Source organism: Dryobates pubescens, chromosome 17 (assembly GCF_014839835.1).
Source record: "Dryobates pubescens isolate bDryPub1 chromosome 17, bDryPub1.pri, whole genome shotgun sequence".
In the NCBI taxonomy this organism is placed as follows: Eukaryota; Metazoa; Chordata; class Aves; order Piciformes; family Picidae; genus Dryobates; species Dryobates pubescens.
The window spans coordinates 19,345,294-19,633,651 of NC_071628.1; the positions used below are offsets into that span (position 1 = coordinate 19,345,294).

General features: G+C 40.7%; 9 protein-coding genes across 15 annotated transcripts in view; 4 read left to right on the forward strand and 5 right to left on the reverse strand.

The window, feature by feature from the left end:
- Positions 1–22,513: 22,513 nt before the first annotated feature.
- On the reverse strand, positions 22,514–58,661 carry DAPK2 (death associated protein kinase 2). Its single transcript, XM_054168771.1, has 10 exons — positions 58,596–58,661; positions 57,766–57,863; positions 40,825–41,046; positions 35,063–35,201; positions 31,564–31,693; positions 30,430–30,478; positions 29,703–29,729; positions 26,483–26,635; positions 24,900–24,945; positions 22,514–24,005 (listed from the first exon to the last, which is right to left on the reverse strand). The coding sequence occupies exons 1-10, from the start codon at positions 58,659–58,661 to the stop codon at positions 23,370–23,372; spliced, it is 1,566 nt and encodes a 521-aa protein (XP_054024746.1). The 3' UTR covers positions 22,514–23,369.
- A 13,873-nt stretch (positions 58,662–72,534) lies between these two features.
- TBC1D2B (TBC1 domain family member 2B) lies at positions 72,535–103,382 on the reverse strand. 2 transcript variants are annotated; one of them, XM_054168898.1, is made up of 13 exons: positions 103,321–103,382; positions 95,291–95,444; positions 89,356–89,521; positions 86,771–86,928; positions 86,386–86,612; positions 85,058–85,450; positions 83,658–83,768; positions 82,420–82,613; positions 81,431–81,925; positions 79,589–79,706; positions 78,806–78,991; positions 77,739–77,860; positions 72,535–73,124 (listed from the first exon to the last, which is right to left on the reverse strand). In XM_054168898.1, exons 2-13 carry the CDS (start codon positions 95,424–95,426, stop codon positions 72,929–72,931), a joined length of 2,502 nt encoding a protein of 833 aa, XP_054024873.1. In that variant the 5' UTR covers positions 95,427–95,444; positions 103,321–103,382; the 3' UTR covers positions 72,535–72,928. The 2 variants fall into 2 exon arrangements, with proteins under 2 accessions (XP_054024873.1, XP_009909695.2); XM_009911393.2 differs by lacking the exon at positions 103,321–103,382 and adding an exon at positions 102,164–102,526.
- A 14,186-nt stretch (positions 103,383–117,568) lies between these two features.
- CIB2 (calcium and integrin binding family member 2) lies at positions 117,569–155,670 on the reverse strand. Of its 2 annotated transcripts, none has more exons than XM_054168960.1 (6): positions 155,491–155,670; positions 140,781–140,815; positions 133,608–133,719; positions 124,550–124,697; positions 124,264–124,459; positions 117,569–118,714 (listed from the first exon to the last, which is right to left on the reverse strand). In XM_054168960.1, exons 3-6 carry the CDS (start codon positions 133,695–133,697, stop codon positions 118,693–118,695), a joined length of 456 nt encoding a protein of 151 aa, XP_054024935.1. In that variant the 5' UTR covers positions 133,698–133,719; positions 140,781–140,815; positions 155,491–155,670; the 3' UTR covers positions 117,569–118,692. The 2 variants fall into 2 exon arrangements, with proteins under 2 accessions (XP_054024935.1, XP_009909809.1); XM_009911507.2 differs by lacking the exon at positions 155,491–155,670 and adding an exon at positions 150,204–150,461.
- Positions 155,671–155,849: 179 nt separating this feature from the next.
- On the forward strand, positions 155,850–168,892 carry IDH3A (isocitrate dehydrogenase (NAD(+)) 3 catalytic subunit alpha). Of its 2 annotated transcripts, none has more exons than XM_054169297.1 (11): positions 155,850–155,980; positions 158,226–158,288; positions 160,021–160,104; positions 161,378–161,492; positions 162,051–162,238; positions 162,461–162,594; positions 163,244–163,346; positions 163,425–163,489; positions 165,614–165,698; positions 166,170–166,322; positions 168,263–168,892. In XM_054169297.1, the coding sequence occupies exons 1-11, from the start codon at positions 155,954–155,956 to the stop codon at positions 168,344–168,346; spliced, it is 1,101 nt and encodes a 366-aa protein (XP_054025272.1). In that variant the 5' UTR covers positions 155,850–155,953; the 3' UTR covers positions 168,347–168,892. The 2 variants fall into 2 exon arrangements, with proteins under 2 accessions (XP_054025272.1, XP_054025273.1); XM_054169298.1 differs by having other exon boundaries at positions 158,226–158,264.
- Positions 168,893–170,521: 1,629 nt separating this feature from the next.
- ACSBG1 (acyl-CoA synthetase bubblegum family member 1) lies at positions 170,522–204,377 on the reverse strand. Its single transcript, XM_054169299.1, has 14 exons — positions 204,238–204,377; positions 198,020–198,102; positions 190,237–190,454; positions 189,485–189,573; positions 188,576–188,696; positions 186,231–186,311; positions 183,377–183,526; positions 180,683–180,859; positions 180,015–180,196; positions 179,169–179,402; positions 178,347–178,564; positions 175,283–175,422; positions 171,690–171,936; positions 170,522–171,011 (listed from the first exon to the last, which is right to left on the reverse strand). Exons 1-14 carry the CDS (start codon positions 204,315–204,317, stop codon positions 170,935–170,937), a joined length of 2,097 nt encoding a protein of 698 aa, XP_054025274.1. The 5' UTR covers positions 204,318–204,377; the 3' UTR covers positions 170,522–170,934.
- Positions 204,378–208,667: 4,290 nt separating this feature from the next.
- On the forward strand, positions 208,668–214,292 carry DNAJA4 (DnaJ heat shock protein family (Hsp40) member A4). 3 transcript variants are annotated; one of them, XM_009911618.2, is made up of 7 exons: positions 208,668–208,843; positions 210,460–210,640; positions 211,569–211,673; positions 212,273–212,500; positions 212,580–212,810; positions 213,349–213,449; positions 213,562–214,284. In XM_009911618.2, the coding sequence occupies exons 1-7, from the start codon at positions 208,712–208,714 to the stop codon at positions 213,778–213,780; spliced, it is 1,197 nt and encodes a 398-aa protein (XP_009909920.1). In that variant the 5' UTR covers positions 208,668–208,711; the 3' UTR covers positions 213,781–214,284. The 3 variants fall into 3 exon arrangements, with proteins under 3 accessions (XP_009909920.1, XP_054024998.1, XP_054024999.1); XM_054169023.1 differs by lacking the exon at positions 210,460–210,640 and having other exon boundaries at positions 208,732–208,843; positions 213,562–214,289; XM_054169024.1 differs by lacking the exons at positions 210,460–210,640; positions 211,569–211,673 and having other exon boundaries at positions 208,755–208,843; positions 213,562–214,292.
- Positions 214,293–215,025: 733 nt separating this feature from the next.
- On the reverse strand, positions 215,026–221,585 carry SKIC8 (SKI8 subunit of superkiller complex). Of its 2 annotated transcripts, none has more exons than XM_054169188.1 (11): positions 221,505–221,585; positions 221,258–221,358; positions 221,138–221,165; positions 220,722–220,827; positions 219,747–219,919; positions 218,971–219,119; positions 218,565–218,658; positions 217,977–218,070; positions 217,237–217,329; positions 216,545–216,623; positions 215,026–215,301 (listed from the first exon to the last, which is right to left on the reverse strand). In XM_054169188.1, the coding sequence occupies exons 2-11, from the start codon at positions 221,267–221,269 to the stop codon at positions 215,212–215,214; spliced, it is 918 nt and encodes a 305-aa protein (XP_054025163.1). In that variant the 5' UTR covers positions 221,270–221,358; positions 221,505–221,585; the 3' UTR covers positions 215,026–215,211. The 2 variants fall into 2 exon arrangements, with proteins under 2 accessions (XP_054025163.1, XP_054025164.1); XM_054169189.1 differs by having other exon boundaries at positions 221,258–221,301; positions 221,505–221,579.
- Positions 221,586–241,323: 19,738 nt separating this feature from the next.
- Positions 241,324–255,203, forward strand: CRABP1 (cellular retinoic acid binding protein 1). Its single transcript, XM_054168998.1, has 4 exons — positions 241,324–241,477; positions 241,997–242,175; positions 245,105–245,218; positions 254,883–255,203. Exons 1-4 carry the CDS (start codon positions 241,408–241,410, stop codon positions 254,931–254,933), a joined length of 414 nt encoding a protein of 137 aa, XP_054024973.1. The 5' UTR covers positions 241,324–241,407; the 3' UTR covers positions 254,934–255,203.
- Positions 255,204–272,565: 17,362 nt separating this feature from the next.
- Positions 272,566–288,358, forward strand: part of IREB2 (iron responsive element binding protein 2) — a 24,276-nt gene continuing 8,483 nt past the window's right edge. The window contains exons 1-11 of the mRNA XM_009896083.2: positions 272,566–272,670; positions 273,998–274,087; positions 276,983–277,148; positions 278,327–278,464; positions 281,130–281,351; positions 282,934–283,003; positions 284,146–284,329; positions 284,824–284,963; positions 285,740–285,911; positions 287,072–287,172; positions 287,635–287,751. Of these exons, the coding sequence (XP_009894385.2) occupies positions 272,652–272,670; positions 273,998–274,087; positions 276,983–277,148; positions 278,327–278,464; positions 281,130–281,351; positions 282,934–283,003; positions 284,146–284,329; positions 284,824–284,963; positions 285,740–285,911; positions 287,072–287,172; positions 287,635–287,751 (1,419 nt within the window). The 5' untranslated portion in view covers positions 272,566–272,651. The remainder of the gene's footprint in view (positions 272,671–273,997; positions 274,088–276,982; positions 277,149–278,326; positions 278,465–281,129; positions 281,352–282,933; positions 283,004–284,145; positions 284,330–284,823; positions 284,964–285,739; positions 285,912–287,071; positions 287,173–287,634; positions 287,752–288,358) is intronic.

Below are 288,358 nucleotides of genomic sequence, written 5' to 3' on the forward strand. Positions count from 1 at the left end.
TTCCCCCCCCCCCAGAGTACACATGCATACAAATGGTAAAGCTATCCTCAAAACTAACATTCAAAGCTCACAGTTACACTCAGGTAATTGCATCACATGAAGCCTCCAGGCCTGAAAGATTATAAAACATCTTTTCTGTGCAGCATATTCTAATGCATTGGTTAGTATTCTGAAAACTACTGATGACTTCCATTTTTACAGGAGATCATTCCTCAGAAAAAAGACTTTAAGAACAAAATAATCCTTTTTCCGTGAAAAAAAATACAAAATTAGTTATTCTCCTAGTCCTCTAACTTTTTTCCTTGGGCGAATTTTCTTTGGCTTCTGTCAGTTCATTGGTGTTTATCTAGTCTTTAACTGGAAGTTAATATTCTAACTGTTGTCTGAAAGCTATACAATGAGGAATTATCCCTCCGCTTTAACGAATCAATGACTATTCTGTAAGGCTAAAAGCAGTTTTTCTCTTTCCATTGTTCTCACATTTCCTCTTCTTCCATTCGTTCTGGCATTCATTTTTTTCCAGCAAGAGCCACAACACACACAATACTCTCCTGCACCTTTCACTGTGCGATCTCAGAATGTTTTGCAAAAGGAATCATTTTTCCCTTAGATAGGGAAAATGCAAACTATAAATAGGCTAGGTATCTCATCCCAGTATGTCTAGCACAGTTGTGCTCCAGCTCAGCACGTTACCCAATAGCCTACTTTTGTAAGAAAACTCTTGCTCATTCTGGCCTTTTAGAAAGAGAAGTTCAAGCCTTGCTTTTTTCTGTGGCACATAGCTTCTTGCGTTACTACCACTACAAACAATACCTTGCTGCTGCTGGGGAAAGGAAGTGCCCACTCAAAAGAGACATGGACTATAAAGGTCACATTCAAAATTAGTATCATAAAGAAGTATTTCATGCTGAACATTATCAACACCTTCACTTTAGAGACGTAACAAATGAAGCTTAGACAGATGAAGTAACTTTACCAAAGCTATTTTGGAGTCTTAGTGTGTAACTCGGAGCAGAGCCAGGAATACAGCTTCAGACTGCACAACTCAATACTAATGTTTAATCCAAAGCCCAGAGGTCCTGTCCACAGGTGTCTGGATTTGTATATGCCATGAAGTCCAGGACTTGGCAAACAGAATAACAGAGCGACGAACATTTCCTCTATGCTCTTAGCAGCCATAAGTTACCAAGAAGAGAGCTAATCTAAGAGTACTGTTGTGAAACCCTAATAAACAATTCAGCCAATTAACAAGTTAGTAAAAGACCAATATAGCTGTGCTGATTAGTGGTTAATCTTGTTTGGCCCAGTCTACTTACACTGGTAAATGACTAGGACTGATGCTACCTGTATCAATACAGAGGTGTGATTTCCACCTTCTGTTATTGCACTGTTAATTATAGGCACACGGCTCTCTCAACACTCTCCCTGAGAACACCTACTAAACTCCCATCCAGCTCTTGAATCAGATAACAATCTGAAGTCCAGATGAGCCTTAGCATGCACAATTTGAGGATATAAATTTACTTCTCAAATATGAAAGGAAAAAACTTGGTTTTCTGCAACTGGTGACATAGCTACCTATAGCCATTTCTAATTCATCCTGAACCATCCAGCAGAGATGGATTTCTTCTCAAAAATGAGTTGAGGTGTGGGTTTGGTAAATTTGTGAAGTGGGGATTGTTTCTGATCTTTGTCATGGATGCATAGAAAATGCACATTTGACTGTTTCACAGTAATGTGGGACATTAGAGTGTTCAAACCAGTGCTCATTCTATTTCTGGCTACTCTAACATGGCTAAAGTGACATGCCTAAACTCTGGCAAGACAGACAGAAAGTCTACAGCAACGGAAAGAGCGCTGACAGAGCCTTTTCCGTTGAAGCAGGTTGCTGAAAATGATTTTCAGGCTTTGCAAAGGCGGCCAGGGATGCTTAGATCTAAATGGAGCAACAGAGCAGCATAGGTCAAAGACCCCTCAGAAGAGCATCTAAAGTAGATGCATGATCCCATCCTTCAGAGAGCTCAAGGTTAGACTTTTAATTCAAATCTACATGTTCTCCTCTCTCTGAAAATAACATTTTTCACACTGTGAGGAATTGGAAGGTGCTGCACAATAATTCCACATATAAACGTGACACAGGAGCATGACTGCAGCACAATATAGGCCAGAAGACAAAAGAAAGGCATTGCATGCCATTGAAGCAGCAGGGCACATCTTGGGCATGCTGAAAGCAATTACTGAAGTGGGAAAACGGCCAGTCTACCACAGCCAACAGCTCTCCTTACAAAACAGCTATAGGGCTTCTGGACTGCAGCTTTCTATTATTTCAAAGATGACGCATCGCCGAACACACAATGTCACTTCACATTTTTGCACACTGAATCAGAGAACAGAAGTAACACCTAAGAAATTATCAGCAGCTCTCCGTAGCAGTGAATTCTGTGTCTTGGCTACAAAGTGATCGGACACTCAACTTATCCTGAAGTACAGTTCACTAAGAAAAAATTGGAAGCCTATATTTGACAACATGCACAAATTTAAGTCTTTTTGTTAATAGCAGTGTTTTTTCTGATCAAGAACCTAGGTGAGAAAAGGTCAAGTTGATCAGTTTTGTGTTAATCCTTAGACGATGAAAAGCCTGCCTGTGACTAAAAGATGCTGAGATACCATGGCTACAGTCATGACACAAGAAACAGAACATTGTATCAAAGTTGCTAGGTTCTTTTATGCTTTAATTATCTAAAACCATAGAAAACCAGATGAGTTTTCATTACGTTACATCCAGTTCCTCTGCTCATTAGAATTTGGATCAAGAGATCTTGACTAACATTTTGCAGCTGTACACACACTCCTTCTGAATGAACTGCCCTTAAAAATCACAGTCCTATTCACATTTTTACTGTACAAAAATCAAACCTAGATGGTACGTCACCCCTAAGGTACTTATACAACTACTTGGTCAGGTGCAAACCACACATCTGGCATGATATGTAGCGAGTTTAAGTAACAGACTATTTCATCAGAGCATATGAAAGTTCCAGCAGTCATTAGAAAGAAAAATCACTAAGTAAAGAAAATCTTCATGCAATTAGAACGACACTAAGACAGTAACCTGACCTTGCTTTTGGGTGGCAATAGTTGTACATACCTATTAAGTACAGGATAAATCCATCGTACATAAACATTATGGAAGCCTGAACAAAGAGCAGTTGCATAACAAAAATTGATTTGAACAGCACATAATGTGTGACTTTTCATAATTTTCCTTTTTTTATTTTTCATAAACATTTTTAGAAAAGTTATATGTAATCTTTGTTCCCTGCTTCTCTAGGGAGTTGATATGCAAATCTACAAACACAAAAATGCACAGAAAGCCAGGGGAAAAAACACCAACTCTTTGAAAGAGCATTTAAACAATCTTAGTTTTTTTTGTTACCAATTTAAACACCTTAAGTCAGCATTCCAAATAAAACATCTTAAGCCAATATTAAATGAACTAATGTTGATTCAGCATAGAAAACTGGCTTTTCAGCTGTTTCTAAAGATCCCCTAAGAAGGCTGAAAATTCATTTTGCTCAGTTTCAAAGCAGAGTTTCAATTGTTCCTGACAAGTTTTACTCTGAAGTAAATTCTGAAGAATTAGCGCAAGTAGAATACATGCTTTGTCCAGAGACCACACAAAGGCATGAATTCAGTGTAACACTTGAGGAACAGATAACATCCTCTAATAAAATGAGCATGTGTGCACACACAGGAAAGGGCTCCTAATTGCTCCGGTCTTCACTATTTTATTCCTTCAAACGGAACAACTGACACAACGCAGTACCCAAGTAGATTAGAGTCTTCAAATTTTGAATGTTGTGGGGGTTTTTTCCAAAATTATCAACCACTACCCTACAAAATATTTTAAGAACTGAAAAATAAATGTTTCAAACAAAAACCTTGTTAGACAGACACCCTGAGGAGCTCACTTGAGATGTGCCTCAGCAATTCACAATGGAGAATTTTTCTAATACGATGCTAAAAGGCTAAACTACACTAATTTTGCTACACAATACAAGTACTAAAGTGCAAGCAAGCAGAATACATATTCCTACACACAGACTACTGCTTTCTCCAAAATACTAAGCTCTAATAATATGAAGCTTCTGATAAACAACCTTATTATCAGCCTGACTCAGACCATATTCCTCCTTCTATATGCTGATCTCTGTACAGACTTAATTTCCTGCTGGCTCCATTCCTATGCAGCCCTTTTAAAATGTGAAGTACATGATTCATGGCTTTAAAGCACTATCAGCACAACAACATTTAGTCTAGAAATATTTATTCCCATTTTGCTCACAGCAACTGTGTCAAGGTGTATATGGCAGACAAAAGTTAATTATTTATTTGCTGACATGTGCTGTATGAACCCAAGTTACAGCAAATCCTCAGCATCCCCTCAGCTATAAGCATACTTGGAAGTCAGAGGGAATTACCAAACCTAAACCAAAATAACACACTGTCGAAAAGGGTGATGAATTATTCTATAGGCAGCTAGAGGCTGTCTCAAGATCGCCAGACTTTGTTCTTATAGGCAATGCTAACCTGCCTGATATCTCCTGGGAACTTAACACAGCAGAGAGAAGGCAGTCTACAAGGTTCTTTGAGTGTTTGGTGGATAGCTTCTTATGCCAGCTGCTGTGTGAGCCTACCAGTGGTAAGGTTTTGCTTGACCTCCTTTTTACGAACAGAGAAGGGCTGGTGGGAGATGTGGTGGTTGGCAGCTGTCTGGGGTCCAGTGACCGTGAAACAATTGAGTTTTCAATAACCAGTCAAGCTAAGAGGGGCATCAACAAAATCTCTACTCTGGACTTCTGGAGGGCAGACTTCAGGTTACTCAAGGAACTAACTCAGAAGGTACCCTGGGAAACAGCCCTTAAAAACAGAGGGGTCCTACTTCAAGAAAGAAATCTTGAAGGCGCAGGAACAGGCTGTGCCCATGTGCCAGAAGATGAGCCATCAGGGTAGACGGCCAGCCTGGATGGGCATGAACTTCTGGGTGAATTAAGGGGAAAAAAGGAGGTTTATCATCTTTGGAAGGAAGGTGAGGTAACCCATGAATGTTTAAGGATGATGCTATGTCATGTCGGAAAAACATTAGAGAGGCAAAAGCCCATTTAGAGCTTAGACTGTCCACTGCTGTGAAGGACAACAAAAAATCCTTTTACAAGTAGTGGACATGGAGGGCAATAGTGTAACAAAAGATGAGGAAAAGGCAGAGGTACTTAACAGCTTCTTTGTCTCAATTTTTAATAGCAGGATAGGTTGTCTTCTGGACAGCTGGCCTCCTGAGCTGGCAGATGGAGTCAGGGATCAGTATAGTTCCCCTGTGATCCAGGAGAAAGTAGTTAAGAGATGTGCTTGGATGCCCACAAGTCCATGGGACCGGATGGGATCCATCCTAGGGTGCTGAGAGAGCTGGCAGATGAGCCGGCCAAGCCACTCTCCATCATTTCTCAACAGTCCTGGCTCACTGGAGAGGTCCAAGATGACTGGAAGCTGGCCAACATGATGCCCATCCACAAGAAGGGCCATAAGGAGGAACCAGGGAATTACAGGCCTGTCAGCCTGATCTCAGTGCCAGGCAAGAATATGGAACAGGTCATCTTGAGTGCAATCACACAACAAATAAGGATGGCCAAGGGATCAGGCCCAGCCAGCACAGATTTAGGAAGGGCAGGTCCTGCCTCACCAACCTGATCTTCTTCTATGATCGGGTGACCCACCTGGTGGATGTGGGGAAGGCTGTGGATGTAGTCTATCTGGACTTCAGCCAGGCCTTTGACACCATCCCCCATAGCAAACTCCTGCCCAAGCTGTCAGCCTGTGGCTTGGTCAGCAGCACTCTGCACTGGCTTAGGAACTGGCTGGAGGGCTGAGCCCAGAGAGTGATGGTGAATGGTGCGACATCCAGCTGGTAGCCAGTCACTAGTGGTGTCCCCCAGGGATCAGTGCTGGGCCCCATCCTGTTCAGTATCTTTATTGATGATCTGGACAAGGGGATTGAGTCCATCATCAGTAAATTTGCAGATGACACCAAGCTGGGGGCAGGAGTTGATCTGTCAGAGGACAGGAAGGCTCTGCAGAGCAACCTTGACAAGCTGGACAGATAGGCAGAATCCAACGGCATGAGATTGAACACATCCAAGTGCCAGGTTCTACACACTGGCCACAACTACCCCATGCAGTGCTACAGGCTGGGGTCAGAGTGGCTGGAGAGTGGCCTGCCAGAGAGGGGCCTGGGGGTACTGGTTGATAATAGGCTGAACATGAGCCAACAGTGTGCCTAGGTGGATCAGGAACAGTGTGGCCAGCAGGAGCAGGGAGGTCATTCTGCCCCTGTACTCAACACTGGTGAGGCCACACCCTGAGTACTGTGTCCAGTTCTGGGCCCCTCAGTCTAGTAAAGATGTTGAGCTGCTGGAACATGTCCAGAGAAGGGCAACAAAGCTGGTGAGGGGTTTGGAGCACAGCCCTGTGAGGAGAGGCTGAGGGAGCTGGGGTTGATTAGCCTGGAGAATGGGAGGCTCAGAGGAGACCTTATTGCTGTCTACAACTACCTAAAGGGAGATTGTAGCCAGGTAGGGGGTTGGTCTCTTCTCCCAAGCAACCAGCACCAGAACAAGAGGACACAGTCTCAAGCTACACCAGGGGAGGTTTAGGCTGGATGTTAGGAAGAATCTCTTCACAGAAAGAGTGATTGGCCATTGGAATGGGCTGCCCAGGGAGGTGGTGGAGTCACCATCACTGGAGGTGTTCAAAAAAATACTGGATGAGGCACTTGGTGCCATGGTTTAGTTGATTAGATAGTGCTCAGTGATAGGTTGGACTCAAGGATCTTGAGTTAACCTGGTTAATTCTGTTCTGTTCTATTCTTTATCCCAGGCACTGGACCAGGCAACTCAAGGCAGTTTCAAGGCAGACAAGGTCCAAGCAGGTTCAAGCATGCAAGGCTGAACAAAGCTAAGCGAGGCTTGAGCAAAGCAGAAGCAAGGCACAGGCAACTAGAAATCATCCTGTATATAAATCTTGCCTGAGATTGATTGGACCAATAAGGCACTGAACCAGCACACAGTTACCCAATAGAAAGGGGTTCTGCCAGGCTGTGGCCAGAACACGTGCCCTTACCATAGATACAGGGTTGTTTACCAGACATGCATGGTCCTGCCCCCTTTGTTCCTTTTCCATTACCCTGGCTTTCTGCAGGAAGGAGCAGGGGAGAGAGGGACCATGTCTAGACACCTTAGTGTCTGTCTGGGTTTGTGCTGGGGCTGTTTGGCCCTACCATGACACACTCCCTAAGCATAAAGCTAGGACACTGATTCCAGATGTACACAGTTAAACATTTCAGGAGTTTCTGCCTTGCACCCTACTGTTAATTCTAGCATTAGCTACATTTACCAGGAAAAAACAAAACAAAACCAAACAAAAACCAAAACCACTGCAAAACTAACCAAACCATACAAACCTGTTCCAACAAGTTGAACATTTGAATGCGCCCTCATGACTAAGAAGGCCAATGGCACCCTGGAGTGCAGAAAGTGTGGCCACCAGGTCAAGCAATGTTCTCCTCCCTCTCTACTCTGCCATGATGACACAGCTGGAGTATCGTGTCCAGTTTCAGGCTTTCCAGTTCAGGAGAAACAAGCAACTACTGGATAGAGTCCAACAGAGGGCCATAAAGGTGAGGAAGGGACTAAAGCGTCTGAGGAAGAAAGGCTGAGAGACCTGAAGCTGTTTAGCTTGGAGAAGAGCAGGCTGACAGGGAACCTCTCAACAGCTCAAGAGCAAGGGTCAAGAAATGGGGTCAGTCTCTTTCCAGTGGTGCTCAGTGATAGGACAAGGGGCAACAGGCTGCAGCTAGACCACACGGGGTTTCACATAAAAAGGAGAGAGAACTTCTTTACAGGCTGTGGAATATCCTCTGGAGACTTTCAAAACCTGCCTGGGCACGGTCCTCAGCAGTCTAATCTAAGCAAACCTGCATCAGCAGGAAGGTTGGACTAGATGATCTCCAGAGGTGCCTTCCAACCATTCTGTCATAGGTCAGTCAAATTCCTTTTCTAAAATTCACCTCAAGGGGCTGGGCTGCTGATCTGTGTCTCCCAAAAAACCACTGTGCTGCCTATGTTCTTTCAAAGTTCCTATAGATCTGCACTGCAAAACTTATTAAAGATCAAGCATCCCCTTACACATGAGTAGTAACAGCTGACAAAGGCAGACAGATACCTCACATCACAGCAGGTCATAAGTATTTTAATTATTGTTAATTGCACAAATTGCTTGAAGCTGAGCCATGACAGGCTTCCAGGGCAGATTTTGTAATGAAGATCATGCATCACCTGTCCAAAAGGCACTGAAAGTCAAGTCGCAAACTTGCAGTTTGTCGCATTCAAGCCCTGGTTTGGTTTTATGTCAGGTTTAGGTTGTCAAAAAATGCTTTTATTGACCTTCTATCAGCGAAGTTTTCCAGCAGCTGATAGATTCAGTGGTGTGAGTATACCCTGCTCATTTTAAAAAAGCATGCTTACTAGCATGTTTATCTTCATTCTGTTCCCTAGGGATTTTGTTCAGGTCTCCTTACAGATACTCTTATGAAAGACCACTTCTGTTCTCAAGAAATTCAGACCCTGCCTCCCCTGTCCCATCGGTTCCAAACCATCCTATATTAATATATGCCTAAGGAGAACATACTCATTGAACTTACATTTTCTGCCTCCCTGGCACTTACACTACAAAAACCAACCTTTTCATCTGCATGAAAACTGCATCACTTTTTCCCCACAGTTTTATGAGAAGTGTAAGCTGGCGGATTTTCCTTATGAACACACGCAACCTATTGACAGAGCTCTCTCAAACTTATTCTGTGCCACAGTACGTAGCCTGTATCACCTCAGGTGTATCCCACCCATGTTTGAGAGGCTATGAAAACTAAAACAAAACAGCAACTTGGAGATGTGCTAATGTTCAAAATCCTTGGTGCAATTCTATGATTACTTAATTCGCATAACCAACAAACTGCCTGCTCTCTGAAGTGTATTAAAACTGCATGAAAAAGACACTTAAGAAACTTGCAGTCCTGGTAGTATGGTTCAAGGTGAATGTGCAATTCTTGAACTAGAATATCTTAGGTACTAAGTGCAGTGAACTACTACATCAGGTTAAGCTAAATAACTGGATGTGACATTCCTGATAGGTATTGAATGTTTTCTGGTACCATTTCAATAGAAAAAGAACAAAAAAAAGCTTTTCAACTGCTTTTCAGCACATTGTTGTGTGTTTCAAACCATTCTGAACATGACAGAGAACTTTTTTCCATAATTCTTAGTAGATCCTAGATGACTCACAAAGTAATAATAAATTACTAGTATGCAGACCCCCTGCCCTTCAACTGCTGTGACTTTTAAAGATGGCCATTCTTATCAGCCAAAGAGAAACAGCAATGATTAAAAGAGGGCTGTAGGTGACAACTTTCTCCTACAAGGGCTCCAGAATGAAATGAGGCAGCTATGGCAACAGCTGTCACCTGAGGCTCTCAGTTCATTTTTATGTTAACAGTTTATACCAAGAAACAGCAATCATGAAGGAATGCAAACTCTTTCCTCTCAATCATTCCGTGTCCTCCTCTGCTGAAGGGTAAAGGCAGACCTTCCCAGTAGCAAAATTCAGGGATTAAAAAGAACAGGCACATAGACCAGCCACAACTGTCTGTCACAAAACTGGTTCAGGTAAGTGATCTGACACCCATAACCAGCTTTGGAACTACTCCAGTTACACATCTGCCTGCTTTATAAGTTTCCAGATGTTCTACAGACCCGTGTAAGATTTCTTCCCATGACAATAACCAAACATCAAGAAAAGATCTAGTGTTTAAAATCCACCAATAGGCAGAGACACGTGTTGTGCAGGAAACACTACCAGCAGCTTACAAAGCTGTGCCAGACTGAGAAAAGCCTTTCTTCTTGCTTTGAAACAGGTGCAGATGCAGAGAAATAGAGTACTCGGGATGACAGGGTAGCATTACACAAGTCCAACTTTTCATGACCATGGCCTCTAAGCCATTCCCATTTCAAAATCTGACTTTGCTTGTTGCAGACTTTTGAAGACAACTGTATGTGCTGCAGCTTTTAAAGGCCCTTAGGAGCCAAGATTAAGGCTCAGCACTGAGGCCAAAACTGCATCATGACATTGTTTTCTGTTATTTTAATTGCATGACTAGGGCTAAATTTGATTTAACATTTCCTGTCCTCTGTGAACTGATTGAGAGGCTCTAAGCTAAATATTAGAAAGATTTGTCCATGTTTTAAAACTGTAAATCTAATGGAATTTAAATTTAATAACAATACAACATATTTTAGATAGAGAATAAAAGATGTAGAAGGCAGAGGAATTACTTAGCTTTTTAAAAATAATTGTTACATTAAGACAATGACACATATTACAACAGGATACCCCCAAAAAAATCACTTTTAACAAAGCATCATGTGTAGTTCATGAGGCTCATCCTCAGGAAAATAAGTATTTTAGGAACTACTGCTGTGACACAAATTTTCTTAATTTGCTTGAGCAGATACCTCCCACCCTAAAAAGGCCTGTGACTGAGCATAGTTTCAACTAGGATAGGAAAATGTTACACCTCTGAGGCTGATGGTCACACTTCATAGCAAAGTACTACTAAAAGCTAATGCTCAGTGTCAGCCTTTTCACCTAATCTCTCAAAAATCACAGCAAGCTACACCAGCAATGACACTCAAGAGAAACCTGAGAAGCTAAATCTAGCATACGCGGCTGCACGTAGAGACAAAGATCTGCCCTATTAGGCCTCTGAATAACCCAACAGCCTCCTGTTTCTGACACGGGGCACGCTATGCATAAAGCACAGTCAAAGACTTCCTGGCGAACACCACCCCTAGATCTACAACCAGATCAGCCATTCCTTCCCGACGTGTCACACAGCCAAGGCCCATTCTCCACCCCATCACAGCTCCCCAAGACTTTTCCTCAAACCACTCTTGCCTCAGCAAACAAACTCACTCTGGTAAGGGCCAGGACTTCTTGCCCATCTGAAACCACCTTCTCAGCTAATCACAAGCTCTGCCTCCAGATCCAATTTCTGCCCCAGCGCCTCAGCAACACACCTGGTCACCCCAGCTGCGGCATAGCTCTGATCATCCCCCATAAGAACGCTGGCTCTTCCTGCCGCAGATGGATGAGGCCTGCTGTAATTTCACTTTGTTAGGCTCATGATCGTCCCCGAATGATGGAGCCCGGCAATCCCTGCCAAACAGTAAGTTTCATTTGGCCAACTACTGCTTTTAAAGCCTCTTAGTGAAACACACACGTCAAAATAACATACTACCACTAAAACACTACAGTTAATAAAGTTTGAGGTTTATGTCAAGACATAGTATCCATTTACAAGAAAAATATGGAGAACATCAGCCAGTTTACAGAGCAACAACACAGAAAAGGGAGAAGTAAAAGTAACGGTCCCTTAGAATCTAAACTGAACAGAGTTAGATATATACCTCTTTTCTTCCATACCACATACAGCTTCCCTGACATATGGCACATATGGGTAGGAAAAATACCTCATATTAAGAAGGCACAGTAAGTGGAGTCATACAGCCCAGACCAAAGGTAACAGCGGAAAGAGCTTCAGGGGTCAGAAGGCGCCAAGCTTACCTTACTTTTTGAGGCTGCGGGACACAGGGGTGCACTGCGCAGACCTCGATCCTGACAAGGAAGCATGGTCCACCACGCTGCTGCTGAAACAGCCGTTTTCGTCTGCTGACCCCTCGCCCGGGCTGCCTGTGTTTGCACCGAGCGCCAGCTGCCCGTGGGTTGTCCGCACAGGTGATGCCAATCAACGGCTCGGCCGCCCCTCAGGGCCGCGCTCCCTCTGGCCCCGGCCAGGCCTCTCCGCGGCGCCCGGCACGCTCTTGGCACGAGGGCGGCCCCTCACGGCCGCTCCTCCATTTTCTTCTCAGCCCAGACCCTCTGCTGCGGCTCCAAACCCCTTCCCCCGAGCTGCGTTGCCGGCAGGCAGCTCCCTCTCACGGCTCTCCCCTCAGCCGCCCACCACCTGCGGTCTACCGCAGTTGGTGGAACTAACCTGCCTACCTGCTCGCCCGGGGCCGCTCCTGCATCTGCCGAGAGGCGAGCGTCAGACGCAAGCGGGCGGCCCGGGCCGCCAGCTCCGCGCGCCGCATCACCCCCGACGCACGTGCCGCCCGCAGCGCTGCCCTTCCCGCGGCGGACGGGCCGCGGCCTGCCCCGGGCCATGGCGGGGCGCCAGCGGCCTACCCTTGTCGGGTACGTTACAGCCGTCTGTCACCTCCGCCTCATTGGCAGCGCGGACTTCAGCGTCCTCAGAGGGACTGAGCTTTCAGAGAGACAAGCCACACCGCGGCCCCTGCTTACCGCGCTCAGCTGGTGTGGGAAGACAGACAAGCACAAAGGACACTCCTCCAGCTTTGCAAAATTTTATTAGCAAATCATAATAACTAGTATTTGTTACTTGTGACAGTCTGAACTATTTCCAGACACATAAAAATCATTATTTCTCTTAATAAAAATATAGTCATTATTAAAAAAATCACTGCTAAAGTAGCAATAAGAATAGTTTTATTTAAATAACACCACCTAGGGTTTTTCTCAGACTATCACTTCACATATCTCCAGGTTCCATATTGCTTCAATAATAATAAACAGAAAATAGTTTTTTCTCCCCCCCCTAAATTCTATAACATATGTTATTGAAGGGTCTCCCCTGCCACATCCGCCTCCCTTTTCCTTTCCACATGGGATTTTTTCCCTCAATAAAAGGAACCACTAGGTTGTTTCTCAAAACCACCAATGGTAAAGAATGAAACTAACCCCTGCACTGAGGAAGGTGTCTTCCTGTGCTGTAAACAGTTTAATGAACCCATTCCCTCCTCCAAGGAATAGAGTGCTAAATACAGAGAACATTGCCTTTGTAAAAGCACGGTAAAACTTCCTAATAAATCACAAATATTAGTCTGAAGATCAAGAGCTCATACACTCACAGCATGCTTCTGTGAGTGGCCTTGGAATAGTTTGGCTTGAGTACAGTGTTGCTTGTTTTGGTTTGTGTGCAAGGAATGCCACATCACTACGGAGCCACGTGAAGCAACTACATGCCGTAGGGAGGGCCAGCCCTGATGCAGTCCGATGGCTAAAGCAGCACTCCCATCCTGAGCTGGCCTGAGCAAAAAGGGAACTGAAGCCCAAACACCTTGAGATGTCTGTTAATGTCTTGGATAAAACACCGCCTTACATCTTTTATTAATGTAGAGCTGGAGCTTGTGGCTTCACACTATCTTGCATCCTCTGCCTGCCTTTCTGCTGCATCCTGTCTTGCTCAATAGTTGCTAGGATGTTACATAAGAATAACCTCTCCTCCATGAGAGCACAATTTTGATGCAATAACCCAACAGTTATTTTAACCAGGGCTTAGTTTTGATAACTGTAATTTATACACACAACCGGCAACCTTTACTGTGGAAAGTGAAGGTGTTTTGAAACTCCAGGAATTCAGAAGAATAGGACTGGCTCAGACTTTATTTGGTTTTCCATATCCCAGGGAATGAACTAATGGTAATACATGGGACAGGGAAAAGCAGAAGCAGAATTTGGTAGGCAAGCTGGACAGCATTTTATCCAAAAATATATTATTAGCATTCTATTTATGAAAGATTCCTTCTGGACACTGAAACTATCATTTTTTCCCCATTACTGCTCCTTCATAATATATACATTATTAGAGCACTTTTTGAGGATTCTGCCTCAAAAATGGCACAAAAAGCTCAGAAAATACACCTTTTAATTGAATATGAAGACAAGCCTGTGCCCTCCTCCTTATCCTTTCAGCAGGCACATCACAGGCTATGTAAGAGGAAATTAAATAAATAGTATCAAAATACAGTGACATGTTTGCTGAAACATTCCTTCTCCTGATTCCACAACTCCTATAACTACATTCTCTCCCTTCCTTCAACCTTACTAGTCCATGTTCACCTCTGCTCCCAACACGTCCTCCTCATACTCATTTCTCTCCACTGCTTTCCTCCCACACACCATCTCCCTTAATTTATATTTCTTCCCTCAAATCCTACTTTCTCCTTCTCTCTTCCAATGATTCTCATACATTTCCTTCATTTCATAGCAATACTTTCTCATCAACTGCATTTTAGTCTCTGCCTAAGGATACAAAGCTACAAATAAAAGAAGTGGGGTTTTATTTCTTAAAAACCAAAAGCCGGGCAGAATTTATCTGATACTAGTGTTCAACACCAGTTCATACTTTGTCCTAAAAGTGACAACCATAAAGCCAAACAAAACCACTTTCCTCATCAAACTTCCTTCTAGTAGGCCTGCTTTAAATAAATGTTTAAAATTTGTTAAATGGCATGATAAATATGAACTTCTAACAACTAATATATTCAGTGACAAAAAGAACCCAGTCTATACATGTTTTGGTATGAATTGAACAATACTGGCTTAGAAACTAATACAGTTAAAATGACACAACTTAATAGCACAAAGCTACTACATCAATATCAAAGTGCTTAATTCCTCAGTCCTGGATACAGCTCCCTGAATAAAAACACAGATGTTTGCAGTTTGGGTTCCATGTAAACAGCACCGACACAAATAGGCATTAATGATGCTCTAATTGGCCAACAATGAATTACAGCAATAACAAAGTCTAATAAAGACTACTTTCTTATTTTAAGTGTCCTGTTTCTAAGTGCCTTGTTTTGGTGAAGCATCCTGCCACCACTCTGTAAAAACAGTGTATTTGGATGCATCAAGTCACTACCGATATTATTCTATTTTTCATCCAATATTTGTACTGGCTTATTTCATCTGTCAGTGGCCAGAATCAGTTGCACTCAAATTGACAATGGCACTTGTCAATTTGGTCTTCAGTCAGTGAAGACGGCCAAAGGTCAATTCTTGTGGCAGGACAGAAACTGCTTTCTGCTAGGCTCACAAAATCAAGGTTATGACAAGTAATGGCACTATAATAGTTTTCTCAATAACTGCAATTACAGAGTACTGCACACCACTAACAAACTCTGTCATGTATCTGCCATCAAATACTTATGCTATTAAGAAATACAAAACCTATTACAAAAATTTCCTTAAGACTCAACACCCATTTCCCTGACTGAAATAATAATGCACAGTCTTAAAAATTGTGTGGAATGTGAATTACTCTGCATTAGAAGTGTCAGTAGAAAACCTGAGTCCTGACTGCAGTTGGTATCACAAGTAGATTGAAGTATCACTGAAACGCTTGATATATAAACACTCCAATCAGTGCTTGTGCTGTGGCATTTCCCTGGGAATCTGGATCCCTGGTTTTCCAAAATGCTCAGTAGGCATTTAATAACAGTTCTTGGTGTAGTCTGAGAAGTGAGAAGCATCATACCAAGCATTCAGACAAGAAGTCAAGGTCTGCTGTCAGGACCGCTTTTTATAGCAAGGATGAAACTTTGCTGCCCATGGAATTCTCATTGCGTTATGATATGCTGCTTCTCCTCTGATGAGTGGCTTTTCTTTGTGAAAGGTCCTCACTATCACTCTCACAGTTTCTCTGAAATAGAAAAGCCACAATGTTTCAATCACATAAATGAAATACCATGCTCCTAAACATAAGGTTCTAATATTGTTACTGTATCATCTATTGAGAAAAGTTGAGCTAATAGAAATCTCAGAGAATTTCATTCCCTACTGCAGGGATCCCCTACCCTCCATCACACAGCTGGGCAGGGGAAAATCAGTGCAGTCTCTCTCCACCACCACTCATTTCTCTGTCAGCACAGTCACTGCTGTGGTACCCAACTAGTGTGCAGCTCCCATGTGCACTCTTACCTCATAAATGTGGCCAGCACCTAAAGAGTTTATTGCCCAACATTTCTGTCACAGTAACCCAGCTTAGAGCAGCATTAGAGGCACACAAGGGATGCCATGGTGCCACCTGGTTTCCCACAAAACGATTTTCACCCTGTTTGGCTATGCATCCACATGAGGACAGCAAAAACCACAGTAAAACTGGTCCTCCTCTTCTTCCTGTTTGAGAAGTGTACCTACCAAACTTTCATCTTGAATTGAGACATTTTTCACCAGTGAACGAGATAACTGGTTGCACAACGAGACAATATGGTAGGAAAGCTACGGAGAGAGAGAAGGAGGAGAATTTGACTACACATATGCAGTGCTTACATATCCAAAGACACTCCATTTCTCTACTGCATATTACAATTTTGCATTCCAGCTCTATCTTGCTCTCTGTTCCCATCAGGCTTGGGAAGCCTTACACAAGGAGGATTGAAGGCTTGCTGTCATACCTTCCATCGCCTTCTAGCATATTGCCTTTTGAAGTTCTCCATATTAACAACAGATGATTGACGAACCAAAGCTTGTTGCTTGTCCACTGGCTGGAAGACAAGAGAGTAATTTTATTGCTTGGCTCCCTTCAGTGCATTAAATACATAAGATTCTTCATATACTCTGGAGCTGGCTGAAAAGAATGCTGGCTGGCAAAGCTGTGGGTTCATATAGGTAAAAGCAGAAGAAAAAGAATTAAAGCTAGCCTGCTCTGTGTCTGGACAGGAAACCGGTGTACAGTCTGTGGCTGCATTTGGCCCTACACACAAAATTGTTCTGAGAAGTTCCACTGCTGCCCCTTTCTAGCCACTCAGCCTGGCACAAAAGGTGTATCACATGGCATGGACTTTGCTTTAGCCTCCAGTTCTGCTTCAGCTCTGTAATGATCCACATCAAAACCAAATACAAAGTCTGGGAACGGTTTTTCTAGCCAAAGGACAGGATGAAGGACAGACAAACAAGAGGGAAGTAACTAAAGGGAAGCTTTCACTTTGTAAAGCTGCTAAGGTGCTTGTCAGTGCACATCTGCACCATCTGGATTGAGCTTGTATCAGCTGGGCTCTATTCTCATCCCTCTCTCTGAAAGGCACTGGGAAAGCAACAAAAAGCTTCCACGAAGTCCTGACGGAAAGGAGATCAAGCTGCTGTCAGTGTACCAATGGCACTGCAGCACGCTGCTGCTCAGGGGGTTTGCACATACTTGCTAGAAATCCTGACATCACACTCTTGGGTCCTCTGCTACCTTCCAAATTTTCAGATAGCTTTCACATTTTGCACTTTACAAGGATATTTTTTAAACAAAGTTACATTAGGGCCCTTTCCTAAATTCCAGTCTGTGGATCTTCGCTGCATTCTAGCATATCATTTCAGAATTGTGCTTTTACAGATTGTTCTTTTACCAGTCTAATTTAAACATCATAGAAGGGAAGAATAAAAAAATATGCTGTGCTATAGAGACTTCAAAGGTACATAGGTAAGTCTGAAGTGGTCATTTCAGATCTGAACATGAAGAAATCTGAATTAATGTGAATGTGAAATACGGAATAAATTCAGAAAGTGCTAACTGTACTTTACAACCCAAATAGCAACATGGTACCAGACAACAGCCCTTTTCCTGTCTCTCACAAAGCTGGTCAATAAAATCCTGTCTGCTTATCAAAATTTCAGGAAGGCTCAGGTAACCTGCCACTGTGAGTAATCTGCAATTAGTCTGAGCGTGACAGATCTCAAGGAAAATTAGGTGGCCCAAGAAAAGTAAGTCCAGGACTGACTTTGGTCAACACTGGACTCACCAGGAATCACGGAAGAGCTGAGTTTGGAAGGGGCCTCTGGAGATCACCTAGTCCAAGTTAGGGCAGAGTCAGCTACTGCAGTTGTCCAGGACTTGGGTATCAAATGATGGAGACTCCACACATCAGGACAATGTGCTCCAGTGTTTGACAGCTACTTTAGTAACCCAATTTGTTTGCTTTTTAAATGCTTACATGGAATTTATTTCAATTTCTGCTCATCTCCTGTGGTAGCACTGAGGAGAGTCTGGATCTATTTTCTTTACTCCATTCTATTGTGTATTTATACAGATTCAGACCTCCCTCCAAGCCTTCTCTTCTTGCCACTATGCAATCCTAGCTCTCTCAGTCTCCTGCCCTTTGACAGACACTCCAATCTTTTAAACACTTCCATAGGATTCCATCAAACTCAATCCAGAAAGTTTTGCTGACATCACCATAATAAAATGGGAAGAAGCTCACTGTCATTTAGTACTAGCAGCAAGGATACATGCTGCCTGAAAGAACTCAGGCTCTGTCCTTTAACCATACCCTGAGTATGAGAGCACAGGACATTGATACCCTGGCAATGAATATGAGGAAAGAATTGCAATACCTGAGTATGGAAAAATAGGAAGAAAAATAAATACATATCAGAATTCAGATGTGCACAACACTTTTTTTATGGCAATCGAGTGTTAAAGCAATATATATTCTGCAAACCCTGACACACTCTTTCTGAAAATTAAGCACCTTTCAACTCCAAAATCACATCCAAAACAGCACAGACCAAAGAACTGTATCTGACAGATTGAGGGGGAAATGTTCAAAACCAGATGTGGTAAAAGTTTGTTGTAGTTTGAGCTGGGTGCCCCCCTGGTGCATTCACTTCCTGTGTCCAGAAGTCCAGCCCAGAGGGATGGACACAGGAAATTGTGTATTCCCTACCATAATTCTTTGCACCACTATAAGATCCAGTGCGGAGCCTGGCACTTCCTCTTTCCTTCCCTCTCCGAGACTTGGTAACTGGGGGAGAGATCTCCCGGCCATGGGCCTGATTAGGCCCAAGGCCACAGGGGGATGGGCAGTCTCAGGCCTGGCCAGCTGAGACTAGCCCAGCAGAGGGAGGGGGAAGAAGGAGCCCTGGGGGTTTTGCATGCACCCTCAGGTGGGGATGGGATCTTTCTTTGTCACTGCGCTTTGGGTTTTCTGTAACATTCACTGCTTTCTATTTAAACTTTCATCACTTTTGCAATCCGTTTGTCTGAGTCGTTATTTCTGCCTGTGGTGGGGAGGGGATCTGCCCCAACCCATTACATTTTTGGCGCCCAACGTGGGGCCAACTGCAGCTCGGATTGCAAAAGATGGAGAGTTTAAATTTAGTTCTGGGCGTCGGTTTGGGTTTGGAAAGTTGGGGCTCAGGTTTTGTGTTACCGGGGCGACTGTGTGAACTCCTGTGGGCTGCAGAAGGATAGCTGGTGCGTGGCTGATGGCATGGAAGCCCCTCCTGTTGTTTGGGAACAGCGAGGGGTGGTTCTTTCTGTGACTTTCTGCCCAGGGTAGCTTAAGAATGCTCGAGTAGCCTAAGAAGGCGAGACCTGCCTTCTCCTCGTTCTCTGCGGAGCGGCAGGGAGCGGAGGAGGGGCAGCGGCAAGCAGAGCGTGGTCGGCCCGCGGCCGCTGCGGGGAGCGGACACCCGCGGCGAGCGGGCAAGCGACTGCTGGAGGTGACTCGGACTCTGCATCGCGGCGACAGAGCCGGCGGGGGCCGGGCCGGGCCGCGTTCAAGCGGCGGCGGCGGCACCGCCCGAGCCGGGCTGCGTTCAGGCGGCGGCGGCAGCTGTAAATCTTTCCCTGGTGTTTTCGGACGTGTTCCGAAAATGGCGCCGAGCACCTGGCTCCGCCTCCCTGCTTCTTCAGCGGGCTGTGGCGCAGCTCCTCCCTCTTCTGGGGGTGGAGGTTGTGCAGCCGGATGCTGTCCTGCCTCGGTACGCGAGCGCCCAGCCGGGGGGTGCGGAGTGCCTCTGGCATGCATCCGTGTAGCTTTGGTCCACGTGAAAGCGGTTGGCTGCGGCACCCTGGATGGATTGAAAAAGGCAGTCGTGGAGCCGGATTGTTCCGACTGGCCTGCCCCAGGGGTGGAGAATTTGCCGCTGAATAGGAGAGTAAAGGCTTGGCTGAGAAGTTGTGAGGTATTTCCAGGTGACCAGGATGTCCCAAGGAGCCCACAAGGAATTCACGCTGCAGGAGAAGGACTGCGTCGCTGGGAGGTTCCATCACATGAGGAAGAACAACTGGAATGGACTGATGCTTGAGCCTGAATGAGAGACTGTTTGAGTGGACGCCCAGATGAAGATATGGACTCTGCCGGACATGTCATCAGAAGATTTCTGATTTGATGATGTGTTTGGGTGCAAAGATTATGGTATGAAATACAGGGGTGGCATGTTGTAGTTTGAGCTGGGTGCCCCCCTGGTGCATTCACTTCCTGTGTCCAGAAGTCCAGCCCAGAGGGATGGACACAGGAAATTGTGTATTCCCTACCATAATTCTTTGCACCACTATAAGATCCAGTGCGGAGCCTGGCACTTCCTCTTTCCTTCCCTCTCCGAGACTTGGTAACTGGGGGAGAGATCTCCCGGCCATGGGCCTGATTAGGCCCAAGGCCACAGGGGGATGGGCAGTCTCAGGCCTGGCCAGCTGAGACTAGCCCAGCAGAGGGAGGGGGAAGAAGGAGCCCTGGGGGTTTTGCATGCACCCTCAGGTGGGGATGGGATCTTTCTTTGTCACTGCGCTTTGGGTTTTCTGTAACATTCACTGCTTTCTATTTAAACTTTCATCACTTTTGCAATCCGTTTGTCTGAGTCGTTATTTCTGCCTGTGGTGGGGAGGGGATCTGCCCCAACCCATTACAAAGTTACATAAGAAAAGCCAGGAATCAAGCCTTCAGAGTTTACAGAGTGACAATCATTCCAGTAGTTCTGATTGGCTTGGACTTGATGATATTGGAGGTCCTTTCCAATCTTAACCATTCTATTTGGAGGTGGATAACCCAGAAATATTTATACTGAACTGGACTGGAATGCAAACACCTGAAGAAGCAAGACTACCAAAGAAGAATAGGAAAGACATCAGTGAGGTTTTAAACATTTTTTTCCCACAAAATAACGCTTGAGACAACAAATGCACTTTTCTTATCAAATGTAGTAGGTACAGCATTTGTGCAGGTATCTCATCATTAATTCAAGGAACCAAGCTATCAGCTAGGCCTCTTTCTCATTTAGATGTATACACCATTCACATACAACAGATCTGGGACATTTAAGCATTAAATCTAATTTCCTCATGCTGCAAATGGCTAGGATAATGCAACAAAACATCAAGCAGAAATCAGTTTGAAGTGGAAAAAATGTCACTGGCTCAACATCAGCTGCACAATCATGATGACAAAACTGAGTGCCCTTTCAGCAGTAGAACCATTGCTGAATCAAAATAGCTCACTTTACAGTGCTGCAGAATAACAACTGCCTCTCCATTTCTAAGTAGCCTGCAGATCAGTGACCCTGTCACTTTCTCAATCATCAGAGCGTCTTCTCAAAAGCAGTACGTCAGTGACCTCCTACAATTCAGAGAGCATTAGCATCAAGGACTGAGTCACAACAATATTAACCTTACCCAAACACACTCAGGAACAGAGTGACCTTATTTAATGTTCCTTCTCATCATGCCAGCGCATTTGTTCTTAAAGAACATCTGCATGAATAGAGATTATGAGATCATGGCTGAGGGAAGGCAGACTCTACGGAGCATCTTCCAAAGATATTGACTGAAGCTTCCAGTTACTTTTCAAGAATTAAAACTCTCCCCATCATAAAAAAAATCCTGTGTTTTGGTTCCCCTGGACAGTATCTTATGAGTTTTCCAGTTCAAAGGAACCCACTGAAGTGATGACTTAAGCATACCAAGAGAATAAAGAATGGACGTATGTAAAATTCTCAGACCTGTTTATCACAGCGGAGCCCAGTTCTCCCCAACCATTATCATTGGCTTGCTAGGGACATCTTCAATACACTATTTTGAAGCTTCTGAAAACCGCACATATTGCCATAGGGAGCACATCCTGTTTCCATCCTCCACTGAGTACAATGGCAGGAGTAACAATACCCCTACTGAAGAACTGTTTTCAGAACTTTGAATTTTCACCAGCCTTTTCATGTCTTTATGACATGGCAGCAATGGATCCACTGTACACAAATTGGATGAGAGTAGGCTTTTAGATTTTTATCTCCAAGTAGGAAACATTCTTCATAATGTTATGAACAACAATAGTTCAATTTAGTTAGGTCATTAACTTCTCTGGAAAAGGAGGGAGGCTGGGCAGTGCAAGACATATGCTAGTACATGGAGAGCCACTCTAGATGGACTTGAGCCCTGTTGCAGGGATGCCTGGTTACTATCTCACTTGGAGCTGTCAGTCACCTGCAACAAATTCAAACAGCTAAGCAAAGGGGCTGTAAACTAGCTGCAGAACCTAGGCTGAGAACTCTTTTTAGTACACAGGAGCTTCAAATCTCTTTTTCAGCCACTAACACCATCAGGGAACAACTGCATCCTGCATAAATAACTATTTATTGTGTCCAAAACCAAGATGGGTACACATCTGTGCATATTAATACAGTATAATCAAATGACTTGGAAATACAAACCAGCAAGGCATGATTCAAGTTTGGGCCAAGTTTGTTTGGTTTTTTTTCACTTACTAAAACCTGAGAGGGGAAAAAAAAACTTCACAGCAAGAACAGTAGTCTCAAATCCCACATCATGGATTAAGTTGGTTGTAGCTTCATCAACCTTACTCTAGAAAGTCAACTGTAAACTGTAGTATATCTATCAGTCACGAATCACTATTTACACTGTAAATTACATGCAGTTATTTGATCAGTTCATTACAAGTTCCCAGTTGTATCTTTTGAATAGGATTTCTCCAGTATATTTTAAACCAAAGCATTAATTCACAGCTAACACTTCTGATGGTAGAAGGTTTCACCCTGCACAACTGGCCTAAAAATAATCCTAAGTTTTCTTTGTCAGCACCTATTCACAAAGAATTTCATCAGTACTAGCTAAATATTTTACAGGACAGATTAATTTCTGCAAGTACTTAACTCATATGATCTATAGAACTGCCTGCAGCAAGTCTACACAAGGGTTTACTTTATCCAACCAAGGACATTATCATGAGGTTTTTATTAGTTTCCAGGCACCCCACTTACAGTAGTGTACAGAAAGCACATGCTGACCTGCTCTTTATTCAAAGTTTACTTAGTGATCTTCAGGAACTGTAATACATGAGGAAGTATCATATAGGCAATGCAAAAGGCTGTAGGGTTTAATGTGTCTATACCACCACAATAATCAGGTTCCTGTAAATTCAGACACTGAATGTGAGAGAAAAAAAATACTTTGATGCTACAAACCACTGGCAGTTTGTGGATTTGGTCAGCATCTTGTGCAATGCATCAGAACTTCTTTTTGGTTCTTGCTGATGGTTTTGTGTAGAATCTGTGCACTGGAAACTTTTGAAGCTGCTGTAGATTCAAACAGGCAGCAAACCCTACACCTAGTCTGATCTTCAACATTACTGATTTGACTCTGATACATCTAGATTCAACCCTGCAAGGAATTCTTCACACCGAGATCTATTTAACAGCTCCATTAGCGATTCATTAATGTCTTTGTTGAAGACAGACTCAAAGTTTCCATTCACACAAGCTTCATTTTCCAGTTGAAAACTACTCATTAGATCCTGTATCCACCTGAGCTCCTCAGAAAGTTCTTGACTGAGAGATTCATACTGACTCTGCAGATCAGCGTATTTCCCAGTTATGCCTGTAAGACTAGCACCTACAGTCTTGATATCATCTTGCAGATGTCTTTTCAGGGATTCAATTTTACGGAATTCATACTTCAGCTGAGACAGTTTGTGCCTCACACTTTCATTCTCCTCTTTATACCAAGCTTCTTTCTCATTATAAATGGAAACCAGAGCATCAATGTCCTCCTGCAAGGAATCGTGGGATGCAGCCAAAGTGCTGAAACCCCGTTCTGTAAGCGAAATGTCTTCTACTACACGGGCAAAGCGCTCGAAGTTGATGTAGGTATTATTGGGAGGCATACTTGAATGGCACTTTATGGTGTACTCTCTCAGGCGTTTTGTCTTCAGCTGTGTGTTCTCAACCTTCTTGTTTTCCTGGACTTTGCTTTCTTCTTTCAGCTGGTGAGTTGTCAGACAGAGGAACCAATGTTACTGAACATTTAGAAGACAGCACAGTAACTCAAAAAAACTTTACACAAAGGGTGCAGCCTGAACTTCCTCGATGCTGGGACATTCTCTGCTCCCACAGATTTTCCTTCATGCATTTGATTAAAAGGAAAAAAAAAAAAACACCACACCAAACACAAACACCAAAATGTATGTGACAAGTAATGTGCATTCATTCCAATGTGATAAGTGTAAATAACAAGGCTGGAATTCGTTTTCATGTTAATTTTTCGCAGTTAACAGTCTCAAAGCTATGAATATATGTAAAAGGAAACCAAACAATCCTGAAAACGCTCCAGTTAATGGTTTGTGCAATGCAAAGCAAAAACTGAATTTCCAACATTCTCATTAGTCACACTGAGATTAGCTAAATGGATTTTCAATAGGAGACAAGCAGTGTTTATTGTGAAATTATACACACACATGTGCAAATGTGAGCAAACCACCACACTTGGTAAAGCTGTAATATCTCAAAAAAACCTGCATTTTCCACATTGGCTACACTCAAGTCTCAACTCAAGAAAGCACTGAACCCTATGTGTAGTATATGTCCATGCAAACAGAGAAGGATGGAGAAATGTAGAGCTCAAACAAATGTAGAACAGTGTAACATGCAATAAACATCAGTTTCCTCACCCTCTTTTTAAAAGTTATGAGAATGAAAGAAGCCATTTGCAAAAATGCAAGGATTTAGCTAGACTCAACCAATTCTTCCCAGCACATCTCTGAGACGCTGAGGGTTGCTAAGTACTTAAAGAGCAGTTTTCCATTTATCATGCCAGTAAAAATACCATCTCTGTTTTGGCCATGGTAAAGCAAATGATCTGTCTCTTTATAGAGTCTTACCGTTATCCATGGATGGGACAGGGCTTCCTGAATTGTCAGCCTTTTCCTATAAAACAACACAGAAAAGCCCCATGAATGTGAAACAACTGGTACAAAAGTCCACTGACCTGCACTTCTCTCAGGTCTCATATGAAATATTTATGAAGATAATGTCAGGACTAGCTCTCAGATTCAAGTGTTATGTTTCTCCACGAGACATACTGCTGGTATGCAGTTTTGTAACTCACTCCACACAATTTTATTTCTTGCTTGGTCAAAATATACCTGCATGTTTGTATACCATTCCATAAAAGGCAATAAAACATCACATGCTCAGAAAATAAATTCTTTCTATACACTTTAATAAACAGGCATGCAGCATGAGCTACCTCTAAATTATCCTCTGGAACATGATATCGCATCACTGCAGGAGCTGCTGTTTCCTGCAAGTAACATGTCTGCAAGAATACTTCAAACTTACTCAAAACTGAACTTCCTTCTGCATCATAGTAGTTTGGCGAACAGTACATTAAGAACACAGACAATCCAAGGTAGAAACATGGCACTGCACAGGCACTGGCTCTGTACATGGGACAAATATCAATATCACCGACTCATCCTTTCTTAAAAGGAGGTTGCTAGACCTGTGCAAATGCCTTGTCAAACCCCACCTACTCAAGCCTATCCTAAGGCCTAAGGGTTTGACTGAACAGCTTGCCTCATTCTAATTACTTATTTTCTCCCACAGTGAAGCCATTAGAATAGAACTTCAATGGTCTGACATCCATCATTCATGGGCAAGAAAAAAAGCAAGAAAAACTAAAACCAGTCTGTGATTCCTATACCTGGCAATAAAGATCTGTATAGCTGTCAGGCAAATCCTAGATCTTATCTGCAACAGATGCACAGAGACCTAAGGAGCAGTCTCACTATGAGTACATGTGAAGATTTTTCTGTCCTTCCATCACTGGGAGCATATTTTTGGATCATGGCACTTCCTTGCAAGTAGTTCATAATAGACTGAAATATTAGTAGTGGTAGTTCACAGAATCACAGAACAGTAGGAGTTGGAAGGGACCTTGAAAGGTCATCTGGTCCAACTTGCTCTGCCAGAGCAGGATCACCTTGAGTAGGTCACACAGAAACTTGTCCAGGCAGATTTTGAATGTCTCCAGAGAAGGAGACTACACAACCTCTCTGGACAGCCCATTCTAGTGTTTTGTCACCCTCACAGCAGAAAAGTTTTTCCTTATGTCCACATGGAACCTCCCATGCTCTAAAGATGCACCCACTGCCCCCTGACCTAGTTACCTTGAACTAGAAACTTTGCACATCATTTTCAGCCCTTCATCTACCCCCTGTGGAGCCAGAATGATTCAGGTGAGAACTCAATCTTGAAAGTGAAATTTAATTCAGGAGATTCAGTTCCTTTGCACACGATATCTGGGTGCAGTAATTAACCAGGGGCACAGCAGCATCCTCCTGTCTTGCTCTTGAATAGCAATGCACACTGCAAGGAAAGCTTAGCAGATTACTCATCAGGATATGTTCCTCTTACCAGATTTATCTTAGAGATGAATGAATCTTGCTGCAGTATTACGTACCGTGTATCTTTCACCAGGAGTTTCTGAATAAAATCTTTTGCCAGGTCACTGGTATTGCTGAAAAATTCTTCATCAAATTCATAATTCACAGCTGTGATGTTGGCAAGTGTTTCTTGTTTAGTTTCTCCAAGGAAAGGTGACGCACCACTAAGTCTAGATAAGCCAAGAAGACAGTTGCAAAAATAAACAGCAGAGTTACCTTAATGAAATTTCTGTGACTGTGCAATATAATAGCAGGACATTGGTGGATCTCATGTTGTGGCAACCATGCCATGTGGGAAACAACAGGCCCAGCTTTGGCTTACTACATCTATGGTTATGAATCAGGCTCATCTTGAAAACCTCTAGTGCAGCACTAATGTGTGCACCCAGGTAGAAATGCACAGATTCTCCTCTCCTAAATGCCTCACTGAAGCCATTGGTCATCAAACTAGAAAAAGCTTCAGCTGAAAAAAGTCTCTACCCTGTGACCCACAAACACTACAAGGCAAAAGCTCCTGTGAGCTTCAAGCAGATAAAGTAGTGTTTCTATAAGTTTAGTTTCTTTGGCTAGAAAAGCTGTGCCCATACTGCTTCTCTGTCTGCAAAGCTACTGACAAGTTCCCTGCGCAGTGGATTCAGCCAAGAGACCTTTCTCAGCTGGACGGAAAGACAATGTGTGACCAGAAGTCAGGTGCATGGCCTTGCCTAGGGGCCAGTTCTGCCAGAGGTAGGGCCATGCTACTCATTAAAAGGAATCCACAAACAAAAGGACTTTGGCTGCAGTAAAATCCAACTGTTTCTGAACAATGCAAAATTTCATTCTGTTGGCACTCTGCTCCAACTGCAAGGATATAATGGAGACATCATCATGATGAAACTCCACTCAGCAATCTTTACTTGGACAGGGGAAAAAAAAAAAACAATCTTTCTTTTTGCTTTCTCCCTTGCTCAGCAATGAAACTGACAATCTTCATCTTTGATAATTATTTACCTCTGCTCCATGAAACTCAAGAGTCAGAACAGATTCATTGCGGATTCCCCCTGCCCTGCCTTCTCTCTTCTCCCCTTCCTCCCTCTCCAGACTACAGGGATTTGCTGGCTTGCAAAAATCTGATTAACAGGAAATGTTATTTATAGTGAGGAAATTGATCTCACCCCTTTTAAAAAATCTTCTGGGCTATTATAATGCTTATCTATTCTGTCTGGCTTCGATAGCATAGTTTCAGGATGCAGCAGGCTCAAAACAGAAGTGCAGTGAACTCTTGGGATCTAAACTGATGGTTGGAATACTAAACTGCTTGCTTACATGTTCCGGCTCAACAGACGTTTCACCCTATCTGTATTGCCACTGCCAAGTTGACAGGGAATTTGGGGATAAGTAGAATGACAGATGAGACCACCTGGGCACTTCAGCCTGGTCCCCAGATACCACATGTGGTTTTATCCACAGAATAAACATTCCAGTGCACGAATTGTTTTCTCTCCCCCTACAGTCATACAGTGACACCAAAGCAGCTGATGCAGCAAGACAGCACAAGTGAGTTCCTCCAGTTGTCTTTGATACGATAAATTTCACCGCATAAGTCACTGTTAACCTCACTTCTTAACAGGCTTTACATTCTCCCACTTAAGCTTCTGTTCCATTTTTGTTATCCATAAAGAAGGCTACAAGAAGGCACCTCACCACAGACCATGGGCATTGTTCCAAAACTAAAGCTTGGAAGCCTGCCCTAGAACCTTAGTTTCTTTTCCCTTTCTCAAAACTGTGCCATGAAGCAGTTGTAATACCACCTCCTGGGCCTTTAGTGGAAGCCAAAGCCAACAATGTTCTATTCCCTACTAATGTGGTTTTATTCTCTTCAAAATTCAGCTTTGGGGTCAGTGAAATGGGAGGGGTCTCAAATTGTAACACCTCATGCAAATGACTTGTGCTATATCCTTACTTCCTGCCTGTAAACATCTAACAGCAGACCTCAGAAACAAAGGCTTTGCTCTTAAAACTTTGCCAGTTGCTGAATTAAGGACTTGTAGGTGTGAGCTCTATACCTGCTCTACATAGCATCCATATGATTGCTGACATGTTTGCTAAAGTAGGTGGTATCATTAAACACAGCCCATTTATTCAGAACTCGGTGGAACAAAGGCTTTAACAGGCTTAAATCACAGAATCACAGAACATTAGGGTTTGGAAGGCAACCTTAAAAGATCATCTAACCCCCATCACCAGGGCAGGATCACCTAGAGTAGTAGGTCACACAAGAACATGTTCAGGCAGGTTTTCAATGCTTCCAGAGGAGACTCCACAACCTCTCTGGGCAGCCAGTTCCAGTGTTTTGGCACCCTCACAGTAACAAAGTTCTTCCTTATGTTCACATGGAAACTTGTATGCTCCTGCTTGCACTCTTTGCCCCTTGTCCTATCATTGGACATCTCTGAGAAGAGCCTGGCTACATCTTTCTGACACTGGCCCTTCACATTTTTATAAATATTAATGAGGTCACCTCTCAGTCTCTGCTTCTCCAGACTAAAGAGACCCAGCTCCCTCAGCCTTTCCTCATAAGGGAGATGTTCCACCTCCTTAATCATCTTTGTGACTCTGTGTTGGACTCTTTCAAGCAGTTCCCTATCCCTCTTGAACTGAGTGGCCCAGAAGTGGAGACAATATTGCAGATGTGGCCTCACCAGGGCAGAGTAGAGGGGGAGGAGAGCCTATCTGGACCTCCTAACGACTCCCCTTCTAATATACGCCAGGATACCGTTTGCCTTCTTGGCCACTAGGGCACATTGCTCGCTCACAGTCATCCTTCTATCCAAGATCCTCTCTGCCCTGCTCTCCAACAGGTCAGTCCTGGTACATGGGTTTCCCAGATGCAAGACTCTTACAGGCTTCAAAATTTCTAGTACCTAGCACATCATGCAAGCTGATGCCTCCCATAATAAAAAGCACACTGTTTTGTTTCTGATAATTTGTGTAGGGATGCCATTTTCAACCTTTACTACTATGGCAATCATTACTAGCTAACCAGGTAAAACAGATTGCCTGTTTTTCATCTTCATTGTTCGTCAGGATGCTCCCCTTTGCTTACCTCTTAAACTTAACATTTGCCCATTTGACAAAACCACTGCCCAACCCCCATGCATGCAGCTGCTTTCTTAAGTGACTACAGGCTGAGCTGTTCCATATTACTGCAAGAGAGCTTCAGGGACACTTCTAGAGCAGTGAATCTCTTGTACTCACAGTATGTAGGTGATGACTCCTATGCTCCTAAAAAAAAAAAAAGGATATTAATGGCAGAGGTTCTATATGACCTGTATTATTCTTAAAAGTATACAGTATAAAGCAGACAACACTATCTGCTGTACAGGCAGGAGAGCTATTGTGGCTCTAGGTAACTGCTAAAATCTCTCAAAGTGTGCTGCTTCTAGGAAAACACAAATTCCATATACAACTTCAAGCAATATGGATGTTTGCAGGCTGTAGGTATTTCTACTCTAGCAGGTATTTGAGATCATACATACATAGAATAAACCAGGTTGGAAGAGACTCAGTACAGTAAATATCAGAAATACAAAGAAATAAAAGCAAGGATGTTGTATTTGGAATGACCTCTTTTGTCTGCCTTCTCAGTAGACCAGATTAGTAGGCAGGTCTCCTCTGCATGTGGTGCTCTCACAAACAAAGCTGTCACAAGCCCTGCAGGAGCACGTTTTCTTTTTGAAGTGCTCCTCCGCAGTGGACAGTGGCAAACTGTTAACTGTGCAACTTTCATCATTAAGACTTTTGTTTTCATTTTCCAGAACTCAAAAGCCTATCTTTTAATTTAAAAGAACAAAGAGTCATTAACTGCACTTAATTGTTTTTATTTTGGTTTTAATTTGTTGCGGTGAGATGGATTCTGTTCAGACAAAAAGTAATAGCAGAGCACTTGGGGGGAAAACAAACAAACAAGAAGTTTAAAACTTACCACATATCTGCAGCTAGTCCAAGAGGTTCATAGTTCACTATTTCTGGAGCTGTAAGAAAAATGTAATCAAACATGAGCAACAGAGAGAAATTTTTACCAGGGTGAATTGAGCAGCAAGTCAAGAATTACCAAGCAAGAGCAAAGGGGAGGGTGGGAAAAGGAAAGGTAGGTAGTTATAGGATGCATTATAGTTTTATAGCTCTGATAGGAACTCAAGTTCACAGGTGCCCAGAAGAGATCATGTAGAGTGACTTGGAGCATAATGCAACTCAAGAATAAGAGTAAAGCAGACACTCTATAGTAATTACAGTGCAAATTATAATAAACAATAAATCATTTCACCTCTTCAGGATACAGTTACCCCTAGGAATCTGAGCTTTTCTTCTGGTTTTACCTGGTGCCATTAAAGCTAGATTTGAATAGCCTGTGAGAAACAGCCCTTGGGCAAGAGACTAAAAGTACATGCCAGACTATATTGCTATCCATGTCCAAACCTATTATCTTTTTAAGAAATTTTCCTCATTGGAAAACATTCCCATTTAAGACTGCAGGCAAGAGAAAGACAAAAGTAAGGTAATGAGTTGAAAAAGGTGCCTGTAGCTGTTGTGTTTAACTGGAATACGAATCACAATTCTCTCCCTGATCACCAACCCTCCAAACACGACCCCAAATTGAAATTAGCAGAAGGGAGTAGTATTAAGCTAAAATTCAAGTGAAGCACATTAGAATTATGATCACTGAGTAATAAAAAGACAAGCAGGTAGAAGAATATAAGGAGAGGTGGGGGTTTTCAACTCCACACATGTACAGCATGAGGCAGTTTTATCTAGAAAGCAATGATGGAGATACTCAAGTAATTGTGTACCCATGCACTACAACACAGACAGCCCCAGGCAACAAGTCAAAAAATGATGATTTGTAAGGTTTCTCAAGCTCAATCCTGAATTTACATCTCCAAATATTTCTCCGGCAGCAGCCTACTACCACAGGACTACTACTTCTGGTTTATTTAGGTCACCCTGGTAGAAAATAGATTGAAACGATCTCTGCCCCTCGCTTTTTAACTTTGAAAACATGTCTCAACTTCCTCCTGCAACTTGCAACACAAGGCAAAGGAATAGGTCATTCACTCACCCACAAATTCTGGAGTTCCAAAAATGTTTTTAAATTCAACTCCATCTTCTATCTTGTGAGCCAGGCCAAAGTCAATGAGTTTGATGTGTGGAATAGGGATATTCTTGTCTAGAAGCATAATGTTTTCAGGCTAAAACCAACAAAAGATAGATCTTTGTTATTATAGTATTAATATATTGGGAAAGTAACAGTTCTCAAGTGTGTTTGTTATTTCACATACACTAGCCTGTAGAAAAAGAAATACATACCTGTGCCTAACCATTTCCAATTCATTCTTTTGACACAAGGATGACAACTGTGAAATATGACATCACTGAATGGACCAGAACTTCATAAAAACAAAGCAAATCTCTTAATAGTGACACTTTCATTCCTTTAATTTTATCTCACACAAAACCAGCCTTTTTCTACCTGTCAGCAGTCCTGAGACTATTTTCTTAATGATGGCTATTGCCAGGATGAGAAGACAGCCTTGTTTTCACAGACAGAAGTTTTCCATACAACTGCTTGCAGTTCCCTTCTCTGACAAGATGCACCACTAGATTATCAACCCTGAGGTAGTGTGATACACACAATGTGGAAGTTTGGTTTATCTTGTGCCAAAAAGAAAATATATCCCTGGCCCACAGGGGTGTGTGAGATCTCACCCTGACACCACAGATTTGCCTCCATTACAACAACTGGTGCACACCTAAGAGCAGTTAACACGTAGCTGGAGCACTGCAGATACCTGGTGCAAGGATAGGCTGCCACTGCTTGATCCTGAGCTGTACCATTGAGTATTTGATTGACAGCACTTTATCTGTTCTTGGAATTTACACTGGAAAGCCTCTCTGTTTCTGCCCAATTGGCTCCATACTGTATGGTAACCCACTGAAAGATCACGCCCCTGTACTCAGCACCATGAATCCCATGTTCAGTTTTGGGTCCCTCATTACAAGGAAGATGCTGTGGTGCTGGCACAGGTGCAGAGAAGTCTTATGAAGAGAGTCTGAGTGAACTGGAGCTGTTTAGTCCAGAGAAGAGGAGGCTGAAGGGAGACCTCATTGCTCTCTACAGCAACCTGAAAGCAGGTCGCAGTGAGGTGAGGGTCAGTCTCTTCTCTAGTATCAGGTGATAGGACAAAAGGAAATGGCCTCAAGTTGCACTGAGGGAGATTCAGATTAGGTATTAATGAAAAAATTCTGTACTGAAAGAAGTGGTCAGGCACCGGAACAGGTTGCTCAGGGAACTGGTGAAGTCATCATCCCTGGAGGCGTCCAAAAGAATCTGTAGACATGGCATTCTGGAACACAGTTTAGTGGCACGGTGGTGTTGGGTTGATGGTTGCATTTGATAATCATACAAGTCTCTTCCAGCCTTAATGATTCTAAGGAGGTGGCAGGAAAGAGATAGGATTTACTGTCTGAAGAGTCCAGAAAATGGAAACAGTTTGGATCAGAGGTCCTAGCTCATATACAGTGGCAAGCTATTAAAAGAACATGTAGCACTGCCCACAGCATTATAGGGGAAAGCTGAAGCTAGAACTGTGAAATTAAAGCTAACTTTTTCAACCACAGACTTTGCTTTTCTTCACAAATTATAAGTGGTATTTAATAATTTTATTTTTTCAACTACATTTCTCAGCCTTAGTTACTCCCTATCATGGTCCTATTTCACAGGTTTCAGAATAAACTACAAAGTCAATCTATCTCCCATGAAGAGCTTTAATGCATTAATTTGTCATAACTTAATCATAAGTAAGACAGTTTGATTCCCTGCTGGCAGCTGCCTGGCCTTTTCAGAGCAGATCCTAATGTGGAAACAGCTCTTGCTAACACATACTCTCAGTCAGAGCTGCCCTGGAAAAGAGAGCATGTGAATAATTTATTGTCATAGTCATTGGACCAAGAATATTTCTGCCTCAGGCTAGCAAGTCTTGTTTTGCTTCCATGGATCTAGGGCATGTGTGTTCACACCAAATACATGATGTGAGCTACTTTAAAGCAGACAGAACAGACTGAAAAGACTGAAGTCACATTCTCCATCTCTTGGACTGCTTTATTTCTTGGGAGTATAAATCACTGCAGCTCCACTGCAGTCAATGGAGTCCTGTCAAGTGAAAGATAATTATGAATCACCCTTTACCTAATCAGATCACTGCTTAAAAATACATGTCACATTTAAAACTAGCAAAACTCCAAACCAAATCCCTCCAGACCCTGGAGAGTTATTCTGTGAATGTGTTAGGTCATTTGATATTAATTATCAGTGGAATTACTATTTACTTATCTTTTGTGATTTCTATCTTGAATTTCTTGTAAGATTTTTATCGACCACCTGATTTGACCAGTGTTAAATATCAAAAGCAGTCCAGACCAGGGTAGAAGAGCTTGCACCTATATTGTCTCAGTGATTTCATGCCGCTAGATGTTACACTTTTTTCTAATACAGTGAAAACTTTCAATCTTTGGCTTCTGGATTCACATAATAATTTCAAAATCAAGTGCACAGCCTTTAAGTTCACACATCTCCTATGCTTTTTCACATGCACCCCATGAAGACTTGGCTGGTAGTTTGCCAACCAGTTTCATAGGTTAGATGTGATCTGCAACATTTCCAAGAACTACATATATGCCATTTACACTGACTCAGAATCAAGCAATTTAAGATAGAGATGGCATTAGGCACACAATTAGCACAAGGAATCAGTGTATATATCCTGTGAATCTGAGAGTCCATCTATAGCACAGTTGCAACTACTTAGCAATAAACTAACCTGCATTTAAAGTTAGGACCAGGAACACATAATCTAGCATTTTCTTTTTCCTTCTTTTAAAACAGTTCCCTCCTCTATTTTATTCTACTTTCTCCTGGGGATAAGCATATCCTAGATGTATTTCTGGAAGAAACAAAGTTTGAGGCAGACAGTTCTGTAGCTGTGAGTATGCTACTGAGAAAACACTTTCTTCTAGTCTCATGAACTTAATTTCCAACGACAGCAGACTCACAAGCTTCAGAGAATTATGGTCACCCAAGCAGGCCACAATTAAAAGTCAAGAGAAATAGTCCCTTCTGTATTGCCTTGGCCAGTTGTACTAATAGGAAAGTCAAGGACCAAATCTATAGATGGCATCCAATATTGCAGGAAGGGAGCTCCACAGGATGCTCTTTCAAGGCCCTACACAGCCAAGAAAGTACAAAGTCTTTCTGTACATCATTGTAACTTTTTTACTTTTTATTGGTTTTTTAACAGAGTGCTTTGGATGATCCCACAAATGGAAACAGCTGAAGGGTGAAGACAAATTTATTGTTTTCAGTCAGTAAATACAGAAGCCTATCCAAAAGTTAGCACAGGCCTGATAAAGGACATTGTCTTCCTTGGAGTACTCAGCTGTGAAGCATTTAAAATGGTCTTACCTGTTATTTTAGGCATGTTATCAGATATAGATTCTAACAAATTGTAAAAGGTACAGTCTGTCATTAACAATGAACAATAGGTCTAAATCAGCATCTTTACCTTTAAATCAAAGTGAGCAATCTTCTTAGAGTGAAGGTAATTCACACCATCCAAAATCTGCTTAATGAATCTGGTTGCTTCCTCTTCGCTCAAAGACTCCTTCTGTGCAAGGAAGTCAAAAAGTTCTCCTCCAGAAACCCTGCAATACACACCAGAATATGTCCTGTAATCTGCTGTAATGTAAGCCATAAAATAAATGTAAGCACAGAAAATCCAAATAGCAAAAAACCTCCATACAATTAGAAAGAGGCCAGTCTTGCAGACAATCTAGAGTTTTGGTTTCACATTTAGCATGTGCTTTTTTGCTTCATCTCTCTCCCTTGTAAATGAATTGCCCTAATTCATTGATGCTGCAAGGTTTGATTATCAAGGATTATAAAGGACCAAAAAATGGGACTTTGTTCGATGACTGCACTGACATGCATATTCCAATAGGTGGACTTTGATGTTAACCATTTCAATGGCTATTTTTCAACACTTTCATTTTGGATGAGACAGAGAAAATAGAACAAGTTGTAATAGCAACTATTAAAGAATTCCTTCTCTTTTCAATTGCCATCAGAAACGCAAAGCCCTAAGTTCTGCCAAAAGAAATCTCTTTTTTTTCCAGAACAGCCACCACATTGTTCTAATTCAGATTCTTTCCTGACATAAATGACAAGAAAGCATTTATTTTGTGCTGTATTTTTGAGAGCATGTTGGAAGGTATCTAGGTTTTCCCAAATCAAGGAAGCGCTAGTAGTCACTATGAGTTTTCAAATCCAAATTGCAATGTTTTCCATGCATATTTAGTACATTAGACTTCAATGTTCATGTTTGTGCCTTGTACTGAGAGATCCAGTGCCTTTTTTTCTATATTTTAGGAAACAAGATGATCTAGATACTGAATTAGACATGGTTTGCAGTAGGCATTCATTACTGTGCTTACATTTACGGTTTCTGGTTGACACTGTCATTGATATTACTGTTTTGTTTTTTTCTCATTCAGATTTGCTATTGGGGTCACCCACAAAGCAGCTGTTGCTCTTGAGCTCAGGTGTAGCACCTGTTTATCTATCACCACTCAGACTTCAAGCACAAGACCTGAGAGATCAAGAAAACAAGCCTTTGGCTCTGATTTTTGATTAAACACCTGCAAAAGAACCAGCAGGTTTAAATGCTTTGAGTTAACTAAGTGCTGTGAAACATGAACAAGTGAGATCACACTGTGCACTGGTGAGATCATTCATGCAATCTTTCCTCTGACCCCAGGCTCCAACACATCACTGGTGGTGATAAGGTGGTGATTCCTGCTCTGCCCCTTTCAGAACAAACTATTCCAAACAACTACAAAAACTGCAAGGAGAAGTCAACTGTAAACGTGTCAAAAGCACAAATCCATTTGCCTTATTTCTTAGCTTCTAATGTTGGTGCGGGTGCCAGCATACCTTACTGTTCCCAAGTCTGAGGCTTACACAGGGCCCATTGACTCAAGCTTTGGTTACTGGGTATTTTTTCCACAGCTCCCACATAGTAAAAAAGTTTCTAAGGAACATGACACAGGACACTTAACATGGACAGAAATCTTAAAACTTAATTGCCACAACTAAACATGGCGGGGAGAGAAGTAGTTTTTATGACCTAGGAGTATGTTGCAACTGCTGTCTGGCTGCTGCCTCCTCCTTCCTATTAATCCCAGTTACTCAACCTGTGAGACTCTTATTTTATCTCTGGTTTTCTTTTTAGGTGACACATACCAAGGGTCCCAGCACTACCATCAGCCTTGCTTGACAGGATTTGTTGTACCGTTTGCATATCATAGTGCTTCATACATACAGAAAACTAGTTTCACCTAAAAACTATGGTAAACAGAAAACCTGAGGCTGTCTCCTTGCTTCCAGCTTTACTTTAGTAGGATGAATTGACAGATAAAGGACATTGGAGACTACCAAAACTAATCCAGCCCTCTGACTATTACCCATTGCTGGTAATCCAAGCTGGATGTGATGAGCTTGATAAGAAGGGCACGAGGACAATCAAAAAGGAATTCAAGGCTCTTGGTCAATTGACTGATGGGGCAGGAGCACAAGCGGTGTTCTGCTCAGTTCCCTCAGTGGCAGGGGTGTACACTGAAAGGAACAGGAGAACCCATGCCATCAAAAAATGGCTCAAGCACTGGCACCAGCAGCAGAATTTTAGGTTCTTTGATCAAGGGGCAATTTTCACTGCACCTGACCTGCTGGACCTAGATGGGGTGAATTTATCTAGAAAGGGCAAAAGGACTCTGGCACCAGAGTTGGCAGGGCTCATTGAGAGGGCTTTAAATTAGGTTTGAAGGGGGTGGGTAATGAAACCAGTCTCTTCAGAGAGGAAACAGAGTGAGGTAAACTAGAGTCAGTGGTGAAAGCAGCAGCCCAGCTGAAGTGCATGTACACCAACACACGCAGTATGGGTAACAAACAAGAGGAACTGGAAGCCTTGGTACACCAGGAAAACTATGATGTAGTTGCCATTACAGAAATGTGGTGGGATGATTCATATGACTGGAGCACTGGAGTATATGGTTATAAGCTCTTTAGGCAAGACAAGCAAGGGAGAAGAGGAGGCCCTGTATAATTAGGTAATCTCATGGTGCCACAGAACTTGAGGTAGAGGATGAAAGGACTGAATGCCTGCGGGTTAAAATCAGAGGCAGGGCTGACAAAACTGACATCCTGGTTGGAGTCTGTTATAGACCACCCAACCAGGATGAAGAGGTAGATGAAGTATCCTACAAGCAGCTGGAGATCGCCAGCCCTTGTTCTTGTGGGTGACTTCAACCTGCCAGATATCTGCTGGGAACTTATCACAGCAGAAAGGAGGCAGTCCAGAAAGTTCCTAGAATGTATGGAGGACAGCTTCTTGACACAGCTGTTGTGTGAGCCTACCAATGGTGAGGTCCTGCTTGACCTGATGTTCTCAAATAGAGAAGGGCTGGTGGGGGATGTGATGGTAGGAGGCTGTCTAGGGTGCAGCGATCATGAAATAGTGGAGTTTTCAATATGCAGGGAAACAAGGAGGAGCAACAACAAAACCCTTACTTTGGACTTCCGGAGGGCAGACTGCAGCTTGTTTAAGCAACTAACCCAGAGAGTACCCTGAGTAGCAGCCCTTAAGAACAAAGGGGTCCAGGACACTTGGACCTACTTCAAACAGGAACTCTTGAAGGCACAGGAACAGGCTGTGCCCACCTGCCAAAAGATGAGCTGAAGGGGAAGGTGAGCAGCCTGGATGGGCAAGTATCTTTTGAGGGAATTAAGGGCAAAAAAGAGGGTATATTGCCTTTGGAAAGGGGAGTGGTGGTGGTGGTGTGTGCCTTGAGATATGTTTAAGGATGTTGTTAGATCATATAGGAGAAAAATTAGAGAGGCAAAAGCCCAGTTGGAACTTAAACTGGCCACTTCTGTGAAAGACAATAAAAAGCATTTTTATAAATATATTAATGTTAGAAGAGGAGCAAGAAGAACCTCCACTCTTTATTGGACTTGGAGGGGAATATTGTAACTAAAGGTGAGGAAAAGGCAGAGGTACTAAATACCTTCTTTGCCTCAATTTTCAACAGGAGGGCTTCAGGATAACTGGTCTCCTGAACTGGTAGATGAAATCCATGAGGAAGCAGTTAGAGACCTGCTGAGCCACTTGGATCATCACAAACCCATGGGACCAGATGGAATCCATCTTAGGGTACTGAGAGAATCATAGAGTCTGTAAGGTTGGAAAAGACCTCAGAGATCATCAAGTCCAACCTATCACCTAATACCTAACACCTCATGACAATTAAACCATGGCTCCAAGTGCCACATCCAGTATTTTTTTTGTAACACCTCCAGGGATGGGGACTCCACCACCTCCCTGGGCAGCACATTCCAATGGCCAATTACTTTTTCTGTGAAGAAATTTCTCCTCACCTCAAGCCTAAACTTCCCCTGGCACAGCTAGAGGCTGTGTCCTCTTGTTCTGGTGCTGGTTGCCTGGGAGAAGAGACCAACCACCACCTGTCTACAACTTCCTGGTTGATTCTGTAATCTTCCACACAGCTCCTCTAAGACTCAGAGCTTTGTTAATTACATGATATTTGGAGAGACTGTTTACAAATGCCTGTAGCGGTAGGACAAGGGGCAACAGTTTCAAACTACAGAAGAGCAGATTTAGATTGGATGTTAGGAAGAAGTTCTTTACCATGAAGGTAGTGGAACATTCAAACAGGTTGCCCAGGGAGGTAGTTGAGGGGCCACCCCTGGAGATGCTCAAGATGAGGCTTGAAAAGGCTCTCGTGCCTCTGCTTACTGCAGAGGGGGTTGGACTAGAAGACCTTTGGAGGTCCCTTCCAACCTAAACCATTCTATGATTCTATACTGATTCCAGAAAATAACAGGACACAGCCCACGAAAGCTTAAACTGATGTCTATACTCCTTCAGTACACAACAAATTTCATCTCTTTAGGCTGAAACCATACATTCTGATCAGCCAACCTCCATGTGTCAGAGGACCGTCTTCCATTCCAGGGTCTCATGAATACAAGCACACAATTCTACCCTCTGCTTTGTGCAACAGCTGTCAGTTTTTCCCTGGTTCTCAGTGAAGATTAGGAAGACCAAGTCACACAAAGACACATTCATACCAATTGGCACATGTACTAAGATAATTTGTATCCCTTTCAACTCCTTAAGTTAGAGCAGCTGCACCCACTATGAACTTTACAGAAGGAAATGCTTTGGATATAATCCTTTAACATTATCTGCTCACCTCAAGTCACTTCTGTTACAGCCCTGATCATCAACCATGAAACACCTGCAAGTGTCAAGTTTCATCCAAATTCATTGTCCTAGTGTATATGACCAGTTGCTTGATGCTTCCCTTTTTTCATGCCATTAAAAAGTCAAATAATTTTGTCACGGCAGATTTTTTTTTACTCTGTAGTTGACATTAGGCAACTGCAAAGTTTCTTCCAAATGACTCTGACACTAACACACTGACAATAACACTATGAAATCTAAGGACATTCAAATGTTCTGAAGTACTCAAGTGCTGTAGCAGGTGGTCTTTCTGTGACCCCTCAGTCCTTACAGGTCAAATCTAGTATACATGAGAATGGCTGAGAGGTTCACTTGTCAGCAGAACCTAAATAGTAGGGGTTTTCCTCATCACATGGTGGCACAGGAGTAGGGTAAGCAGCTTTCCTTCACTCCCACCCTGCACGATATTCATCCTCAATAGTAAAAGCCTATGGATTAAAAGAATTCTTCCCTTGTCTTCCTACCCTCTTAACCCCTAGTCTCTTTTAAATGAGGAAAATACAAGAATATTGAGAAAGACTGCAAATTGTGCAACAGGCTTCATAGCTTGATGGCTTCACAGTATTGGAAGAGATGAAAACAGAAAGAAAAGCAAAATGAGCATTTAGTGGCCATTTGTGCTTCCTCCAAGGTTCACATCAGGGCAGCATTAGGCAGACAGAAGGTAATCTCTCTGATAGTAAACTGTTTTCAAGTAGACAACACTCCCTGGCTCACTAACGATAGCCTCAGCTGACATTAAGTTGCACCTGTATCTGCAGGGCACATGGATGAACCGGTGGGGTCTGTTTACCCGGAAACTAATTCAATTCTCCTGCCAAGATTTGTTGCATGAGAATGCAACAGCTCCATTTGAGCAGCACTTCTAGGTTCTGGCTGCATCTACATCCCTTTCTGGTTCTATTTACCTCAAGCTATCCTGGAGGATAGGAAGCCCCCTTACTCACAGCTCAAGGATGAGGACTACATCAGTCTTGTTCTCATAGATGTCATGCAACTTGATGATGTTGGCATGCAGGATCTGCTGCAGAATAGTAACTTCGCGTTCAATTTCTTCCCGTCTCACTCCACGCCGGCTGGCCCGACTCTGACGTTTTTTAATGAACTTAGCAGCGTACTCCACGCCGGTGCTTTTGTCTCGACATCTCTTCACTATAGCAAACTGGCCACTGCAAGGACAGGAAGACTTTCATATAAACCACAGCTTTCCAAGTAAGCTATTAATATACACAGCTTGATCCTGCAACCCCCTAAGCGCCACCGCTTACCATCCATGCTTGCTCTTGGTACAACAATGAGGACTGCAGTTCAAGTCACCAGAACATAACAAAGTGCCTCCTGCTGTGTGTGAAATTAAGCAAGACCAAGCAGTGTCTGACATGAAAGGAGGATAGATGCTGCCATCTCTGAAAAGCAGTTCATGTTTAAATGAATAGGATCAATCTCAAAAGGTTCAAATGACCACTTCTTCACTGGGTAATGGCTTAAGGCATTCAAGTCTGCAACAAACCACTGGATGGTCTGAAAGGACATGAATGCACTGAAGTATTTGCCTTTAGAATAACCTGCCAGAAGACAACTCAAAGGATTGATAACCTTTGGGAAATATACTGACCTCAAGAAATTAATTCACACTTAATTTTCTTCCTCACGCTCTTAAAAGGCATTGCTTAAACTTAGAAACGGCACTATGGCCACAGAGTTGATGTTTCCTTCTTCTCAACTGTCTTCTGAAAAAATAACTGTAATGAGGCTGAGACATGTCTTATCAAAATTAAGAAAGAAAAATGGTCTGCAGCAAAAGCAGGATTTGAGTAATACAAATTCTATCTAAGGCAAGCACTGGGAATGAAACACTACTCAGAGGATCCTTTTGCTCCTCTCATTTGGAAGGGTAACAGACAACTGTTCTATCTCAGAAATGCTTAATGACAGTAAGATCACCACAAACATAACAAACAAGAAAATTAAATCATAAGCTATTACTGTGTGTTTGCATTTAGTCTACACATGACACGTTAGGAGAGCAATTCTGTGTCAGAAAAATTAAGGGAAAATGATGACCTGTAGCTAAAGTACTGGAGGGACTTCAGCAGTCTGAATTCTGCCATAAATGTATCATATACTCTCTAGGAATTAATTCCTGCCCCATCAGCAAACCAGTAAAGGGACTTACTTTCTTCCACACAGTATGCCTGCAGATATTTGTACACTACATAGCACAAAGGTGTCTACCTCAGCACACTGCTACCCTAACATTAATATTAAGAACAACCAGTGCTGTGCCACACAATGTAATCAGCTCTTGACAAAAGCAACTCAAAAAAGCAGACAGAAATCACACTTCAACAGAAACACATTTCTTATCAATGAATATTTGATAGAATCAAACTCCTGAAAAAAAAATTAATATTCCATTGCAGTTCAACCAAGGGGCAGAAAAAAAAATTTAAAGTTCTAGTTCTAAAAAATTTAAAAATTTAAAGTTCTAGTTCTATATGGCCAGAAAGCCTTAGACAAGTAATAGATAACACAGGGAAGCCTCTGAGAACAACATGGTCAAGTAGTTACCTTTGTCTGGCATGTATAAAGCCTAAGAGGTATGCAAGATCCTGCCACCAAAAGAACTATCACACCCAAGTCTTTGTCTCCTCACGTTCAGTCTGCTGATGTCCAGCTACTTTACAAACAGAAAAAACAAGACAGTGAGCTCATTTTCACACCCAGAAGCAGTCCTGTTCTCCCCTATCACAATGCACTGAATGTCTGAGATCTCCTTCTGCAGAAACTGGCAGGTCTCCAGTCCCAGAATACACTTTTAATATCAGGTATTTCCTTACTCAGAGCATTACATCCAGACTTGCAAGGAAAAGATTCATCTTACAGATAACCTTAACCTTTAGCTACTGTGATTTTATCAGCCAGGATCTCTCCATAACAATCAAAAATGCACTCATTAAGTGCAAGCCTCCCATGACTACACTGTAGAAGCACTGAGCTGTTACTGTTTTCAATATTATTATGTCCTTCACTGGCTTGGTAAATGAGAGATGCAAGTACAGTTGGAACTTAAATTATGCAGTACACATTGCAATTATATTCAGTACCTTATAATTATATAATGTGCTTAGTGCTTCATTAACACAGACAGCTGGTTGGAGTCCATCTTAAAGAGGAAGAAATTAAAAATTAAGGCTGTCACTCACTTGCTCTCAAAAGCTAACACTCCATGGCAGAGGCAGCCTCTTGTCTCAAAGGATTCAAACAAAGCCAGGCAGCCTGAAGTAATTCTTTGCAGTTTTCATTTTCATATGTCTCCTAAGCACTGCTCATGAGAGAAGTAGGGGGATGGACGGGACAGCTTTATTTAGCATTTTAGGAATAATCAATTGCAAATGGAACTCAGACTGTCATTTGTCAAATCCATTAATTCAATTCATATTTCTGCCTCTCAATTTTATCATTACATGCAAACCCTGGAGAACTTGAGAACAAAAATCCCCGCTACAAAATTCCAAATCTTGCCTTAAACATTCTGCTATAAGAGTTAATTCTGCAGTGCAGAGAGCTGTTTGTGTAAAACACTGAGTTTCATGGGCTTGTTTATTTTTCACAAGACATGCTTCTTGTTTGATTGAGACTTTCTGAGGAGGCATGCATGGTATTAATGTTGCTGTATTTGCTTCCTTGAATTCTCTCTGGGGACATAAATTTTGTCAGCAAAGTTTGGAGAGAAAATACTATTCTATGAGTGCTGATTACGGGAATGAACACAGTCACGTCTGCATTTTAAAAGTCCAGTGATACTGTGGGGGTTGTACATTTTTGTTTATTTGGAAGGTTACCAAAATAATACTGACACAGCATAGGAATTCCTGTCTTCTCTTTTTACATACTTAGTCTGGGATAATTGTTCATCACAAAACCCATTCCCTTGTAATCTATTCTTCCCTTTTTGCATGTGTACTGTACAACTACACACTATACCTGCTCTTGTTCTAGTCTTTATGTTATTTCCCTTATCCCTTAAAAAGAGGCTTTTGCAGACAGTCTTCACTGAGTCAGTAGAAAGGCTGCAAGGCACAGGGAAAAGTAAAAATGCACCATTTCTTAGCCTAGGACATTTAAGACAGTTACAATGTAATTACCCAACATACTGGCCATAACCCAGGCTTACCCATTTCCCTACTTGCTGCAGATCATATTTGCTTTGTCTATGCTTGTTCCTGAATTCCCAGGGTCTTTAGTAAAGCATCATAGGGTGGCACCAAAGGATTTTCTGGCGACCTTAAAGACTGCTCTCATAATGCAACAGCTGGTATGTCCACACAAGTAGCTCAATGCTTTACCAAGCACTGATACATATAAGCACACTAACAGAAGAGCTAAAGGTGGAGAAGGGACAAGCACAAAGGAAAGTCTTTGAACAAGTGTTGAAGGGGTAGCATATTGACCTACTTCTCTGCCAGACACAATGAATAGTTAATGTAGAGACCCTCACAGCTGTGAATATGAGAGGAGGTGTCACTGGTATTTTGCAGTCATACTTTGGATTTCTTGTTGACTACAGAATTGTAAAGTCAAGCACCAAGACAACAGCATTTATGCACCTTCCAATGCATTTGCATTCAGCACATAAGAATCAAACAGCATTAGCTTCCCAAAACTTCCAATCTATGCTAGGCAAAAGGTAGTAGAACATAAAGTATGTCTCTATCTGAAACCTGAGCTGACAGCACTGAGAAATTAAGCCGTTCACTTCATTTCACATGGGCAGTCTCTGGCTGATTTTATACTTGAAATTTCAAGTTCACACCTCAGGTGCCCAAATGCCTTCTTCAAAATTAATGGCTTTTAATATATCACTGAAATGAAGATGACTTGGCTCATAAACATCAGTATTTATAACACCCACAAAATAAGCTCAAAGGCTGACATGTCCTAATTTTTTTTTTTTAAAGGAAGTTTGTTCCCTTTCAGAAATATTTTCTCAACAGCTGTATGAAAGCCATGGCACAGATTCAACGCAGGCTGTCCTTCACCGTGGTAACAACTCCAGAGTATAAACAATAGCAGCTGTAAGCTGTTAGTTGCAATATAATTAGGTACAACATCAAATCCATCCATCATTAGTAAGGGAATTTATCCAAGCAATAAAGGTAACCTATAATTCACATAGCTACTATCATCTAGGAGATATGTCACTGAATAAGAACACAGACAATATTACTGGGTGGTTTTGGAGTCTATTTTCAGAAGCATGCTTCAGAGGAACACAAGTTCAGCTTATTCAATTGTTGTGCAGTTCAGGAGAGGATGTGGGAAAGAGAGAAACTGGACAATCCAGAATAACAAGATAACTTCTTGTTCTTTTCTCAAAGTTTATTTTTAATAGTGGTTCTGGAGGGTAATGCTGTAGGGCAGAATTTTGCTTTAGACAATGACAGAAGTGCAGCCTGCCATTTTTGAATGACTCAGTGCATAACAATGGCATTGCTACAGAGTATTAAAATGAAGACAGCCTTTAAGGAGCTGTTTGCATAGCTTTGGGTTTATACAGATCTTCCTCCGATACTCCAGGAACACCACATAGCTGAGTAGCTCTCATGAAATGCTGAAAACAAAATACTGAGATGACTGTACAGGTTATTTGACCCGAGGCTCTGAGGCCAGAGTGGGGAAAAGTCAGGAAGCCGATTCTGTTATTTGAGAGGAGCAAACCATTTCTTCCCCAAATACCTAACCTATGTTCCCTTTTTACATGTTCAACCTCTTTGTGTTCTGGCTGTAGTCATTTTAATTTCATTCATTATAGAATTCTGTAAAGCATTTTTATTATGACTATTTTTTGTAGTTGTTAAAATTTGAAATTCCCATAAACTATATGATATCTTAGAACGTGTCGACAGATACACTTTACATGAAATATGTTTTCAAGTTCTTTAAAAAGTAAGTGAGGCTAGGAAAGGACAGTGCTCTGGCATTATGCCAGGCAAGAGGCGACACTCAACTCCCTAGAAGTGTCAGGATAATTTACTTTGGAACAGATTTGCAAGGGATTTTAGACAGCAACCTCCCACTGACTTTAACAGTAATTAGATTCCTGCACACTTGATGGAAAATAACACCTTAGTCATTCTGTACTTAATTTCCCAAACTCTGTAAAATGCAGGTAATGCTATTTGAAAAATTAAATACTATTACAAGGGGTGAACATACAGCTGGGCCTACAAATTAATTTAATGTCTCTAAACATCTTTAAATTACAATTATAATAATTCAAATTTTATTCACCAGGTGATCCTGCACAAGAAAGGAAACAAAAATAAAACCTAATGGCACCTCAACCAGTCTTTTAACTGTATAGATGCACCACCGTGATTGAAAGACAGTTTAACCCTTCTTTTCATGGAGTACTTACAAGCTCAGCTGGGGATCTGAGCATTTCTTGGGATTCCCTTTTGTTTCCAGTCTGGTAGACGATTCTCTGAGACTGGAATTTGCAAAGAGAAGCTGCTTGGCTCAGCAAAGCCAGCAGTATACAGTCTGGCTGCTGGGAGGGGGCATTCATGGCCTATGGCACAGAGCAAATCACAGCAATACTTTCTCCATACAGTATTTTCACTTGAATGGTGCCATAGATCTCTATTGGTCTTTTTTTGATGTTGGTTACACCAGGTGTAGGAAGGGAAAAACTCCAAAAAAGGTGAAAGTTTCCTCTTTCCATTTGAGAAGAACAGAAGATAATAATCTAAAGTACACCAAGCTGCAGCAGTATTAATGGGGTAATACTGGCATCAACACATTTGGTAGCACTGCACCAGATGGGAAAGTTCATTAAACTGGAGTGGACACAAGCAAATGCTTTTAAGGGACGTGGAGATGACCTCTCATTTCCCTCAATCTTCTCCTCCCTCCCATGTTTTGTTGCTGCTTATTATGTTTGAACAGGTTTACACTGAGATTTTCCTAGCCTAGCTCAGCTCGTGCTCTGAGGTGCATTTCTCTCAAGCCTGAAAGCAAGTTAAAGGCACTACAATTGGTATGACACCCAGCTGGCTTTAACAGTGGAACCACATTGCCAACAATGGAAGGAAATTTCTCACACCAGAAGTCTCAAAGCCACACAGTGTAGGAAGACAACAGAAATTTTATCTGATTGCAATTCAGAAGGTAAAAGACACAAAGAACTTCCACATTTTTGAGTGATTCTGGTTAAACTGCTTCCTCTCCACATACTGCGGAATCATGTTTACATCAAATTACGAACGCACAAAACAGTCTCACAGCATCCTTCCTCCACCTACCCAAAACAGGCTCTGTGTATCTAAAAGCAAGATTTAAGATGTAACAATGTATACAAGGCACTGTATCACAAAACCTAACAGTCTCCTCTAGGAAGGATTCCAAAGGAAAACCTAAAAATCAGCTTTGACAGTATAAGAAGGTGTTCACAGTTTTAATGGAAACATGAATTTTGTTTTTGTCCTTTTTTCTTCATATTTAAGGTACTCAGTTGTGGGAATGCAAGTCTAGTAAAAAGGTTTATTTGCTATTACAAACAAACTCACAGATGTGGTTGCCTGTGCTTAGAAAACCAAGACACAGCTTGGAGATCTAATTTTAGGATTACTAGACTTTGAGAAGTTTGCCAGTTGTTGGCTTTCTTTCTCTAATTGGATGATTAATTATGTTTGGTCCCTACATCCTATGCAGTGTCATATATTCTCTGAGCTCTGACTCAATAGGGTATCTTTAACACTGGAAACAATTTTATTTATATTTACTGACAGCAAGTGGTTACTTTACAGTATGTCACAAGCCAAGCCAACTTCACCATCTGTTAGCATCATATTGCCCTTTCTCCAGTGAATAAGCTTACAGCATCCTTGGCTTTGATTTTGCATAATCTATACTCAAGTAAAAATACATTATGAAATCATCGTGTGTACATTCTTAAGTTGATAGACAAAAGTATAATCACAGATCATAGTGTCCAGCTAACCTGAATGCAGGACTGCTCTATATTTGAGAGGCTGGTTTATTCAGTATCAGCAAAGAAGGGTAATTTATTTGCAGTAAGAACAATTGCTTTTATGTCATCTGTTTTGTTCATTGTGTATTTTTGTCACTGTTAAAATCAGACTGGTTTTAAATGGTGGTGCCAATGGTGCTGTCAGTTTGATCGCTAGTTTTCCATCTTTTTCAGTCCTATTTCTTATTCTTGGAAGAACAACACAAATAATTCCATCCACTCGTGGTTGCATTTTTATCAACTCGCACAGCAAAGCCCTTGAGAATTCTTGCTGAATGCCTTTCTTAAAAAAAAAAAAAAAACCACAAATGAAAAAACTGGTTTCCTCTCAAATGTAAGTGATTAGAACCAATCCTCTACTACACATAATTTTATCATTACTCTCCTCCCTCTTTACTTACACCTCAGAGATTACTTCTGATAGTTGCAATTGTACTGGAATGCTCTTCCCAGCAGCAGACAGGACAGGATTCTGTTGGTAAATGATTCCACAATCCATTCAGATGCTCTCAGCTCACTTGTGAAACACAGCTCAACTAAAGACCATGCAAGTTTCACCAAATTATGCATAAAAGTACTGTTCCTGGAAGTTTTTTGTAGGAAGTCTGAGCTCACAGCCATAAAGAACTGTAAGCAGACTATAGCAATAGTTTGTAGGGGTTTTCTTTATAGAGACTTTTCTTTTTTTAGACTAAACCAAGATTTGGTAGAGCAGAAATTTAATCTAAGCTGCAGTAAACAGTATGTTCAATAGCACAGTACTTACAAAGACACTAGAATAGGATAGCTGAAACAACAGAACAGAAATATTAGCATGGCAAGGTCACTGCAGGGAAAGCATCTTGCTGTTTCCGTAAGACTTTATGGAATGAAACTAAAAAAAAACCCAGAACTTTAGTCTGTTAAATACTCTGTTGACAGATCTTATAACTTCATAAAGAGCTTTAAAAATAAAATTGTGACAAATGTCACTGTACTTCCTGTTTAAGCTGCAAATAAAAAGTGAGGTTTGGTTTGTTTGGGGTTTTTTTTCCCCAAAGAAACGAAATGGCCACTTCTCCTAAAGCAACTACACAGAACCTAAACCATGGTAGATTATAATAGAGTGATCTAAAACTTTTCTTAATAGAGCATTTAACAGGAATTTTGCTTGGCCACTGAAAAGTAGACAAATTCTCCATGTATGTTAAAAGATACAGAAGTAAATCCAAGTCACAATATACTAAGGCTCTCTTTGGAACCTTTCCCACAAGATTATCATAGAAATATCACTGAATTTAGCACAGGCCTGTGACAGACTGGCAGAAAATTTTTATAGTATGAGAAACAACCAACATGACTTCATTTCAGACTAAGTGCCCAGGCAGTGTCAGGGTGACTTCTACCCCAAGCCAGTTAATGTTATAGAAAGCAGTATCACAACATTACTACTCTAACAATATGCTAATTTTTAGACCTAACAAGATGCACTAATTTACATAGAAAAAAATCATGTAGCTGCCATTTTTAAATACACTGGCATTTTCACTCAACTCAGTTTTGCTATCTGATTGTACAGTACAACACAGTGACTTTACAGGGTTAAGTTTCACTGTTCACAACAGGGAAGTGCTGAGCACCTTTGGACATAGGCTGTCTCTGATAATACTGTTTGTCACCTTTCACCCACATCTCTTTACAGTTCATACAAAGGTAACAACACATCCTGGCCCTAAAAGAATCCCTGTGTCCACTGCCAAAAGAGAGTTAGAACAGCACGGGCACATGGACTCAGACAGAAGGGTCTAATTTACTGGAATAAGTAGAGAGCATATATATCATTTGAAATTCCAAGCAAAAGTTAATAAACCTGATGTTTCTATACAATGCTATTAGAGCCTATCAAAAAAGTAACATGCCATCAGCTAATTAATGTCTTAAACAGTCTTTTGGGTCATTAGCCCTAAGTCACAAGAAACTGTCACCTATTGAATCATCACCAGCATTTTCTGAAGCTGTTAAACGTTTTTGGAAACTCCAATTACACAGCAACAAGCAATGTAGCCCTTATCAGCTGGTGAGGTTGGAGGAGCAGAGTCTGCAGTGATACAGCATGAGCCCAGCAGTTCTGCCAGGTACTGATAGCCTGGCAAGTGTTCTATGTAATTTGAAGCTCAAGAAAAAACTCACATGCTAAAAAAATTTCCCCAGTTATCACACTTAGCTTTTAGATTGAGTATCAGCTCTCAGAGTGGTAATGGACAGAGTCCAGAGACCTAGGGAAGGTCAAAGCTGACTCATGCTCAGCAGGAATAGCTGATTTGATAAGCTGTTCCTTCTGCTATGTGGAACAATGTGCATACCAGGAATATGCACACAGAAGGTTAGAAGAGTGCACCTTTGTGTTTAAAGGTCCAGCTAGATACCAACTGAATGTCATATTACCTGGGAGCAGATGAATTTTAAGACAGTAGTAGTAGTGTGGTTAAATGATTTTTCTCCTTCTTTATGTACAAAATAGATGGAAATCATACTGGCATTTTAACCAGGGTTTGAAGAAATTATCTGCAAAGCCAAAAGCACTAAGGGTTGATGAAAATCTCCTTTAACTGTTCTTCGTGGTTTCTTACGATCTGTCAAAACAAGCAGTGGAAGCATCTCCTCCTCATCTTATTTAGTGTTTAGTATATTGAAACAAACAGTCTGCTCCAGCACTAGGACAGCATGGAAGCTACGTCTTTTGTTCCCTCCACTCTTCCTACACAGGGAACAGATCTATGGAAATTCTCACATTGCCAAGATTATAGATCCACAAAATTTAGATATTGATGTTACCTACTCTCTCACAGCAGCTGTAGATTTCTGCAGTAAGGGAACATTACAAGTCCTGGCTTTAGCATAACAGTCACCCACTTCTGGTGTAACTGCATTGTGGGCTGCCCATAACAGACTAGTGACTCCAACCCAAACATGCCAGCACAGGACAGAACAAGTAAGCTACTGGCATGACTTTTTGTCTCTCCTCACCAAAGCATCACTACACGTCACACTCAGCTATCACGATAGGTTTTTACTCCAGTACAAAACTGCTGATGCAGAGTTTTAACAATGATTAATAGATGTTACCTGAGCTACATTAAGCTTGGCCATCAGCAAGCCCTGTTCTGCTTAAGATGCTAAAAATTTGTCCGATGTCTTATCACTGTTACTCCAGTGGTGAGCTATACAATGTTTATTTTATGACTATTTTTAATTTCAAAAGCATGACATGAAAAGCATTAAATGAATACCATACAGAGTCTATTTTCTCAGCTGCTTTCAACTGCAATGCAAAGTGGAAAAAGTACTTTTATTTTGACAGAAATGATAAAGGATTGCTATTAAGCTCAATAGTCAGTGGTTAAATACATGAGTGAATCTGAACTTTCTGAGCACTACCCACTGGGGTCGCTCAGTTCTAAATATACTTTTAAAGGCAGATGTGGACTAAAGAAGTACACTGAGATCACTTCCATCATCAAGCCTGATGTTGGTTATAAGGAGTCTCAAAAGGTAGTTAGGAACTTTTAAAAAAAGCATGACTGTCACTAAGTAAGGCTATGGCCAATTCCAACCAACCAAGGACAGTTCTCAGTTATTGTAGGTAAAACACTTTTGTTATTAAAAAAGAAAACAAACAAAAAACCACCACCACAACAAAACCTCAAAAAACAAAAAAAGTCTCCCAATGTTTTCTCTGCACTTTCTGTAACAAATCAAAGATTTTGGAAACAGTTGAAAGAACTAAGCTAAGATCACTTACTATGTTAAAAGGCATTTAAAAAAATATATATCTCTAAAATTAGTGACTGTATCAGCCAGCCAGTTACAGTCACAGTGAGGATGACCAAGTAACAGATGCCAAAACTGCCTCTACAAGAGATTCCATATACATCAAACACATGACACAAAAGACCTTTTGTAACAGGAAATAGTAACAGAGGTGTTGGTTACTGCTTAATATGAAACTCACTTTTTGCATCCAAACTAAAGACTCACTTTGTGCGTTGTAGGAAAAAACGTCATTTGAGGTTGCTCAAATACTGAACAACTTCTATAGATGGCAAAACCAGGCCTGGTATGAAGATACTGTGTGATGTGTGGTAAGGGTAAATTTCCTAACTGCAGTCACACCTCTCTGTCGACCAGGAAGTCCACCTACCTGGGAGGCATGACTTTTTATCATAGATTTCCAAGTCCCTCCCCTACTAAGAATATGTCAGTTATCTCTGCTTTTTGTTTTCATTAGGTAAATAAATATTTACTAGTTGCACTGCTAGAACAGCAGTTATGTGCCAGGCCACAAAGTCCTGCTACCCCTAGTAAAATGTTGCATCTCCTGGCCTTGCAAGCTTCAACGATCTTTTAATCTGTCCCAGGAGCAGGAACTCATAGCTGGAGACAGGGAAGTACAGGAGGCATGATAGGCTATTGATGAAAGACCCAGCTTTAATCATAAAACTGCTATAAACCACAAACCAAAACCAACAAAACAAAACACAAACAAACAAACAAGGCAAAAAACACAAGGGGGGAAAAATAAATCTACATGGTCATATTTAAGTACTTACAGCAGAAAATTCCTCAATGTGAAATACAGATCATCCTAACATGCAGAAAAAATATCACAGCCTTGCTGTAATACCAATTTCCACAGCCTAAGACCAATCCACTCTTACTTAGCTTACCTTCTGTATTAACCAGGCACTAACTTGAACCCATGAGGCATAAGATCACAAAGAAAGCAGCCACCTCAGTACTCCAGTTTCCACAACAGCCCTGCTTGGTTTTCTTAGAGAAGAAAAGCTCTTCCAATTGTAAAACACATGTCCAGTTAGCTTCCACAGAGGCTGTAGCAGCAATGAACTGCCTGTTTTTGCCAAACTAAAAAGAGAACCAAGTGCTCTTGCTGTTTCTCATGCATAGTGCAAGATTTAGTTTTGATTTCCTGTGAAGCTTAGTTCATCAGTTCATCTTCTATCGATACGAGATCTTTGACCGCTGAAGAAAGTATAGCAAAGCTGGACAACAGCTGGAGAAAGGTGAGGCTGGAGATGAGCATAGCTCCCAGTCACTGAGAGAGGCAAGAAAACTGGGATGGCAGGTGTTAAGGCTAGCATGCATTTTGGAAAAAGGCAGAGTACTTTCCCTACAGTAAAAGGACAGTAACAAAGGGAAGGAGGAAACTTCCTTACCCAGAAATATCACTCCAAGGTTTGTCTCTGTTAAATGTGACCTAAGTCTGTGTTGGTTGCAGACAGATGAGCTGTGGTGAGCAGAACACCATCTCAGGATACTGGAGTGCCATTCTCACACTGTCCTACAGGAATGTGCATTCTCAATGGGCACTGTCATGAAACACTTCCGGACAGGTTCTGTGACACGTTCTACCCTCAGCCCAGACTTGACGTGTAACAGAGACACTGCCCAGAAGGCACAAATGTCAGCAGCTTTCTACAGCCTGGCTGTCAATAGATTAATGACTCTATGCTACAGCCTTTTATAAATTACACTGCACATCTCTGACATTCTAGCACCCTGTCCACCTACCACCACAATCAATGTCTGCAAGTAGAACTGGACAAGGCTTCTTCAGGTTTGTACAAGAATTCTTTATAGCCAGCTAGACAGAACTAGTGAGTGTTGTCGCTGCCCCTTTCCTGGGAACTATGCCACTAGCTCAGAAGGCCACTTCCTCCTCCTCTTAGACTGCTTGGGCCTCAGTTTAAAAGGTTCTGTTCTTGGTTGTCTCTTGCTGTAACCTCCCTTGGCACAAGAATCAGCAGCTATTTGACCTGCTGTATATTACCCAGTGAAGTTAGCCTTTATTTCCTCACATTTCTCAAGAAGCATTTCCATTGCTTCAGCATGCCACTACAGTGATCTGCTACAAATGGCTTACACCAGGATCCTTCTTGAAACAGGCAACATTCTCAATAGGCTTCTCACAAAGTTTACTAAAACCAATGGCAAAGGATGCAATTCGACATTAATTGAATAAAAGATACACTTAGCAACATAAACTCATATTTGAGGAGGGACATAGTTTGAAAACATGCTGTGGAAACCAATTTTTTTCAAGCATCCATTTTTGATCAACAGCTTACACACTGAAAGAAATTATCTGCCTGATGCCTTTAAAGAGTGATAACATTAAATGCCTGGCAAGACTGTATAAAGCACTCCCAAATCATACAAGCTACTGTCCTTAGGAGAAAAGGAGAGAGAAGAGAGTCTTCTCATACCTCTGCAGGCACTAATGATTTTAAACCACATTGCTCTCCAGTTTCACTAGACTTGCAGACTAACTAGTATAACTGAGGACTTCTTAAATAAGTATCACTGAATATCCTCTTGTTAATAAATTTTGAAAAAGAAAATAGTATTATTTCAATATTTTAGCAATAAGATTGAGTGCAGACCCCAAAAGGGTTCTCTTTTTATTTCAAAATGTTGACATTTACTAAATTCACTCTAGAGGCTCCTGTTCAGCTATTGTTAAAGACCTTCAGTCCCCACAGGCTTCACACTTACAAATCCACTGATATTGTCTTGCAGGAAGTAACCTTAAACATACATGTACAATAAAGTATTGCACTCATTCAGCATAGGCTATGCTAAGTGTTCCAAGTACAGCTGCTAGAACAAATAAACCCATCAGCAGCTTCTTTTCCCTGTATGTACCCTTTGGAGAAGTTGAGCAACACAGGTGTAAACCTAAGATTAATGTTTGAAAGACTGAGGGAACATTGGAGGCTAGGCAGCTAGTTACAGCATACAGCTGCAGCTATGGAAAACCTGCTCCCCCTTTCTGCAAAGTGTTCTCTCACATTATTGCCTTTGCATGGGAGACAACTGTTTCCAGCATCCTTTGACTTATGCTTCTAGCTCATCAGTGACTCTGAGAATGATCTGTTTGAGGAGTCCACAAATGCAAGGTTTTATACAGCTGGATTTGAAGAGCCTTCGCTGCAGCTACCTTCAATGCTGCACAATGAAAGGAAGGATCTAATTTCATCACCAGACCAGATATATCTAAGCCTTGTGAAGGAAGTATTGCAGTATATTACTGAAGCCTCCTTAACTAAGTGCAGTGCAAAGACTTTCAGACAAACAGGGCAGCAAGATCCTCTACTTGAACTTTAGACTGAATTCAAGCTAGAACAGGCACTAGGCCTGTAGTAATGACTGTTTTTATTCTCAAGAAGTCACAAACTCATCTGAGAACATGAACAGGACAGACTCTTCACAGATGTTTTGTAAGTGACTTCTGTCATGCCTTTGTTTTGTAAATGACTTCTGTTGCCAGAAAGATAATAAATTAAACCTTTTATCTGCCTGTACCTGTAAGTAGCCAACAGTTGTAAACATACTGAACTAATAAAAGGCATCTACAGGTTTTAAGGGCATCAGTCAGCACTGGAAAAGATTCTTGCATTTCAGTCACCACAACCTATGTACTGTGTTATTTTCCTTCTAACAAAGCAAGCTATCATTTGTCACTAGCCCTGCTACTGCTCAGGGACACAGAGCCATGATAACTCAGTGACACTCTACATATAACACAGATGAAATAAGAGGTATGCCTAGTACATCACAACATCTGAAAGAGAGAACACACTGACAAAGACAGTAGGACATATTCATGGCCATGTATAAAATACACAACCTGAAGGCATTCAGAGTAAGTGAGCTAATTCCAGTCCTGCTGCCCTCTTCTCATGACTTACAAGCACAGAGCTTTCCTTGAAAAAAATCATAAGCAGCAGAGGTCTTAAAATTATCATCTTCTCTCAGGTCTCTCAAGGAAAATGTTTGCCTACAGACCTCAGTACCAAGTAGACTTGGATTTCTCATCTATAAGCAGTACTGTAAGTAAAATCCAGGGAACTACAACATGATTTTATAGTGAAGTTTAATATTTCTTTGTCTTGTAAGGATGGCACTTGCTCATGTAAGTTTAACTCCTAGATTATCTAGAAAAGGTCTTTCTTGCAAATACACTGAGTAATAAAAGCAACATTTTGAGATTCTATGTCAGAGTGTAGTCACCCAGCCCATCACCCAACATACAGTGAGTAGCGGCTCTACAGGAAAACCCTAGGACCAGTCATGTTTCCATAGCATGCAGCCAAGAAAGGAAGAGTACTGCTATGACCACACAAGCCTCAAGCTCAGGAAGATTCAAAATGCAAGGGCTTCATCAGGTTGTCTCAACTGCACTTCTCCATTCGAAAGGCCTAACGACCATCAACTTCAGAGGAGGAATGAGGTTTATCATCTCAAAAGAGAATGGAATGGAATGGACCAGACCAGGTTGGAAAAGACCTTTGAGATCATTGAGTCCAACCTATCACCCAACATCATCTAATCAACTAAACCATGGCTGACAGGTTGGCCAGGAGTTTGCCGTGGTGGAGAATATCAAAGGCCTTGCTGAAGATAGACTATATCCACAGCCTTCCCCACATCCACCAGGTGGGTCACCTGATCATAGAAGGAGATCAGGTTGGTCAGGCAGGACCTGCCCTTCCTAAATCCATGCTGGCTGGGCCTGATCTCTTGGCCATCCTGTAAGTGCTGTGTGATTGCACTCAAGATGACCTGTTCCATAATCAATGCAAAAAACCAAAGTAAAAATACAGTACCCAGTTTCCTGTTTCTCATTTTAGCAGAACATACCAGGGCCTCTTAAGTGAAAAAAAAACACCACCACACCTTTTATACCCTGCATACACACACAATGTCTTTACTGCTCACTGTTGTCAGACTTTCACTTTTAGGCACTTTTTCTCAAGACCAGCCAATTTACAGCAAATTTAACAGCTGAGGCTTTCCTGAGAGGGAAAGGAATAAAAAAAACAACAAAATCCCAACCCTCCAAAAATATCTCCTCTTAATAGAAATCTTCTCATCAAATCTAAAGATTAAAGTGCTGGGAGTGAAAAAAAAATAAATTAAGATTTGGCAGAGAAACAACTTCAACTGAAGTGTTTTAATGTAACTAAATTACTGGTCATTGAAAAAGGGTAATTGCACATACAGAGTCATTTATCAAAAGCAACTGCCAGACATTGGGAAAGAAGCCAGCATGTGTATATGCCTAATGTAGCTATTTGCATATTAAAAAGAAAATCATTGGAGAGTTGGACACTGAATGGAAACCAGCTATGCTTATCCAGAATATTGCATGTTGCTAAGTGACTGGGGGAGCCCTGTGTCATCCAGCTCACAAACCCAGAAGAGCGTTTAAGCAGGTGCTTATAGTTAGGCATGGTAATAGCACATGAACTCCACCTATAATTAATGTCTACACATAAGCCTTTATAGATTAAAACAAATACAAAGGCATCAATCGATCCATATGAAATTTTGACAGGTAATTTTTTTTTCATGAATACATATACAGTATCTTGCAAGCAGAGATTTAACATGTTCTGCCAGTGTTCAGAGGCAGCTGAACACAACAGCACTGTGCAACACCGTGCCAAACAATAAGTCACATTAAAGCCTGCGTCTATGACAACAGCACCATGGGCTCCTGTTTCCAGGCTGAAAGAGAATAAGCAGGTGAACTCTGTCTAAAGCACAGACACGGGTGAGGTGACACCCATCTATGAAAGACAAGGCTAACGTACCTTTTGTTGTCCTAGAAGAAAAGGAACCATGGAAAAGAATTACCATGGAAAAAAACCCAAGCTATGCAAAGTGCAGTTTTGGTAAGGGGCTGAGCTTCTGTTGCTGTATATCACAACTGATTTGGGTTATCATGCGGAGTCATTGATTAAGATGTGGCACATATCAGCTTGTGAGAGTGTAGTAAACATAAACTTACCTTCCTAGCTCTTCCCCAATTTCATAAACATCTTCCACCTTCTGTTGCTTGAACAAGTCCATGCTTGGACTTTTCATTGATGCACAAAGGTGATGCAACTAAAATACTAAGAAAGAAAGAAAGTCATTACAATCTTCTAACAGGCAAAGAATCAGTAAAACATTTCTGGTGCAGCCACTTTGCATCCACTGCAGATCATTTACAGCCAAAGTCACCACAGAGCAATCAAAATAATTAATTTTTCAGTCTCAAACAGTGGAGGTCAAGTTTGAAAAGTGGCAAAGACCTCTAAGTGAAGGAGGTTCTTGATCCTTACTGAAATACCTGAGCAAATGCACAGAACACATCTTGAAATATGTGACAAAGCAACTAATTAATAAGTCAACAAACTTATGGAAAACAAAGTATCCACATAACACTACACAGAGCTAACACTGGACTCAACATTACAGGCTTCTTAATTGAAGTGTCAGCAGCAGACCATGAACCATGAGCTGAGCTTCCTTTTTCATGTCAGGCAGTGTTTGTGAAGCACACAGGCAGGACAGCAAATGAAAATCTGAACTACTGCAGCAAAAAGGCATTGTGATTCCATCTACTGGATTTTCACTGCAATATCTGCCATCAAACACTACACATTTCAAATAAAAAAAAATTATCAAGAGCAGCAGTTGTTGAACGCATTGTTCTGTATAATTCTCAACTCTGTTTCCTGAACACAATCTTTTAAGTTGATAAGGTCTGAGAAGTCCGGAAAGACAAGCCTCACATCGGTGCATGTGAGCATCACAATGATATCTAACCACACTGAGCCACACAGTTATACCTACCAAAACAACGTACATTTCTTTATGAATCCCAGATGCCATTACTGCAGAGGCACTGGGGACTTCCATGTTCTATACAGCTCCTGTGTGTCTTTAATAACATTTTTGGTATCTGACTGCGTCACAATATGAAACATATTTCACAAGCAAACAAAGCCCCATTTTGATCCCTAAGAAATGAACTCAATTGCAAGAAGATCCAGCTATTTTCACACATTAGCAGACTTATAAAACAGGAAAAAGTATCAAAGAGCAATTGCAGGGGTCCTGCCAGGCTGAAATGCATGTATTTTCCGACTCTTCTCTTACAAAAGCATATACCACAAACAACAGTTACATAGTAAAAAGACAGCAACTTGTCAAAATGCACCCAGCTGCTGTCACACACTCACCTCAGAAAAAAAGACTGACTGCTCGCTTTCACCCCCTCCCTTTTTATCAAAAAATTGGCTCCTGACACAGGGGAGGTATGGTGAGCATCAATTCCAATTCCTTTCTAAACAGGCTCCTTCTATTGTTTCAAAGGAACAGAAATAGTCTCTCAGCGCTTCTCCATGTATTTTTTTGGCTGACATAAGAAAAATGTACACATTTGGACAAAAATTACTTGAGTATTTTATCTGAAGCAGAAGGGCTACAGCATTGCTGGAAGCAGCCTTGCTGGATGGGCTCCACTGCAGATATGATAGCTTTTTCAAAGGCTCTGTTAAGCCTACTAAATTTTCATTAACAGATGTGTTAAAGCTCCAGTTTAAAAACACTGCAACAGAGACAACTTTCCTCCCATGCCTTCCTCTCTGAGTTCTAGCAATGACCTTTCTTATCCAGATACCTAAGAAACCACACAGGTTGTGACTCTGAAGACCAGAATAACCACAGGGCTATTCAAGTGTACTGTAGAAATCATCACTTGCATTAGTAAGTAAGCCTTGACTAAATGCATGGCCATGTGGCTTGTTGTTTTCACCTCTGCTTTCCATCTCCATGTTTTGTCAGGCATTTTCTGGCTGATTCTTACTTTGCCTGTATCTTCAGTTTTTCAAGCTGAGGTCAAGTTAACTGTTTGGCTACTTTGCTCATTAATTCCTTTCCTAAAGCCACATTCATATCTGGGACAAAATTGTCTCTTTTTCCTCTCAATGAAAATATTCAGCTTTGTAAATGAATTACTGTATTCCTCAAATAACCTTTCATAATCTCAGAGCTTACCAACCAACATTGCTCAGGGCTTGAAGCTGCAGTCAGTAAACGTTTTAGTAGCATTTAGGAGAACAAGGGCATCCCTGAGCTATTGGCTCCACACTAAGTTCATGTAATTATTCAGGGCAGGATTTTCTGAAGTGTTGATGCAAAAGCTAGCTCAACACCCACAGGCTTCAGAAAAAAAAAAAAAAAGACAATAAAAAGCCAAGCCTTGCTGAAAACCCCAAACCTTTTGCTCATCTTGAATTGCAGGATTAAGTTCTGAGATGTTACAAAAAGCAATGCCCACATTTTAAGAGAGACTGCTGAGACTTGCCCGAAAATTAAATCACTCAAGCTGACTACTCCCTTCATCAGAATCCAAGGTACATGGCTATTAATAACATTCATGCAAACACACCTCTCTAAGAGAGAGAGAATTTGTAATTCAGAAGAACAAGTTTAAAACATTGCTTTGAGGATGGAGAACCAATTCCCACACCTCTGGGAACACAGCCCTTCATGTTTGATTGACAAGTTTACTCATTTTCTATCATCCTCCAAAGAACATACCTACTTCTGCAGATGTGTAGAATCAGATAATTCTCACCCCTTTTGCTGAGGTTACTCCCACACCAAGAAACCATTCAAACATCCAACTCAGCCTAGAGCCCTGTTTTTGAAGACTGAACACAAAACTGTCCCAAAGCATTCAGATTCTCAAATCATACCTCTGATCTGCTGGTGTTTCCCATGTCTATCACTGCCTTCCGCTCTCATCATTTCTGCAGATCTCTGTGACTGCTTCGCACCCAACAGTCTCAGTTAGCAGATGCCCAAAATAGATCCCATGCTTGATGATCCAAGACTAAGGTTATTAACAAATATACAGTATAAAGGGGAATAATAAAAAGACAGCCTTTGAGCACTTAAAATTCATCTGCAATAAGAATGCTGCTTGCAAGAACAAACATAACCGTCCCCACGCATGATCTTAAGAAACTAAGGTCATTTCATATTCAAAGATTTCAACAAAAATGCCCTTGTTGGACTCCATTTGTCAGTATAGAGCACAAATATATCATAGTAGGAACGAAAGCCTTAATTTTTTTCTCCAGTTGGATGGTGAAAACAGACTGAATTAGAGACAGTCATTCATCTTTGATGCATTCAGAAAAGTTGTACATTCATGATCTGTGGAAAGAGCAAAATCTGCTTCATTTTCTGATACACACTATGCTGACACCTCTGGAACATGAGCCCAAACAACATGGCAAGGCCATATGTTCAGGACCATTCTAGAGTTCATTAAAACCAGAAGGATGGGACAATCTCTTGCAGTGATTTTTGGATCAAATCAGAACTTTAAGAGCTCTAAGGTAAGCTCTGCAAAGGAGATAAACCCTGTGTTCTCCCACAGAACATGCTGTTTCTATTCCTCAACCATCCATGCTGGGGACATCTCTTCCAGATCAGTCTCCTTGCTTTAGGACTCACAGTAGTGAGCAGTTTAATATGAAGGCCAGTTTCTACTTAGTAGTCATATTGCTTACAGCTTTTCATAAAGATACCCTGTAACATAGCATAGGTACAGAATCAGCACAAGGTACTTCAACTTTCACTCCTGTATCCCCCTCCCCTTAAGACACCGCAAGCATCATAAAACCACAAGTATTGTTTATCCTATGCAAATGATTTTCCTACAGGCATGTAACAAAGGTGTAACAAAACCAGAAGCAGAATATAGACCTTTAAGATTCAAGTTTCAGGCACTTAAGAAACACATTCTGCCTAATCTCTTCAAGCTCCTAAAAATTCTGTCATACCATAGAACCAGACTTTATTTACCCAAGAAATCACACTGTTTCCCATTGTGATTTAAAGCATACACTTAACCACATAGGGTTTATATCAGTACAAATCCTGGATGTAGATGCTCATATTCCAGCACAGAAGTGCCCTTTCAGTGCAGCTTGTGCCCAGAGTAAATTAATCTAAAGAAACTCACTTTTCTGAAGAGGGTGACAGAATCCACCTTAAGATGAGCAGAAGAAAGTAAGTGCTTTTTCTCTTTTAAAAAAGGTTTCCTGCACAGTATTAGACTGTTATTACCAATTTATTTTACAAACAATGACTGGTCCACACATGTCAAATCCATGATAAATATCCAGCCACAACTGAACAAGAGCAGGATTTGTTAGAGGTGGAAACCAAACTGTTGGATCATTTGGCTTGTCACCAGCCAGTTTAATACTGAAAAATACCCAAAGCCATTTAGAATCAGAACTGGACTGTATTAGCAAGTTGCAAAATAAAGCAAATACATAAAACCACAAACAACAAAGCAAAACCCACACAAACAAAAACCCAAAGCAACTACCTAAAAAATAACTTAGCAAAAAAAACCCCCAAAACCTATCTCCACAAACAAAGTCAAGTGATACTGTCTTACAGTTTTGCTGCCTAATGTTGAAACTACACAAAGTTTTGTAAGCATGGAAGTGTTTCATTCTATCTCCTTTCTTTTTCTTCTTTTTTGTCCTAGAAGACTAAGCAAATCTAACAGCAAAATCCAGGTTATTCCCCCCACCCCTGCTGCATCTAAGTAATTGTAACTGAAACAAAGTTAAAAGTCATATTAGTTTCAGCAAGCCTCTATTTTCACCTAAATATTTTCCTGTCCAAAAACAATAGTGGACAAAACATTTTTCTGTCTGAAAACTGAGGCAGCTATGACTACGTGTGCTCCTATGAAGGACCCAAAACACACTCAACATCCAAGCACTTCAGTCCCACTGTAGAATCTCTTGCTGTAAACTCTCAAAGGACCCCTTTCAAACCTCAGAAGGTCACTCTGCAGTAATTACACTTGTGGTGACCGACTAAGATCTTCAAGCCTATGTACCAAATGCCTTAGCTCTGCAGCTAACTACAGCTCCTTGGTAGACAGCTAACTGCTAGGACTGCTGCTGTAACTGATCCCAAAGCCCTCACATGCTTGAGTGATGAGCTTGGTGCCAACATCTCAACAGACAGAAGGAAGCCCACAATGCTAGGCATGCTGGCATGGCATTGCAGAGCCCAGCTCCCCGTCCCTGAGGCGCCTTCAAGGATTATTACTACAGATAAGACATCACTGCCCCAAAGTCAAGTAAGATCTATCCTGTGCAATCTGTACTTACTGCATAAGCAAATAAAGAACAAAACCTGAAACTTCAAGAACAAACATCTCTATAGAGTCAGGTAAGCTTTTCCCCACACATTAAGCAGGTCAGCATACCAATTTTGGTCCTTTTGTATGTGGTGACTGACTAGCCCAACCAGGAGCAACTAGCACACACTTCCACCCTTTAATTCACACTTGCGCTCTCGACTCTCTTCTAAAAGGATGCCGGCCAGGTCAAACTAGCCATCACTGTGCTGCACTGCCTTGGAAGTCCCAGCTCACTGGCCACGAGGAGGTGTTAAGCCTAGCAGATTCCAAGTGAAGCTGTTTGAGGGAAAAGAGAAAGGAACTTATACGTAAACATATCACACAGCATATGCTGAATAACATAGATAAGCTTAAATATGAACACAGGACCAACCATCCCTCATAGCTTTGGACAGAAACAGTGCCACACTGAGCACCGCTTAACACCGAAGAGTGTACTGCTGAAGCCATCGCATTCCCCAGCCCCTGTGGGACCGAGTCAGAGATAAATAACAGCTGCTCTCCGAGATGATCCGGGGAGCTGCCTTTTCCCCTACCCGGCAACTGTGAGGCAGCTGGCACGTACAGTCTGAGATGGAAGCACCATTAAACACACTATACAAACAGAAGGACCAAGTGTAAGCCACCACCTGAGCACCTCTAAAGGACCTGCACGCCACCGTCACCAGACCGACCTACGGGAGGAACCCCACCGCGCAGCTGCTGACCCCAGGCCTTGTCCACGACGCTAAATGACAACCGGCGGCAAGAGAGGAGGCCCTGCGGGTCCCCCAGACTCTGCCTCAGCCAGATGGGCTTCAGTGCTGTACTACTTCACCTCCGAACTCCGGCGCGGGAACAGAACAGGAACACCATGAAAGCTGCTCAGTAGCCAGTGGCCAGCACAGAGGGAAAGACGGGGAGAAAAACAGGGCGAGTAGCCGACACCGAGATGGGCAGAGAAGACCCCGACCCTGAGGAAGGCAGAACGCGCGCCGGCTCAAGAGAGCGCAGCGTCTACTTACCGCTGGCCGCGGCCCGTCCGCCGGGCTCCCTTCCGGCGCTGCCTCGGCGCGCGGGGTCCCCGCCTGACCGCCCCCACCGGGTGTGCACGGAGCAGGCGGAGGGGTGGTGCCAGCCGCCGGCGCTGCTCACCGGAGGAGCCGCCGGGTTTGTGCCTCCAGCCGGCCGCCTGAGGAAAGGAAAGCAAATAGGGAAAGCGCCGCTGGGCTCGGCACCCCGCATCGGGGAGCCGCCGCGCCCCCTGGCGAACCGCCGCGGGCAGGGCGGCCCCGTGAGATAAGAGTGGTGTCTCATGAGGGAACGGTGAGTTTTGCCTCTGCGAGGCAGGGTGACCTTGTGAAGCAGGGGGACTCCGCCCAGTCCCGCCCGCCTGCCACCGGCTGCAGCAGCGGGACGGCTGCTTTGACGCCCACGAAAGGTGCGGGCGAGGAGAGGAGCCCGCAGAGCAGCCCCGGCGGGGGATGCGGCCGCGGGGCCTGCCCGACGCCCCTTGCTCCGGAAAGAGAAGATGGGGGAAAAAAAAAAAAGATGTTTCACGGTGCGAATGCAGGTGTGTCCGGACCCCGCGGCGGCTCCCCAGGGCACAGACCCCGCTGAGCAGAACCTGGCCCCTGCTCGGAGCAGCCCCAGCAGCACTGTATGGGAGCCGAGACTGCCCTCCCTGCAGGGAGGCAGCCCCTTACCTGCTTCACGGGAAGGACCGCACAGAAAACCGTGCCCCGCCTTGCCCTCCTGTCCCGGGGAATGAAAGGATGAACGCCGGCTGCCTCCTCCGAGCACCGAGAGAGCAAGTGCAGCTCAGATTCTTTTTCAGTCGGAGTGGATGGATCATTCACCACCGCATCACCGATGCACAGGCACAAAGCATGCACCAGGCACTGGCCCGTGCTTCTTCCTTCTGGGCAGCAACTGGCCCAAAGTTGAGTGAAGCACTCATATTGCCTCCGTTTTCAGCTGCAATACTACACACCAGTACAAACTCCTTATTTATTCCAGAAATGAAAAAGCCCGCATCTCAAAAACAGTGACCTCACTTGTTCTTTTGTGCTCCATTTCGTCAGTGGTCAAGCTGCATTACTCTGCAATGACAACAGAAAACTTCATCAAGAAGATGTGGACAAAAAAATGACTGCCTGAGTATGTTGCCTGTGGGCAGGCTACAAGGCCAACATCCCCGGCATCTGGTGTCACTATAGAGGGGTAGTCCTGCATTCCCACATGGAAGGCCCTTGCAACGCCTTCCTGTCCAGGCTTATTAGGGAATATCTCAGAGACAGGATATAATGCCTTCTGCTTTAGTAGATTCAGGATATATAGTAGCGATAATGCTGAGGAGCTGAATTCATTAGAGAGGCACTTCATTTGCATAAGATTTGTCATGTGAGCCTCTATCATTTATTATGGAGTCTGAAAAATCAACATTACTTCAGTGAAATTCCCTGTTGTTTCAAGAAACCTTTGTGACAATAAATGGCAGAGGTTGGCAGTCGTCATTGTGGATCCCAGATGAATTGCCATAACAAGCATTTGCAACACTGTTCCAAGTAGCTGTTTGGCTTCATTTGTTTACTCTTCTATCTTAAAGACATTCCCAAAATCTGCAAAACGAGATGTTCTCCCTCTTTATTTAGCCTACAGTAATTGCAATATATACTGCTTGGTCTCCTAAAATTATTTGAGGCAAGCTAATATCCTATATTTGTTAATGAGAAATTACATGGCATTGTTCACACCTTGAAAATAAAACAGGGATGCCAGGTCTCTCTGCAGTTAAGACAACGCAAAGCCACAGCAAACTATCACACATACTCCATTGCCAAAAGGCAGCGCTCTTTACTTTCACACTTCAAAAGAAATTGTTGTGGTGTGCTCCAAACTCCCCTCTCCCCCATCTCCATTAGAAAAGGTTTGAAAGGAGAAAGACAAAGGTGTGCAATTGCTTCCCCTTCGCCTGGGGAGAGGTAATTAGTGCCCATTCACGGCTCAGGGCACTCCCTGGTATATACTGGTGGGGGAAGTCCGCTGGGTATGGAAGCTATGATTAGTGGGGTACTTCATGCCCATTATACATTGGCCTTGGACACACTGTCCAAAAACACCTTAAACAGAGCGGCCAGAAAGCGATCCGGGCTCTCGCCATCATCTTGCTGCTGCTCTCGCTCTGGCCTACATCTTGCTCGCTCCACTCAGACATGGCTTCTTCCCGGACCCTGCCTGCCTGAGGTCCTGCTCCCTACCTGCCGTGGAGCGACCCTGCCTGCCGTGAAACCTGTGGCTTTCTTGCAGCGCTGCCGCTCACAAGTTTTGCCTCGAAGCATCCGTGTCTACAGGCACTTTGATTCTGGCGGTCCTTTTCCTTTGGAGTGTGACGCATTATCCACAAATTGGATTATAAAACCTGCAGTTCCTGGCGCCTGCCACCAACGAGAGACCTAGGAACCGATGCCAAATTCCTTCTCCGTCCTCATGAGTACAACCTGATGTTCTTGTCAGCTTTCCCAAGGTTCCTGGCTTGCCTCTAATAATAAGTGGGGTGAAGCTATTTTGTGGTTTAGCCTTTTCCATTTTCTGAATTCTCTAAATTGCACTGAAGTTGCCCAGAAGCATCCTGGTAGAATTTGCAACCAAGCAGAACCTGTAAATAATCAAATAAGTTTTATGCCTAATTTTGGGGTGGGGTTTTCAGGAAAAATAAAGGTAACTACATTTTTATAATTCCTGTCTTGTTAATTCAGCCCCTATCAAATCAGAAACTTGGATTCAGACTTGTTCCAAGTGGCCTGAACTATGCCCCTGCTCGTCTGCCCTGGTGTTCACAGCCCAAGAGTTCCACCCAGCTCTGCCAATCCCAAAAGGAAAGTGGCTGCATCTGACATTACACAGGGTAGAGGACAGGAACTGGGAGCAATAGTAAAAGTTTCAAAGGGCAGTGGAAGAATTAAGAACTCCTTGAAAGGGAAATAGATATTTCATTCCTCACCTTTAGCACTGCAATGTGATTTGAGCACGTGACCATCACAGCAATCCTCCTACAGAATTTTTGGAGGAAAAGGCACACAAGGAAGGCAACAATTGCTTTTTAAATCAGGATAAGCTCTCCCTAGACCCTGAATAACCTTGATTTGAATTTAATATTGGCTGGCCAGCCCAGCAACGACTCCAAGAAGAGCAAGGGTAGACTAAATCTCATCCCTACTGCCATGCCCACAGGGTCTGCAAGCAAGAACACAGGCTCTGTTTAAGCAAGGTATTGCTCTTAGATTGTTAATTGTTAACTTCTTTGTAACATCTTTGGCAACCAAGGCAAAAATCTTTATTTGCACACAGGACAAGAATGGGAAGGAAAACTCAAAGCAGAGTAGTGTTTGAAGCAGGCAGCACAAATGAAGCCTGTAGTGTCTGGCAGCCAGGCATTTACCAGTCTCCTTTAGGAAGTGATAAAGAAGAAACCCCATATCTTGTGTTTCCAAAGGGGCAGTCCCAGGCTTAAATAACAGAAAAATGTCCCTTGCATTTATAAAAACACTTTATTCAGCAATCACAGTGCCTGCAAACAACTCCAGATTTGAGTTCACCAACTCAAATCTGGAGTCTTAGAGGCAGAAATACAACTTCTGTACGCACAAAAGGTAACTGCATTTGAAACATGAAGGCAGGATGCAATCATTCAAGGCTAGGACTATCTCAATTAAGGTCAAAGGCATTTTCATTTAGCAGGTACATTCTAGCATTGAATGTTTCAATTCTCTTTACAACATCCCAGACTAATTTAGGGTAGATAATAGGGGTTTTTTTACTAATCCTCTGAAAAGCTAGCATTGTATGCGAGTGTAACTGTACCAAAGTATGGGTCTACATGACTATTAACTTCCTTGTGATTAAACCTTTTACCTTCTTTTCCAGGGGAAGCTTCGAAAGCAGAGCACACCCTTCCTTTGCATTATCTGAGTGAATGCAGTTCATGTGTGAGAACTCTCAAAGCTTCAGCACTACATGGATTCTGCTTCCAATGAGGTCAAGGAGCTGCAGATAAGGAATCTATGTTTAGCACTTCTAAAAATCCCACAGAATGAATACCTGATACACTGCAATACCAGCAGACTTGGTGTGGCCTCTGCATCTGAGTTACCCAGAACAGAGCGAGATTCTGCAGGTATTTGGTGTCAGCTCAGAACACGCAAGCTGTGTTTATCCTTTCTAAGTTAATGACTTTCTTAGGAGTAAGGTATTTAACAATATAGATCAACTCTACAGGCATCAGATACATCCACATCCTGGTTGCAATTCCACAGAGAACAGATGTCACAAGCTAAGTCCAAAGGAGGAAGCTGGAGCCTCAGCTGTTCTTTACCAGGCCCCAGCAGCTGTTAGGGCAACACAATCTACTGAAGCTAAATATGCCAAGTCTCCAAGTGAGGATATTGCTCCCTATGAAATCTCTTCCCAGAATTTTCTTTTTATTCCTTGGACTTAAATTTTCAGTATACAGGATTTGAAGTCCTTCAGCTATAGTCATGTTCTGCCTCAACTGCCACTCTGTCCTGTTTTGCATTCTCTTGGAATACATTTCCATCTCTGCCAATCTCTACACTTAACAGCTTGTCATCCCACAGCACAGACAGAGGACAAGAATTGCCCACTGTTCACCTCCACAAAGAAAGATCTGCTTAGATCTGCTATTAAAGTGATCTCACAACTCTTGTTTTTCCTGGCTCATAAACACTTAGTTGTTAAGTTTTATATATGAAGTAGCAGAGGTACTTGATAGCCTCTTTAAGGGAATCAAGGTAACTCCAAAATGCAAAAATCTCCTTTGAAAGATGGGCATTGAAGTTAGTTTTCCAAATCAATTCAGTACTTAAATTTATAAAGCAGCACAAACTATGCAATTGGCTATCAAAGCCTCCAGCAGAATATCAGTACTCAAACCTACTAGAGAAGCTTTTGGTGTCAAGAATAGATATGTATGTTCCTTAGGAAGTCTGATTCCTAAGAATGCTCATGCAATTTTAATCCCTCCTCCTTTTTCCTCCTCTCACAAGACACAGAAGACACCAATCATGAGTCAACCATTCAGCATCACCTACATGCTACAGTTCATATCTTCCTGCTTCAAAGTCAATTTTGCATTTATGTTCCTGTCTTGAGAGGCTCTCAAATCACATCAGACAAAACCACCAGCTTTACTGCTGGTTTGTTCTCATGGCACCTGCAGTTATTTCCATCTGTTACAGGGGAAGAAAAAAAAAAAGAAAGAAAAAGAACCAGTGCAAGTTGTAAAGTAATAAACAATTTATTTTTTCTTTACATCAATCTTTATGAAAATAGCATCACTTAGTTTTTGTGATTCAGATTTCTTGTACCGCATATTGCTGATTTCTAACATGGCACTTATGGGAATATTCACTTAAAGGGCTATGCAGTGACATGAACTTGATTAATTTCACATTTCTCAGTTAAGCATGACTGAACATACAACACCATCAAATTTAAGTACATTCATTCCTAAAGTCTTAAGGAAGAAGGAAAATCTTCCCCTTTCTGCTGAAATACCTTATGTTTAGAATGACTGAGGGGAAGGGAAGAATCTCTCACAGAAGACACAAAGGGTACAGAAAATCCTTTTTATCAAGTACATTACTGGTAAAAAAATACCACCAAACAATCTGATAACACTGGATGATAACACTGTCTGTACACATGTACAGGTGAAGCTGAAATACTGTGCAGTTTTAATAGATAGAGGTGTAGTGCACCATTTCTTTTTGCCTGCTAAACAGAAAATAATGTTTTAAACAAATAACCAGAGGTTTCACTGGAATGCTATGGATACATGTATGAAGATGGAGCAATATTCTCCAAAATGCAGCTTAGTGGTTTGGTTTACATCACATATATCGAGAGCTATGCATAACGAACTTTTGGAACCTAAGTGCATGACCATGAAGGTAAAAAATAGCCTTAACAGTTTTTATTTACATTAACAGCTCAATTTCCTACTACATAGTTGTCAGGAATGTAAAATCCTCAAGCACTGTTTCAGAAGCTTACCCCTAAATACAAACACTTACCTATGCAGTTCAGCTTTTGCAGGCCACTGAATCTCCAGGCATTTTTGCTTGGTTTCACTAGGTTTAAATGCCGCCTATGTATCTGGAATACACAGTTACTGTCTATTTATCTAACTAGTTACTATCCTTCAAAGTTACCAGATCAACCACCACTAGAAAACTAGTAATCACTCAAAGACACCTGTAGCAGCAAGGCAAGCTTCCCTTGATCCTGCTTCCTGCTTTATGCATCTCATTTTTGTTCTAGTGGTCAGAGGTTAGATGCCTCAGCATTTTTTTTTTACTTTTTAACTAAGACATCAGTAATGATGCTTAACAAAACCAACAGCTCACTGGGAACTTGTGTACAACATCATCAATTCTTATTTGCAAACTAACAAAATACCCAGAGAAAGTTTATGGAAATCTTGTCATTTAACATTCATGTATTAGAGTTACATCGTGGTGTAAGAAACAGAGCTACTTGGTTTTACTGTACAGTTGGATAACAACTTATGTAATGAAACACAGCAAGACAGACACACAAATTTAACCATCAGCACAACTGCAAAAAAGAAATTGTCCTGTAATGCTGCAGGTTCTGTTTGGTCAGCTAGAGATCTTCCAGTGCAGTTGCGCTTCACAACTTCAATGAAATCAGTCCTGAAGTCACAGGACTAGGGAAAACCCAGAGTTAACTGACTTGTAGGGACATACTTCCAAATTCTTCACTTTAACATTTCAACTGTTTGCCACTAGAAGGAAGATCTCCAGCTTGGAAAGACTTAACAGTTGAAAAACAAGACTAATAAAACATAATAATCAAAAAGCAGACATTATAGATTGATTTAGAGACCAGCTCTTTCAAAACCCAAGACAGCATAACTAGAAATTAGAAAACCTGGTCCCATTTTTGTATTCAAACACTCACTGTAAGTAAAAAAAAAAAGAATACAGTACATGCAATAATAAGAAAAACCTACCTAATAAACTCAAGTACACAACCTAGAGTTACAAGGGATTAAAAAAAACCAACCCCAAACTACTGCTTACACTGGACAGGATAGGGGACATTTTAGAAGAGAAACAGCACACAAATCAAGATGGTCATACTATGAGTCCCTCACTGGCAAGAATTTGGTGGCTAATTAAAAGTTATATGTCATAAAGCAGAAACATCTCTTTTACATCAAGAGTAATCCTGCAAGTTACAAGGTATACCACATGAAGTATTTCCCTTCCAAATAAACTGACTGTAATATGCTTATTTAAAGACAACTATAAATACATCCTAAAGCCTCAAAAATGTGCTGTGAAACACAAGCAGGATTTCTTTCTGCATGTGCTTAAGTTTTTAGAAGCAATTCCATTGACTGATGCAAATCCTGCTTGTTCTCAGAAAACCAAGAGAACATATCAAGTAGAAGCTTAATGCACTTCTCTGTTCCTGACCACCAGGTCTCTATTTTGCCAATTAACCACTTCCCCAAAGCTGAGCTATTTGCTGCCCAGTATGTGAATGCTAGTTTTACAACACATCCAGACACAACATTTAAGTCAGTCAAACATTTCTGAGGATCTAACAGCTCAAGAAAGAACACTGAAAAGCCCAGATCATAGCCAGCAAGAAAGAAACCTTCCTCATCCTCAGTACTCGTTTAACAAGTATTACTAACCATCAAATGAGACAGAATGGCCTCCAGTTGCACTTCCATGGTCAGAAACACTAGAACTTAACAAGCCAAATGTTTTCTTACAACTGACTCATAGGATGTGCATGCACCACTGACAGCCAGGTTAAGCACATGAAGAGAACACTGCATTTTTCTGCTGGAAAAGGATCCTGAATTTGTGCACATGCTGCACTTCAGGCTCCTTTGACTGATAGATACATATGTGTTCTAGGAACCCTATTGCTACTACTATAGTTACACAGTCATGCAAGGGAAAAAAATGCTATGTTTCTTCACAAAAATCAAGATTTGTTTCTTATTTTAAACCCCAAAATGGAAAAAGCATTCAAAAAAATCCAAACATACCTTCAACAGATACACAGCTAATTAGATAGTAAAACCTGGTACTCAAGTGAAAAGCTCCATTCTTCTCCCCTAATATCTTGGATTTGAGTGTGGCTTTTTTGAGACACTGCAATCGAAACAGTGAATAGAAACAAAACTGACTAAATGGAATTTGATCTATAAACCCCTCTGCATTAACAAGAATCTTCACCAACACAACTGCTCAGAAAAGTGTAAATGATGTTTCATATCAGCATTTAATTACACACTAAACATCCAGTGACAAAGAGGTACTCATTTTACCTTTAAGTATATAAATCCAAGTGTTCTGTTTGATGATCCACTTATGTGACTTCAGGAAAAGACAGGGGAATGTAAAAGTTCTTCCTGTGCTTCAGTCCGTACTTTTCTAGTTTGTGACCTCAAGAACAGTTAGTTTATTCAAGGACAACAAACCACTTTAACAACCAAGCAGAGACTAAAAAACAAGATGTCCTCCCACACTGAACCTGCACTAGAGGTGGGGGAGGGGGAAAGCCAACTGGCAATGAATGTAGCAAACAGAGGATACACTTTACTGTTTCACATACAGGCACTAACATGGCACTGCAGAACACCTGGTGATTCAGCTTTATGACTAAACTGAGACTGATACTAAGTGCTCTACATACAAATCTATGAACATAAATGTAAACAGAGTGTTTGGCCTCCATACAATGCAGTGTTTCTGAAAGTGCTGGGGTTTGGAAATCTGTCCTGCATATTTCCAAAAGCAACTACTTTACATTCTGTTTGACAGGATTTATAAGGTGTTTTGGAGGGTAACTCACTTTGGTCACAATCCCAAAGAGAAGTTTTTGTTGAGTAGCTTCAGCTATCCTCCTCATCATCACTAATAAGGTCTCTTTTTTCCACACAGGTGTCTCGTTCACGCAGGAAGTCCTCACGAATGGCTTCTAGTTCAGTTAGTTCAAGACGCACTTTCTCCAGATGATAGGTCCTCCGGTTCCTGATCTGACGTAATGGAAAGGGATTCAGGTCTCCAAAAGCAATAGCAGTCAATTTCCTGCAGGATTACACAAAGTTAGAAGACAGCACTTCCTATTTGATTGGTTTTAAAAATCAGTTTTGGACTTCATCCATAAAACATTTAGGATATGGCTCATACCACTGGTCTCCTTCACATACCTGACAGGTCTCAGATGGCACTGCAAGAAAATTCCATAGAGCATTCCAGGTTTACGGTAATTTCAAATGACAAAGTCTTATCAAATGTTCAACAGTTCACAAAGCCACCAGCAAGCCTACAACCTTTGCAACACTGAATAGAAGATGTAAGCTTGGCTAATTAAAGCTTTTTTGGCTAGACTGAATAATTGCACATCCAGTTACCCAATTACAGACCAGGTAACTTCCTCCCTACCACTCACTGAAGCTTGCTCAATCCCAGGACACTCAGCAGAAGTTGTCAAAGACAATGAAGTGGTATAACATACCAGGTAAAGCCTGAGATAATACAGATATAGATAAGGATAATACCAAACTTGTACAAGCCAAACTTTATGATACAGTGAGAAAGCTCTGCAATTCTGCTGGCTGGAGCACTGGGATCTCTGAGCTTGTCAGATCACATAGCAAAGCACCACAAGAGTATCCATCACACTCCAGTGTCATGCTGCATCATCCTGTCATTCAGCCACAGCAAAACTAGTCACTGGTCTGCCTAATCAGTCCAAAGACAGAGTTAACATTGAGTAGCATTGCTACTGTTGATGTGTACAGAAAAACCCAACAAAACAAACAAACCAACCCAAAAGAAAACAACCAAAACCCCCCAAAAAATAACCCCCACCCAAAACACACACCACCACTCATTATTTGCTAAGGGGAACTGAAATTTAACTTATGCTCATCTGATAAGCTAGAATATCTATTAAGAAAATTTACTTGGACTGTTTATTTCAGACTAAACTCTCCCTATGTTTGCATATTTGAGTTAAAAGAACTATTTCCTGCTATTTATAAACAGAACATATTTCAACAGCCTTTCTACCTGTGCACAGCATGACATCGAATGCAATTTCCATCTGCAGAAAAACATCTCACTGTGACACTCTGTAACCTACAGTATAATTATGCAGGTTTGCAGAGACTTTTCTCCACCAGAGAGCTTTAACTTACAAATTCTGTGCAAAATAACGTCTGTCTAATGAATTCTACAAAAATAACCTTTCAGAATTTTCTGTCCACATCAGGAAAGACATAATTCTACATGCTCTTGTATTGTTTCATTTCTGATGCTGTAAAACTTGTACTTGCCTCAATGTTTAACAGCAAGGTAGGAGTCCAGGATGAGTGGCCTCCTGAGCTGGGTAATAGGGTCGGGGAGCAGTGTAATGCCCCAGAAATCCATGAGGAATTAGTCCGGGACCTGCTGAGCCACTTGGACACCCACAAGTCCATGGGACCGGATGGGATCCATCCTAGGGTGCTGAGAGAGCTGGCAGACGAGCTGGCCAAGCCGCTCTCCATCATTTTCCTCCAGTCCTGGCTCACTGGAGAGGTCCCAGGTGACTGGAAACTGGCCAATGTGGTCCCCATCCACAAGAAGGGACGGATGGAGGAACCTGGAAACTACAGACCAGTCAGCCTGACCTCAGTGCCAGGGAAAGTGATGGAGCAGATTATCCTGGCGGCAATAACTGCGCACCTGAAGGATGGCCAAGGGCTCAGGTCCAGCCAACATGGATTTAGGAAGGGCAGGTCCTGCCTCTCCAACCTGATCTCCTTCTATGATCAGGTGACCCGTCTGGTGGATGTGGGGAGGCCTGTGGATGTAGTCTATCTGGACTTCAGCAAGGCCTTTGACACCGTCCCCCACAGTAAACTGCTGGCTAAGCTGTCAGCTCGTGGTTTGGACCACAACACTCTGTGCTGGGTTAGGAACTGGCTGGAGGGCCGAGCCCAGAGAGTGGTGGTGAATGGTGCCACATCCGGCTGGCGGCCAGTCACCAGTGGCGTCCCCCAGGGATCAGTGCTGGGCCCCATCCTCTTTAACATCTTCATTGATGATCTGGATGAGGGGGTTGAGTCAGTCATCAGCAAGTTTGCAGATGACACCAAGTTGGGAACAGATGTTAGTCAGTTAGAGGGTAGAAAGGCTCTGCAGAGGGACCTTGACCGACTGGACAGATGGGCAGAGTCCAATGGGATGGCATTTAATAAGTCTAAGTGCCGGGTGCTGCACTTTGGCCACGGCAACCCCATGCAGAGCTACAGGCTGGGGTCAGAGTGGCTGGAGAGCTGCCAAACGGAGAGGGACCTGGGGGTGCTGATTGACACCCGCCTAAACATGAGCCAGCAGTGTGCCCAGGTGGCCAAGAAGGCCAATGGCATCCTGGCCTGTATTAGGAATAGTGTGGCCAGCAGGAGCAGGGAGGTCATTGTGCCCCTGTACTCTGCATTGGTTAGGCCACACCTTGAGTACTGTGTCCAGTTCTGGGCCCCTCAGTTTAGGAAGGACATCGAGACACTTGAACGTGTCCAGAGAAGGGCAACAAGGCTGGTGAGAGGCCTTGAGCACAAGCCCTATGAGGAGAGGCTGAGGGAGCTGGGATTGTTTAGCCTGGAGAAGAGAAGGATCAGAGGCGACCTCATTGCCCTCTACAACTACCTGAAGGGTGGTTGTAGCCAGGTGGGGGTTGGTCTCTTCTCCCAGGCAACCAGCACCAGAACAAGGGGACACAGTCTCAAGTTGTGTCAGGGGAGGTTTAGACTCGAGGTGAGGAAAAAGTTCTTCACTGAGCGAGTCATTCGTCATTGGAATGGGCTGCCCAGGGAGGTGGTGGAGTCGCCGTCCCTGGAGGTGTTCAAGGGGAGATTGGACGTGGCGCTTGGTGCTATGATCTAGTTGTGAGGTCTGTTGGAACAGGTTGGACTTGATGATCCTTGGGGTCTCTTCCAACCTTAGTTACTGTGATACTGTGATACTGTGAAAATGGCAGCATAAGAAACCAGGTGGTTTGAATCACGCTCTTATCAGTTCCAGCAGGCAAACTCATGTCCTCTAGGTGGCACTATGCCACGACTTCAACTTCCATGCCTCAAACACAACGAAAACAGATTTACAGACCAGCAGAGTGTGTTTGTATTGTAAATACTTTTAAGCATTAATTCTGTCCTCGACTGAACTCACTACCTGCCAAAGGTGTCCTATTGGCTCGTTTTCTTAACACCAAAATAAGATCTCTTTCAGCAATATTAGAAATTTCTTAAATAGTTTATTTTAGCATCATGAAGTTTAGACAGGACAGCCAAGTCATCATTTCTGTTATATAATTGGCAAAGGAAGGGAAAAGCCAAATATGAAGCTCCAATTAAATATAAAAATTTTGTTCAAATTAGGTAAGAAGATTCAATTTATTTTCCTCCTCCCTCTCCCCCTTTTGTTTTCCATCTTTAGCTTCTGGTGATACTGCTGTGGTAGTACTGGTACTACACATAACACATTTGATTATAAACTATAAAAAAGCCCATTTACTGATTATAAAATATCCTCACATTGGTTTCATTTCTTGTTTTGTATAAAAAAAAACCCCGTGTGCACCATCTCCCCAACATCAAGTACATACTTGTCTGTCATCCCAGGTTTGGAATCAGAGTCAGCATTTATTTTGGTCACAAGCAGCTGAGAACAACAACTGCCCAGCATTTTTCAAATCGAAGTGGGGAGTGCCAAAATACAAAGCAACATGCAATTCCTCTTCCAGAGTTTTTGGAGGGGTTTCAGCAGAGGAAACATCTGCTGCGAGAGTTTTACCATTTAATCTGTTGAAGAGCATTCCCCCTGCATCAGTCCCAGCAATTCTTTTTAAACACAGTCAGATTATTGAGTTTTAACTTCTCTCCACTCAAAATAGAAACACAGGAAATAAAAATCAATAAACAGCTCTTGCACTAGGAGCCAAAAGCCACACTTAAATTCCTATCAAATTTATTACAGTAAAAAGGAACACCTCAGATTCCAGTTATACTAAACTCAGAATCAGGGAGTTTTAGTATCTGTGCAAAATATTTTTGGACTTTAAGCCAATGCCAACGTGACTTTTCAAGATTAATTTGCTAATCCATAGTCTTGAAACTATGACCCTGAAAACATTAAACCTTAATTTACAAATTGTAATTCCTGTGAAAGACTAAAGAATAGCAGACTCTCTGATGTCCATTTATTCTGCTTCAGACTATATCTTGAAATCAGCTGGAGTTACATGACATTAGCCTATGAACTAATAATGCAAAAGAGATTAAAATCTAGCGGGTGACAGCTCACATTTTCCACAGTTGAGCCAGGATGAGTTTTTATTTATGGTCAAACATTTCACAGTGTAAGCTGTATCTGCCATGAAATTAAGTGTTGCTACCATGACACAACTGCTAAACACAACCAACATGGCAAAGTAATCTCTATCAGACCTAAAAATTTAAACCTATGCATTCATCACTTGTGGGTTTGCCTCTGCTAGATGAAACTACTCATGAGAAATCTCAGTAGTTGGTTTCATCTCTTGTTGCCTTATATCTAAATTAAGATCTAGATACAAATTAAACAAAACAAACATGACATACTACTAATATGCCCCACTACCAGTCTTTCAATTGCATATAAGTTTGAGGTACCCACCTGGCATCAAGTATGGTGCGTGTGAAGTATCGAAGGTACTTGAAAATGGACATTGAATCCTGCAGTTTTAAGATTTCCTCTTCATTGTATTTAAAAAGTGCGAGGGCAAATCGGAATATTACCTGACAAAATTACATATAAAGTTTAGTTCTTAGCAGGAAAAGAATACACTGGTTCTCACTACTATGTCTTAGGAACTCAGAAGTGTTACTCTTCTACAGGCTGCACCTGAACTATCTCATCACATGCCCCTCTACCTCCCCTTCCCTGCCACTCACTGCCCTACTTCCAAAAGCTGCAAAAAACTTCTGTTGTGACCTGTAATGAAGACAAAGTGCTCTGCACTTCTACACAGAATATAATATTGGCTGCCTTTACAAATACCATGAAGCTTAAAACTGATATGAATGAACACACAAGCAAAATACCGCAGCATGTTAGAACACTCAGATGATACCACCAAGAAATCAAGAAAACACACTTCAACTCCCTCTTTTCTCTCCAACTGCCTAATTCTGCTTTAGTGTTATTACTGTGTTGCAGCCCAATGATTTTCTTTTTACTGCATGGATTTAATTTCACTGCAGTTCAATAAGTATGAAACACACATAAATTTCATCCCCACCCTTTATGAGAGCACAGCTCAGATAGTCATTGCTTGTATTTTGTACTACTTCTAATCTGCAGACATAAAACAATTAGTTGTGGCAGAGGCAAGTTAAACATTAGTACTTGGTTGCAACTGATTTTTATGTCTTTTCAATACTTCTAATTGCTGCCTCCTTTACTGAAGTTTTCTTCTTTATATGAGTAGCTCTTATTTTAATATACTACTTAAAACTGATTGACAGCTGCATGTAGGCATAAACAACACTGCCTGTAGCTTGATTGTTCAAAGGTAAAAAATAGGTAGGTGCTGAAAGGAAAATGTTCAACATTTAGAATTCTTCCATGTAACTCAAGCTTATAACTTGAAGAACACAGATAACATGGAAAATGTTTTAACTGGTTTATGCACCTTTCCTCCCTTTGGTAAAAAACCCAGCAACTTATCTCATTCCGCTCACCTTTGGTCCCTCATACAAGAAGGAGTCCCAGATTTTGAAAAGGATGTCGCTAACCACACTGTCCACAAATACAACCAGGAACCAGTTGAAAGTTATGAGAGTGTAGTCAACTTTGTATTGCTCAAAATGAGCATGCAGTCGTGGAAGCTTCTCACTCATTAAATCCTTGAATACTCGCTGATCAACCTGAAGAGATAACAAATATGTATTGTAAAATTAGGAGCAATAATGCCATATGTCAAAGAAGGGCTGTTAATCTCTAAGTGCAAACTCTTCATGAATTAACCCAGGAAATCTTTTGCTTCCAAGTCACCCCTAGCCTTGTAGATACTTGCAGATCCTGTGCTCCTACTACAGGTCACCAGCGCTGCACTGGTGTAGGAGCACCAGAGCAGTGAACAAGCTGTGGAAAGACTCGAAGGGAGGAGGCAGCACATAACAGAGCCTCACCAGGAAGCAGAGAAACACTACATCGTATACTGCTCACAGTACTGTAAAAAGCATTTCCACCTGTCCTCCCCCCATTTTAAGGAAAGAAATGATAAATCAGTTCAGTGTTGCAAAGCTAATGCAAAAGGAGTTAACGACCAGAGCTCCAAACAAGTCACGGAACTCCTATTTTAGCACTGGCAGTCCTTGTCCAGACAAGGGCCCTGGTGCCTGGAACTCACATCTATCAACTCAACACATCCCCCAGAAAGGCCTATCAGCCAGTTTTAAGGGAATTTTTTCAAGGAAAGTTGCAGTTTACATGAACAGCCTTTATTTTAGCAGAGCACATACCTGAGATCCTAGCAGTGTCTTAGTATAATAATCACGAGGCATGAAAACTTCAACTATTGTTACTAGACACCAAAATGCATCTTCCTGTTCCAAATACAGAAGTGCAATGGCTACCAATCTGAAAAAAAGGGTTTATTGGGAGAAAAATATTATTATAGCATCACAAAATAGATTTAGAACAATTACAATAAAGCCTTTGCTTCTGTTCAGCAGTGACAAATTACCAGGAGAGCACTAAACAGCAAAACTGTTAATTAAGATGGGACAGTGAGCTGTCTTCTCAGCCAGGCCAAGTATTTTTATTGAGTTCAGTAAAACATCTAAAAGCAAAAGCCAAGTAGCCAGACACCATTTTTCCAGGAATTAAGGTAAAATAATTGAGAACTCCCAGGTCCTAAATACACTACTCTGACTCCCAAACTTTTGTCTTTCCTTACTGAAGTGGAAAAAGAACAGATGGTTCTTGCATTTCACACACATTTAAGTTTAGTAAGAACCCTTCTAACAAGTTTTATTTACCTTATTGAGTATAAAGTAAAGTAACACTTTTGTCTTGATCTACTATTGTTTTTGAGGAAAGGCCTTGATTATTTTTTTCAAAGACTAAATTTGTTCTAAGTACTTCTTAAAGTAGTAAACAAACCAAAAAAAGGCGTCAACAATATTCCTGGTTTTCCCATTTCCAGTGAGTGTTACATAAGAGAAATAAAAGAGGTACCTTCATGTTACCGATAGCTATTTGAATACGAAAAGTTATCTTCACTGTATTTCTCCAAGGAAACTTGGTTTACTTGGGGATGTAACTACACAAACTGCTTCTGATGTTACTGAATAAGGTGACCACACTTCAAAAACTGTAGATGATTAAATCATGGAATAAATTGCTAATATGCTTCTGACTTCTGCAAGTATGCCCAAATGCAGAATTATTTACAGTGAAACCACAAATACCCAGGAGAAACAGCTGGTACACAGGAAGCTCAAATTTAGCAAAAGCATTTCTAACACCTAGTCACCAGAGACATTGCTCCAAGTCTGCAACAGCTGTACTCTTCACACATTTTCTGATGTGTCAGCAACAATATTAATACTAGAAATGTATGCTTTACCTACACGATGTAAGTGCTGGTGATGAATACTCAGAAAAGTTCTTACTATGTTATCCACTACCTCTACTACAGGCACACTATCTCTATTACATTATCACTGCCTCTATTCTACTACTTCCTTGGTGCAGTTTCAAATAATAAAGGTGCACTAGTTCTAAAGTCTTTTACTCAGTTCTAGTACTTAAGTTATAATACTGTAGATACCATCTTGCACACGATCATGGGTTTGAGAAGTTTCTTACACTAACACACCTGCTTCAAATACCACTACAGATCTCACAGTGGCAAAACTACTTGGGGAAATGACTTCAAATTTTTCTTAGCACTGTAACATGAGAATCATCCTTAAATTCATTACTGACATTCTGATAGAAGACACTGAAAGAAATGTTTTAATCTGTGGCCTTTACAAAAAAGCTAAAACATTTTTGCACACAAAACCAAAAAGATACCCTACAACTAATATGAGGGCAATATACAACATTTCAGTAATTAATTACAGTTCCAGTCCTTTTGCCAAGCTGATTTTACAAGTTTCATGATCCAGGTCTTCTGGTTTCACATCTATGTTTGGAATTTTTTGTTTTAATTTTTTTTTTACTTACTAAAACATTATGAATATACAACCCATAAAGCTAATAGCTGCCCAAAAGCATATTGCTATACATGTGATTTGAAAGGCCCATTAAGCATTTCACTGCACAGATGTAACTCCAGGTTTGCAAAATCTTACCTATTGAGCCCTTGGCAATATCCTATATCGGGATTTCTCCAGGAAAATGCCAGCAGCACATTTCGTAGCTTCTGGATCCCTTCAGATGTTGGGGAGGAATAATGTTTATTGTTTGGCAAAGTTCTCAAGAGATCCAACTCAATTTGTTTAGATGCAGGATTTTGTTTCTCCAGAGCATTTTGAAGCAAGGTTTGGAAGTACCCAGGAACGGTGCTGTCCTTGAATTTTTTAACATGCAGATTGACACACCATTTCCATATCTTGGAACGATGTTCATGTGGAATTCCAGATCGAATAAGATTCTTCAGTTCCACACAGCGAATCATCTCTCTATTCATTGTGCTTGCAAGGTAGTTTTCCCATTTTACTCCTGTGGAGATCTCTCGGTTTTCACTAAGAGAAAGGGACTTCAGGTCCAAAGCACGTGATTTTGCTACTAGTTTCTCCTCATCATCATCCTCTGGGACTGTCTGAAAACCATATATATCATATTCACTGAAATAGAGGGAAAAAAAGAACAAAAAGGCTTTCAAAAATGAGTTCAGTAGCCCTGTAACTCATCCTGTTCCCATCCTAAAATCACTTCAAATATCTGTCCAGCCACTCTCCATAGCTTTTAAGTTTCAACAATTGTTAAACATTGTTCTAAAGTATATCTTTTAGTAATTGTTTTTCTAATTTCACATACAAAAGAATTCATATCCCAATATATTTTGTAACACAGATAAAGCAATTTAAGAGCATAGACAAGTCTGAATACAAACCCATGTATTCAGTAGAGCTCATCTCAGCAGCTATCTGGCAACATTAGAGTATAAATTTTATACTTTATCTCAAGTCAAACAATAAATGTATTGGTACAGCCAATAGGATTTCATAATGATACTGTTATCCATGAAGGGTATATATACCCCATTGCAAATATACCCCATTGCCTGTTTTCCAGCAGGAACTGGGCCCACTGACCTACTCTAATAGGACCAAATTACCTGACCAGATGAGGTTTGAAAAAGGCCTGTTCTGGTTGTTCACTAGTTTCTGCTTTCAGGGCATCTTCCAGCAACTGTGTGATGACCTCGCGAGCAGGACTTTGTTCCTCCGAACAAACAGGAGTTTTCATTTCTTGAAGTAGGATCAAGTATTTACTTTCTATCTGACAGAGTTTGGCTTCCAAGCTGGTATACTGCAGAAAACAATACATGAAGTCTTCAGAAACTTACCTTGTACTATGGCTTTCTTAAAATCTGGTTTAATATTAGTTTATGTGGCTTAAAAACTTTTAAGACAAGACCAGTTAGCTCTGCTTTCTCTTTTTTGTAGCACCAGAAAACATAAAGCAACCCTTATGCATGGAAAATAAAAACTACACATCCATTTTATTACACTACTGTAAAATTCTAGATAGGAAGTACTTGGGAAAGAAAGCTCAGATAGTTGTGGCTTTTAACAGAAAGGCTTTTGAGGCACAAGAGCGAATCAGAGAGTTTTCTAACACATGGTCTTGTGTGTGGAAAATTTGAGCAAACTTTAATTATCATATGAAGCACAACTCAACCGTTTTGTGCTCTTAACAGCTTTAATCTATGCATGTTTGAACAAAAAGAACTTAAATGGCATTCTGAAAATAGGACTTAAGCAATACCATGTACAAATTGTAAACACATACTTCTGTGCCAAAAAAAATAAAATCACTCAGACCTGGCTACTGTGGGCATCATTTCCAAAACACAGAGCAAACCCCACCAAACCACAGCCACAGCTGTCTTGCCTCACCTAGAGTGTGTGTGCACTTTTCCTAGCCCCAGGCAATTGAAATTATCAGTTAACTGCAACTTCTCTACATCCAAATCCATCTATACAGAAACACCCTTCACAAGTTGCATTCACCACACTGTAGTCATCCCTCATACTCAGGAGAAAGCTCTACTCAATGACATATCAAATCCTTACACATGCTACCATTCATATACTTTGCATACATGCCTGTGTGTATGTTACAGAAGTTCCACTGCTGAACACAATTTTGAAGTCAATTACTTCTTTCAATAAATCTTTCAGAAAGATTAGTCTGCAAGGACTGGTTTAGCCTTTTTTTTTTCCCCCCTTTAATACATTTAAGTATTACATTTCTGGTCCACATTTCTATTCCATGTGTAGATTTACAACTGAATTTTTGAAAACTGCTTCAAACATTGACAAAATGAGAAAGATGCTGTGTTAGTCTGACCTTTGCCTGCCATTCTCTCTCTCTTGCTTCTGCATTTCTTCGTAGAGCAGCAAGTTCCAAAATCTCCTTATTTAAGAATTTGTTCTGGGTCTTATAACCTTGAAGATTGTCCTGTTGAGAGAAAAGCAAACTGGATTTTTAAGAAAAATATCTTATAAAGAGGTAATATCGACAAGAAAGTATACCTCAGAATACAGAACAAGCAATTACTACTAAGACTTATCGTCAAAAAACTCCACCCAAAACAATAAACCCACACAGGATCAAACTAAGGATTATTTCTAATCTTCATGTAAGTCAAACGCAAATGCCAAAGATGACCAAAGGGCAGTGCTGTGCCTCATTGCATCTCTTCCAGTGCTACATTCCCTGCAGAAGGCAGCCTCAACTCTGGAAGGCTGCAGCAGTGGGGAGGAGAACAGAAAAGTACATGCTGAACACACCAGGGAGGCCATGGTGCTGTGCAGCAGCCAAATGCAAAGCACACAACAAGCAATATAAGTGGTTTGGTTACCCTCAACAGTCCTCATTTAAAGTACAGTTTGATGTCTGCCTCCATACAAAAACATACATCCTCAGTAATTACTTTCCTTGAGTAGTCCACTCAGATCCAGGCCACAAATATTAACTCTGAAACCTGAGATTGTGGGATGAGGACATGCTGGTACCCTCCCAATAATTACAGTACTCCACAACACCTACAAGCTTTCTGCCAAAGCCACTGATTACTAGTTTCAGTTATATTTTCTAAAAGTTCCCAGTCTCAGATACAGAAAACTATGGAAGTGCATACATATTTTACATGACTCAGTCATATTCCAAAACCCTTGGAATGTTAATGAGTTTGGAATACAACATTTATCTAAAGACAACAAAGCATGCTTAGAGCAACTTCAGTAGCTCCATTAAGAACTTCTGACACATAGGTGTCAAATAGGTTAGAGAAAATGAAAAGCATTGATAACATCTGGAGCAGCACTAGTTAAACATTTTCCTGTACTTCTTTTTCTCCTTGGTAGTTTGCCTTTGCCATTCCACATGTTCTTTGTTTCCTCACTTTTGACAGTTTAAAAAAAAAAAAAAAGCAAGCTTTCTGGTTGCTTTTCTCCATACTTTTATTTTCCTCTTACCCTTACTTTTTCCTGCTCCTTATTTCTCATACCACTCCTTCTCCACAACAACTGCAATATATATGTACACACCAGCTCAAAGTACCAAAATCCTATTTAAATTGTGACATAACAGCTTAAAATGTAGATTCCAAGAACAGAAAGCCTCAGCTGATGAGGATCTTGGAGAAATGTTGTAGCGATCTTCTCAAACAGTACAGCAGACTAGAAAATAAGTTTTTACAGGGAGTAGAGATTCCCCTATCCATCAGACAGGGGCACTGCTCTTACTTTTAGCCTGTCCAGCTCCTGTAGTTCCTTATTAGTACAGGTGGCCATGGAAGAATTTACTGCTCCACTTTGAGAGGATGTAACGTCCTCACATTCACTGAGTTGACGAGAGAGTTTCATGATCACTTCATCTTTAGCTTGAATAGTTTCCATCAACATACCCAGACGCTCATTGAGTTCTCCAACTTTACATTTCAGGTTCTTAACTTCCTGCTGGAGACTATCTTTTTCCAGATTTAACTTTTCAAGTTGGTTGTTAAGACCCAGTATCTGGTCATCTTTTTGGTGCAAGAGCTCTAATTTGTCTTTGGGAACCCCCTCACAAAGACGGCTTGTGAAGTATTTATCATATTGGGAAGATCGGACTGTTTGCTGCAGAAGTCGCACAAGTTCCTGAGAAATAAAAATAACAGTAATGAAAACCAACAAGACCACCACCATAATGAAGCTTTAAGTTTCTAAGGCTCACAACTTACAAATCTAACATCAAGCAAAAGAAATCTTTGCAATGGGCTCTGCATCTGAATCACAAGCTTATAAAAGACTTCATGGTGGCGTTTGAATGAAAAAAAAATAAACATATGATGGAATTTATAGCAGGCTAACACCTTACAGTAATGACAGGTCTATGCAAATAGCTTAAGTACCTTTCACAGAGCTAAGGATCCTGCCTAGAAAGGCTCTAATAGGTTTGAGAAGAGTAGTTGACAGTTCTGGCCCAGCAGCTACTTGTAAATTAGAAAAGATTTACTTCTAAGAAGCCCTGTTCTAAGAACACTCACCATTCTATTCTATGAATCTAAGATACAAAGGAGGAGGACTTCAGCCCAATATGTAACATTAGAGAATGGATAAGGGAAAGGTAACTAACTGACCTCTCACTAACAGGCAGAAAATGTAGGAGGGGAAAACCAAAACCCAAACAAAACCAAATGAAAACCAACCAAACAAAAACTCACTAAAAAACAGCCCCCACTCCCCAAAACCCCCCCAAACACAAAACCAAGAAAAAAAGGACTTCAGAAGTTCCTCAGTAATTACAGGTACTAAGGGTGAAAGATGCTGTCATTGTCAACCAGGATCCTAACAGAGGACACTGAGCAAGTCAGCTTCAGAGAGTAAGATCTATAAACCAAGTCAATGAACATGGTGCAAGTGGAAGTTTTGCTCAGGGATCTAATCTTCAAGAGCTGTAAAACAAGGGCCATTTAGCACCCTTGTTCTATGACAACCAAGCAGTTCAACGCAGTTAGGCAGCCATAAAGGCTAAACTCAACCACCTGTCAGATCCATTTGCTTTTGCGCACTTTGCCTGAAGACTTAATTACCTTTTGGCTCAACAGATCTTTCTTTAGCTTTTCCAACTCCTCTTGCTGGCTCTGATACTTCAATTGCAGTTCAGAGACTAGTTTGTTGCCATTACCAGCATACCACTCAGTCGGAGAAGAGTCGCTGCTGTTCCGGCTTTTGCTCGATCCAATCATGTCTTTTAATGGGCGCCTTGTTTTGTGTGGAATGCGGCCAAATTCGAATGGAAAAGCTGAACTAGTCAGTCCTGCATAAAACAATTTCTTCTAGGTCAGTTCACTTGGTAAAAAGACATCTGAAAGCATTCAGACTTCCTTTTAAAAATACGCTCATTAAAATTAGCCTTTAAGCAGCATTTAAACAGCCCAACACAACGATGTTAAACATGCCTCATTTTCCCCCTACCTTTACTTCCTTCTGCCAGGTGTTTCCTCTTTTCTTCCAGGGCCATCGAGTCCTCCAAGTCTTTTGGGGTTGGATCCAGCAATTCCCACTCTTCGGTGGTATAAAAGATGCTCTTGCGGTTTTCATTATTTCCTTTTCTTAGAGAGGACATTGAATTTCTGAGAAAAAGACAGCAGCTTCCTGTCACAAAGATTTCTCCACTTGGCATTCTTTTTATTAAAGGGGTTTTCAAGCAACCACCGCCACTGAAGCAGTGCGAAGTAAAAATAAGCTACAAACCAGACAAACCTAATACCACATAAAAACTCAGAAAAAAAAAAAGCACATCCTACTAAACAGCACCTGCTATCAACAGCACTATGACTCAAAACCCAAAGAATTATTTCCCCATAACAGCATGTTAATATCGAGGAGACCACTACAGTCTTCAGTGTCAACCTGGTTTATCCTTGTTTTAGCAGTAGGGAAAACACAAAACAAGATTAAGACTGAGGAGCAGCATCTCTATTGACCAGCTACTCTAGCTTAGAATTTTAGGGTAACTGCCAAGCATTAAACAGAACAGCATGCAGTCAAAAGGCATGTATGTTACAGCTTCATATTCTGGATTAATGTCAAACAGGATAGTCCAAGAGACCTGTGGTAGCTGAATTGCTGAGGACAGACTCCTTAAAGGTTTTCTTTCCTAGGGTGGAATGATGCCAATTATCTGCAAGAACATTTCAGAGGCAACCTCTAAATTCCAGCCAGATAATTCTATGGAAGAACAATACATTTCACAAGCAAGATTACCCTACCCAGCTTCCCCCACAACCAGCATGCAATCACAAACAATTAAGTCAGTACTTATGTCCACTGAAATAAAATAGATGAAATTGGGTCATGGCTGACATATTTTCTAAGGCACCCAACATTACTGTGTGTCACCTGGCATCTCTAAAGGTATTCTCAGAACAGTGGCTGATCTCTCACCATGCAACTCCACAACTGCTTGTTCTGCTCTTGGTCAGCTTCAGTATTTAAAGCCTGTCTGAACATCACCTTTTAAAGCTTGAAAGATCATAAGGAACAAGAAAACCAAATGACTTATAGTCTGCTCCCAAAACTGCTGTTAGGCCCATGAATAATAACTGCTGATTGATTTTTCAAAGGTTTTGCACAGGATTGTTAAGGGCACCAAAGCACCACTGCCTCATGGTTTTCTACTAGATTAGAAGTAGGTAGTAGAACTTAATATACAGTATTTATTTCCCCAAGCACAGTTTGACAAGTACAATTGGGTAAACTATGCACAATCTGATCATATAATCTAATCATTCTGTATTTTTATGCTTTTGGGGTTTGGTTTATTTTATGATTATGGAACGTAAGGTTATAATTCAGTAAGTTTCCAAGTCTATATTCTGCATAAATAAGAGATATGAGTAGCTGACAGCATAAAGATGAAAGAATTCAGAACTAGATGTCTCTACATGCCAATTAGTACTTGAAAATAGATTTTAAAAGGTAAAAAAGCACATTTCAACTTTAGTTATTGTAAACAAGTGTTTGCAGATAGCTGTTTACAAAAGCCTGCAGTGACAGGACAAGGGGCAATGGCTTCAAACTAGAGAAGAGCAAATTTAGATTGGGTATTAGGAACAGCTTCTTTACTATGAGGGTGGTGGAACACCGGAACAGGTTGACCAGGGAGGTGGTTGGGGCCCCATCCCTGGAGATATTCAAAGTGGTGCTCGAAGGGGCTCTGGGCAGTCCGATCTAGTTGAGGATGCTTCTGCTTACTGCAGAGGGGACTCGACTACATGATCTTCAGACATCCCTTCCAATCCAAACCATTCTATGAGTCTATGAAATACATAGCTTAACTCAAACACACATTCCACCCTTTTCCCCCCAATTACTTTACTATTGCCACCTAGAATGCAAATGTAATTATAGCAATAGCGTCTGTCAAACACATCATAAGCTACAACTCTGCACTGTGGGCTGCAATACCTTTCAGTAGAAGATCCATCAATGTGGGCAAAATGTAAAAACATTTAGAAAGAAACTGAGAAGTGGTAACAAGAGAGCTGAAAACCAGTAGGACTGCTTTCCTTAAAGCAATTAATACTAAAGAGTAAACCCATTAAAAATGAGGGGATAAGATGTGGGTTTGCTGTTCCTGAGAAGGGCTCTGATACAGGAATTTAGACTATACCAATTTGAAATCTCTGCCACGTGCTTTTATTTTTTTTCCTTAGAAAACCAGAATGATTTATATTGATATTCACTACTGAAAAATACTTCACAAGCACAAAATGCTGTGACTGCTCCAATGCCAGCATTTAGCAGCTCCATTAGACAAGGAAGGATAAAAGACAGTATTAGCTGAGAAGTTAACTGACAGCTTGCCCTTCAAACAACAAAGTAGAACAAAGAAACAATTTACTTGAAGAGATACAATCCAATGTACTGATCCACTCCATCACTCCCAGGTCTTCTAACAAGCTCCACCTACCACCTCCACAGGTCCTTCACAAGGAGATAGTCTATTCCAGCAACTAATAATCTCATGATAACTCTCTCTTATGCTCCCAACTTACTTGATTTCAGTACTCCATTGTTTAAGAGAGAAATTGATGGCACTCGGTTGGACTGGTGCAGGTTGGGAAGCTGCTTGTTCCCCCACCAGGTCTGTAGGGCAGGTCTCCACAGCTAGAACATTCCTAGCTCTCTCTGCTGAAGCATTTTGATTTAGGCTACTCAAATCTATGTTAAAAAATAAAAAAGAAAGAAAGAAAAAATGAGAGAGAAAAATGGGCAAAACTTTCAGTAAGTATAAGTGGAAGTTTCCCCCCAGCCAGACCAACTCAGAAGCAGATGAAGCTGTATTTACAAGCAAAAACTACACTCTATGATGGAATGCAATGAATATGTACAAAATACATAGTATTTACAGTACTATGCAGATATTTAGCAAACAACATGAAAGCCCCCCTCCCCCCCCCCCCCCAGGTCACAGACCAGAGAAGCCATTCCACTGCCCCCCGCTCCCCCTGTCCCACAAGAGAGAGAAACAGAGAGAAAGCAGTGGGTTAGACTTCACTAAACAGCTCAGCCAAGGCCAGCTGACAAGCACGTTAATCTCTCCAGAGTGAAACAAATAGCAGACATCAGAAAAGAAGAAAAAAATTGTTTTGGTACAACTCATACTAGGTATTTATCCAATGAATTTGTTTAGAATAATCTTTTGCTTTCCTTTTTACACACAATAGTGATTTATTTATATTTTTCTACTTTTCTGCTTGAAATCTGTAAATAAATTTTAAAAGGCATAGCCTAAAACCACCACAACAGTGATGATATAATGTCATACACTACTAAGGCTGCTAGTAATGTAGACAGGGTTTTGTTTCAAATGGCAACATAACTTTGTAAAACAGTATGTTCAACTAAACTTTAAAAACAGCCAAGTGAGCTCTCAATGCAGTCACATATTTCTGATAATAGGACTCATGTGATGCTCAGGGAGTATTATTTACAATCTCAATTAGCCAATATTGATTCATCTAGATCAAGCAACTATAAAGTCATAAAAAATAAGGTGGATTAATTATACCCATCCACAAAATCCCTTTGTAAAACAAGCTCAGATGTATCAGAACTCCTAAATCAGCAACAATGTCACAAAAATACTGTGACACAGTTTTCAGGGTGTGCTTCATCCTAAATGTTAATTGATCCTAAGTGACTGCTGCTCAAGTCAATGAGCTTTGCAGAGTCCAGCCAGCTCTGTGCAAATGCAGCCTGGGCACTCCCAGAACCAAGAACATTAGCATGGGCACTGCAGACACACCAGAGACCTAGTAGATCAGCAAGGGTTTACTAGCTCTGGTTAAGCTGAACATAATTATAACTAAATTCTCCCAGCCAAACACTCCTGCATGCTTCAGCAAGGCTACAGATGAGGCACAGAGATGTGCAGCCATGCAGCTCAGGTTCACCACTAAGCATATATTAGCAAGCATTCAGGCTCTGAATGGTTCCACAGGAACCTGCCAAGAGCCAACACCAGCCCTGAGCCAGAGCTAATAAAGCTGAGAGGATCCAAGCTGATTAATCAGAGCTAGCTAGGTCTCAAACACTGCACACTGCCCAACATATATGTGAAGAATCTGTGGTATCCATGTTACCTCAGTGTTTCTATTATGCTGGATATCTTGTTTTCTCCCTCATCCCTCCTTCAGCAGGCAGAGAAAATAGGAAATGCAAAGTATGGAATATACTATGAATAGCAAGAGCATTATAGAGAAGCATAAAGTGTTTATGGCCTTCTACAAACTGAACACGTGAGTTAAAAACAAGCTCAAATGTCACTTCCAGACTCTTTTCCATATAATTCCAATAGTACTGAAGTGGATTTAAAAAGTTTGAGAACATTCTCAGAAAGTAATTAGGAAGTAATACAGTGGGCCATCTTGACTTCATTACCTGCAGGAAGGGAAAAACCCTGGGAAATCACAATACCCTGTTTAACACTGGTGATTCACTCTTCATTCTGACCACTACTTGGCACTAGCAGTTAAGATCATCTTTAACCCTCCCATTACTCATCAGACTTTTACTTAACCTAGCCCATACCAAGGATCAGAAGTAGAAAGACTGAACATTTTGTGATAAAGAGGAACAAACAAAAGATAATGAACACTACAAATTGCTCAGATCCTTGCAAAATGGTATATGAAGCAGTGCCTTATCAACTAACTCCCTATCAAACACTTTTGGACCTTGGTTGTTTAAGCTGAAAAAAATTCAGCTAAGTTAGATAATACTAATTTTTTTATCATATTCATCATCTATTAAAGGGGAAAGATAACATAATAAGTTTCAACTGAAAAACAAACAAACAAACCCACACCCAACTCACAATCCGCCCCAACCAAACAAAAACCCAACCCCCGCCCCAAAAAACCCAACAAAATCTTATGCCCATCCAAAAACCAGGCTGGAACACCAACATTCTACCTGTATGACTTCAGAAGATGACCAAATCTCCTTACAGTGTGGCCCAGGGCAAGTAATTGCTCAAGAAATGAATTTCTGATGAATGGATTTCCACTAACAGCCATGCTAAGGCAGCTCCTATGACAAATCCTACAGAATCACTTCTCTAATGTTACCTTCCCACAGCCCACTTCAAAAAAATATTTGAGGCATGTTTCACTACCTTGAACAGCCTTCAGAATTTTTCCAGCCTGATCCATAAAGCAGTACCAATTGTTACAGTTATGCCAGACTTCTGAACTGACTGGGGTGGGGGGAAGACACCAGGACAAAACAGGGAAGACTACGGTGATCAGTTTTGTCTCTGGACTGACAACAGATACTACTTGTCCATTTAAAACAATAGCCACAGCATCTGCACTCAAGCACTAACAGAACACCCCAATTTCTGTGCTTCAGCATAAAGCACATCACTGAATGCAAATTCACTTTTTTCTTTTTTTTTTAAAATAAAAAACAACCACAAGACACACAGAATCATAGAATGCATTGGGTTGGGAGGGACCAACCCAACTCCCCTGCAGTAAGCAGGGACACCCCCAACTAGGTCATGTTGCTCAGAGCCCCATCAAGCCTGACCTTGAACATCTCTGGGGATGGGGCCTCCACCACCCGACTGAACAAGCTCTTCCAGTGTTCCACCACCCTCACAGTATAGAACTTCTTCCTAATGTCCAATCTGAATCTACCCTTCTCTAGTTTCAAACCATTGACCCTTGTCCTAGTGCTACATGCCTTTGTAAACAGTCCCTCTCCATCAACACAGAGTCTTACAAATTCCCAACTCTATAGGAAACTTTGGGAATACTTGTTTAAAAAGAAGAAACAATCATAAGGATTGCCATTCAGGTTCTTGGCAGCTTCCTCAAAAAGATCTCTATTTAAAACACTTCAGGCAACGTTGAAAGTCATCACTAAGATTTGTCCTCATAAATGAGATACTCCAGATGCAGTTTCAAGTTACACGTCACGCAGTTTACATGTAGGATGGGCCTGCTCAGTCCACACATTTCACCTTGACATTTCTTTGCTAGATTGAATAGTAACTGAAAGGAAACCCAAACAACACAAATCAGTTCTGCCTGCTGACACAGAAGATGCCCAACAATCTATGAGAAAGGCAAATATCAGATGGGTGATCTGAAGTGAGTGGATTAAGATTGCTAGGTCTGCCACAGAGCAGGAGGGAGGGAACAGCACTACACAGACTGCAGGGATAGCAGGTTCACTTCACACCACACTTAGGCTTTGAGCAAACAGCACAAACCAAGAACATAGATTTGGGGCCAAGTTACATATTACAGTTTATTTGATTCAAGTCTGCTGCCAAGAGAGGGCAGTCCTGCCTGCTCCTTCCTGCATTTAAACATTATGCCTTGTTCCCTCCCCTCCATCGGCTCTGAAAGTCACCTGATCCATTGAACAATCTAGCAGATTAAACCCTTCTTTTCTGGCTAACTTTTCAACTCAATTAACTCAGCCCATGGTCACACTAACACCAGAAAAGGCAAGAAGGGAGACTACATAGCAGAGAATGAGAAGCTGAAGACAGAAATGAGAAAGCTTGACAGAGCAAGAGCCTGGTAAAATTGCCAGCACCTGCAAGTTGTTAGATCTCTGCACACCAACACAGATGTTCTTGCAGCACATGGTTTGACAGGCTGCTAAGCAGACTGCTGCCAGAAAGGTGTCCTCAAACTATCCCACTTTGCATTCCCAACAATTCTCTTGGGCTAATCCTGGCATTCATCTGTCCCTACAGTAAACCATGTCAGGAAGCTACAATGGCCAAAAACTAACCTGAAGAAAAAGATGTTTCCCACTAGTTGCACTCTGTGCACTAGCTTAAGGACCGGTGAGACAGGCACCAATACTAGGTAAGGGGGAGGGCTGGGCGTTTCTGAAGCAGTGGCAAGCTATAAGATTGCTGCAGCCCAAACATCAAGCTGAGCCTCTACCAAAACACATGCTCTCAAGCCAGCTGTGGTTGAGCAAGCAGCCACAAGCAGACAGCTCTCAAATGAAAGCAGCAAACTGGGTTAGAGGACAATGCTGTAGCATGGGATCTGAACTTGGGGAGAGGACAGAAGGGTGGGGAAGAAGACAGCGTTACATTTCCAGGTTTACAGTATAAGCAAATTGAAATCAACAAAACACAAAATCTGTTGATGAACTGTGACTGACTTGAAGACTGTTTAAACCCAATAGGGCTTTACTAACATGTCTAACAGCACAGAACAGGATTTCACTTGGTCTTATTCATGGATAACAGAAATTGGCATGGAATCCTTTTCTGCAATGATCCCAGAATTAAAACACCACACAAGCGCCTGAGCAATACAGTCAAAAATGCAGAAAAACTTCCTGTAATACACTGATACAATTTTATTACTCTGACAGTAGTCTACTAGTCTAAAATTATTTTGCTTGGCTAAAGGTATTACAGCAAATGAATAGTATCAGTGCAAACCATCAGGCAAGAAATTTTAAAATCACAGTTAGAGCAACCACAGGAACAGACTATGGTTAGATAGAATGCAAAATAAATCTATTCTCCTTAAGAACTGCAGGTGGTATCTAAGATACCAAGGTGTGCTCAGCAGAAAGTTTCCCAAGGAAAGGAGCTATTCCTCCCACCAAGAGGAAAAGGGGCAGCTTTAGAGAGGCTCAATCTGCTTGTTGAGTTGCAGCAGCCCACATATAGCTTTACTGAACTGCACCACGGTGGTGTTGGGTGGTTGAATCAACAAACCATCAGATGGTTGAATCCTCATCCCTGCAAGTGTTTCCAAGAGGTAGAAATGTGGTGCTGAGGGCCATGGTTTAGCACCACCCTTGGGAGAGTTAGAGAATGGTCATAGTTGATGATCTCACAGGACTTTTCAGCTGAAACAATTCTACGATTCTATGGTCTGGGGAGGTCCTTTTGCCAACAGTGATCCTGTTGCTCCTGTGCAGCTGAACATGTGCAGTGCTGTAGTTGAGCTAGCTGTGCTGCCAGCAGAAAGATGGACTACAGGACAGGGCCATGTCTGATGGAGAGCATGGACTTGTGGTAAATTTCCATCTAGCTTCCATTTCCTCAATTTGTTCACATGAAAGTTAAATGATAAGGTGTCAAGAGCCTTCCCAAGCCACTTAACACACTAAGCTTTTAAGATATTGTAATCACTAAAAGACAACTTAGCTAACCTAAACCATACTTGGCTACTTAATGAAAACTTCTCACAGTCCTTTCTAAAAATCTGTTTTTTAAAGAAATCAGCAGGTTTTGTAAGAGGTATGAAATCACACAAAATTTCATGTTAAATAATTTTAGCATCATCAACACATGCAAAGCTTACATGTGGTTACTTGATAACAAGATGTGACAAAAAACTTCCTAACACTGTTCTCTATTGCAGTGCTGTCCCTTGGGCTGACTGACACCAAACAGAAACAGGCATGCTGATTTTAGTCACATTTTCAACCTACCAGGGTTGTCTTTGGCAACAAGACCTTTGGAAAAGTCACTTGGTGTAGGGGAAGTTCGGCTGTCCCTTTTTGCTGCGTCAAGGTTGTTACAGTACTCCCACCTCTTCTGCTGAAGTTCCTGAAGCCAGTATGTCATATCCTGACGAGTTGCAGCCTACAACACAAAAACCAGAACACTGATAAGATCACTTTGTATCTTTGGTATATGAATGTAGTAATTCCAAATGCAATTAATAATTAAAAAAAGGCAATACAAATAATTACCAGACTGGCAAGGTATCGCTATGATTTAAAAGAAATAACCACCAATGTACTAGGTGCACCTTGTGCACACACGCACAGCCCTGACTTTCATGTCAAATCCACTTTCTTTTACAAGTAGCCACATGGACTTCCCCCCCCCCCCCCCGTTTTACACTCAAACATTAGGAAATGCAGCTTACACTATCTTACACTTTACAAATAAAGTGGTATTTAAATATGTAATGACAAATCTGTATCATGAATAAAAGGTCCTACACACACTCAGGTGTAATAGGTACTAAGACAGAAAGAAATCAAATGCATCTTTAAGCTTCAGTACGAATCACAGCTCCAAGAGTCATATCAAAGTCCATCAAATGACAGCCTGCAAATATTAAGAGGAGATTAAATAACTGACACTGCAAGTGCTCACTTGGAGAAGTCGGTTTTATGCATCCTCAGCCACCAGTCTAGAACAAGCACCTGACACTAGTAACATGGTACACTCAAGAACAAGTTCAGTGCTTGTGAAGAAACACTCGACCAAATCCTTTAGCTTGGAAGCACAGAGTGCTTACCTTTCAGCCAGACTTTTTCCTACCTTCTCCCCAGGTACTTGGTGGCATTATCAATGAAAAGCTCTCATTACTTGGGCAAATGACTGTGTTCACTCTTTAAAGACAACTTATTTTCAAATAGTTTCTTGTTTTGTTTACAACGGAGGAAGGGACCTGTGCAGGGGACAGCTGAAAAAGAACCAAGAGCAACAAACCTTCCTTACAAAGGAAGTACAGTAAGTGCTGCACAAAGCACATAAATGACACAGATCTGCCTTCATTTTTGATAGGAGCACACTTCTGGTCTAGTCAAACAGAAGAACTATTTACCATCATATTCCGACCCTGAGAGCAGCTAATTGCAAGACTGAACATAAGCAATAGAGCAAACAAGAACTGATGCTTCCCCAGGGTGCTTTCTCTGGCTCAGCAATCCGCCATCTTAGTGTTTAGCAATCATACAGACAGATTTTTATCTTGTGTGAGGCTTTAACAACCACAACATCCTATGGCAAATGGCTCTGAAGCACTATGCAAGGAAGTTAATCAGAAAATAGACAGAGTTACTGCTAGAGCTGCTGCTCCAGTTCCTCTCAGTATATCCTGCACATCAGAAAACAACATAAATCAAGCAGTGAAATAAACCAAACAGTGGCAGAAGAGGACACTGCAGGTTCACTTTTCTCAGTAGGCAAGAAAAATATGTAAGCAAGATATTTCTTATCTGAAATGGAAATCAGTTTGTTTATTCTTGCCTGCTCACAGGAAACAGGAAGAACACATTTCCCTTATTAAAAAGACATGGGGGAAAAAATAGTTGTGAAGTGCCTGAAGTTTCTCAGAAAGTGTCAAGGAACCAGACACTGGGATATATCAATCCAGATAGCCATCACTGACTGGCAGCTTTAGAATTACCACAGCAGCAGGATTTAAGCCTACAGACTTCAGCCACTTTTTTTGCAAAGAGTAAGTATCTTCCCCTCCATTTGTATCACAAAACAATTTCCTTTGGAGTTTTATCCAGTAGCACATCTTCATTTCCGGTAAATCTGAGAGCCCATGTTCCCTTATAATAGACTTGCACATAGGCCTTGTACAGCAAGGTTTTACTGTGCTCCAGCAGAAATCCACAAAGAATTCACAGAGCTTCCACTAGCACAGGATGCAGCACTTCAGTGGCTCCCCTTGCTACCACAACGTAGCTAATGAGGCAATTCACACAGAATCAGTCTAGCTTATACCTACAATTAACTTCTGGTTATGTCTAGTTCAACTTAATGAGCCTTTTTCACAATTTGTCCCATTATCCTCTCCCCAATAGTCTTTAGAAAACCATGAAATTATTCTATTGGAGTTGCTCCTTGTTACTGTTGAATTCCCAAATGCACTTGTCCTCTGGTGGGCAGCAGGTACACATCCTCAGTTGAAAAGTGATGCCATTGTTACACATTGGGTCAGTTTGCAGTATAGTCCTTCAATGTGAAACAAGACAGTAAAGGTCTTTCTCACTCCCCTATTTTAAGTCATTTTCTCAAAAATTACTCAGTTCCGTGTGCCGCACTCTGCCTCTTTGCCTTCCTCCCTTCATATACACAATCTTTCTTCTCTTACAAAGTTTTCCTCTCCCTTTGAACAGTTTTCATTAAGTTAATACAGATGTATTATTTACTTTAAAGAGTACCCTGAGTATCTCTGCTGAGTTTTGTTCAAACCACATAAATCTTTGAAGCCTGTATTTTTTAATTTACATTAAAAAAAAAAACCACCAACCAAAAACCAACCACCACACACATACTCTTATAAGTCTCATTCTTCCCCTATGCTGAAACTAGAGACAAATCTGCAAACATCTTTTAAATTCACTTAACCTGTCAGAAAAAGGAACATTTCCACACTTGCCCTGTTACTCATGACTTCTGAGTATCTGGCTACTGCCCACTCTAAGACACAGCATACTTAACTAGATCTTGTCAAAAAAACCTTATTTGTGCCAAATTCTTGCACAGCACTGCAGTAAGAAAAAGCCTCAGCTAGCTAACATCTTAATGGAGGCATTTCTGCGAGAAGAAAAAACACAGTATATCTCATCTGAACTGGTGCCTGGTAAGGAATTACCAGTGCAAACTTACAGGCAACAGAAACAACAAAAGACATTAAGTTAGAAATGTATATTCCAATGTATTTTTCAACACAAATGATTGAAAACTAGTATAATTTACTTAAAACTATTTTCCTGTACTTTCCCACGTAGGGAACAACCTTCTTCCAATGCACAACACACAAGAACTATTTGGGGAAAACAAATACGCAGTGGGATCATCTACCTGGCTACACTGGCAGAGCTTGTATGTCAGTATTAAACACTTCCAGGAAGAGTCCAAGAAATGCAATAAGCAGACATGCCATTTTAAGGAAACTCATAGAAATTCATGCCACAATCCTTCTGTGAACACTGATGAACTCTCCCTCAAGCTTTTCATAAAAGGGAACATCACCATCAAGTTTGCATTTCTTATGATTAATCAATCTTCAAACAGAAAATCTGAAGCCAGATGGATTTTTATGAAGGGAAGCTCTGTTTTTAATTAAAGCATTACACCCACTAAACAGGAAAATAAAACACCAACCAAACAAAAAAGCAAGCCACCACCACAAACACAAACAACAAAACCAACAGAAAGGATCAGCTCAGAAAACATATAACCTTTACTGCTGAGCAACCTTCTAAGCCAAGATAGGGCCTAATGGTGCTAGATACTAATGCAAGTATATTTAATCTTGGGCACCACATTATTAATCATTGTCACATCCTTCAAGATCATTGACAAATTTAGAGTAAAAGCCCCTAAATAATACTGTTGTCACTAATTGTTGTCTTCAATACTTTCAAGTACCCATGATTCAAAAGCTGCAGTGCCTAATATGTTTACTACTTAGCCAATAACCAGAAAAGTTTCTTTTCTGTAACTTTCCGTTCTACTCTTCTAATCTAGCGCTGCTCACAAAGAAGTTATCCACAGTAAGTGACTAGACACACAAGCTATTAATCATCACTGGTCACTGTTTCTCTATTTCAAAAAGCAAGTGAATAGGCCATTACCCAAACAAGACACTACTTTAAAAAAAAATGAGAAATTTGTTCATTTATGTATATTTATAATGCTAATTACTCTCTCCATGAATGACAGACCTGACTGTGCAAACACAGGCCAGTGCTCCCTTGACTATATTGCCAACATTCCATGTTTTAACAAGGATTTTCAGGATCAGGTCCTTCCCATTAAAATAGTCTGAGACATAATCTATCCATAATTCATGAGGAACACAATTTTCTCTGCATCTTTACATAAAGTGATGGCATTGTTACTTATTTTGAATGGAAAAACTTTGTACGCATACTTAGCTTTTTGCAGGGAACTTCAACTACTGGAAATCGATAGAAAAGCTACAAACATGCAAGTGTCAGGTTAGTTATCTACATTTCTAAAACTATGAACAATTTGTCTTACGTGCTGTAAAGGCTACAGTGTAATTTTCCTGACACTGTTCTCAAACTGGGAAACAACTGCCAAGTATATCATACAACCCTCATACCAAACTGAGAAACAACTCCCAAATATATCACAGAGCCCTCGGCTCCTATTAAATGACAAAGACTGAACAATCCTGATGATGAAATCATTACATTAACAAAAAACTGAGGCATTATGAAGAAATAATGCATTCCTCAAGAGTGCCATCATTTCAATCTGGAATTCCAATTGCTTATTTCTTACTGCTCTTCTCGGCTTATAAAGCGGAATGGGAAAGACTAGATCACGAGATGTGGAAATTCTGAATAGGCAGCAAGCTGAGGAAAACAAGGCATGTGAGCTAAAGGGTGAAGACTACATCTGTCTTCTTGATTAAATCATGCTTGTTTTCAAGAGAAACTGTATCAGTCAGCATGGGGAATTTTCAGGGGTTGTTTGGTGGGCTTTTTTAAATTTAGTATCTTGAATTCATTCTTAATTCTATGTCTAACTAATTTAGTCAAAAAAAAAACCAACACCAAAACATTTAAAGCCTTAAAAAAAGCATTGCAATGGGTAGAAGAAAACTAATTCCAGCTGCAAAAGCCTTATCCCTTGGTGAATCACACAGCCACAAAAGGCCAGATGGTCCTGCAATATCCCACAAGATTTTAATTAATGCCTTATTTCTTAAAACACCTACAACTTAGCAGCATTTCTATGGACAATCGCTTGGCTGCTTTAGGGCAATCTTCGTAACAATATGAAGATATTTGGGGGGGGTTGTAGTTTTTTTTGTTTGTTTGGAGGGTAGTGTGTTGTTTGGTTGTTTTGTTTTGTTTTGTTTGGGGGGGGGGGGGGCGGTGTTGGGGGTTTGGTTTGGTTCGGGTTGTTTTTTTCTGCTAATTACAGAAACGACCTTGACTTTCTTAACTGGCACCTTTTTCTTAGTCTCTGTAAGGGAAAAATGAAGAAAGCTCCAATCCATGCAGGTCTTTTCCTAGATAATACAAGAGAAAACTGAATACAAGAAGTATGGGCAGAACACGAACATCACAGACTAAAAGATCCCAAGAAAAAACATGAAAAGGACATTTCCCATTCCTTTGCTTGCACACCAGTGTTGAGTCTGATTTGTGTCTTCCTGACTGCAGAAGACACTGGAGGCTGCTGCTAAAATACTGTTTCACAGATTAGTTACTTATCATACAAGTGGCATATTCTTTTTCCACTATAATCCTAATCACAAATTACATGTTTCTCAACAGAGGCTCTCCTATTCAACAGATGCATTATGCATGTTCCTTGAAATTGTAATAAAAAACCCAAATTAAATTCAAACACACTTTACAAAAATAAATTTTAAAATCAACGTTTACACCAAGTCTTCAGTTGTAGCTTCTGCAACATGAACATTCAGGCTATAAAGGCAGATGCACAGAAAGCAATAAAAACTTTGGTTATGGCTACACAATGAAATCAGTAGTTTTTACACAGGGCTGCCTGCCAAACTGCTGATTGGACTGCTTTTCCTTAACCAAATATACTCATGATTATTATCATACTAGTTTTCCAGTTAACTTGCTTAGTCTTCAGTAAAGTATCCTAATGATCACTTCTTTTGCCAAACATTCACATACATCAACACAGAAAACTAGAAAGATTCATACAATCATATTCTACAATCTCAGCGTTTATTATTATTGCTCAAGTCTCCACTGATAATTAAGTTAAAAAAAAAAAAGATCTCTTGCAATATTCAATGGGAAGTTCTGCTCTTTAATAAAACATTACAGGTTATACTCTAGCAATAAAGAATTTCCTAAAAAAGAAAGTTTATGTGAAAACTCAGTGCACATGAACATTCCTTGTGGAAAATATATATCTTAGACTCAATAAAAAATAATGGATACTCAAAACTTATTTCTTGAGTGAAAAGCGTTTCCTTGGTTTTTTTCCTAGGCATGACAACAGAGATAAGTGAAAGAACCCTAACGTTTACTTCTCGTCCTACGAAAGTCTGCATCCTTGCTAACACAATGAGATAAGCAGCCTCTTCTACTATCAGGAAACAATTCTTCCTCCTCCTCCTCCTCTTCCTTCCTCCCCAAGCAGTCGACATGAAAACTTCTGCCATGCATAATCTTTTCTAAGTAAACACCGCAGAAGTGAAACGCAACCCACGAGAGTTCCTTGGAAATCTTTTTTTACTCCGACGCTTCCACAGAAGCCCCTCAGCCAAGCCATCTAAGCCCTCTCTGCTCCAGTGGGACCGTGCCCCCTTCAGAAGAGCACTTTAAAGACAAAACCATGAAGGAAAACAAAAAAGAACCCGCGGCTCGGGATAGCCCGGTACTACCGATCTACCCCGCGTTTGCGAAACACTCCTTTTCTGCTTTTAGAAAGACCACACGAACCGCAGCGAAGAGCAATCCCGCCAGCGCAGGCATCGGGAAGGCACGGAGACCGCGAGAATGGCCAGCACCGCCGCGCCAGGCAGAGAGCTACACCCGCTGCCCGCCCCAGCGCTGAGGGGCCGTGCCGGGACACCCCGGGCCTACCTTGAGCACGGCGACAGCACCGTTGGGGCTGTGCACCTCGAAGGCGGCGGCCTCGTCCCCGGCAGCGGCGCCGGCCTCGGGCTGGTGGTAGCTGAAGCAGGCAGAGGCGATGTCGAGGTGCCCGAGGGGCAGCGCCTCCTGCGGCCCTTTGAAATAATAGAGGTAGCAGCGGCGGGGGTCGAAGACGAACCAGCGGCTGCGGAAGCCGCGCAGGGGGCCCTTGCCTGACAGTTTCTGTAAGTACCCGCAGAGCTTAGGGGTGCCGGGGCCAGCCTGCTCCCGCACCGCCCCGCCGCCGGGCCCTGCGCCCTCTCCTCCGGACCCCGCCGAACCCTCCTCCCCAGCCGAACCCGCCGCCGGCATCTCCCTGCCTCGCCCCACCGCGGACGCAGCGTCGGCCGCCTCACAGGGATCTGCTCCGCCAGGGCCGCGCCGCCTCACGGGACTTGTAGTGCCGCCGCGGCCTGGCCAGCCCCGCCCTGCCGCGGCCAAAGCCAAGGCCGCCCCACCCCGCCTGCCAAGTGCGGCTCCACTGCCCGTCGAACAGAATCCGGAGGGGGCCCTGGCCTTCGTAGGGCGCTTTTCCGGGAAACCGGCACGACGCTGGCGGTTGCTGACGTGGAAAGCCACCTACCCCACAAGCTCAGGGCTCCTGGCGCACCAGCTTTTGCGCTACTGCTCCCGGGCGCCAGTGCTTTGGTCGCCACATAAGAAACTAATTTCCAGAGTGCGGTCTGGCCCACGATCAGATTAAACCCCTTGTCTTGCTGACGGCCATTATTCATTTGAAGTCTCCCGTTACAAACTTTCTCTCTGCCCCGGCCCCCTGGCTGGCAGCGCAACAGTAACCGAAGGAGCACTGACGCCAGCCCCTGCGTTCAGAAGCTCCCTGTATGTTTACTGGCATTGTCAACCTTAAGTACAGCATAAGAGGTTTGCTGGCACCTCATGTTCACAATGGGATTATGCTATTTATCAGCTAGGTTCATCTAACTGAATTCTGGTAGCTTGGATGTGATCCAGAAATCCTCAATGCCCCAGAGCTTCTTACTCCGTTCTCATTTGCAAATGCTTTAATTTGTTAATAAAAAGTAACTGTCTCATCTGCCATACAATATTTTCATTCTGTGCTAAAGGATGTAAAGGATACAGAGCACCTGAATATTCAGTGTAGTTGTCCATGGGTTCCACTTAGATGCTGCCTTAAGGGATTGCAGGGCTCTCTTCCCTCTTCCAGATGTCACCTACTGGTAAGAATTGTGTTGAGTGAAGAAACAGCCAGTGTTCTGTTAGCAGAGATTGACTCATTTGCTACAGAAACTGAGGCGTGGAAGCCATCTCCCCAGACAACTCACATGACATGGAGCATGATCCACTGAAACATTAAATGTTGCAGGCTAGGCTTAGACTTTGTATTTTTTCCTTAGACTGCAGTGACTGGCTCTGCTCATCAAAAGCTGAGGCTTTGTTAGTAAATGTGGAAAATTACAAAGGGTTGATCCTGCTTAAAGAACAGGTCAGTAATCTTTCTTCCATGTATGCTGCTCAGCATCTTCTTCCCCACGTACCAATTATTCTTGGTCTTCTGGTAGCATCATACTCTTTCTTGGCAAGTGCCATTTGCCAGAACATGGATTAGAGAAAGAAAACACTGATTCTTTTTTGAAACTGCCAGTGCCTTATCTCAGCCATTTAGGCAAGTTGAACTGCCCCAGCACTTATGCCTGACCTATTACATTATCTCATCACTTTAATGAAGTCAGGCCTTGTTCTCTGTGTGCTGAGCACCCATGACTCTTACTGCCTATCAATAATAACACCCTGCAGCAAAATCACAAAACCAATTCCTAAATCCTCAAAACTTTTGCTGTCACTACTTCTCCAATTTTCTGTTTAGCTTCCTTACATCACTCAGAGCAGGAGAATCCCCTAATTTCACAGCTGATTAACATAAAGCTCCCCTTCTTGGGAAGTAAGTTCCTTATTTCATGTATCCCCCCCCCCCCCCCCCAAAACAGATCCACATGTGCTGTGTTGAATACAAATGAAAACAATACTTTTGCTTTTACCTGCTTCTTCCTTTCATGTTTTCATGTCCAGGATGCAGAGATTATAAAGGTGACATTCTGTTGCCAACAGGTGCCTGGAAAACAAGTATGAAAAGCATTTCACAAGGTGTTATTTCCCTCTTACCGAGAGGCAGGGGCCAGTGCAGCCCTTGGTGTGCATTGAAGTCCTAACCACAGTGCAACAGTCAAGTAACATTTACACACTGCATGGTTAAACTCATAATGGTTATGCTCCCCAAGAGACCATAAAGCTTGTCAAACATGAAAATATTTGAAACTATTTCTTTCTTTCTTTCTTTTTTTTTTTTTTCTTTCTTTTTTCCTGGTGTGTTTTTCTCTCTTCAAAATTGATGACTATTTTAGTAATAGTACTTTTGGCTGAACCAGGCCATCCACTGCACATGAAACATCTAACCCTATTATATTCAGAAATGAGAAACTGGTCTAACTCATTACAGTTGTAATGGTTTTGTTTTCTGATGAATATAAGCATTTGCAGTTCTTAAATAAGGTCACATTTTACTCTTAAAAAACCAAAACAACACCAAAAAGAAACAACCAAATGCAAGGAAAAGAGAAGGTCTCACTAGAAATGGAGGCAGAGTATAGGTTGTGTGTACACCAGGCTCATGCTGTCATGAACACAGAATTGCAGGGAACACCAATAAGCTACAAAGAGCACATCTGTCCTGTGCTTTTCGTTCAACTGAGATCATAGCTCCAAAATTAGAATGTCTAAGAGTGTACACTATTTCCTTTCACAAAATAGAAAGCAAAAACGACTTTGTCTCTTGTCTGGTATCTTCTGAGATAGAGGGATTCAGTTAAGAGATGAAACTCAAAACATCTGAGAGCTCACACTAAACATCTACTGGGTTTTGTTTTCCAGAACAATTGACCTACAGACAACTGCACCCTCAAGCCCTCTCCCACACATACCAGTCCAAATCTGCATGCTGACATATAGGCTGAATGGTTACTTTTTCCCCTTTTTTTTACTTTTTTATTCCATTTTAACAAATATTTTACAGGTTCCTGCAGAATGTTATACATGACTGTCACTGCCAGCACAAATATTGGCATTCTGCAATAGCCCAGTTATGCATAAAACTTGTATGCAGCATGGCCCTACATAATTTCACAGGCCGAATAGTTTTTCACTTGTCCTAAGACAAATAGGCAAAGCTTGTCACCAAAGTACTGTTTCTGATGCAGTCTGATAATGTCATTCTATCTTCCCTTGCCTCTCAGCCATCACAACATCCGTGAGGAACATCATATTATTAACACATTGCTACATTTCCAGAATAAATTCCTCCTGATATGCAAACAAGGCAGCCAAAGAATTACATGGTCTATATATTTTAGCTGATGGGCAATGTCTCATGCTTTTCATTCCCCACTATTATACTTTAAACACTAGATGGTGCCCCTTCCCTCTTTCATGCTCGTCTTTTGTAGAATTCTTTTCTTCCCAACAAGGAACTGTGAATAAGCAGGGAAGCTTATCTGTCGTTTCTGCTTCAGTAGGAAAGCCCTAATTTAATTTTAGTTAACTGTCTCACACAAAACCAGATGAATATACAGCACCATTAAATGCATTGGGTTTATTTTCTGTTGCACAACTACAAAAAAGCAACAATTATACAATTCAGTGAATGGCAGCATTGATTTCTAGTTACACATCTGTGATCCAGCTTGTAAAGACATCCAGGCAAGTTGGTAGCCATATAGAGGAGAGAGCGTCAAACTGGAGCCCTTATCAATAGAAAAACAAGAACTACTTAACTGTAGCAATGAACTAGGCAATCTGTATGCACATAATCGTCGGCTTGTTGGCATTCATGTAGCTCCAGGATGGCTAGAGGACTGCTACAGAGCTTGATAGTGATGCTGAAGAGGATAAGCAGAAGAATGGAGGGTACTGTTGTAGACAGGAAAGATTAATAGGCAATATAAACACATACAATTAACAAAATTGTTTCAGCTGCTTACAGTGGAACTCATTTCCAAGTGTATACTTCATTTCCAGTGGAGAATCTATGAATACATACATGTAATGGGGACTTATAGACATGCCAGTAAAAAGGAAGATTAGAGGAGATCACAGAATAGACTAACTAAAATCTTTACATAATCCCTTTTTTATGTAATTGCTTTGAAGTACATGCAAGCTTTACATACAACAAGAATCAGGAAAAATCCAGGGAGACAGAATAGATGACAAAAGTTTTACATCCACTGTCTCTCAGTGACAAATAACTTAGCAAATGGCTGCTTAAGGTTTATTCCCTCTGTAGCAGCTTAAGCAATGCTAAGCTACATAGCTTAAAGATGAACCCAGCATATTCACTGGAGGAATACTCAAAATCACTTTTGGTTATCAATCAGATTTTCTTAGAACTGGAAAGAGCGAGATGTTGAAGACTCATCTTGCAAAGTAAGAGCCAAGAGAGAAAGCAAAAGAGTAGAAACAATTTTGGAGTCCAGAATTCACAAATATTCTAGTGGTCAGAATTCTGTCATTGCAGCACTATCAGAATGGAGGAAGGAGATTTCTTTGGGATTACACTGCTTAAATTCAAGAGCTGGACAAATAAACAAGAATAGAAGCTATCCTCGAGGTGCAGGGATTCTTTGCCTTGCTTTATGTAAACTGAAATATTCTGGCCAGAGTACTACTTCATAATAAAATTGCAAAGTGCATAAAGAAGTCATCAGACTACATAGTTGGGTGATCAGATAAGCAAAATTTGTAGTACACAAGCCAAGCTACCTCACACAAAACTAAAAAGAGGAAAAGAGGTAACAGGAAAAACTGTATCACTGCTATACAAACACAGGGATGTTTGTGCTGGCATTTATCTACAGCATTTAGTGTAGGCAGTTTTTAATGTAGTGTTTTTACCAGTACTTGCTCTTACTTAGTTCAGAAGGCCAATTTTAATAGGTAGAAATGTACTGCAGGTCTAATGGGTTATATAAACTGGGTCATGTAAACAGAAAGATACTTACATACTTTTAAAATACAAATCCATAATTAATCTTATCTAAAAATAGGCAGAGTTAGTCAGACTTTTTGGTCTAGTTTCCAAGCTACATTCATCATGAGAAAATGATTTTGCAGGAAGTCTCTCTTGCTATTTGTTTCTGATCAAGACACATTACCAGAGCAGCTTTTCCTGTGGTTTTCTGGTGTGGAACTTCTGGGCTTTAGATAAAGACAGGAAACACATGAAAAATGGAGGAAATAGAGATTCAGGAGTAAGTCACAACATTCAAATCTGGAGCCAAACTAACCCCAAGTCCTTTCTAGCTAAGGCAGATACCAAATAATAGTATTGTCTAAGAAACATCAGGGGAAAATTTTCCTGTCATTTCCAGACAGATGCCAAATTTGCAATTACATGAAACCAGTGGCTTACCTGAGAGTAAAAAACACTTGCTCTGACCCTGTTACATTAATATCAATGGAAATTTTGCATAAGTCTAGAAAAAAAGATTTGTCCTAGAAAAAGATAAAAAGTATAGCTAATTGAGAATGAGGAATGTTACCCCATAAAGACCAAGCCATGTTTTCATGGCATGCACTCACAATTGCTCCAAACACATCTGACTTCATTGAAGGCAAATGTTTTCCATTCTCCCCACCTCAAATCCTAACTGCCTCTTGGAGCATCAGCTTTTGCTAATACCAACAGCAGCAGATGGAAACTGCACATATGGTTAGTTTGAGGACTGCAGCTTACACCCATAATGATGCATTCTTACTGCACTCTTCAGGTACTACTTGTGAATTCTTCACAGAGGTTATAGAATATATACCTTACTCAAAGCAATTAATTGCTATAGCATTCATTTTTGTTTGGAATCTTCTGAAATGAATCACTGAGTTAATCTACGGTATCTATCAGATAGCTACCCAGTCACAAGATTGCTCAGTAATTTCCTGAATGTGAAATCCGCACATAGAAGCAAATGTTCTGTACCCGCAACAGGCATTCATGCATCTGTTCCATGATAAATGTGAAATCTTGCACATGAAGACAGGCTGAGAATTTAGCATATATATTTAGTTTTTAAGAAATACAAGCAGTTTCATTAAGTCTGTTTACCACACTTAGTTACAACCTACCAGGTTCAGCACATTCACTGGCCCTGAGAACACTGTTCTAAATGCTGGTTCCTAATTCACAGTAGGAGAGCAACTAGAGCAGGAGAACACACAGGGAAAAAAGTGTGAGGCAAACACCTGCTGGAAAGAAATGATCACAGAGAAGTGCAAAGTATGAGCAGCTCTTTGGAAGCATCCACTGGACATTAGTGATACTGCAGTAAGTAACTGGTAAGGAGGGGCAGTACTGCTGATTCTCCTCAGCCTCTGGTCTTTCAAAAAGAGAACCACAAATGAGAAAGGTGTACCTGGAATGCAGAGATCAATGGAGAGATGAAATAATCTGCTTCTCCCTACTGTAGTAACTGAACTTGACTCAGCTAATTCATCCTTTCTGCATGTGAGAGCCAGTCGCTGTACAGAGATCCCCAATACCCAATGGGAATGCAAATCCACTAACACATACCCTTCCAGGGTTCCTTGATGTTCTTTTCTGTTAAAGAGGGCAGAAATTCTTAGAAGACAAAGCAGAACTGAGAAGTTTACTCAAGTGTTTCTGTAGTATTTTACATGAAGATATGATTTGTTCATTGTTATTTCTCTGTTCCTTTAAGGTACTGTTAAAGACATTTGCAGTTACAGTGAATAAGTAAGTTCAAGTAAAAAAAGAAAAGTCATAAAACAAACAAAACACCAAAAAAAGACCAATTCTGGGGACAAACTCAAACTCTATAGTTCATTTTCCTCTTAATTACATTTATCATACAGCAGACAAAATGCCAGTACTTGAAGTGGAAACACTTTTTTAATCAAGAAAAGACCATTTCTAATAGTGTCTAGGCACTCTCCTGTACTTGGTGGAAGACTGAGTACAAACTATACATCTTGTGCAATAAGAGACAAAATACAATCCTTTACAATAAACCAGCTGCACACACATTAAAAAAGTTGGTGAAATAGCAGTTCAGGTTCACCTTCTATATGAGTTTGTTCTCCAGATCCCAAAGCTGTGGAAGTATTCCAGAAGTGCTTCTAATTACATCCATTCTGTTCAGCTCATTTTCACTGACTGTGTGTATTCTGAGCAGCAGCAGGCCAAAATTCCATTCTCAGTGGTTATTAACATTACACTACAACCTTTTCTGGTTTGAAACAAATTCTCACATTCAGCTCTTTATGCTTACAGATTAAAAATGCAAAACAGTCAAATCACAGATCCCTGCCATGCATCACAGACAGCTTCCACTGTGAGCCAACAAAAGGCATTAAACCAAAACAAAAAAGGGATCTAAATTATTTTGTGAATTCAAGAAGAAACAGGCAGACAGCAACACTGCCATAGTGTCACAATTAACAGAAATACTAGAAGATATTAGATAGAAAGCAAATTTCACTCCCCAAAAAAGAAGGCACCTATGAATCTTGATTAAAAACTATCACCACAATTTTCTTTTCCTCATGTCCCTATAATAGATTTCTAGGCTAAAAAGGAGTTTAGAAATTGGCTGCCTCAGCAGTCATAGAGATGATTGAAGGTTCTGCTTGGGGGCAGAATAAATCAGTAGATGACCAGGGAAGTGTCCTTGACTCTCTCTCCTTCTGCCTTCTTCATTTTCCCCTTCCTTAGTGGGACATAAGAAAATAGATTAATTAGCACCAAAGGCTATGAATTTATATTGATTTGTAAATTATTACAATCAATAGCAGTAGCTTAGCTGTCAATTCAAGATTTCCACCTGCTTTATACCTTAAGATAAATAGGATAAGGAAAGGTAAGAGGGTTTTGTAGGTTTCAAAATCCAGGGTACTGAATCAAGCTTCCTGGGTTTCATCACAGGATTCCTAACTCCTCAGTTTTCATTTTACTAAATCAAGACTTATCTAGGCTCTTCTCAGCATAATAGGCATAATTTACCCTGACTGCCCTGCCTTTTTTCTTCACTGGTATTCTCGAGGTTAATACAATAGCTAACCTGCAGAAACACTAGTGCTCTACCAGTTCTGTGATGAAAATAAGAAAAAAAATAAGAAATGAGACTATGCCATTAACAAGTCACTAATGGTAAGCTTCTCTAACAAAGTTACAGTTTTCAATACACGGCATGCAGCAGACTCTTATTTCTGCAGCAAGTGATCAGAATAAGCCCTAAACTTCTGAGGAAACCTGAGAGACCTGAAGCCAAACCTACTGCACTGCAGTAGTCGTCTGGCTCACATATAATACCCAAGAGATTCCCAAGTGAACATTCAAATGACACACTGGCATTTTCAAAAGGATATGACAAATCTCAAGTTTCTTCCCAGGAGGAGTTCAGTCAAATACGAAGATAGTATTTAAAAGATTTACTCTGGCTTTATCAGAATTTGTTCTATCAAATGCTTATTCACAATGTGGAAGACAGTGATACCTGCTTGTAAGCCTGCAGCCTCTTCATGTACATGAGGTACTCATTTCAAGAAAGCAAATGAGAGGGAATGTTAGCTGAGCTCATTGTGCAATTTTACAAGAAATATCAATACAGTGCAAACTCAGATGCCTGTGTTCTTTGCGACCTCAAATATTCTCTGTTTAGATCAGCATAGTGAGAATATTCAAACAAAACATGTAAAGTATAGATTAAATCACTAAGAAAGATTCTTAAGGCTAAGATTAACTATTCATGTTTTAATAAACCTACCAAAAGGACATCCCAGAGATAATGGTGCTGTTTAGCACAGGTAGTATGGCACTGGACTCGGTTCAAGTAAGTAGGTCTGGTGTCTGCCTTGAAACAATTTAACCTGATATTATTCCACTAACTGCACACTTCAAGAGGAAGGTAAGGATATAATTAACTGACTTCAGTTCTGATGGAGTGGACGAAGACTGTTCACCAAACCAGCAGAAACATACCCATTCTTTGTTATCCCAAAGTTGCCCTTATGCCTACTGTTCCCTTGTTTCAGACAAGCACACTACTGGCATCCGTTGACCACATGGTTCCTTCCTCTGTGCTCTGTGATGTCTGCCTGTGTATTGGCCAAGGATAGGAATGCAGGTCAGAAGGGAGAACTGTGGCCTGCAGTCTAGAGGTTTTGAAAAAGACAAAGATTCAAATATTTACTTCACAATCAAATAAAATAATATGCTTAAATTCAGCATTATCCAAAGAATTACAATTTTTTCTCCAGAAAGGAACATGACCAAGGCTGAACATTCTCCTTATCTGTCATATGAAGCTAGAGTACTTTCATTTGATACAGTCTCATAAGGAATGAAACAATAAGAATAGTTGCAGCATCCGTTTTCCATCCCTGACAGTGCCTGATCATTAATACTTTCACAGAAACAGGATAATTTATTTGCAGTCCTTGATTTGTTGTTTATACATTCCACTTCTGAACAGTGCAAAATATTATTTAAGGACCTGATCTGATGCTTTTCTACTGAGATGAGTAGGAGCCTTCCTGTTGGGGAAATCAGGCCTTCAAGGATATCTGGCTACTACGGAATTATCACAGTGAGAAAAGGAAACTCCTCTAAGCAAACCTGACTGGGCTTACTGCATGAATAACCCCAGTATTTAATTTTGTGAATCTCTTGGAAAAAAATTAAAATACATAGAATTCTCTGGGTGCCAGCTACAAGAGATAACTGCAAGTGGAAAATCCTTTACAACAAGTGACATGGGATCAAATCATCCCACCAGAAACTTCTGCTAGTAAATTCTGCTGAAAGCCAAAGTTTAAAAGATGAGCAGTAAGAGTGACTAGTGAATCTGTAAATTCTAGTGTTACTGCCATCCTTAGGATATGTGACCTGACAACATGCGATCTATCTGTATGTTCTTATCCTATTTGGTTATATATTTAAAAGGAGATAAAATCATCATGAAAGAGATTAAAACCCCTTAAATATATGAAAAGTCTCACTGGATTGCCTGGAAAATAATTTCTGCAAATACACACATTTATTAACATATGTGCTAAAGCAGAGCAAATCCAGTCTTTCAGTTTCTAATTCCTCCTAGAAGACATTTTCTCTGAATCTACAGGGTTTTTTTGTATGCAGAATCATTTATCTGCACAAAACCAATTGTATGACCATTTTATGAAACCCAAAAAGACCCTGTTGGTACCCCTCACCCCCAATATTCTTTTACCTCTACTAGGCCATAAGGACAGATTCCTAAACAGAAGATAATTTTCCCTTAATGGGGGGTTGGGTGGATCTGGTGAACAGAAATCTATTTATAACTGGCATTGAAGTAATCCTGAATATTAGATTGCTACAAACAATGTACTAATGATCAGCATGAGTTCACTACCAGCACTGCCTTTGGGGTGATGTGAGGAGCAGACCAGAACCACTGGGAATGAAAGCTCTATTAAAAAACCTGGATCTGACTTCCACAGCAGAACTGGGCAGATGAATACATTCTCAGACTGAACTAAGAACTATTTCCATCAACGAAACACAGATACCTTGTACTTGCTTTCTCACAGAGCTTTTCATGATACACCAGACCAAAGTCTTCAGTTCTCACCCCTTCAAAGACCAGCTATCATTTCACACAGCCTGTTAAACACATACAGAACAGATAGCAAGCTCAAGCCATGCGGAATTGCCCCAGCTGTGAGTAAGCCCAGAGCAATCAGCTGCCTTGCTCCTGGCAGGCTGCCACATCCACAGATTTCACTTGAGAAAAGTTACAGTAAAAAAGGAGGAGGCTGGACTGATGCCCATAACCCTCTTCAGCACAGTTAAAACACTTTGACCTACATTTTCAGGCACATACAGAACTGGAGAAGAGTGTACAAATGGGCGTTTGTATTGCAGGGCTGTGAGCATGCACTCAACAGCATACATGCCAGATTTACTGTGCATTGGCAGAACAGATATAACAGTCATAGATTTATGCACAAAATTATTTGGATCTGAGCAACTGTTCAATGAGAAAGAAGAGAGGAAACAAGTAATCTATACTGCCACAGAAAAGCACACAGGGCTCCGGCACCAGGCTTGTCACTGGTCTCGCAAATAAGAGAATCAAAAGAAAAGGGCAGTAAGGAACTTCATTTGGAGTTCAGGTTGCAAAAGGTGTTTTGCTGACAAAAATGACAGAGCTTGCAGTTAAACAAAGGCACTTAAATTTGTAATGCTGATGCTCTTTTAATTTGACCAAGAACAGTCTCTTCCTTTTCCTCACCAAAGAGAATTTGATAGTCACTCAGTGTCATTAACATCTCTGCAAGACACCCATAACTGCACAATGATAGAGAAAAGAGCAGAACATCTGTTCCCTATGTCCTTTACTTCTGTCTCAGACACATATCTTCCTGAGGACATGAACAATTTTAATTTATCTTTAGAGTCTTCCTCATCAAATTTCATTCCATTGCCTGTTCTGCCTGAGGTGTATTGGGAAAAACCATTACGAACTCTTAAATTCTGCTGTTATTTCAGTTCAAATTGATGTATTGTGAATCCTAAGCTAATAAGTGTAATATTTCCTATTCCACAATCAAAACTCTGTCTCTAGCTGCCTTTATATTCTGTTATTTCAGAATACGATCTGAACCTATTCGGGTCTGTAGACTATGCATTTTTATAGTTTTTGTAATAAAATCCTAATTTGGGTAATTTTTCACATGCATTTCCACTTCCAGGGATTTTAACAAAACCTATTTTTACTAAGTAACATTTTCATAAAAACCATCAAACACTGGAACAGAGTCTATCTGTATGAAGAAAGATAATGGCATATATGGTACCTTACCTCAGTTTGACTTTAATTCAAAGAACTACTTCCCATCAGAATAGTATGTTTGCCAGATGTTGAACATTAAGCATGTGCCCAAGCTCCAGTGAAGATGAGATCATCTGGGACAGACATGATTCACAGCAATCAAATAACAGAAGACATTATGGTAGACAAACTTTATTGTATCAGGCGCATGTAAAAAATAAAAGTCAAATGAATTCATTCTTATGTTTTCTCATACAAGAACAAAGATATGAATACAAACTATAAATACCTTAGTGTTTGTTGCTGTTCTAAGCCAAACAAGTTAGCAGAAGTATCAAGGGTATGACAAAAAGGAAAAAAAAACAAAACAAAAAAAACCCAGAAAACTTTATGGAAATTGACAGTCTGAATCATAGAATGGTCTGGGTTGGAAGGGACATCTGAAAGGCATCCAGTCCAACTCCCTCTGCAGTAAGCAGGGGCATCCTCAGGGTGCTCAGAGCCCTGTCAAGCCTCACTTTGAAAATCTCCATGGATGGGGCCCCAACCACCTCCCCGGGCAACCTGTTCCAGTGTTCCACCATCCTCATGATGCAGAACTTGTTCCTAACATATAATCTAAATCAGCTCTTCTACAGTTTGAAGCCATTGCCCCTCATCTTATCACCACAAGCCTTTGCAAACGGTCTCTCTCCATCCTTCTTGTAGCCCCCTTCAGGTGCTGGAAGGTCACTGTTAGATCTCCCTGGAGCCTCCTCTTTTTGAGGCTGAACAACACTAGCTTCCTCCGCCTGTCTTCATAGCAGTGTGCTATTACCCGCAACAGCTGCAGCCACTATACTACCAGAGAACACGACAATGTAAAATATGGGGTTTTGTTTGTATAAAAAACCCTGAAATGAATATCAAATGATACTAAAAGCCAGCAAACTGAACAGATGAAATGGAAAGCACATCAACTCATGAAAAGGAAAAATTAACCCAGCATTCCAGTCAGTAGCAGATATTACTAAGACCAACATCACAAAAAAGGAAATGAGTACTTGTATGGAAAAGTACAATATATGCATGAGAAACTGAGCTGAACAAAGGAGTATTGCCATTCTACTGGGTCCCAATCCAACCAAGTGTCTCTGTCAGGAAAAAAATTCTCGTGGACTCACACTGTTCTATGAAATCATTATTTTTTTCATGTACCTGTTTAAAAAGTGTTCAGTCTTGTCCCTTTTAAGATTTAATTTCATTAATTTGATTGAATGTGCAACTTTGTGTAATTATCTACAGTTTTAAAATCAGCAATTAATCACCGTTTTGACCTTCTTGTTTGTGGCACTGTAGATTCTACACAGTCTTCTGTAGCTCAGGGAAATGTAAACCGTTCAATGAAGTCATGACCTAATGTGATGTTATGGTGCCACCTTGTGATGCTGCAGCAGAAGTGCACCTGACATGTACAAAGGCACAAAAAGGAGCCCCGGGGAGAAAGAGACTTTCTACGCGACTGAGTCTGTTGACAAAAAGGAGCAGGTGGTTATCGACTAACAAAAGAACGTTCACCATTTTAAGATTACATTAAATGGCCATGAAGGAGCACAAAGAACTGCATTTAAAAAACAACTGCTTTCCTCAACAGAGATCCAATTACAGACAGATGAGTTAATTCAACTGAAGTCAGCAGAGTTACTAAAGATTAATATTGAAATAACAAAGATCACATTTTGGCCTGCCAGCTGTTATATATCTTGGCTTACTGTATTCCCTTATAACTATGATAACAGAAGTGTGTTAATAAATAACTTGATCATTATTTGCTTTTTGACACTTTTATTCACTTCTACCAGCTCCTTTTTGTCTCCACGATGCTTTGAGCATACATAAACTATAGATAAGACACACATACACAGCTACTTTAATAAAGGCTGTAGGCAATAGTTTTCCTCCTCCTCTGTCCAATTCTGAAGGCAAATACAGAAATGTCTATTCACATTCAATATATTTAAGACCTTTATTGCAATACAAAATACATGTCATCTTGCTTTTAGGCCAAATCCAAATTGGTTTACATCTAATTTTCTTTTAGTGTTTCAGTTTCTTTCCAAATTGCCTGATAGCTCCTTTTGATTGAGTAAAGCTGACTGAAGAAACACTTGACAGTGAACTCATAAGATTTTGCCAATAATGCTATCACAGAAATATAACTGTTTTTTTACTTCATAACATCTTTTAAATTTGGTTTGTATCTTTCTGCACTCCTATTCACTCAACACTCTTGCAAAAGTTTCAGACATCCAGCTAAAGCCAACTAAGAAAACGAAAATACAAAGCTTCTTTAAAAATCTGTCCTTTATCCTTGCCATCAGGTGGTATAACAACTTACCTGCTACTAGGTAGGATTATTTTGCTTCAGAAGCATTTAGAGTATGCATCTCTCAAACAACAGGAAGATACTGTGCTGCTCAGCATTTTCTTAGAGGAGATGAACATAAGCCAAAGAAATAAAAGGAGTGTGAATAACTGAGTTTCTCAACTCAGATGGATGACTCCAAGGTTAAATATCTGCCTGCAAAGCCAAGTGTATCTTCAACTGCTTCAGGTCAGGGAGGACATAAAGAAAAAAACACACTGCATACATTCCAAGGCATCCAAGGTCTTAAGTGTGGAGAAGGATCCAATCGCAAAACGACACACTGTGTCAGGAAGGAAAGGATTTTAGCTAATATGAATTTTAAAATATAGAAAAAAGAATACCAGTATTAAGAGGTAGTGACCTATGTCATCAACACCAGATTCTTTTTGTCTGAATAACCTGATCCAGAACCTTGCAACCTAGTACTTTACAATACATACTATTCATGACAGAAAAGCACATCCCATGAGGCTTTCCAGATAAACTGTGCGTCTTGAAAGAACACAGGTTGAGATTTCTATGTAAAAATTACTTTCTACTCATAATGTCTCTTAATGCTAATGTCTTACAAATTGCTAGAATCAACCAATACCTCTAACTAAATCTGCTCAAAATGAAAAATATTTAGGCTTGAATCTCTTCTTCATTAGAACTATGAGGATTGGTCCATGCTAAGATTAACTTGGGTAAACAAATCAAAGGGAATAAACGGAAAGCAGTAGGATGAAGTATTAAAATCCTCTAAATATCACTGAGAGTGAAAATTCTAAAAGCATTTTACAAATAGATATTGTTACTGACAAAAACAATTCATTTTCACTTTCCTCAGACAAATGTATTCTGTATACCTTGAATTTCCAGAATTTCCATCAACACTTTTGATGTACACTGCTAGATCATTTCTTCTTGGTGCATACTGTGTGAATCTGAACAGCAAGCTACACTGCAAGCTCACCACACCAAAGTTTCTGAGGTAAATGGTAAAATCCCTACAGAAATGGTAAAAAAATTAATTTCTCTACTGCAGCAACATTTGCAATAATAAATTCCTTTGAAACACTGAACCTTACAGTAATTGGATAAAATGACTAGAAATTAGTATGTGCTTAGGCCAAAAATTCTCAAAGCACAACAGAATGCATCAAAAGTTTTAATTGTGGTGACTTTGATACAGAAGCCATGTAAGTGACAGAGCCCTTCTATTGACTGTTAGAACAGTAATACACATATGATTGTCTTCAGGCCCCAGTACCTAAACAATACTGGAATCAAAATCTAGCTGATTTCCAGCTGGAGAGGGAAGAAGAAAAATACAGAGCTGCATTCATGCATTTTATGGGAAAGATTGCATAGCTGGTTTAGAAAGAAAACATCTTTTCATGTCTTTAACAGTAGTTCTGTGCTTCTTTAACGTCTTCGTGAGTTACAGACGATCACACTTCTTCCGTTGAACTTTACCAGCCCATAGAATGAGTAAAATGCAGGACTCCCTTGGAGAGTAAGGACACAGTTATTACATTTATCTTGGGAAGAAATTAATCATGTCTGCAGTTCTCATATACAAAAGGCAAATATTTCAAGTTTCATAAGGACATGACAACCCCTAAAATTCTGGTTGAAGGTAAGCACCAAACCCAGAAATGCAAACCTGGGATGTGGTTGTCTTCAACACTGGGAGCTTGATCTTGACCACAGTTCTTTCACCTAAGTCCATTTCCATGCAAGATCCCTAGCTGTACAGACACAGTGATAGAGGCATTTCATTATTTAAGGCCCTTGCTTTCTTTCAAATACTCTTGGAAGTCACCAAAGCTAATCTTTCCAACAATCATTTTTTTTGCGCTTTTAAGAGCAATATTAAATATTCATAAATATAAAAACTATGTGGAAATACCTTTAATAATATTCTGATTCTGCTTGCTTAAAAAAATAAAACAAAACAAAAACAAGCCACCAAGAAAACCCACAACCCAATAACCAACCATCTTTGCCAGAGTGCTTGGCTAGCATTGATGATAAAAACGTGGCTGCTCCAAGTATCCTGTACATCACATGATGTTTCAGTCTCCTTGTGGACCAGAATTACTTCTGCACTTTCTGCTGAGTTCTAAGAAGCCATAATTAGAGGACAAAAGCCCTCAAAGTGCCTGAGATTCAAAAAGGCTGGACCGGTAAGTCATTTCTGATAACGCTGGCTCACAGAAACATCTTCAGATTCTTATGTGGAAAGTACTGCAAATAAAAAAAAAATAAAAATAAAAAGAGAGAGACATAAACACCTTCGTTATTATGCACAAAAATTTCTTTAAAGTACAAAAGGGAAGGAGTCATGTATTAGTTATACGACAGAGCTAAATGCTTCTCAATGGTGCTTCTGCTACGGCACAGCACTTGGGTTTTTAAACAAGTCAAATTAGGCAGATAGTACCTTGAGATCTTGCTAGGACCAAAAGATCCTGATTGTTACCTTCTATTTGCACTATGACACAGGTAAGCAGCATGCCTTACTACCACCATAAGTTTGCAGAGAACTGCTGAGCACCTTAGCAGGACAATAAAAGACAATTTAAAGAGGACATGGCTGAAAGCTCACGTTCTCCAGGTAGCAATCAGTGTTCAAAGTCATGACAGTATAAACCATATGTTTGTTTCTTTCTTGAAAGAAATCAGAAGAGGTTCTTTGGTACTTTTGTATGTAAATGCTATCGTTTTGATGCCTATGCCAAAAGAAAACTTTAAAGGGTTGGAGTATTTGAGAGGCCAAAGAGTTCTGGATGTAGTTTTTTAACTTATTCACAGCTACCTGATTTGAGTCAGGTATTTACTGAAGGAAGCTTTGTTGTAGGCATTTGGAGAAACTTTTACATTTGCAGCAGTTCCTAGAAATTCATATGTAGGAATTAATTCAGTCTGGATGACACTAAAAGACAGGATGTACAGTAGTCTGGCATACTAGCCTAACTATTGTGAAAGAAAGCAAACAGTTATGCCAGGAGTTTACCAACACAAAGGTTTTAATAAAATACAGATATCTTGTTCACAGCTCAGGAAATGTGTAGAGCCCCATGTTAATCCAAACTCTTGATAATTTGAGTCCCACAAAGGCAATATCTAGGAACTAAAAATCCACAGCAGTGTATGTGAAAACATTTTAGGCTTGATTCCTTGAAATAAAATAATTCCATCCAAATTCATTCTACTGGAAATCTATTGGAAATTTTTACATTTTTAATTAGAGTGTTATTTTGGCCTTGGGAGATGAAACTCTTTAGTAAGAAGCAGCAGAAACATTCTGTAAAAAATACTGACAGAAATTATTCCCTTTTATTGTTTTCTTGCCAAGAATCTCTTGACAATTTGTCTCTAGCTCTAATTTTATTCCTTAAGAACTAGATAATCTGCATGTTGGGACAGATCTTATGAGATGCACATTTCCTGCAAGAGAGTTTGAGGCAGGACTGGAGTCAGGACATCAACTGTTACATGAGTGAAGGCCCACAAACATTTCAGAAATAGTGCATTTCCCATTACATGGTTTTGTTCAATTTGTTGTTTCTCCATCTGGCACCTCCCAGGTGTTACTAATGCCATGTTCTTCCCAAACTCTATTTCCAATTGTAATAGTATGTTTCACCCTCAGGCATTCAAATAAGCTTAAGCTTCCAGGATGATTTATAAAACAATTTCCTGTCGAAGACATACCCAGTGTTGTAGAACAGAACACTTAGCTAGTGCCAGTTCAGACTGCTAATACTTCCATTAAACTACACACAGCTTCTTAATGATAGCAATTTTCAGTGAAACAAACCTACTGAGATCAAATTTTCTGAACTAGCAACTGTCAGTATCATTTACAGCTTACTCAAGCTTCCGGGATAACAGCCAAAAACGCGTACATCTTCTTCCCTGGTCAACAATCAGCAGTGTTTTCTTCTAGTCTTAAAAAAAATTCCTCAACCACAGCAGTGCAAATCAAGCAACAGACTTTACTGTATCTTCATTTGCTTGACAGTAGTACAAAGCTTGCAAAGGCTGCCTGCAGGAGATTAAACCTACACAGGGTCATTAAGTAAAGGTTTGAGAAACGAGCGATAAGGAAAATCGGTCAATGTACAGCGGATGAACTTTAGTTCACACCAGGTCAAAATATGGATGATGGTGCCAAAATTAATGCCTGCTCTATACATTAAGTATACATAATAGTATGACAGTTTAAAATAAACCCAACACATTGAGCTGAAAGAAGGGCTTCAAAAACAGAGTGCACATTGTTACAGGAATCTGGTTTTTCAGTCAGGGTAAAGTAGTAATTTCCTCCTCAGTAATTTCATACCTCATTTTAATGATGATGAGATTTTAGAGCTGAGTAGTTGTTATCACAAATTCCCAATGTTTGTTAGAAATCAGGTAAGCACCGGTCCCATGTACAGAACAGGGAGAACAAAACGATCCACAGCTTAGCAGTGATCATCTGCTCAAGCAATGGCAAAGCCAGGTATAAAACCTAGGTGGCCTTGCATCCTAAGTTTCCAACTCTGACGATGTGAAAAAGTGTTCTTTTGTGGTGGAGGATGCAAAGAACAGAGTAAGAAATCCTTTCCTACAAATTAAAATCATCCAGGATCTAAGTTAGTCAATACTGTCAAAAGGATTTCTTACAAGGCATGTGCCAGTATGGCATTCTGGGATCAAATATTCAGAAGTGGTGATTTTCCATAGCTTCACAAAAAAAAAGTCTGCAGTTACTCAGCATCTCCAATTGCTTCCTGGCAATCATCTTCAAAAGTGGCTATTGCTTTGGTTCCTAAGGGTTTAATTTCCACAGCTGCTGTGCAGTTGAAAGTGTAAATCAATAGACACTTAGGCTTCTGTGAAATTAAAGGCTGGAATGCATTCAACTGAACATAAAAAGTGGAGATTATGCAAAAGCGAATGGAATTATGACTGTCTCTGGGCCTTTTGAAGCAAGCATCTCCCTTCAGAATGCAACAGTTACATGACATTTTAAAAATAGAAGTAAGTGGCTGAGATGAGAAAGTTCAGCATTAATAGATCTGTCAGTCTATGATACAATGCATACAGCAATGTCCAAAAAAAAAGAGAAATCACCTTAACAGGCCAAATGCACAGTAAATTGCAATAAGGGAGATGTAGCAAGTCTTCCATACAGATTAGTTTGGATAAAAGTGGTCTCATGACCTTGTCACCTTTTTTTCCAGCAGCCGTTAAACTCTGGCTGAAACAGAAACCAAATCAGAGAAACTACACATTCTTTGCTCAGCTCTGAGACACTTTCTATTTACACCCTCATTTTGCAATATAGCTTCAAATGTTAAAAAACACATTGCTGAGTTTAAGTCAGAGGCTCTAAGCCACAGTTTCAGCTAGAAAGTAGAAGGAAACCCCTCTTAAGGTCATGTCACATCAAGAGCTTAATCTTAAACCTGAGCTCTTAAGCTGTGACTCAGCTAATCTCCTGGACCTGAAAGCAAAGAAGGCAAAAAAAAATCAGCCTCAAATGTACACATTGCCATCCTGAACATCAAGGAGACATCTGCATAACATGAGTTTACCATGGCAGAAACATGGATCAAAGTATATGTGTTTAAACTGAGCAAGTGAATAATCACTCTTCTAATATTTGGTAGCCTGGGCCTCTGAAACTATTCATACTGTCAGCAAGCTTTCCCCCTCTATTTTCTCTTTACCTCACCTGTAACAAGCTCTATACTATTCACTTCATCCCATCTTATTGCCCTGTTGAGTATCCATCACTGAGGTCTTTGTACTCCTTTCTTCAGCTTCTCATAACATTGCAGACTTCAAAAAGAAATTCCAATGTCTACACTGGCAAATCCCTCTCTGCTACTTTTTCAGGACATTACTAGATTGCATGTGGCCCTCAGAAGTTTGTGAGCCTCTGCACCACAGCAGTAAAGCCAGTCACGGCACAAGAAACTTCTGGAACTACAGCTTTCGCTGAATCCTGAGATCTGCCTTCAATTCTTCACATTTGATATCTCTTCTCTACCAGATTTGTGGGTACTGGACTCTGACCCCAGCAGCTTCTATAACAATACAAAACCCCACATTTTCTTAGCTGGAAACATACGTAAACAAAATATTAGAGTAACTGCTCAGCTGAACCTTGCCATAACCATGATATGTACCTTGTTCTGAAAGAGTTGATTGATTTAGTCAAGTCTGGTACGTATCTAAAGTATAAAAGACATTCACATTAACTTTGCAGCATATCCTCCAGAAGTTGATGTTTCTCCAGGTTCACAGGAATTATGTCCTTATGCTTTAAAGTAGAATCATTTTGTTATAACATCTTTCTCAGAAATGGCATTTATGGATGCAATGAACTGTTCTGTGTTCTGCAGTACACTTAAAACTTCAACACCACTAGCAGTATCAGGCCAAATTTTTATCTATCTTAATTCTGTCCTAATTTGTAGCCTTATTTCTTATGAAAAGAGAGTTTATTCAATCAGTCTGACTGTGAGCTTTGTTAAGCCTCCTGATTAACTTCTGAATCCTTTGACAGAGTTCAACAACATATGACTGACTGAAAGATGATCACATTTCTGCCAATTTCCTGCCAACAGGCAGCTGCGTAAAAAAAGATTCTCCAGGTGTCCCACTTCACAGGAAAATGCAAAATAATCCTGCACCATTCTGCACATCAGAAGTTCTAGACAGATGAACCAGTCTTTGTGCCTTAACTGCAACGAAAAACTGAAATTAAAGTCCTTTTCTGGTAACAGCCAACTAATCAGGATACACAAGTCTGCAGAACCTGGAATTTTGAACCATTTTGGTTAAAAAAGACCTTTAAGATAAAGGTCAGCCTGTAACCCAGCACTGCCAAGTCATAACTAAACCACCTCCCTAAGCACACTCCTTTCAGGTCCTTCTAAGGATGGTGACTTCAGAGACTAAAAAACCTCTCAGGGAAGAAACTGTTCCTCACATCCAATCTAAACCTCATCTGGTGCAACTTGAGGTCACTTCCTCTTGTCCTATCCCTTGTTCCTTGGAAGAAGAGACCAACCCCCACCTTATCACAACCTCCTTTCAGGCAGCTGCAAAGAGCAAGAAGGTCTCCATACATTTTCCTTTTACCCAGAGTAAGCAACCTCAAGTCCCTCAGCAGCTTTGTGGTCCTACTTGAAGTGAGTGGCTCAAAACTGAACCCAGTACTTAAAGGGTGGTTTCACCAGCACCAAGTACAGGCAGAGAATCACATCCCTCGTCCTGATGGCCACACTATTGCTGATCCAGGCCAGGATGCTGTTGGCTTTCTTGGCCATCTGAGCACGCTGCTGGCTAGTTCAGTTGGCTCTCAACCAATCCTCTGAGGTTCATTTCCACCAGACAGCCTTCCAGCCACTCTCCACTGGCACTGAAATCTGGGGAGAAGCTAGACATAGGTTTTACATTCAGCCTGCTCTGCCAATGGACTTAAATATAAACTCCTCCCAGTCTGGGAATATCTTATTTTGCTGGCTGGTTCACTACCATTTCATAAAGAATGTCTACTTTTGTGTTATTCAAGTAACAGCCTTACCTGTAAGTTTATGTAGAATGCATTATTCATATGTAAAATTCATTGCCCTTTTCAAAAGAAAAGTAAACTGAGTTAGGGCAGTAAGTCGCGCTCAGGTCAGGTCTGCACTGAAGTACTTACGTCTAACATGTCTTGTCTGATGCTGCACAATGACAGCCTCAAAAAATACCTGAAAACATGCAGGAGGCTCTTCTTCTTAAAACAATACCTGAGAAAGTCTGGTGCTTTGGAAATCATGTTTTCGAAATCTGCAAATCCTAGTTTGCCATCACCATCCATGTCAGCTTCCTCTATCACTTTCTCACAAACCAAAGTGATTTCTTCTTCTGTTAGCTCTTCTCGGGTCAGCTTATTGAGGGTTTGTTCCAAGTCTGATTTACAAATGAAGTTATCTGTGTTAAAATCTAAAGAACAAAAGAACCAAAGAAAAGATCACCAAAACCTCTCGTTTACTTCAAACAAAAAAGGCATACAAAAGTATCCCAATACAGTACCATAGATCTTAAAGGCATAGATTGCTTTAAGCTCTCTGGGAGCCATTTCACTGAGCACAGAGAACATATCCACAAAATCATTGAAGCTCAAGCTCCCCTCTCCATCTTCTGAGAAAGATAACACAATCCTTTCCTTGAAGGGATTCTCCTGTGAAAAAGATATATTTTTTAGTATTTGGAAGATAAAAAATGTGTACACTCTGTGTAAACAAGTATTTAGTTCCATGGTTGGCTCTTCGAAGACAACTTTTTTCCTTCCAAAATCTATCTAAAAATACATTTGCATGCTTTACCAAAGAGAATGCCAGCAAAACATGATGCTGCAAAGCACCATTTCTCACCCAAATCTTCTCATTTCCATTGTTATTTATTCCCTCCAAACTGTTTCTCCTCTGTAGAACATAAGCTTTATAAATGCTATGGTAAAGGTACTAAGAGTGTGAAGATCATCTGCACACAAGAGATTTCTACCAGGGTGTCTGACACAGCAAGGAGGGTTACAGCTCCTGTGTTAAGAAGCTAGCACACACAAGGAGGGGATGACAGGATGGGAAGTAAACAGAGATCAAGGTGGGATGCCAATGAAACAAACAGGCTCTTTATGTCTTCTGGTGGTGCCTGACCAACAGCTGGAGTAACAGACCTTATTTATGAAACTACTTCCAAAAGTCAGTATCAGCATTCCACACCTGACTGATGTGGAACCATCAATCAACCATCAACCAAATCATGTTTGTTCATTAAGTATGTAGGGTCACATCCCATCAGAGCTCAGTCATATACCTATTTAATGTCTTTGTTGTTGTAAGTTTAATTAGCTAGCATACTCATAAATCATTGAAACTGTTTAAATTAAGTTTCCTACACCAGCCATATTTCAGAGACAAATGACCAGAAACTGTTATTTTTCAGCTTACTTCTATTCTTTCTTGATCATTCACACATAGAACCAATGCATCTGCATAGCTGTAGGGACTGAAAAAAATCCAAGCAGCACATACAAAGCAGAGGTATATGAACAGATTGATGTTTTATATTTATGAAGTATCCTTCATCTTGAAAGTACATAAAGTACCCTACAAGAACTGACTACTTACCACTAATACGCAGCTGCCTCTGAAGGGAAACTCAACAACTGTTAAATGGTGTGCAGCAGCTTACAACAAGAGCTGATGATAAAGATGTTCAACTGAAATCACAGAGGGAACTCGGAAGCATAATGAAATTTGTCACCCCCAGAGAGATAACATTTAAGATACATTTTGTTATAGCTGCACATCACGGAAAAGTTTTAATGCTTCTTTCTAAAAGACAAGGATAACACACAAAAGCTTAATTTCCCTAGGAGAAGTGTGAGGTGTGACTGTGCCCATGGCCAGCAATAGGACAAGAGACAACAGGTACAAACTATAACACAGGTTTCACTCATACTTAAGGAAAAATTTCTCTGAAGGTGACAGTACACTGGAACAGCCTGCCCAGAGAGGTTGTGGAGTCTCCTTCTACGAATCCTTTCAAGACCTTCCTGGACACAATCCTGTGTAGCCTGATACAGGCATGCCTGCATTAGCAATGCAGTAGGACTAGATGATCTCTAGAGGTTCCTTCCAGCCCCTACCATTCTGTGATTCTATGACATTTCAAAGAACATCCTGTTACTGGAAAACAGGCTTCCTTTTTCCCCCATGTGATTTGTTACGTGTAGATACACACTACAGGATGATCCTTGGCAGTGTGTGGTTCCACAATGCAAAGAGAGCGGGGTGATCAGATATTTCAGTGCCCTGAGAAAGGCTATACCACACCTCCATACACTGGTCAGGTCAGGTCATCTGGCAAACTTAAGAACAAATTTCAGTGGCCATCCCAGCTGGAACTTCAAGATGTTTTTTCAGAGGCTATAGTGGCCACTCGCACTCTCAGCACACCTGATTCCATCAGGTTTCTATTTAATGATAATGAAGCACTCAGAATACAGCAATGACCTAAAGAGGTGTCTTTGGGTCTTGCAGTTTGCACTCCAGAACTGCTTCCATGGTAGAAACTAGTTGGAATCTGCCAAACAGTAAATATCCATCTGCTGACAAACCATACAACTCTGTGTGTGTGTCAGTCCTGAGGATGGGCAAGATCTGAGAAACAGACATTGGAAGCATAATTCCCTGAGACACCCAAGATTCAGAATTCACTACTAAATGCCATGATCTCTCAAGGTCTTCTGGCTCACAAAACAGCCAAGAATAAGGCTGTTTTAATAGACAGGAGAAGGAACCACAGAGGCACAGGCTCAAATGGCAGCAAATACTGTTATACTTAGTAGCCAATACCACTGCAATTTAGTCAATATTAAATTCAAATTCTCCTGCACAGTTCGATGACTGAAATAATTCCGCAAGAGAGAGCACACCTACAGATTTCAAAGGGTAGGAGATGAATGAGCTCACTGTGCTCTGAACTCAACACATGAGCTTGAGCTCACTATTCAAATAAATACAAAACCAGAACACACACACACACAAAATTAAAATGAAAATCAAATAACGCAAAAAAGAGGGACTTCTGAAAAGAAAAAGACAGCAACCTGAAGAAAAGCAGTAGGGTCACAAGTTTCCAGAACCTCTAAATGAAAAACAGCACCCCAGAACAAGGCAGATGGTCGAGAGACAGTCACTGTAAAAGGATACGTAATGATCATACATATCATGGGAATAATGTGTAGAGGAGGTATAGTGAATGTGCATCTGTGGGTACTGCTAAGGCCAAAGTATTTGACCTGAGTGCTTGGAAATATGCCTGCCTGTAGTATGAATGGACATACAAACAGCAGAAAAAAAAGAATTCTATTGTTTCAAATGGCCAATTAATTAATAAACCAAAGTAAGATTCATTTGGGCTGACATACATGAAAAAGTCCCATTTTCTTCATTGGAAAAAAAAAAGAATCAGTGTATCTGTTAAATATTTAGCATTAGAGAAAGCTAAATACCAGACTGGCTGAGAAAACATGTAAGAAAGCTATCTTATTATAAAATACTGTATTGCTTGCTTTAGAACAAACCTCATCAAAGCTAAGTGTCATGGGAACAGTGGTAAACCGACATCTTAGAGGCAGCATTGGGTAACAAACAGGGATATTTGCATCTGGGTACTTCCTATCAGCAGTGAGTATCACACCCAGTCCTGTCTGCATTAGAAATGCTAAGCAAGATCTCTCTGACTCAATAAGCATATTCCTGTTGCATCAGATGAATTATCTATATGGTGTGTCGGAGATCTTGAAAATAGATGAACTAATAAAGAATTAAATGGGCCTAAGCTTTCTTCTTAAGTAACTGACAAATGGATGTCTAAAACCTAAATGAAAAATAAAATCTTTCCTCATATTGATTTAACTTTCTCATATTATGTGTCTTCAGGCAGTATATCTGTGGCTTACACAATGGAAAGTATTAGCTTACCTTCACAGATACTTTTCACATCCTTTCTGTAATTTCATTACCTCTACTCTAAAGAGCACAGATTAGGGTTCCATCATATTTAAAGGAAAAGCCATGGGGGAAGGGAGTAAAGGGGAAAACAATACTGTTCCTTTTTAGATTTTTTTTCTCTTAAGCACCAATTGTTTAAAAACAAACAAACAAAAAATCCAAACAAAACAAACAAAAAAACCCACAAAAAACACCTTTTAAAACTTGAAACTTAAATCTGTCCTGTTAAAATGCTTTTCCTGTCCTCTCAGAATAAAAATGAGAGGGGAAATAAACAATGAAAATTTTTTTCAGCTAAAATCTGTTGGTTTGCAGATTAATGCTTCTGTAGTGGCTTGAGATAATCCTTCTGTGTTTGCCATCTACCTTCTTAATGATGACTTTTTCTAATCAGATAAGTGTTCCTGTATTTTTTCCATGTCATGTGGCATCTATTCCAACACACAGACCTAAACCACCATGCAATAAACCATAACTATTACATTCCAAGAAACTATTTCAAGTTTTACTTCTGAGATTGTGACTCAGTCTTATCGAGTCACTTGTTATTTTCCCTTATCCTCTAGTTTCCACCACAGGCTCTAGGGAAGCACTGAATTGTCCTTTTGTCCTATCCATTTTGCAGTCTGATGAATTAATTTTAAACACACTATCCTATTTTCACATGCTTACTGTATTTTGGAAACAAGAGGTTGTAAGCAAAGTTGCAAAATAAGTCAATATAAGTAAGTTGGAGATGCTGGGCAGTCATTACAAAATGCTTCTCAGTTTTACATCCACAGAAACATGATGATAATTTTCTCTGTTGCACTTGAACTTAAGTCCCCCCTGGCATTAAGGAAGATATTTACATGCACAAAACAGTCTGCTTTGCAGGCTACTGAAAAACAGAATCCCTTTGGACCTCTTCAAAAGTGATCAGAAGCAAACATCTCTCAAATTTCAGGAGTTATTCCTAAAAGCATAGAAATGAACTCTTCTCAGACAAACTTTAATGTAAAAATGTCTAAATTGTTCATTACCAGAACTCCCATAGGAGAGGCTGGTGCTTTTGAAAGGAAGCATACTACGTGCAACAGCAAACTGCCCTTAGAGCAGAAAAAGCACATGGCTTTGTTGGGGGTTTCCCCTTGCCTTTTCTTTTTCCTCAAAAGCATTTTTTGGTTTGGGGGGGGGGGGGAGGGGGTTTGTTTGTTTGGGGTTTGTTTGGTTTGGTTTGGTTGGTTGGTTTCTTTGTGTGGTTTTGTATTTTTTTCATATGTAGATTCTTATATTCACATCATTAAACTTGTCTGCAGTTATGTGACGCAGATGGAGCAAACCCTACACAAACCAAGACTAAGATACTGCTCACCTCTTTTTACTGAGGGATACCCTGTGGTCACATCAGCCAAACACCCAAAGATTTTGGCTGCATATAGAACTGCTTAAATATGATAGAATGTAATCATCATGGGAATACAAGGCATTGAAACAAAACCTGATTCACTAACTCTAGCAGGAAACTGCAGAGAACACCGGTAAACACTGTCAAGCAGGTACGGATTTGCAGTTCAATGAATAGAAAACAACCCTCATCTCTTACTACACTTAGAGGATATACTGCTGAGACAAAATGTAGCTTCAGAAAAGCAAGGAGAGTGGTCTGAAACAAGCAGAACACCCCATCATAACTAGAAATAACAGGATGCAGAGGCAAGGAAGTTGGGATGAGCTGCAGGCCATGATTAACCAGAGCAGATGTGGTGTTTTAGGATGAGTATCAGCATGCCTTCTCAGGTGTCACTGCCCACTAGATGGAAAGCTTTGAAACTGAAGACTATGGAAATCTTTTCTAAAATTCCCTCCTATTAAAACTGTAGGAATTGCTTTCATTTCATCTTGAAGCAACTCACGTGTATTCATGTTTAAACTTACCAAAAAGAGGGTGCTAACACTGGTTCTGATATGTGATCAATTCACTGCTCTCTCTGTGTCCCTCCTTTCTCCAGATCCCTGTGCCTGCTGGTCATTCTCTTTCAGTAGAGTGTGGATTTATGAACTACCTTACTCACCACTGCAGCTAATCACAAGGCCTGTGAGGATCAATGAAGTTACAGTGTGAGCCAAAAAAGAAAACAACAGACTGTAAAGTCAATGAAACAAAAATGGTTCCCCTCCAGGAAGTCCTTTTATGACCAATTCCTGACAAAAGGACTGCTCTATACTACAATAAATAGAGAGGGTCACACATCAATCTGATGATTCTGACAATTAGACCATGGATGTCACCGAGAAGATGACCAACAACCCACTTCTACAGATACTAAGTGAGGCCCACCATCAGGCTACATTACCACATGTAGCTCTGTGGAAATGTCAGGGATAAAACAAGTAAAATAGGTTTGGAAATGAAATCACTTTTGTTTTCTAGATGGTCTCACACTGAACAGCCCATATCATAACTACACTTTTGCAATATTAATTGCTGCAATCTCACAGGTACCCATATGTCCTGAAGTTAATTTATTAGACTGCCTCCTGTGTAACCAAGATTGTCAAAATTAAGAGACCAGAGACATCAGTGAAACAGATGGAGTACACTGGCTGTTAACCTCAGTATAATGATATCTGCCTCGTCTTTATTTATTTATTTCTTGCCCTGACTTTCAACTTTTAAGAATCACAAGTTAGTGCATAATTCATTACCAATTAAAGTGAGTGACCACCAGCATTTATTTTTTTCTCTTTGAAACACAAAAATCCTGGCTCAAGACATTAATGTGTGGGGTAAAGGTCTTTTTTTTTTTTACAGTAGCAAAATCTAATTTAGGAAAGTGCATTATTGATTCTACCCATTTGTCAGAATCTGCAGTGGTATTGAGCTCAGCATTGCCAGTAACTAGAAATGTAATGTGTATATGAAAAAAGCCAGGTGCATCGAAATTATCACTAATTTTATTAGAATTCAATAGACATTTAGTTTATTTATTTCTATTTTAAGATTTAAATGTTGCCTTTGTCTTCACCTTGATGAAAATTTATTGAGGAAAGGTAACGCTGTAAGGATTTATTTAGTGGTCTGACCAAGTTGCAAAGATTGAAGGCAATTTTTTCTTAGTGTGTAAGATGGAGTTACTACCTAAATTGCTTGGAAAATGAACTCTAAGGGAAAGACTCTATCCCCTGCCCCGCATCTGCAAAATACTCCATAACCACGACTGACCCCAGTTTATAACTGAGATCCTAGAGTGTATGTTAATAGCTTTTACTGTCAATGATTTCAAAGAGTTATGCAGGAAGATCTAGTCTCCTCCACCTGATATTTTACTGGAAACAAGCTCACTAGCTGTTGAAAGCCCTTTCCCTGTGAACTGCTGAAACTGCTGCAATAAAATGAGTGGTTTGACGACAATAGTTCTAAGGTTCTTGCACAGCCTCATGAGACTTGGGAGAGGATTATTGTAAAATTAGACACTGAAATCTGTCCTGTTATTTTCACCAAATCAAGTTCCATTACCTGGGAAACATCATTTAAAGCAGAGTCAGAAAGCCTCACAGATGATCTGGTGCAAGAAGTGAGATTATGACCCACTTTATTTACAGAAGTTGGTCAGGAAGTCTATTACTATGACCACCTGTTTGCTAAGGTAGTCAGATGAGCTCCTGCATCTCAAATCTAATCTTGGTCTGGTATAAAATTTCTGGTTCCTATCTAAGCTTAGGTACCAGGTTGTCTTGTATATATAAATAGAGTCTTCCATCTCTGCAGTTGTCACAGAATGAGCTGTTCCTTCAGTGTTCAACCCTTGCCATTGAAGCCAAAAATCTTGTGTGTTATTATAGTTTCTTGCTTCCTTTTCTGCATTAAACCCTGACTTTTCACAAAGCAACTACCAGCCATCTGGCAATTAGGACTCTTCAGAATCACATCATTAAGAGAGAATATCATATTCATATCTCACCAATTTCAAGATCCTAGAGATAATAACATAAAACTGAAGGAACACTGATTGTCCATAACTGAAGTGCACCTGAAGTGTACAAGCGTCTAAGATGCTACAGTGCCGAGTTGTAGGCATGTTACAGAGACACAGAACTACTTGCATCATTGGATGAATGAATCAAAAACCCTTGAAATGATTATTTTTTTTCCACAAAGAATTCAGTATTTATACATATTCAGTATTTATACATAACAAACCTAACAGATGTCTGAAACCAATCAGAATGCTTTGAGATGCTTCCAGGTACACAGACTTCGTGAAGCACATGCTACCTCATTCTGCCAGCTATTAAAAACCCCAATTTGTTTATTTTATGTTCACATAGGTAAGGCCATCAGTAATTTTTGTTGTATTCCATAATACACTAATTTGCATTTTTATACACAGGTATCCATCCAACAAGACAGGCAAAACTTCCTACTTTACAATGAAGAATTCTTCTTCCTCCTCTATTAGCTGCTAAGCTTCAAGTGACTGGTTCCAGGTTACTGCTGAGAGCAGGTCCTTGGAATAAATCACCTCAGACACATCTCACAGAGGCACTATGAATAAATCCAAAAGATCTATGGATCTAGGGTGGGGGTGGAAATCAAAGCAAACCCAAAACCCAAGCAAAAATAAACACATGCACAAAAATAACCTTGACTTTAAATCCAAATCAAATGTTTTTCACTTTATGGTGAGTTAACCTTCTTCCCAACTGAACTGTTTATGCCTGTACTTTTTTCCTGAAGTATTTGATATCTTGAGAAAGAGCATTAAAGAACTTTTAAATCATTAAAATGAGTGAAAGACAACCAATTACAAATTTATGGCATTTAATAATACTTCATGCAACTACCACAGCGAGCTACTACTTGTAGAAACATAGTGATTTAAAGATGTCAACTAATTTGCATACATGAAAAGGAAAAATACAAAATACACAAGACAACAGAATTCAATGAACTCTTCTTAAAAAATGTTAAACTTCATATTTTTCCTGTTTAAACCATAACCAATTGTTGAACTGATAACATAAGAACAAATACTGTCTCAATTTTCTTTCACACTGATTGCTTTATGCCTACTGGTTCCCTCATTTGTAGTTACATGGACCATCTCTCCACTTTCTATCATGTAAAATGAAACCTCCTGATAATTAAGAACAACAATATTTATTGTGCTCTTGTAGCTGAGTAAAAAAAAAAGGAGGAAATCTTTACTTTGGATCAGCAATGTTCTGCACATCTCTGGCAAATTTCCTGTCAACACACCAAGATAAGAACTTATTTCTAACCAGCTCTTCACCCAGAGATCCCACTGGTTTCTAAAGGATCTATATATAATTATATATATAGTTACAAATATTTAATTTCATTTCCTACTCATTTCCCTGAACAACTACCCCAACTATCTCCACAAGAAAGACATTCACCTAAATATTTTCCAGCATCTGGAGCTGGTTTTGCCCTTGAAGAGTAGCAGGATGTGGAAGACCTCAGCACACTGTATTGCTTCAGGAGATCAAATTCACTTTGCAAAACCTCTGGCAGATGAGCTATATAACTTAAAAGACAGTTTGTAAGCAGTCAGAAGTGATACCTTTAGCTCAGGCATGTTTATTATAAGCTGCATAGGTAGTTTAACATCTGGGTCCCTTGTATAGTCCATGGGCACAACGTTTGGTGCCATTTCATAGTATCGGCCATGCAACCTGTAAACAAGCAGAAAAAACCAGCCAATGACCAATTTTAAATAAGCAATTCTATTCATACAACAGGCAGGCACAAATTTATCCTGCAGCTCCAATTATTTAGTGCACAAGTCTGAGCCCACCAAATTCCCATCTTTTTGAATAAAAGAAGGCTTTGATGTAGTATCCAGCCTAACTGCTACTGACACCAACATGTAACTTGAGGAGCATAACTAAGTAGTAGTTACAGTTTAAAGAATTTAAAAGCCAGCATGCAACTACAACAGTATCCTTGGGAGATCTTACTTCTGAATTTAAGAATCCCTTTTCTAGTCTATGCCTCCATAACATACCAGATTTAATCTTGCTGTTCTAGCTGTGGCTGACATCAACATTCCATTTCACATAGTTTTGTTTCATTCTTGCTGCATCTTATTCCTCAAACCGTATGTTTTATAGGCAATGAACAACTGGGTTTTTCCTGAGTTGCAACTCAAGCATTCAGAAAACTAGTTTCACTCTCTAAAGCTTACTTATCATACTGACAGTATTATGTTATACTTTTGTAAGGGAGCTGGGAAAAGAAGAGCCAAAGGTCATGAAACACATGGATGCTTCTGAAGGTGTAGAAGCTGAATATCCGTAAACCATAAACCTCAGTCTCACACACAACATGGGCAAAGACTGCATAAATGTTTCTACATTACCTCCAACTGCTAATTGAATTAACAAGTGTTAATCCCACCCTTTTTTTGCCGTCTGCAAATGTTCTAGTAAATAATTACAAAAGCATAGCCCCAAAGCCAAGAGAAATCAGCCATATGTAAAGAAAACATCAAGTTAAGCAGAACATAAATTTTAAAACTACCCTAGCACATTTATACTAACTGGGATGCTCATTCAAGCTAGGAATAGAAACACTGCAAGTAAAACAGGTATCTAATTCAAACTCACTCCAATTTGGAGCTCTCAAGCTACAGCAAGAGATTGTCTAGCAAGTAAAGCATTACCTGTCTAGAACCAGTTCATATACTGGAGAAATAATTCTGCTGATTCACTAACTTTACTGATTCTAGTGATGCCTCATCCTGAAAAACAAGTGTCTGGAATCCAAGACTATCAAGTAACAGCACAAAAAGGTTGGAGAGGGAATACCTGTACCCTTGTGCTCTAAGTACCATGTGCTCAAAGGTAGAGATCAATGTATTTAGCACGAATGTATGACTTGGCAGTCCTCTACGAAACACCATATGTGTAAAAAGAATAGGAAGGAAGACTGGGTAGCTGCTGTTCACAGAAAACCTAGAAAATGGAGTGTTCTACAAAATATATTTTTTTATCACATGTGATAATTTTGTCTTAAACCTAATTCATAAACCACTTAGAACAGAAAGTGGTTGTTTTGCCATGTCATATGCACTAATAGAGTATTCAGGTCTGTCATTATGCCATGTCCTGCTTATATGTATTTAGAAGCTGTTATTTAGTGACTTATTTTAACAAAAAACTCCTGCCTGCTCGCTAGGTATACCAACAACTGTAGAGGTTAACATGCTTTTAGCAGCACAATTTAAACAATACAGGAAGCAATTCCTCGACAACTCCATCTTTCCAGCAACCTGGAGCCCCACAAGCAACTGAGCCATTTCAGATTAATGTGGGGAATGAACCTCAAGAGCTACGAGAAAATAATCTACAGGCTTGTCTGTGGTCATGATTACAATGAAGAACATGAACTACAGAAACATATTTTAACTGGATCTTAGGAAATTAATGTCTTCACATGGTGCAACAATATATTGCCCCAGACAGGAAATTAAATATCCACTGATCTAAGCATATTTCAGTTGCTTACCACAGCTCACCCTGACATTTCATAAATACTGTGTAATTCAAGATACAATAGCCATTTCCCACTCCAGAAATTGATCTCTCTCTTGTAAACAGCAGCTAAAAAGATGCCCCTAAACACAACAGAAAAAACCCACAGCTTAAAAGCACTTAAAGGAAAGCAAACCTTTCAAATCCAGTTGTCATCAGAGGCTCTCTTTTAAGAGCTAGATACTGAAATGGTGTTCTAGCCTTAAGGAAAATAGAGCATTCATCACTGCAATGCCTGGCCATTGCAGGCAGCATTTCAAAACACACTAGCTGGCAATGTCTGCTTATTTTAACTGCCAAGATTTTCTTCTCTGCTTTCTCTAGCATTAGACTTCTTTGTCTTTGCTCTGTCTCCTCCAACAGGACTATGAATACAGACACTGAGCTGGGCATATTAAGGAAGTTCTCCATAATGTCTTTCAGGAGAGACAGAAAGGCTTGGAATAAAGTGGTCTGTGATTCATAGTTTACTAAGTTTATTATATTTATCTAAAAGGCAAGGTATGAAATTTCTTAGTTCCCAATAAAAAACAAACTCTTAACAAACCTCATCTGTCAAAAACCAAAACACTAGGTCACTTTCTTTCAGGAAAGAACATATGACAGAAGTCTAAAAATGTTGTGGAAAGAGTCTGTAACTGAAATACAATTACATCACATCAGCTGCTAATAGCAACACAAGAAACAGGGCAGCTCTGACAGCCTGCACTCCTCCCACTATCTCTTCCCTTAATTCACCAAATTGCTCAAAGATCTGGAGGTATGACAGCTTTCCACCTGAGTGGATTTCACACTAAAGCATCCAAATGAGTCTGTAGGAAATGGCTATGATCCAACTACCACAAACTGAATTACAGCAGTAAAATAGTCTTTCACATGCTTTTACCTGCAGCTCTCTGTGATAGCCCTATTACACACCATGATTAGCTAATATCACAGTGAAAAAGGCCATAAGATGTCTCTAGCGTAGGATCTACCAGAACTGCAGGAAAGAATGCATTGTGCTGGTGAAAGACACTAATGCATACTGATTTGCAGCTGATGCTGCATCGGCTGTAGCTCCCCATGGATGCAATTCGAGGTGCACCTACTCTCTTGTCTTACAGTGCTACTGTTGCAGATGCATAAACTTGTGATCTGAGAGCTGGGGAACAGGTCCAGACATATCTATAACCATAAGTCTGCCACAGGAAGTTTCCCCAGCTCCAAGAGGAGGTTATTAAATCTGGAGACAAGAAAGTGAGTAGGGGCTTTCACAGCTGCTAAAATTGACAAGCAGAATACTTTCGGGGTACACATGGTAACTAAGGCATAAATCTCTATGCTGCAGCAATTCCTCAGTAAATTACTGCCTCCAATGCTTGCAAAAGTTTAGAACAGTCTATTATAGAAAGTCCTCTACCATACAAAGGTGAAACCACAATGACTAGAAATTTGGTGCCACACCTGAAGGCACCAGCTGGGAGTGTTGGACAGAAAGTGGAGCCCCTTGTCCTGTCACTGGGCTCCATATTCATAGCACCTTCCATGTCCCAGGTCTCTCAGTCTTTCCTCATACAATGGATTTGCCAGTCCTTTATCCATTTTAGTGACTCTATGCCAGTGTCTAGCAGTTTCATCTCTCCTCTCCACTGGGGTGCCCAGAACTGAAGACAACGCTCCTGTATTCCAGATTCCATACATACTGACATGGACAATGATTTTGTCCTCACCTGAGCCTAGAAAAACAAGTGCAACCTGACTAAAATAGTAAAAGGAAAGTTTTATGGTACAAGAGATGCAGGAACTGACTAGAGGCCTTTATTTTCCAGTCACAGAGGACAGAGAAAGGTTACTGGCAACAAGAATAGAAACAACAATTAACAAGATCAATAGCAGATTCGGAAGATGTTCTTCTTGCATGTAGTTTCTTGCACAAAACCTCAGGAAGACTCCCAAGGGTATCAAGTTCTCCCAAGCTTTACTCTCTCAGCAGATGCCTTCCCCCCCAACCTGTGAATATGAGAATTTTCTCTTTCTGCATATAAATCCCAAACTTCTTTTGAAAGACAGGATGTATCAGAAAGACAGAAGCCATGTTCTAACCCCTTCTCCCTCCATCTTTGTAGCAGCATACTCTACAGGGAGATGCATCTCAAGCAGTTTGCTGTATTTGCTCCCATATAAGGCAGGCTTCCAGACATTAGGAAGAAACCATTGCTCATCTCCCCTGTTTAGGTCTCAGGCAGATTTCAGATTTAAAAACCAGAATACAGATGGATTGACTAGAAGGGTTTCTCTGCACAACACCTTTCACCTTACCTGTCAAAAACATGTTAAGGCACAGGCAGAGAAGAGAATGCCACAGAATTACTCATTATTGTCTAAAAAATAAAAAAAAGGTTCAAAGATGTATTGACTGTCCAGATGGTGCCCAGCTTGGTAATTTAATACCAAATCCCTAGCTAGGTTAAGGCAGTCTCAAGCTATACAACTTTAATTTACAGATTTTGTGCTTTTTGGCTAGGACAGACATCAAAGAACACCTGCATCCGAATGTGTATTTGCCAAATTGTAGGAGTCTACAGGGAGAAAGAGAAACAGATGGGCTGGCTAGAGGAGAAGCACGATTACTGGACTAAGAGCTTGTCTGATATGAAATCTGAGCAGACTACAAATCCAAGCAAGAGAAATATTGCCTTGCAAGAGGCAACTCAACTGTTTGTTTCCATTTGCACTGGCAAGAGAGACACGTTATATAAACAGATTCATTATCCATAGCAAAGTGTTTTTCCAATCACTCTTCATATGGCTTTCTCCCCGCCCCCCCTTTTTATTCTTGATTGTCTTTGCTGGATGTTTTCTAGTAGAACAAATATTTTTTAAGTGCTGATACCCAAAACTAGACAGGCTGTTCCTAACGACGTCCCAACAATGCTGTCCAGAATGGAATTCTCCCATTTTATATACAATGCTGAGATTAACGCACCCTAGAACTACACCTCCCCTCTTTTGCAACAGCATCAGGAGGGCTGGTGGGCTCTGTTTGTAAAATTAAGCTCACTGTGACTAGTTCAACTAAGCCTCACCCCATTTTTTTTGCTGCACTGCGTTCTGAAACTGCCATTTTTCTCAGTTCTTATTACTTGACTATGTACATTTCCTGTTGCTCATTTTGGATCTAATAATTTCTTTAGTATACTGAGTGTAGTAGAAAAGACTAATCTTGATTTTCCTAGCATCTGCAGACCTCTTCACCTCAATCTTCTTCACCACTCTTACAGATTTTCTAAGTATTTTCAGTAATACCTCAGCCAAGAGGTCAGTGTACTTATACAAGGAGAGAAGGTCTAACAAACGAGGGACATATGAAAGATTAAGATATGTTGCATCTCTCTCTTTTCTCTTATCCACAGGAGTAGCCACTTAAAAGAGAAGATGTGATTTTAACAAATCCACAGGGATTGCCTCTAAGCACATTCTAGGCATTAACAAACTGATTGTCTACCAGCATGTTCTGGCATCCTTCCACACACCAAAGTTATGTCCTGAAGTTACACATGCTGGTATGATTTTAATGCTCTCCTGAAGAGCGAGGTGAAAGCCTTAACACACACATACCCCTACCAAAGAAATCAGTAACAGCTCTAAACATTTGTCAGCTGTCCTATATGTATTTTAGATAATGTTTGTAGCCTGTGATAATACAAATGTCTACATTATCCCAAATTCTTTAATATTATCTTGCTCTGGACTCATGAGTGAATCCTCTTCATTGTGTTAAGCACTGCTCAAGATTAACCATCTTTCATAAAGACTTAAGAGCATATTTAGGTTTTCTGGAGATAGACAACCATCAAACACCAATAATGAGCAATGGTTTCCATTTTCCTCTTTCTCCAGGCATGGCTGTCTCTACTTCACTCTGCACCTCCCAAATCTATTTCCATTATTCTGTGTTCATTTCTTCTTCACCTTAAATTCCCACATTCTACTGTTCCCTTTGCACATTGTCCACACCCAATCAAGAGAACGTGTCCTTGACTCCTTTGCAGCCTGCATTTATGTTGACTTAAGCTGATGCTGGAACCAAAGGCTTACACACTCAAGTCAGGCTAATCCAATCTAACACCTTACTAGTACAGAAATTTCAATCTTACTCCTCTCTCCTTCCCTCATGTTCAGCTGCATTTACTCACTCTAGTTTTTGTGCCATCTTTAGCACTCATCTGATCCCTAAGAGAGCTGATGGAGCTCATTAAACTAGCAGAAAAAACATTTGTGGTTGGTTGAGCTACTTCTCCTGCAGGGACAGACCACTTTCACCTAACTGTAATCTCATACTGGTTTACATCAGTTAAATCAATCTAAATTGGAGCTGCCATATGCATCCCTTCATCCTCACGTACAGAGCTGTGTCCCTTCCCTTTTGTCTGGGTTAATGCTCAGGCAAATGGATGGTGAGCTAGCCAGGATAGGTGACTTCAGCCAAAAAGCTATTCACTTTTTTTTTCTGGCAAGGTTACTGCTTGCTGGATTGTCTCACTGACCTTTACAGCTTCACAATAAACTCAGCTCAGCCTGAACAGAACTGAACCTGCACTTCTTTCATATCACATCTGACAGCATTCTGCAGTGCATGAAGAAATGCACAACCCTAACTGCTTCTCTCGTAACCAAAACTGAGACATGCTAAATCATTAAGTGCTAATCAGTGAAGGCTTCATAACACATTTTATTCTCACCCAGCAAAACCTCCTCTTAAGACATGCAGAAATACCTTGATTGTACTCTGCTCCTTACTGTTTAAATACAGTAAACCAGTGATACTGATTGTGTTACTGTTTGCAATATCATAAACTGATTATGGACAGAGGTTCCCAATAAGCAGAACCATCACACTTTGAGGGAAAGGCAGAAGAGGAAAAACAATCATTCCAAGTGACTATTCCTTCTCACATGACTTTAAACCTTTACAAACCTACTCCCATGGTTTAATTCTTCTTAGCATTTTACATCACACAAATATTCAGCTTTGCATTCTGTACTTTTCAAACAGAGCATCTATTTTTCACCACCCATTACACTAATCTCTTACCCCCCAGAATATCTATATTTCACAATCACATACCTGGCTTCATTTGGTTTCCTCACAACTCAGAAAAAAGATTTAGTCACTTCCACATAAATCAAAGGAAAAAAATTTAATGCCATTTACTTACCGAAGGATTTCTTTCCGAGTGAAGAATGTGCAATCCTGTTAAAAACAAGAAGTATTGTTGTACTACATTAATGTGAAAAAAAAAACAACTGAAAATAATTATTCTTCTACCTTTTGGAAGAAAACATAGATCTGGCAGAAAAACATTAAAGATGCCATTTGTGTATCATTTGCTTTAGATTCAGAAAACACTAGACACTATAAAATAATTGAAATATCCTAAGGACTCCACAGTGGAACAACCAGACCAGAAAGAAAATTAAATCAAAACAGTGAGGAATAGGCAAAAAACATTCAATAAATGAATACAGTAAAATATAAGTAACAAATAAATGAAGAAAATTATCTCCTAATTTGGAGTATTCTTCTCTTAAAGACCAACTGATTTAATAATGAATGTCATGTACTTATTCATTAGTTATGAATGCTTTTGGCTGGCAATTACTTCACACTGTGGTCACTTCAGCAAAGGCTGCAAGCTCCCACACGTTAGGAACATGGATAAGACAACCCCTGCTCCAAACAGCAGGCAAACTATTCAGCTTTCCCTGTGCTCTCCCAGATGTTGAAATAACTTACTGGAAGGCAAAGCAGAGCTGGTTGACTATGACAGAGAGCTTACAAGCATTCAGAATGGCTCAGTAGTGGGAATGCTGTATGAACATGAGTATTTTGCTAGAAGGATTCACACTCTTCACAAAAGAATCATACTATGAGCAATGAAATAGTTCGCACTTCATGTGCTTCTACATCAGTCACAAACTAGTTATATTTTCAGGTGCTGTTAGGAACTGTAATAATCAGATCCATCCCATTAACAGAAATACCCCCTAATCCCCACTATCTAATAAATAAGTAGGGCAAGTTATGCATCCAAAACTGGGAACACCGATGGCAACAAAATGATCAATTTAGATCATTGTTCAGGTGAAATTCAAAGAAAATGTATCTCTTAGAGCTAGTGGCTGATGAGGTTGTACACATGGGAAACAAAACCCAAATCACAAAACTCTTGCTGATTATCCACCTCCCTCAGGCCCAGGCGATGTGGCAAGGCATTTGCTTAAGAATTCAGGTCTTAGTTTTCCTCCTTCAAGGTCAACATATTTTTAACAGATCACATTTCAAAATCAACTAATGACAAGATAACAGCATCTGATTTGGTAAATGACACTGAAGAGTAAATACAAGCAGTATGACTCTTCCAGTCCTGCTCTTCCATCCACCAGCAAAAAGTGTTTCTTTTCTAAGCTGAGAATCAGTCTGCTCCTTCCAAGAAGGGGCCAGCAAACAGCAAATGATCACAACTACCAGAAACAGTCAAAGAGCTTGTCTTGGGTATCCAGGTATGCCATCAGGTTTGCATGGTATCAATTATTGAGTTTGCTTGCTCCCCTTCATATAAAGTGGCAGAGAAGAAGGTCTTCCTTTAGTGTATTGTGTAGCGGAATAGTGTTACAAGGCACAATAGGAAGCACCTTGTGAGCTGCTGACACTGATGTCACATTGTCTAGAACTGCACAAAGTGAAACAGGAGCCAGATGATTAAGTCTTCATTAATTCCAGCACATGCAACACTTACAGTCAAATTGTCACTTAAGGATGCTTAATTCACTAAGGAAAGGCAAGTGCAATCTCACAAATAGCTGTAATGCCCTCAGTAGCAATTGTCCCCTAACTATACAGGCCCTGAAAAAGCAACAGACAGAGTTACATCACTAGAAACCTGACAAGTAATTGACAAGCAAATGGAGATGAAAGATGAAAAAAGAAAAGTTATCTTTTACCTTCCAGAAATCACACAAAAATGCCATTGCAAGACACATTAAGAGGTCAGATCATGAACCTTGTTTGCTAAAGGTCCATGTAATTTTATTTGGTTTTAATCTGAGTCATCTCATGTCTGGGATGACAAACTCTATTGTCTGGCTTTAAAAAAAAAGAAAGCTTACAAATACAATCTAAAATGCACTGATATTGAAGATGTTCACAACCGAAGTAGTTGCAAGTGTCTGCCTGAACACTGCTACTGACTGCAGCATTCCAATTATGCCTGCCAATGACATGCAATTGTGTGTTAGAGATGAGCGGTGTCAAAAAAACCCAACACACACAAATTAAAACACAAAAAGCCCCTTACAGTAGCTTTGCAGATCCACTAGCAGAGGTCTTAAAGCTATTCAGAGTCAGAGGGCCACAAACTAATTGTGGCCTAGCGAATGCTTTAGATGTGCAGCGAGACCACCACCTCGGAAGTGTTTTACCATTAAGGAGCCTGCCTGGGCCCAAACAGACAATGTTAAAGCCATGCCTGGAGGCTGTCTGAAAAGGAAACCCAGCCACCACTAGTGCTTCTCAGCGTCTCATTTCTGCCTCTTCCTTTAGGCAGACTTCACACCAGTGAGTAGTATAACATGAAGGGAGAACGCTGAAAGAAGGAATTAATGTGTGTAGAAACTAAGCTAACCAAAATGGATTCAACTCCAGCTTGGATAATTTCCTTTAAGTGGCTTAGAATACAGGATAGGTAGTGATGGGAGAGGAGATGAAGCTAAAAGTGATCTGCTTTTGTTGACAGCAAACAGGTGCAGGACTGCCTCTTCACTTTCTTTTTGAAAGCACCACCTTTAGCTGGATAGAAGTCACAATGGAACAAGGGTCTGAACAACGTAATTGTATTTTATAGTTGCTGGAACTCCAGCAATTAAATTCCAATTTAAGACTTGTGACCAAAGGAAAACAGAGGTGAATTGTCCAATTTTCATCTGGCTACTTCATTGATACAGAAAATACACAATCATAGCAATAAACAGTAAACTAACAAGTTCAATTAATTCCCTCATAAGAAAAGGTGAAGTGGGTCCTGGAAAGCATTTGTCACTTATACATATGATGACATTCACCTTGCTTCCAGTCAGAGGTATCATAGAACACATCTGCTATTATATGACCTGTATTTGAATTTACTATGAACTTAAAAAACCTCTTTATTCTGTCTGGACACTAAAACCACTGGGAGCCCTGCTAGAAAAGCACAAACTAAATACTCAAAGTTTTCCTACTTCTAACTAATTCTAATATTTCTGACAAAAATTTATGCTAAGAGTCATTATTTTTATTTCTAATGCTACACAATGGCCTCAACAACAAGCAACAGGAGGCCCCTTTGTGGGCTTTAGGTTATTTAGAATAGCGGCTTTGCCGTCAAACAGTTCCTGCTCCAGCACCTGAGAAAACATGTGCTCCTCCTTTAAGATCAATGTTCTCATTCTGTGATTGTGTCTTTAATTAAGTTAATTAGAAGTCTGTTACAGAAGATCATTGCTGGTTTTTTGGAGGCAAGATAACACTTAACGAATCTCCAATTATCCACTTAGCTTTATTTTATCTGCTTTGCTGGACATAAAGTTAACAGAAAATTTCCCATTGACTTCAATGAGATCATTATCTTGCATAATGTGACGGTTCTCAAATACAGTATTTAGGTGGTTTAACTGGTCCTTAAAATGTTTTGCAGAGACGAGTCACATAGCTGAGGCCCTTTGGTTCTGTGGGTGGCTTTGTTCTTGGCTCCAAGTCACTCATTTTCTGCAAGTCACTCAACATTGCTTGTGAAGTAGGGTTAATAGCCTCTGCTCTTAAAATTTATCTTATAGAAGCACAGAATGTACAGGGTAGCAGAGTTCTATTTGATTTCTTGTGTCAGGTGTATGTAGGTTTAGGACAAAACAGAAACAGACTGAAACATGGTGATCCACTACCTTCTCCAACAGTTAGTAAGACCTCACTGCAAACTCCTAGTGCAGTTCTGCTTTATGTTTAATTCTACAGAATTTGAACAAAAACCATGATAACTATACTGAGAATGCTGATACTGGACTTCAGACAAAGTGTACATACAGAGTGTAACAAGAGGTATGGCTCCAGAGCCAGACCACGTGTCATTTGTTCTGTTAGATCTATGGCCAACAACAGCACAGCGTGCAGTTTATGAATGGCAGAATCTACTGACTGAAAGATCACCACTTTTTACTTTGGGAAACAAGTATCACTGGGCATAAGGTACAGCTTTCTAATAGAACTCATTTTACATAGATGAGCAACACGCTTCTTGGCAGAAGAGATGGAAAACTGGAGAAAGGAATAGCAGAATCAAAGAACAGCAAGGCTCAAGAATGCAAAGCCACTGTGAAATAGTACTTCTTAAACCCATTAAATGCATATTTCTCCTCTAAGAAAATACATGTAAAATTTTATCTTTTTATGGCTAATTTCACAGGGGCTCCACTAGAAACTCTTACAAACAAGGAAAGAATATAAACCAGTCTTATCAATTCAAAAATCACTCTGAATTAGAAAAAGTCTCAACCAAAAGCCAGCAAGCCACAGACAAAGTAAACCAATGACTAATAGGAATTTTGACAATATCCTCAAGTAAAAGAGATTAGATTCACACAGCTATCTTACCGAGTAGCTTTTAATACAAGCACTAAATGCTGCAACATTTTAAAGTATTAACATTTTAAACAAATTATTTCAGAGGTTTCATTTTTTAAAATCACAAATTATCTTTTGGACTGTACTAAAAGCATAAAATGTGTGGGAGAACATTTAATCAAAACCATAAAAACATCATCCTATGAAGTAACAAAAAAAAAAACTCTAAATTAAAAGGTGCTGGGAAGAAGCAAATGGATTTTTTAATCAGATCTATTTTATTAATTCTATTCTGATAATTTATGGAAGCAATACTTTCATTCTAGTTAACACACAATTGAGCCTAGCATAAGGATTTATGCAAAGCTGAGTCAGCAAGTTATTAATGTATTTTCAGCACTGTATATGTATGAGCAGCTACTAGAAGTCAGCGAGACTAGCACCAGCCCTTAAGTTGCGAAGCTGTTCAAGTACTTCAATAAATGCAGATTTAAACAGTAAAACAACCCTGTCAGATTTAGTATCTGCATTAATATCAGTATTTGTATATGGACTTTTATCTTTAAGAACGTTGGTTGCTTCAGAATGGCAATGGAGATTCTACCATCCAGCCTATCTTTATTTGTAGTCACATATATTTCAGAACTACCGTACCACAGTTTCAGGAAAAATCTGCAGCTAGGAGAGCCAGTGCATTTATTTACACTGCAAAACAGCAGTGAAACAGTTAAGACATTAGCAAGAGCTGAGGAGCAAACTCTCAACAAAATAATTTTGCTCAATTTATACAAGCACCAAGTGGTAACATGATACTAGAACCCAACTCAAGGATAATTTCACAAAAGCCTTGCTCTGTTATTTTGCTGCTTAAATTTGCACATTAACAGCAATACTCTACCAAACTGAAAATACTTTTCAGAGAAGATCCTCATGAATGCACTTTTTGTATTCTTGCAAAGGGCTCATTTTCATCAGAGATCCTGACTAACTCAAGCACAGCTTTTTAAATCAAAACATAGCTTGATGACCTAGTCTGACTTTTAAAATGGCATTTCTTGACAAATCATAACGTAACTTGTTTCATCTGACTTCACATAACTCTTGTGCAGTAGAGTTAAAATCTTATCTTGACTGGATTTTTGTATTGAAAAGTTAGCTCAGTAATAGGTAAATTCTTGTGTAAAAGAAGCAAGTCATTATTTCATATTACTATGTGTTATTGCAATAGTGCCTATAAGATAGCCAGGATAAACATTAGTTTGTTTTGATGCTACAGGAAATAGTGTAAACAATCCCATTAATAAACAAGCTCAAGCAGAAATGGCTTGCAATAAACCCATTAACATCTCACATAAAATAGCAGTGCGTTGTGTCTATTCAGAAAAAAAATTAGAATCAAACTTTTATCAAATTCAGACCACTTATCTGAGTAGTCCCAGTAAAGGCAACAAGATTAATTGAACAGTGCAGTACTTTGTCCATGTCCTAGCACAGCCCCTATGCGTTTCCTGCTTAGTATAACTCTCCCAGTCAGAAATGCAGGGCACTGAGGCCAACATATGGCTCTGATGTTGCATTATCATATACTTGCATTTTCTATTGTAAAAATGTACAGAAATATAAAATGCCTGTTCATTTTCTTTTCTCATTATGAGACCTGACCTCCAAAGCTGTAGGTAACTTGTAAAAGCTTAATTTTAGAAAGTTCTTTGATTTAGAAAGACTATCTCTTTCTTGCTGATTAATACTTACCTGTTCCCTTGTCAGAGCTTGGTTAGGTTTTGCATTTAATGTTTAAAAAAAAATTAAAAAATATAAAATCACAAAAACCCAAACCAACCAAAAAAAATCTGTCATGCATTCTAAGGAAGAAATCATCCCCAGAATGCCTTTTCTTACAAGGCCAACTTTACGTGAGGTGAATCTCAGTGAGGAAATGAATGTGTTAAAGCCTGCTTTCCAAAACATTTCCCTGAGCTTATGAAAATTTATAAGCTGTCAACTAGAACACTAACTTAAAAATAGGTGATGCCATCTTAACAACAGCAGACATGACCAGGTGTTTGCAGCTTTTTAGCCTTTAATTTGCTTCTACCTATTTTTTTTGGGGGGGGAGGGAGGGAAAAGTCCTGTTATGCATCCCTTTTACAAACTGGCCACCCATCTCCAGACTTAATGAAAAGCATTTAAAACACTCAGCTGTTAAAACACATGGAGGTCATCTTGAGGGGGACCAGATTTACAAATATTCCATTTAAAAGTAAAGGTTCTGCTAAAAGGTGACTGTTCGACAGTTTGCCTGCCAAAAAAAACATATATATATCTTTACACATGGGCATTTCAGAATGCTTTAGACAAATCAAATCAGGTCAAAGTATCTCATTCATATAATATTTTAATGATCTGAGATTTCTGTATGCCAGCTCTTCAAGCGGGTCTTTTTTCTGCTGCTTATTCTTTACTCCTGAGAACCAAAGCCACTTATATGTGGTTTTATTGTACTTGAAGGATATTCATTTCCCACTTTTCCATTGCAGTGTTTCCTATGCTTAACAAATGCTTTTAAAAATTGGGGGGGAAAAAAAAAAAAAGAAAGAAAGAAATTTCACTACTAAAGTAGCATTTTAGGTTCAGAACAATTTGTGTGAAAGACAAAAATGGTGGAAGTTACAGATAACACAATGCCCAGAAATATGTTCAAATAAAGAAATTATAAATCTAACCATGACTAGAATGAGGTTGTGGACTGCCTTCTAACAGACTTGTGGCAAAGTAAAAAAAGCAAAACAAAACAAAAAGAAACCCAGCCATTTCACAATAAGGATTAAGCTGACTTTTTTGCTTCAGCCACACTGATACTGCCTGACTGCACACTGGGGTTGCGGGCATGCATAACAGACTGTTGCAAAGAGGACCCTGGTACAAAGTGGTTTACCTTTGGTCTGAGGACCTGAGAACCCAACTGCTGAGTCAAAAAATGAAAGACCTGCATTTTAAAACCTAAGGAACTATTACCCATTCTCCCCTTTTCTGTTCTGAAGGAATTCCATAAATGACAAAATGAGAGTTGAGATAGCAAATTCCAAGTTAGCTCCGGCTGTATTACAGCAACTGTGTCTTGCCCCAGAAGGCAGTGGAGAGGCAAGAGCTCTGTGTGGAAGGCTACTGCAGCAAGCTCAGAATTTCTCTGTTTAGAAGATCCAAGAGGCATGCAATAACTAAAATATCAGAGGCAAATCACTATCAGATTGAGGACTTCATCTGATTGCTCATTCCATGAGGGCTAATATTCCTTCCTGACAAATTCTGGAGGCTGTTGTCCTGAAATTTGTTATTGTATTGTACTTCCCATACATAATGTGTATATTACTAGTCAAAAACTATCTAACACTAAACTAATGAACCACAAGTGTGCCTGTAACAGAGAAATCCCGTAGGCTGGCACAATCCACTGGGCCTCAGTACTGCCAGGCTTTGAGATCAATTACCCAGCATTATGAAAGGCAGGGGCTGCAAAAGCCATTAGAGAAAGGCAATTTTTACATGAAGAGTAGTGAATTAGGGATGACATTTCAGCTCTTGCATTTGCCAGTTTATGCCATGAAGATAACATTAATTGCATTTGGATTTTGTTTTGTTTCACTGCAGTTGGGCTCTGTTCTGTGTTCACTTTTATTGGTAATAGGAAGACAGACACCAGTGTTTTACAGATCCTTCCCTCTTGCCCATCCATCAGGATGTAAAAAGGTTTTTTGGATCTTACTAAGTCTAAGACAACTAACTTAGACTAATGTATTACAATGACATACTGCTGGCGAGATGTGTAACAAAGCGGGAATTAAGCTCCATTTTCACATTTCCTACCATAACAAGGAAAAGGCTGGGAACTTACTAAGAGCATTTACTTTATGCCTTATTTTCAGGATGGGTCAACATATTCAAGAATTCTAGCATATATTCCTACCCTGACTCTCCATGGCTGAATATCTACACCTTTGAGAAGTCCATGATAGCAGTAAATTGGGGTGGTGGGGGGAGTAGCATTTTAAATCATAGTGTTTAGTGCAAGAGCTTGAGTTACAGATTCTGAAAATAAAAAGAAGGTTGTTCACTTTTGCATGCATTGGATTTGTCCCTTGATTTATCAGGAGATAGAATAAATGGACATTTCCTGCACTGTTAATTTATCACTTCATATAATGGAAGAAAGCAATGCAGCCAGTCCTGTCTGTATCTCACAACGTGTCAGCTGTCTCCTGCTTCAGAATACTTCTATTCAATATGTTGTCTCATGGTATTGTCAGAAACTTCTCCAAGATGCCCACTGTGCAGAGAGCTCGCTGCAAGCCACATCAGTAAGACATGCAGTATGCTGTAATGTAATTGAAAGCTGGGAAAACTATTATATGTTTTTACCATATAAAAAATTCAATTGATGCGAGGTAAATGAAAGAGTGTCAACAAGATATCCCTGGAGTTAAAATGCATACTTCTTGTGTCAAGGTAAGAAACTGCCATCCAGGAGTGGATGCAAGCAGAACGATACCTATTCTAGAATTACAGTGAGCATATTTCTGTTACTTATCATTAGAAAAGTTAAATAAGACAAGATCTTTTCTGTTTGATCTTTTTTTGCCTTTCCCCTCTATTGCCAGCAAAGGTATCAGGGAGACAAAAAGAGGCTATTGGTACACTTTCCCTTTTATGAAACTCTCAATAGAAAGATTCTACTGAAAACTCCCATTGTCAGCTAGTCACAGCCTTTATCCTGCTTCCTAGTCCAGACACTGAGGATTTGACTCCTTTCCCCGAATCGAAAGAAGGGTATATTCAACAACCCAGTCCTAAAACACTGTTACAATTGCTGGAAGGAACCACAGAACACATGCATGTAGGAAACAAGCAAAACAAACAAAAAAATCCCAACCACCACACAAACATGATGACTATTCTTTTCCTTTCCATAATGAAAAGTAAGGTGTCTTACCTGGTAGGCATCTAGCTGTTCATCAGTAAATATCGTTTGCTTATTACCCATCTTAATTGAGTAATTCTTCCTCTATGCAAATGCATCCCATTGGAAGCAGCTGGATTCCTCTGTATTGTAGGCATTTAGAGCAGGTATAATCCAGCAATGTGCTGAAAAAATCCCAAAGCCTGCATTGAACTGGTTTCGACTGTACCTCTCCAAGAAGCGAGGACGCAGCACTGGGAAATCTTTGCAAAGGGTTCAATGTGCCGGGAAAGAAAGCGTTAAAATCCCGAGCCCGTATCACCCAAAAACGGTGATACCATTCTCCCGTTTTACAGATGCTCTCCCAAGAGGCGATCGGAGCTTTTATTACACAGACCCAGAGCAGGCGGTCCTAGCAGCCTTAGCTCCCTGCTGCCCCGCTGTGCGCTCGGCAAGTGCAGGCGCTGCTGCTCGGCACCTTCCCGCTCCGGAGCAGCTCTGCGTCAGTCCGCGGCGCTGAGCAGCGCAGCCGCGCTGCACCCCCCACTGGCCGACCCAGCGGGCACGGCTCGGCCGCGCACACGGGGCGGCAGCGGGCTCCCGGCAGGTGTGAGCGCAGCCTAGACACTGCCTGCTTCTGGCCTGTGCCCTGCTGACAACCTTAAATACGGCTGAGTGGAGACGTCGGGATGCCCAGCGTCCGCACAACATCACCAGAAGCCGCAGGGGCTCCCCAATGAACCCTTACGTCTGCACCGCGGCTGTCACCAACCCCGATTACCAAGGATGCGAGGTCACTGACAGAGGTGCCAAATTCCCAGGTATGCCATTGAAAGCGAGTGTTCCATCTCACACTGATTAAATAAAAAACTATCAGGAAAATGAAAGTAGTTGAAATAGACCTCAATCTGACTCCTTTGGCTCAAGCGAGCGGAGCTGGAAAGTTAGCACAGCCTACAGCACAGGTAGAAAAGAAAGTACCACCAGAGGGCTCACAGTCCAGTTTATGAAGGAATACAATCCCATCCCGTTTCCAGGAAAACTGAACTAAATAAATAAATAAACAGAAGAACGTGTAAGAAAACTGTAGCCAGGAAAAAAGAATAAATCCATAAACAAATGCATACTACCTAACATCTGCAGAAGGACAGGCACTTGCAACACTGGCAGGAGGACAGTTAGAGTATCACAGTACCACTAAGGTTGGAAGAGACCTCGAGGATCAAGTCCAACCTGTCTAGACCATGGCACCAAGTGCCACGTCCAATCTCCTCTTGAACACCCCCAGGGATGATTGAGCAAGAAAGGATGGGAACAGGGAGGACAAATCTGCTAGGACTAAGTTTCTTTGGACTGCTCACTTCCTGTTTGTACACAGAGGAATGGGAGAGGTTTAAAAATATCACATAAAATTCCTACTTTATCTACAGCTCTGCCAATGATCATTGTTATTGTTGTACAAGACAATATGTTTAATAAAACACTTGGAGAACATCTGCTTTTTACCTACCACTTCTAATGATCCTCACATTTTAAAGACGACTCAAATACTGGTTGTTGAGGATTCTACTACACTAGCTAGCTCTTCTCTAGCATTCTGTAGTAGTAATTGTATTTCACTGCATAATTATCTTCATATAGTAAGTGGGTACAATTTAAAATAACGTAACATACAGACTCTTTCTCACTCCTGTTTGTACATATCAAAGATCAGAAAATTCACCAGTTTGCTCTTTTTCACTTCTATTTGTATTTATCAATGTTTAGTTTTATTTGCCAGTTGGGTGTTAAGCAATGCAAGTTACTGCAACAAATCAATACTTTTCTGTGTGCACAGCAATAGCTGACCTCTCATCACACTTTGCTGTATTTGAATTTCTCTAAACTGTTTGCCAAAGAAAGGGATTTTAAGCTACTTAGCAACACATACCACATATCTTGCAATCAGCTGCAAAAAAAGCGTACTAAGGAGGGCAGTAAACATACTATAGTATTGCCATTACAGTATCCATTATTCCAGAGAACATGGTTAAGTAGCCACTGTTCATCTGCTTTAAAAGTTTAATTCATGGAGCTGCAAATACTCTCAACCATGTACACTAGATGTAACCTTTTACAGCAAGATGGCTGTCAGCTGAAATAACTCAGGTCCCACTTTGGGGCACCATCTGGCCACAGCTGTAGGGACTTGTTTCCACAGCCCCCAGCTCAGGCAGCGGAACAACCCACACTAGTATTCCCTGTCCCCTTCAGTGCCAAGCCTCCTGCTCTGAACTGTAGCCATGGCTACTACAAGTGACTGTGCTCCGATTTGTTGGTAGAGGTGCAAATTTAATAACCTCCAACAGACAGGTCATGCTGCCTTAAATTGCCTCTTTAAATTATGCAGTGAGAATTTCACTAGGGTTTAACCACAAAACTCTTATCAAAGGAAGGTCAAGCTATTATCAACCAAAATAAATGTACTTGTTAATGAGAGGATCCACATAGACTTTAACAATCAAGTCATCTCTGTACAGCCTTCACTGCTCAAGCCCATTCACTACAACTTTTAACTGGGAAAAAAAAGAACTTGCAAAATTCCATGCCCCCTACACCAGATGTTCCAACACTTTCTCTCCCACACAGATGCTTCCTTGCAGATTATTAGCAAAAAAGAACAGTTTTAATCCAGAAGGGCTGCCTGTACATTTATTGTGTCACCACTTCCTCTGAGTTGTTCGGGCCCCCTTCTATATCAAGCATAACAATGATCATTACTTGCAAAGAAAAGGGAAAATTCTGTCCTCTACTGATGCTACAGAAATTCCCCTTGAGTCTTTGGGACTCGTTTCATTCACTTGAATGAAATGGGGAATAATAATGTTCACTTACAATAGGTACTGTGGAGCTAAAACAATGAAAACAATTGTAAGCCCCTTAAAGATGCTACGGAGCTACGAAATACTACCATTGTAATACGCTACATGAACTGTCAGAACCTGGCTCTTACTCAATAGTTACTGCAAACTATAAATAAAAAATGAACTGCAAATACATGGTTACAAAATAGAAATCCTGAAGTAAGTGAAAAGGACAGTTAGACACTACTGCAATGAATGGAAAAGTTCCTTTTCCAACACGAGTGACAGGAGGATGCTTAAACCTCACAAAATGTACCTGGACGTGCTAATCTATCAGAGAATGCTTCATGGGACTCAGGCCTATCTTATGAATGAAAAAAAAAGACCTTGTGAAAGATGCCCTCAAACCCATGAAAGATGGTGGTTATCTGACTCAATTCCATTTGTTATGATAGATGAGAACTTTTTACATGCTGAAGAAAACAATCAGAAAGGGAAAACTTATGCCAAATTTTTGGGGTTTATGATCTTATCTATCTAGCTTAATACAACAAACTATCTTAGAAGATGGAGGTTTATCACTGCGTTTCGTTATGCATAATTTATCCACAATAAATCAAGTAAAAATTACTCTTCATTTAAAAGAAGATGCTTTACACAAGACAGTGCTAAGTATTATTATTTCCTAAGCAGACTAAACTGAATACAACAATTGAATATAACAGAGAGTCTCAATACAGCAATCACTAGGAAAAAGAAGCTGCGGCTATCTCTACGTAGGCATCTTTTTTTTCTAGGTAAAATAACTACTGATGGTTTTCTTACTGTGTTGTTTAGCCCTTCTCAGAACAGATCCAAAGCAGCCACTGTTAATGGCAGATTCACAGATTGCATTGGCTTGGAAAGGACTCCTAAAGAGCATCTTGCCCAACCCCCCTGCAGGCAGTAGGGACACCTTCAACTAGATCAGGCTGCAGGGCCACATCAAGTCTGATCTTGAATATCTCCAGCGACAGGGCTCAACCACATCCCTGAGCAGCCTGTTTCCAGTATTTTTTCACCCACATTGTAAAGAACTTCCTTCTTACAATCCATTTAAATCTACCCTGCTCCAGTTTCAAACCATTGCCCCTCGACCTATCACTGCAAGTCCTACTAAACACTCCTTCCCCAACCTTCCTCTAGGCCCCCTTCAGATACAGAAACGTAATTACATCTCCCTGGAGCCTTCTCTTCTCCAGGCTGAAGAGCCCAAATTCTTTCAGCTTGTCTTCATTGAAGAGGTGCTCCAGCCCTCTGATCATCTTTGTGGCCCTCCTCAGGACCCACTCAAGCAAGTCTATCTCTCTCATGTGTGAGGGGCCCCAGAGCTGGACACAGCACTCTAGGGGAGGCCTCACCAGAGCAGAGTGGCAGAATTGCCCCTCTCCATCTGAGGGCCCCACTTCTTTTGATGTGGCCCAGAATGCCATTGGCCTTCTGAGCTGCAAGTGCACATTGTTGGCTCATGTCCAGCTTCTCATCCATGAGCACCCCCATGTCCTATTCTGCAGGGCTGCTCTCAATCTCATATCCCTCAGCATGTATTGATATTGAGGATTGCCCTAACCTAAGTGCAGGACCTTGCACTTTGCCTTACTGAACCTGAGATTCATCTCAGCCCAGTTCTCCAGCCTGTCCTTCTGGATGGTACCCATCCTGTCCTTTGGTCTTATCATCCTCTAAGACACAAATCAGAGACCTGTTGTCTTTTGAATTTAAACTTCCAGGACATATTACACCATTGTTTTACACAGCAGAGCCTATCAGGTCATAAGAAAGTCTCTGCAATGCTGTTCATCTAAGCAGCCCACACAAAAGGTGGATTAGCACCAGGATTACCACCATTTCACAGACAGGAAGATCTTTTGAGTCAAATAAAACCATTACTCCCAGAGGCCTAGCCTCAAACTGCCTTTACTCTCAAGAACATCCCAAGCTACTTTACCACCCTTAAGCATACAGAAGAAAAAGCATTTCTTAACTGCTTTGGGTGGGACTTTCCCATAGCTGCTTCAGTTCTTACTTATCCTGACAGCAGTGTTGTCCCCTTTGCTCTGTGCAGTTCATGATGGGGCATTCCACACCCTGAGGCCTCCCATAGCCACAGCCTAAGTGGGCCTAAGTGGATTCCTAAAAATGACATACAGGAGCATCAACGATTTTAAAATAATGAGACAAGTACCTCAAAAAAAATAAGGCAAAACTCATTTTCACCTGCCCCTATTTCAATGGCTTTCTTGTCTGACACTTCAAAGTGCATGTTTCTCTACTGCAACAAATACCTGACATTCTTCTTCCTTAATGGCAACTATTTTTCACCTGTAAACGACCGAGATGGAGAATATGACCTTTTATACAAGTATCAAAAGCTTCAAAATTGAAGACCGCTTTCAAAAATGCCTTTGTTTGTCCCTACGTAGATGCCATAACGGTACCTCTTCAGACACCACACTCGCGGCTCCCTGCGGCTCCCCGCCGGATTCCGTCCTCCGGCGGCAGCGGGCTGAGACCACCCTTGCGCCATGGCTCAGCGATGGCTCCCCAAGGCTGCCGGCCCGGTGGCGGGCAGCCGCGAGCGCTTCCCGCCCTACTTCAGTGGGTTGCTGGGGTCGGGGGAGAAGGGGGTATGCTTCCCGCCACACAGTGCAAGGGCAGCACCATCGGCCTGCAGAGAGATACCCCCCAGCAGGCACAGAAGGGAAAAGCCTTGCTGCCGAGAGCTCAGCCCAGGTAACGGTGTACGCCAGCTGAGGAGCCGGCGCTGCCGCAGCGGCAGCTCCCAGAGGCGGGGCCTCACGGCCGCGGGGCGGGGCGTGCTGCTTTCCGCGCGCCGGTTCCGGCCTCAAGGCGAGGGCGGGTGTTCTCGGGCGTCAGTGAGCTGCGGTGCTTGGGCGCATCATGGCTGCAGCCGCGTGGATGCCTACGGTAAGCGACGGGGGACAAGTCCCTTCCCCGCGCCGCCCTGGGGCGAGCAGTTGCCCGGGGTGGGCCTGTGACCTTGGACACGGCGGTTGCTTCTTGGTGCCTGAGGCGGTGCTGCTGTGGGGGGCCGCAACCCGCAAGGTCGTGGTGCCGGCGGGCCCTGACCGCACTCCCGAGGGGCGGAGAGCCGTAGGACATGCAGCCGAATGGCGGTCTTGTGGCGTGGGGCTTGCTCTGTCCTTTCTCCGGGCCGGACTCGCAGGGCGGGGGCGGGAAGGGTCCACGGCGAGCCGTTACTCAAACGGCCTCTGCTGCCCGCGAGCGCCCGGTGGGAGGACGGCGGCGGCTTGGCGGGGAGGTCGCGCCGTAGAGGTCACGGCGGCAACAGGGCCCTTCGTCACTGTCAGGCCGCGGAGCGGGTATCATCCTTCAGGCGGCAACGGTCGAAGGCGTATGGCTACACTTGCGGGCAGCCAGGGCCCCAAGTGGGACTAACGGATCGTTGCTTCAAACGATGACGGCTGAAAACGTCACTCCTGACAAGAGCCTGCGGTACCAGCCATTGCCGTGTTTTTTTGGAGAAAAAACACAGCTTCTGGGCCCAGTTCGATTGTTTTTTGTCTCTCTACCTGTCCTTTGGGGGGTTACCGGCTGGGAACCGTTCTGAAACGCAGCCGTTGGCCCGGGGCTGTCACGGAAACACTGCTGCTTTTGCCTTGAGCAAATGAGTATTTTTTTCTGCGTCTTTAATAATGACACACTGGCATTTAAGTCATCAAGCCTCTCTTCACCCATCTGCTAGAATACGGAAGAACTGTCATGGGTTAATCTGGGCTCATGACTTTGAACTCAGAGTGGGCCTATTTTGTTTAGCCTCATTCTCTTCCTAGTGTTACAGATGTTGAACTTAAGTATACGGTACCAGGCACGGGATTTCTGGCAAGACAGATGGTTCCTTTTCCTCCACTATGGAATGTGAATCCTGACTCGCCTTGCCGGAACTGTACTGGGAGGGTACTTATAGTCAGCTTCCACTTTAACTGCTCCAGCTGGTGGCTGAAAGATACGGCTTCATAGGGTAAACATTGCCTACCTGGTGCAATGACCTTGCACATCTCATGTTGGATTACAAGTAAAAATAAATTGTAGTCTAAATTACTTTTTCCACATGAGAATGGTGGTGTTTCTTGTTCCTATTAGTGCCAAAATAGTATCCCTTTTGCTGTACAGCTACCTTTGGGCTTACATCAGTAAAGGGAGAAACACAAATTGGACAGAAGAGGAATACAAACTGCTCAATACATTGCTGTCTAGGCTGCTCGCTGCAGAGAGACAACATAGATGAGTATGTTAGAATTTACACAGCATAAGTTTGGTGGCACTTAAAGTCTTCAGACTCCTAAGTCACAGAGGCATAACAAGTCCCAGAGGGGAGGGTAGGACTGGAAGGCTGTGATTTTTCAGCAGTTAAATATTGATACTGATATAATTGGAAGTTTTGTTCATCGTGCTCAGCTAGACAAGAGCACAAGCTGACATATCCCAGTTTTGAAGCTTAAGCCAGTTTAGAATATTCAGATGTTAGAAAGTGTAGTTCTTGGACTATGTTGTGTAGACTTGTTGCTATGGTGATTATTTTTTTTTTTTCCCTTTAACATGCATTTCAGTCAAGCTTTTGCAAAACTGACAGGCATGCAGAAGGCAGTGGTACAACACCTACAGATGTAAAAGGTGGAATTAAAAATTCCACCACAGTTTGAGTGGAGGAAGTGACACTAATGCAAAGTAGTTTTGGAAACATTACCTAAAATGTGTACTGTTCACCTAACTGTTAGTCAAAGTGTCTGTTTTTTTCACTTTGCTTTCCATGAATCTTAATCCTTATCATGTAATTTGTTTAGTTAAGAGTTACTGCAACATTACTGCAAACGTGCAGTTTGTAAGGACTGAGGTTACTGTGCTGTGACTTTACCTCACCATAGGGCAGCATAAGAGAGTAGGGCTGAACAGCGCCACTGTCCTGGGTTCACCTTGTGCTAAGAATACCCAGGAGGTGTCAGTGCACAGAATGTCAGAGAGCAGCTTGGGAAAGTGTTACTCTTGTTTCAGCTGGAGTTTTATGCTAGTTTGAGAGAGGAATTTTAAAATCAAGATTTGCTAGCTCTTCAAAATCCCATTTGTGTGGTAAAATAACATCTTTTTGGTTGTTATTTTGTTTCACATTTATATTTACTTTATGTTCTTGCAGGTTTCTCGGTTGCTAGGTGCTTTCAAAAACCAAAAACAGGTGACCAGAAGTTTTGTTAGTGCTGTGAGTATAATAGTACCACTCTTTTTCTTTTAAGAAGTTTCTCAAGAAAGGGGTTATAAAATTACTGTTGTTGTTCTTACTTTCCCCCCTAAAATAAGGCCAAAACAAGTGAACATATATGCTCTAAATGCCATGCTGGAATTAGATTGTTAATTAGTTCAGCAATTGCATATTAAACAATAATCCAGAAGGCCCTGGCAAAAGATAGAAGTGGCATGAAAACTTTTTAGAAAATATGGACATAAGCCAGTCTCCTTAAACTCATGTGGAAATGGGCAAATAGAAATTGTTGAGAAGCTTCTAATTTTCTTTTTTTTTTTTTTGCAGACTTTCCTCCAAGCATTAGATTTACTTTACTGCTGCTTTTAGAATACCTTGCATCTCAAGTTGTGCCTTTTCAAGGCCCTCCTTAGACACTGACTGTATTTCCTTGTAAATGTTTTACCTTCTTTGTGTGTAGATGTTTGAAGTGCCCATGGGCCTTTTGTTTTCAGTTCAGGAGGCCTTGAAAACTGCTCAGGCAAAAGCGGGGCTCAGCAGCGCTGCATGCACCCTTAAGCAGCTCATGATTTTGAAGAGGAAGTGTGGCTTTTAATTATATGTTTTGTTGAACAACAGGTACAACAGCTGAAGGGTAGAAAAAGGCTAGCAGCAGGTAGAAAAGAAACTGAAGGTTAAGGCACCTCTGGTTCATTTTATACCATATTAGTGTTTTAGATGAAACATTTGCTGTCACAGGTGGCGTCCTGCTGTGCTACAAAGCAACAATGCAAGACAGCACAAAACTAATGTTGAAGCATTCCATCAGTTCCAGTTGCTTGCTCAACAGCATTGTTTTTACTTGAAGCTCTGCTTCTTTTGTGGTGCACAGTGAACTTCTTCAGCTCAGCTCAGTTAAAATATCAGTCTGTATATATTGAAATTCTGAATGCTTTGTGTGGAGAAGGATGGAAATGTATCTTGTGAATAGACTTTAATTGGGATTTTTCAAATAATGCTCTTACCTGAGCTGCCTTTTTTTGTAGATCTTTATCAGCCCTTGCAAATCCATTGGGAAAATCTCTAAATGGGACATAAAAGCTAGGGCATGTATGATTAGAATAGTGAACATAATAAAGCAGAGTACTTTCTTTCCCTATTACTCATTGACCCTGGGCTGTGTACTTTATTTCATCTGTTTTGATGATGATAAGAGAGACAAGACTGAGAACATTATGGGAGGAAAATAAGTTGATATTGTTAAACACATGTCTTGGATTTTTAGGAATTCACTGGAGAATTTTAGACATGCCTGAGTTGGGATTTTTTTAAGATGAATGTACTTTATAATCTTTTCTAGCATGTGTCAGTATTAAGCAGTATGTTGAGAATACTGGAGACACATGATAGCAGAGCCATAACTAGGCACTATCTCCTCTTCAGATTTCAAGAAGAAAGCATGCTGAGGTTACTCATTTCAAGGAGTGCTGAGCAGGAACCTGCCTTTCAGGTTAAACCTCTGTGTTCTGAAACAGGAATAGATAGTTGGCAGATTTTCACACAATTCTCTCAAATGGTTGCACACTCCCTTTAAAGCAAGCTGGTCATCCTTGCTTTTGTCCATTACTGCTTTTCTTCCCAGTCAGTATTTTATAACTGAAACTTTGTTTTCTAGTAGTTACAACACATGAAAATGTTTTCTACAGAGAAAACAAGCACTCATTTGTTGTGCTACTGGTATTTCTTTACCTAGACACAAACAGTGACTTTAATACCAGGAGATGGCATAGGACCTGAGATTTCTGCTGCAGTCATGAAGATCTTTGATGCTGCTAAAGTAAGTCACGTTTATCTTCCTATAAGCATTTTAGCTACAACAAGTATAAACTAGGCATATTAAAAATATTTTCTCTTGAAACATGACTTGATCTTTTCGAAGTTCAGCTATTAAAACTTCTTGATAATAGAAAGAGTCTGAACCTTCAACTAGTAACAGACCGGGTTGTGATATCAAGGAAAGGCTTGAAACCATCAGCTGGCAGAGGAGTAGAAAGTTGAGAGCAAATGCTGTGTTTAAATTTTGAAATTATGAACTCAACATATATGATGTAGCAATCTTGAGAAGGTGATAGAGGATGTTTGTTCATTTGCTATCACTTCCAGTGATGACAGTGTGAATGAAAGGAATGGCTTATTCCTAGAAATCAAACTGCTGCTCTGCTAACCACATTCACTTCAGAGATATGAAAACGAAGTGTATCCAGGACCCCTTTTACTACCTGAGGAACTTCACCAGAATTTGTCATGTTTCCTTGAAAGGGCACACAGCTCTTTAGGAAAGCAGCCTCTTGAGTTGTTCCCTAGTAGTAACAGCACCAAGAAATAATCTCTTTCTTTTAAAACTATCCAAGTTAGACTGGGAAGAAGTGAACTTCTTTGTAATTACATATGAGAACCTTATCATAGTTTTGGTTGCTTCTGGCTAGTCAAGCAGGAGGTATGGAGGAATAAAACCTCAGTGTGTATGTTTGCAATACTTAATCAGATTTATTTGTTTCAAAGGGACTTCTCTGGGATGTTATTCTGAGGTTGGTTCCGTTTGCTTATGAAAGCCCTTGTCTCTTCTCCTTTATGGTCCTTGCTGAAGCAAGGAATGGGTGGTGGTCTGTCTCTACTTAGAATATTCCTGTACTGAATGCAAATTCTGGAAGCACTGGGGAACATCTGCAGATTTTCAGTTAGACAGCATGTATTTATGTCTTCCAGGCTGGTGAGTTCTCAATTAATTCAGTTTTCAAATGTCTTGTAAGAGCCTGCAAGAAATAGCATGTGTATTGCAGTTCTAATGATTTCTGTGTGCAGGATGCCTAGGGAGGCACTCTGGTATTCAAGTTTATGATGATACATTGTTCATACGACTTCATTGTCACTCAGTTACAGTTTTTAAAAGAATATTGTTTGGTTTTGAGTTCAAACATCTCTTGCTTACCAGAGGAAAACTGTTTAGGAAGACCTGGACAGAATTCCTTATGCACCTTTTTGTGAAACAGAAGTTAACACTCAAAGCAAAACTCATGATGTTTAAACTAACATAGAGTCAATGTATTTAGGCTCCTATTCAGTGGGAAGAAAGGAATGTTACAGCTATCCAAGGACCAGGGGGAAAGTGGATGATACCTCCAGAAGCCAAAGAATCCATGGATAAAAACAAAATGGGATTAAAAGGTACTTTAGGGAGTTACTATGAAGATATTAAATACTCTTGGTTTTATCATGAGTCTGATTTAAAGCCAAAGTCCTTTACCTGTAGCACAATCAAATGGCTAATTATAGGGGATAGCCTGTCAGGTAGTCTTCTGTAATCTTGAAACAGTCCTTTCAGGTCAAGTCTGTAACTTGTAGAACTAGGAACTGCCAGAGGCGGGTATGATTGAATGCCAACCTTTGGACTTTATGCAGAATGCATTTCTAATGCAGCTGATACACAGTAGTATGCAATAACTACATTCCTAATGAATAGCATCTTACTATGTTGTTTTCAGAGAGAACCTTTTCTAAAAGCTCCTGTTCCATGTAAGGATTGCAATTTGGCCTTTAAACAGCTGATTAATACAGCTGTGTGGCACTCAATAGCACAGAGAACTGCTCTGACATTTCAGCACAAAGGTTAAGTGGGAACATGGAGATCTTCTGTATGAGCTCCACTTTACCAAGAGGTTCAGCTCAGATTCATGGAGGGGTTTCTTTTCACATTCATTCTTGCTTTCATTTTTTCCCCTTCAGGGCCTTTGAAGACCCCCATTGCTGCAGGGCACCCATCAATGAACCTGCTTCTGCGTAAGACATTTGACCTTTATGCAAACGTGCGTCCCTGTGTCTCCATTGAGGGGTACAAGACCCCATACACAGATGTAAACATCGTCACCATTCGGGAGAACACAGAAGGCGAATACAGCGGCATTGAGCATGTGGTACGTTGCTGCAAGCAGAGTGTCTCTGATGGCTTTCTGTGTTTCCTGAGCGGAAACTGCCCATCTCGGTGGCCTACTAATGAGGTTCAGTGGTGGTTTGTGCTACCCATTACAAAATTACTTTATTGTGAAATGCATTGTTGAAGCTGCCTAACTCTTCTACTGTGTTACAAACATTCACAATGGTGACTTGGAAAATCAGATTACATTTTTACTTTTCAGATTGTTGATGGTGTTGTGCAAAGTATCAAGCTGATCACAGAAGAAGCTAGTAAGCGTATTGCAGAATTTGCTTTTGAGTATGCCAGAAATAATCAGAGAAGCCACGTTACTGCTGTGCACAAGGCAAATATTATGTATGTTGACACTTCATTTTGAGAACAACAAACAGTAATTTGTCTTTCATTATAAATAATTTTTTTAATCTTCCTCACATGTATAACTTCTGTTGATGCTCCTGGGAGTGAGTAAAATGGGAAATAAGTAAATGCTTCATAAGTAAAATGGGCAATCCTGAGCCAGTACTGATAGGGCTGTAATAGTTAACGTACTGTTTCCATTAGTAAGTTTGTAGTAATCTGACTTCCCTTGCAAAGCTTTTACTTGAAAACTTAACTAGAAGCCAAATTTTAAAATTGAGCATGAAAATGGCTGTTGTCTTTTAGCTTCCAAGCCACCTTGTACTGAACTAAGTCATAGCACATGATATTACACAACACTACCTTTGCACACTCAGTAAACCTTTTGTGAATGAATGAGTCATTCTGAGAATTAATGTATACCTGTTAAACTACTTACACAAAAGTATTGTAGGAGGAAATTTGAAAGGCATAATTTCTGACTGTAACATATTTCAAACTTTATTTATATTTAACATAAGGGATAATTAGCTACAGATTAAGCTTCTGCACTCTTAATTTAAACTGCCATTGCATGCAGGTGTTTTTGATCTTCAGAATTGCTTTCTTAGAGTGACTGATTATCCTTTTGTTTGTTTTATTGCAGGAGAATGTCTGATGGGCTTTTCTTGAGAAAATGCAGGGAGGCAGCAGAAAACTGTAAAGATATTAAATTTAATGAAATGTATCTTGATACTGTGTGTCTGAATGTGAGTATTTATATGTTTTAACTATGGTTATTTTTCACCTTAAGTTCTTAACCTTAATGAAAATATACTTCTTTCTAGATGGTTCAAGATCCATCACAATTTGATGTTCTTGTTATGCCCAACTTGTACGGTGACATCCTCAGGTATGGAGATTTTAATTCAAATGAATCCAACATGTAAAGTACTGCTACTCCCCAGACAGTAATTCAGGTTATGTGCTAGCCAGACGGTGGTTGATTTTTTTGCATCCAGAGTTTAAAACTTTATAAATCAGACTTCAAATGAGAAGAAAGGGTGGTATTACCATGCTCCAGTTACTAACATATTGTTGGGAGGGACTGTGTGCCTGCTTTTGGAGGCTATGAATGTTGTTCAGATAGGGCAGGAGAGAAACTTCTCCAAATGTGTGAAAGATTTAATGTCTTAAATGTTAATAAAGAACACCTACTTAGATACTGGGGGGAAACTTTCTAACTGTAAGAACTAAAATAGATTGTGTAAGATGTCTGTAGGACTATGAAGTTTACAGCACATTTACCATACACTGGAATGATTCTGCTAAGTCACTGAAAAATGAAATGTGCGGCCTCGTTAATATCCTATCAGCTCCTATTTTATGTATTGGTTTGGTTTGCGGGGGGCATTGTTTGTTTGGTTTGGGGGTTTATTTTTGGTGTTGGGGATTTTTTTGTGTGTGTGTTTTTTCTTTTTCTTCAAATTAAATTTCATATTTGAACATCAGTATTAGAGGTACATGATGTTTTGATGGCAAAATCCATCAGCACACACTTTCCAATCTGTACAAAGTTTATGTAGAGAGTATATTCAGCTAAATGCTGCATGAAAAATTATGTCTCCTAACCTTGCAACTCTAGGGAGAGATTGAGAAAATAGCCTGAATTTGTTTAAATTTTTGTTTAAAATTTGTTCAAAAGTTCAACAACTATTTACATCTTAGAATCCATCTCCTGGTTTTGTACAGATAAGAAATGTAAAGAAATGCTTGTTCAGCCTCTCTTAAAATGGCACTCACTGTGTGTCAGCTCTAAGGAAAATCAGACTCCAACTAATGCTTCTGGCTTGAAGAGTTGCATCCTCACAGTAGCTGTTAACTAAAAGAGATCAAATGAGATGAGTCTCATTATCAGTACTATTTCAACTCACTTTATCTAGTTCAGTATCACTGATTTCAAAGTTCTCATAAAAATTAAGTAAAGAATTTTGTAGTTCTAAACATCTCTAATCAATGTGGGTCTCTTGTTGAAGCAGGGCACTTACGTCCCTGTCTCTAAGTCTCACCCACAGCACTTTTTGAAGAAGTGTGAACATAATGCCAGACAGGTTTCTTGGACAGAAGGAATTCTCTTGAAGTATTAAATACTTAGTGACAAATGTAGACAGTATCCATCTTTTCCTACAGACTTTATACAACTAAAGCTAATTAATATAGATTTTATTTTTTTTTTAGCTTCAACATGAAATAGTGCTCTGCAAGGTCATCCAGACTTTCCTGCTTGTTAGCCCTTAAGTTGTGGGCAATAAAATAGTGTGCTAAAATACCAGTTTTAAGAGCTTTGTTTACCAGTATGTTCAGCTTCAAGGGTACAGTATGGTGACTGTAAGAACAGCTGTTTTTTCCTTCCCCATGTTGTTTTTTGAGGAAACCAAATGCAAACTGCTTATAGCTAATGCTCTTCTAATGTGAGACTTGTGATTTATGGGCTATCCAGTGAAGAGAGCAGGGCAGAGCTCATCTGGTGTCACTTGGAACGTGTTCCTTAAACTCCAGGCAATAAACTTTAGAACTATTAGTAATTCATCTACTTGAGCAGAACTATTCCACATATTTTAGAAGAATTTTACATATAAAAAGTAGCTCTGTGGCCTCTTCAGAAGGAAGAAGGCTTCTGGGTAGTTATAGGGAACTGTACGTTACAGTGTCTGCTGGTTTTTGAGACTTCTACAGTACTCTGTGCTGTGAGTACATTTGTGCCTGTGTCTTAATCTTCTCTATTCTGGTATTTTAAATTTGCTTTTAATTTTCAGTTATTAAATTGTCTCCTGCTATTAGTCCTACAAATTTTCAAATACGGCTAACAGCATTTATTATTTCCCAGTATTCTCAGACTATGCAGGTATATAAAGTAAATTTTTGTTGCAATAAAATGAGAAACAAATACACTTTAATACCTTGCAAAGACACCTGTATATGGAACAACTTGCGAGGTTTTCATTTTGGTTTTGTTTGGGGCTTTTTTTTTTTTCAGTGACTTGTGTGCTGGACTGATTGGGGGACTTGGAGTAACACCAAGTGGAAATATTGGTGCAAATGGAGTGGCAATTTTTGAATCAGTAAGTCTTCTGATGCTAATAGCTACTTTATCTCAGCTTGAGAATCTACAACTTTTCCATGACATGCAGTGTGGCTGTCAGTTAAGGTCCCCATAGAACTAATTTTTACCCTAAAGATGATGCAGTTACACCCAGAGAGAGTGGTGAAGTAGTATTACACATAGTTTTTAACATGTCCTTTTACTGACACTTTGTTTTCCCTGCTTTTCATAAGATAAATATGCTCTGTGAAACAGAATCTAAAGGGCATAGTTAGGTGACCTAGTTTCCCCTTTCTGATGCCTTTGCACTAAACTGCGTTGGTCTTTCCTATGTCCTTTCTACTAACTGTATCACAGTGTAGTAAAGGCCTGTTTTAACACGCCTGAGCATGAGGGCGATGTTTCAGGTGGCTTGCATACAGATGAATTGCTTAGGACATTGTAAACAGCATATTGGCATCGTAACACATACATTCACATTTGTTTCCAGGTTCATGGAACTGCACCAGACATTGCAGGAAAAGACATGGCAAATCCAACTGCCCTTCTTCTGAGTGCTGTAATGATGTTGCGTCACGTGGGGATGCACAAGTATGCCACAAAAATTGAGACAGCCTGCTTTGAGACAATTAAAGATGGAAAGGTAATATCAGGGTGTGCAAATAAGCACAGTGAATTAAAATTGTATTCTATGACAGCAAAAAGTAACTTAGAACATGAACACTGGAACAGCGGCTGACCTGCTGTGATGGCCTGAGTCATGAGCAGTGCTACTGTACTTCTCTGATAGTCATTACTTTACCTTTGGTGGTATTAAATCAGCCCTGCTCAGTAATAAGTGCAGGCTGTAGCATTTCTTGTGTCTCAGTAATGCTCATCTTATCTTTCCCCTGCTTTTTTAACTCTCAAAACTGTATGTCTGTTTTTCATGACGGGGATTAGAGGTTTCAGTAACTAGGGCTATTTTCCTTGGGAAGTTTGTAATGCATGCAAAGCATATCGATTTAAATCTAGATCCTGAGGTGAAGGACACTCATTTATTTTTCACAGGCTTAATCACACCCTTCTGTTGATAGCAGTTCAATCCTGGCTGTATTACTTCTGCTCCATTTTTTTTTTTTTCAGGTCAATTATTTTCTTTTTCCTCCTTTCACTCATTTTTAGTATACAAAAGAACAATTTTTATCAGCACTTACTCTTCCATTAAGAGTGTGTGTGATTTCCTTTAAGCAGCAGTAGGGGTCTCCAGATTTAAAACTCAGGATAATCTGGTGGGAAAGACTTAGGCTCTGAAACATGACTTGAATTTTTACTTATAACATTATGGGTTCACTCATTTACTCTTGACATCCACCTTTTCAAACCAACATAGCCAGAAAAATCCCAAAGACTGAAGTTTAGGAGGATTATCAGTTAGCCTTGCTGCTTCATGTCAGGTTATCATGCTGATGATCATGGGCAGGAATTTCTGAGAAGCTGCTTTGTAATTACAAGTAATAAACATGCTTAAACAATAAGCTGTTACAGTTTAAGTGGTCTGTTTGCAGCTCTCTTTCTGTGTATAAAAGCCAATTTAAAAAACCAGACAAAGGACTAAACTTACAAATGAATAAAAAGGTGCATCTCTAAATTCTCATTGCTGCTCGGGAAATGAAATCCTCTGTCTGCAGGTCAGTAATTCTATGGAAGATAACAATGTAAGTTTTATTACATGGCTGCTTGATTAATAGCTACCTACAGCATTCTGATTATATGCTTATGACTGAGAAAATATTTTTCAATTGGTAAAAAAGCATAATGCAGTTAAAATGACAAGATCTTAAAATGGTAACCTTGGTTCCCTCTCACGCTTGCTATTTCTTCCTTTCCTCTCTTTCACCCTAGGCATTTAATTAAGATCTGTGTGTATGTCACATGCAGAGAAAACCAGTGATTGTAAATTCTCTCCCAGACTGCTTCAATCTAGCTAGGCTGGGCAAGCAGTGCTTCCCACTTTTTTAGTACTTTATGATTTTCATGCTGCCAGGCAGGAATTATATTTGATTATAAAGTTTCTTTTAACGCTTCACTTTTCCATCTCTTAAGTAAACTAAGCAAACTTAAAGAACTGTTACCATGCAGCATTAAGAGCTGTGTATGCTTTTTCTCTGTAGGCTTCCTTAAAAAAAAAAGGTAAAACTTTATTTCAATTAGCTGCCATTGTCCCAAGCTTTCACACGTGAATTTTATTTTCAAAGGACAAACTTCATACTGAAAACCTAATTATTTACACTACTATGCGGGCAGGGGACTTGGGAGAGTTTTGGCCAAATACACTTTTTTCCTGTAGTTAAGATAAAATCATGTTGAAATCTGGTGCCATAATACTTGAGGTTCACACTGAAGTTTTCTCTACCTGCTCAGTCTGCACAGTGCTTACGATGAAGGCCACATGGGATGTAGAAAAACAACTTGGTGTGTTCCTTCTGATCCCTGTTTAGTATCCATACACAACACAGAAGAACAACAATGTAGAACTACTCAGAAATAAGCCCCACAAAGCATTTTTTAGCAATACTACTTTTTTTTCTTTCTTTCATTCAGGTTTTGACAAAAGACTTGGGAGGTAATTCCAAGTGTTCAGAGTTCACAGAGGAGATCTGCCGCAGAGTACGGGACACAGATTAAACTTCTCTCCTGCTACTCGCAGTGGCTCAGAACGGACGCATCACACAAAGTACCTTCTATGTAACCTGATACCCGTATGCATATGGTTTGCTTGTCTCTTAAGAGAGCACAAACTTTCCTTAGGGCCTCTCCATTAATAAATTTAATCCAAATGGCTACAGATGATGCTTGTGCCTGCTTTCAGTGGATTTTTTAAGTGCTTTGTCTTATTTATTTATTTTTTCAATCTGGTGAACATTTTTATGTAAGTGAATTCATTTATTGCCACTGTAACTGTCTACCATTTCCCATTTCAACCAGAGGTTTTTACTTTCCACAAAGAAAAGTTATGCAAATAAACCAGTAACAGAATCTGTGAAACATGAAATCACCTAATGGTTAAAACCTACTACACTGATCTTACTGTAATATGAAAGATAGGTTTTTCAGCCTAACAATAGCACAAGATGACCATCATGAACAGAAACGGGTATAAAATAATTTAAAATAGCAATTTCATGTTAAAATCAATTCAAATAACCACTTAGATACTCTGGTGATTCATGGTGGGGGGGGGAAATCTCAAGAATTAATCTGTTTGTGTATCTTCAAAAAGCCCACAACCATTAAACAGCAAGGGGTGAGAATTAATGTTGAACTAAAATTGTTTTTCATATCAAAATACCAAAACAATTCTTACAAGTTTTCCTCTCTGAAACACACTAGAACAGAATACTAATGAAAGCATAAATTATACAAAATTACTTCTGCCATGTATTGTGAGGGGAAAGTATTAACTTTGAAATTTTATACTAAATATTTCATGATTTCTGCTGGAATGCTTTTTGTGCTGTACTTTTATGCATAGTCTGCTCAATGTGTCTTCCTGTATTGACTAGTCATTTTATTCTAGAAACTCTGAATGTAAGGACTCGTCCTAAATGGAGTAAGAGAGATTGAAGGTTTGGGTCTGGTGCCTATGTTCCAGAAATATAATTCATCCCTATTTATGGGGATCTGAGACTTATTTTTGACTTGCTTACTAAGTATTGTGGGTGTAAAGGCAACTCTTTTCACTCTCTTCACATACAGATTGTCATGAGTCATTCTGATCTGTATGTCTTAAGGTATGCTTCCATTAGTATACCATACCAGAAAATGTGTATTTTAAAACTCATGATTATAGCACAGGATTATCCCTACTGCCAGAACCAGGCTTCTTAAAGCTTAGTTCTATTAATAGACATTACTCCCCTTCATTACTTTCTATTAAGACTGTTTAGGCTGGTTGTTTCAGAAGTAAAATGAATTTTTCAGCAACAACTTACAGTGTCAAAGTAAGCACCCCAGGTTGGGGATTTTTTGTTTATATACAGTCTAACACCATGTTGGAGGCAAAACAATGAGCTTTATTCTTTGTGCACTCTGCTTTTGGTGGATAGGGCAACATTTCTCCCTGTGTTTTACAAGCTGCTGCTTCCTTGTTTCCTTTAGATTAATACTGTTAAAAAACTTCTGAATTACCATGGCGCACAAAATGGGGAAAAATAAACTTTTCCAAGTCCTATTGCTTGTTTTCTTTATATAATCCCAGGCTGCTGTCTCATGTGTCCAGCTGATGGTTGGTACTTGCAACAAATCCAAAGTCTAAGATGTGTAAGACTGGTAATGAAATTTTCATGGAAACAATATCCTATTCTGCAGGGGTTTTGTTATCAAGAGCAGTGGCTCTAGGCTGCCTGCTCATGTTAGCTATTGGAATGCTAAGATCACTTACTAACAGCAAGCCCTTCAGGCAATTTGCTGTCATACATATCTTTCACAGCACAGGATTTGATTTTTATATGTGGATGAAGGAATGCACATTGCTTCTAAACTCTTCCTTTAAAATTGTTCATAGCACTTTTTCTTAAACTGATCTATATAGCAGTTGGACGTGAGAGGTCCCATATTTGCTACTTTGTGTCTTTTAGTCTTAGGGAGCTATTCCCCCAATTTTTTGATCATGTTGAATTACTATTTCTCCTAAAAACAGATTAGAAGAAATGGTAATTTCAACACAGATTCAAGAAATGAGAAGCGGAATTTAGGTTCTGAAATGGGTTAGTGAACAAAAAGAAACTCTTCTGGGATGGAAAAAAATCAGTCCTTTTGGGGTTTTTGTTAAAGTAATTCTCTTTTATCAGTGGAGTATAATAGGTTCATTAAGCAGCACTGCTCACTACTTATCTACCAAAATATGAGCTGCTGGCAGTGTCCTGAAGAACAAAAAAATAGAGGAAAAAAAAGATCACTGCATAATGTGTGTCACTTTAGAGGAATTAATCAGTTATTTCTGCTTTATACAATAGAAGAGGATGTTTTTAATCTTAATCATTTAGGTCATAAGGTGAAAAAAGCATTAGAAAATAAACACTCTGTGTAGATGCTTCTGTAAAAAGAGGACAAATGATCAGGTGAGCATCACAAACAACTAAATCTACAACAATTTTGTAGTGGTTCTGCTTAATAGACTACACCACCAAAACAAGCATAAATCCTTGTTAATGCGTTTGATGAGGAAATTCTTTAGCTCACAGATCTTTCTTAATGCTTGGATGAAAGATGTCTTATTCTTCATAGAAGGAGGCTACTTCCTTTTTGTATTTCTCAAGCACGGCAAGTCGTTTTAACTTCATTGTTGGACCTTAAAAGAGGGAGGTAGTCACAACAGCAGAAATAGAAACAAATTTCTTTCTTCGTTTGAGGTTTGGTTCCCAAGATTTTCTAATGCAGGGCCTGTTTAGAAAAATATCTCCCACCCTCAAACTGTAACTGCCTGCTAAAAGTGAGAAGCAAGTGTGGTAGGTATGGTTGTTTCCATATAAACATCAGAACTTCAAAGAGCCACAGATGGGATGGGGATGACTGCTTACTACTACTGTTTATTTCCATTAAAAAATAAAGTATGATGGTTTTGAAAGCTTTTAAACAGCTCTCAATTTACTCCAAGAGCCTGGTAGTGTGTCTGAGGCATTCTTGTCAGGCTCTCACTGGTTTTGCTTTTTTCTTTTTAACAAATTTTTAATATTAGTACTGGAAGTTAATACCATAATGCACAAGGAATTAACCAAAATCAATTGTTTAATTGCCCAAAGAATCCAAAATTTACTTATAGATGTGTACTTGAGCACAAATTAATAACCTGTGTACACAGCAAACCCTCCAATTTTTGTATTCTTTAACATATACTGTGTAATAGTAGTTTTTCTTTTCCCTCTAGTGGCTGCAGCCAGAATTTTGCTTACAAAACCGCATTTGAGTACTTTCAGATCAGCAGGTTCTTTCCTGGGTGCATAGCTCAATATAGATCAGGAAATCTTACCTAGTTCTCCCCCAGAAATGGAAAAATCTCTCGGCAGGACTATCCATTTTTGAATGCAATGAACCCTGTTCGTAGCATTCATGTTGACTTTGTTGATTCCCTCCTGAATGGCCTGGTAGATTGCCTGGTCTCTTGTAGCTACAATCTCTGATACTTTAGTGGCTCTACTTCCCATCTTCTGGCAGAAGTCTCGAGCTTGCTCAGTGAGAGTGTCAGTGGGATCGGATGTATCTGGGTCCAGCACACTCTAAAATACCAAATGAAGGGAATCATCAAATGCCTGCTTTTGCAAGGCATAAAGTGTTCCACCCATCAGTAAGAATCAAAAAGGCTCATTCAGTAAGCCTTAAAAAGCAAAACCACCTACAGACTAGTAATTTTCTTTCCAACTGGCTACTGAATGCACATGGGGGTTTTGCCTTTAGGCAGATGACATGAACAAACTGAAACTGTGTCAATCAGATAATGAAGTACAGACCTTGAATTTTGACCATATTTTCCATATGACTCCATTGTTACATGGGAACATTGTGCCAATAATTAAATTACATTACTCCAGTGTAATGAACACAGATTTAGAGAGCTTTAATGAACACAGCAGCTGTCTGAGCCTACTAGGGGTAAGACTTTGCTTGACCTTCTTTTTAACAAACAAAGAAGGGGTGGTGGGAGACGTGGTAGTTAGAGGCTGTCTGGGGTCCAGTGACCATGAAATAATTCAATATCCAGTCAAGCTAAGAGGGGCATCAGCAAAACCTCCACTCCGGACTTCTGGAGGGTGGGCTTCAGGTTACTCAAGGAACTAACTCAGAAGATACCTTGGGAAACAGCCCTTAAAAACAAAGGGTCCAGGAGGGCTGGACCTACTTCAAGAAAGAAATCTTGAAGAAGAGCCACCGGGGTAGATGGCCACCCTGGCTGGGCAATGAACTTCTGAACAAATTAAGGGGAAAAAAAGAGAGTGTATCATCTTTGGAAGAAAGGAGAGGTTACCTATGAAATGTTTAAGGATGTTGCTAGGTCATGTCGGAAAAAAATTAGAGAGGCAAAAGCCCGTTTAGAGCTGAGACTGTCCACTGCTGTGAAGGACAACAAAAAGTCCTTCTCCAAATATATTAATGGCAAGAGGAGGGGCAAGGACAACCTCCACTCCTTAGTGGACATGGAGGGGAATAGTGTAACAAAAGATGAGGAAAAGGCAGAGATCATTAACATCTTCTTTGCGCAATTTTTAATAGCAGGATAGGTTGTCTTCCAGACAACTGGCCTCCTGAGCTGGCAGATAGTGTCAGGGAGCAGTATCGTTCTCCTGTAATCCAGGAGGAAGTAGTTAGAGACCTGCTCAGCCACTTGGATCCCCACAAGTCCATAGGACCAGGTGGGATCCATCCTAGGGTGCTGAGAGAGCTGGCAGATGAGCTCACCAGGCTGCTCTCCATCATTTTTCAACAGTCCTGGCTCACTGGAGAGGTCCCTGATGACTGGAAGCTGGCCAACGTGATCCCCAACCACAAGAAGGGCCATAAGGAGGAACCAGGGAATTACAGTCCTATAAGCCTGGCCTCAGTGCCAGGCAAGATCATGGAACAGGTCAGTTGAGTGCAATCACATAGCAGTTAGAGGATGGCCAAGGGATCAGGCCCAGACAGCATGGATTTAGGAAGGGCAGGTCCTGCCTGACCAACCTGATCTCCTTCTATGATCAGGTGACCCATCTGGTGAATGTGGGGAAGGCTGTGCATGTAGCCTACCTGGACTTCAGCAAGGCTTTTGACACCATCACCCATAGCAAACTCCTGACCAAGCTGTCAGCCCGTGGCTTGGACAGTAGCACCTGTGCTGGGTTAGGAACTGGCTGAAGGGCTGGGCCCAGAGAGTGGTGGTGAATGGCGCCACATCCAGCTGGCAGCCAGTCACTAGTGGTGTGCCCCAGGGATCAGTGCTGGGCCCCATCCTGTTTAATATATTTACTGATGATCCAGATGAGGGCATTCAGTCCATCATCAATAAATTTGCAGATGACACCAAGCTGGGGGCAGGTGTTGATCTCTTAGAGGGTAGGAGAGCTCTGCAGAGGCACCTTAGCAGGCTGGACAGATGGGCACAGTCCAACAGCATGAGATTTAACACATCCAAGTGCCAGGTTCTACACATTGGCCACAACTACCCCATGCAGTGCTACAGGCTGGGGTCAGAGTGGCTGGAGAGCGGCCAGGCAGAAAGGGACCTGGGGGTATTGGTTGATAGTAGGCTGAACATGAGCCAGCAGTGTGCCTAGGTGGCCAAGAAGGCCAATGGCATCCTGGCCTGTATCAGGAATAGTGTGGCCAGCAGGAGCAGGGAAGTCATTGTGCCCCTGTACTCAGCACTGGTTAGGCCACATCTTGAGTACTGTGTCCAGTTCTGGGCCCCTCAGTTTCGGGAAGAGGTTGATTTGCTGGAACATGCCCAGAGAACGGCAACAAAGCTGGGGAGGGGTTTGGAGCACAAGCCTGATGAGGAGAGGCTGAGGGAGCTGGGGTTTCTTAGCCTGGAGAAGAGGAGGCTCAGGGGAGGCTGCCTTGCTCTCTACAACTACCTGAAGGGAGGTTGTAGCCAGGTGGGGGTTGGTCTCTTTTCCTAGGCAACCAGAACATGAGGATATAGTCTCAAGCTGCACCAGGGGAGGTTTAGGTTGAAGAAATTTCGGAAGAATGTTAGGAAGAAGGTCTTCACAGAGAGAGTGATTTGCCATTGGAATGGGCTGCCCAGGCAGCTGGTGAAGTCACCATCACTAGAGGTGTTTAGGAAGAGATTGGATGGGGCGCTTGGTGCCATGGTTTAGTTGATTAGGTGGTGTTGGATGATAGGTTGGACTTGATCTCAAAGGTCTTTTCCAACCTGGTTAATTCTATTCTATTCTAAGAAGTATTTATTGAAGTTAAGCTTCTTAAACTAGTACAATTATACATGTAGATAGGGAGTATTTGAGAAAAAGTGCAGGGTCATTCAGTATGTGTGCACACAGAACAAACTGCAAGAACAGTGGTTTCTTAAATGAAGCACATGCCACACCAAAGCCAGTAATTGTTTCATTCTACAGGTATCCTTCTAGTGTTATATCAAAAGAAATTGCAGAGAAATGTTTCTGTTGGAAACTTTTAGAAACTGGTTTTGGCCATAACAGGAACATTTATTGGCTTTGCTCATCTGCAAGAATAAAAATCATTGCTGTGCTCAGTTCCACAGACTTCTCACTCTTTCACGGGATCACAGGATGTTAGAGGTTAGAAGGGACTTCTTAATTTAATAATTACATTTACATTTTTTTAGTATTTGCAGGTTTGTTTTGGGGGTTTGTTTGGTTTTGTGGCTTTTTTAGAAGGTTTTATTCTATGTATCAGGGAAACAACAGTAAACAGATGCTTAGCAGATCACCTAACCATAAGAAGTTCAGGCCATCAGTTTGGTCTGAAGGTGCATTTTTGGTCTGAAGCATTTTTTCCCAGTCACATGCTCCCATCTAATCTGAGGTCTTCTTGCAAACAGAACAAAATTCTTTTGTTAGTTCCCGGTGTATAATTCCCCTGAAGTCAGTTTTAAAACTGGTTTACCTTTAGGGTCAGGAACATTGACAAAAACTTCTTTTTATCCCCAATCACCATAGCATTGCTAACAATCGGGAGTTCTTTTTTAACAGCATCTTCAATTGGAATTGGAGGCACATTTTCACCTCCAGCTGTAATAATCAAATCTAGGCAAAAACAAAAAAGCAGCTGTTAGTTGAACTCAACTAAATTCTGAAGATCATGTCTGGACCAACACACTGCTCCTGACATAGAGACTTTTTTTTTTTCCCAAAGACAATGTTTTCAAAGAGAACAAAGATTGTTAATTAACTATCCTAAAAATAATATTGCTCATAACTTTCAAGTTCTCAGTTCTCCCTCAGTGTAACATGTTCACTCCACATAATTTTTACATAATCCAGTCACAGATTAGTTATTCTCTAGCACCATTGCACAATCTGGAATTTTCTCTTGAGCAATCACCTCTTCCAAATCAGCATACAATTCACTCTATTGTACTGCTGCCATCTCATCGAAAACAAGTTCATTGCTATGACAAAAGTAATTCTTAAAGCCACCAAGAGGGGTCAGACAAAAACCAGTTACTTCTACAGGAAAGCTCTATAAAAGCAACAAGGAAAGCAGGGAGAGAGGAGTGTGAGGGAGAAGTCAAAAGGGGAAGTTTGCAGTGGGAGTCATCACTCCGGCTTCTGATATGAGTGGAATATAATGACAGACTGGAATCTCAGGTTTTTAAGGTTTGTGAACTATAGTCATGATATGTTATTCTACTGTCAAAGAAATGTACATTTCTATTTGAATGCATTTGTTCTGAAGCACAATACCAATATTCATAGGATTATTATTTAAGCAAATTCCAACTCTTTGCTTTCACTCCCTTCTAACCTCTAATATTCTGTGATTACACTGGCAGCTTCTCACGGTCCTCAAATAATAGTGTTTGCAGCATTTCAGAACATGCTACAATAATGCAGACAAATGGCACAGCAGTCCTATGTGTACTAATGCAGCTCACTGCATGCATTAGGGATTGGGTTGGTACCTGATTCTGTCAGTAATAAACTTGAAGAATTTAGAGGCAATCAAGGGAATAGATCACCCTTTCAGCATTCACAGGTTTGGGCCCTACCACCTCTACTGCTCCAAGAGAACCATGATGAGAAATAGCTTCCAGTTTGCACTCAACTTTCTTGTATGGAATAGGCATTGGTTTCATAACTACAGAAGTTATTTTAGCTCCTAGTCAACACACTGCACTGCACACCTTTGAGGAAACACAAGTAGTGTTTATAGAATGAAAGACTTCTGTCAGTTCACAGATTGTGTCAAACCACAAACTAACCAAAGTTAGTTGTGTGTTATCAGGTCTATTTTTACCTTTCATTCCACCCTCCTTTTGCTGTAATCCTGTTTTTGTCTTAGATCCTCTACCAGTCTCTCCAGCACTTCATTTTTCATTGTCTGAAATGTCAGCTTTTTCCCAACTGATCCAGACAACTGTAATAATTGTAACAACTTTTTTCACACCTCTACAAATAGTGTCCCTGTATGGACTTCATCTAGCTTCATCTTTGTGCTCTGCAGCTAATAAGTCCTAAACCTTGTAAGAGCCATAGGACCAAAGTGCTGATCAGCCATTAGAAGAAAAGCTTCTTCACTACCTTCTGTTAGATTTTACTTTATTTGGACTTGGATTTAAAATTGTAATGAAACTAGACCCAGCTATCTTATCCCAGATGATTTATCTACCTCGTAATTTAGAGTAATTGTTATTAGCTCGGCAGTCAAGGAAGATGTAAGTGAAACACAAATGTTGTTATGATGGAATGAGACTAGGAGTTGCTAACTGCTATGCTAAAGGAAAATGAATCAGACAAGAAAGCAAGTTAGAATCAAGATAGCTGCTTTTGGCCCAGGCTATTAATACTATCTGCTTACGTTCTGGCTCCTAACAGGACACTAAGTCATCCCGTGACAAATTAACTCATCTGTGTTAACTCCTTAGTGATTCATCATATATTCCAAGATGGTAGTTACTGAATTTTTAGACCTTCTTCAGTTACATCTCAACTATGACTCTGAATATGCATCATGAAAAAAAGCTTCCAAGAAAGCAAGTGACCAGTCTTACCCTGAGACTTCACTAATACCCAGAGATTGTTTTAACACTGACTTTTAACTGGCTTCAATACTAACTTCCCTTCTGCTCTCTAACTTCAATACTCTGCAAACACATCACCTAAGGCATCAGAGGAACCTACCTCTGACTTGCAGCAACACCTTCTATATAACAGAGGGTTGTCTCTTGTTACTGTCTAAACATTTTAATATGCCATTAAGACAATGTAGCAAGATTCAAAGGAAGATGGATCATCAGATTTGAAAAAGACACATTAAACCTGCATTACTGTTTTATATTACTGATTGTAATTAATACTGAATAAAAATCTGGGAGATAAAATGCCTCATTTTAGAAACTGAATCATCTCCACCTATTACAGCCTATAGGGAAACCTTTCATGAACAGGGTACACCATTGTTTCCTCACAGGAGACTTTATTTCCCCATAAAGAGAGGCTGAGGGAGCTGGGGTTGATTAGCCTGGAGAAGAGGAAGCTCAGGGGAGACCTTATTGCTCTCTACGACTACCTGAAGGGAGGTTGTAGACAGGCAGGGGATGGTCTCTTCTCCCAGGCAAGCAGCACCAGAACAAGAGGACACAGTCTCAAGCTGTGCCAGGGGAGGTTCAGACTGGATGTTAGGAAGAAATTCTACAGAGTGATTTGCCATTGGAATGGGCTGCTCGGGGAGGTGGTGGAGTCACCATCATTGGAGGTGCTTAGGAGGAGACTTGATAGGGTGCTTGGTTGCATGGTTCAGTTGATTAGGTGGTGTTGGATGATGGGTTGGACGCGATGATCTTGAAGGTCTCTTCCAACCTATTCTATTCTATTCTATTCTACCTTCCTCTTAGGTCAGTGCTACTGACATCAAACAAAAGACACTTCATTAGATGAGCCACATCTGACACGTGACTGAACAGTGCTGAACAGTAACCATAAACACTGAGCAAGATTTTGTTTATTACCTTTAATTCTTCCAGTGACAAACAGAAAGCCATCCTCATCTACTTTTCCTAAATCTCCAGAATGGAGCCAGCCATCCTCATCAATGGCTTCTTTTGTTTTGTCTTCCATATTTAAATAACCCATGAAAACAGTCCTTCCCCAGAAACAGATTTCTCCATTGCCTTCTGCATCTTTGTTCACCAACTTCACTCTGCAGCCAGGTGCTGGTTTACCACAGCTATCAGAGAGGAGCACAATAACCCACAAGGAGCACAGAATTATTGAATATAGTACTGGTAAGATGTCTAACATGCCAAATCCCCAAACCTAGCAAATGTTAGTGACTGTGAATAGCACCTTGCTATACCTGTTTGAAAGCCATGAAATATTAACTCACTAAGTATCTAAGCACTTTTCAGCTATCTTGTCCTCTGCTCTCTGGTTTTTGTTTGGTTTTTTTTCCCTCTCTGTATCTTCATGCATAAAACCACTTGTGTATTTGTGGTCTTGCATTTCAAAATTATCCTACCTTGGGCCAAGGCTAAGATAAGGTTTAATAACTGTGTTCTGTATATAATGCTGTAGATCACTTTGAGTGCTCCTGTCCATGCCTCCTGACATGGAGGCAATACATTCAGGTTCTGACTTGGAAGTTATTTTGCCTCCCAAAGTCACAACAGAGTGTCAATGCATTCAGAGAAAATAAGCAATGACAATCACTGCTGAACTCAGCAAATACTCTTCCCATAGATATAATGAAACATAACTTTTCTTTTCTTTTTATTTCTTAAAAAAACAAAAATCTTTAAAAAAGAAAAAAATAAACAATGAAATAAAATTACCTGTGCTGCCTGTAAATATAAGGCCCAGATAGGCAATGTGGGCCTGTGGTCTCACTCATCCCATAGGCCTCATACAGGGTGATGTTCAGACCCAAAAAGAAATGCAGTGTTTCTGTATTGAGAGGAGCAGCACCACAAAAGTGTTTCTGACAGGAAGAAAAACCCAGTGCATTGCGAATTTTTGCAAGCACTAAGTAGTCTGCTAACCTTGTCCAGAACTGCTTTAAATCGCTGCTGAACACAAAACAGACAACAGAAGGAGACAATAAGTCAGAGTAACCTGTGAAACTTCCCAAACAAAGTCAGACACAAGTTGCATTTAGAGATACATTTGCCATTTGGGTTTGGGTATTGACAAAAGAGGCATCACTAAGAACAGGTTACATATTTGTCCTTTTCTCATTCATTCAGTGTCCTTTGCTGCTAGTGAACTCAGCTCTTACAGTGTCTGAATACTGCAGATACATAAAGGATCTATAAAAATGTCTGCGGGTGTCCCCTAAAATTCTGCCCCCCCCCCCCCTTCATACACCCCATTGAAAGTCATGCCCATTCCTTCCACCAGCTGAAAACTAACCTGTTCAACTCAGGTAAGACATCAAGCTGGGGACAGGTTAGTGGGAATAAGTTTTCAGGAAGGATAGGGAGAAACTTCTAACAGTCACTTGTGTTCAAGGTTAGCCTACTGTAACTAATAACTGCACCTTCCCTCTCGCACTAAATTTGCTGTGTTGCTAGGCCAAATTTTACCCATTTACACTTAAAGTCTCACTGATGCTTTACAGTTTATCCCACACAGAGAGCTACTTTCAGGTTGCTGGAAATCTCACTCATTATAATACTTACCTGCTTGAGCAGTTTAAGTTTCTCTCTAAGCTAAGTGACATAGCCCATGACAACATTTTCTTCTTCAGAAATCCTGACTGAGCAGAAGCATCTTTTAGTTTCTCCATGATTTTCTCCCACACACGGGGGACCCCCATGTGGGATGTTGGCTGCACTTCTCTTAGTGTGTTGATCAAGCTGCCCTGTTAAAGTTGTGAAATAATTTCAAAACATTGCAAAAGATCCACAGCCATGACAAAGGTGGTGATGCAGCCTGCATCTTGCAATACTAACATGTAGAACATCAGTGAACATGTAGGATATAAAAAAACAACTGCCAAACCTGCTTCAGACACATGTGCTAGCTCTGGCATATTGGGGAGGAGTGTATTCAAGAAGGAAAACATATGGGTGGTCTGGTTCCTTCTGCCACCCTTTCCTCCAAAATTTGCTTATTTACTTCTTTTGCTTTAGATGTATACTTTCCTGTCTTAAAAGAACTTTATGGATTTGCATTATATATTTTAATTGAAGTCTAGAGCACTGGATCACAAGTCTAACTGGTTTTATTTTTCCATAATTATTACAATAAGGAACTCTCTGCATCTCTTCAAAGACATATTCTCTCACTGGCATGTTTTCTAAGAAGAAAAAGTTCAATCTTAATTATGTGCACTAAAGACAGATACCTTCAGAGCATCTGGCTCAGCAAAGTAAATTTGTTCTCCCCATTTGATTCCAGTCCACAGGTCATACATCTGTGCAGCTATGTGGCTCAGTGGCAGATAACTGACAATAGATTCCTGCTGGACCTCTGCAGGTTGCATGCCTCCTGCTCTGCTGCAATATGCTGATGTCCAAGTTATCTGTTTAAAAAAATAATAAAACACAGGTATAGTGTTTGTTTTCTTCTTTTCCTTTTAACACAAATGATCTGCATGCTATGCTAATGTAATGATGATCTGTGCTCACAGAGATTTCTGAAGAAACTATAATCTTTGACAATATATCACTGTCAATTCCCTGGGAAAACTTGGTCAAAGAGAAGATGAAGTTAATAGCAATGCAGACTTGAAGATAACAGAAGCAAACAGAGTCCTTCAGCTGCCTGACTGGGTTATGAATGCTAACTCTCCACACCCTGAGCAGAACAGCCATGCACTGGATGGGCAAGGAGTAAATTGATCTGCCTGTTCTTACGCAGCTCTGCAAACTTTCTACCAAGCTGGGACTTTCCATCAGTGCTGTGTCTATATATTTACCTAGAAAAAAAGCAATAAATATTCAGTGATCAGTGAGCAAAAAAAAGAAGTGCTTAGTATCAGCAACAAGACCATTGTTTTGTATAGTTCATTACTAGGTTAAACACTAATATGAAAGACAACAGCTGTGTTCTGCTCCTCTGGAAGCCTCTGGACACAGTAGTTCACAAGTGATACGCTGCCCATACAGCCCTTCATGGCAGCTCTGCATACATGAATATTTTTGAAGAGGTACTGCCTCATTTTTTAGTGAAACTGGATGGTTTCCCCCGCTTCTTCCTAATTCCCACTTTATCTCAAAAGATGCCACTCAAAGATGCTAAATATGCCTGTCTTCATAATTGGAATATAGTATATGGTAGACCCCTAGGAGGGGGATACTGGAAGGGAGCAAAAAAAAGATAGATGTGCACAGAAAAAAAAGGAAAAAAACCCAAAGCACCAACCAAAAAAAGCACACAACCTCAATACCTCCCCCTCCAAAAAACCCCACAACAACCAACCAACCAACAACACACACACAAAAAAAAACCACCACACCAAAACCCAACATATCTTTTTTGCACAGGAGTCTTTACTGTATAAAACAAAGCTGTTGTGCACCTAAAATGGGTAGAGCATGACACAGAAATGAGATTATTGAAGATGGCAGAAAGGAGATACAGATCATATGCAACACCTCCTTTCACAGTGTTGTTCTGATAGCTCCTTTTCTTTGTAACAAAGAAGAAGGTACAAGTGTATGTTTGTCTAAGAGAATACAGAGTCTCAAGAGAGATTTTTAAAGAGCAGCACGGTGTCAAGCCAGGCCACTCCCAAGTTTGGATGGCAGCATTGGACAAGAAGTTACAGGAGACTTACACAGTACGCAGAATGGGATGTCTTTGAGATGTAGCTATTATTGATTGCTTACAACCCAGGCCTTGCAGCATGCAGGCACACTCACAGCAGACCCATGTGGGTGCATATATGACCGCCTCAGCACTGGTATTGCACATGGACAGTGGCAAACATCTTTTGACTAAAGAAGGCAGCAACACAGGCACAGGCAAGGCATGTTTTCCACTGTTCATCAACATAAAAATAGCCTGCTTGTGATCAGCAGCCAGGAATAGTTTGGCAGCTAACATGGAAATGACACCAGACTCCTTTGAGATAGAAGAGCACAGGATTTGCAACGTCAGATCAGTCATTTTGTCTACCAAGTCCAAGATGTTCTGCTCCAGATACTAATATACTAATTGGCTACATTTGGGTGAATTGCTCCTCACAGTGTGTGTGTCTGCAATGATTTCTGCTCTAAGACAAGAGGCCACAACGTAACCCAGTCCTTTCACAGACTGCGTTCAGAAAGGCTCCCTGTAACTCTCCACACCCCCTCAGCCACCTTAAAAACCAACCAACCAAAACAAACAAAACCAACCCAACAAACAAACAACAACCAACAACAACAACCAAGAGAAATGAAAAAACTACACGTCTTTGCCAGCAGACCTTTGTGGAAAGTCCTTTATGCAAACAACTTTTCTCTATTACTGGAAGATTTTCTGTTTGCAACAATGCAGGTAGTGCTATTTTAGGCACCAGCACTAGAGCTGTATTAATCCTCCAGTGACAGACATAGAAATCCGTGTCTAGGAATACAATAATGCCAAAGTTAAAAAAGCCACACATCCACACACAATTTTAATAGTATTTGCAAAAGCAGTCTATGAGGCTGTTTGATAGTGGCTTGTTGATGTATATGATTTGTGATATCACCTGATATCACTTGTCATATCACCTGAGAGACTATGGCATTCTGAATTCTGTTTATGAATATATCCATTGTATCTCACAAGAAAAACAGTGACTAAAGAAAATAAATAAATCAAGTCCCTAGAAAACTGTTCAGCCTTGTGAAGTGCTGCTTTGATTGGAATTTCATTCTTTATCTTGCTTATGCCCTATCAGAAAGAGCCAACTGCATTTTGACTTTTGCTTTGTAGGAATTACACTACCCATGCCACAGAAGCAAAAGGACTTCAAGTCTCTAGTAGGTACCAGTCATTTTAAAATACAGCAATAAAAATCCTCAGGCATTGCTATTTTTATGCTGAAGGAAGAGTCTAAAGTACATACATTGTCATGACTCAGCATGGCTCCTTTCGGCTTCCCAGTTGTTCCAGATGTGTATATCAGTACACAGCACTGGTTTGGCTTTTGGGAGTTGATAATATCATCCAAAGTCCTATCAGACACATCATTTCCCAGCTCCAGAAAATCTTCCATCTAGAAGATGTGACAGAAAATACATGGTATCAAATGGCTGCTCACAAGTGGGAAAGATGATTACCTTACCAGTCTCAAAAATGGCAGAAAACGTCAATGCCTTGCTCTGAACACATTTCCAGGGCACAGTTCCCCAGGTCTTGTCTATGTAGGAAATATGACAAGAAGAGCTTAGAACTTTATGCACAAATTGAAAATAGACTATCAGAAATTGTGCTGCTATGAGTCTTTCCTGTGCCTAAGAAAGCAATGATAATACTATCCAAGTAGTATCCTCCAAGATGGATACTATAGACAAGTCATAGAGGCTAAAATTCTGTTACTGTCTCAGTCTGTTTGTATCTTATTTAAAGGAGTTTGGATGTACTGGTTTTAAGTAAGAGTATATTTATGACATTCCATCTGTAATTCCTTATCTTCTGTACAAATACAAATCAATTGGGTGAAAGCTTCTTTCCCAAAGCATCATTATCTAGATGTGTGCATGTTTGCCCAAATTACCTGCTGTTTTATTGTAGACAGAGCTGATCACAACTTCCATTCAAATTTGGCTCAACCTAGGAGCTAAACCTTTTATGATGCTGAACCTTTGCACCATGCAAATGGGCTCAGAAGTATGCTGAATGTGATGCTCCATATCATATTGGTTGTTCCCAGGTTCTTCTATTGCATGCAGCTGATAGGCTAAGTGTAACAATGATTTCAATGCTAACTGAAAACCAGGGCATTACAAAATTTGTAACGAAAGTCAATAATCATTCACTGGGATCAGATGATTCATACTGTGCTTCAGAAGTGTGTTATTCAGATGCAAGATGCAGCATTTGCATTCTTCAATGACTTTTGAGATAATATCTAGGACCACAGAGCAGTAAAGGGGATGGTGGAAAGGACAGCAAAGATTAAAAAGGAGAGTCTGTGCTTTAAGAAGGATTCATTGTTTTCTTTAGACCTTTCCTATTGCCAGTGTGCTTCTAAGGTTCCAATAGCTAGCCTCTGTAACATCTAGACTTCCTTTTCTTGGGTGGCCAGGCTGTCCTAAGGATTCTTCATCATTTCTATACTTCCAACACCACAGCTCTGAAAAGAGACGCAGTACAATGCATGGCTCGGTAGCAAGTAAGGGATTTGTCACCATTTTATCCTTTCCCATGTAGTGTGGCTGTATCATTTTCCCTCGCTCAGGGAAAATCTGGAAGTATCAGAGGAATAATTGTTCCTATGTGACTTAGCCTGTTTGCCTGACCTTACTGTCTCCTCATACTAGACTGCATTAATCACTGTGAATCTGTTGCCTAGGCTTTGTTTACGGAACGTGGAACAGAGAGCATTCGCACTACCCATGCTGTGAAACAGTCACACACGCTCTGAGTTTGCATTTGCTTTCTGGAACATGCACTGAGCAGTCAGCTAGTGCTCTGTCCTTACTGCATCAATTGCTCATTGCACAGGAGATGTCAACATGCAGCACAAATCCCATGTATCAGGTGTCATGTGGTCTGGGTGGTTTGCTTAATATCAACTTTAATTTAAAAAAAAAAAATCTGCCTCTGGTGATTTATCTCTGATTTTTCCTTTAGATGACAAACTCTGGCAACTGTCAGACACCCTCACAGCTATCATTGTCCACTGAAAAAAAGTGTCCAGCACAACACTTTAACAGGGCTGTTTTCAAATACATCAGTTCTCAGGCACAATAGGTTTCAGCAACTGAATGCTGTTCTAGAATTAATTGCTAGACTTATGTCTTTTTACTAAGAAATACAAATAGTAAGATGCAAGGCAAACTCTGTAACAGTACAGACAGGACTGGACCAGTAGCTGCTTATTAGTAACTGTTATATGACATTCAACATAGCTAAAGAAGATATGATTAAGGGATGTGCAGAAGACTATTTTTCCTATGTACTTAGATCTCCAAAACTGCAAGTATTGTAAAATATTTCTAAGGTGCTCACTCTCATTAATGTATTTTTTATCCAGATGGAGTTTTTCAGCCTAAAATCGGATGATCTGCAGTCAAATTGCTTATCTTTGTACTCCTATTACTATTTTTTCATTATATTTTAAAAATATCCTGGAATAAGCTATTTACAAAAATCCATCCTGCTTCAAGTCCTCCTATTTCTTAAATTAGAGGCTAGAGTTCTACCACTGAGAAATTTTTGATCCTGGCTTTGTCCTTTTTTCTGCTTTATTTTTATCATGAGATACAAAATTCTACATATCCTAAGAAAATGTGCTCCTCTCTGTGTAGTCCACAGTCATTTCTCTTCACTTGTTTATTATCACCATAGGTATTTGCTGCAAACAAAATGCAACCATCATCTGAAGAAGTACAAGGATTTTCATGTTCTTGGATCTAGTGTAAGTAACCACAATTCAGTTTTCACTAGCATCAGTGGAACACTTTTATTTTCAACCATTTGAGAGTGCACATTCCTACCTAAAGCCTTTCGGTGTTTTGTTAATTTAGTCAAGTAAAAAGCCAGGAGATAAGACAGTTAAGCAAGGCAGATATGACTTTACCTGTAGCTTCATGTTTGATCCTTGAGTTTAAACTGAACAGAAAAAGGCTGATGAATATTTTGCATGTGTTTGCTGGAACAGAGCAATGGTAGACACTTCACAGGTTAAACACAGAAGAAAATCATCAGATAAATAGTACTCTGTGAATTACAATTCTCTTGTAGTAGTCACATACCGTATACAAATTTGGGTGTCTCTCTAGAATGGAGTCTTTGTACAGTACAACAGCTTTCAAGTGTGGCAAGCGATTCCAGATCTGTAGGATTTTTAAAAACAAATTTATTATTGATTGTTCTTGTCTTGGGAGGGGAGGGGGTGGTGTTTTCACTACAATACTGCCAAAACTGTAATGGCTTTACAGTCACAAGAAACCATCTGTTTCCCTTCACCCTCATAATATTCTCCCCTAAACTCACAACCAACTAGGCTCAACCAGAGGCGGGGGGAAAGGAAGGGGAAAAAGGTAATGCTACAGACTGCTCTAGAAAAATCTCTTTTCAGTCAAAAGCTTATAAAAACCAAAACACCAGAAATGGCTCCTCAGGATCCGTTCTCACAATGCACCAGTGTCGTAGTTTGGGCTGGGTGCCCTCTGCTGCAGGGGTGTTTCCTGTGTCCAGAAGTCCATCCCAGTGGGTGGACTCAGGAAATTAGGTATTTCTACCATAATCCCTTGCACCACCATAAATTTTGCGGTGGGGTCCGGCACTTCCTCTTTCCTTCCCTCTCCGAGACTTGGTAACTGGGGGAGAGACCTCCCGGCCATGGGCCTGATTGGGCCCAAGGCCACAGGGGGATGGGCAGTCTCAGGCCTGGCCAGCTGAGACTAGCCCAGCAGAGGGAGGGGGAAGAAGGAGCCCTGGGGATTTTGGATGCACCCTCAGGTGGGGTTTGGAGTCTTTCTGGGTTTACTTTGGTTCCTTTCTTGTCACTATGTTTCCTTTTGTGCACACTCACTGTTCTCTATTTAAACTCTCCACTACTTTTGCAATCAGTTTGTCTGAGTCGTTATTTCTGCCTGTGGTGGGGAGGGGGTTTGCCCCAACCCATTGCAACCAGAGACACAGTATAGGTCAAGCTAGATGCTTACCCTAGCTGCTACAGTTACCACTAAAGATAGAGGAAGTCCCTCAGCAAAAACTGTTGTTAAACTGCTAAATCAAGTTCAACCTTTTTTCTTTTCTTTTCTTTTTTTTAAAAGAAAGAAAAAAGGAAGCTATATGCATCTTTTAAGGATAAACAAAAATGTAAGGTTGTAGGCTTACAGGGCAGACAGCAATGGCTGCTGCTTTCAGTAGCTCTTTCTCCATTTTGCATGGGCTGCAGAGAATGCTCATTTCACTGCACTTTGTAGAACCCATTGCCTTATAGGTGGCCTTGGAATTAACCACATTTTGAATTGATTTGGTCATACTACATCATGATTTAAGTCCTGGGTTCTTCCAGGAAAAAAAATAAAGTTTCAAAACCCCCTCAGTTAGGTAAAGGAGTGCTGGACAGAGTTGCCTTCTCTTTTTCTAGATAGAAATGTGTATGAATGAAATCCCTCATGTTCTTCAGTTTATATTCCTCTCTCCACATTCATGACAGCACAGCCTGACTGAACAGTCAGTGACAGAGAGACTTGTCTGATTCTGTGTTTTTCCAGAATACTTACCAAAATCTCTCTTCCTCCAAATTGCACACAAAACAAAACTATCAAAGTAATTAATGCATAACTTACACAAATACATTTGCAAAAAGCTCAACAGGTATTTTCTCCCTAGCAGGTACACGTTTTTGCCAGGAAAACTCCATCACAGCAACAAGTGCAATCTGGTGCAAGTTTGTTGCCTCATCTCCAGCCACAGACCTCACTCATCATCTTCCTGACAGACAAGGCCTTCCCAGGGAGCTGCCCTGTGCTTCTCACCCAAGTCATGCAATAGGGATTTTTTCTTCAAGTTGGTCTTTCAGCCTGGTATCATTGCAGAAACCCACTCAAAGCTGCCAAAGAGTTTTGTCAAAATTGTGACTTATTGAAGAGCCTCCTCCTTTCTCACTCAAGTCTCTCCCACATCAACCAGTGTACTATCAATGTGTACAACCACCTTAGTGATTACATGGGAAGATGGCATTTTAGAAAGAGGAAATACTGGACACTAACATCCTTAGTATGCATTTACAAACTTCTATCATCCTGATCTATACCATTCAAATGGACTGGGCTTTTCCAAACAGAACCATGTGGTGACATAGTATACACAGGATCAAAATGTGTTTTTTTTTTTCTCCAGGTAAGTTTGCACACAAGCTCTGTGCTGGAGTCAATCAGAACTGCTTAGATGTGAGAAACAGACACTACAGAGAACAGAGCTGCATGCTGCCCAACATCTCAAACACCAGATACCAGATTTCCAAATAAGAACACTCCCATGAAAGGTTGCACGATACAGACAGTGAATACAATATTTGGGACCGATCTAGCATCAAGAAATGGGAAAATTATGGCTTCTACATAATCATTCAGCCATCTTGTACCTGCATTATCTTGTCCAATTGTTTCTGATTTTCCACAACCATGATATTGGTTTTGCTGTCATGAGCAATGTAGTGGCAGGCCTCTGGAGAATTTGTTGCATATATTCCTGTGACAATTCCTCTGTATCAAAACCACACACACACACATATATTTTATATATATGTGTGTGTGTATATATATAAAAGAACATATTTACATGCATATACACACATATAAATTTAGTATCAAAAAAAGAGAATAATCAAAGATCCAATGAAAACTGAAAGAGTCTGATGATATGGAATTAAGCAGCAGCACAGCTGGTTTTGGATATACATCAATATCTGATATATGCAGACTGCAAAGACTCATCTCTGAACTCTGTTCAGTAGAAGACACCATAAGCAAAGATTCAGCATTTTAACCCACTTAAGGCTACACCAGAGTTAGCTCAGGAAGTAGGAAAAAAAAGAAGCACTTATGTCCTCTTTCTGTTCAAGCGGCACACTGATATTTCACTAGCACAGGAACAGCTTAAGATGTAAAATCCAACTTGTATAAACACGTATCAGGACAGAAGGAATGAGGCTCAACAGTATTTATCTGTCACTTCATCTGCTTGAACATATGCTGCTGTAGACAACTCTTGGTATAAAAGTGGGAGGTTCATCTGTTTCCCACATCTTCCAGTGATAAGATACTTTGCAATAGCTCCTGTGTGACTTTCACAGTTAAGCCCATAGCAAACAGGATCAATTGATGAGTGTCTGGACTATTTCAGATCACTATGAGATTCCAGCCAGTCACTAAACATGCTAATAAGCTGCAGCACACCTTCAAGATACGACACCAAATACTGATCTGCTACAAACCTAGAAATACAGAAATCCTTCCATCCTCATGCCCAATCAAAACAGAAATAAATTTACCCAGCAAAAACGGCTCCAACAGCTGAGATGAACCATTCAGGAGAATTAAATCCAAGGATTGCTACGCTGTGGAATCGTTCAAGACCAAGCTTGAAAATAATAAGCATAAGGTTATATAATACAGGCATACTGAAGAGAAATATATAGTGTGAAAGATGCAGATACAAACCATGGAAAGTTCAGATTCGCTATTTCAGCACTTACAAGACATTTCCAGTATACCTCTGTGTTGATACTCGTACCAAAACCAGTATTTATCAGCAATTAACATGATTTAAACTTCCCACTACCTTCTCCTGTCTGGTTGAGCTCATCCTATCAGAAAGACCTGAAAACCAATATGAACAAGAGCTTAATGGGGACTAACCTTTCCTGATGTTTAGAAAGCTTTAAAATTTGTCTTTATCTCACCAAATTTACAGCACTGCTGCTTTCACCTATTTTTCTTTCTTTAATGCCTGCACTATGCTGAGCAGTGCCCCAGTAACACAGTAACTCTTCTCTTGCAGCCAAAATTTCTTGACAGCAGTGGTGTATCTTTGACCAAAAATAATGTTTATTATTAGTATTTCAATTTAAAAAATGTTTATTAGTAATATTCCAATAAAGAATATGACTGCTGATCTTTGATTAATGGGGAAAGCTTGTTAATATCTTTTTGTTAGGTTGTTGGGTTGGGTTTTTTTGTTTGTGGTTTGTTTGGGGGTTTTTTTATGGAGACAAAAGGAATTGGTTTTATTTCCTGTACCTACCTTCAAGAAGCTCTTGGCTGCTTTCCTGGAGAGGCAATAATACTCTGAAAAAGTTATCTTCTCCCACTTTCCATTCTTTTTGCTGGCCAAAGCATTAAGGGATCCATATTTCTCTAGGCTTTCCTTGAACATCTGATGAACTGTTATGGGAGTCTGTGGACAGGAGTTATCTATTCTCAGTCTGACACTGCCATCAGCAAAGGTAGTCCACAGAGACTCTGGAAAGTGAAGCATTATCACCATGACTGAAAAATATCATATGACTGTGTGCCAAAAGACAAGAGGATTGAAAATAAAAAAGCAGGGCTAAGCACAACTCTGGGGTTTCTCACCTTTTGAGAGAAGAGCTTTTCAATTTTTGTAACTATCAAACACACCATGTAGAAATTTTTCTTCTTACACTTTGCCCTGTGTCTTGAATAAAAATGCCACCATACAGAATTGTGCTGATCTTCTGCACATTACAAGGATACTACCAGAAGAATCTATTTGCCCATGCTCAGCCCTCCACAACCCACTATCCTTTGAGCTAATGGAGTAATTGCCGAATCAGAAGGCCACAGACATATGAAAGATCCAAAACCTACTCCTGTTTAGCTACTTTTGCTTGTTATAGTTCTTTCTCCTCCAGCTATTCTCCTTCATCCTGTTCCTGTTCCCCACTACTTTCCACAGGCTTTTTGCATGGCTAACTGCCCTGTGTTCTGATATGTATAGCCACTCCACTCACTCCTGTCTTGCCCCATTTCCACATCATCTTTCACCTTCTGCTCTTGCCTTCCTGTGTCTTTCTACCACCTACTTGACAAGACACAGACTCAGAGCACCAACTGATGTCACTTGGCTCACAGTGCTGATGCCATGGCCTGGGGTAATCCCTAGCATTCAGAAGAAGTTACTGTCTCGAAGACTCCACTTGGCTCCTGCAAACCTAGTATGAAGCAAACTGAGTATAAATACAGAGAGGCAGGCAGTAAGTTCAAGGGTAAGTAAACTGGCAAAATTTATGTGAATTCTCACAATGAAGACCAAAAAAAAATACAACTTCTTTATCAAACAGCTCTGAATAAAATAGTACAAGAACATTTTTTTTCTTATAACTACTTCCATAAATGAAAAAACATGTATATTTTTATATAAATATATATACACATTTTTATATATTCATTCTACAGAAAGCTGGTGAAAAATTGTGGACCAAAGAGTTTAGGTATGCTAGAATTGAGAGTCACACAAAATACAACTTTTTAAAGTTTCTAATACACCTTGGTAAGCATGAATATCTTTTACCACATTTGTGGTAATACACCTTGGTAAGCATGAATATCTTTTACCACATTTGTGGAAAGCAAAAACTGTAAATAAAGCTCAGCTGGCATCTGCCCTGTTTCCTGGTACCTCAGTGACTAGAAAAAAAGCAGTCCTCGAGTGTTGAAAAGTACACTTTTCACATCTCCCTCAAATGTTATTCCTCTTGTTTCACAGAGGCCTAGAAACTATCTCCTTGGGCATTTCTGGCAGTATATGAACACCGCAGCCATAGCTGGATCCACATGAGTGCTTTAGAACACACCTGCAGCTTCTCTCAAGTCAGGCTTGCAATCAGCACAGATGGCCAGGGGCACAGTAAGCTATTGTAAGCTTACAAATATGTATAAAACCTCCCAACAAAACACCGAAACCAACTTTCTGTGCAGCAAAATAAGTTGCATTGCTTAGCTGTGTAGAAAAGGTCATCCTTAGCCAGCTGATAAAGTATGCTCACAAACCTAAAAACTATCCAAGTGAGTCTAGTTTGCTGTCAGTATCGTGTGGAACTATTTCTGAAGATTTCACTGCCTCATGCCATAGCCTAGCACGTGCTGAGCATTGGGAGGGAGAAAACAAAAATTTAAAAAACCCAAACAACACTTTTCTACTCCTTCTCAGGCAAGCAGGTGAAAATCCTGGTGAAGAAAGTGAACTGAGCACTCAAAGCTGTGATGCATTTCATGAAGGATTAATGTTTCCGACTCACATTATGTTTCTTTTATATTCCTGACTCACAGCTTTGCATTTGTTATCTTGACAAATGAGAGTAACAATGACAGCAATAAATACAAATAAAGGTGCTTAACCTCCCTGTGCCTTCATTTTCTTATGTGGAAATTGCGTGCAATGACTTTCAAAACATAGGTGTGGAGCTTTGCTTAGCAGAAAGGGCATTGCAAATCCAGACAGTCTAGAAAACAAGTAGCTGAAGGATTCTACATAATAGAGAGACTTTATCCAAGTGTAAACAGTGGCAGCAAACAAGTATTTTTATGAGTAGTGAAGACAAAGAAGATGCTTCTGCACTTAATCCAAATTCTGCTGCTGTGAAACAGGTAAGAAGTAAGACCTGTCTGAGACAGAAAATAGTGTTAATCTTTTTTCTTTTTTTTTTTTTTCAGTGACACACCAAAGCCCAGACAAAAAACTCTCTATGATTTTCTGGCTTCTACACCACAAGAATGGCAGGTATTACAGGTGTGGTTGGGCACAGGTGGATGACTGCTCTGTTGAAAACAAAATCGTATCATACTGAAAATACCAGCAACAGTCCCACAATAATAGAACAAAAGTTGCATAGTTACTACCTTTCTCTGCAGATGTACAGTAGGTAACAGCTTCTGCAAAGAAGAGGGAAGATCAATCAAATCATTGCAATACCTACACACAGAAATCAAAACTGTACTTTGAAATTTGGTCTCCTTTGGCTTTTCTTTATGTAGGGTCTTCTGGCGTCAAAAAGGTATATGCAATTCGTATCAAAGAATAAGAATAGAACAGGTTTCACAGAGACTCAGTGAATTACCTTAAAAACACACAATATATTGCAAAAGTGTATAAACTTGACTGCCCATAGTCTGTTCTTGCATGTATTTGTAGGTAGAACTGAAAACCAGTTCCAGAATCCACACAAGAAGCCAAATAAATCTAAAGCCCTAACAATTCTGTTCCATAGCATTTGTCAAACCAGGGGAACATGAATATTATTTTCGGCTATCAGCTTGCAGAGGGATTTTGAGCAGAGGGCTTGTTTTTCTCAGAAAGAGCCGGGAAAATAATTCCTAGCTAAACTCTGAATGAATCAATTATAAACTCTGGGAAAAGCAAAACAGGTGCTCTGCCTCACTAGCATCTGAAACTTAAATTGCAATCTCAAGGTTGGAAATTAACTCAGCAGCACCTGAAACTGAAGTGGAAATCAAAATAAAGATCCTTTAGATACATTCTCTGTAAAACTCATAGTGCAATAAAAATAAAGCAGCATTCCAGCTCCAAGTACTTTGCACAGTTCCCTATATGCAAGCAAAGAGGAATAATTGTTCCTTCCCTCTTGCTCACAGTAACTCCTGCTACCTGCATTACACTTTGTACTCAAAACACTTTTCATTCACTAATATGTGACCTTGGCTCATGTCCTTCATATGAATTCACTGAAAGTCACAGATGGTGAGAAAAGATCTGCTCCTAAAGAAGCCTGTTTTGTCAGCTAAACCAAAAACCAGCAGAGATTTTATTCAGATAGGTAGTCTTGATAGTCACTCTTTGAGCCTCTTCAAGTGTTTTTTTCTCCCCTATGTCACTCTCCTTCAAGGCCAAATTCCATGATCAGACTGAATTTTCAGTGATTCACTGTCTTTGCTGCTGAAGGAAGAGATGGCTCAAAGCAGTCTCATGCATGTAGTGTATTACAAGATGACAGTACTGCAGGTTGTCTTAGGACTTGCTCTAAGGACAGCTGATGTAAACATTTCAAATTGTAGGTATGCAGTTTTCAAACCGAGGGGTACACTTTCAAGAAGAAATTTACCAGCAGGAAAAAAATAGTTTTGTTTACCACTTAAAAAAAACCCTTTGTCTTTTATCTTTTACAATACAATGCTAAAACTGTGAAACATTTACTTGGGAATGTTGATTTATAAAAGCACATTTGTTACTCAGATGTTTCCCACAAAGTGTAAAATAATACACAACATAAACACATCACAATTTTTGTATTTTTATCATCCAGTTGTTAACTCCTCCGGACACGTATGACTGAGCAGTTGTGACATGGTACAGGCTCTCTCTCCGGTCCCAGATAACAAAAATTATTTCAAATAGAGAAATAGCAAGTCTGTGGTTTTTTTGCATGAATACTCATCCTGGCTGAAACTTCTGGAACTCTGGGATGTAAGAAGAAGGCTGTGTACTGGGTAAAATGAAAACAGCAACAACAATAAAAAGTAAATACACTAATCATACAATTTACAGCTAACATATTAATGAAACCTCTCTGTTCACTAACCTGACCTGCAAGTATCCTGGTGATTTCCAGAATGGATTTGGGAATGTAAATGAATTCTGATGTTCATGGAAGAACAGCTCTTATAAAATGCCATATAAAATGCAAAAGAACCAAGGTCACCTTTCAGACAGGTAAACAAACAGGCTGATGGTGGAATGGCCCTGATGCATGAGCTGAGTAACTCTGAGTGATATTCCATAGATGTGCCCTGAGAAGCTGGAATTAAAACAGTAATATAACTTCTTTCAAGTGATTCAGATTTAATTCCCAGCATCGTATCTTGATTATATGCCAGTTCCTGCAAAACATCACTGTGTTGTAATGACTAGAGAAGGTATTCAGCTCTTTGCTGAAGGCGTTTCTGACAAACTCATCATCTCGGATTCCACAGCTATGATGCCATCACATTCTGCTGACAACACAAATACATCACTCCTGTTCTCATACAGTAGATTTTAATTTTCTTCAAAATGTCTGCAGCCCTGAAAGCTTAACTTCTTTTTAGTAAAAGCTGGATCCGAGCACACAGAGGTTGGAGTCTGAGAACTTGGCTTCTGTGTCAAACTTCCCCTTGTGCCGACAAACAGGTTAAACAGAAATACAGAACCTCTGAATGTATCGGCCAGCACACATATACAGTGATTCTTTCTAGAAAATACAGAAACAAGCCTCCTGCTGCTTTCCTTGCCACAGCTAGGGAAAGAGAAGGGTTTTCTGCTACACAATATTCCACAATAAACAAGAAACTTTAAACAGGTTTCTGCTATTTATTCAGTCTTTTCTGTTTGCGAGCATAAATTGGCCAAACCACACACAAATAATTCAGTTCATGGAAACTTGTACCCCTTCTATTGGAGGAAAAGGGAATATTTATGACTTGCAACAAAATATTCTGCTCTTTACATCAGTAAACTACTACCAATGAGGATCAAAGAAATTAGATATCCTCCAAAGAATGCCCCTACAAACTGATGGGAGGGAGTGGTGCATCAAGACAAGTACAAAACAAGCTTCCTAACAATACTGACGCTACAAAAACTGATTACGATGCACCAAAACAGAAGCATGTGGAGGGTGTAATCAGGAGGAAACATCATTGCAGAAACACTGCCCAGGCATGCTGGAATGGAAAGTCAAAACTCAGCTGAAACTGAAACTGGTGAGTGATGCACAGACTGCATTATGTTGGAAGGGACCCTCAGAGGTCATCTTGTCCAACCCCCCCCAAGGTAAGCAGGGACACCTCCACCTAGATCAGGCTGCCTAGGGCCACATCAAGCCTGATCATGAATGTCTCCAGGGATGGGGCCTCGACCACATCCCTGGGCAGCCTATTTCAATATTTTACCACCCTCATTGTGAAGTTCTTCCTTATCTCCAACCTAAATATACCCTGGTACAGGTGCACTGACTTTCAAAAGAAGAACCAAGGATATCATGGGCATCATTGACACCGGACACAAAAAGAGCTGATGTACACAGTGCCATCTTCACCTTGGTCTATATTGGCCAGCTAAGACTTCCTGGGATTCTGTGCCTAGTGGCAGGTGAGAAGTTTTACCTACAGCAGCAGAGGTAAAGATTCAAGAAAGGCTAATCAGGCTCACTTTGGTCCATGGAAAGGCTATGGAACAAGATTTTAGGGCTCATCTCCTGTGAGCAGAAAGCTGGGCTAGTTGCACTAGTGGTCTTTATCAACAAATTATTTTGTGAATCTCTCAGTATAAACCCAGCATGACCATGTTCTCTTTTAACATTACACTGGTTTTAAGACACTAGAATGCTTGCTGCTAATGGTAAGGTTGCTCTGGATTTACAAATGTATTAGAAAATATGAAGTCTGGCCTAGTTCCACAGGAATGAGCTTCTACACATTGGTGCAAAAGAATGGGGGGACAAAATTCCAGAACAGTCTGCAGTCCTCATTACACAAATTTACTCCTGAGGTTGCAGAATGCATCCACTATAAAATAAGAAAAACAGTTCTGCACAACTAGAAAACATCAGAATCACCTTCTTTTCTCTTACTAGAGAAAGCAGACCCGCCTCAACTAGTCACTGAGCTTACTTCTCCCAAAGGATTTTCTGGGAGATCGTTTTTGACATTCAGTCCTCAACCACTCAGCATCTGCATAGCTGCGTGATGTTTCCAAGTCAAACACTGCTTCTCATTTAAATGGATAACAAGTAGTGCACCAGACTTACGAAGTCAAATAAAAGACAAAGGCTAACTTAAATTTTAAGCTCATGATTCATCCACTTGGAAACGTATCTAAACACAAATAAAGGAACTGCTTCATTAAAATGGATGGGGTGTGACTTGTGTTTGCAGGGAAATTATGATGGAACAGCTGGAACAGCTTCTATCCACAGTTGTTCACCTCACCTTTCTTCCAGAGGCTGTGGTCACCTCTGCAGGAGTGGCTGAATGGCATGTGCATTCCTCCCTGAGCACTGTGGTTTACGGCCCAGCATATTACTCTAAACTGCAGCCAGAAACAGCCTCTAGGAGACAAGCAGGGTAGGTAGCTCACAGCAGTAACCAGTGTCCCAGATAACGTCTTAGAAAAATAGGTCAGAGTCTTCATGAGCACACATGCAAGTACACTGCAGAATCACAGCCTCAGTAAAAATCTATATACACAGAGTGTGTCTCCAACAGTGCAATAAACTACTCTGAAAATCTGAAACCAGAAGTTAGCTATAATCTTTATCAATCCACACTTATTTCCTGCCTACTGACAAACAAGCAAGCAGCTAGCAGTTCAGTTCTTGGAAAGAAGCCTATTGTGTACCAAAGAACTGCATATAGGTATATATTTACACATATGTATAAAGTCTGCATGTGAGGTCCCTGCATAGATCTGTTATTTCTTCAAAACCCACTTGCAGTCATTGCTCCAATTGTCTCACAGAACAAACAACCTGTGTTCAAATGGGCAAATTCAGATACCAGCAGCAGCTTCACCAAGGCAACAAGGAGCTCCCTCAGGGCTGCAAAGCTTCCAAAGAATCTCAGAGAGTTCTGCTATAAACCTCCTTTACGCCACACGGCAGCACAACTAGGTTAATTCAACACTGCAACTGGTTTAAAATCACAGGAATATGTATGTGCTCCAATGCAGCACAGAGCTGACCAAAGGTACAGATAGCCCTTTAGACTCTGAAGTTTTTACACAGTATGCTAAATCCTCAAGAACTACCAGCTGGTAAGTAGGCTGGGATGCCAAAGTTAAAACAAGAATGGGAACATTTTTCCACAGGAACAAGCTGTGTTTCACAAATTCATGCAACTTTACAGAAAGATCCTGACAAATTTTCAGTTGCTCTGATTTCCTTCAGCTGAATTTTATTTTTAGCAGCTCTGAAAAATTGTCAGTCATAACTTGCTAGAATAGACACAAATATTACATTAAATAAATTCTAAGAAGAGCTCAAAATTCCAAGGATCACCTTTTACATGCTTACCTTCTGGCTCTATATCTTCATCTTGGGTCTTCTCCAGATGAGGCAGCGAATCTGTGCAGACAGTCTGTGCACTTGTGAAGGCTCTAAAAGAAAATATACACATTAAAAAGTTATCCAGGAGTTCTATTAGGAATCACTACAATCAATAGACAGGACATCCAAGGGGAAACTAAACCACAGCTTGCAAGCACTTAGAAAAACAAACAGGAGAAAATAGCTCAGAGGAACAAAGTTCTTGCCATTGTTGCAAGCTCCACTACAATAAGGTTAAACAAGGCAATGCTTTCACTCAAAGGATGACATTTTTATTTCATATTGTGGTCTTTTTTTTTTCTACCATCATGAAATCTAGCAGATGGAGATACATCTTAACAGAGGTTATGAACTACGCAAGTGATTGCCCATTGGAATGGGCTGCCCAGGGAGGTGGTGGAGTCACCATCATTGCAGGTGTTCAGGAGGAGACTTGATGGGGTGCTTGGTGCCATGGTTTAGTTGTTTGGGTGGGTTGGATTGGTTGACGGGTTGGACATGATGATCTTGAAGGTCTCTTCCAACCTGGTTTATTCTATTCTAAGAAGGAACTTTCAGTCATAACCTTACTTATACTGCCATGGTGCTAACATCACAATACCTTGCAAATTGCCACTGCTAATATCTGGTGAAGCTTAGGTTTTTGTTGTTTGTTTGGGTTTTAATGAAAAGAAGGATATTTAGTTCCCAACAATAACAACAAAGTTTCTCAAATACTTTAGCAAAGTAACAAATTATCATTATCACAGGGACCTTTCTCTGCTTAAACGAACCAGACGAAGTTTAAAGCACAGATAATACAAACTCAAAACCATTAAGTCTGTAACGTGACAGACTGCAAAGGATTGCATGAGAAAAACTTCTAAACAACTATGCATTCTGAATTGACTGCATAAAGCAATGCACTGCAAATTATTCACGACTAGGAACATGCAGATTTTTTAATTTAGCTGACTTCATTTAACAAAACAAGGGTTGGGAACCAACAGCCTTCAGAGGCCAAGAACAAGGTAGAATTACCTTCATTGCCTCTCAGCAGGTACAACAGAAGAGTCCTGAGTGAAGCTCAGGAAGTCCTTCTCCTCCACAGTGTAATAAATTAACTCAAAAGGTAGAAAAAAAGAAGAACAAACAATGCCCTTCTCAGCTTTCAAATAAGTAACAACTTCACAAGCATCTGCACAGCAATGTCAGGTAGCAAACAATAGGATCTGAACACTACATCAAACATTACTTCCTATCTGATATTACCAACTACTGTTTGTAGAATACCTCTGTGTGGGACAGTTCTAGAACGTATTATTGTTATTCACAATTAAATCATTACTTTAAGAAAGTCTTAAGAAAGATGGATCCCTTGGATGAGAATTTAGCAGATTTTATAGTTCTTCACTCATCAGAAGTGATAATTGCAGTTAATTTCCTCCCTTGATACTACTATGCTGCAGATCTCCCTGTCTCAGAGCAGAGGCACTGGTTGCAAAAGCAGCTGAAGGAAAATGAGGAGTCATCATTCATCTTGCTTCAGAAGATATTTCCTCTCTTGTACAGACACAAAACATGAAAGGCCTTGTCTGATAAGCAGGGAGTTAGGCTCTGAAAATAGTCACTGGCTTGGTGAATGCAGATATTGATAAGAAACTGAGTATTGTGAATACAGAGTGGGATTCTACTGCATTCTTAAGATAAGTCTCTGTTGGCTATACAGAAAAATGGTGACTTAATGATGGGGATTGCAAGGACAGAATAATGGACCAGGAAGACATATATTGGCAAAAATACAAAACATTTAAAATAATTTAAAAACATGTTCTGCTTGCTCTCCCTTTATACTTAATTATCCTGCAGGTTGCCTACAATAAAGACCATAGCCAATAATGAGGGAATGCTTAGGTTATAGAGTCTGTTCAGTGCATTCAGTTTCTCTGTCACTTGCATGCTTTTTCCAAAAAGCAATCTGATTAGCTTCCCCTGGAACACTCTCATAGCACTTCCTTCCAGACTGAGGGCTCTCAGGAAGCCTTCCTTGCATTTTGTCCACACCGTGATGATTCAGAGCAGCGCAGCTCCTTCATCTGTTTCACTGGTCCTCTCAGCATATCATTCACAAGCTCTGGACTACTTACAAGTGGCAGTAAGTGTGTTGCTAGTTAGCTCTCACATCACAGTCTCCACCTTACAATTAAACTCATTTCTCTGCTTGCCTTGTCCAGAGAAAAATGCTGTAATATGTAGGTGTTTACCTTAAGAGCAAATCCCCATCTGTGCAAGTACTTTCTTCTCAAACACTTTGGATTAATTTGCTTTCCTAGCTATTAAATATTAATTCTATGTAATACACACACACAAAAATACCCTCAAAACCAATCAACAAAGAAAAGACCAAAACTTGCTGAACTGGAAAACATGTGTTTGGGTTGGGTTTTTTTTTCTCTCCAAGGCTGAACTTCTCCATAAATTTTACTTTTATCATTCAGGGCTTGCTTCTCCTGAGGATGACTTGGTGAATTTCACCTCTAAACTTCAGCAGCTTGCTTGTTCATTTCAGTAATCTGTAACAAAATAGATTAAAACCCTCCACCTTCTTCCAACCATTGTGCATATTCTCCTGCCTTCATTTTCTGTGACAAATGTCCTAAACATTTATGTCTGTTCTAACAATGAGAAATGATGCTTTTTCCTCCATAGCTTTTGTTGCATGTTCTCCTGGACAACCCAGCTATATACATTCCACAAGCCTTAATCTCTATTAGAGATCCTTTGGTAGTATGTTTTGGGTCTACATCTGCACATTCCAAGCTACTTTTCATTGGGTGTCAGACATTTTCAACAGCTCACTGGGGCATTTGATTTCAAGAAGGAATCATTAAGTAATCATCTGACAATTCCTCTGGCAGCAAAATGCAATGGCTTGAATTACCTCTGTGAACCTCTGAAAATTATTCTGGCACTTTGCCTAGAAACCTCAGAAACTAAGTATCCTCATCTGGATCCCATATATGAGTAATCATTTCCTGATTCCTCATGCATCCTGCAAGTGCTGAATCTAATATTTTAAAACAGAGCTCTGGGGAGAGGCTGTAGGAGGGAGCATAAGACAATAAATTGAGAAACACTCATCTGTTCTAAAGTTCTAGACAAAGACAATAAAGTACCCCTGACTTGCATCAACATAGCAAGATAGTTCCAAAGCTTTATGGCTCAGCGGCTAAATAGAAATCTGTGGACAGCACATAAAGGGCCAAGTCTCAAGTACTGCATCCCCAGACTTGGGAGAGCTGTGAATTGTTACCGAAGATATTTGAAGATGTTTTCTAGAGCATAAGGATAAAACCCAACACAGTGATGTCACACAACATTAGTTCCTTAAATCTCGGTTTTGTATTACTTGTAAAATTCTTCTTGTATGAGGATGCACAGCAAGAAGTCATGAGAGGTCTTCATGTTCCTTTACAGGGCCATTGCTGTCTATTGTGACTGGTTGTCTTATTTACTAATGACTCCTCTATTCAAATCAAGGCAGTATTACAATCCATTTCTTATTTGTTCTATTAAAAAAAAATCTCTGTCCTCAAAGAACAGGTTAGATTTAGGTTTTAACTGGTTCTCAGGCCCTCATGAGACTTAAAAAGGGGCCACAAATCAGCCCAGGTACGTTCCTACTGTCAGCTAATTCAACAATCAGTTTGCTTTCACAAGAAACCAGTCTTTCACAAACTAATCATGTAACTTCTCCCCACACAAAGGTGTATTTAAAAGCAGCAGAAATACTTAATAACAAGCAAAGTACCAAAGACAAAGTTAACATGAGACTTATTTCACCATATAATACAGTTGACACACAACTTCTAGTGAAACAGATCTCTTTACTTGTAAAAAATAAAACTACAGTATTATTTTCTTTGTTATCCTCAAAACCCATCTATTTTGGTGAGTGCACCAGTTTTACAGATAGCTGAGAACTGTGTGGGTGAATGGGAAGGAATGAAAAATGTGCCCAGACTTCCCAAAAAAAGGCTCTATTCAGCAACTGGGAGTGCATTACAACCCTTCACTGACCTCTACAGAGATTTTCTGGCTTGATTCTCCCCTGCACAGCAAAAACCCAGACCTGAAGCTAAAATCTTCCAGTGGCTGCCACTGTATGCGTATTTGCAAAGAGCAAAGCAAAGTTAGGACACACAGAACTCATTATTTCATCTCTTCCTCACGTTTTAGGTCATACTTGATTTAATTTCAGCATTGTAAAAGCTTGCTTGCTTTCTTTCTTTTCCTTCCTTCCTTCCCTCCTTTTTTTAAATCTTCCCATTTTGCTAGAATTTTATTTTCTTTATCTAGTCCTTTCTACCTGGAATCCTGCTTCCAGCAAACAAAAAAGGTATATAAAGTTTGCTACCCAACTTTACACCACACCAGGTCTGCAAGGCTATTTAACAAGGCAGCATGTGCTGACTTCCTAAAAAAAAGGCAAACCAGAAATATTTATGCCAAGGACTTAGAAAGCATCGAAAGTATTGGGGAATTCTAGTCTCTGTGGTATTCTTTCAACATAAACTCAGAAACAACCCAAATGCTAGATATCTTTCTAATACAGGAAGCTTAAATTTCCTGTTTTCCTGTTTGCAGTGGGCGCAAATCACTCCCTCTTTCTTATTTATTTTAAAGTAAGTTTGTTTTTGGGTTTGGCTTTAGTGTGCCACAAGTAGAAGCATGTGTGGACTGAAACAGAGGCATTATTACTAATTTGCCAAAGTCCCAACTTTCAGGAGTCACTGTGTATATACACCCATACTGGTTTAGGATCTTTGGACACATTAAAGAAAACGATGACAGTTCCACTATTAACTGCATTAAGACTCCAGAAGCAATGACAGCAAAACAGTCAAAAGCTTTCAAAGATTTCCTCAACTTTTTTATTTTTGAAAAATGTTAAGTCTGCACTTTGCTCCTAATGATGCTTATCCAGGATTACAAAGTCCAAACCACATCTTCCAAGTGACATGCCAGTTGTTACCTAAAAAAGCCGCTAAGTTAGATTTAACTTCAAAGAAAAGTATTGTATCTGCCTGATACAACAGTTCAATCTCTGGGAATGGATAATCAGTACTCAGCAATAGTGACAAACTTCTAAATTTTCACCTGTTAAAATATTTCCTGTGAGATATGTTGTTCTAGTCCTAAAATAGGTGTTTCCATAAACTCAAGAGACGGGGAGCTCTCTCTAACAGAAGACAACATTTCAGTGACAGACTACCAAGAAATAAGTATTTTTCCCTTTTGTGCTGCCTAGGACAGAAAGAAGATGACATCCAACAGGGTTACCTTGCCTGCAAAATAAAAATAGAAACCCTCAACAAAATTCTAAAATTATTTTCCCTACTCCCATCTCTGGGTAAGTTTCTGCTGCCTTTGATGGGAAGATGATGCTCAACCTAAAAGGCTAATTATCATCTAAAGGTTATTTCCCCAAATTCATGAGGGAAGAGAGACCGGCTTCCAGCATCCAAAGTAGATCATTTAAAAGTAGATCACAGTAGTTTTTAGTGTCCAAAGTAGATCATATGCATTTTAATACGTGCAGAGCAACTGGTACTGAACTTCTAGAGTCTTCAGTGCTACTTTTACCATCAAACACATGAAGGGTACAGAAGTACTAATTGTTTATTTTCCTTGACTGTCCTAAAAGTTGCTATTTTCTGGTATTTGTCTATAATCTCATCACATATCTGAAAAGCCATTAGTAATTTAATTTACTGAGGCATAAGAGTCAAGGAGTTGACTAGGAATTTCACCATCATTCCACGTTTTTGCCCACAGACCTAAGCATACCTCTTGTTGCAACAGCTACACATGAACTCCCGATGAGCCCACTCAATGGCTAAGAGCCTCTGTGCTATCAAACACTATACACCTAGATATGTACAAACACGATACAACCAACACAGTCCTTACTGAGTGATGCTATTAACACCAAACTAGAAGTTAGCACAGGAGAACAAACCCATTTAGAAACTTAGTGGCCGTTTTCTCTCATTCTATACCCAAAAGATACACCTTATTCTGCATGAAATAGCAGAGGCACCATTAGGCAGGCAAGGCTCTTCTGGATCTGCACAGTAGTAGAAGACAAGTTGTGAAAAAATGGTAAAATCAGTTTGTAAAAAGAAATGGTCACACTACTTTACCCATTTTCAGAGCTTTCTGAAATATTCACTGTGTTTCCATCTTGTAATTTTTTTGTAAGAGTCTTTCCACTGTTAGGCATGTCGACAAACCCTCTAAAGCTGGTCACAAATACGCTACAGAACTGTGCGGGTCTGGAATAAATAAGCTCCTTGGACAACTGAAGAAACCAACAGTAACTGGGTATTTGTTAAAAAACCCAACACGTAATACAAGGGGAGGAGACTAAGCTACAAAAGCTATTTCTTTCTGATTTTAACATGCTTGAAATGTCACAGTGCCTGTGAGCTGCTTACTGTTAAACTTTCCTTTTTAATTCACTTTTCTTTAATTATCCCTGAGAAGAATTTTAATGAGTCTACAATGTTTTAAGATGCAAATCTTTTCTTTTACCAAGATTTTCAATGAATTAATTCACAGAAGTTGAAGCAATTCTAATTTTATTAATGTTAAAAAAAAGAAGAAGAAGAAGAAAAGGAAAAAAGGAACATTCAATGAAGTTACTTGCTTAAAGAAAACAGATCAATTACAACAGGAAAGGCCATCAAGTCAATTATACCTATCAAACTCAGCGCTGCAGCAGCCAAGCACCTCCAGTATCACTACACCAGCACTTAAATCAACTTCACTGTACCAGGCCTATCACATACTGCAGAAGTTTCTACACATAACTGAACAAATTACTTCCCCCCCGAACATTAGAAAGCCTTGTTTAGCAGCTTAGGCTGCTTCTATAGTAGTAAACCAAAGAGATCCAGGGAATGGCTGAAGACTTATCCTGAGATGGTTTTGGTCGGTGAAAACTGGAATTTCCTTAAGCCAGGGGATAATCCAGGCCAGGGGTTGTTACTGGGAGGCAATGCTAATGACTGCCTGTCTGGAGGAAGGGAAGGGTGCAAGCTGTGCCATGCCATTTGCCTTCAGAGCCAGAGATCATCACATAGAATGTTTTATTCAGTGGTACAAAGGAAACCACAGGAAAATGTAAGACTATTAAACCTCTAACTTTATAGAAAGATGTGAATTTTATTCCAGAATACCTTGCAGCAGATCCAAATGTCTGATTGTAGATATAACAACTTGAAATGAAAGGAAAAGAAAGAAAACTTTGCAGTGGGATTCTAAGGGGTCTATTCTCACACCAGAAAATCCTTTGAAAATACCTGGACACAGAACAGGGGATATTTCAATGGTAAAAATGTGTCACAGCTGAAACTAATTTTTGTCTGCTTCATTTAGTTCCTTCATTTTGGGATAATTCTCAAAATTCCCACTTTGTTTCAGTGATTGTTTTCAGAAAGGTGCTAGGTATCTTCCATGAGCTTGCAACTAGCTTTCCAGAAATATCACAAAGAATAACTAGGATTGAATTCTGTTGCAATATTATTTTTTTTTGTTTTGGTTTGTTTTCTTTCTTCTGGGCATCTAGAGTGTTCTACATGCTTGCCTGGGTTTCATCTTGACTGTAACAGACTGTCTCCTGGCAGGAGAATGGCTGTTCATTCTCTAAAACCTGTCCTTTGAGCAAATAAACAGAAAATCTCAAATATACATCTCTTCTATACACAGTGTGTTTAGAAAGGATTTGGTTTGGGGGTTTTTCAGTGTATGTATATAGATACATGATCTTTGTCAAACTAACTGATGGTTAAAGTAGTATTTTGATGCAACCAACGATTCTCCAGTAACTCCCCCAGTAACAAAAGTGGCTGCAGAGAAGTCAGGTTGTGAAGTAAAAGGAATTTATCTGAGGGGACTGATGGAAAAGAGCTGCTTTTGGACTGTGTATTGTTTGACCGTACATGATGATTTAAGCCGTAACAGAAAACTCACGACTGTGATAAACTGTGTTTCCTGCAATTGTCAGCTACCAACAGTCCTATCATTTTAACAGTACATCCACAAATCTGCTGTAAGAAATAGTTCTACATGGAATTTGCCTTTGTAGTTCAGATACAACATTTCTAGGTACTCTTTGAGTTTCAAACAATAAATTCCAACAAGTGAGGCAAGCAACATGAAGAGATCAGTAAGGAATGATATTCACCTTCCAAAGAATTTTACAATGATGCTATGGCTCTTCTACAATGCTGTCTACTCCATACAAATTGCACAAGTCTGTCAGACCAGCTTTTTGCAGTGGGATGGGGCACTTTTTCCAGAGACAGGTTAAGATTTCTGGGCATTGACAAACTCAGAAAGCTAAGAAGGAAATTAAGAGGCAAAGCTCATATATTGTTCACATCCATTGCTCTACAATTGGTATCCTTCAGGAACTAGTGACTGATACTTAAAGCTGAAGACAGTGTGACCACAAATTTGTACTGTCACAAGATCCCAAACAGAAATGCCACAGAGGCCAAAACAAAGTGATGCTGTTAGCAAGGTCAGTAAACAAGAGCCTCAATGTGCAGACCAGCTTCAGCGTGGGTGGAGTGCACAGCACGCCTTCATGTGTGGGACAGGATGTTTCAGGTTTCATTCACAATGTCATTTGGCTACACAAAGCTGCCCATCACTTTGTACCACCCCACTCTGCCCCCTCCCCCTGCTCTCCTTACTTGTAAAGCAAGGTTGTTTTTGTTTTGCCATAAACCCAGTCCTCCTAAGCAAAGGTTTTGGCTGTTATTGCAAGTAACAACAGTTTCCAGTAAGAAACCATCCATAAGTCTGAGTTCATATTGTATTTACCAATATCCACCTATACCCATGTAAGCATTTCTTCTCACAGAAATTAAGTATTCTGTCTTTACAACATACATCTTTGAAATTCAAAGCTAAAGCACTCAGCTACTGCCACACTATTAAAAGATTTATAATCTGTTCTTAATCAGGAGTATTATCTTCAGGACTACAGATTACGGTGAAATTGTCTTTAAGGTGAAGCCCATTTCTAGAATAAACTGGGGGTTTCCCTTTAAAAAAGGATCTATATCTCTCAGCTTACAAGTTTTGAGTTATTCACTATAGTTACTTCAGAAAATTATTTCTGTGTTTGTCCATAAAATTTCACAATTGCAAAACACAGTTACTAGGTTGCTGATAATTATGCTCTTGAACTTCTCCTTTCATGGGTATTTGGGGTTATTTCCTGTAGAGGAGCTCCCCCTCCTTTTCTAAGTCTATATACTTAATCTAAGCAGGAGGGCACAAAGACTAGATTGCATTAATTCAATCTTTTAATAGTATTTACCAGAAAGGTTGCAAAAAGGACATGGCACTAGAATTTTAAAGCGTAAGCTTTTCATTCCAAACCTATGTCGCCTTTTCTTCCCCTTTCCTTTTTCTCCATTTTCCACTGCTAGACAATACAACAGGATTCTTTTCTTCACAGCCATCTAAATGTGTACTGTGGCTGAGTGATGAGCCTTTGGGTTATCACAACCCAGAAGAGATGCTTGTTTTATAAAACTGCTTCTAGGAATAGAGAGATGTTTCCTGGAATAAAAACCACCTCACAGGTACATCTACTTAATCCTGAGTCTTAACAAAATCTTAGTTCATGCACTTTTCTCTACTTTTCACTTCGTATTTTCAGTACTGCCTCCTATGAAAATAGGCTTTTGTTCTGATTCCACACCAGTACCGGTTATCTCCTTTCAACTGAGCAGTAAATAATTTGACACCTTGGGTTGCCTGGATAAAGATTAGAAACTATGTTAGCTTTCCAACCTATTCTCTGCACGTCAGCCAGTGGAAGAGATGAGGAAGTGGCGAGTACAGACCAGCAGCACACTACCAGCTCCAGCAGTCTTAAAACTCCACAAAAGGCGGAGAAACAAGGCCTGTATCACCCATGCTATCGACTAGCAACTTCCAGCCCTAAGCCAACACTCGCTTCCCAGGAGCAGGAAGTTTGTGTGAAGGTGTCTGTCAGGCTCTCCCGAGACCAGACACAAATTAATGAACCCCACAGGACAGCTACAAGGAAAAATCACCACCCGTTAAGAAGGTGCCGTAACACAACGCTTCAGTGACCGACCCCGAAGACACCTGACGGAAAGAAGCCACGCCTGGCGCGCCGCCTCCCTCTACAGGCCCATGGGAGCGGCCTCCCTAGTTCGCTTCAGCACCAGCTTGAGCTGCGCAGCGGCCTCCAACACCACCGTTCCGACCTCTCCCGCGCACTCCTAACGGCGCCCGCACTGCCGGGCGCGAGACGACTCCGCCCTCTGCACGTACCGGCGGTGACGTCACGCGTGGCACTTCTAGACCGTTCCAGGGCCATGACGTAGGGCGGCGTCATTCCAGAAGATTCGGCCGGTACCCGTATAAAATCCGCGGAAGAGGCGGGGCCACCTGATTGGGGAGCGGGCGGCAAGTACTGGAGGACTGAAGTAGGACGGCTGTAGCGGTAAGCGCGGCCCGGTGGGCCTCTGTGGGTCGCCAGGCGGGCGGCCTGCTCTGCGGCGGAGAGTAACGACGGGTAACGCGGCGTAACGAAGAGTAACGTGGAGAATCTTTCCACAGGACACCATGGTGAAGGAGACGGAGTACTACGATATTCTGCAGGTGAAGCCTAATGCCTCTTCCGAGGAGATCAAGCGCGCCTACCGCAAGCTGGCACTGAAATACCACCCCGACAAGAACCCCAGCGAGGGTGAACGGGTACGCAGGAGTGGGGGTAGGGCCAGGGCTGGTGGGATAGCAGCAACACTCTCGGTTGTATCTGAGACGTACCGTGCGCCGGGCAGGCCCCTTTGGTGGGTTGGGGCCGGGGCTGAGCCCGAGCCGAGGCTCTGCCTGCCCCAGCTGGGCTCGCGGCTGACGCTTCTGGGCCTCAAGATGGGTGCCTCCGCCGGGGGAAGCCGGGGGCTGGCGTGAGCACTTCCACATCCTGTTCGTTGCTTGTGTGTAAAGGTAGAATTGGGTTTTTTTGTTTAAGTTGGGGTTTGTTTAAAGGGCTGGCATAATACTCTTTTTGCAGCATAGTGAGATTAAAGGAAGGCTTCTGATCTTCAAAGTTTATAAAAACCAAATGAAGCTGGCAGCTGGCTTTCTGGCTGAGCTGTGGCAGGAGGGGATGCCTTAGGCCCTCTTTCTGGATGCAGTCCCTGTCGGTGTGCCTGTACTTGCCAGTTGGAGCTCAGTCTCATAGAGACGCTGGTTAAAACACAAAAAAGTTGAAAGGATTTCTGGTATCCCAGTGGCTGTAGTGCTGTCAGATGTTGCAAATGCTGGCGGTGGATCTAGCTCCTAGCAATACTGCCCGTGCTGGGGTTGTACTGGCTGTGTTCTTGAATAGGATGAGTTTATTTTCCGAGAAAATACTAATGCAGATGTACGGGGTAACTATTCAGAGGAAACTGGGCTGCACGTGGGTAGAGTGTCTACAGCAAAAATATTCTACAGGTTATCAGTAGTGACCTGCTCAACTCCATCTTGCATAAGATAAATGAGCACCGTAGCTGGAGAACTACGGAACACTTGAATGATAGGACTATTTATCGAAAAGCTGGTTTGATAGTACTTTAACATAGAAACAGAGTCTCCATATTTATGTATCTAGTTCTCTGATTTACAAAACTCAAGTAACCTTTTCTGCTTTTATTTTTGGCTTGTGCTTTTTTTTTTTTGTAAAGCACTTCAGCTGGACATGGGTGACTCATATTTAAAGTGGAAATAGTCACTTCAGTAATAGCAAATTGTATTAAAAACCTGACTTGTTCGTCTTGGTAACAGGGAACTCTTGCTAGCTATTTAGAAAAAATCCTTCATTTTTTTGATTGCTCGGGTATTTTGATTTTGTATCTCAGTATTATTAGTGATGTGTAAGCAACACCCAGTGTCTGGTCACTTAAATTCTGTGTAGTTCTAGCTGAATGTAGCAACAGGTATGAAGGATCTCTGTGTAGCTCTGGAATGACTGGCAGTGCTGTGGTTATTGAGCATCTGGGGACCTCCAGGACTTGGGGAATACTATCATATCCCTTTCTGAGTGGATTTGTTACAGGTGTATAATGAGCTGCAACTACCACAGTGTGGTTTGCATATGTGTGAAAGTGGGGATGTGACTCTGAATTAAGCCCCCTTGTTACATGGGAGGTGGGGGGAGGAGACAAGTAAAAGGGGTGGTGTTCCTGGACAAAAGTGTACTATTACCATCTGTTACACATTTGTTTAGGGAGTTTTCCTTTGGATAAAGAAAACTGCTGTAGCAGCTCAATGGGAAGATGAAAGTTCCTCTTGGTCATAGTTGTTCAGAGCTTCTTTTTTCTTTTTAGTTTAAACTCATATCCCAGGCATATGAAGTTCTGTCGGACCCAAAGAAAAGGGACCTCTATGACCAGGGTGGGGAGCAGGCTATTAAAGAAGGAGGCCTGAGTGGCGGCAGCTTCTCTTCACCCATGGACATCTTTGACATGTTCTTTGGTGGTGGAGGCCGAATGAATAGAGAGAGAAGAGGTACACAGTTCTAAACAAGTTCTAGAAACTCTAACCATGCACTTAAGCATACAACACCTGTGCTATGGTACTGCTGTTCTGCTAAGTGCCCATAGTGTGGATATTACATGTTGCAACAATAGATTTAGTAAACTGATTTATTTCTAGTTACTCTATCATTAAGATTCTAATAAAGTAGTTAACATGACTTATCCATAGCAATCTTTCTGATGAGTTCTGTTGATAATTTTTTTTTTTAATTAAAGTGGGTGTGGGTAATATGTAGGGGAGGGGGAAACATTGGTAAGTTAGAGTAGTTGAATGAGACCTGTTTCAAGTTACCTTTTTTCTGGATCTGTGCCTCACTTGCTCATATACTTTGGGCAACTTGTTTTAAAGGACACCACCAACTTAAGCTTCAGTAATGCTAAATTCCATTAAAATATTTTGATGAAATTATGTAAAACTGAGTACAGAGTGCTGCCGAAAGTGCAGTATGATTTTGGCTTATTCCATGCCCAGTGTCTGTTGAAGGAGCAAGTAGTAACTTGCTGTAAAATATTTGAAGTTATGCTGCAGTATGTCATGGAAATTTATAGGCAAGCATAACAGCAACTTCTAAATTGACTAGATCTGAGGCTGGTAGTGTCCTTGCATCTTGTCGTCTCAAGCTTACACAATTAAGGGTAGGAGCAGGGGTAGGGTGGCTTTAATGATGCTTTGCTTAATTACAGCTAAACGTCATGTTCTGACATAAGTGGGTACAGCTCAGTGGAAGCTGATGGAACTGCACGTGCTTTTAAGGGGGGTGAGCTGTGTTCTAAGTTTGGAATAAACTTTGCATTTCTTCAGTGAGACTGCATGTATGAACAAGTGTAGAAGCATTTAAATATTTTACCCTCACAACAGCTGAAATAGAATTAATTTTTCTCTTTTGTTTTATTTAAAGGCAAAAATGTTGTGCACCAGTTAGGTGTGTCTCTTGAAGACTTATATAATGGTGCTACAAGGAAACTGGCACTGCAGAAGAATGTTATTTGTGGAAAGTGTGAAGGTAAAAAAGCAAGTAGTGGTTTCAAACCCTTGTTACTCCAAGATTCCGTGTAGAAGAATACTGGGGGCAGGGGTAATTAATGGCAGAAATAAAATCACTGTGAATTACAGTTGGAAGATACTCAAAGCATCTTAATCTGGAAATTTAATTTTAAAAAGTTTAATGAAACAGCCATTTAATTGCTGTTGGTAGATGTGTGGCTTGTATTACGCAACTCATTTTACAACTATTAAGTATCCACAATGACTGGCCATCTTGGAGGTGAATTTTGATGAGGTCTTGAATCTTGGTACTTCATGAAATACTTAGTGAGCAGATTGTTTCCCAAGTATTAATGGAATGTGTGTGTCTTCAAGTTGGTATGCTGACAGTTCCTGGAAAACCAAGATGTGTTGGGAGGTGAGGCAGAAGCTAATGGAGTAAGCTGTGCATAAAAAACTTGACACTGTTGCATGTAGAAACTAAAGAGCAGTTATATTGGAAATCTGTACCTGAACTACTCTTCAGTTACCATAAACATGCTCTTGAAGTCGATGAATTACTCTACTATTGTGACTCTTTTTTTGAGACTGAAATCAGATTTAACTTTTTTGTCAAAGGTTATGGTGGAAAGAGAGGGGCTGTAGAGAAGTGCCCCGTGTGTAAAGGAAGAGGAATGCAAGTTATAGTTCAGCAGATTGGACCTGGCATGGTACAACAAATCCAAACTGTGTGTCCAGAATGCAAAGGCCAAGGTGAAAGAATAAATCCAAAGGACCGGTGTGACAACTGCAATGGCTGTAAGGTTGTAAGAGAGAAAAAGATCATAGAAGTTAATGTTGATAAAGGTAAGACCTATGTATTTGTTCTGTGTCCTTAATCATAGTCTATAGTTCTGCAGAGAATAAATGTGTTTCTTTTCTCCAGGTATGAAAGATGGGCAGAAGATTGTATTTCATGGAGAAGGTGACCAGGAGCCTGATCTGGAGCCTGGTGATGTTATAATTGTGCTTGATCAAAAGGATCATAGTGTCTTTCAGAGGCGAGGGCATGACTTAATCACAAAAATGAGAATTCAACTCTCGGAGGCTTTATGTGGTTTCAGAAAGACCATTGAAACTCTGGATAACAGGGTTCTTGTCATATCATCCAGGCCAGGTAGGTTTTCAGAATTCTGATGCTACATACACTGCTTGTGTGCTTCATTGTGCCCAGATAGTTGTTTTTTCAGAGGGGCTGTTTTGTGGTTGGTTTGGGTGTGGGGTTTTTTGTTGTTGTTGGCTTTTTTTAAGCTGATGATGTAACAGATTCAAACTACACTTGCAGTCTTATAATTCAGTTGCTGCTTTGACATTTTTTTCAAGCAATGGCACATACAGAATTACAGCAAATGCTCTTGAATGCCTCTTAAACTTCAGCCTCAGTCAGTGGGTAGTTAGGAAAATACTGAAGAGGTCTGAAACTTCAGCTCTGCTAGATTGTTGATGTAGCCTGAAGGCTAAGAGAAGCTGATTCTCTTAACAGTAGAGCAGATAGCTTTAGTTCTGCCTGGCTTGGGTTTAGTAATGCAGCCTTTCCTGTGAGGTACTTTGTCTCCCTTCAGTGCTGTGGAAACACTGCTTGTGTATAACCTTGCCTTTCATGGCCATGAAAGGTCTGTCATTACAAGCTTATTTAAAGCTCTTGCATCCTGTAGGTGAAGTGATAAAACATGGTGACCTAAAGTGTATCTACAATGAAGGGATGCCTATCTACAGATCTCCAACAGAAAAAGGCAGCTTAATTATACAATTTTTGGTAAGTTAACTGCTTTTCTATAGCAAATATAACCATGTTGGCACTAGAATAACTATTCATAAAAAACCCCAAACAACCCTACCCATGAGTAATAAAAAACATGAAATTGTAGGTCCAGTTTCCAGAGCACTTCTGGCTCCCAAGGGAAAAACTGAGTCTGCTGGAGGCTCTGCTTCCTCCACGAGAAGATGTTATGATTACAGATGAGATGGATCAGGTAGACCTGGAAGACTTTGATCCAAATGAGCAAACCTATCGTAACAGTGCAGGAGAAGCATATGAAGAAGATGAGGAGGGTCCAAGAACAGGAGTACAATGTCAGACATCTTAAAGTAAGGTGGAATGGATGGCATCTGAAATGTAAATTTTCACAATGAAAACTGCATGGCTGCAATAGCCACTGCTTGTGGATTTTGTGTTCAGCAAATTGAGTTGCTGCGCTGTCAGTATCACCTTTTTGTAACTAATTTATATTGTGTTCTTGTAGTCTCTCTATATAAAGCAAATGTCACACAGCTGAGAACCAACTGAGTTGATATACATTTTCCTTTGCTGTGAAGGTTCTCAATTTATTTCACCTATGCTATTTATATTAGACTTTGGCAATATTGATAGAGGCTAAGTGGAGTGTCTTATGTAAATACTTTCATACTGGAAAATTAATTTCATAGAATAAAACATAGCAGAAATAACTTCTAATAAATAGAACTCTTCACATTTTATCATGCTTCTCTTGTACTTTCTTAGCCACTCTACAGCCCCTTGGTTACTTTTTCTTCCAAGCTCAGGCACCTATCCCCTTGTTGAGATTGTTATCCATGTTCAGCTTTGTGTTAGCTGCAATACTGTCTGCCTTGGTTTTGTATTTCAGAAGCATTTTCTGTGTGCTTCACTTGTTGCATAGTGGTGCTTTTCCCTGTGGTCTGCTGTGTGAGAGTAACATTCTTTCATCTGCTTTGCTCTGTGTAAGTGTAACTTGGGCTTACAAGGTACCCTACTTTAGAGGGCACTCCCCATGCTTCTACTTCACATACAGGCATGTAACTTCCAAATAAAATATTGGTCTTTCAATAGCTCCAAGTTCACATTTTAGTGTTCCCTAGAAAGGGAATGTAGTCCTAGGTCTTCTGTACTTGAGCCTTAATTGATGACTAAACCAGCAGCACTTACATTAGGTATATTGCTACTGTTTCATAAGATAGTGCAGTAGAATGATCAGATGAAAGCTTTTCTTCTTTCACCTGGTTTCTAGCAGAGTTGGTATGAAATTGGTATTGGAAGCAATTCACACCCTTTGGTGAAATATAAGTATAATGAATGAGCTCCATGTCACCATACACTTGCTCAAAGAGGTGTCTGACTGCAGTGACCCTGTTGCTTCCAACATGAGCGCAGGCTCTTACTAACCATGCCTAAAACACACTGCCCCACTCCCTTTTCCTTCTGCTAAAATAAACTGTTGTGAGATGTGGTCAACACTTTTCAGCTCCAATCTATTTATGTATAAAGGCAGGGAAGATAAGCCAAACAGTTACTGTATCCATGACTAGATATTGCCAGAAATACTTTTTTCTAAGGATGACACAAGTTGCCTGCAGCTGTAGCCTTTATTTTTAAAAAAGTAAAGCTTTCTTTCATGCTGAACAAAATCAGGATTACATACAAACATAGCTACTTTTATCATACTAAAAAAATTACATAGCAGGACAGTAGTGTTTCTGAAAACTGCCCCAGGAGTTAAGCACAGAGTCTGAGACAACATTTAAACAGGACAGTCATAAATATGAATTTCTTGGTCATCTCCAACAGATACAATTTTGGACCCATTTCCATTGTATTTCACTCCCCAAACCTAGAAAAAGGATATGCACAAGGTTAGCAAGAGAAGACTCAAAACATGTCTTCATGGCAGTCATTTATTGACCACAACAAGCAGAAGAGAGGCTTATTTAAGATCACCTTATTAGAGCTGGTCCAATTACAGCTTCTACTTTAACAAAGATGAGGCAGCTGAACCTGGGGACACTGCCACCTAGTAGCCTAACCAGTTTTTGCATTCCACTCCTAACAATAGATTGCACAATCAATTATTGAAAAGGTGGGGAAGTACTGGCTCTACTTTGCATAAATCCTAACATTTTCACTCTTGCCCCTTCTTGCTTTCCTTTCTGAAGAGTGCTTGGAAAGCAAGAGGGGAAGTACTTCTCATACATCACAGCAGACAAGAATGATCCAGCTAACTAAGAGTCATTTACTTACCAGTGCAAAGCTTAGAAAAATTTGGGTCAGTTCAGTGACTTAGGACAGTTATACAAACTCCCAAGTGTCTTCCATCTCCCCTCATCAAGGTAATAGAAAGTGAAGGCTACCTCGCATATTAACAGGGCAGTGCAGAAAGGTTACATTGACAACAGCATGTTTTGGGGAATCTCAAACTATTTTGCATAAATACCTAAACCCCAGGGTTCACCTTCCACAACCTCCACAGATTATAGACAACAGCTAAAACACTTGGTACTTTGATGCTAAACCCCCCAAAAAATATAGATAACTGAAAAGGTTACCAGCGAAAGAGTATGATGGAAGAAAGAGCCCAAATAAAATCCGAAATAATTTCCTTTATTAAATCTTCCTCCGTGATCAATTAAAAATAGAGTTGTTCTATTTAACACTTAACAGTTGGCAAAAGAGTAACTTAGTAGATGCCCAAATTACTCATCCCTCACAGTGTTTGCCCTCACTGAGCAAAATAAAAGGGTATTACAGATACTTGAGAAGAAAAGAATCCCAAGATTCAAGGAAGCCATAACATGCAGTGAAAGTGATAAAAAAAGTAAAACCATAGAAAATCTGTTAGACATTCTTTTGGCCCATTAGGACTGCCATTGTTTGGGCCTGGAAAATGTGATGACTTGGAGAGGATTAATCTACAAACCCAGAGTGCCAGTACTGAACTAAGTGCCAAGTAATTGTGAACAAACAGGAAGACTTCATTACAGCAAGCTGCAGTCCAGGCACCAAGTTGAAGCACAAATGTGCACAACTAAAGTTCTCTTGTGAACACAGGGACCTAGGTAAAGCAAGAGCAGCCATACCTGATCATGGTGGTCATAGAAAGTATGAACACAGGTTCTTGTTCCAGCTTCCCAAACTTTTACGCTTTTATCGGATGAACTGAAAGAAACACAGTATTGAACAGTGCTTATATTAATAGATTAACTACTGTGCAAAGTGTAACAGATCTCATACACTAAGCATAAGAAACCCTCTGTCACACATCAAATGGAGGGATCAGGTAGCAAAGGTCTGCATCTTCTGCCATGTTCCAGGTACTTCTAAAATATGTTTACTCTTCCATGAGTATGGGAAATGAAAATGAGGACTCCTATTTTAGCCAGAAAATTCTTGGAAGCAAATTCCTTGGCTAAAGAAACCCCTCTTACATATACTTGTCAGAGCTGTTTCAAGTTAATACTAACCAGATTAATGTACTACTACATTAGGTTCTTTTTATTCAACAGCAATTTTTTAGCTATTTAGAATCTAATTGCCCTTCTCTTAGGTTTAGATATCCACTGCATTGGGATGACTTATTCTATAACACACTCATCACTACAACTGGTATTGCATCACGGACTGGCTCTGGAGTCTTTAATTACAATGTATGTTATTTTATTATAGATTGCATTGAACTCTCACGTGTTTACTTTTTATGATCCATCTCCCTTTATAAAAGAGATTTATTTATTTTTCCACTAAGCATAAACAAGTTAAGAATTTTCAGTACCTGGAAACAAAATGGGTATCGTCAGGACAAAATGCTACATTTAATACCCAGGATCCATGACCACTCAGTGTGCCAGCCAAGTTTGCATGTTGCCTATGGAAAGAACAAATGGTTTGTGAATTGTGGGGGAAAAGCAACAGGAAAATACTTAGCTCGTGATGCCAGGTGTGGTTCAGTGCAAGGTCATGGAAGGTGACTTCTTGACATTTGTTCATCCAAGCTGAATGGGTGTTACAAGAGATTCTGGTTTTCCATTTCAAATGGTTGACGTAAAAAGTCACTAAGAATTGTCCACAATGGTGAACAAAACAGTTTCACCATGAAGAAGGCAAAGTGATGCAGGTTTGGAGGAATCAAGATCACTCAAGCAACGCCTTCCCCAGGGTCTTCCAGGCTTTTGCACAATGCCACAGAAATAGGTCATCATGTGTTGGATACAGATGATCCAAGATGGGCAAACACAAAGAGACAGGACATATACACAAAGCATTCAGCCTGTTGCCCTACAGGGCAAATAAGAGGAAAGTCATTTTCTTTTGAAGTTCAGGCCGTCAGCCACCTATGCACTTTTTCAAAACCATCAAAGTGGTAGTATTTTATTATTTATTTATTATATAAAGAAATCACCAAAAACTGAAGGGAAGTAAAGAAAGCATAGGGTTTGATATTTTTTTTTTCCTAGAATCAGCGTCTCTGAATAGTTTTTTGCTGTTAGTATCTCTTGGAAAATAATAACTTACACATCGTAGATTTTGATGTAGCCATCATCTGAAGCAGTTACAAGTAACTGAGAATCTGGGGAGAATGTCAGTGAACGAATAGGCATCGCATGACCTGGAATTCAAAGTTAGAATGCAGTTAGCTTAGAATGCAGTAACTGGACAGAAACTGCATGAATACGAAAAGCTCATTTATCCATTAGCAAAATGCATGCCTTCTATAATATAAAATGCTAGGTTATTTTCTAAAACAGGATTAAATTGCTAAAAAACTGCTAGCAAAAAGAAAAATCATCTGCATGGCAACAGACACTTAGTCTAGCTTCTTTCCCTTGTACTGCACTGCAACGCAAGGAGCAACTGCAATTTAAGAATCTAGTAAAGAATTATGGACTATATCTTTTGAGATAGGCACATAGGATGCAAGCCCGAGTTTACAGTTTGCCTCTAATATTTGAGGATACCACACACTAATTTCTGTCTAATGGACAGAGACATCAACTCATTTATGCCATGGCTGTTGTATCTTATTCTGACTTGCATTATATCCTTTGGTTCTGTTGAGGAAGAAAGCCAGCACTTGGGTGTTAAAAGTACACAAACCATTACCTTCTAGCGTATGCAAAAGCTTTCCAGTTGCAATATCAAAAATATTGATAATGCCATCTATTGCTCCACTGGCTAAGTATTTTCCATCTGGACTCTGCAATAAACCACAGAAAGGATGCATTTAACATCTCTATCCATTTAACCTATGTACCTCCTGGCATACCGTTGGCAACTTTCCACAATTTCAAACCACTGAAGATGGCTGCACTCCAAAAAGCTTGAAGATTCAGGAGACTTATGTGTATAAGCAAGAGCAAAGTGTATTTTCCAGATAGGCAGTTTCTATCTGGAACTATCAAAATATGGCTGTCATTTAGTATGATGCAGAGAAACTGATAGATGGAAGCAAAAACCACATTATAGCAATAGCAGTTTCACACACAAAATTATGAACTGTGCTTCTTACATAAGCAATGCTAAGGATGAACTTTCCCCTGGTGTCCAGAGAATATTCTTTCTTTCCGGTTTCAACACCAAAAATATTTACTTTTCCCACATGACTTCCTGTTGCAAGGTACTGGGAATCAGGTGAAAAAGCCACAGACCAAGCATCAACTGTATTAAAAAGAAAAAAAATCAGTTAGCTGAATAATGTTTCCAGTTCTTATTCACTAGCATCCAGTTCTGTTTAGACTTTTAATCCCCTCCCTACTCTTAACACTCTAAACTCTCCTACATCTTCTTAGGAAGAGTGCATAAGCTCATGAAAGTTAATTTCCTTCTGTGTAATTAACAGAACATAGCTTGAGCCATTGATTTCTGTTTAGTAAAAAATGAAAATACCTGGAGGTTATCAGACTCTCCTGTAACAATAAATGTAGACTTGAGGATTACTTTTCTCCTGGTATCAAAAGACATTAAACCAGTAAAAGAAAGGAACACATGTGTCTATCAAAGCACAGAAGACGCAGAGAAACACAGATACACAAAAGTAGCAGAGATCAACATTCCTTGCAATTACATTTAAACCACAAAACTAAATGTATCTAGGAAAGCCTAAGTAGTGTGGGGGAAAAAAACAATGTAAAATTGTCTGCCACTATGTTGAATTCATAAAATCACCAAGACTTCTGCAAAAAAATACTTTAAGACCCCTAGTCATCTCATATACTCTAATTACACACTGTATAGAATTTACTGTCTGCAGTAAGTACACTTCTCACACAGAGACTGCCATCTTACCAGGACCAGCATCTATCGACTTGATTTGTTTGCCAGTTTCTAAATCCCAAAGACGAATATGGGCATCTAGTGAGCTGGATGCTGCAATGGAGCCTGTGTGGCTGATATCCACAGATACCACGCCCAGTTGGTGACCCTCCAAAGTCCACTGTAGATCCAATTTTTCATCATTCCTTTTATTCAAGGGAAAAAGAAGCCTAGTTATGAATAGTTGGGGGTACTTAGCCCATCTCCAACCTCAAGACAAAACAAATCACATTTTTTTTCAACAAAAGAGGGATCCAGCTTCACCCAAGAAATGTGCAGATAGCTATCCATAAACTGCTTGCTGCAAAGCAGGTACTTGACTTTCAGTTTGTAAGCAGTCCCACCAACATGTCCATTACACATCACTACACAGCAGACTGCCAATCTGTCAGCATAGCACAAAATGCAACAACCAATGTTTTTATAATCACTATAACAGAGCTACTTACATCATGATTTAAAGCACACACTCAGTACTGTTTTGGCTAAGAGAACAATTTCTTTGCAAAAGCACACTTCAGTGTCACTTGTATGAGGATTATGAGGATTTTTTTCAAGAAAATATGTCATGTCCTCTTTTATTCTATTACCATTATTCCTTTCACAGTACAAATGCTCACAATGCATTGTCTCATTAAAAGCTGCATTTCCAGTTCTTCAGTTCAGAATACATCAGGCTGTAGTATTTTCTGACAGATGACATGCAAAATATGATGTGTATTTCTTTGAAAATAAAAACACTGGGACACTACTAGTACCAGAGAAAGCATGCACCGATGAGACAAGTTTGCTCAAAAGAACAGTTCTGTGAGCTAGGTTACCCCCTACCTGATGTATCTTCTAACACCTCTGCAGATTATGGAAATTAAGGAAATTCAAGACTACTGTTGTCTCCATACTGAATACTTTCAATGCTTTAAACTGGCTAATATGGAGCACTTCACTTACCACTTCCAGACCTTCACTAGATCATCCAAAGAACCAGAGATCACTGTTTCAGAACCATCTTTTTTATTTTTTCCCCAGGCAACTGACCAAATGGCATCATCATGAGCTGAAAGAGAATATAAGCATAGAAACTATAAACTAAGTTGTTTCTTCTGATGGAAGGCAACCACTAATTTTGTTAATGCGAAAATTGCTAATTGCAATGCTGGCAATAGACCCTTTGCTCTTCAAGTCTTATCAAAACTCAGAGCTTTGTTACTGTTTTCCTTCTTTCAAAACACTTTGTTCACCAAGATCACTGCTGAAAAAGCAGCATAGCCATTTTTGAGTTATTCAGGTTTATACTTAATCATCTCACAAGTATATCTACCACTATCAATCCAAGAAGCCCAGCATTATTATACATGTTTTCTCACCTTGCTCTTGCTTGAAGAGAATACCGTACTAGAAAGAAAAAATAATTACCATTACGCATGAGTAGTCTAAAAAGAGAACAAGCTAGCCATTAAATTAATGAACGCTGTGTTTTTATTTACCTGTGTGGTCATGTCTTTACGGAAGTAATCTTAACAGGAACACTCTGGAAGGAGAAAAGCCATTAGGCTCAGCACTAGGGCTCTGCCTCAGAAACACCGCTCTAGAAGGAACAGAGTAAGGCCTGAAGGAAAACCGCCTTTCACCCTCCGCCTGCAGAGATGCGCCCAGCACCCCCTCAGCCCGCCCTCGCTTTCGCCCTCCCGCGCGGTGCGGCACCGTGCCGCGTCGTATGGTGCCTTGCCGTACCGAATCAAGCCAATCCCTGCTGGACACAGAACTTTCGACCCACCACCACTCCACCGCCGCCCTAGCCGCCGTCGCAGTCTGATGACGTCTCCTACCACCGAGAGCGCGGCAAGAACGTCGCTCCCCGTAGTCCTTCCCTCCTCCGCAACAGAGTACTCCGCGCTCTCTACTGCCGCTCTGTGGCCAAGGCGGCTCCCTTTGGCTTCACAGGGCTGCCGACCGCGCGCGCCCAGCCCGCCGGCGGGAATGGTTCGCTTCGCGGCCCGCCTGTGCCGTGGGAGCCGTGGCGGCGCCGTCAGTGCTCTCCAGCCTTCACAGACCGCTCCCACCAGTCCTTATGGTTCCTGCGAGTACTCTGGCAGCGCCTGCCCCGCTCGGGTCGCCCGACAGTCAGGTCCCACGGCTTCGCGCGCAGCCCAGCTCCCTGCCGCCTTCTTCAGGGGACGCCAGTGAGGCCGTAGGACTGAGGTGGTGGGCTCCGTGTTCGGCCGCTGGTTGCCAGCTGTACCCCTTCCCAGCCCTTACTCTCCTCACGCTTACACAGACAGCGAGCCCCTTGTGCGAGGAGCCAGTCCCTGTAGTTGTAGCTGTCCAGAAGCAATCAGCATCATTTGTGTGCCATGTAAGTATCAGAGACCCTTTAGTGTGATGGCACTGATGTGAACGGGGGGAAACGTGAGGGACCAAGGAGCGCATTCCAGTCCACCGTCTCAGCCCTGTGGGAAGTTCCTGACTGGAAATTGCCGCTGGCTGCCTTTGGTCCAAGATGTGGAAGAGAAATGCCAACCAGTCAGGGACATCGAGCGCAACATTTACTTGCTTACCCAGGGATGTTGAGTCACTTTTTGAAGAGCCGGCTCCCGAGGTCCAGGAGCAGCAGTGAAAGTTGAGCAGTACTGCCCTTTCTGTAACCACGGCACAGAAGTCTTCTTTAGTTTCACTGGAGTGAGAAGAAGTTTCCCTACTAGCCATCTCTTTCAGGCAAAGTGGGGAAAAAGAAAAAAAAGGTACGAGTTTTTCGGAAGCTGAGTTATTTCAAGTTGTTGCCTCTTGCTTGAGTTAAAAGTGTGAAAAATGTCAGAATTAAAGTTCAGGAGAACAAATCAGATTGCCTGAGGCTTAAATTAAAGACAAAGGATCAGTGGCCTTTCACAGCTTGTAATCAGTCTGTATGCATACAGAAAGCTCTTTGAGATCAAGAGAGCTTGTCTGAGTAAGCACAGTAACAACCAAAACAGGCATTCTAAATGTGTCTTAACACAGTTCTGCAGTCAAGAATGAAAATCTGGGTAAAACTCTTACATATAATTACAGAATTCTTAGTTCTCTGATTATTTAGATTGAGCTTTGAGAGGATTTTGAGGCACACTGCTTTAATATATTGAACTTCAGAAATGCTAATTTTCTTGTTAGAACTGATACAATGGTAAGCATTTTCCAAAAGCAAGATAAAATATTCTATTTCTTACCAGGATTCTCCTAATAATGTTTACATTTAAATTTGTACTTATAATATTTTCACCTTATGTTCAAATGATCAGGATTTGGTTCTGCAGTTCTCTGTAGAATACTGCAGTACTGTAACATAATCTTTGTCATGTGGAGTGTTTCTAATCTCAGAAGAGTTTGCACACCCTCCAAAGTTATACCCAATAGTATTTACTCAGGACACAGAACACCTTAGACCTTCAAGGGAAAAGATTGTTATTGTTCTTCTGTGAGTGCAGACTGAGATTGTGGGTTGTTTTCTACACCACTTAGACACAAATCTGTATTTGTTAGACTGAAAGCTGATTAGATGCTGCTTTGGTGCATCAAGGGGATAATCTGAAGCAAAGTGTGCCACATGTTTGATATATAGATAAACTGCTTCCTTGGAATAGTGACTGAGATCAGGTTTCTGTATGTTTGTCCTTGTTTTGGAATGCTGGTGCACTTTGCATCTACATGGACAGTTTAACCCTAATCAGAAGCATGCTTTATGAGTGTTTAAATGACAGTTTTTAAACAGTGTTAGAAGGGGGGAAAATGATGTATTTCAAACTGTCACTATCACCCTGATATTGTGCTAACACGTAGAAATGAACTAGGTCAGGACTTTGAGACATTATATAAACATCGTAAAAGGCACTTTCCAGCTCAAATCTCAATTGCAGAGAACAAACTGAGAGAAAACACTTAGTTTCAAAAATAATAGGCTGAATGCTACTGTGGCCATATTGCCATGACAGTTTAGATCAGCATTCACAGTTCAACAACTGCCCAGCCTTGCACAGAAGACAAATGCCAGGTGAGCCTTGTTTTATTAAGGTCTTGAAAACATATGAACCCCCACAAACCACTAAGGCTTGATCATTAACTGGGAGCTTCAGCTCTGCAGGTCCATGGGCACTACTGCATTTGAATGTTGTCAGGCATGTTAACTTCTCTTCCCATCCCTTCCCCTCCCCCCCCTCCCCCCCAAAAAATTAATTTACTAGTGGCTTGGAGGGAAATGCTAATGGTATTTGAAGTTGTGTTTAGTGTGTTCCAAAGTAGGTAACAAAGGAGTGTGTATTCTTGTGGCTATCAAGGAGAGCTGGGTTCAATTATGGATCACTTTCAGGACTGATCCATCAATTTTGGGTTTGATTTTCCATCTTAGGATTCAGTGTAGGATCAGTCACAGAAACCTGCAGGTGCTGCAGAAACGAAGGATGACTTTGAGCCATCCTGCAGGTTTATACCATCTGCCCATTGTGGGGCAGCAGCACCAAGATAATCTCCACCTTTTCCCAGTAGCATCGGGGTTGGCATTCACAGTTAAACATTAATCATTCCATGTCCTCCTGTGTCTGGGGACTCCGAACAGTTGTGGCAGGAGCCAAGAATCCTCTGCTCATGTTTCCTGATGTGCCTCTAGGAAACCACCAAAGGACTGTATTCCTGGGAGTGAACTAGAATGGCATTTGCACTATTTGCTCATTCATTTCAGGTATCTGTCCTCTCCATCAGGGTCACTGAGGCAAACACAGGAGCTGCAGAAAATCAGTTTCTACAGTTCCACGTTTGAAACAAGTCCAGTTGCATACAGACAGAGTTGATAAACTTTCAGCTTTTGTTTGTTTTCCTCTGCTCTCTTATTTCTTTCATATATATATATATAATATCCTTCCCCCCCTTTTTTTTCCCTTTTTATGCAACTCCATATGCTTTTTCACTGATAAGTTTGTCTTTGATGGTCCCAAGCAGCTAAACAGTGATGTAGAGTCAACTATAAACTTTCCTGTTGTTGACAGAGGTTCAAATCAAAGCTTTGCTTTAAAACAGTCTCTTGTCTTATTTTTGATAACATCCATTGTAAAGGCACTTTGTGTTCCAGGAGATGGCACCACACCCAGTCATCAGACTTTGTAGGATGTAGAGCTGGAACTACATTCTCATCTTTAGTCCAAGTGCTGGCCAAAACAGGGAAATGATATAAGGGGAAAACTTCTTCTTTAAGAATCTGAAACCAAGTCCAAATATTAATGACATTCTCACCCTGTGAGCTAAGGAAGGATCATTATCCTATTTCACAGATGGATGCAATCTGAAGCAAGGTGACAAATTTAGTGGTAGATCGAGGAATGAAACCCTTTTCTCAACCTCTTGGCATGTGCTCTTAACTCAATGTGTACCTACACATTGACATTGCTTTACACTTATGTTTAAATGTTAAATTACTTCTCTAACAGGAAAGCAAGCTTTTCAATGTGTTCAGTCAACAGGCAGTGAAAATTCTTGGGACAGTTAATTAAATAAATCCTAGAAGCTAGAATCCTTCCTTCATGGAAGCAACTTCATCCTCACTGTCACCTGCAGAGAAGGCAGAATGGTTAGATGTAATTACAGGCCCTTTAATCTCCTGCTCATGGCATTTTTAGGTCAAAGGAAACCTTTCAGGGCTCAATTATTTTGAAAGGAATAGTAATATAAACAAAAAGCCCCAAAAAGCATTGTTTGTGGGAGATTTTCTGACAATTGGTCTGTTCTTGATGATAACTGAATGCAGACGTGGTTCTCACCCTATCTTTGCTCTCTCCTTACAGAAAGACTTCAGTTCTTCCTTCATTTATTTGATGTATTTAGTCAGAATTATTATATTTTATTCTTTATTTTGTTCTTTATTGCTGCTTCTGGTTTTTTTAGGGGGTGAGTGGTGGATTGCAGAGAGTTTGTAAGACCTGACGAACACGAGCCTGAAATGTTGAATGACTGTCTAAAATACAAGCATGATAAAAGAAACATCTGGTGCTCATTTGTCAGGATTGAAATAAGGCCCTTTAAAAAATCGTGCATGTGGTTGGACTTGCTTTTATGAAGCACAAAGTTTCATCTCATAAATCAAATCTAGCAGTAAAACTTTTCTCTCCAGTATCTCACATGGTTTACCAGAATGAATGTATACCCCTTGCTGTTGTGGCTTCAGATATACATGGCAGCTAGGAAGGGCCTGGTCTATGACCTTATGTACCAAAACTGAAGTACTTGAGCTCTAGGAAATAATTTTTGGCTGTCAGCTGATAATCTGGCTGTTTAGTTGTGAGCAAGTAAATAATGATCATGTAATCTAAGCCGCTATTTTAAGCCTGATTGTGTATTTTTTACTTTGATATCCATACCTTATGCTACAGAAGAAAACACTGTCACACACACATTGGTGGGCTTTTCTACACCAGACATCACCCAAGTGATGTTTGGTTCTGAAGTGTGAGTGAATGTCTGCACTCACTACCTGTATAAAGCAAGATACTTTAATAAAGCAAGAGTATAAAGATATGAGCTATCCAATGAACTTTTTTTAACCCAGACTACTAATTCTTCTACTTGCATCTGGGTCATGTGAAGCTAAGATGGGTAGCAAGCAAGAAAGTGTCTCTTTTTCTGATCCATGCAGATAAATGTTTGAATAGGTTGCTAAACTGGGAGTCAGGGAGGAGGGAAGGAGTTTCTTCCACCTGCTGTCGCACGTTGCCTGACCAAGCTGCTCACAGTTCACCAATGAGGTAGTGAATGGTTCCAGCCTCTGGATATGTTATTTGCTGCACTGTAAAATGTTGCTAATTTTATGCTTCTTAGGGATGCTACTGATATTAGATTTTAGCCATTTTTTTGCTGGAGTGGGGAGCCAGAAACTGACCTGGCAAGGGTCTTTTTGATATGAAAATCTTCTACAGGATCAAATGCAGAGGGCACAACTCTGGCTTTTGAGAATAATTAGTAAGAAAACTTGGGAGGAAACCCCTTCATTGGTAGTAGATGCAAAGGAAGTTTGTAATAATTAGATGAAATGCCCTCAGAAACCTCTGGCTGTATTTAGTAAGTGTTTGTTCCTATCTATTTTTGTGTCACCATCTCAAATATATTTACATAAATAGGCAGTTAGATCTTCAGTGCCTGGTATCCATTTGCATAAGCTGCTGGCAGGCAGACTGTATGGATGCACTTGGCTCAACCAGCCAATTACTTCGCCACTTATCTTCATGTCACTGCCCCACTTTGTTATTGCAGCCTTCAATGCCACTTCTGTCTTCATCAACACTGTCTCATTCATGCTGTTTGCTTTGATGACTTTGCTGGGCAACCTCTTTCGTGTTCTTGTCTCCTTGTGAAGAGAGGCTTATTCTTCTCCATTTTGCCTGTCTGGCTCTCAAGCCCTTGTGAATCGAATTGACGGTGTTAACCTTACACAGAGGAACTATGCTGGAGGATAAAGGCCAGTGCTCTGCATGCTCCAGCTCCCATGGAAGTCACCAGGAGGAGGACTAAGCATGGCATGTTGTGAAATGTTACATTTGGCTTCCTCTGGCTGAGATGATAGAATCAAACCTTGTTAAGTTTGTTAAATCCTTGTGTCTGTTGCTGGCTGTGAAAGCCCATGCTGCAGTGGTGATTCAACAAACCATTTCTGCACAGCAAGAGCATGTGTTCATGTCTGATGGACTTTACTAGGTCCTGAGCACATGTTCAAGTGTCTGCTGAATTGTTTCCATAAATACCTCATAGAACAGGCTGGACACTTTCTCCTGCTATTGTGAGTTCCCAGCGTTAAGTACTTCATTCACATTTGACACTGCCCCAGTGATGGATGTTTCATATAATGGAAACATTCCTGGATTCTAATGAGATGATTGTTTGACTGTTTTGGTCTGCCTGTGTTTAGTGATGTGTTACTGACATGAGCAAATAATAGATTTACTTTGTGAGGTTGTCATCAACTAGGGCTCAAACTTTTTAAGATACAGAACAAGAGGGGGGGAAAAAAGATAAAATAAGAGGGAATAAGAAGAAATAAAAGAAAATAAGAGGATTTCAGTGAATTTCAGATGTATTGCTGTGACTGGAGATTGTTCCCAAGAGCACAAAACACTGTATTGGAATTTGGACACTGGGATCCCAAGTCACAGGGCTAAATTTTCATGGTGGGACCTGAGTCTCAACAGCTATAATATTCTTTTCTCAGTCTTGATGATTTGGATTGCTCTATCTAGAATAATTTTGCTATAGCCATTCTGACTGACCTGCACAGACTCATTTGTTCTTGTGTCTTTACCACTCTAAGCATGAGCTCCTTGTCTGCACTCTCAGGCCCATTCATAGCTACAAACTCTGTTTTTTTATTCCCTGTCATTCAGTGTAATAGGTTTCTGCACAGTAACAACAGGCAGAAGCCTGCCTGTCTTTTTCACTTGCAGCAGTATATTACTTCTGGAGTAGCCTCTCTTCTCAGTGGGCATATTTGAGAAATTGGATGCAAGCCATTCTGAGTAGAGGTAGGAAAATCTGCTCTGAATTATGATTGTATAATAAATAATCTCCAGATGAAATAATTGGATCAGTTTCAAAATCTGTATCCTTTGAAATTGTGAAGTAACAAGGATGGATGTATCATCATGTTAACATGCATTACAAATGAAGTAAATAGATGCCAGTGCCTGAGCGACCTGACTGCCTACTGAAACTTCCATCAGCTCATGTATACCTGGGGTAAGAAAACTGTGAACTATCAGCATCATGAGCACCATTAGTCCAGAGACCAATATAGCTACATTTAAAATTGCATCACTGAACCAGTAAGCTGATTTCTTAATCTTTGATCTCCTTGTGCTCAGGGCTACCTTCTTTGCAGTCACTAGTAGTCATTCTTGATAATGATGAAACTGTTAAAAAATTAGCATTAATGGAGACTTAATTAAGTATCATTAAATAAATTAGAAGCTGATCTTGCAGCCACAGAATCATGCAGTCATTGAGAGATGTTTGTATTTAACAGTTTCACTGAACAAAACAGCTCCTTTCAAGTCTAAGATGTAGATTTTCCTAGAACAGCAGTTGAAATTCATTACTGTGGTGAAGAACAGTACAACTCTGGTTTGTTTGTTTGGACAGCGGGAAAAGATCTGTTTCTGTCTGTATTGCTCTTCATCAGAAAGTTAGCACTAGCTGTTTTGGGGTAGGTAATAGCTAGAAGCTTGGGGATTACTGAATTTTATTTTTGGAGTGGTGTAGGATCAAAAATAATGGTTTATGTAGACTCCTAGATGTAAAAAATACACCTTAAACTCTGAAAGTGACACAAACAAGTGATTGACTGCTTTTCCTTACCTTGTATGTTTCAGTACAAATCCCATTTCTAATTGCAGTTAAGAGTTCATTCACTGAAGACTTCCTTTTGAAGTTGGTAGGAAAATATTCTTTGGGTATGAATATGATGTGCATTTAATGAAAGTCACAGCAAATTGCTCAATTTTCACAATGCTCCAGGTAAAACATTGCCTTTTTAGAAAAGCTTTCTTAACAGTAAATCAGTCTCATAGATAAAGTATCATTATTATAACCATAGGATTGCACCACTATGTATTAAGGAAGGATGGTGTGGAGGTGCTGCATACAAAAGAGCATCTATACAAAAAACATTAGTCTGAGGATTTGGCAGGTGATGTTCTTAGATAACAGTACAGTGACATCTGTTCTAGTAGGAGTTAATCTTTGCAGAACTGATCCAAGTGACAGAGAACTAATGATTTCCTCAAGCAGCAGACCATATTAGCATCTGCACTGGAAGTTTGTGTTTCTGACACATTGCCCCTGAAGTGCTTTGTGCCACAAGGGTTCCTCTAGAAGCATACAAGTGCAGTAGACTTTCCTTTATTTTCTATTCCTGCCTGACCCAGAGGCTTGTTCTCTCAGAGTGCTTTCATGTGAGGATGGGAATGTAAAAAGGATTTGTAAAAAATTATTTCCATTTTTTTCCCCTTAATAAATTCCAATTCTGCCATCTCACTTCAAAGTGTAAGGTTGCTTTCATACTGTTGCTGTCAATATGCACCCTGGTGAGATACAGCTGGCAGAAAACCAAATCCATTTAAAGCAGTGCATTTAAAACTGAAGTAGGTGCTGCAGAGTCCTCCTGCAGGTCTGTGGCTTTGCTACCACTTCTGGGGTTTTTTTTGTTTCTTTGTTTGTGCTTGTTTGTTTGTTTTTACATGCTTTTTCTACACCATTTCCCTGTTAAAGGTATAGAAGGGGATTTGGAATAACTAAATGCCATGACCCTGATACTCAGGGATGTTCTGGTTAAGATTCACTGGGTTTCCTTCCCATCTCCAAACTGAGACTAACGCTGTAAGGCAGAGCTGGCTTGGAAAAGAATTTGAAGAAAACACCAGAATTTACTGAACCCTACATTTCACAGAGTAAAGACATTGAAAAGGTTATCAGAAAAAATTGTTTTTCTCCAATTCTTTATGTTTACAGTAATGTGTAGGGAAATCACAGACATATACTATGTTTTCTAAATCTTATCAGTATTATGTAAACATAATATTCAGGTAGATAGTATTAAAACATCAGATTCCTGCAGTACCATTCTTTTCACTTGTGAGTTAAGGGAAGTGATTTTTCTTAATATTCTTCTGATAAAATTCCAAATACCAATTATTTCCTTTTGTCACACAAGTGAAACAATTAGCCTGGGGGAGATGCCAAGATCTTAAAAACTGTTCCAGTGTGTTGGCTCTTACGCCTGATGGCTTTGTAAAGAAAATGTTTCTAACACTCCCGTTATCTTTCTACACATGCACAGAGTGCTATCCTCATATTCTCATCTACATCTATTCTCATTCTACAACATTGCTTGGTGTCTAGAGATCACAAAGAGGCAGTCAAGCAGAGCTACTCCAGAACAAGCTGTGATATCATGAGTACATGACCTCTTCTTTTCTATTGCTGTCAGTGCCCAAGGCCAAGAAATTAAGAGTTTTAATCTATTCTGAAAAAAGTGTTGATGTGCTGCTGTTGGGTTATGAGAAGCAGCATATAGCACTTAATTAGTGCTATATGAGCTCTTGCTGGCCTTGCATACTACTTACACTGCACGTCAGTATATGTTTAGAATTGGGACACCATAGTGCAGATCTCTTTTTCTGTTTTACCAGTGGGTTTATTGGGAAGAGCTAGGTCTGTGCCAAATTACAGGCAGCATACCTCTGGTACTTTGATTAATCAAAGTCCCACACAGGTAGAGAGCTGTCAGTCTTTTCAGTGTCTCAGTACTCCTGTTTTGCTTTTCATTGCCATTGTGAGTCTGTTTCATATTTAGCATGGTGGCCTACCCGCTTTTCTTGTTGGATGTAATTGATGTCATAGCATCCACAGGAAGGAATGACATTTGAGAGGTGGCTGCATTCACTGGTTGCTTCAGCAGGATCATATAGTGTGAGAGGTCAAATACTTCACCTACTTTTTTTTTTTGCTTGGCCTCTTCCAAGGTTGGGAACTCCATCTGAAGTGTGTGTCAGCTGACCTGCCTGTGCGACTCATTTGATATGTTTGATAATGGCTTAAGCCAGCAATACATTACATATATTTATGGGATTTCTTCCTAACCAAAGTGACTGGTGGTGTGGCACACTCTATACAGTCCATGTTATGCCACTCACTGCAAGTGAGTATGGTACAACTAAGCCTTTAGGACTGTCAGATGAAACAGAATTTGAAACTTCTAGCCAGCAGCAAACCTCGCTGTCACAGTCATTAGCCTGTTGTGAAAGTATATTCTGGCTAATCACAGCTACAGGCTGTGTCTTTCTTAAGCAAGAAAAAAAAATAATCAGAATGAAGGTCTGATTTAACAGTACAAAGTCAGGAGGAGTTTATATGTTGTTTACCTTAAAAGAGACGGTGGACCTTGGGTTTTGTGTCTACAATTGTTCTAGTGAGTAAATGTTTCCTTTTAAAGTCTGTGATACTTAGCCCATTTCCCAAATACTGTTTCTGGAACTAGGATATCTCAAAGTCATAAACAACAAAATGGTGGGTTTTTTTGCAGAGAGCTTTGCTAGTGTCCCTTGAGAAGGTTGGCAAACACAAGACTAACAGTGGAGAAAGATAACTGTAGCTAGTGTCATGGTCTGTCCTTACGTGCCTTGCCAGGAGAGCACCATTTGCTTGTGACTGAAACAAAGTGCAGAATCCTGTCCAGTCCTTAGTTCCTTCCACTGATCAGTGCCCTTACACTTTTCAGATACAGATCCCATTTCTGGTACCTGGAAGCAGAGGTATTTGGTAGCCTATGGGCTGACTACCATACCTGTGCTACACCTATGCCACAGTCTACTGAAATCCACAGTGTATCAAGTCCTCAATAGACAGTGAGCTGAGATACCTGGATCACAACAAGCTTCTGAATACAGTTTAATTGCCTTGATATTTACTAATCTTTATGTCTTGTTTTAGATCACAGACAGCTCTCCCAGTAATCTTGCTTCTGGTAGTGGAATAGCTCTGTGTTCAGAAAAGCAGCCTCCATTACTGAATTCTCTCTCTCTCTTTAAGTCAGTTAAAGTCTTTTCTTTTCATTAGTACTACTCTGGCAGTAGATCATGGAATTTCCAAAACAAAGCATACATTAGAAAGAGTCCATTCAAAGTCAGTGGTATTATGGGCAGAACCCTTCCAGTTCCATGAAGGAAGAGGCATTCAGCTTAGTGGCCTTCTGTCATAGCTCATTAAGCAAAATCAAAATGAATTGATATGCTATCATTTTTTAATTTCCAGCTGGGAGAATCCGAAGTAGTGTCTCTGACATATGGACTCCATTTCTCCTCAGAATTTCTTAGGCTTGTAGCCTTCACTTTTAGCAGAGATTCAACAAATGGGTCCCAGATATACACAAGGATTTTTTTTCTGTGCCAAGAAAATATCATTCACAGTTATTTATGAATTAAAAAATGCAGACAGAATGACATCTATAGCACTAGGCGTAATGGGAGCTTTTATCTCGGGAGGGCCTTTTCAGTGTCATATTAAAAACCAGTGCAGAGCTGAAAGAGATCCATGTTGTCTGTATTCATAGGCCCTTTCATGAACAAGGTCTCGCTGCTTACATACAACTATTGGATTTTTCTTTGGGGCGTAGGCTCAGTGTTGTTTTTAAAGTGTTCACATAATGACCTTTCTGCTTTTGTAAACTATCTGCCCAGACACAAACACTCTAAATGATAGAACAAACAATGCCTTTTTTTTTCTTTTCTTTTCTCTTATAAATAGAGAATTTTTTGTGTGGGTGGGAAAGCCATGGCCGTCTGACACTGGTGGCAGAAATTGAGTTCAGATGGGAAGAGTGCTCTTTATTCAGTGACCCACAGTAATTACTGGTAAATAGGAACTGTTTAGCTTCTTTCTCTAAAATCTGTGGTTTGGGATTGCTGCTTAGGTTTATGAAATGGAAAGATGTTGGTGCTCTTCGCAAAAGGAACCCATACCACATAAAATAAAAATTCAAATATCCCTGCAGCTTCACTGTGGCCCCTTTTTATGTCACCTCTGTTCTGAAAAGTAGAGCGATTACGTCAGCACAACCCAGTTTAAAGCAATTCCCCTTTGATAGTATACCTATATAATAAACATTCTATTGTTTGTATGTCAGTAAATAGCCTCCTGAAATTCAGTTGTAGTATTTGATGCAGCTTTACTTTGAAAGTTGATATCTTGAAATTATTTGACATTATATCCTGTCCTTCTTCCATGTTTTTCCTGTTAACATTATTGATGGAAGATGTTCATAGGAAACTGCTCAAGGCTGAATACATCTGGGATACAGATGGAAGAGCTACGTGTGGGTGCAGTGACATGAAGCATGCTCTGCACTAGGTGGTGCTGATGGGAGAAACTACAGCCTCACTACTACAGCAAATTTACTGCTATTATCTTTAAATGGAGAGTTCAGAGATATTTTGAGACTACAGAATGGCTTTCTTAGATCCTTGGATTTTGAATGGGCCCTTTTGAGAAAAAGGCTCTTGATAAAAATGACATAAATTCTGTAGAAAATTACTTACTTGTAGTGATGAGTTGCATGAATGTGAAAATAAGTCTGCTGTTCCTAAGGGACTGAAGCCCCTAGCAGTCTGCACCAGTAGCTTGGCCAAGATTTCTGCTTTTCCAGGGTATATTATACAAAGATTCCTCAATCTGTACAACCATCAGAATATCAGACTTTTTATGTCTTACCTAAAGAAAAGGGAAAGAATTTTCAAAAATAGGTACTTCTCTCATAGGCACTTTTAAAAATCATGTGGATCCTAAACTATAAATTTAGAAGCTTAAATACTGCATGTTCTGTTGAGACTTTTCTCCATACTTTCCACATTTGATTGCTGTTCATCTAAGTGCATAGTATGGCACATAAAAATATTGCACTTCATAGAGGTGCTAAGTACCCTGTCCTAGATCTGCTGACATCAGTGGGAGTTCAAGATATTATTAATTCTGAAGGCTGAGGTTCTTTCCTTTAGAAACCTTATCAAATAGTTTGCTAAAAATTTAGACATCCAAGTTTGAAATTGTGGCCACAATTACTTAGATCCCTAGAGATGACCTCTCTGATCCTAATTGACAAGGAATTGGCTTAAGTTATTTTGATGCTTTCCAGGTAATGTTTAGACAAAGAATGTCTGCATTATTCTTTTCAGTTTGAAATTTGCAGATCCAGTACTAGGGAGGAAGCCTGGAAAACAATGACCTCCTTGTCAGAAACTCTGGTTTCAGTTGGGAATGGTCACTTGGCCTGTTTAGTTAATAAGCCCCAGAAACCTTCTGAATTAGAAAGAGCAAAGGATGTTAGTTTAGAAGGTCAGAGGGTTAAGAGTGGAAGGAGCAGTTGCACTCAAGGTCATTTTCTGAGCAAAGTTTAGCAGGACCAAATAAAGATAGGAAGAGGACTGACAGGATTTGGAACACCTATGGCTTACATATTTCTACACTTCATCTTCTGTTAGTATAAATTGTCATATCTTCACTGGAACTAATAGAAATATAGTTGTTTATATTGATAAGGACTAACGCCAAACCCTTAGACAACCTAGTGCTTTGAAATCTGCTGCTGAAAATCCTTTCAAAACACTTACAATTTTAAATTGAATTAATGGATGAGATCCTTATTTCCTGGTTCTAATTTATGTGGAATGCTAAATACTCTGTTTTGCTAGGAAAGGGAAAATGAATTTTCTTCATCTTCTTTTTGTCTGCCAGATGTAGTGGAAAGCTTTTGAATTTAGTATATACACAAAGGTCAGGGCACCAGAGTAAAACCTAGTATTGTGCCAGTGACATGGCCCCTTAGCTTCAGGACATGGCCCTGTTGGGGGTTCAGTTCAAACCTAAATGAGAATATATTCCTTTGAATTCACTCATTCTTCTTCTGGACATTTGGGAAAGATATCATGGTCCTCTGTCCCCGGAGACGAAGATCCTTTAAGTCTTCAATGACCATGCATCATCTTGGTCCATCTGCCTGAGTAAGTCAATCTTAATAGGCCTGTGTTGTCTTCAGAGAAGAGCTGACACAGTTTGATTACTTTTATATTGACAGCTCCAGCTTCATTAATGCCTTTTGTTCAAGTGAATGAGGACTGCACAGTTCCTGAAAGCCTCTATGAAAATCATTGATTTCTAGTGTCATGATAACCACTTCATGAGAAAACAACTTTTCTGTAGTAGTGATTATGGGGAGTGTTTCTAATTCCACAACCAAACTTCAGCAGTGTCCCAGCCTGATGGAACAAATCAAGGCTGTGCATCACACAGAGCACTGCTATCTCTTCTCTAGCATTGTTCATTTATTTGCTGTGACCATGTAGGGAAACTGCCAGACATAGCTCAATGGAACTGTTGCATTTTAAGAGCTGCTTTATGAACATCACTGCTCCTTGTCTGCTCAAGGGCACATTTGGAGACATCAATTAAATACACCATATGAGGTATTTATTTAAAAGTCTCTGCTAGGGGAACAAAAACTTTGTTCCTGACTCTTGGTCTATGAAATAAACTCTATGAAAGCTTCTTTGGCTTGGAGATTAGTTTATTTATGAAGACCAGTGTGTCCCAACTCCTGCCTCAGATCCTCTACTCTCCTAGCGTAGGTTTGCCTGAGCAAGTACAGGTGGCTTCACTGTGTAAAGAGCTGCTCATTATCTTGTCTGAAATGAAGATATTGGGCTGAAGGGAAACATCCCAAAAATTAGATGAATCAGTCTGAATAGTATTTCATTTAGCTTCCTTCAGTAAAGGATAAGTTTGGAATGAGAAAACAAGGCTAATTTGTCAAAAATCTATTTGGATTCTTCAGGATCTTATTGGTTCAGAGAGCCAGTTTTGATTCATAGATCCACAAAATGTCCATTAAAACACACGTAAGGCTCTTCATAGAGGAAGACTTTCACCCAAGGCCATTCTCAACTGTCACAGATGCTGAAATTCAATAAACTCTTTCTTTCTGAATTACATTATTTGACTCAGTAAAACATAAAGCTCTGTTCAATTATGTGAACAGATTTTTTTCCTGTTCATAAAGGACCACATTTTTAAGTTGACATGATTAATGTTGCTTCAAAACTGTTCATTTCTACCATGTTGCTGTATCTAAAGCAAAGGGACTTGGGGACTGAGAACTCTGTTTCAGCTGCCAAGCCACATGCAGAATCTGACTTTTGGGAGACAGGAACTGTTCAAGGCAGCTGGTGATAGCTGGATAGTTTAGACAGAAGGTAATGTCACTTATGTTCCTAACACTCTCAGTCAGTGCTCAAATTCTGTGCATATACATTCAAAGGTCCAGCCACGCAAAACCTCTGTGGGGTGTTGGTTAGGAGTGATCTAAGCTATTTTTTATTACAGACGCAATATTAGTATGAAACTGAGTGACCTTGATTTTCCTCTCCACTGTTATTTGTGGGTTTAATCTGGTACCAGCCCAAGTACCACTCAAGAGCACCCTTCAAAACACAGTTCATAGTTATTATGTTACTAGCATCACTACTACACAATGCTGAATCAGGATCAAATTGCTCAGCAGTCTGTGGAATTAATGCCCAAGTGAAAAGGCTCAAACTCCCTTTGTTTTCAGAATAAGAGCAGCAAATTTTATTTTGGTTAAGAAAACAATTCTTGTAGCAGTTAAGAAAAGGTGATAGAAAGAGCAGGTGGCCAGCTAAAAGCCTGGCTATAGAGGAAAACATGGGTCAATTCATTCCTCTTGAAAAGGAATACTATAGGGAAGGAATTGTGATGATAACATTTATTTTTCTTAATGAACATGAAACTGGCAAACACTTTATTATCCACCTTGAACAATGCAAGAATTCATTTACTTTCCTATTAGTTAGGTCCCAAACCCCAAAAGGATACCCTGGGACTGGAAATCCCTCTAGCATTTTAGTGTGAGAAGAATGGGTTTTCATTCAGCTTAATGAGAGTACAGTAGCAGATACAAGGCAACACCACAGAATTGCTGTTTATTCTGTTCATACATTCATATTACATTTCACCTATTGTCATGCTGGAGGCCCAGTGCAAATTAATTTGGCAGATAAATTTATGATGGCAATTTGCCTTCCAGTTGTATAATTTATTCACCTCAGAAATAATTTATTATACTCACCCTTAACCCTTTTTTTTCCTTTCTTTTTTTTTTCCCCCTTGGGAAACTACCTCGGTAAATAAAATTTATTGTTTACACAGAGCTTGTGTGACTTCACAGTGGTCAGTCAATAACCTCAAGGGACAGTGTTGGTCATATTACTGGTCACTTATTTGGATGGATGATGGAGTGTCCTGGCCCCATCTGTACATGTATTACTTTCTTTTGTCTTAAGGGCACTGTTGGAAAGATTAATTAGGTCCATCTGCAGGGAAGGATGAACCTTGGGGGATTCAGGTAAATAAAATAAATGCCAAGGGGAAAAAATGCTGAGGGGAATGTTTAGAAAATCAAACTGTTTTTCATAACATTAATGGGGAAATTACATACAGAAGGAGATTGAAAGAAAAGTAAAACTGCCCTTTAGTCTGGGTTATTTCAGCATGACCTGATAAACATCCTCCATTGCTGCTGTGATGGGATAAGGATCTATGAAGAGGATTAAAGACCAGGGGCAATATTCTCAGTTTATATAAATCAGTGTAGCTTTATGACCTCAGCTGAGCTACCTTCACTTTATAACAGTAGAGATTTGAGTCATATCTCCTCTGGTGATACTGCTTCTATCATTCATTTGAGTGACCCAAGACATGCAGTAAACTAATCCTAATTTACATTCTGTCCACCTTTTTTTTTTTATTATATAGTGTTATATTCTTTATGGGTCTTATGTCCACTGTCTTTTTCCCTTTCCTGTAATCTTCTTTCTATATTCCTTACTTTTTCTTCCCGTTACTCCAAAAGGTTCAGTATGCAAATGAATCTAATAGCATTGAGCTAATTGCGATGATCACAGCTTGTGAAATAGAAATGCACCTCTTACTGACTTTTACATCATTGGTGTACATAAGCCAGGTGAAATTTTTTGCCATTTAAATTAAATCTCACTCTGTTGCCTTATTGGTCTGAGTGGGTATCTGTACTCCACAATGCTGTGGGATTACAGTTCACAGTGTTGTCATAAAGCACAAAATGGAACAGCAAACAGACTGTTTTGCTCACTGAGTTTTAGCTGTCTTAAGGGACAGGAATATAAGAGTTGTTTTGCTTTTAAACTTTTGTTGGAGTGGTCAGGTTCCCTGTGAGTTTAGAGTTCAACTCCTGCTGACTTTTAAATTAATTAATAAAGCCAGAGACACACAAGGACATATTTTTGAGATAGAAAGGGAAAACATTTGTGATTTAAAAGGAAAGAGAAGAAGCAGGAATATAAAGAAAAACATAATTCAAATGGCAAGGGAGGAATAGCTTTTGGTGATCAGTTCAGCCAGTGTCTATGCTTGCAGAGCTACTGGTGAGAGTGAAGACATTGGTTCTGGAAATGCCCATGCCTGTTTCCAGCCAGTCCTGGCAGCAGTGGCCCCTCAGCCTCCAAGGACAATTCCATTTGTGGTCAAATGTTGAGGTCTAATTCTAAACAGTTGGTGAGCCCACAGTATGCAGTGCTTGAAGGAAACTGCCTGTATGTATGTGTAAGCAGGGTCTGAACACGTACGCATTGCCTGACATAGCCAGTTAGACACTCTGGAGTGTACCAGAGATTTTGTTTTAGGAACTGTACTGTATAGCTGGATTGGTATCTCACCATCTCTAGATAAGATTGTCATGTAAATAAAAATGTAATTTGATACCTATGTATTTAGGATCAATAGCTCAATCTACTGCCATTGTGGGGCACAGCCTTTCTTGCCTGAAGGCACTTTTTCTTCTAACTTGTTACACTTTCTAGATGAAGAGTATTCTGAAGGCTCTCTCCTGGTCATCATGAAAAAGGTCAATGGACACAGTCCAACACCTAGAAAACAAGCCCTGCATCTTAGAAACATTGCTACCATCTACTGGAATAGTTCTTATCAGTCACACCAATGAAAGGATAGTTGTGGAAATTAAATGGTCCTTTAAAGAATAAATTGTCCCCGCTTAAAATCATCAGAGATAATTTATTTTCTCAAGTAGAGACTGGTGATTCCTCTCTGGTTTATCCTGCACATACTTACTATCATTCGAGGTAAGGACTTTGTCCTGCAAAGAGCAAGTTGTATTGCTTCTGCTGGGCTCCATGTATGTATATTGTGCAGGGTTGTGGAAGCAGCTTGAATCATGGTAGTATGTATGGTTGTGCAGTTGGAAGTTGAAACTGAGAGACTGAGCAGGGGTTTTCTTCATTCTTTCATAGCAATAGACAAACCTGGTATGGGTTTGTCAGGCCTGGAGCCTTTTATTTTTAAGACTTGAACATACCTGAAAGAAAGAATTCACTTGTGTGTCTTTTTGTTTTTCCCTAGGTGGTTTGTATGTTTCTTTTGAATATATATTTTTAAATGATTGGAAATCTTTAAACAAAGTGTTTGAGATGGGGATTAATTCTTTTGACATTTACTGAAAAATAAAAAATGTTTTATGCTCTGTTGAGCATTTGTGGGGTTTTGTTTGGGGTTTTTTGTTTCTCTGTGGGTTTTTTTAGTGAAACCTTGTTATTAAAACCAGCTATTCCTGACTGAAATTTTCATTTTCTGAGAAAAATCACATTTTCCATCACAATATTTCAGTTAAAGAACTATGCCAGGTCTCCAGAGCATCCTTCTGAATAGACAGGGGGAAAAAAGAAAAGGAGTGGCTGTCAACAGACTCATATCTGGTTCTGTTCTATGGTTCTTACTCAGGTAAATTTCTTCCTGTGATGAGAAATGAAAACAAATTTCAGAATATAGGAAGTATGGAATCTTGCCTGACATACAGCTAAAGTCATTCCCAGATATACACATTTTATGCATACCTCAGGTAACCATCTTGTCTGTTTTACAGAGTCTAACAAGTGAAGAACAGTTGTGAATGTACTATGAAGCTGGCTCAGCAAAGAGCTTCCTATAATTAAACTACATCTGGCTCTGTTTGGAATGGGAAATCACAGACCTCTGAATATTCAGAGTATTTCCTCATGCACAACAGCATCAGAAAAACTCCATATGCCTTAACCCATCAAATTTGGTTCCCCTTAATCATGTGTATACATCATCTGCAATAAGGAACTTTAACCTAGTACCTTTGACCTAAAAGTGGAAGATTCATAGCAAAGACCATGGAAATGGTTATGGCAAGTCTGAGCAGTGTAAAATAGCTTCATGTGAATCTCAAAAAAGCTGGTGAGCACCATGGGTCACAAACCTCTGGTTCTTCAGCTATGTCAAAAGCACCACAGAGCAGGGAAGTAGTGTGCAGCTGTGCCTAGGAAATGATGCAGACATTCTGTATGGCTTTGTCCTCCATCCTTCTCAAAGGGACAGACTCAGATCAGAAAGCAGTGGCAGCTTCCTTAAAAGTCTCCTGCCCTGGAAGAGGCTGCGCTCCCTGGCATCTGTTTGGCCTGGTGGCCACCCAGATTAGCAGTCCTGGGGGCAGGTTGGTTGGTGTGCAAGCTGCCAGGCTTGTGGGCCTGTGCGTGGGGACCTTGGAGTGAGGGATGGGATGTGTTACCGTGCCTTGGCATGGGCCTGGTGAGGGCTGCTCTGATTTGGATCACCCTCTCCCTTCCCTGCCTGCTTCTGCGGCCTTCCAGCAAGAACTTAAGGTCCACCTCAACTGTGGGACAAGTGGCAGTCGGGCTGTCCTTGCTGGGAAGCCCGAGGAGGCAGCTGGCAGGCTGCAAGGCAGGCAGCCAGGGAGTGATGGATGGAAAGATGCATGGATGAATGGATGGATGGATGGATGGCCATGGCTGGGGGGATGGCCGGCTGCTTGGCTACGTGGTGCTAGCCCCGGGCGGAGGGGTGGGGGGCCGGGTGGGTGTGACCCGCTCTCCCAGCTGCCGCCGCGGTCCGCCCCGCTCCCGCTCACAAGGTGCCTGAGCCAGAGACAGAGCAGCAGCGCCGCATCCCCGCCGCTGTCCGCCGCGCCTGCCCCACCATGCCCAACTTCGCCGGCACTTGGAAGATGAAGAGCAGCGAGAATTTCGACGAGCTCCTCAAGGCGCTGGGTGAGGCGCCGGGGAACCCGGCGGCAGGCAGCCCGGGGCTGTGTCCTGCGGGAAGGAGACAAGGGAATGGGGCTGCAGCCGAAGCCGCGCTACGGTGCCCGGGGCCTCCGGGACCAGGCACCCGGGATGGCTCTGTCCGCGGGCGGGAGAGCCTCCTGCCGGCGCAGGGGAAAGCTGTGAGTCCTGCCCGGGGCGCTGCCAGAGCCTTACCTGCGAGTGCCCGGTAGCCCTGCCACAGGACGCACCGGGTTGCCGCTGTCCCGGCGGCTCCTGCCGTGCTCTGCCACGGGGATCTTGGCAGGAGCCACAGCTGCCACCCGCGCAGAGCCCGCCGGGGCCACAGCTCCCTTACGGCTGCCCCGAGCTCTGTCACGGGGCTACTCGCGGTGCTCGGGTTCGCGCCGCCGCTGCCGTCGCCGCCGGCCCCTCGCTCCGACGCGATTTGCGCGGTGCTTGGAGAGCTCATCCCGGGGCATGGCTGGCGACCTTAGGCTTTGCTTCCTCCCCCACTTTGCCCAGGTGTCAATGCCATGCTCAGGAAGGTGGCTGTGGCTGCCGCCTCCAAACCCCACGTGGAGATCCGCCAGGACGGGGACCAGTTCTACATCAAAACGTCCACCACTGTCCGCACCACTGAGATCAATTTCAAAATCGGAGAGAGCTTTGAGGAGGAGACTGTGGATGGACGGAAGTGCAGGGTAGGAGGAAAGATGGGACGTGTGTGTTTGTGTATGTATATGGTACCGAGTTTTTTTTACACGGGAGAAATACATATGCTGCTGGTGTACCCAGACAGTGCCATTGCTGCCCTTCACTCTCGTCCTCGCGGACACACTTTTTGAGAGGATATTGGTGGTTAACATGTCTCGTCCCTCATATGTCATTATCCCTCCTGCAGGGTAAAATTGAAATTTGAAAACAGAGCATGACGGGTCCAAAATGCAGAGTTTAGGTACCTTCCTGTCAGCTCCTTGGCTGGCAAGGGTTTGCCCAGCTCTTTTTCCTTCCCACTCCTCTGGAGACCTCTGCTGCAGTGAAAGCTTTCCCCAGCCTGTGTCTCTGATAGGAACATGGAGAATAGTGGAGCAAGAAAGACCTTGAGTTAGGATTTAGTGCACAAACCTGACATAACTTTTGTCCTTAACTGAATCAGCTGAATTCTCAAGAAGGACCCCTGAATGTTGGTAGGCTGGGGCTGAAATCCTCTTTCATTTCCTTGCAAGTGAATGTCTCCAGTTTGCTGATCTTTAGCAATCTAAGACAGACTTTCAGCTAGTGTTGTACCAGCCATAATTAAACCATCTCCTTGTGCAGAAGTGTGCTAGAGGGTGTTAATTGAAGTGCTTGGGGCTTGATTCCATGTGTGAGCCCCTGCCTCTCTACCTTTGTCACCACTTATTTGGCTGTGGAAGGGACTTGAAGTCGGCAGTGTCTGATGTCGGCTTCTTGCTGGTGTAGATACCTCCTGAGTTGTGGGGTACTGGAGAACTGGGCTGTGATCATAGCTGTCTTTTGAGAAAAGTTATCAAAGGCATGAGGTAGTGATCCATTCCTCAGGCACTTATGTCTCCCACTTGCAATGGAAGTATAAATAAAGAGTATCAGAATATAGTCCCAAATGAGAATACAGTTTTAAAAGTATGCTATAATGGTGAAATAATCTACTTTCCAAAATGTGATCTCTGCTAATTCTTGGGCCAGATTCTGAGACCATTTGCATGACTACGGATTCAGAACTTACTGTCTTAGGTGCAATTGCTCTGAAGTTAAATTTGAGAAAAGGGGAGGCAGATTCTGGGAGCCAGTGACTGTTTAGAACACCCACTTGTTCTGTTGGATGAATTATCATGTATTTAATAGTTTGTTGGGGAAACGTTGCTGGCTTTGTTAATTTATCTTGTTTGGCAAAAGTAGTACTTTAGTGTCTTCATGCATAATGCATACACAATAAATGTGACCCGCTTTCTAGAGAAGGATTTATTACTGCAGATGGAAAAACAATAATTTCAGCTGTGAGCTATGAACGCTGGAAAAATCTGAAAGAAATGTGTTTTGTGAAGTAGTAAATTTTTTCCATGTGTTGTGAAATTATTTATAGTCCACTCTCAGGAATAAGTTGTGCTGCTGTGTGTACATAACCAAGATCTGGCCACAGAGTAGAAAATGACAGATAATAAAATAATACTTCAGAATGTAATTTGCAATATCTGGCAAAATTGCTGACTGGTCATAGATTTTGATACACTTTATGGGGTGCAAGGTTTCTTTCTTCCAACTAGCTTGATCTATTGTTCATACGGACAAAGAGTGAGTTGTGTAGTTGTAGAGCAAGGCATAGCTTCTGTAACTGCCTTTTGAGATGGCTTGTTGGCTTCAAAACCTATTGTTCAGAAAAATATTTATAAAGTAAACAGCTCATTTAAAATCCAAGCAAAAATTAGTTTTTTTTTCCTTGGAAAGTCTGGGAAGTGTTGACTTGCTGTGTTTATGCACATGTATATGTGTATATATATTTGTATATGTATATGATCACAGACTAATGAATGTCTCCCATGTGCTAGTTATAAAGCCATTACTTGCACATTCATCACAGGGCATCCTTCTGCACAGCTGTTCCATTGCACTGTAGAATAAGTTCAGTGCTAGAATGAAGAGCGACAGAGTCAGGGCTTGCCTGGTACAATCCTATGTATGGGGTGTGGGTGGGGTTTTTGGGGGGGGTTTGTTTGGTTTGGTTTGGGGTTTTTTTTGGTGATGGTTTCATAGTCATTATTAAAATGCTTTGAAAAATGCCTAAGGGTATTTCAATGTCCAGACCACAACCTTAAAAAAGTGGTATTGCAAATACTAGAACTCTAACAAAGTTTCTTTAATTCAGTTGTGATCGATTGTACTCTGTTAACACTGTAAGTGTGCTACAGACAGTTAACTTGGCACAGTGCCATGTACCATGAAAGGCTGTAAGTGAGAAATACTGCATTATTTATGACCATAACATGATACATAGCATTCTTTATGATTTTACACTAAGAGGACTCTGTAGTGATAAAAAATAGCATGTCAGGTCAAACCACATGGTTAGAAAGATGATTGTGAATGCGGACACTGCATTATCGCATGTTACTAACTTACAGTTTTCAACATCCCAGAATCACAGAATTAACCAGGTTGGAAAAGACCTTTGAGATTATCTAGTCCAATCTATCACCCAACACCATCTAATCAACTAAACCATGGCACTAAGTTCCTCATTCAGTCTTATTTTAAACACTTCCAGGGATGGTGACTCCACCACCTCCCTGGGCAGCCCATTCCAATGGGCAATCTCTCTTTCTGTGAAGAAAACATTTTGTGATAATTGGGAGACTTAAATTTGGAACCAGATGTGATTTTACACAGAAAAGACACCTTTACACTTAGCTTGATACCTATTTCTAAAATGCCCCCTCACACCTTAGTCTTAATTTCACCACTTTCCACTGATGTCTTTTTCCCTTTGCCTTTATCTGCCTATGTGTTGCTCCTTTACTGCAGCAATCATTCTCACTACTGCTCATTGTTGTCTCTCTGTCTCATGCTGCTGGGGAATATAATTAATGTTATTCCTAATGGTTTTCTTTCCTGCAGAGTTTGGCCACTTGGGAGAATGAAAACAAGATCTATTGCAAACAAACTCTTATTGAGGGAGATGGCCCCAAAACATACTGGACTCGAGAATTAGCTAATGATGAGCTGATTTTGGTAAGAACCTTGAACCCATTCAATACATGCACCATATTAACCATTTTTTGTTACCAAGTTGCATTACTTACTATTTTTCCTTACTTAAATCCATGTGCAAAACTTTCATTTTCAAAATCCTCTACATCACCTTTCCCCCTTTACTTTTAAATGTGCTTGTTTGTTTGTTTATTTGTTTAAGAACAAGTATGCAGGTTCTCGCTTGCATTTTGATGCTATAACTTTGCGGTGGTAGAATAATCACGAACAGGCCATTCCTGCTATGTAAGTTCATACCATCACCTAAGACCTTGCCTGATTTACTGCTGATTTTCTCTGGAGCATTTGACCTCATTTCTGGGGAACCTTCTTTTTTATGCATGTGCATAATATGTTGCTTCTTATCTGTGATCACATGATGTACAGCAGGAAAGATGTGGCACGTTGTTAGTATGCTCTAATTTAATTCTGTTTATGAAGAACATATAATTCCTCCCCCAATTTCTGAATCCATTTCAGAATTGCCTTCCTGTGTTTCTCAGAAATACATGGATTTCCACACATGCTGTCAGCAAGCATCCCTTTACTCAGTACTGTGTGACTTTCCATATGGCAGCAGGGTTACTGAAGGCATTCTGAGCGGTACCTCTGTGACTGCCTCACCATTTACACCATGAATCATGTGCAGTTTATTTATTTATATTGTACTTACTTCTGTTAGGGTTGAGTTCTCTTCATTGGGTGTTTCCTCAGCAGTCCCTCTACATTAATGAAACAATATCCAGAACTGGATAGACACAGTTTCTCTGAGTTACAAGAAGCACAGTTCAACTTGAGTTCAGAGTCATTTTATTGCACATGTTCTTACTAGTGAATTCCGGATAAATAGTTGATTAGACTGTTACGCCTCATCAGTTTGGGCATGGAAGACAGGCTGCTGGAGTGATGGGTAAGAAAACTTCAAAGTAAGGAGCTTTTATTTCAAACTATCACACTGACTAAACTTCTGTACTTTAAAACACAAACAGGCTCCCCAGTGTTTCTCTAAAGCAGTTGGAGCTCTGTTATTAAGATTGCATCTGAAACAAAACCAGGGCCCAAATCTAACCAAGTATAAACAAAAAGCTTTTAAGGTATTAATATTATTCCAGACATCCTGGAACAGCTCACCCACCCCTTATGAGGAGGTGTATGTTGTTAGTGAAATTGCACTGGCTCCTCCTGAATGAATACCCCAGGTCTGGATAATTTCTTTTGCTCGATCACTGGAATTCTTCATATTACCCAAAAACTTCAGGAGGCAAAGTACTTTGATCTTAGCTTCACGTTTCTGTGTAATGCAGTAGGCAGATACATATTCTCATCTATAGTTTTCTCAGCTTTCTAGCAATACCTTTTTTTTTTTTTTTTTAGATTTTTAATTTAAGCAATAAACTAGTGAGGCAGCTGTTAGTTAAACAAAGCAAACTGCTCCAAGCAAAGCAAGAGAGCCAGTCGTAACACAATTACCTCCTGCGATCAGCAATGTGAACTTAACGCTGCTGGGGAAGAAGAATGAGGTTGGTTAAGAAACCAGAGTGATTCAAGCATTCTAAAGCCATGTAACTTTTTTTTTTTTTTTCCTTGTGCAGTGAAGTCTGAGCTTTTCTGAATTAATTGATTTTTAAATTAGGATCTAAATTGGAAAAACTTCCTTCCTATTAAAGTCTTTCCCATTACAGGAACTCAATCACAACTTTTGAGAAATCATTTTACTAGTTAATTTCCTGGCCATTAAAATACATATGTTATTTCTCATCTGTATATGTCTACACTAATCTTCCAGTCATTAGGTATTGTGTATAAAAGAACCTAAATAATATGCCTAAAGTTTGCTGTTTCAAATACTTCTCTTAACAACACTGCTCATGCCACTTCTTGGAACAACCTTCTTGTTAAGCTAAACCATTGGTAGAACTTGAGTTCTCCAACATAAAGCAAGCTTTGTTTGAATCATTCTTTGCTGCTAACCCTCTCCAGTTTATCAGTTTCCTTTCTAAACTGTCCTTTCCTTTCCTTTAAACACCAGAACCACACACACTGTTCTGCTAGCAATCACACTAGCACCTGATGCATTGGTGACTTCATCTCCCTATTCTTACCTGAAACTATTCTAATTTATATGCAAAGACTTTGTTAATTCTTCTTTGGAAACTCATGCTCAGCTGATAATAATCCCAAGTAATTTTCCTGGTTTCTGATTCCCCAGACTGATCCTCTTGCCCTCTCCTCCAATGTTCATTGGTTGTAATGTATGATTTTACCATGGCCATTATGAAAATGTATGATGATCCAGAATCATTCTCTCTTTTACTATTTAGTTTGATATGCAGTTCCATTTTCCAACTCTTTTCTGGACCATAATAGTCTCTTTGGCTTTATTAAGACATTACTTGGTCCTGAGGACAAAGATTTTCAAGCCCCTCATGATATCTGATGGCACGGAATGTACTCATCTTTTAAATACATAAGTACACATGTTCAAAATCTTCTGACACTCTAAAGCTCAGCAATGATATGTTTCTAGGAGTAATGATGGTGAATGTGATGTCTCTGGTCCTTTGGAGAAGTTAAGCTGTCCAAAATTAACCCTTCTGCAAGGCTGCAAAAGGTTCTATTGTTTGGAGGAAAACAGAAAAGGGAAAGGGAAGCTACATTTTCATTACTGTGGCCTTTAATTTTAGAACCACAGAATATTCCTTCCAGATCATTATTTGGGTTTTAAAGGCTACACTACGTGAGAAGATTTGCTCTGGTTTGTTCTCCAGCTGTAACAGGGAACAAAGTATGAATAGGATCTCCTGGTTAGAAGACCCTGTGGTCCCTTTTGATCTCTTGCCTCTCAATTGTGTTTGGGTTTTTCAGCACTCCTGTGAAGAAAAATTCATCTTAGATTACTTAATTTTATGCCTGGAAGTTTTCACTGGATATGAGTCTGCAAAACCCCACTTACAACTTACTTCAAAACCAAGACCACAGTCAGAAGAAGAGATCTTTCTTTGTTTTATCCTTTCTTCTCTCACCTTCTTTCAGCTTTGTCAGGGTACTTTAGGACCTGAAATTCCTTCTCAATCAGTTTTGCTGCCCATATCTCCTCAAACATTTAATAATTTCCATCTTCAGACTTCTCAAACTTCTCTACTTACCCAAGAAGTATTTCTATTCCTTTACTCTTTCCGATGTGCTTTGGTAAGCATTCCCTATTTCCATGCTGGCAGAGAGCCTTAAATAAGCAGAAGGAAGCCACATTCTTGTGAAGTTATAGATGTCTGCAGCAGTTCAGGAGCTCTGTAAGGCTGATACTTATTCTCATAGTATCTGTTCCTGCTTCTTTATCCAAAGAAATCTTACAAGAAATCTTGAGTCTCTCTAGCTATTGCATGCATTTGCACAAGAAATTAAGAAAACTCATACTCCAATCTAAATTGTTAGATTGAGGCATGAACAGAAAAAATGCTTGGGGCAACAGGCAGGGGGTAAGGAATGAGTTTTACTCTGCTAATACTGGGTGCACATAAATGTTGGAGCTTTGCCACATAATTTTGATCTAATATGCTGCATTGCTTAGGGGTCCATTTGATTATGACACTTTCCTAGTGGAAGGATATATTTTTCTCCTCAACACAGCATGCTAAATAAAATGCATTTATTATCACATATAATGAAAAAAAAACACAGTGTTGACTTGTCATGACTACCACAGAGATAAAATGAAAACCATATTACTGTATAATTACCAGAAAAGGAATTCTTTATGTTCTTCAAAGATATTCCCTTGGATCAATACAGTGGTCTTCTATGTCACATCATGTCCTCTGGTACACAGATGCTGGGAACAAACTAGTCACCAAAGATTTTTTTTACCTTCAGGTACCAGTTAAATGTGCCTTTCGTTCTCCTTAGGTACCTTCAGTGTGGAGAAGGAGATTACTCTTATTAGTAATGGAAATAATATTTGGCTTATACAATGGCAGATGTAGGTCTAAATTCCTGTTAGAAAAGGAATCCTTTCAGCTGTGTAAGGGAAGAAGGATGAAGCTCTGTGTTGTAGAAAAAGTGCAGTGAATGTGTTAGAACATTGCAACTACATCCATCAGTGCTGTTTATTCTAATCTCATGTGATGCTCTTGCTGGGATTTCAGTGATGCATTTTTTAAAGTACTGAACAACGTAGATAAGAAATGACAGGGAATATGCAAGCAAGGGAGGGTGAAAAGGGTAGATCCTCATCAAAGTCCACATTTGTTTGCCTTGACTGTATCTTTAGATTATGTTGTACTTTAAGACCGTAAAGCACACAGAGAGACAGAATAGCTGTATTTACAGCTCCACATTCATGAACTATACTTGGATTAGCACTTGAGCAATAAAGATCAGAATATAACACAAAATTATATATATATTTCCTTTGCTTGTCTGAAAATTAAGGTCTGAGATTAAGACTATTCTTATATGCTTTTCTTTTCTTCTATATGCGACAATGTTTTTGCCGTTGCTGCCTGTTTTTGTCAGGGACATTAATGAGCTATCAATCACTTGTGTAAGTCAGAAGAACAAAAGGTCTGCTCTTTACAAAGTTAAAGGATGCTGTTTCCAAATGTGAGCTATTCAAATCAGAAACATTTATATTCAGAGTTGATCTGCATTGCTGCTTTCATGGCACCTCATGTCTCTATAGGTTTTAGTTTAATCTGTAACACACAAACATTTTAAAGTGGATGATTACTGAAGAGGGGCTTTAAAAACAGCCTCAGACCACATTTTACACAGTTCACCTATCACACAGGGATTCTCAGAATCAATTATAGCAAGGGTCAAAGATCAGAACATTAGGGGGGTTTCAAGCATGGTTTCTATTCTATGTTACCTCCCCAGAAAAATCACGCTGTGGTTGATTAAAACTGGTGAACTGTGGAGCCTAGATGAGTGAGTGAACATTTTTTAAATTATATGGCTGGCTTTTAAAATTAAACATAGTAGGTGAGAAAGGTCACTGCAAGTTTATAAAGATACTTTGTAGCCAAATGCTGAGATTTTTGAGGTGCCTAGGCCTTTCATCAAGCCTGAGTGCTTAACTTTTCTATGGTTTTTGAAGTTTATCAGTTATCAAAAGGAGAGTCTGCTCATACTGAGGTCAGTGGCAGGGTTTGCTGCTGACCTTGTTAAAGCAGTTGTGATCAAAGTTCATAAGCCTGTAATAATGCATGGAACTAATGTGCTGCATGGACCTCATGCTTTAATTTACTATGAGCAGATTTACAGGGGGCTTAGGGATCTGCTGCTCCTGCTAGCATAGCCTGGTCTGGGTCACACATCCCAAACCTGTAAGCAGAGAAAGAAGTCAAAGCCATTTGTATCTTGGAAGCATCAGATCCTGTACATACCCCCTTAGAATAGCAGATGTAACTTGAAAGTTTGCTGGGTACTGGCTTCCCAGACTACATATGAAAGGTACCATTTTCTCATGTTCTTACCTCTGTCATTCATTTGCTGCCTGACTCTGGGGAATGGCAGTTCTCAAACACAAATACCAACATTTAGGTACCTTGATAAATTACTTGACTTTACATGGTCCTGTTGATTGATATCTTGCAGAGTGTGGTTCTGTATAGGGTGATTTGCTATTAATATCGGAGTTTGAAAGGTGGGTGCTACACCTTCTCTGACCACATCTCTGTAATGATCAAATTCTTTTATAAAACATTATGGTAGTCAGAAGGAGAAAGGAGACAATGCAATATGCCTTTATTCTGAAGTTTTATATCTTTATCCTGCATAATGTAGACGTTTGTGCAGGGACAAAGCCTTTTCTGAGGAATCTTCTAAGTAATATTTTCTCTTCTCCATTTGTTTGCTGATGTATTCTATCTTTCTTTTGCAAGGAGCTTTGCAGGTTAGTCAGTTCTGAGCAGATAACAGGGGTTTTGCATACACTGGCAGAAGTAATCTTCCTCAAGTGATTGTTTCAATTACAGTCTTCCTAATTATACATTGTGCTCTACTTAACACAAAGACTCTTCAGAAAATGTTTATAAAGAAGGCCTTCAAAAAGAAGATTTACTTATACAGTAATGTATTACTGCCCTGTAATTCTCCTTTAATCTCCAATGATGTCAGTTGTCATCAGATTTTGAGTGAACTGGGAAAGGTCAATTTATTGGATTATACTCCTGTGCAGGGCTTTGTTCACAGTGTGCTTTTGGACTCTTAGCTACAGATTACAACAAGCCAAGTGAAGAAAACAGTTCTGTAATTTGCAGTGATTGCACATTTAAAATCCACATTTAGATAGAAGCCCTGCCTTGTAGCATTTTGTATGATGAGTGGGACCTTTGCAAGCCAGTGAGAAGGTAGTGTTTGAAAATCCTGCATCTTCTCATTAGATTTGGGTTGCAGTTTGGTAGGGTTGCACTTTTATTTTTTGTTGCTCTGCTGAAACTTCACCACCAAACAGCCAGGGTTGCTTGGTCTTTGTCTTTTTATTGGGACATCCTACTCCTTTAGGTCATGGAAATCTTTAAAGTCTGCTTGTTCTGACAGGAACTGTGACTTCTTTCCCATCTAGAATTAGAACCGTGGACACTAAACTGCTTCATCCTACCCTGAATACAAGGATTTTAGTGTGAAGGATAGAGGACTAGCAGCCTTTTGATTTGGGCTTAGCTGTACTTTAGATATTTCTGTGAGTAACCACAAGAGAAGGAATGCAGCAAGTTTGGACATCTTCCTCTTTGCTTTGTTTAGCAACATTTAGTGGGGTTTTATCAACAATGCTGGGAAGGTAGGGAAACGCCTTTTACATAAGTCTATATTTAAACCATGTACATAGCCCTGACAATCAAAGGCATTTATTTGTGTTTCAGTATGGAATTAGGTTGCTAGCCATCTGAATGGGTATGAGGTATAAAATCTAAGTGCTAAAAAATGCATCTTATTCCTGGAACAGGTCAGAGGCCACATAACAGAAGTTAAGTGTTCAAAGAAATGATGCATGGCTGTTTGAGAATGTACCAGTGGCTGCATGGTACTCCAGAGTAATTGTAATTGGGGTTTCCATGCATTTTATCTCATTATGATCTACACTGAAAGATATGATTGTGTTAAACCATAGTGATTTTCCAGACTGTGAGACTGGTGTGTTGCAGAGAATGACAATCCTTGTGTATAGCATCTGATTAACAGTACTGTGTATTGGGGTATGTCCATGTTTTCTGCACTTAATTTTTATCCTGACAGAGCAGTTTGAATGCAGTCCTTTGCAAGAGGTTTTCAAGAGCCCAGAAATCCATCTGAATGTTAGAAGTACAAAACAAACAGCCATTACGCTTTGTCCCAAGTGTACCAAGTTGTGACTCCGAGTGCGTAACAGTCAGTCCTGCTGCCTCTGCAATGCATTCTGGAGGTACCTATGTAACTGAGCTTTCCCAGAAAGTTACAATTTCTTTTTTCTTCCTCCACAAACGTGTATCTTCATTTTCACACTCCCTCCTGTGGCTCTTGCAAGGAAGCAGCCAGTCAGACTACACTGAGCTTTTAGGAGCAAGCTTTGCTCAGTCTCAGAACTGGACACTTAGAATTTCACTCAGACCTACAGTGGCACCTTAGGACAGACCTGCAGTATGGATCACATCTATTTCAGTCTGTTCTTCCCTGCAGTGTTCCCTCTCAGTACAGCTATTGACCTGGTGTGAGAATAACTGCTGTTGCACAGGATTAGGGAAGAAGTTTATTGTTGGTTTCCCCAGAAGAATAGACATAATTTTACTAGGGAGGTTACAAGAGTTTTGGCAATCTGCTGCTGCAGCCTTTCTCATTAGAACTGGCTAATGCGGCATGCACTCACATCACAATATGTGGCTGCATAGCCGTGCAGCTCCAACTGTCAGGCTGCAACCATGCCAGCTCTTGAAGAACACTACATAAAGACTGGTTTACTATTATTTATGATCTATGTTGAAACAGCAGCAGGGGGTCCAAACTTTGCTGTGCTTTGCAGTTCCTGAATGTACCATGGAATGACAATCACTGTCACAATGGCCTTCCAGTCTCCACAGACAGCCTCAAGCCCTGAATGGAATCAGCCTTGACTTGCTTACTCTGGCAAAACTCCTGCCAAAATAGTTTCACCTTTGTGTAAAATTGTGGAAATGTTAAAGGAAGCCCTTGTAAAGGTATTTGCAGCTGGTGATGTGGGCAGAAGTGAACTGTCTGCATTCTTTAATGTTAATTCTCAGACATTTTAATGTATAAAGATTGATATGATGAGCTCTTCATATGCATAAACCCAAAGCCTGTATTTCCAAAATACTAACAGACTTTTCGCTATAAAGTGAACAGAATATAAGCCAGAGTCAGTTTTAAAGCCAAGTCCTTTCAAAGAGGTGCTGGCCAAAACAGGTGTAGAAATCATTTAGCAAAATTGAGTCCAGCTGAATGTTCATAACACACTAGGGTAGTTCTTAATTATATTTTTCAGTGAGATCTTGGCATTTATTAGAGCCAAACATCCCACCTCACACAACTCATTAGTGGCAAGCTCAAGACTGTCAGTGAACCTCAAAGTCCACAACATGATGGTTTTTTGCAGTGTGTTTCCTCACTCTTGCACCTATTACTTCCTTCATGTTTAATTGCTTAGATTTTAGCCTGACAGACCTGAAACTTCATACAAACACTTGGGGATTCAGGAGGCTCTCTCAGATAGATGCCACAATCACTGTCTTGCTTCAATGTCCTGATAATCTCCACTGCAGTACTGTGGTAGAATTGCTTTTTAACTGCAGAAGTACAGAGCCATTAATAATGGCTATCTGCAGTTCTGTTCCAGGCAATGGTATGACATCATATAACACCAGCTCTAAGTATCTGGAAAATCCAGGTTCTCTGCACAGCTGAATTTGGTATAAGAAACAGGATGATAATAGGACAGTCTCCAGTAAGTCAGGGACTTTCAGATGTGTAGTGGTGAAACGTTTGCCAGATCTCACAGATGTTCACTGATGTGAAATGACCCACTAGGTTTTTCTCCATTATGTGCCCTCATTTCAGTCTGTTATCATAATTAACAAATTCATTGGTTAAGATCACAGTACCCTGAAAGAAGGTTGTGCTTGACACTACTCGCATCACAGCCTGGCAGAGAGAAATTTGGTATTCCAACATGGTGACTTAACAGCAGCATTATGTTTACAGGGTATATGCATACATTTTCCTGGTCTTCACCAATGCTGCACTGACTTCATTTGAACTACAATCATTTATGCCTGCAAATATCAAAGAAGACCTTTCACACATGCCATCTGAATTCCACCCTCAGCAATTCCAGTTCAAAGTGCTGCCCCTGTTTCGAAATGTAACAATAGTACATTCCAAATTCTTTTTCTTTTCTCATGTTTATTTATAAATGTGTGTCAACAAACTATAGAAAAAGGAATTTCTGCATCATTTGAGAAAACTTACCGTTCATTGGGAAAGAAGTCTCTTACATCGCACTCCTCTTTCAGAATGACTCCTTTCTTTATTCTCATCTGTCAAATGACAGAGGAAAATGTATTTCTGCTGTAAAACTAGGTCCTATAGCATTTAAATGTGATGTTAAATAGTTGCTGGTTCCATCTCTTCTGATTGATTTCTATTTCTTTTCCAGACCTTTGGTGCTGATGATGTTGTGTGCACAAGAATTTATGTAAAAGAGTAAAAGCAATTTACTTCTCTTCTGGGATGAAGTGGAGAACTGTGAAAATCCCCAGTATAATGAGTATCTGTGTGTGCTGTTACTAATGCGGTGTTGTATGTGACCATGTGTGTTATATCTGAACCCAGACCCTCTCTTAAGTGTATTTTGTTTCATTTTCCATCGCAGACATTATTCCTTCCCACTTCTATGCCATCATTTTCTGTGTCTGCTTTGTATTTTGTAGTTGCCACTTGCTATGGTTTCATCAATTATTAAACTTATTGGGCCTAACTCACAGCTGGTTTGGGGTGTTTTTAAAATAAAACGCAGCAGTGCTTTGGTTAGGACTGAAAACACATTTTACCCTCTCTTGAAGTCAATGTGGAGTTTCACAGCTGTTGGCAAGCTCTGTACTGTTAAGGAACACCTCCTGGGTCAACACAAAGTACGGGAGAGCAAGTGAATTGCAAGTCCTTTTGCAGACCTGCAGGCTGCTCTCTCAGAGCCATAGCTCTGCTGCTTTCCTTCCTTCTGTCCTGCCTCATTGGGAGAGTTGTTGAGGAACAATTCCTGTATCCTGTGATTCAGCAGAACCAGGCAAGACAAGAAGAGATCTTTACCTTCTTACCTGTTGCATCTCTGAAGAGTGCCCAAACTTTCCCTGTTGAGACATTCATTATCCAAGTTCAAAACCCAGCTGTATGTACAGGACAAATAACACTGTGACCATCACTAATACTGTCACCAGACCCCAGCACCTCAGGCCTAATCAGAGAGCCAGCAGAGTGGAACAGACATGACCTGTTTGGGCTATAGAAAGACAAAGCTGAGAAAAGTTGCTTTTCTCCTACCTTCTCACCTGCAGCAGAGAGAACGTCCAATGGCTTCACTCCCCCTCAGTGTTACAGCTCTCACTTTTGATGACTCAATATTTCATTCTTTGAACAACTAAATATTTCACAAACTAGGGCCATAGTTCAAGAGTTAAAGAAACACCAAATTTAATGTATTTAGTCTGGCTCAAAGTTCTGGCCACAGCACTACCAAGTATTACATTCAAGCTGAACAGACATTCCTCTAATGAACCAGACACTCTCTGTTCTTCCACCTTGGAAATAACCTGGAGGCTGAGACTAGGAACACTACTTATTTCAGTGCAATATCCAAGCTTACCTGACCAACTTTCGGCATTGCAGGAATAATTATCTGCTTCATGTCACCCAGTCACAGAGGATTTTTAATAGATTCAGTGTTAGCAGAATACATGTCCTGTTCACTGGACTGTGCTCAATATTCAGAATGGGAAAATCTTGATATTCTTAGGATGATCCATAGAAAACAAATTTCTTTGCCTCTTCATCACTTGCATAGCTATGCAGAGGAATCTCCTTTGCTAAGATTGTCAGGCTCCTATGGAGAAATCAGCCAGCTCTTCCATATTTTGCAGGGTGGCCCACAGCAGCATAACAAGAGGAAAACCTTTGCTCTAACAAGGTCACACTTTCTTTATCTGCCATCAGTGCTCAAGATAGGATATTTCACTTGAAAAGGGGGATCTTTGCATTGCACACTTTAAACTAAACCCAAGCCTGTTTCCAAGACCTTGGTTCAGTTGTGCCAATTAAATACACTGCAAGTTAGCTCACATTGAAGCATGGGCTGAAATTAGTTCATTGCGGTTTGGATGCAGCTAAAGGTACCCCCCAGTAAGAACAAAACTTTGAGGGAGAATGACAGTGATCTATCTTTATTTTCTATCTTTTTTAAGATTCAGACTTAAATAATTGGATTTTATTTCCAAACAAATTCCAGGAGTATCTGGACCTGCTGTGCCAAAAGGACTCTGTAAAAAGTGCCGGGCTGAGCTAGCTCAAAGCTTCTCAGTGGTGCAGACAAACGTGTTTTGGCCACATCAAGGCTGAGAAGTAAATAGCACTGTGTTGCAGGACATGCTGGCACATGCCGTATCTTACAGCAACAGCAGCCCACTAACATTGTAGAGTTCTTTACCTCCACCTCCTGGAAGGTGGAGTGCTCTGGGGATGTTTGGACTGGTACCCGGTGATGAGGCAAGCAGTAGAGTCAAAGCCAGTAGGTAGCAGAGCTCTTTTGCTATTCCAGAAACATACTACTCTTAGCAGTTACCTTTGCTACCTTTGTCTAAAGCAGCCTTGATGCATGGTTTGTGAGTGTTCAGCAAGGTATTGATATGAACCTTACACTGTTTAGAGCAAGGGTGTGCATTAACAAAAGCAGTGATTTCTGTTTAATTTCCAGGGAGGCTCATGCTGAGCTGTTGTGCTGCTCAGGCAAATATCCTTCAGAAAGCTTTCCCATCACCTGGAAAAGACCAAGCCAAGTTTCCATCCAGCTGGCAACTACTATCCAAATACTAAAGCATGAGCTGTGTAACTGGCTTGTAGAGGTTGTGATTAAAACCAGCACTTGAGATATGACCTACCTTGCATAACGGGGAACTTTCTTCTGCCAGGATTGAAACTGTTCTCCTAAGCTTCCTTTGCCATCTGGCATGATAGAAGTTCCTTTCTTGAGTAATTTCAGTGTGGAAGCCTCACCACTTGATTGACTCTCATGGAGTCACATTGGTTACTGGTGCATGGGTAAACTCGTATGAATAGAGACTAGGATTGGTCCAGGGTATTAGTTTTATAGCTCACTGTTGAAACAGTGCAAAGGCCAAACACTTTGTGAGTCCTCCTGGATTTCAAAGCTCTTCAAACTGAGGCAGACAAGGATCTGGAATGATTTTACTAGCCAAAAGTCTTGCGGTTTTCTCCGGCTTTTCTTTTTGCTGCTGAGATTAAGCTCCTTTGGGAACGTGGATGTTGAATAATGCCAGACTAGCCAATGGAGACAGTTTTATCCACTTTCTGTGTAAAAAATCCATGAGTCCACCCCTCCCTAGATGAGGTGATGGAAATAGAGTAGAGTTACTGTAGCTGGCATCCGCAAAAACTTAACTCTCGTAATGTCTGAGTGTGAAACATTTGCTTAGAAGGACAGGATCCTGAAAGCTTCAGCCAGCTACACTCTGCACATAGGAGAGAGAGCCTTTCATAGGCAAAGGTGTCAGAACAATGGAGCACCTTGGGGTTACACAAATGCTTTGTTGATTACTTGGTAGCATGTGGATATCTGAAAAGGGCTCCAGGATTTTATGGATATTGTCTTCCAGATTCAAAGCAAAGAGATGCTCTCTGAATCACTAAATCTTTTAATCAGACCTGTGATGGAACAAGCATTGGAGTCAGGCCCAGGGCCCAGCTCACAGTTACATGTATCAGTGTGCAAGCAGAAACTTCTTTCCTCTCATGCTGCTGTGTTCTAATTAGCACTTTGTCACTTGACCTGGAAGCACTCAGTAGTTACAAGCATAGAATGGTGACAAACAAAGCTCACCTCTGCCGGGATGGCAGCTGATTTACTGCTGCATGTCTCTGTGCCCAAGAAGGTAGACCTCTGGGGTCTGCCAGTGTTGAATGGTGAGGACCAAATGATTTTGAGGCACTGCTGCCAAGAACTTTCTGCTGATGTAAGTGAGCACATTAGGGAACTCTTCCCTGTGATCTTATTGAATACTAGTATTTATATCTGAGGATATTTCTCCCCACAAGGCCAGCAAGATACAGATAGCTCAGAAGGTGAGAAGTCTTCCTCCCTGAAATCTAAAGGCTTTTTCATGCAGTTGTCTAAACAGTCCTGCTGGCTGAATGAACAGTACAAGTGAGTTACCTAAGCATAGGTGTCTGCACATATTCTAGATGTCCAAAACATCTTCAAAATCTGGCATACAAAACAGACTCTGCTCAAGATCTGTGCCTATCTGTGGAGAGGCAGCAGCAAATCAGGGACAAAACCTGCGGGTAACAGACGGCTGTGTTTAGGCAACTAACTCCCAACCTATGTGCCTGCAGGCTTGGGACCATGCTGTGCACTGCACTGACCTCAGATAACTAACTGCTACATCACAACAAAGAAAGGTTTATACAGATATCTGCAGCAACTTGGCACATGTTTAGCATTTCAGAAACCCAAAATTTCCCCACATGAGTTGCAAACTAGGATACAGCAGCCATAACCTCTGCCCTAGGGCAAGAAGAGTTCATTTTAGGATTTTTCTTTGATTTCCCATGCTTTGTTCTTATGTTACTTTCATAAAACATGTATTGTTTTTCTTTTCTTCGGGAAAAATAAACATTCAAACCAGTAAACAGGTCAGGCAGTGAAGCTGGACTCAAGCTGGTCCACTGTCGGAAACCCACAATATGAAAAAGAACCTCTGAGCTAGAAATGTGATTTTGCATTGAGTTGTTGAATTCACATGTGTCTGTGCCACCAGGCACTAGCGTGCAGGAGCAGAGCTGTCCCATGGCATGCTGGATGCCCTGGAGAGCTAGTACTGCTTTAGCTTGAGTGATCACTTTTTGTACTCTGAGTGCAAAGAGATCTAGTTCTGCTGACAGGAAGCTCCAAATCCCACATGGATGCAGAATCCTTAGTCTTTGAATCCCATTAAAATATGTGCTGTCTCCATACTGCTGTGTCGGAAGTGGAAAAGTCCAAGGTGTTGTCTTTGATATTACAGATGGTGGGCTGGCTAAGGAGGGCAGTGAAAAAAAATGCTGTTCTGATTTGTGGAGGAAGAGGGGGGAATAGATGTCATAGTGCTTTCTAATAATGTATGTATTTTCAAAATTTACCACATTGCCTCCCAGAAATGAAGCCAGTTTCAGTCAGAAAAACAAATAAACCAACCAACCAACCAACCAACCAACCGTGATTCTTGACATTGTGGTTGGCTCTTACTTGACTCTTGCTACACTCTGTTAAATCAGTGAATTTCTGAAGCTAGGCATTTTGTCTTTTATCTCTCATTCTGCTTCCATGTGAGGTCCTGCCAGTAATGTCCTGCTGACATGATCTATGGCAGGCACTTAGGGGTTTTGCTGTGTTCTCAAAACAAAGAGGAATCTGGCAGCTAATCTGTTTTACAGTCTCGAGTATGCTTTGCCGTTAGAATTTGCTGCATGGTCAGACACTGCATCTGGAGAGGAAGGTGGTGAGAATTGAAATGTTTTCTGTAGCAGGCAATACCAAAGTCTTCTGCTAGATACTGCTATCTCCTATTCTGTTTTACTGGGAGAGGCAGTTCAGTTGCTCAAGCATAAAGGAGGTGACTGATTGAACTATGGATTTTTTTTTAAGCCCTGTAGATACCTATCTCAACGTTGACGATGTTCATGTGGGGCTGATGGACTGATTTCATCATAGGTCTGATGAGTTCACAGTAAGTTTTCAAAGGGCTGATGCTTTCATGTCCAAGTAGCTGCCACTGCTGGGGGATAAAGGAGCAACTGGAAATCAAGTGATCTTACGAAACCTGCAGATAGGATCAGCTACAGTGGGTCAGTGCAAAGGTCCTCTCTCCTGCCATATCCAGTGCCTAAGACTCTTCCCTGAACCCCTGTGAAACTGCATGTTCCTTTAGCAGGCTGAAAGAAATGTAGCTAGTCTGCCTCCAAGCCATGTCTTGGAAATACCTCTATGTGCTTGTGTCCCATCACTCCAGTTTCCTCACCATTGTATTCTGGATGCACCCCAAAAAAAATGCCAGAACTTTTTTAACCCTATCAAAGAGACCAAGACACCTGTCACCTTTTCAAAGTGAGAATTTTTGGCATCTCAGGTTGGGCTGAGACAGCGTCACTGAAATATACAGCAGTTCAATGAGCAAGGACTTAGGGATTCTGTGAGTAAAATTAGATATTTGCTATCCTTTTCTGTTTAGCTTCAGTTCTGCCCTGTGACACAAGCCCAGGCAATACACCCACAAGATGACAAACACAGAAAATACACCCCCATCTCTGGACAAAGGTCGGTGATGTAAAGCAATCTTGATGGTGAACAGTTATCAATGTGACTCAGAGAGACCTTCTGAGCATGTACATGTCAATGCAGAGATTCTGATGCTCTGAAGAGGTTGCTGACTGATGAAGCTGTTTCTTCCCATTGCTCTTGCTGCGGCTGGGAGATTTCTAAAATGTTCCATATGTGGAAGTTGCTGTAAAATTGTCACTGTGCTGTAATGATGTACAGCCTGTCTGGAACATCTAAATAATGATATTAATTTACATATGACCCTCCATAGTGTGTGCCAGGACACCAGCAATGACTGCAGTGAGAAGTTTGTGCCCGAAGTTACCACCCAGTAGCTTTTTGAAGGAGTTTTTAACACTGAGCTTATGTAGTTTGTAGCAAAGCTAGAGACTGAGAACATATTGCAGTTATTAGAGAGCTTGAAGTCCAAGTTCCTTTTAAGACACGTCACCAGCAATGTGTTTTAATCGAGAGTATTTTAGTGAAATAAATTGGAATCATGTGAACCTGACTTGCATCATGTTCTCTTGAGTATGGTTTAGTTCTTATTTCCTATAATGAACTTGACATCAAGACTGTGATGAACATTGTGATGAACAGTAAAGAACTGCAACACTTTCCATTAGCACAGGTTATACCAAAATGCTGTAATTATTGGCTTTGTTGCAGCAACAAATAGAACCTTTGAAACAGGTCACAGAGCAGCTGTGGGAGTGGTTTTACCAGCAGTTTGACTTTTTTTTTTTACCATGCAGATTGGCACTGTGGCACACAAGATTTTCCTTACAAAACTCAAACAGCGCTTTCCCGTCTCACCACAGACTGTATATTCTGCAAGCTATGGCCATAGCACACTGCACTGTAGATAAAAACTTTTAAAATGTAAGATATAATCCCTGGAACCAGAGAAGGATCTCAGAATAAAGCTCTGAAGCTATTCCAAGGCAGTGAGGAGGAGAGAGAGGGAATTTGCAACTTTTTCTACATTTTTTTCTCCATTGATTTTGGCTAAGAAACAGAATTTAAGGAAGAGTTTGAATACACTGCTATAATTAAAGCCTGGGGAGAGCTTTTATTGTATGCATTTAACTTACAAGCACTTGAACAAACTGCTGTATAGGTCCCTAAACTGTTTGACATTTGCTCTTGTTAGGGCAAATTGGGGTTACATCTACTTTTGATCCTGCTACCTTGTGAAAGAGCAATTTGCCCTCTACTAAGTTTAAACAAGTGCATGCCTTAAATGCTTGTAATAAGTGCAGTGGCCTGCTAAATTAACTTTGCATTTATTCAGGATATGTTAATTTTATGAATACTTTTGAATAAGTAATTATATTTTTGCCTGAAGCCTGTCATTTGGATGCTGCAATAATAAGGGTGCCTGTTAGCCAGATTTTATCATCTCATAACACACAGCAAATACAGAAGGAAATTGCTGGGTGAGGAGAAAAAGTTTGTTTCTTAATGATGTTGGGATAAAAATTTAAAAGACATGTCTCTGTAAGCAAGACAAGAGTTAAATAAGGTTTTGAAACTGATTCAATGGTGGCACAGCAACAGAGTTCCTCTCACTGATAGCCGTCACAGCTAGGTGACTGGAGGCAGAAGCAGGAGGTAGTTGGGGGCAGCCACTCTTTGTATTGAGTAGAGCATAAGAATCTGATGGCAGCCCACTAATGTGCATCTGGTAAAGAGAACGGTTCACATATCTGGTCATAAATAGATGAGATCAGCCTTAAGAAATGATGAGAACCTACAAACACCCTGGTGTTCGCTGGCTAGGAATTGGCCTGAATCTCCCTCTCAGTTACCCAGTCCTGTACCTTGTGCCTTGAGCACAAGCCCTGCAATGAGAGGCTGAGGGAGCTGGGATTGTTTAGCCTGAAGAAGAGGAGGCTCAGGGGAGACCTCATTGCTGTCTACAACTACCTGAAAGGTGGTTGTAGCCAGGAGGGGGTTGGTCTCTTCTCCCAGGCAATCACAGTATCACAGTATCACTAAGGTTGGAAGAGACCTCAAAGATCATCAAGTCCAACCTGTCACCACAGACCTCATGACTAGACCATGGCACCAAGTGCCACGTCCAACCCCCTCTTGAACACCTCCAGGGATGGCGACTCCACCACCTCCCTGGGCAGCACATTCCAATGACAAATGACTCTCTCAGTGAAGAACTTTCTCCTCACCTCAAGCCTAAACTTCCCCTGGTGCAGCTTGAGACTGTGTCCCCTTGTTCTGGTGCTGGTTGCTAGAGAGACCAACTCCTTCCTGTCTACAGCCACCTTTCAGGTAGTTGTAGAGAGCAATGAGGTCACCCCTGAGCCTCCTCTTCTCCAGGCTAAACAATCCCAGCTCCCTCAGCCTCTCCTCATAGGTTTTGTCAGCACCAGAACAAGAGGACACAGTCTCAAGCTGCACCAAGGCAAGTTTAGGCTCGAGGTGAGGAGAAAGTTCTTCACAGAGAGAGTTGTTAGCTATTGGAATGGGCTGCCCAGGGAGGTGGTGGGGTTACCATCCCTGCAGGTGTTCCAGAGGGGAATGGATGTGGCACTTGGTGCCATGGTTTAGTAGTCATGAGGTCTTGGGTGGCAGGTTGGACTTGATGATCTTTGAGGTCTTTTCCAACCTTAATGATTCTATGATTTACTAAAATGGAAGATGTTTGTGTGGGACACACTTTTACACCCTGATAATAGATGCAAGACTGTTCTTACACTGGAGCTTATGCAGCTCTTTGACTCCACCTAGGTAAGGTCTCAGTCCTGCAGTTATGTTGAATGCTGCTCACTTTAAAGCAGTATGATTACTTGCTCAAAGGCTGCTTAGCATGTGTTGTCCATGCACACACATTCTTCTGCACTGGGAGATCCTGGTGCAAGGATGTTGAGGGCAACTGCTGGTGTGGGCATAGGGAATTTCTTTCAAGGTTTCTCTGCAGAGTGCCAGCTGCATTTTGGACTACAAAAATAACAACAGTGCCCTTTGTATATAGGACTTTAAGGGCATAATTTGTCTTATATTGGTATAATAACCACTGTCTTCTCGTGCTTAGTGTTGTAAGAATAGCCAGGAGGCATTCAGCCTGCACCAGAGATGTTGTTTTCTCCATAACACATGGCAAAGTCCTCTATTGTTTCTGGAAATCTTTGTAGTTTGAATGCATTACTTGGCTGTCTCATCATCTGTGTGCATGATAAAATGGGTACTTTTGACTATTGTTTTATAAAACTCTGGCTGTGAAAATGAAATAGCCTTTTATCTTATTTGAGCAACAAAGTGATTTATGAAAAGCCACATCCATTTCCCTGATGGGAAGTTCACATGTGCTTTAAGCCTCTGAGCTGACTGTGAGCAGAGACTGTGCCTTTGCCAGAGTTCTTCATTATTCATATTATTGGAGTGCCCAGACTCCTCCTGTGCTAGGTGCTGAGACAGTCCCAAGCTTCAGTCTATGTACATGCTCTGGGACAACAGTCCTGCGGACAGGAAGACGTGCTCTTCTTCCCCCCAGGGTTCAAGTGGTCACACACAGGTTGTCACCTCTTGTATTTCAGTGATCAGTTGGAGGGACAGGAAGATCAGAGCAGCACAGAAAATAAATAATTCACATAGCCTTGCCTCAGTGCCTCCCTTCTCAGCTATCTCCACAACAAGGCCTTCCTCCAGAGCCACACCATTTTCACATCACTGGGTTCTTGGCTCCACCTGGGCCTGGGAAACACTGTCCCCTGTGTGGGGTAGGGATGGGGGCAGTGGTATGTGTCTCAGGACAACCCTCACTTGTGTGAAATGAAGCTGTGTTTAGCTTTAATCTGTAGTTATATCTGAGTGCTTCCAGATTGGTCTGAGCAGCCATGATAGCTGGCTGAGGCCACTTGGCTTCATCTGGTGAAGGGTAAATGACTGAAAGGATGACAACAGGGCTTTTTAATTGCCAAGCCACTCAAATCAATAGGGAAGTCCGCAGGCTACTACGTGTGGTCTCCATGGACCCCATATGAAAGATGAAGGCAGCTGTGACCTCGCTTCACCACCCTTGCCTCAATCAATAGCTACCAGCTTTCAAAATCCCAAAAGGTGTGATTAAAGCCTCTGCTGCATGAAGTTAGCATTTCCTAGCACACAACCCATTGTCCTGACTGAAAGGGCCTAAAAGCCCTTATTCTGTGAGGGTTAATGACCAGATGTCCCTGGAAGGAAGCCCATCAGCCCAGGCCTTCAGTCTGAGGAATTACTGCAGCTGATTTAATTCCCTTTTGCATCCATGTCTTAGCTTGAGTGGACAGCATGGAGAACTCCATTTGAGTGAGTATACATGTGCAGGAGCAATTCCAGTGGTGTCCTTGGAGGGGACTGGAAAAGGAGTTGTGCAATTCAGTACTGTTGTGTGGAAGATGCTCTTAGTTGTTGAGAGGAAGCATCATGGGGATGCAAACTCAAACCCTTCCATACATGCAAGGATGACAGTGCATGTTTCAAGTATACGCATCCAGCACTGCCTCTGGAGCAGTCACTCTCAGAGAGTAAGTGCTTGCGTAAAAGTGCCAGCAAGGCTTAAATCAGACTGCCCCCGGTAATAGCCAGGCTTTAATACTCTGTGAAGAGGACAATTGCACTGTAAGGACAGGTCTATGGTTAGCAAGAGCAGATGCTTCAGCACCTTTAATGGAAAGCATAAAGCAAAAGTTGTCTCATCTATGTTGTATGTAATCTGCACATTTCACAGTGCTAATGTTGATGCATCATTCTCTGTGGTCCACTTCAATGTCACTATTTTCATGCAGACTTCCAACAGTACATACATCAACTTAAAAGGGCTCTGGGAGCAGCTGGCTTTCTTACTTGCATTTTTCTTTTGCTCTGTCTCATTATTGATCCCAGAGCTCAAGAGGCTGTGAGGATGTGTCACTCCAAGGAAAACACTAATACTGGTATCTTGCTCTCCACATGGTGTATTATTGACTGTATGTTACTTCACTCAGCAGCACAGCTGGACAGGGAATTTGGTTAGCACAGGGTAACGAGGGTAACGTGGTAATTACTGGAACATCATTACCGGTCTTATGACGTGTTTTTGCAGTTGTTAATTAAGGCTTTTATTTTCCTTTGTATGTTAAAATTTTGAGAAACTTTGAACAGTATTTTTAATCCTCAGCTCCTTGTAGCCAGCAGCAGCTTTGCTTTTGTAGACAAAAAAAAAAAGCCTTGTAGGTCATCTTTCCATAGGTTGTGCCTTGCAGCGCAGTCTGCACGTAAGAACAGGTCATTAAGGATTGGAAGCAGAAATAAATGTATGCATACAGGAGTATGGAGTACAGATGAATCCAGTCATGATTCAGTTTGAACACAAGATTAGTTTCCTTTGAAATGCCATCAGAAAGCATTTGCTCACAATCTAGGTCACAGCAACAAAGGCTATGGGAGGGATTGACTGAAGGCAAAAGGAGTGAGGCTGAAATTACCTATGTGCAACAGCTGTCTAAGTCTAAGCCAGATGTTAGCAATGTTAAGTACTCTGTGGCAGTACAGGGCTGTATCCATGTAGACCCTGTATGTGGGAACAGGATGAATAGTACATTTATGTAAGTCCACACAATGACCTCATAACGGTCTTACCTGTGCTATTGCTAAAAGTCTCTGCTTCTCTTCATGCTAAAACTATGCTGAACGCTCATTTTCACAGATAGCTAATACTACATTCTTTCCCTACTGTTTCACTTCCTTCCCTGAATAAAATAATTGTTCTTTGAACTCAGCACCATGAACTAAACATTGATACAGATTAGGATGACCAGCAGATGATGTGAAACAGAAAATCCAGCTAGACTCATTCAGCATAAACAAATATTTTAAGGTGCATTGCTGAGGCAATGATTAGTTTGCCAGCTGTAGGTAGAGGAAATTAAAAAGATGGGAGTATGCTGAAAAGTGCAGAAGGGAAGAAACTACACCAGGGTGCACTGACTCATAACACAGCAGGGAAAGAGTGGGGTTTAGATTAGGATCTGCTGGATTTTGAGATTCTTGCCTCTTTGAGAGTCAGCCCATTAGTGAGATGCTTTCTATACTGTTATGCCAACATTGGGTCAGAAAATTTTGGGGGTTTTTAACAGGCAGGAGGAGGGGGAAAGCCCTACATAAAACCCAAGCTCTCATAAGAGGAAAATATTGCATACTACCTTTTCAAAATCCTTTAGGATGCAGCTGCAGATAATGAAGACAAATGATGCCTTCAAAATGTCAATAAGGATAATAATGGAAACAAACTATGCCTAGAATTCACCTCTGCTTCAGATTCTGATGGCAACAAAGATAATAGCCTAATGGAGCCTATTAATGCAGAAGGAAGCAGAAATAGACAAAAGCCAGAAGGATGAAGAGTTATTTAAAATCTCAAAGTGATGTGTACAAAAGAGCCTGAGGCAGGAAATCACTGAGATGATGAAAACATGAACAGTACATGCTGAATACCAGAAGCACATTATGGTCTCTCTACCTTTACTTGGAGAAAGTGTAGGCAGCGTCTCTAGTGCCCTCTCCAAAAAGAGGTATTTCGGCAAGCAGCATTGAGTGTCAAGTCATCAGAATGTTTTCAGAAATACAGTTCCTCTTGTCAAGAAACATCAAACAGGCCCCAAACCTCTCCTGCCCGTAATGGAACATTAACAAGGAAAATTCAGTAGGTTGAGAGCAGGATTTCCACTTAAAAAGCAACCACTTATGGAAAACATCCCAGTAATTTTGACACTCAGTGGTATTACAAGACACACAGGACAGATAATTCCAAGTTCCTCCTCCTGTTTTAGACGATGTCACTAACTTTAGTCTGAAGATATGGAAGATGCCTGCTTACAGTAAGATCTTTTCGGTATCCTGGAGATTCCCATAATGCCTGCAAATTATGAAAAGCTCTGAGAGAAGGAAATCTAATCTATGTGCACCTCTAAACAAGAATATTAGTCACCTTATCACTTCACATCTAATGCTATCTGATAATGCAGCAAGGGTACAGTGTTGTGTCACTTCCTCTGACTTATAAGAAAATTTGGGACAAATTAAAAGGAATATAAAAACTATATTTTGAGCTGGAAGTTCTGGAGAGGGAACTGAGAAGATCCAAGGATAGGACTTAACAGATGGGGAAGCAGAAAGCCTGTTTCATTTCTGTCAAACTCATCACAGGATTCCTGGAGGTTAATGTAGGTGCTGCCAGAGCCCTCATGAACCCTGCGCAGCAGGGAGGCCTGTTCTATGTACAACAAAATATGAAGCTGTCACTGAGGTCTGTTGAGAACAAGGCTGTAGGCGTAAGGGGCATGCACGCCATTGGAATAGCTGCACTTAGAGAGCAGGGCTGAAAGTACAGCTGGTAGCCTGTATTAGAAAAGCTTGATCTGTTCTCCACAGAGACCATATATATATCATGAGAGTCTGACTACTAACTTCACAAGCATGATTTAGAAATGATCTTGTTGCACTTTGAGGTGTCTCCTCACCTGGCTTATCATCTCTGTGCTATTGAGAATCTCTCTCATACCTGCCCATGAAACCTCAGTCTACTCCTTTCTAACCTTGCCCTGGTAACTCTCTAGACTTTCATACCTCTGTAAAAATCCCTAGTGTCTCAGTATTATCCCTCCCAGAAAACCTGCCTGTGTCAAGGAGTGTCTGACACACAGGGCAGTGGGGTGGTAGTAGAAGGCTATGCCACTGCTTCTGACAGTCACTGTTACTCTGGGCTTCCCCAGCCACCTGTCACCTCTCACCTGCTGCAGCTATTGCAGCAGGAGTAATCCCTGTTACAGATACTGGGTGCATATTTCAGTGGGGCCTGTGACTGGAGGCAGCAGTACATTAATTCTAAACAAAAACTTACTGCTACTAAGAGAACAAAGACTTTCAACTGAGACTAACATTTCATTGCCTGGGCAATAGGTATCAAAGGGCTTTATGGGTCTTCTGGAGGCACTTCAGTCCAGTTAGATTCAGCACAGCTGTTCCCCAACTGGTTTAAAGATGCTTCCAGAGAACACCATTTCCCGCTATTGCTGTTCTCCTGGAAGTGGCACCAACCCTCTCAGCTTAGCTTGCTCTTGCACCTCCTCCTCCCCTGCGTATTTGTTTCAGGCCTAGCAGCCTCATCCTGCATCCTCTCTGCACTCTCAGCAGCCTTCAGCACAAAATTCACAAGGACAGCATGATGGGCTGATACCAGTAAGCAAATGAACAAGCACACACAGTGAAGCTGTGAGTATGTCAGGTTCCCCTTATTCTGCTCTCCCCTCTACAGTGGGCTTGGGAACCAAGAAGGTATAGCTCTCACTTGTTCCTCCTGCACTGATGGGGCAAGGAGTGCTAATAGCTGCTGTAGCCAACCAACAACCAACTACTCACCTGCCTTGGGGTTGCTCAGTAGAGGCAGTAGCACAGGTATTTCCCCAGACAGATCATGTGGAGGGGAAACTTTCAGAGGGTGAGGTATGCACAACCAGCGAGACTAATTAATTGTTTCTGCCTCTGCAGTTATTGACAGGATGCAGAAACTTCTAGTAGCAATGAGGGGGTAAAGAGGAGGTAGAAGACTCAAGTCTCTAACTGCACGTGGAAGCAATAGAGCACATACATTTAAAAGAAAATCGTTGTGCTGAAAAAGCTGAGACAGCAGGACCAGAGCAGCTCCTCTTCCACTAAAGAGCTGCAGATGGGTGATCCTGGTGGAAAGGTGAACAGCAGAGAAGTAGGTTTCAGAATTTGTTTAAGCTCCTTTCGCTGCTCTGCACTGCAACAAGTAGGACTTTTGCAGTGCTCCAGCCTAAATTTCACTCCATCCCTAGGATGCAGATGCCATCTGCAGGAGCAGCTTGATCCAGCCTCCTACAATAGCTTTGAAGGGAAGATTTAATTCTAGTAGGTGGTGTCAGAAGAGAGTCTGCCTGCCTCACTCTGAGAAGGAAGCACAGCCCTTTTTTTGTGGCAAAAGATGCAATGGCGAGTGGCAGCCAGGGTCCATGGGTGTGGGAGACTAGCTCAGGCACCGCTCCTATTTTAGGCTGCAGACTGAAGATTTCTCCCTGTAAACTGGGGGCTTCCCACCTCCAGCAAAAATGTTACCTGCTCTCACAGTTAACTTCTTCCCCATTATAGTTCCTGGGTTTTCTTAAATGTACACATTTGTAGGACACTTACCTAATCCTGATGTGAGGACCATTTTCCAAGATGATATGGTGTTCTGCTCTCAGACTTCCACTGGTTTTAAGAAGGATGGGTATGGTTTTGGAAGATTAATGAGTTGGATGTTACCTTGCTAAAAGCCCTTCATGCAGCACAATATATTAAGAATTCTTAAGCACACCACCACCATCTCTCTGTCCTTTGGGTCACAGTGCTGGCAATGAAATATAAAGACTAAGCTAAAACTAGAATTAGGTCCTAACTCACCAGGAAACAAGCCACAGAAAATAGTTTATCCAGCTGTGGAAGTTTCCACAGATTGAAGATTGTCAGGTGCAGATAAGCTGTCATCAAATTAGAAGCATTTAATAGCAATCAGCAGTTAAAAAGAGTTTTAATACCATCCATGCTTCCCTTGTGCATCAGGCAATTGCAGTGCCTGGTACTAAGGGGTATAACTTTAGGATCATTCTCGTTAACTGTTTTATTAAATTCCCAAAATGTCTTTCTTGTGGATGTTTGGAATGTCTTCCCTTCTGCCACCCCTCTCTGAAGGGATGGAGCTCTGGGCTTTCTGCAGCTGGGATGTGCCTAACAGTTGTGCCCAGTGCTTAGCCCTTCTAGCCCTTCTCACTTTCTTCCCTCCAAGTGTGAGAAATGCACATAGCAGCACTTGCCAAATCAAGTATTCTCCTGCACTGAATGAAGAAAGCAAGCAATTTAGCTCTCCAAAGCATGTGTGAGCAGATGGCAGGTGAGCTCTACTGTCTTGGGAGGGAAAACACTCGTTGCCAGAGGTTTAGGGGGGAAAGCTCAGCCAGCACTGGTACCTGAAGTAAGAAAGCTGAAATGTTTCCAGCAGTGTTTAGGAAAGAAGGCAACAGATGCCATCCATTTAAAACAAGCATGTCAGCAACAGCCAGTCTGAACTAAACCAGATGTCATCTCTGTGGCTGCTAAGTCTGATATTTCACAGACTGACAGAAGTGCTGGACATTGTAGCTTGAGGTTCCCCAGTCACTTGTACTTCCTGAAATGAAGACCTGAGGCTCGCAACTCAGATTTCAGTTAATCTATCATCAGCACAAAACAGTCCTGCTTCATGATGTGTCAGGGAAGAGACTCTGCATACACTTAAACTCTGCTGAGGTAAAATTTCAAGCTCCCAAATGGTAAAGAAGGACCAGTGGTACTACAACCTGGAGATAGGTGCCTGGCTTAAGAACAGTAAAAGCTCACCATACTACTCTCTATTTGGAAATAAGCATACCTATTCTACTGAATTTCCCTTTTGGAACTAATAAACTTCTCACAGCAAGGCTGTTCTCCCAAATACAGTAATCCACTTTGCTGCTTGAGCCTGGTGATGAGTTCTGGCCATGTTAGTGTCTAACCCCCTAGACATTATCTATGTTTTAGACCCTGGAGAAACTAGTATTGTTTGATTTGGTCACCAGTGTATGTGACCTCACATGCTGCCACTGCTGAAAATCAAGACAAAAATAAAATTCCATCACCCAGCTAAGAAAAAAAAATCGTAATTTTAAAGCAGGAAAATATTTAAATAATGTTCCAAAGAAATCTATCATCAGAGACTAAGAGCAGAACAAGGGCAAGCCTAGCTATGTGACAAAATGCCAGCTTTCCACCCTTTCCAGTGTGGGCCGTGGTACCATTAATGCTCTGCTTCAGGAATCAGCACATGGGGGTGTTTAATGCTCTGTCACAGTAGAAGTTTGCTAGTACTTATTTCCTTAAAGGCTGTTCGGCACCATCTTAGTGGAAGACGAAATCATGACACTGCCACGAGCATAATGTAAGCAGGTTCTGGAGTGCTGCTGTAGTGGCCCCAGGTGTCTGTGGACTCTAATGCCGCTAACAGAAACACGCATCCTCAGTCCCATTTTGGCCTAACGGATGGCAGCCTTTAACGTTAAAGTGTTTTGCTTCCATCCACTGCAAGCCTCGAATGCCTTCAGAAAGGCCCTTCAACCACAGCTACTGCCTGTTCCAAGCAGTATAGAACGGGTTTTGTGCCAGGGCACAGGACCCAGCCTGCAGAGCTTCGGCTGTTGGGAGATCCCTCGGCCACTGGCATGAGGTACCACAAGCCCCTGTGCCGCGCGTCTGACCTTCGGAGTTGCGGCCCCATCAAGCATCCCATCAGCACCAAGTCGGGCAGGATACAACGCAGCCGGCAGTCAGCAGACACCACCCACAACACCGTTAGTTCGCAAGAAGTCTACCGAGCCCCGCCCCACCATGTGAACCACAGTCACGTCACGTGGGCCCGCACGTACTCGGGTCAGCGGCCAGTAGGTGGTGCCCGCGGCCACGCTCGCATAGGGGCTGAAGACGGCCTAGGTAGGCAACACTTCCCTAGAGGGCAGCTCTGGGCCTTATGCTCCGACCGCGGGCGCGCAAGTATCGCGAGAGCAAAAGGCCTCTCCTGTTGGCTGCTTCCGCCCTTCCACAAAGCTTCGCGAGATCTTGTGCCCTTCTTCCGCGACTCCGCCGCGGGTCGGGTCGATTTGGCCTCGGTTCTCGCGAGACTGAGCCCCGCCTCCGTGAGGGCTGGGCACGACATCGCGAGAGCTGGGACGGCCCCGCCCGGGCCAGCTCCCCCAGCCCCCTGTTCCCCTCCCAGCAGAGCTAATATGGTCGCCGGCGATGGACCCTGTAAAGCCAGGTGAGTGGGAGTGGGTTTGTTGTTGCCCGCAGAGCTGTCCCCGGGTGAGAGGCCCGTCGCTACCCCACCCGGCGGGACCTCCGCGACTTAGGGCTATCGTCTCGTTCTCGCCGCATCAGGCGGCAGAGAAGCGGGGCCCTTGGTGGTGCGCGTCTCCTGCCCCGCTGTTCCCTCTTTCCCAGCTCCATTGCATGGCTGCCCGAGGCCCTTTGTGCAAAAACGTTGTCCTGGGCGTGCGGCGGGCGGGAGCGGGTGTCATCCCTTTTCCCGGTTGCTTTGGAGCACCGGCCTCCCCCCGCCCGGACCCGTTATCACCCCCGGCGGAGGTTGCCCCCGCTGTCGGCGGAGCTTTGTTCTCGGCAGCTCTGGGGTCGGCTTCGAGGCCTGTTCGCTCTACGGCTGCTGTCCCCGGCTGAAGCCTGACCGGTTGAGGCTCCCGTTATTCTTTACGACCATTTTGCCCCTCTTTCCCTACTTTCTGCCGCAGACGCTGTAGCGGGCAGGGGATGTGATGCCCAGAAAAGTGTCTGCTCGAAGGGCTAAGGGCTAAGGCCTAAACGGTACTTGGCTTAATTATAGGGACATGGCAATGATCTCCATGTTCAAATGACGCAGTTTTCGTTGGCTGTTGATGATGTAGCATTTGTTTTGTAGTGAATGTGTAACTGTAGTGTAGTAGGATCAAACCAAACAAAGGCCGAGTGTTTTGCTGCAGATCCAGCGTCTGGGGTTTGTGCTCAGGGGAGCAGCTCAATGATGCCAGAACTAACACCGTTTCGCATTCTTTCCTTATGAAGCTCTTTAGGCCTGAGGGAATGTATCATTGGTATTACCCTTTTAATTTGCTGTCACTGAGTTAAAACATTCTTTTTGTGAACCTCTGTTCTCCTTAAGCTGTTCATTCTCTCCACCTAATAACTGTTATGTGGTTTATATGTCTCTTTTGTTTGCTTCTCATTAGCCTGGCACTTAGTGCTTTATGTTTTCTACTGTAATAAAACCTGTATCTCTTATCTGAGTTGGTGAGGTGCATTTATACTCCTTTGTAGATGGTAAACTGAGACAATAAAGGTCAAGTGTATTCAGGCATGTGACTATGTGTAATTACTTGCCTGACCTGTATGTACCTAACATTACAGACACTTCTAGAATTAATCGTAGTTGCACATCTGCATCATTAGGTGTCTTAATCCATTTAGAAACCTTTCCGTACTATGGTATCCTTATAGTCCTAGAAATAAAAAGCTGCCCTTGTGGATCCCATATACATGCTCAAACCTTTCCTTCTTCTATGTCTGTAACTTTTAATTTATTTTTTTCCCCTCAGGAAGCCCTTACCAGCCTGTAATTGAAACACTAGGAAACTATCCTCAAAAGAAGTTCTACAATGTCTCAAAACTTGGAGGCGCCAAGTATGGTAATGACGCTTTTGGATTGTTTGCCATTAGGATGGTGCCAGTAATAAACATGCATGGCTTACTGCTCTAAGATGTTAGGAGATGTAATCCTGAATAGGTGCATTTGAAAACTTGTGATTTTCTAGTGTGTTACTGCTTTAGGGGTTTGGTGTCAGGGCTAATACTTGATGTAGCTTTTATTCAATAGAGAAGAAGGTATAGGTGTTACTGGAGTTTCCAGCAATACTCTCTTAAATCAGAATAATTCATTTTTTGGGAAAAAAGGAGTGGATGAAAACTCCAATGTAGTACTTCAAAGTCAATACAGTTTTTATTACAATTTTGTACTGCTTCTTGGGGTCTTAGTTTCCTCTTACCAGGAGCTTCAGGTAGTGAGTTCAGTGTATTTACTGGACCATAATTTCTATTGCAGTGGCTGCAGGAAGATGGGGCTTTGTGGTGTTCATACAGTTACTTAATCTGGGCACACTGTTAGTGTGCAATACAGCACTAAGTGGTATGTGCCAGAAAGATATTTTTTTTTGGCATCTCTGTGTTTGGGTGCCTTTAGAAAGAAAAGCATGTGGCCTTGTGATGGAAGAGGGAAATACATGCAGATGGACAGAGCCACAGATAAGTGTCAGATGGAATAAGCTTTACTATAGCAAATAATCAAAATATACTTTCATTATTCTTTCGCTTTACTTTCTTGTTAAACTGGTAAAATGCTTACTTGAGGTACATGTTAAAGGGTGTTTTTTTTTCTTTTTATTTGCAAAGCCTGGATTATTTTCAGGTATTCACAGAATTTGTGATGTATTTCTGAACTTGAAAATTGACAGTGGATATTTCACTTCAAACCCATATTTAACAGCAATGACGACTCTCCTCTTGTTTGAAGGGAAGAGAGAGAAGCTAGTGCACAGTGGCTGCTGAAACTGTTGTACAACAGCTGTGTACTCTTGAACATTTCTGCTGTTTGTAATAAAGAAGTTAATCTTTCAGATAAGCACATAAGAAAGAGACAAAATGCTGCTGTTTGTGGCTTTGTCCAAGAAGAAGTAGTAGTAGGATAGTAACAAATCCAGTCAGTTCTACAGTGTTTTTTTGAAACACGTGGTGTCAGGGATAGAAATGCAAAGAGAAGATGCTGCTGCCTTCTAAGGTGTGCCATAAAGCTTGGAGCAGCAGATATTCTTGAAGATACTTGTAGGAGTTTTAATAGACTAGGTAAGATTGAGTGTCTTTGTCTTCCAATAGAAACTTCAGTGCAGAAGTTGGAAGCCTCACGCCAACTCCATTTTAGCAAGATACTAAAGAAAACGTAGGCATGGTATGGGACAGCACTGATAGCAAAGCCAGCACCTGGAATTGCCTGTTGCATTTCCTGCTACAATATTAATTTTGGCTTTTACTTGTCTACTCTCTGCCTTGGGACTTCTGACTGATCTGACAATAGGTGGCTGTTTAAATCGATCAGATGACTACTGTAAATTTAACTGATTTATTTGATTTTCTAGGGAGAATTGATTTTCTAGTGTTTAAAATGGTATTCAGTTGTGGGGAAAATGGTAGCTAGAAGGAGCTTGGAATGGTCTGGGGCAGAAGGAGCATCCCGAGGTTTAGGCTCATCAAGTAAATTCTAATTTGAGCAAGAGTCTGGACTTTCTCCATTGAGCTATGCAAGTGGTGACTACCTCTCTTGACTGTTGGTTAACTACCCTCCCTGTGAACTTCTTTTTCCCTGTATCCAGTCACAGTGTCCCTTCCTGCAACTTTTCTTTGTCTTTTCGCTGTGTATCTCTTGAAATCAGGCCTCACTTTTTCTGCAGTTCCTATTAGGTTGTGTATGACTACAGTTAGCTCATGTAGCTTTTCTTCTCTGGATGAGCAAACTTGGGTTTCCCAATTGCTCCTGTGTGTCAAGTACATCAGCCTCATAACCACCTTAGAAGGCTGTTGCTGGATGCTCAATGTATAATATCTGAGACAATGAGAACGGTCAGCAGGTCATACACTAATCATTTGTGGACAAGGCTGAGAATGCCAAATTAACTTTTGTTTCACTTCTTCCAACTAACTCTTTTCTATCTCTTACTGTTCTCAATCATTTGCTTCCTTGCATGTGATGGAAATAAAGAGATTTGGGGAGAAATGTGACTGCATCTTGATTATTTTTTGCGGGGGGGAGGGGTGTGTGTTTTGCTTTTGTTTTGGTTGCAAAGTGACATCTGCTTTTTCCTTCTCCCACTTTTTCATTCTTATTTCCAGTTCCCTATTTCTCTTGTGCCAGAAAGCTGCTTCTAGTCAATACTGTAATCTGGATCAGAAACAAACTTAACTAAAGTTGTATTTAGTGAAATGTCATTCTTCTCCGTATTTTATGAAATGTGTTTCATTTCAGGGCACATGGCAGAACAGTTTCTGGTTTTCATATTGCTGTTTATTAAAAAGAAGATAATATTCTAGCACTGGATGCTTTTGGCTTGTTATCTTAAGTAATGAAAGGGTGAATTTATGTTTAAAAATATTTTTGAATATTTTAATTGTTACAGCTTTTTATCCAGCCCTAGATTCCTTGCATCTCTTCTGCCAGCACAGCATATGTTCTTAAATGTCACTGTCTTAACACTGTGCAGTCAAAGCATTGGTATCTTTCATTCCAATCCCATATGTTAACTCATTTTTTGCAATGTAGACATTATGCAACTCACTGTTCCATACTGTCATGAAGATAAACACCAAAGGCAACTGGAAAAGCAGGCTCTTGTCCTTCCAGTCCCTAGCAAAGTGGAGTTCTTTAGGAATAGGAGATTGTAATTAGTAAAAACTTTGTAAAACCAAAAAAAAACCCAACAAAACCAACTCTGCTAGGTGAAGGTGTTGCACTAAGTGTTAACTTTGCTCTACCCTAGATACTCTGCCTTATTCCATACGAGTGCTGTTTGAATCCAGTGTCCGTAACTGCGATGGCTTCTTAGTGAAAGAAACAGATGCTATGAACATCTTAGACTGGAAAACGAAACAGAATAATGTTGAAGTGCCCTTCTGTCCTGCCAGAGTTGTTCTTCAAGACTTTACGTAAGTTTGTGTATGCCAAAACCACTGAAATAATGTGTGCATAACACTGAGATAACTGCACTGAGCTGTATGTACAATTTTTTCTCTGAAATAAACAACACCCAGCCCTTTGATACTGAACTAGAAACCTGTGCACTGCTGCTGCTATTCAGTTAGATTTCTCGTGATGCAGGGATAGGAGCTGTTCTGTAGGGGTACCCTGGTTTTAGTGGAGGTTGGCAAGGTTGAAGCTGTTGGCCTACACAAACACTTCACAGGGTAAGAGCCAAAACACAAATGGAAGTGATGAGATTTTGGCTGTAGCCAGATGCCTGATGGTTCATTGAAATATATAGAATTCTTGCTTGAAATAATTGAAGGTTAACTATTGCTTACTCCTTACTTACCGCTTATGCGTATATGTAATCCCATTGAATCTGTGAAGAGGACCTGTGTTTAAAAAGAAGTCTTTTAGGATATTAACTTCTTGTGATTTGAATATGGCATAGCTAAAAGGGCAGGCCCTCAGCAACTGCAAGTATTCAATTTTAGCTGTTTTGCTGACTCATTAGCTATATATTTATCAAGAAGTGAGATAATTAAAGGAATTGTGATGCTAATAATAAAAATGAGGCAAGTTCTGCTTGGCAAGCAAAGTGAGGAAGGTTTATATAATACTGTGTTATGTAAACATTATCTTCCTCTCAATTGTGTGCTTCAGGTGTACATCTGTGTGTGATAGCAATAAGAATATTTTTGTGAAATGATGTGAGCTTCAGAAATGTCTGGCTCTGCAAGAAGAGTAATAAGACATGCTAGGGTGTTCTAATGGATAGCGTGAGCCTTGCTCCCATAGCAAAATTCTGTAATAAAGGTAATATGTATCTGAAAGTTAGTTTTGTAGTGAATTACTGGCACATTTCAGAAGACAAGAGAGAAATGTAATTCTCTAAGAAGAGAATTGCCCGTGTTCTTTTGGTATGTTATCCTGAAATTTGCTATTGCTCGTTGTGAATGATTACCAACTCCATGAATGTGTAAAAATGTTTAATGTTCTACTACAATTCAGAGAACAGAATGCTAAGGTTTTATTTTCTGAGGTAGAAGTTAAGCAGATCTAGACTTCAGTTAAAAAGCTGGTATGCTTTAGTGACTTACTGTCTTATGTTATTATACTACTTTGTTTTTCTGTGTGTTAGTGGAATTCCAGCAATGGTGGATTTTGCTGCTATGAGGGAAGCTGTGAGAAATGCTGGAGGAGATCCTATGAAAGTCAATCCTGCCTGCCCAACTGATCTCATTGTTGACCATTCTCTGCAGATTGATTACATCAAATGGTAATGCATCTTGTTTTTTGATGATGTTTTTTGTCCGATACTGAAATACGAATTCACTCTGGTCTTCATTCTGTCCCATCAAATCATTTGTCATGTGTGAGTCCCTGAAATTGTATCTGATGCTGTCCAAAAGTCAGCTGGATACAAATGGATAGAACAGCACCCCTGAAGGACAGCAAGCATGAATGTGAGGGGTTATGGGTGAAGCTGACTGACAACCAAATTCTGGGCAAGAGATTGCTGAACTAACTTGATCTGTCATGATTTGCAGAAGAGAATGGAGCAGAAGGAATTGGGTATTTTGCTTTGTTGTTACTGCTAAAACTTCTGGAGACTTGACTGCTTTGTCACAGCTCCAGAGAAACAGCTTGCGTGTATTTGCAGAGAGAGAAGTGTATTTGTAGGAGCCTGGAAGAGCACTGAATCTGGAAACTTAACAGCATAGCTTTCTTTTTCTAGCAGGCAGTAATGCTTTGAAAACACCTTGCTAGAAACAATCCTGCAGAAGAGGAAAAACTCACATTTTTTTCAGTGTTTGTGAACACTAAGTAAATAAAGCTTAAGTAAAACACTTCAAAAGTATAAGTAAATCTCCTTCACTTTTTTCCCTCTACCATGGAGCCTTTCAGACACATGCAGAATTGTCAACTGTTCAAGCTCTTTGTGAATTTTAAAAGTTAATAGGGAAAAAGCCTGTGGCCAAATGGGCATGAGTGGATGAGTCATCTTTGTAGACCTTCTGCACACATACAGTATTTCAGTTCTGTTAGTATTGGAAGAGTTAAGAGTTAGAAGCTCAAACCAATTGTTGCATGTGTGTTATTTCAGTTGTATAGTGTGTCCCCTCTGGAGGCACAGCTGATTGGATTGCAGTTAGGCTAGCCTAAAATTATCAGAACAACCAAGTAAAAGGTCTCAACATGCTGCTTTGTGATGATAAATCCAGTTTCTATCACTTCTGGAAAGCTGACAGGGTCTCAGCAGCTGCTGGCCTATGATAAGAAAGCCTTTGCTGTAGGATGGGTTGTGCTGCTCTTACAGAGCTTCCATCTCCTGCTGATCAGAGGCTAGTGGGCTAAGTTGGGATTTAAGCAAGGTATCATCTGAGGCCATGCAACGTGCTGCAATTCAATAACCAAGTATCTTTCTGTATTACTAAAGCAGAAGAAAGAAGTGGTTTTAGTTAGGGATCCATGATTTGGTAAATACCAAGCAGCCAAAAGTTATTCATTTTGCACAGCAAGCTGTCTTTGCTCTCATGCAAAGACTCTACAAATAGAGGGTGTGTGCTGTAACGGACTTAAAAAACAACCCACTGACTTTTGTCTTCTGAATCATTGTGTCTGACATTGAGCTTTTGAGACTTTATGTAAAAAGCCTCATGTAGTAAAGCTGAATTTCTTTTCTTGAGAAAGAAAAGACAGAGTTTTCACTTCTCAGGGAACTAAGGAGAGGGGTTAGGAGAATGGCTACCTTGGACTTCTGTAGGGCACATTCTGGCCTGTTCAGGAGATTGACTGACAATCTCTTGGGAGGTCATCTTGCAAGGCACAGAATTTGAGGAGGGGTGGAAACTTGAAATCTTGAAGGCACAAGAGCAGGCCATACCCACATCTGTGAAGATGGGCTGGTGAGGAGGGTGACTTGCATCACTGGAGCTCAGGAACAAGAGCGCATTGCCTTTGAAAGAGGGGACAGGCCATTCACGTGGACTATAAAAATGTGGTCAGGAACTACAGGGAGAAAATTAGAAGGGCCAAATCCCAGCTTGAACTTAAATTTGTGAAAGGGAATAAAAAAATGTATCTGTAAATACATGAACTGTAGAAGAGCAAAGAAGAACCTCCAGCCTAATGGCCACAAGAGGGAACATAGTGACAAAGGCTGAGGCAAAGGCTGAGGTCTTCTTTGTGTCAGTCTTTAGTAGCAAGTCTAGTTGTTCCCTGGGCACTCAGCCCCCTCAACTGGTAGGCAGGGAAGGGAGTGCTCCAAGAAGAAATGGTTTGCAGCCTGCTATTCTGCACAAGGCTATGAGACACCATCCCTGGAGGTATTTGAAGAAGTGTGGATGTGGTGCAAGGGCCATGGTGTAGTGGTTGCTTTAGCAGTAATGGTGGGATTGCAAACTCTGAGTGAGCACTTGGATTTGATCTCAAAAGTCTCTTCCAATCTTGACAGTTACTGTAGGATTCTATGGCTTCATCTGTAATCATTCCTCTGTGGATGTACTTAGTGGAACACGTACAGCAGTGTCTTTAAACAAGAAACATGTTCAGTAAATCTGGGCTCTACCCACACCTTTGAAGTTTAACAACCTGAGTTTGGCCTTTTTGCAGCATGGTTTGTAGAGATTCCTGGATTATTGTGAGCAAATTCAAGGAGTTGTTCATCTGGTGTGAATTTTTCAGACAATGCAGTTCTGTTCACTTACCATCACACTATGTTATGTCACTAAGCTCATTCACTGGTAGTTTACTTAGTAACAGCTGTTGTAAAGTGACTTTTTTGAGATTGTATTTTATAATCTGAACATACTGCGAAAACCCCCACAACAGCCAAAAAAGGTCAAAAAACCCCAACAGCCACAAAAAAGTAGAAACAAAACAATCCCCAAAAAACCAGAGCAAACTTCCTGATGTGTAAATTATTGTGTTTGCTGTTGCAGTGCAATACAGAATGCTCCAAATCCTGGAGGTGGTGATTCTCAGAAGCCGATGGCAAAGCTGTCTCCACTGAGGGCACAGCCTCGGAAGCTGCCTTGCAGGGGCCAGACGGGCTGCAAGGGGCCATGTGGCACGGGAGATGCAAGTCGCGGCACAGGGCAGTTTCCAGCGCAGATCGAGAACACGCCCATCCTCTGTCCCTTTCACCTGCAGCCCCTGCCTGAGTATGAGAGCTTCCTTTTCTGTAAAGGCTGTGACAGTTGATAGAGATGTAATTTTACTTCTCTGCTCCCCAAAACACCCTCCTGTACTGTTTTTCACGTGTGCCATGAACAGGTTTCAGCATCTGTAAGGTCTGGTGTAGCAGATTGGAATTAGTCTGCAATGAATTAATACAGTTACTTACTTATTTACAAGAAGGGTTTTACTAAACAGTGCAGATGGCCAACTGTGTGACTTATGGCTTTAATTTTTAAATTAAATTTTGAGACTTCCTTTGTTTCTTTACAAGGCACCAAAGCATGGGAGCAATCTTCAGTCTGTTACAAACTAAAGCTCAATAACTAAATGAATGAAGCATTAATTTGCTTCTAAAAGGAAATCTTGGGGTTTCTATGAGAACTTTTCAAAAATTCTCTGGCTTCTAAGAGCTAAGAACTAACCTATTCATCATCCCCCAGCTTCTGTGGAATGAATCTTACAGTCCATCTGTCACTGAGTTGAAATTCATTGAATATCCTGCCTGTATGCAAAGGCCCAGGGGAACCTCATCTCTCTGCCTTTTCCAGATTTTCAGTGTTAATAGCAGGTCACTGTGGACCATTTCACTTAGAGCAGTTGCATGTCACCATCCTCTTTCAGCCGCCATGGCTTTTGGAGGATAGACTTCAGATGCCTACCTTCCTGTACTGGACAGATGTAGGGTTTAAAAGTTGGCCAAACCTCTATCCCATGGTGATGTGATGCTAATTGTTTCAGACATTTTATAGCTACAGAAATATTCCTGCTCCGTACAGGAGTCAGAATGCAGAATTAGGGATGTTTTCAGCTATACTGGTGTTCCTGGCAGCAAAATAGCAGCAGTATTTATTAAGCTGATGAGTATCTTTGGGGGCCTTGAAGAGCAGAACAGCCACCAACCTTTTGATACTGCAGGGAAGGGTCAGGATGTAAAATGCACCTCTAGAAAAGTGAGGACTCCTTCCTTCCTGGTACAAAGCAAGTGTGTTCCCTTATCTGCCTTACCAGACCTGAGGCTATACTTCTTAAATTGTGGATTATTCCTTTATAATGAGTATCAGTATCTTGATAAATACTCTTACTAAGAAAAGATGGTTCATTATCTAATACTGTACTGATGAGTCCTTTTGAACAAAGAACTGTGGCATAGAGGCAAAAAATACAGCAATGGGGGATAGTTACAATTGCCCTGATGTTCCACTTGGTACCTAAAGAGTTTATTTAATGCAAAGGTGTGCAACTGGTAACACTACTTATGAAAGTAGAAAAGTCTGTGTGTTATATTATGTTTTTGGAATACATTTCTTAAAACAACTGTTTGCTGAAAGCACTTACCTCAAAAATACTATACCTAAAATGAATGTACTCAAGCACAGCACAGCTCAAACCAGGGTTTTTTCACTGTTAACAGAAAGCTTGCCGCGAGGAAAGAATTACCTTGGTTCCAATAAACCCCTTCAGATTGTGCTGCAGGCTGAAATGTGTCTTTCATCAAACAAAAATAATTTGTTCTTCTCTAATTGGAAATAAATTATGACAGTGCTTTTAAACTTGCTGTCTTCCTAGGCCTGAGACAGTACTGAAAAATCAAGAGATGGAATTTGGCAGAAATAGAGAGAGGCTTCAGTTTTTTAAGGTATGCGTGTACACCTGTGGGCTGCGTGTATTTGGCTATCTTAAGAGCTTGTACTATTTGCGTACCAGGGTTCAGATTAGGATGATAAATGTAATAATTCAGAAATTACTCTCAATCTGAATTGTTTATGGGAACAGAAAATTTGCTGATAACATGGTTTGTGACTAGAAACTAAAAACTGTTAAGTGGCAGAGGTTTGAATCTGAGCTGTCACTAAAAGGGAAGTTATTTTTTTTGTAATGCTAACTTGAAAATGTTTACACTGATGTGGTTCACCAGTTTGAAGGTAGTGGCCAAAGTAAGTATTTATAAAGCATTAGTCTTTGTAATGAGCTTGGTGCCTGAGGTCACAGTGAGTTTCTGGATAACAGGTTCATTTATCCGTAATTCTCTTACAAACCTTACTGAAGTTGGATGTGTTGGAAAGATGTCAGAGTTGAGAAATTGCAGCTCCCAAACTAGCAGCAGTACTAGTAAACTTGTTTTTAATGGAAGCCTTGTGTTGTCACTAGCCAGGGATCCCCAACAAAGATACTCGATTCTCATCTGCTGATTTAGGGTGGTTTAGGAATCTGGTGCAGCGAGCTAAAAATCTTCTCTCATAGGTAGATGAGGGGATTTCTTTCTGAAAATTGCAAATTAGCTTTTACATTATTAAGGAGGGAAACTGCTGAGCTGAGTCTTGTTACAAGTTTCCATGTCAGCTTCTCCAATTCTATCATCCCGAGTTCACACGTAGCAAGATACTTTTCTACATTGCATCTTCAGTCTCATCCAGGAGTGTAAAACCTAAACTTCATTCTGCTATAAATAGTAGTGCTTAGAATCTGTGGTCTAAATACTAGTCTTAGCTGTGCTTGGAATCAGTTGTGCAAACTGAAAGGTAGATCCATGTAGCTCTGCTTCTGAAAGGTAAATGTGAATTATTAACTGGGCCTTCAGCAGGAATGGAATGGTTTTGTTGATTGAGAATGTACAAAATCCTAGGGGATCACCTGTCTCTGACAAATAAGCAAAAGCCACTTTTATAAATAGCAGGTACTGGTTTATTGCATGTTAGTTTTGCCTTTTTAGTTAGAATGGATTACACTTTGAAAAAAATGCATCTCTCCTTTTTTTTTCTCCTTTTGGAAAAATGACAGTGGAGTTCAAAGGTTTTCAAGAATATATCCATAATTCCACCAGAGACTGGAATGGCACACCAAGTTAACTTGGAATATTTGTCAAGAGTTGTTTTTGAAGTTAAAGATATCCTATATCCAGATAGTGTGGTTGGCACAGATTCTCATACAACCATGGTAAATGGCTTGGGTATCTTGGGCTGGGGTAAGTATGCCGAGAATAACTTGCTAGCACTTTGAAAAGCATGCTCAAGCCCTACTGAGAAGTCTCTTCTTCCCACTGGGCACTTCTGTCTCAAGCATAATAAACCCTATCACAAATTAATCTTCAGAATGATTTTTGTCTAAAAGTAACCTCAACTAACACTTACTGCCTTGAGAAATTGAAAAGAAAATAGCCAAAAATCAATTGATATTCGAATAAGTCCTTTTTGGTACATGCAGTGTAAAATATGTAAAAAAAGTTTCTTTTCTGTTGGAAAGCTAATTTTAGATAGAAAATTATTTTCTGGTTGACTGAAGTTGATAACTTCAGCAGCATTCTTGCTTGATTTTATTTTTCTTGTGCAACTATTTAAGAGAACGTCTTCATTTCTTATGGCAGCCTTTAACAGGAAATGTTTCACTAGTTTTTAGGACATCAAAATATTTATTGTAGATGACCTAAACTGATAACAGGCAATTTCATTCTCCTTCCAGGTGTTGGGGGGATTGAAACAGAAGCGGTGATGCTAGGGATGCCAGTTACTCTCACTTTGCCTGAGGTTGTTGGGTGTGAACTGACAGGCACAGCCAGCTCCCTTGCTACATCCATAGATGTTGTTCTAAGCATCACAAAGGTAAGAGTTTGATGCCTCTGCAAAGAAAAGCACAGGAGCCCTACATGCGGGGTTTGAGAATGGAATTAAACTCTGGGAGCATTATTGGTATTCCTTTAATTATGGCAGTGCAGAAAGGTACAAGTAATCCCTAACTATTGTTTTTTAATAGTCCTCCAAAGTAGTGTGTTTGGTGTTTTTTCCCAATAGAGTGGTTTATTTACAGGCCCTCTGTCACTGAAAAATAGAGTTCAGGGCAGGAGAAGGCTTTTTTCTTGTCTTTCTCCTGCTGACACCATGTAGTCTACATCTCTACCTCAGGAACTTTTTCTGGATACCTTCTTTAAGTCTTTGCCTCTCTTGTAAGACACAAGGACTGTCAATGGCTGTAAGATGGTAGTACTCAGAAATGTATTTTCTGCAGACAGGGTTTTGCCAGGGTGGTACAAGCTGTCGCTGCTGCAGTAGGTGAAGCGACCATCAGAGCACTGAAGGGCTGTGATTGCTTTGAAAATAACTTACTCTTTCTGGTGTGTGCCTTAAGAAGCATCTCTCTGTTCTTGATTAGGAAAGCCAAAGAACTCAGCTGCAGGTGGAGGTGTGGTTTACTCTGTCAACTTGCAGTGCAGATTTTTAGAATCCAGTTGTTGATGGAGCTTGGGAGTTTTGCAGATGTCAGCATTAGGGGTTCGGCTTTTCATTTCAAGTGTTCATGGCTTGCTTATTGTGCATTGTGGAAACAAACATTGCTTGTGCTGTACTTCTTCACGTTACAAATGTCGTCTTCTTTTTAACAGCAACTTAGGCAAGCTGATGTTGCTGGAAAATTTGTGGAGTTTTTTGGGACTGGAGTTTCCCAGCTGTCTGTAGCAGACCGAACCACAATAGCAAATATGTGTCCTGAATATGGTGCTATTCTGAGCTTTTTCCCTGTTGATAATGTGACGCTGAAGCACTTAAAGCATACAGGTAAAGATGATATTAAAACAGCGATTCGTTGTCATAGTGGTTTAGGTACATGTGAGCTTCTTGCTTAAAACTTTGTCATTCTTAACAACTTCCTGCAGAGTTCTGATAATGCATTTAATGTCTAAAATTCTGCTGTACCCCTTACCACAAAAATTGTATCACTAATTGTATTTACTGCTGCCTGTTTTCAGGGGGTATGTGGTATGTAGCATATAGGTACAGGTTGCTTGCCTGCTTTATTGGCATGGGTTTTCTTGTGGCCTTTTTTGTCTCCATGTGTTCCATGTACCAAGTGAGCCTGTAGTTGTTGTCTGCCCAATACTGATGTGTGGATAGCTGACTTACATGTGAGGTTTGTGTCCAGTTTGGCTGGTTTGTCTAATACTGGATATACTAATAACTTGTTTTTCAACATTTGGAGTCCTTGTTTTTGAAAGCATATGTCAACTGTTAAAGAAAATACTAAGAAATTCGTGCTTTTGGAAAATGTAAGGAATGAAGTCTTCTCCATTTCTTAGCGTCTGCACATTCCCCACAAAATCAAACTTTAAAAGGATTACTAGAAATAAGTGATACTGCAAAACAAATCACAACACATTTGTGATATTTTTTCTTTCTTTTCCACAATGAGGGTTTTTTTTATTTTGAAGAAAGCCACAGGGGAAATAGGAAACCCAAAATCAACCAACCAAAACCCACAAAACCATGAGCATAGTAAGCCTTTCTGAAATTGAAATCTGTCACTTAAATACAAGTTAAATGTGTTGAAGGGAATTGCAAGCAAATTTTGTTTGGTCAGTGCATAGCAAATGGAACATTTTGTCACAGTAGGCAGTAATTCTTCCTATTACCAACCAATTATATGATCTGTGTTAAACAAGTAAGTCTTCATAGAGAAAAGCTCTATGAACAAATAAGGGAATGCAATGAGAGTTGCAGCTGCTAGGGTTTTAAGAGCTTGTTCTGTTCCTTGACACAAGAAGGAAATTTAAGTTTATTAAAATAAAAAAACTCGAGTATTTTAATTCTGCATTACTTCTGAAGAGCTCCTGGGTGTTGTGTATGGAAGTAGTGTGCCTCAAAAAAAAAAAAGGATAATTATGTGTTTTGGCCTTAATTTTTAATGTGACTTTTCTTGTCTTTGAAATGGTCTTCCTAAGGTTTTGACAAGGCCAAGCTTGAGGTCATGGAAGCATATCTTAAAGCTGTGAAGTTATTTAGGAATTATGAGAGTTCTTCCAGAGATCCTGAGTATTCCCAGGTATGTTTTAAATGACGTGTTCTTGTCTGATTGATTCTTGTAAAAAAAAATAACCACTGCTGAGTTAACAACTGTCTCCTGTTTCAATTTTTATTGCTTTAATAAGCCTTGCATTTATTAACTCACACTTTTGAGAAGCAGAATGTGTTTCCAGAATACAGAGTGGAAGGGGGAAAGAGAGGAAGTACAATAATGTTTGTCAGCTTATAGGTACTGAATTCCTGCCACTCCTGAGAGAGTGGGTAAGTCTCAGGGAAGATAGAAAGTCAGGGATGGCATTGAATTAGATGAACAGCCTCCTAGAGTGGGCAGTCTTGAAAGTGGGAGCCCACAGCTTTAATGTCTCAGAATGCTGATGATTTAAACAAAAGAGGTCATGTCTGTCCTGAGTGTATTTGATGTAATGTTGGGCTGGGATTGAGAAGCCTTGCTGTTCCTCTGCTTTTGTTTGTTCGTTTTTAGGTAGTACAAATTAATTTAAGTTCCATAATTCCATACGTCAGTGGCCCCAAGAGGTCCCAAGATAGAGTGGCTGTTACTAACATGAAGAGTGACTTCCAAGCCTGCTTAAATGAAAAGGTTAGTACAACTGATCTACTCTTCAAAAGGTACTTGCTAAAATCTAGATGAAAACAATGGTTACGATTCCTCCTTATTCCTATGTAAACAGCTTATTCAAGGACACTGTTTTGCTGGACAGGTGTCCTGAGAACAGTAGCTGGTCAGTCATAGGTGTGTTGTCAGGAACATGAACTTCCAGAAATCATTGATTGCCCAGTTTAGGTTGCAGGGAGGACAAACTTAATAGCGTAAGTTTGGGGAACATTTTCTCATTTACAGAGGTTATCGACTGTATTTTCCTTCATTTCCAGACCAGAATTACCATAACAAAAGAAAACTCGCCTCTTAATGGAGACACGGAGGGACTTCCAAGATTTATACATAACCAATGTTCTGAGTTCTTAACTTAGTAAATTATTTTTGCTTGCAGCCTAATTTGACTTCACAGAAGAAATGTTTTTACTCTGAAGGTGACAGTTTTGGTTAGAAATGTGCATAAGTGTCTAAGAAAATAACTAATGTGGGAACACATCTTCATCTTTAGTATCTGCCCTGAAAGTTGGAGACTGGGAGCTGTATTACAACCACATACACTGGGAGACTCTGTAAAAATAATTTCCGTTGG

Coding starts and splice junctions, on each gene's coding strand:
- DNAJA4 (XM_009911618.2), top strand. CDS start 208,712: ATGGTGAAGGAGACGGAGTACTACGATATTCTGCAGGTGAAGCCTAAT. Junction 212,501..212,579: donor AGAAGTTAATGTTGATAAAG/GTAAGACCTATG, acceptor TCTTTTCTCCAG/GTATGAAAGATGGGCAGAAG. Junction 213,450..213,561: donor GCTTAATTATACAATTTTTG/GTAAGTTAACTG, acceptor ATGAAATTGTAG/GTCCAGTTTCCAGAGCACTT.
- SKIC8 (XM_054169188.1), bottom strand. Junction 216,624..217,236: donor GATACCCATTTTGTTTCCAG/GTACTGAAAATT, acceptor TGTTTCTTTCAG/TTCATCCGATAAAAGCGTAA. Junction 215,302..216,544: donor TCTATGACCACCATGATCAG/GTATGGCTGCTC, acceptor TCCTTTTTCTAG/GTTTGGGGAGTGAAATACAA.
- IDH3A (XM_054169297.1), top strand. CDS start 155,954: ATGGCTGCAGCCGCGTGGATGCCTACG. Junction 161,493..162,050: donor AAACAAAATGGGATTAAAAG/GTACTTTAGGGA, acceptor TTTCCCCTTCAG/GGCCTTTGAAGACCCCCATT. Junction 162,595..163,243: donor GTGCACAAGGCAAATATTAT/GTATGTTGACAC, acceptor GTTTTATTGCAG/GAGAATGTCTGATGGGCTTT.
- DAPK2 (XM_054168771.1), bottom strand. CDS start 58,661: ATGGAAGTCCCCAGTGCCTCTGCAGTAATGGCATCTGGGATTCATAAA. Junction 29,730..30,429: donor GGACTAGCTGCAGATATGTG/GTAAGTTTTAAA, acceptor TTTTTTTTTTAG/GAGCATAGGAGTCATCACCT. Junction 26,636..29,702: donor GGAGTCATCACCTACATACT/GTGAGTACAAGA, acceptor TGGCTTATCTAG/ACTTAGTGGTGCGTCACCTT.
- ACSBG1 (XM_054169299.1), bottom strand. CDS start 204,317: ATGCCTAACAGTGGAAAGACTCTTACAAAAAAATTACAAGATGGAAAC. Junction 190,455..198,019: donor TGAAGATATAGAGCCAGAAG/GTAAGCATGTAA, acceptor TTCACTTTCCAG/AGTCTCTGTGGACTACCTTT. Junction 175,423..178,346: donor TGTCACTGGAAGAATTAAAG/GTAATAAACAAA, acceptor GTTTTTGCCTAG/ATTTGATTATTACAGCTGGA.
- CIB2 (XM_009911507.2), bottom strand. CDS start 150,254: ATGGGTAATAAGCAAACGATATTTACTGATGAACAGCTAGATGCCTAC. Junction 124,460..124,549: donor CTATGCCTTTAAGATCTATG/GTACTGTATTGG, acceptor TTTGTTCTTTAG/ATTTTAACACAGATAACTTC. Junction 118,715..124,263: donor AAAGCACCAGACTTTCTCAG/GTATTGTTTTAA, acceptor TTTTATTTGCAG/TACTTTCCACATAAGAATCT.
- TBC1D2B (XM_009911393.2), bottom strand. CDS start 102,526: ATGCCGGCGGCGGGTTCGGCTGGGGAGGAGGGTTCGGCGGGGTCCGGA. Junction 95,445..102,163: donor GTGCTGTCGCCGTGCTCAAG/GTAGGCCCGGGG, acceptor TTTGTGTTGTAG/GCTGCAACTCGTCAGGATAT. Junction 86,929..89,355: donor CAATGGAGTACTGAAATCAA/GTAAGTTGGGAG, acceptor TCTTTTTCTCAG/AAATTCAATGTCCTCTCTAA.
- CRABP1 (XM_054168998.1), top strand. CDS start 241,408: ATGCCCAACTTCGCCGGCACTTGGAAGATGAAGAGCAGCGAGAATTTC. Junction 241,478..241,996: donor CGAGCTCCTCAAGGCGCTGG/GTGAGGCGCCGG, acceptor CACTTTGCCCAG/GTGTCAATGCCATGCTCAGG. Junction 245,219..254,882: donor CTAATGATGAGCTGATTTTG/GTAAGAACCTTG, acceptor TTTCTTTTCCAG/ACCTTTGGTGCTGATGATGT.